A 276,693-nucleotide genomic window follows, 5' to 3' on the forward strand; every position below is an offset into this window, starting at 1 on the left:
AATAGCAAATGCAGATCATTTAACCACTTCTGGTGATGGGACCAGCTTAGAAATCTTTTCTCCAGGTTCCCACATGGCATTTTTAAGGGGGTATTTCTCATTTCTAACTGTGAGACACAGATTGCTGTTAAGCCATGCTCATCAGCCCTGACAGCTGATAATGGCATTGCAGCTTAATTTTTGTAGTTCTTTGCTTTTCTTTCAAAGTACTTTTCACAGAACTCTCATATCTGCAATGGTTATCTTTCTTTTGTAGGTTAGGAAATGTCAGCTTAGACACTAAATTACTGTCAGTTTCACGAATGATAAGTGTGTGTGATAATGCTAAGATCCAAGTCTTTTGACTCCAAATCTTTTGTTCTTCCTACTAAGATGTTGTAGAAGAGATGGATTGTTTAAAACATGTAATCTAACTTGCAACCCTCAATATTCAATAACTATCTGTAGCTCTTTGTTGAGCACCAGCCTCTTGCCTTCCTTGAAAGACTGCTGGGTAATGAAATAAAATGAACACGGAGTCTGAAGACCAGAGTCTAAGAACTACCTGCTGGTATTGGTCAAGAAACATAAATCGCCCTGATTCTCAGCTTCCTCATTGTTAAAGTAAGGGTGATATTGCCCACTTCACATAGAGTTATTAATAGTCTTAGAGGGATAAAGTATATATTTCCCAGGTTACCCAAAGAGATGGTAAAAATCACAAATCAACAGTTCTCTGGATTTACCATGACTTGCTCTATGAGATTCCTGGTGCTTTCAATTCTGGATGCCACTAGCAATGTCTCAGACTCTTTGTTGCTTAGTCTTTTTGAAAAATTATCAGAAGAATACAGGCATAAGTAATATCTAGGTCCTCCCTATAAGAATATTATTGTTCCATTTTCATAGGCTCTAGGTATGACATTAAACTAAAACAAAATTTTGAGGCAGTAATATCTAAAGGAGTAATAATCTATAATTTAGTGTGTGTGCTAAACTTATTTTTATGCTTTAAATAGAGGGTTACCCTAGGCTAATGCTTCTTAAATATGAACATGTGTACAGATTATCTTGGGATCTTGTGAAAATGCAGATTCTGATTCAATGGGTCTGGGATGGGAAGGCAATTCTGAATTTCTAACCAGCTCCCACGTTATACCAATGCTGTTGATCCAAGGAGCACACTAAAAAGTAAGATCCTATATGAATTTTAAAGAAAATAATTTGTCCTGGTAAGTGTTCTATTTTTTTCTGGTTAAGATGCTTCATTACAAATAATGCCAGCTTATTTCTGGTAATGTTAAATGAAAAGGGAATGTATTAGAAGGATACCACATAGCTCACAGCATTGATGGAGATGTTGGGGAACCATGTTCAAGAAAGTAGTAGGATAAAAGAGAGGTAAGGCATGGCCAAGATCATCTTAGGAAGTCTGTTTAAGACTCCACCACTAGGAACAGCTGTGCTAGACCCTCCCCACAGCAATGCTGGAGTCTTGGCTGCCATATATGTGACAAGTGATCTTTGAATGGCTTTGAACCTGTGCATCACTCTCTAAAGAGATTCAAAGTCCCAGGCTTGAGACACTGATTTACTATGCTGAAATCACAATCCTTCTCCCAGCTGCTAGAACTGCCTGCCTTTCCTTCAAGCAAGGTTCTGCTTCTTACCCATTTTGGTATTTCCAATAAATAGAAAGTATATTTGAACATTGGTATTGAAGCTCAAAATGGCAAATGTCACAACACTCAAATCTTAGAAAGGTAGGACCAACAAGAACTCACACAGTCCCAATGCATCCTTTTGAAGAATGTAATTTCTTGGGATGTTATGAAACTTGCTCAAGTTTTCATATGAAGTTAGTGAGAAGAAGTAAGACTAGAATTTTCAAATTATTTCCAATTTTCACCCTGCCCATTTCCTGAATCCTTTGAGGACTTTTCATTTGTTGTGTTAATTAATCATTTTACATATGTTTATGAGAAAAGTTGAGCAGATGGGAGATTTCAAAAGCCCATGCCATTTCATGGTCTGCTCTGTGGATTTTGGCGAAGGGAATTACTGTTATGAAAAAGACTGATAAACTGTGACAATACAGTAATAAAACTGGATTTATTTAACACAGAAACTTGCAATCTCTTTACTATATAAGTGCATTTAGTAGGAAGCTGGAAAAGATAAAAACAGGTAAAGAGAAATATATTTCTATGTTATGTTGAATAGGGTAAAATATTTTAAGTGAATGTACCTTTCATGGAGTGTAGATGAAATTTTGCTTTAAAAATTAAAAACTTTAAAAGTCAGAGGGAAAAATTTTTACAATGTTTCTTTAAGAATTATCAAATGAACTTTTTTTTTTCTTTTTCAAAAGGTACATAAACACACACTCACATACAACTATTTCCTTCATGGCTGAGTCTTAGAGATTCCAAGTTATTTTTGGTTGCCAGATTTTAACCCAGAGGAAGTTTTATGGCTGAGTTAAAACCCCCCCAAAAGCAACGGTTACAATGGAAATGCTGACAGAGTCCATGCCATGGCAACGTTTGTGAGTCTAGTTTTATTAAAACAATAAACAACTTTTGTTCAAAGTCAAGTGGATGTAAAAAACAAAAAAGCAAAAGAAAAAGGCCCCTTCCTGCATTCAATACCTAATCTCTCTGTTATTTTTTTTGCCTGTGTTTTGATCCTGAGCTTGCTGGGTCTCATATGCAATTTACTGGTTTGAAATCAACCTTGCACACCAGCTTCTTATAAAAAAGACAATGAAACATAAGGAGAGGGAGATCATGGCTGCATTGGCTAAAGTGGATACTAAGTGTCTACTCATTTAGGGCATTGGGTATACTTATAACTGATAAACGAATCTGTGTTTTACATTTCCTAATTGTCTTTGTATGCACTTTTGTGCCAGATTATTATCTAACAAATTATACTTGTTTCCTCTTTTGTTGCCAAGTAACACATCAAGGTCTAAATAATACCTCAGGTTTTACACACTGTACATGCTCCAGGGAGACCAGAAGGCTCACCTTGCACAAGGTGGTTAGCAGATGGGTGAAGCTGGTTAATGCTTCTCCCATTTAGTATCTACAAAAGGGAGCCTCAGTGACTCTGTGGGGTGTGGGGTCATGGGGAAAATAAGAGTACTTTATTCTTCTTGTCCCTTTTCTCACCAGAAGTGATTCTGTGCATAGTGTTTGCAAATAACATGAATCTAGTAGAAAAATAAGAACCATCCAAGAAACAGCTAGAATACAAAAAATAAATATCAATGAAGCCAAACTAAAATATGAAGGAAACCAAATTGAATATGCTGAAGTGCCCCCAAAAAGACATTTTTTAAAAAGCCTTTGCAATTACAGAAGGTTACTGAAAATAACAAAAGGAAATAAGATGTTTAAAAAGTAACGGTGAGCTGGAGGCAAAAGGGCAGTGAATTGGTGAGAAATTTTCCACTGCCCAGTGAAGTGCCTGAATCCAGCAGAACAAATGAGCCCAAATTTGCCGTGCTAATTAAATTATATGGGAGGCTTGGTGGTTACATCTTCCAGCTACCAAGTCCTGTCTGTTTGGACCAAGAATTCTCAAACCAGACTGAAAATCAGAATCACCTGTGTGCCTGGTCACACCCCAGAACAATTAAATGGAAGTTCCTGGGGTCTTGGGGATGAGATGAACATCAGTACTTTTTAAAGCTCCTAGGTGATTGCAGGGTGCAGCTGAAGCTATGAATCACTGACTTAGAGGGACCCAGCTGCCCTGGAAATATTGGCCTTTCAGCTGAAGAATAACTACAGATGTTTGTGGCAGACCATTTCCTCAAGGCAGTTTACTGAGCCCCATTGACTGTTCCCAGCAGTCACAATTGGGTTCTGTGGCTCATAGCCCATTGGTAGAATGTGTACAGCAGATGTTTGAATGACATTAACAAATGGAAGCCTCCAAATCTTTCCTTGTTTAACAAGTAACAGCAGGTCCTTGTTTAAATAGTGATCATTAGTGATCGACTTTAATCCTTCGATTATAAATCTCCCATTTCTTCTTCTCTTCTATAAACTAGCTGACCTTTGTGTGCACATTGTGGATGTGTGGATGGCAGCAAACTGGAATTTGGACTAATTGAGTTGTCAATCAGATTTCTGTGCACTCCATATCACGTAGTTAGTAAGACTGAAATTATGGAAGGTGGTTGATTATTCTAGACATCTGAAGGATTGTTCTGAGCTCAATCAATTTCTTCACCAGCTGTTCTCAGGGCCAAAATGCTGAAAACAGTGGATACCATTTGGGATATGGAAAGGCCAAAGTCAAATCCAACTTGGACTCGGCAAAATAGAAATAGTCCTTTTCCTCATGTACTTTTAAAGTTTAGTCACATTTTCACGATTATAAACTGTTACTTTGGGCAAAGGATTGTTTCCAAGAAGCCAATGAATTGCACATATACAAACAGGCTGTGTTTCGGATCCATTTGTAGGAAACATCTTCTCAGCCCTCTGCCTCTTATAACCCCTGTGGCTCCTTATTAATGCACCTGCAGGAGAGGCACACACTATGTCACTCAGCCCTGGCTGCACCCTCAGGCAGGTGGTGTGTGGGTGCTTTAGCAGCTCTTTGAAGAATGTGATGCAGAACCATGAGCTAATGAGGAGTGCTAGGCACTATCCACCTGCAACTGGAGCACAGTATACTGCTCAGCAAATGTCCACATCTAGCAAAGCGGCTGCCCTTTGTCCACACTCCAATTTAGACAGAAGGCAAATGAAAAAGGACACACACAAATTTTAGTTTTCATTCTCCTTGGAAACATTTCAAAAAACTAAATAAACAACTGCCTCCTCCTGTCCTCTACCTCCAGGCTCTTTGGGAGCAATCCCTTAAGCAATTGACGGTTCTTTGGGAGCAGAAATAAAGAGAAAGTGAAAATTCTGGCTTCCTTTTTGAACTACCTTAATCTGTGAGAGAAAAAAAAAAAACCCTAAGTGATATGATAGATGCAACAAGTCTATGTTTATCGTGATTTATTGTTCACAAAGGGCTTTATATAGATGATCTCATATATTCCTTACAACTTCCTTGTGAAGTTTTTGAAGAGTATTGCCACCCTTTCTAGTCCCTATTAGACTAGAAAGGGTGGCAATACCTCTTCCAAAAACTGAGACTTGTTGATATTAAGTGAGTTGCCTCAGCAGTCAATGGCACTTTAAAATGTGTTTTACCTATTTTGTAGGATTTTTCACATGTTGTTTTTAACAATGGGAAGGGGATAGCCACTAGAGATACCAATATACACTATTCTGAGCCAAAGAAGCCAAGTTAAAACATGCCTTCATGGCACTTGAATTCTTTATAAAGTAATTTTTGAAGTTGAATTGAGACTTCCTGTTTAGAAGCTTGATTATAAACTCTTGGCTAGTTCTCTGACTTGCACACTTGTGTTCTGCTATTCCCTGGTCCTGAGGCCAGCCTCAGTCCCCCAGGGTTTTCTATTTATAGACCTCTTTCCTCTTTACAATAAACCACTTATTACTTTGGGTCAACTTTCAACCAAACAAGTCTCATTCATATAGGGGTCCTAAGTGGCTTCATCCTCTTAAACAAAGGAAAACCAAGATGGAAACAAGACGGGGAGCATTACATTGACTTGTGAGCAGGTAGTGACCAATAACTAGTGGGTTTTCCCAAAAACACAAAACCAAGCAGATCAAGGTGAAAGGGGTGGGGAAGTGGTGCTGACAGTGGAGGAGAGGGTCTGAAATGATTTTCTTGCTTGTCTCCAAGCTCTCAAGATTTGCAGGTACAAGAGCTCATCCAGGGACCAAGTGCCATCTGTTCATTAGAGACCATGCACGCACCATGGGCCTTAGGAAGAAGAAAAGTCCACTGCAAAGGGATTCTAGAAAAACATAGGTATCGGGTCTTATATGCCATCTGGAAAATGCATAGTTTCCATGACTGTGGAAGTAAGAGGGTATCTCACAGGTCAAGACTGTCCAGGATGCTTCAGGGTTTGCTTGTAGTAAAAGTAATTTTTTTTTTTTTTGACGTGGACTCTTGCTCTGTCACCCAGGCTGGAGTGCAGTGGTGCAATCTTGGCTCACTGCAACCGCTGCCTCCCGGGTTTAAGCAATTCTCCTGCCTCAGACTCCCAAGTAGCTGGGACTACAGGTGTGCACCACCACGCCTGGCTAATATTTTGTATTTTTAATAGAGATGGGGTTCACCATGTTAGCCAGGATGGTCTCCATCTCCTGACCTCGTGATCTGCCCACCTTGGCCTCCCAAAGTGCTGGGATTACAGGCGTGAGCCATTGCACCTGGCCTAAAGTAATTTTTTTTAAAAGTTATTTGTTTTAAAACATTTTGTATTAATTACATTTATCGCCATGCTTCTGGAAAAAGGGTGAAAAAACACTTTGCACATTATCTGGGAAATTATATACAGTGTATTGCTGGAAGTAATGGGCTAAGGATCTATAATACAATATTTTTAGTAATTATGATAAAAGGAGAGAATATACACATTATAAGAAACAATACTTTTGGTATCATCTTTATGATAATGGTATTAGAATTTATTGTGAGTTCTGGGGATTCCTATATCTTTTATTTATTATAGTACTTTGAAGTTTTCTTCTAATTCTCTATACCAACTTCCAATTTAAATAAGAGAGAGACAACTAGACACTAGAACTAGGAGAGTTACAATCATTTAGTCAAAACTACAATTTTTATGAGAACTGAGGGTCAGGGAAGTTACATGATTTGCCCAACATCACACATCTTGTTAGAGGAAGACCTGGAACTAAAACTGAGGAAAAGATGCAGTGGATTCTTTTTCCTTTTTTGTGCATAAATTTCTTGAATCTTTTCAAATACGTTGCATGGAAACCACTCAGCAAGCAGGTAAGAAAGGGTGTTTGAAGTACAGGATTCTTTCAGAATGCTACAGCCACTCCAAGTCAGCAATGGCTGCCTCTGGCTGACCTTTAGGCAACTTTTACAATCCTGGCTGCCACCTCTTTGATTTTTTTGTGCAACTTAGTTGTCAGTTTAGCAGTTTATGAAGTACTAATATTAAATCACTCTTTTTTTTCCAGTAAAAGTAAAACAAAATATAAGGATTTAAGAATTCTATTTACCTATGTGTATCCCCATTATTCTGTAAACTTCATGAAGTCAGGAAGTGAACTATCTTGTTCACTGTCATATTCCTGGCACTTCTCACATATTAAGGGCTCAATAAATACTGATGTCTTTTGCAGATTTTTAACTACCTGACATGAAATTACCAGTAAATACTTGGGCATGCATTGAAAATATCTGACTATATGAAATGTTTCTCAGGTCTAGGGTAAATATACTTTTAAAAATCTCTCTAAAATGGCTAGCTAGTAAAAGCATTTTTATTTCTACATTTGTGTTTAAAATTTGAGAGTGACTTTTCTAGTAATGAGAAAAATGTTCACTTGTAGGCATGGTTTCATGTAGGACAGAGTTGTGTTTTTACAATTATTCAGTGACGACTCATTGATTTTGTTTTACAAGGTGGATTTTGCTTGCAACTTCATTTGATTTTAATAAAATTCCTATGAAATAGGTGAGATGGGTATTATCATCCCCTTTAGTTTATGTAATGGAAGGTTCAGTGACTAACTTAGACCATTTCCCACCAAAGAGGATTGAAAAAAATCCTGTCACTGGGGCTAAGGACACAGACCTTCTAACTCTAAATCCCATATACTTCCCCAAACTCCATGCTTTCTTTCCAGATAGAAACTATGGCCTTGGTAAATTACTCATTATACCTTGCTGCTTTTTAAGTGTATTAAAGATCACGGTCCTGCCCCTGTTCCACTGGAGGACTGTAGAGGTTACTCAATAGAGAAGGTCAAGTTGCTGGTAGCTTCATGGAACCTTCCCCCTTTGCTGTGAGGTCTCCTCCTTTAATACAAAATTTGGTGGCCTCTGTTATATGCCTCAGTATCAAATCTGCTTATGCAAAATTTCATATTCCTAAAAATCTCCAGATAGCAACAAGCTATATACATTGGTCTTGTAAAAAATTTATTGTAACCAAATGCTGGCAATAGAATTTGGACAGTTCTTCTGAATTTATGACAATACAATTTCAAATCAATTCAACAAATAATGTTGAGTACTGTCTATGATTAAGGTAGATCTTGTGTTTACAAACATAAGACACATTCCCTGTCTTTAGGAAATATGCAGTTTCATGGAAGAGACTAACCTGAACAATTAAACGTACAATGTAATACATGCTAAATAATCAGGATAACCAAGCTGCTATACTTGGTCAGATCAGGGGTTATTTTACAGGTGACACATTATCTGGGGTTTAAAGATGAATTGGATGGAGCGACCATCATTCCAGGTGAAGGAAATGGTGTAAGCAAAGGCATAGAGGCATAATGATGCAAGGCTTTTAGAGAAATGGTAGAAGCTATTGTAGTTAGGTTATACAATTTTTAGGAGGAAATGATGGGAAATGAACATGGGCAAGCATATTGGACTAAAGTTTGGAGTCCTTGCATATCAGATCCTATTTGTGCTTATGGTTCAAATATTCTGGGAAATCTGGTGGACAGATGTAGGTGGTAGGACTTAAGCACCTCAATGATTACAAGCTGAAGTTCAGGGCTGTGGACTATGTGTGATTCAGAGGCAGCCATGTCATATTAATAATGTAACTTTAGCAGGAGACCAATCTATGATACAAGGACCATAGAGACCCTTACCGGTTTATCTATAATAAATATGATTAGACAGGCCGGGCGCGGTGGCTCACGCCTGTAATCCCAGCACTTTGGGAGCCCGAGGCGGGCGGATCACGAGGACAGGAGATTGAGACCATCCTGGCTAACACGGTGAAACCCCGTCTTTACTAAAAAATACAAAAAATTAGCCGGGCATGGTGGCGGGCACCTGTAGTCCCAGCTACGTGGGAGGCTGAGGCAGAAGAATGGTGTGAACCCGGGAGGCGGAGCTTGCAGCGAGCCGAGATGGTGCCACTGCACTCCAGCCTGGGCGACAGAGCAAGACTCCGTCTCAAAAAAATAAAAATAAAAATAAAAATAAAAAAATAAATAAATAAATATGATTAGACAAATCACCTAATGCAGGGTTTATTGACTTGAATATGCATGGAAATCACCTATGGAGCTTGTTAAATGCAGATTCTGATTCAGTAAGTCTGGTCCCAAGTTAAGCTACTGGTCCATGGATTGTGCTTTGAGTAGCCGGGACCTTCTGCACTGAATAAAAACCCAGGTTTTTGTGAGTCCTGTGTTCTAGACCTAGTGCTCTTTTGCATTTTGTACATAGGGCAAATTATTTAACTTTGCTGGATATCTTGGCTGTCAGGCAATTATCATTTTAAGAAGACTGACATTAATACAAAAAGCTTACTTAACCTCAATGATCATGACAATTAACTCTACCAAGATCTTCCAGCAAATGATTATAAAGTACTAGAGTAAATGTAAGACAAGTGACATGATTTAAAATAAGATATTTTTCTTGGAAGTAAACTTTAAGGCACTGAAACAATGAAAGAACTTTATTTTTTAAGCTATGTCTTGTGTAGACCAAAAGCTGCATCTGATAAAAGAGTTAGAAAATGGACCCTTTCTGTCTAAGAGATTTAGATTTTGCCTGGAAAACTAGAGTGTTAATCGTGTCATTACTGGGAAAAGGTGTGGAATGTCTCAATCCCATCACATCACTTTAGTCTCCATAAACACCCCAGATTCTCTTGTATCCCTAGCCAGCTGGTGTCCTCACATTCCCTGGACACTTCCAATTTATGTTCTCTAAATTAGTTACAGGACAATGGCTGGCTGTACATATTTATACTACCATTATACTTTGTTCTCCCACTTTTTGCTCTTTTAAAAGGGAGCACACAATATTCCACTATGGTTTCAATTACTCAGAAAAAATGGGAATTTTGGAAATTCAAACACAAATTAGAGTTTTGAATTTGAAAAATATTCCTGGAAAAAAGATTCTCCACTGAAACTCACAAGCACAAAATAATTCTATCTTTAAAAAGTTTCTTGCCACAGGATATCTGCTGGAGAAGAGAGTTCACTGTTGATTCTAATAGAGTGAAGAATTCATGACCAGACTATTTTGTGCTACTGTTGAGATTAATGTCTACTTGTTTACCTATTATTTAAGCTACCTCCTGTTAATAGGTACTCTGAAAAGACAACGAAACCAAAGCAAACCACAAAAAAAACAAAAACCCAAAATGAAACAAAAAGTTTTCCAAGTCACTGAGAAGTAGGTTTTTAAAGGAATTTTGAAAAACAAAAGACTGATTATTTCCTGCAAAGAAAAGTCTGTGTGTGTGTGTGTGTGTGCATGTGTTTTTTATGTGGCAGAGAAAGATATTAAGGAGGAGATTGTATAATTAAAATAGCAGATATGGGACTACTTGGAGGACGGGCAATCATAAATACAAGTTTAGGGCCTGGATTACCTTTTCACAAAATAGAGAAAATAAATATTATTTTTCATTTTTTAATTTCGAGATGTATCCTGTATGTACTAGGCACTTTATTATGGATAAGGCTTGGTCAGGAAATAAAACAAGTCCAGGATTTTCAACAACAAAGACTGGAAAGAAATAATCTGTAAGCATAGAACACTTATTCCCAACTCCAGTATCTTGATATTTCAGGATGTTGGCAGATTTTGCAAGGGGTTTTAAGATATTTTAAAATAAATTCCTAAAATTGTTCATGGGTGAGTCACTAAATACTAGTTACATAGGATCAGAACCCCAAACATAAGTTTTTGTGAGAAAAAGTAATGTATGGTCAAGTAAGGCCCAGGTCGGAAGTCAGAAAATGAAGATTAGATTTCAGATTTGCCACTAACAAACTGACTAACTGACCACCTACCCACCTACCTACATACTTAGGTAACCTTGGTTAAGTTATTCAGTTTCTCTGAGCTTCAATGCCTCATCTTTAATATGGGAGTGACACTACTTGCCCTGCCTTCTTTCAAGGGGTGTTTTAGAGACCATAATAAAACAGAAATGTGAAAATGCTTTGTGGATGTCAAAGTGCTTTACAAAAATGAGGTAAGAGACAGAGTTTGTTATCACCGTGTAATCTAGGGAATATGCAGTAGTTTCTATTTGCAGAAGTTACTACATTTTTTTTTTTATTTTTTACTTTTAGGTTCAGGGGTACATATGCAGGTTTGTTATATAGGTAAATTGCATCTTATGGGGGATTCCATCTGATCTTCAACAAAATCAAAAAAACATTTTGAGAGTTATTGCAGGTTGGGCTCCACAAGAGGCAGATTCTGAGATGGAGAGTAACATGCAGGGGGTTTATTCAGGATGTTCTTGGGATCAACAGCCATGGAAGGGAAGGGTAGGATTGGGCTGAGGGAGGAGCTGAGCAGGGAGGCAGTCCCACTGGAGGCCTCAGTGAACACTTTGGGGAGCTCTGAAGCTAGGGTGACTCTTCAGAGTTGTCCAGGGTGGGTGAGAGGCTCTGTGTCAATCAGTCACTGGACATGGGCCTTCCTGGAAAGAGGGCATGCCCTTGAACAAGGTGGTTATCTTCATCTTCAGCCACATAATCCCTAATGGAGATTGACAATTGACCATCTGCCAGCAGCGTTCCTAATAAGGATATAAAGCTCATCACTCCCAAAGGGGATTCTGGGGGTAAAATGCCCTTTAGCTAAAATACTAGAATAGTCAAATGTTCTTTTATTTAAGCTATATCACATTAGTGTCTCAGAGTGTTTTGCTAGATTCCTACATAAACAATAAGAGTCATATTAACTTCTTCCTTGTAAATACTGTTAGAATGGTATTTCCTGAGAAACAATCTTTATAATTCCAGGAAACTATTTTTTGCCCTAAATTCTGTGCTAAAAACATTTATAGAAGCAATATTTTTACATTCCTAGCATTATCATAGTAAGGATATTTGCTCTGATGATTTAAAAATCTGCAGGACCCCACAGCTGTCTTTCTGAAGAACAGGTGAGCATGCACATTAATTACTCTGTGGTATGTGTCATGACAATGTTGTCACTGTCCACAAACGCAGAGCTTCTCACTTGACACTCAGAATATACCCTGACGTGTCAGCGTGTTATTGCTCAGGGCCCATTTTAGAGGTGATGAATAAGGCTGAGAGCTTAAATAATTGGCATAAGATCACAAAGATGGAAAAATCACAAACCACTGCAAAAACCTCAGTTTTCTGACTTTGATGTGGTTTGGCTGTGTCCCCACCCAAATCTCATTTTGAATTGTAGTTCGCATAATCCCCACAGGTTATGGAAGGGACCCAGTGACAGGTAATTGAAACATGGTGGCGGTTACCACAGTGCTGTTCTTGTGACAGTGAGTGAATTCTCACAAGATCTTATGGTTTTATAAGGGGCTTTTCCCACTTTGCTTGGCACTTCTCTCTCTCCTGCTGCCATGTGAAGAAGGACGTGTTTGCTTCCCCTTCTGCCATGATTGTAAGTTCCCTGAGGCCTCCCCAGCCATGTGGAAGTGTCAGTCAATTAAACCTCTTTCCTTTATAAATTTCCCAGTCTCAGGCAGTTCTTTACAGCAGCATGAGAACAGACTAATGCAGACTTGAAGTGCAGCAGTACAGTACTGCTCACTAGAATCCAGTCTCTCAGAGTACAAGATTGCTCTCCATGTGCATGGACCTCACATTTATGTTCTGAGCATTGCTTTATCCCAGTAAGTCAGTGAGGATAGGATAGTTCTCTTTCCCCAAATCATCTACCTTCTGAAATTAAAGTACAGTAATATTTATCCATATGTTCATTCACTTAATATTTTCTGAGTATTTATAAGGTAACTGACATTGTACTGAGCCCTGGGGGTATAAACATAGACATGCTATGGCCCCTGCTTTTAGGAAGCTTAGCATCTACTAATTCTTGCCTGGCATCTGCTTAGAGGAGCTTTGGAGATAGAGTGTTCTCCACTGAGTCAGAAAAAAGGGGCTGTGTCATATACTGTTTTCTTTGAAATTTCAGATGTATTTTCATTTAAAAATTGTGGCTATGCATAGGATATGAATTGTCAAGGTACTATAGGTCTTTTTCCCCTCTGAGTTCACAAACATGGCACCATCTTATCTGCCTCTCATACTTGAAAGAAGTAGAGGTTCTTTCAATTGGAAGATTGGAGGGAACGAAGATTTCAACGATGTTCTAATATTTTTCTGAAATCTAAACAGAATCCCCAAATAGCTAGGGGCATATCCATTGTAAACCAAAGGAGGAATGTCTTCCACATTATTGTCTTAAGAACATTTCGGCTCTTAAGTTTCAATTTACGATTTAAGAGATTTTTCTCACTTTTCTTGCCTAAATCATGACATGGAATAGTTTTACTTTGTAATGATTACATAACTGAAATATAGGAAGACTCTGGAGAGTGCTAAAAACCATTAATATTGGTGAATTGAAATACCATCTCTGAATCGTTTAAAAGTGAATTCATTCTCTGCGTCTTTGTTCTGGAATTGTTTTAGAAGCTGCCCCCTAAAAAAGTAGTACCAATTAGAGCCACCTGTGCCCACTGTCACAGCTAGAGCTGGAAAAGGCCATTGATTTACCTTGACTAACGTAATGATTGGTGAGGAAGTCAGTCTGTTTCAAAATTGATTGAAATTCTGTTTGCTTTATAGCAACAGAACCCCCACACTGAAATATATTCATTTTCCTACTTGTTGCTGGTTTATATGTCAGTAATCAGAAGTTGACTCTTCTGCTCAAGGGCTATTAAAATGGCTTTACATGAACTAGGCTAAGTGGCCCTACTCTGATCAAATGGTTTTATATTTGGCAGAACTGGCTTTAGACTGATAATAAAATGCCAACACATGGGGTAGTGGGTTTATTATTTACTTTATAGTCAAATATATTCAAATATATTATTCTTAAAGAGAAGTGAAAATGTAAGTCATCCTGTTTTCTTTACTACTCTACCTTTTATTTCTATTGAAAATACTTAGCTTACTTCTAGAAGTCTAAATGAAGTGCACAGTCAAAAGCATATAGCAGATGACATAAGTATTTTCCAAATATAATTTGTTTATCAGAATAAAAAAAGTAGATCTCATAGGGTTAGAGAGTAGAATAGTGGCTACCAGAGGCTGGGAAGGAAAGAAGGGAGAGAGGGATAAAGAGAAGTTGGTTAATGTGTACAAAAATACAGTTAGATACAAGAAATAAGTTCTAGTATTTGATAGTACAGTAGGGAAGTTATAGTTAACAATAATTTATTCTATAATTCAAAATAGCTAGAAGAATTGCAATATTCCTGACCTAAAGAAAACATAAATGTTTAAGGTCATGGATTTGCCAATTACCCTGATTTGGCAAATTATCTATCTATCTATCTATCTATCTATCTATCTATCTATCTATCTATCTTGCTTCTAAACTTTAAGGTGTCCTTGCTCATTCCTGGGCATAGGCCAAATTAACTCTGGGAAGGAATTCAGTTCATGGTTTGACTCTGAAACAAAATTGATAACAGCTCTTTCCTGAAGAGGCCCCCTTCTTGCCTGGGGACCGGTCTGCCTTGCAGGACTAACAAATTAGCTACAAGATTTGAAATTACAATATAGGGGTCATGCGGACTCTGGCTCCAAAAGTCCAAACCTCCCCAAATTGCTCCTGGGGATAACATCACTATTGGAAAACCTAAGATCAGTGCTTGAGATATTTTGCAGATCCTGTTCTCAGTGGATCAGCAGACACCACCCAGACTGGTAATCTGGCTCAACTAGTTCTACCATCCCACCCAGGAACAGAAGACAGCAAGGAAACCTCACTTTGTCCCCCTATGATTCCATCTCCAACCTGATCAGTCAGCACTCCCCACTTCCCAAGCCCCTACCCGCCGAATTATCTTTAAAAACTCTGATCCCCAAATGCGTGGGGAGACTGATTTGAGTAATAATAAAACTCCGGTCTCCTGCACAGCTGGCTTTGTGTGAATTACTCTTTCTCCATTGCAATTCCCCTGTCCTGGTAAATCGGTTCTGTCTAGGCAGCGGGCAAGGTAAACTCCTTGGGTGGTTACACCATCACATATTCTGAAGATATTACAAAATAATCTTATAATTAAACAGTTTCATGATGTCTTATTTCAGAAATAATCAGTATATCAGTACCTTTTATTGTCCAATATCTGAAAGCAGGAAGCACTGAGTGAGACATGGTTTGTCACTCACGTGCACAGTTTCCTTTATGGGGAGAACTGTTTTATTTGGAATAAAATTGATTTTTGTTGTTATTGGCTTGGGTAACTCAGTTCTTAGATTAGCAATTTATAGATGTGATTATTTGAGTACACAAATTTGCAGTGCTGGTGAGGGGAAAATATTAGATATATTTATCAAAAAATATTACCTCTTATTTAAAACTCTTTCCCAGCTTCTGGGATTAGACATTATAGACATATTCCACATTTGTAGTTCTAAGACAGTTTATATTTTAAATATCCAGAAAAGACAATAGTAAGAAACATAAAAAAAAGGCTGTCTTTTCTTACAAGCAAATCATTTAGAAGATATTAGTACTGAACTCTTTTACAGAGAAATTAGGTCATTTTTGGCCCATTTGCACATATTGAGAATAACGTGTTTTTTTAGTTTTTTTATTCAAGGACCTAATTTTTCCCCAAAGAGTATATAGCCTGTAAAAATGAAGCATAATTCTATCTGTAACACTATCTTTTAAATATACCAAAAGATGAGAGGCCAGAGTTCTTATACGATCTTTGACATTGCTGTTTAATCCTAACTTTGAAAAATGTTTTGTATTTTTTATCATAAATACTTTGTGAACACTGCCACTTTTTAATTAAAATAGTACAAATTACGGTTTAAAAAATAACTGGTTATTTGATTAGTAATGGACAATGAATAAATAACTTATTTTCAAAGGCAAGGGAAACATCTTGGGCCTAAGCTTAAGTAACTAAATTAAATAAACATCTTTATTTCCCCTGTGATATCAGGTTCAGGTCCCTGACAAGTATTTGTCAGTCTACAATTGTGAATTAGCTGTTAAACAGATCGATCAGACTGTTACCTCTTCACTGGTGCTAGTATCCACAATTATCTCATTCGCAAATACTTGACAAATTTAAGTGGACAAACAAGCTTCTGCTGCACATTTTGAACCAGTTATTTGGTTTACTTCCTACAGTTTAAATTCCCTGTATTCAACTTCATTTTGACTTGTGCCAACCCCAAAACAATTCTCTCTCTCTTTTTTTTCTACTTCCAAATCTGGCTTATTTAGATAAAAGATTATTAACTTGAGATGATTACTTACTTTTTAATCTTTAGTGTGGTGTCAAAGAATCCTAATGAAAGCAAACTTTAGACAATCTGAGCTGCTGGGTAGTTTATAAGTAATCTAACTCACTATAGTGAGTTCACACTGTATACATGAGACAGATGCAGAGGGGTCAATTTATGTACACAAGTTCATATGGTTACTCGGTAGAGCTTGGAATAGAATCTAGGTATAGGAACTCCTAAATTTCCCAAAGTATAGAAACCACACACACAGACTTGGTTTCCTGGAAATAAACTACAAACTAACACCTTGATTTCAGTTTGAATTGTGAAAATAATTTTACTCTTTCTGCAATTTCCAATTGTTGGATTTGGTCTGGCCACTTTCAGGATAAGCACTAAAGCAATTGGGTATTTGGTTGATACCGACACACAATATGCTCTCAAATTGCATTTTATTCTGGATCTTTCAAATAGAAAACTAAATGCTTGATCATCTTGGGGGTGGAAGTTGTCCTTTGTCTCACATGTTAAAATATGGTACTGTTTGTAATTCACAGCTAAACCAGACAGTAGTATATTAGAAATAATTGGCAAGCAGATTGAACACTGGAAATAGCGAAAAAAAAGTTGGCATTTGCCAGAGAAAGCATATGCAAAAATCTTGCATCTCAGTCCTGGTACTGGCTGCTGGATTCTGCTATGAGCAAATCAGTATCAGGGCCCTCTCTCTTTTTTCTGAAAAGCTACACCAGTCTGGAAAACATTATAGAAGCAAGATAATTCTAAAGGAAAGAGGAAAAAGCAGAATAATTTCAAGTCAGCACTGTGTCTGAGACCTGATCTTTATAAGCACATTATAAAACATCAAAGTTAAAACTGAATAAATGGAAAAATGTGATACTTATTGGTATAGAAAAAATAAATTCTACAATATAAACTCTTCACATACACATAATGGATTCTACATTTAATTCTTTTTTGTAGCAATTAATAAGTTATAAAAAATTAAGGATTTTTAGCAATAGGCAAAATTAAGAGATAGATTCTGAATTATTTATAGGAAAAAAATTGACACAAGGTTTTAATTAATGCCTGAAATCATGTTACTTGATGTCTTAATATGCTTGGTCTGAACAAAACAGAAGAAACCAATTTTTCCTGGAATATAAGTTTAATGAAGGCAGAGTGGTTTCAATCTCCTGATCAGGAGATTTGAGGCTAATTTTTGATGATTATTTAGTAATAAAAACTAGCAATTTATACAGAGTGCTTCATATACATTGTCTCACTTGATTTTCTCATAAGGATGAAGTAGGGCAGACATTATCATTACCATTTTTACATAAGGAAACTGAGTTTTGGTAAAATTATACAACTCACAATGGACAGAATCAAGATTCAAATCCAAGATCCCAGATTCTAAATTCTAGCTCTTTCACTCTATTGTATTGATTCAATGCATCTTTTTTCATGTGTAAAGTCATTACTGATCTTCCGCAAAATGCAGTTTCATCAAATCTTAAAGATGTCGTTATCAAAATCAACCTCCCCACTAATACACAGTTCTCTTCCACAGTGGCTATAGATGCTTGACAGGTTCAGGCAAGTGGAGTTTACTTGTTTATCTAACAGTCCATTCCATTAAACAGCTGTTCTTTTTAGAAAGCTATTTCTTAAGTAGAGTGAAATGTACCTCTTAGTAATAGCTACTAATTGCTTCTAGTTTTGGTTTCTGGACCACTTTGGACAAAACTACTTACTTTCCAAATTATTACCTTTTAAATACCTAACACAACATTCTATTCCTTATTCCTTTGAGTCTTTTCTGGGCTAAATCCTCTAAGTTCTCCAAGTCTTTTTTTTTTCTAAATGTGATGTAATTCTTCACATTGCTTATCTGTCTCAAGTTTGCCAGTTTCCATGTAAAATTGAATATCCAAAATTCATTAAACTACTCAGATGTTTCTTGACTAGTAAAGAATATAATGTTTTTTTTGGCCAAGATTCCAAAATTTAATTTTTATTTTGATTTATATTTTGGCTTTTATTGAACTTGGGGTTCAATAAAAATCTCAGGTTGATTTTTCATATAAAATAATACCAAACAAAGTTTCTAAACATTTATCTCTTGAGCTTCTTTTATTTTAGTTGCTTGAGATAATTTTGAATATTGTTTTTCCAGCCGTCTTCCACCCTGCCAAACTAAGGAACAGCTCCATATATGATAAGCTGTCTTCAGTGCCTTCATTCTAGCATTGATAACAAAGCTGAATAGGAGTGAAACAAGGTCAGGGTCTTCTGACATCATAAGATTGGAGAGTTCAGTAACACCGAGCCCTTTCCCATTCTCTGGTACTTTTGTTCTCCAGATTTCTTTCTCGAGATACCAAGAATGATGGAAATTGTTTAATGCTTATTTCTCTCAGCTCTCATTGCATTTAGCAATTACCCTTTGCAGTGATCCTAAATACCTGTTTAACTCAGCTTTTCTCCCAGACTTTAGACACTTAGCAGAGGATTGACCTAAAGTAGGAATCCAGTAAATATTTGCAGCTTTGTTTAATAAGATATGGCATATTGGTGAACAATTTGGTCTTCTCTTTCCCTCTGAAATTCACCTACATTCTCTTCATACATTAAAGAAAAATGTTCAAAATTGAACTTAATCATCTTCCTTTTGACTCCTCTCCTCCTCTTCGTCATACTGGTTCATGGCCCCACCTTATCTCTGACAGCAGATTCTTACCAACATTTTGGCCTTTCTATTTCTCACATCCAACCAGCAGCTGCATTGCTCAATTTTATTTCTACACATCTCCCATGCTGAACCCTTATTCTTTATTCTTGATGTCCCTATCTTGCTCAGTTCTTCATTTCCTTTTTCCTGGATTATGGCAAAACTATTATCTGCACCTGACATCACTTCTGCCTTACTCCCCACTGTCTCTTCCTGAGCACTGTTCTGATGGATTATGTCACATCATAATCACAGTCCACAGTGACTATCCACTGATGTATTCCTCAGTCTGACACACCCCCATGAGTAGAACCTGTCTCTTTATTCCCCTTCATCGTTTCTTCCACGTGCCCTTTGCTCCGGTCACCATCTGCCCTCTCAGGTACTTTCTCAGCTCTGTATTTATCTTTTGCTTTTCTTCTGCTCCTTGAATGATTTTTCTCATTCTTGAAGGATTTATGTAGAGTGTGACCCTTGGTTTTTGACATGGATTTGTACAGATGGAGACTCATCTATGCATTTATTCAATTTATATTTGTTGTGGTTTGGGAGTTAGACCTGAGTTCTAAGGCTGCCTCACCACCGTCTAGCACTGCAATATTGGGCAATTTGATTAAACCTTTTAACATGAAATTTTCTTCACCTGAAAGTGGAGATAGTAATACACCCTCACAGAGTTTGAGAGCTTTAGATGATGCACGTGTTTCAGCACTTGGGTTGTGTTTACAGGTCAACAAATAGTAGAAATTATTTATATCATTGAACTTTTTCTATGTGACAGGCATTCTGCAAGGAGCTAAGGAGATGAATAAGAAAAAGTATTTGTTTCTGAAAAATTCAAGGCAACATAACTATGTTAAATATAATGTAATTTTGGAGACTTTAAAAGTGAGGTAGCTTTTTTTAAGTATAGGCATGGAAAAAGATATTCAAGTCACATTTTTTTTAGTGAAAAAAGCCAGTTGCAAATAGTATGCATTGCACAAATCCACTGTGAACATTTTACATATTACTATTTGCATGTAATAAATATGGAAACATTCCTGTTCAACTTTGAGTAATGCTCATCTCAGAAGGGGATAGTGATGGCAGTGGTAAGATTATTTGGACTTTTAATGGGCTAAGTATGTCTACATTTATACACACATGTGTTTTTAAAGACTGAGCAGGTATGAAGTTTATAAACAGAAATAATGACAATTATGTAAACAAAATAAAATAAGGTACTCAAGTGCAAACACATACCAGGCATTCAATAGGGGTACAAGTTAGGAAAATAGATACCATAACTAGAAGAGAAGAAGGGTGTGCTCTAGTCACCAAATCGTTACTTTCTTTATAGGTTTTCATCCCTTGGTCTCTGCCCTGTTTCTTTTAATTAGATTTTATTTATTTATTTATTTTTCCTTTCAACTTTTATTTTAGGTTCAAGGGGTATATGTGTAGGTATGTTACATGGGTAAATTGTGTGTCCCGGGGCTTTGGTGTACAGATTATTTCATCACCCAGGTAATAAACATAGTACCTGATAGGTAGTTTTTTGATTCTCACTCTCCTCCCACCTTCAAGCAGGCCCTGATGTCTGTTGTTCCATTCTTAGTGTCCACGTGTACTCAATGTTTGGCTTCTACTTTAAGTGAGAGCATGTAGTATTTGGTTTTCTGTTCCTTTGTTAATTTGCTTAGGATAATGTCCTCTAGCTACATCCATGTTCCTGCAAAGGGACATGATTTTTTTTTTTTATATCCACATAGTATTCCATGGTGTATATGTACCACTTTTTTTTATGAAGTCCACTGTTGATGGACCTCTAGGTTGATTTCATGTCTTTGCTATGTGAATAGTTCTTCCATGTTTCTCTGTTCCCAGATTCCTTCTTTAAAAGTGTGCCTAAGACCCCAGTTCCTCTAAGACTAGAGATATGTGTTGCTCTCCAAAAAGTATTTGTATCCTGGCTCTGAACTCAAACCTAGTAACTGAGGTGCAACTATCTGCATCAAGATATTCCCAACTATAACCTCCACTGGGACCTCCGCCTGTTGGTTTTCTTAAATTCTATGTTCTGGCCTGGACCATTTGTTAAGACTTTGTTTTTCCACATGCTGAAAACTCAGACACCACCACCTGCTCTGTGGGCTGCCTCTGCCTTTCCTTGCTCTATGGATTTCCTGTTTCCAATCCCTGAGGATTGGTCCACTAACAGCCAGTGCCATCCTGGGGTATTAATTTATTTATTTCAGTCATATATTATAGTGAAAACGTGGACTTTGAAACAGATCCGAGTTTGAAAGGCGGGATACTTTATGAATTATGTGAACTTGGAATTTTTTCCCTCTATTTTGTCATCTGTCATTGATTATGTCTATATATATATACTATTATTATTTTTGAGACAGAGTCTCTCTCTGTCACCCAGGCTGGAGTACAGTGGTGAGATCTCGGCTCACTGCAACCTCTGCCTCCTGGGTTCAAGCGATTCTCCTTCCTCAGCCTCCCGAGTAGCTGGGATTACAGGTGCCCACCATCACGCCTGGCTAATTTTTGTATTTTTAGTAGAGACGGGGTTTCCTCACATTGGCCAGCATGGTCTCAAACTCCTGACCTCAAATGATCCACCCGCCTCGGCTTCCCAAAGTGCTGGGATTACAGGCGTGAGCCACCACTCCCGGCCGTCAATATATATTATTAAGTACATTGCTAGGTTCTGTAGGTTCACTGTTGAAATAGAAATAAACTTTCTCCTATTGAGCTCATGATCTGCTGCAGGATACAGAGGAGTGAACTTAAAAATATAAAGAGGGCTGTATAAAGAGGGCTGTGATAGTAGCAGTATGGGGTATCCTGACAGAAAGAAGTGAGCCACTGAACCCAGATTTGGGGTCATCAGGAGAGAGTGAAGCCCCAGCTGAGACCTAACGGTAGAGAGGAGATTAGCTATCAAGGGGGATGACAGGAGTAGGGTGGGGACAAGAGAGTCTAGGCAGATGGAGTAGCTTAGGAAAAGGTCTAGAGACAAAAGGAACATGGCATTTTTCTAGAACTGATGGCTTGTGGAGCCTGTGTATAAAGGGAGTGGGACTAATAAGCTGTATTACCCAGGGCTTGGTCAGTGGTTTGAGGGGTTTAGGATTTATCTTACAGAAAAACAAAGCAAAAAAAACTAGGAAGCATTTGAAGGAATTTAAGTAAGGAAGCCATATTAGTCTATTCTAGCACTGCTATAAAGAAATCCTGAGACTGGGTAATTTATAAAGAAAAGAGGTTTAATTGGCCCATGGTTCCACAGCTGTATAGGAAGCATGATGCAGGCATCTGCTCAGCTTCTGGGGACACCTCAGGAAACTTACAATCTTGGGAGAAGGCAAAACAGGAGCTGGTGCTTCACATGAATGGAGCATGAGGAAAGTGAGGGAGGTGCTACACTTTTTTTTTTTTTTTTTGAGATGGAGTTCTGCTCTTGTCACCCAGGCTAGTGTGCGATGGCACGATCTCCACTCACTGCAACCTCCGCCTCCCAGTTTCAAGCGATTCTCCAGCCTCAGCCCCCTGAGTAGCTGGGATTACAGGCACCTGGCTAATTTTTGTATTTTTAGTAGAGATAGCGTTTCACCATGTTGGCCAGGCTGCTCTTGAACTCCTGACCTCAGGTGATCCACCCGCCTTGGTCTCCCAAGGGAGACAGGCATGAGCCACTGTACGTGGCCAGTACTACACACTTTTAAACAACTGGATCTCACGAGAACTCACTATCATGACGACAGCCCCAAGGAGGGTTGTGTTAAACCGTGAGAAATGACCCCCACTAATATGGACAGGAGACAGGGAAACACTGAGTAGATGAAAGTCTCCAGGCCCCACCCTCGAGCCTGGAGACCCACAGCTTTAAGTGGGAACAGCCGTTTCTGTTTTTGTGCCCAAAAAATTGCATTTTGGCCTGCCATGCCCCCCATCCTTTACCGACATAAAGTCCGAGCCCAGGCTCCTGAAGCAGATGAGGAGACAAAGACGAACAGTGGAATGCCATGGCAGAGAAAAGGAGAAGAGAAGGAACGTCTGAACACCAAGAGGAGCTCAGCTGGGGGTGGATGTAGAGTTCGGCCACTGGATGACCAAAACTCCAGGGGAAGATCATCTTCCCACTCCATCCCCCTTCCAGCTCCCCATCCATGTCACTGAGAACCACCTCCACTACTCAATAAAACCCTGCATTCATCCTTCAAGCTCACGTGTGACCCAATTCTTCTGGGATGCTGGGCAAAAGCTCAGGATAAAGAAAGCTGTCACACTGGCCCTCCTCCCTTGTGAAAAGGCAGAGGGTCCATTGAGCTGGTTAACACTTAAGCTGTCTGTGGATGGCAAGGCTAAAGGAGCATTGTAACGCTGGGGTTGCAGGCACCCACCCCTAGACACTATCGCAGAGTCAGAGCCCAAAGCACTCGCCCCGACTCCTGCATCTGCCCATCTGCATGCTCCCTCTCCCATCAGGGGTTTGAGCATTGGTAACTAAACATGTGAGCCACACCCCTGTCACACATCCTGTGAGGGGGATCAGGGAACTCTCCCATTTCACCACGATCCAGCCATCTCCAACCAGTCCCGAGCTCCAACATTGGGGATTACAATTTGACATGAGATTTGAGTGGGGCCACAGATCCAAACCATATCGGGAGCAAAAGGGTAAGGTTTTCATCTTAGAAATGTTTCTTTGAGTGCCATATAGAGAATGGGTAGAGGACTAGAAGCTGTGAGAAAATTTGGAGGTAGCTGCAGTATGCTAGGATTCATGGAAGCAGAATCTGCAAGCACTCACAGAAAATAATATTTTCAATCGCAGAGATTTCACAGGTGTACGTGTACGTGGAAATATTGATCTTATGAGCCACACTTGTTGCCTCTTGATTATTTACAGGCACTTCTGGAGGCATATGTGCTTCAAGCCTAAGTATAACTAGTCAAAATAAACTGGATTTTTGAAAGACTTTTTATATAACTATGTTAGGTTGTTCAATTCAGGACTCAGCACAGATGTCAGAACTTTTATTGTAATTAGGTTGTTGTCAATAATTATGTGTATTGAGCATGAAATGAGAAATTGTGGCACATTAAAAAAACAAAGCTATATAAATGAATAATCTAACAAGGCTGGCAAAAAATGATCAGTGTAGAGCTGCTTTAATCAGAGATCATTTAGGATCAGCACATTGTAAGAAATTGGTTCTCACAATGTTTCTCCATTCTAATTAATTAACGTCTTTTTAACTCACTAATTTGCATAAGAATCTCCCTTTGTCGAGTAGTAAACAGAATGAAGTTGCAGCCTTTATGTGCCCAACAGGTGTAGGAATTACTTACAGTGACGGATGATGTTGTAAAAAAAGTTTCTTTTAGTTTATTTTGCCCACTGGAAGAATCTATTATCTTTTGAAGATAATAGATACTTTATGGTTTCAATTTTGAACAACACTCTTAAAGGAAGATAATTGCCAACTACCTTGCCTTTAAAGGGGAAAAAAGATGAGAGCTTTGCTCAAAACAATATTGTGAAATACTTAGCTTAGACAATGAACCACTTTATTTTGAGGCTTTGGGAGTAGTTTTAGGGTTGTTATCACATGACTGACATCACATGATCATGTCGATGAAGAAAGCAGATTAACTTTATATTCTGTAAGAAATAGGACTGGTAACAATTTATTGAGTTGAAGGGGGGGTGGTTTTTTATAGAGCATGTGACAATCATAGCAGCCTAAGGAGGATGTGACTTATGAGTTTCCTTTTTGTTTAAACCAGGAGTTTCCAAGGGAGATAATACAGTCAGAGTTCTCAGTTTCTGTTTCCAGTTGGGCCAGTAAAGACCCTTCCTCATCCCTCTTTTCCAGTTATCACTAGAGACAGAAACTAAAAACCTAAAACAAAACAAAACAAAACAGAAAACAACAACAACAAAATAAGGTGAGCTGGAGAAGTTTGGTTTAATCATTAAGTTATTCAACAGATATGATTGTTGTATTTTAATTGCGTAGGTTGTATTCTTTACAAGGGAGCTTGACCAAGAGGGGTTGCTCTATTGGCCAAGTCGGGTATCTTGGCTGAGAACCACAGTTGCCAGTTACTGTTTTGGGTGCTTAGAATATATCAATGAACAAAAGAGTGAAAAACCCTTGCTGTAGTATAAGAAGATGAACCCCAAACACAACTGGTAAATTATGTAGTTTGTTAGAAATTGATCAGTGCTATGAAATAAATTAAAGCATGAGTACAGTGTGGGACATTACCATTTTAAATAGGGTTGTGAGGGTTGGCCTCATTGAGAAAGTGACTTTTCATGAGAAATTTTAAGGCAGCATGTGAATGAGCCTTAAAGGAATGTGATTATGGGACCTGAGTCACTTGACAGACAGCTACACCCTCTGCAACTGTAACCTAGGAAGCAGTGACCCTTGTTCTTCTAATGATAGATTAGCCTTTTCTTTACCTACAGTATTCTTTAAAATGTTGTAAAAGAATACAGGGTGCAAGAGAAGAAGACTCTTCCCTCTTCACTGTTAATATATTTATTATAGATTAGCTTCACTCTTACTTCTCTTACACAAAGACCTTATCATTATCAAACTGTTACAGAAAAGCGTTCTGGATCCAGACCACAAGAGAGGGTTCTTGGATCTCACCCAAGAAATAATTCAGGGCAAGTCCATAGAGTAAAGTGAAAGCGAGTTTATTAGGAAAGTAAAGGAATAAAAGAATGGCCACTCCATAGGCAGAGCAGCCCCGAGGGCTGCAGGTTGCCCATTTTTGTGGTTATTTCTTGATGATATGTTAAACAATGGGCGCATCATTCATGCCTCTCCATTTTAGACCCTGTAGGATATCTTCCTGACATTGCATGGCATTTGTAAACTGTCATGATGCTGATGGGAATGTATCAGTGAGGACAACTGGAGGTCACTCTCATCGCCATCTTGGTTTTGGTGGGTTTTGGCCAGCTTCTTTACTGAAACCTGTTTTATCAGCAAGGTCTTTATGACCTATATCTTGTGTTGAACTCCTGTCTCATCCTGTGACTTAGAATGCATTAACCATCTGGGAGTGCAGCCCAGTAGGTCTCAGTCTCATTTTACCCAGCACCTATTTAAGATGGAGTGGTTCTGGTTCCAATGTCTCTGACAACATTGTCTAAGGTGGAATGTTAAATATACATTTAGATTGTGAAAGGAAAAGAAAAACAACTGTAACTAATCAAATTGTTGGTAACTCATAAACTAGCCTTGTAAAAAACATATTGTAATCCTGTTAAATTTATTTGTTTTCTGCCTGTATAAACAAGACCTAACTTTTCAGTTGTAGAGCACTGTCCCCATTCCTTTGGAGTCTGTGTTACCTTAATGGCCATTCTCAACTTAGAGCTTGAATAGAACTCTTTAAAACTGGATTCTGGTCTTTTTGATTATTTCAGCTTAACAGCAAACTCCCAGCTCACTTCAGGAAGAGTGGTCTAGGCAAAGAAATTAGCCAGTGCAAAGTCCCCAAAGCAGGAGAGAGCCTAGAATGTTCACAACAAAAAACATGAATGTCAGGGATGATAATCATTTTGTAGCACAAAGATCAGAGGCTTTAGATTTACATGACCTGAATTCAAAGCCTTACTGCACCTGTTACTAACTTTGAGTCTTGTTTAGCTAAGTGTATTAGTCTGTTCTCATGATGCTAATAAAGACATACCCAAGACTGGATAGTTTATAAAGGAAAAAAGTTTAATTGACTCTCAGTTCCACATGGCTGGGGAGGCCTCACAATCATGGCAGAAAGTGAATGAGGAGCAAAGTCACGTCTTACATTGCGGCAGGCAAGAGAGCTTGTGCAGGGGAACTCCCATTTATAAAACCATCAGATCTTGTGAGACTTGTTGACCAACACAAGACCAGTATGGGGGAAACCACCTCCATGATTCAATTATCTCCACCTGGCCCCACCCTTGACTCATGGGGATTATACAATTCAAGGTGATTTGGGTGGGGACACAGCTAAACCATATCACTGAGTTACTTCACCATTCTCACTAAGTTACTTCACCTTTCTGTGCTTTAGCTGCTGCTTCTGTAAAATTGAGAAGAGAGGATGTTTTGCAGCACTGGCCTAGCAAGAATGGATTCTTTCACATAATGGAATTATTATCATGTCGTAGAAGATTGATTTTGTATGACAGGTAGAAATAGAACTTGAAACCAATATGGGAGTTAAGGGGAGCTAGCGTTCCAGTGGGAGATAGTTTGACCCAACAATCATAGCAGTCTGGGGGCAATGGAGTGGTATAATGAGGAGTAATTGAGAAGCTAATAATATAGCATTTGTATTCTATATTATTTATTCAGTGCCTATTATGTGTGAGACTCTGACATTCATTTTATATAGTTACACAGTTTCTCATTAATTCAGACACTAAAAAAGTCAATTTAGTCTTTTCTGTCTGCCTCTTTCTCCCCATATTGAGAGAATTTTCCACAGCAATTTAGTTCTCATCCTTCCTTTTGTAGATGGAGCACACCATTGCTGCTTCTTTATCTGGAGAGTTGTCTTTGTAGTTGCTTAGTTGATCAAAGCAAAAAGATCATTCTTATATTTGTCCTTAATTTCATAAACTCCTCAGGGAAAACCGAACATTCATTTTTAATTTTAACTCTCCGTAGTTCTTGGTACAGTAAATATTTAAAAAGCTGTTTACTGATTAACTGAAACTGAGTGGAGATCAAAAGAAAAGGGAACAGAGAAGTCTGTTTCCTCTCTTGTGTGTACTATTTTAAATTAATGTGCTTGACTGAGGACGTGGGTACCAGAATAATTGGCAGTGGCCATAAATAGATATTTTCTGGTTTTGCGAAATGTCGGAGACATCATTTCACCACATGTAAGATTCAGCTATCATGAAAAGATACATTTGTGCTTTACTTTGGGTGCATAAGAAATGTGTTTGCATCATTTTTTATGGTGTGAGATAATGGTCTGGGGGTCTCCGTATTGTTTATAGCACTGGTCCGTTAACTTGATGTCTTCAGACATTTAAAAATTAAATCACACAAATGTATTTAATAGCTGCATCATATATATTTAAGCCTGTTCATAGACATTCTATTTACTGCTTTTTGATTTGATTTTTCACTGTGATATGATCATAGAGATAACCAACATATCACCAAAAAATTATTTTATCTTCAACATTTCCTGACATAGTGGGTGGAGTAAAAATGTCTAATGAGTGAACATTCTTTCTTAGGGTTCAGAGAACAAGTAGAATATGCATAGCCAAAGGCCAGAAAAGCAGAAACTCTGAGAAAGGGAGAGCATGTCTTACCTGGTTTCTCCCTTTTGTGCCACCACTTCATGTGACCTCTCTGTCTGCCCTCATTCCACATACTTCCTGTGGGCTGTGTTCTTGGGTTGATTTGAGAAAGGGATAGAGACGCTTTATTACCAATGGCCGCTAGAAGTTGCTAGCTTCAGGTTAGCTCTTCATTCATTTATTTATTTTCCAAGAAAACTGTAGTTCTGCTTTCAGGAGAGGAAAGGACACTGCCCTGAAAAGAGGACTTGTCCTCTGCTCTCTGGAGGTCTCACTGTTTTCATCTTTTTAAACTCCAAGTGAAGATTATTCTCTTTTAAACACAGCAAACATGAATCTTAAAAATTCCCATCCAACAGATTGCTTAGGGCCTTCTACTGTAATTGAAAAAAGTCCCTTGTATTGTTCTATTTAATTGATCCAAATTGGAGAACAATGAATATAAGTTTCCTATGACATTTCTGCCAGTAGGTCCTAGGCTGTCCTTGTGCTGATGAGCCAGAAAGTTACTGTGAAGTTCTTTCCAAGCTGTTTTCAGTTAATTTAAGGAGGAAAAAAAAGCCAACATCTAAAGCAATAAACTTATGCCCACTGGGCTTCATAGCATAAGACCTTAAGTTGCTGAGATATTTTCTCCTTAATGTATATATACTGGACATGTCAGCTTTGCAAAACCCCACAGAGAGCTCTAACATATTGATTAATCAAAGTAAACAAAACAGATGCTTTTAATCTTTAATAAACAGCAGAACAATTTGTTTACTCTCCTCTGTCCATTTGCTGTGTCATTATTCTTAATAATTCTCTGGATGCAACAATTAGACTATGTCATGATAGACAAATCAATTGTATAAGCAGACTCAAAGTAATTTTTCAAGTGTTATTTAAAATGTTTAGTCAACAAAATAATCTGTTAGGAAAGTTACAAAAGAGAGGTGTTTTGGCTTAGACTAACCAATGGACTGATAAACTTGAAAATAAATGTCACCGTCATTTCAAGGCATCTGATTCTGCACATCCACCACCATTAATGGTTCATATAAATGACTCCTTTGGAGAAGATCAGTACCTTCTTTAAAAAAAATCAGATTGGATGTGAAGAAGATCAATACCTAATTTTAAAAAAAATCAGATTGGATGCTTCCTTTGATACAATTCAGTTTTTCAAAGGATTTCAGGGTAGAGTAAAGCAGAAGCAGAAAACTGAAGCATTCTTTGCCACTGTTAGGAAATAATTGTATTGATCTTCACTTGAATTTTACATCTAGCTCTTCAGAAGCACTGTTTATCCATTCATCATCAGTCAGTGAATATGTGTGTATTAGCCTGCTCAGACTGCTATAACAAAATATCATAAACTGGGTAGCTTAAATAACAAACATTTATTTGTCATAGTTCTAGAGGCTGGGAATTCCAAGATCAAGATGCTAGCCAGTTGGGTTCTGGGTGAGGGACTGCTTCCTGCCTTGTAGACAGCTGCCTTTGTTGTATCCTCATATGGTGGGGGTGGGGGTAGTGGGGAAAATGTGATAGCCCTGGTTTCATCTTATAAGGACATTAATTCCGTCATGAAGACCCCACCCTCATGACCTCATCTAAACCTAATTACCTCCCAAAGTCCCCACCTCCTAATACCATCACACTAGGGGGTTAGGGCTTCAAAATAAGAATTTTGGAAGGATGTAAACATTCAGGCCATAACAATATACCTACTAAGCACTTGCTAGTGCCCTAGCAGGGTGCTGTGCTAGGACTGAGAGTGCTCAGGGATGATGAAGTTCCCAAATAGTTTAGTGAAAAAGACAAGAAATGTCCAAAGGCATAGGACAGGTGATGTGGGGAGTTATGAAAACATGCAGGAATGGGGTAATACCTAACCTACCTCATGAGGTGTCTGTCATTTCCATCCTATTTTAGTTGTAAAAGTAAAGAATGACAGTGTCTAAATATTTTCCTCCATCCATGTCTTTAGCCTTTTAAATTTATTTCCTAATCCCATCCTTCCTATTCAAAAACTGCCACATTATAGCCATACTTTGTGCTATAAATAATTATAAACTTTGGGTTTTAAGATCCCCGAGGCATAGCCATGTATGACTTCCTTTCTATATGGAAATATAATGCAGCATTTTCCCAAACAACATAACTGCCTTCTCTCTGTCTGCCTTTTCCTTTAGGGTTTCTAATAATCTTTGGATTATAATATGATAGTACTTTTTCTAGGATGGTTCCAGGATTTCACATGGGGTCAAATTTTGCATTCCATCTAAATGGAACATCCAGTCTCCCCTGCCTCTCTCACAAAATCTTGTCACTGATCTCACAAAGAATGAGAGTGACAGAGTGTAGATGCTTGGAGTCTTCTTCACCTATGCTTGCTGAAAGGCATCCTTTTGTTTATGAAGGGAAAAGCCAAGAGGTACTCTGAGAATAGGCCCTGAGGGAAAACAACATTCCTTGACTGTCTTGGGGAGGTTCTTGAGGGCTGATCCTGCCTAGGGTTGATTTTGTTGGCTCGAGTGAGAAGATACATAGCTCCCTACCCCCATCCCCAATCTAGTAATCTTACTCCTGATGAGTAATGTAGAAATATTTTTAACTTGAAGGATTGAAAATATTTGCTATGGGGATTATGATGTTTGGCTATTGCTGGAGTAAAGTGAAGGAGGTTATATATGTTTGTCATGTTAAGAAACCAGCAATTGTGAATGTAGGCTGCAATAAACATGGATAGAGCTTGCAAATTTTTGCAAAACTAAAACTGTAGTTATTGGTTCTTCCTCTTCATTTCAGGATCCATGGCATTCATTGATTGACTCTGGATGCAATCCAGATTCTTCAACATTATGTCTGTTTCTGAATACTGTGGGTTATCTTTGACCTAGAGGCAGAAAAACCTCTGCTGTCTGGTGTCCCAACTGTTAGCAAAAGGACTGATGTGAAAGTTGATATAATGAGCAGAGGTGTGGTTTCGGGGAGTGGGCTGGCTCTGGACCCAGCCTGCCTGTCATGCAGATCCTGATTCCACATTTGCTAGCTGTGTAAATTGGCCCTTTACTTAACTTCTCTGTGCCTCAGTTTGCTCATTCACAAAATGGAGCAATGATAGTACCTTCCCAGGATCAAAATTGTTTCTCACCTTAAGAGGTTTTTGGGAGGACTAAATAATGTACGTAAAACATATAGTACAGTGTATAGCACATAATGAACATTTAATAAACATTAGCTATTATGTGAGAAGTTCTAGAGTCTCTATGAACCTTTACCAGGGAATTCAGCTAAGTCTGCTTTATTGAGGAGCCCTTGTCACCTTCATTTATTAACTGTGGAACATTAAAGCCTTTTTCACAATACATTAAGCAATCTAGAATATTAATCTGAGGCTTCATCTAAATTAACAGGCTCTGTCCTAAGCCTGTATACTGTATTAACCCATTCTTGCACCACTATAAAAAAATACCTGAGACTGGGTAATTTATAAAGAAAAGAGGTTTATTTGGCTGACAGTTCTGCAGGCTGTAAAGGAAGCATAGTGGCTTCTGCTTCTGGGGAGGCATCAGGAAATTTACAATCACAGTGGAAGGTGAAGGAGAAGCAGGCACATCTTACAAAGCCAGAGCAGGAGTAAGAGAGGAGGGTGGGGGAAGTACCATACACATTTAAACGACTAGGTCTCACAAGAACTCACTCACTCCCTATCACAAGATCAGCACCAAGCAAGAAATCCGCCCCCATGACCCAGTCACCTCCCACTAGGCCTCACCTTCAACATTAGGGATTAAAATGAAACATGAGATTTGGGTGGAGATACAGATGCAAACCATATAATATACTAAGCAGAAAATATATCCAGAGTGTCTTTAAGATTTTTTTTTCCAGAAAAAGGCTTTGATTATGCAGTAACATTTGAGCAGCCTTTAATCTGTGGGAGGATTATGCACTGTCAGTTTGGAACTATATAAACCCTTGAGGTATATGTTTTGTGTTCCAGCACCTTAGTGTTTTCAGGCCCTATCTTTATAAACTTGGTACGTCAGACCGTGAGTGAATTTGGGAGCGATCACATTCAATCATTGAAAGCATAGAGAAGTTACTATTCTGCCACCAGCAACACTTAGAACAGTGAACCTAAGACTGGGCTGTAAGAAAGGAAAGATAAAAGAATGAAAGTTTATGATGAGAGATAATATTGTTTGAAACTGTAAGTTGCTATATAAATTGCAATAAAATATATTATTTATATCATTAAAATAGGGGAATTCACCTCCCTAAACAGGAGGCCTTTGAATTTTTAGGCGTTTGCTATCACTTGTAAGTCTAGTGATTGAGGGACTTGCACTGCCCTCTGCTTCCCCTAGAATTATCAGCACAGAGTGTATGTCAACAAGACACATAGTTGTTTTACTGCTGCAGCTGAACCGGGGTGTTCTCAGGAGGACAATATTTGTGAAAAATAAGCTAGCAGCAAGTTCATATCTAGCTCCCTGGGGTCATTCCTCAAAGCCTACTGATGAGGCAAGTTTACAGGATCCACTCTCCCGAAGCCAGCATTTGATACCAACACCTTTGGCAGTGAGAAGTGTTGCCATAACTCCTAAGTGTGGGCCAAAAGGGTGGGTCAAGAAAGGCTCGATGTGATTTATCTCATAAGGGAAAGAGAAGACAGTTAATGATCTCATCCTTAGCTTGGAGGCTTTGCAGTGCCTTGGCAGATAGACAGTGGCCTTGGGGCTTAGCTTGAAGAAAGCTCATGTCAACAGAGAGAAACACTGTGACCACCTGTGTACTTTGGCTGGAAGAGTGTGTACAAAACAAGTGCATACAGAGCCCTGGGAAAAACACAGGGAAACAGAAGTCAGGTAGGGGAGGCAGAACAGTCTGGCTCTTCTCATAGAACCCATGAACACAACTTAGCAACACAACTCATATGGCCTGGCCTACCTGCCCAGGTCCACTGTAAGGTCAATGGTGAATCTGGAAGGAAGGTGGCTGCCCATGAGCTAACACCACAGAGGGATCCTGAGGCCAGCATTGAGCTTGATGGGTGGTCTAGGGTAAAAATGGGAAAAGAATCTGAAGTACAATGAAGGATAGGTTCCCAGGAAGGTTGAAGGTCAAGTTGGAGATGACACTATAAATGGAAGATAAGCATTGAGCTTGCAATCAGGGAGGTCCCAGAGGCGCTGATGGTTTGAGATCAATGCTGTAAAGGTAGAAGGTGCTCCTGCTGCTGGTCCCTTCTAATGCTGGGGATGTTTGTGTGGCAAAGTGGGGATAGAGGACAGGAACAGAGGCTTAAAGAAGGTGTGCGGGCAATGTCTACTCAGAAACCAAACTTTCTTACCCATCACACTCGAAGGACTTCACTTAGGCAGCAACTTAAAAAAATAATGCATGGACTTTAAACATAATTATTCCATTACGATTTAATTTGGCTATTCTTTGAAGAAGTGGGAAAGGAACCTTTTTCACTGATACAAAAAAACAAACTTGCACAGCCGTGATCACTCTAATCTTGTCTTGTTCTTGGTTTTGTACCTCTTGGCTTTAGACAGGTGCACAGATTACATTACCTTTAGATAAACCGATAGTAATAACGCCATTCATTTGTAGAGTGCTTTACAAAGGATAAAGTGTTCTCACTTCCACGACCTCATTTCCTCCTAGTAAGTCTGTGAGCTATTATTATCACTCCAATTTAAAAGATGAAGCTTATTTTATGGATGAGGTCACAGGGCTAATAAGGAATAGATCCAGGACTAGAATCTATTATTACTTCATTTCTAGTACAACAAAGAAAATGTATTGTTTCTGAATTTTAGGTTGAAACAATCTCCATTACTAGATTTCAGCTGCTTCTATATATTTATTTTAGTTTAATTGTCCTTTTCCCCTTTTCTTACTGTACTTCAATGAAAAATGTTTATGTGAGTACATGTGAAAGGAACCCAAATGATATATAATTTATACTGAGGACACACTATCAACACCCTCAGCCTGCACTTACCCAGGCCTGTTTCCTATGGAATTGAAATCTTCTTAAGGTCAAGTGGCCATTTAGAGTTCACTCCTTTTGAAAGCATTTGGTTAATACTTAATTCACTGGGCAAGGTATTGTCATGTACCGAGTGATCATCTGAGGCTTTGAAAGAATGCTCACACTGGTTTACTTCCATAGTTTGCTGATCTTGGTTTCTGTGCATTTAATATTATTTTTTATTCATGATGGTTTCACTTGATTATGTTTCTTGGAGTGGCACTCAATTAAGGTGTGTAGCCAACTCTGGGCCCTGAGCTGTCAATGAGGCTCTGGTCTCAGCTAGGATGTGTATTCTGTATTCTTGGCAATACAGGTAAGCGTGTGAAGTGCAGTGGTTGTAGGCCAGCAGAAAAGACAATGACCTCACTGCACTTATCACAGTGGCATATCTGACTGCTGAGAGAATAATTTGAACCATATCTCAAGTAATTTCATTTTAAAAAATTAGACATTTCTCTGAGGCTTGATACCAGAGAGGAGAGAACAGAGATGTTCCTGGAACTACAAGTGGAAAAAGTTATTTTGAACTTTTATTATTTGGTGGCAATAGAGAATTGCCTTGGATTTAACTCATCTCATTAAGCATTCTTCATGCTGGAGGCAACAAGATTCAGAAGTTTGATTTTGATCCGTATTTGTAGTGAGAACATTTTGCAGATGGAGACATGGTTATAGGGAGCTGGGTTTGTCTGAAGCATAATCCCAAACTGTAAAGTGCTCAGGCTTGCTGGACTGCCCTGTAAGGCAAAGTGAGATGAAACCACTGAAGTTAGATTTGAGGAATAAACTCTGAAGATTCCTTGCCTCTGAAAAACAAATCTCTGCTTTCTTAAATCTTGGCATTATTTTTTTTCTTCAGGATTTTGATAGAAAGGTCTGGGTGTTTTATTTGCTTAAGGTGGAGCTTATCTGGAGAATGGTAGCCAGTTGACATTTTTGAAGAAATCAGTTTACCTGATTGTTTCACAGGCACCTAGTGGAAACTAAGGACCAAAAAGATTAAGATATGTCTTGGGAAACTTATTTTGTGCAAGTTTTGAAGTGGGTCACTGTTTGGGAGTAAGAGCAGAATGGGTTCTGAGAAAAAAGGAAAAATTATAACACCAGAAAATTATTGGGTTTGAGATGAGAGAGGCTGGCAAATGGAAGAAGGAATGTTGCAGCTGAGAGTGAAAGTTGAGATAGATGACAGGGGCTTTTGTCTTGGGTATCTTGGATGTGCTCTGATTTGAGGTGGGCCACCAAGTTGCTTTTTATTTTTTATTTTTATTTCTTCTTTTACTTAACTCCCAATGATCTACAAAAAGACATCAGATTGTGTTTGTTTCACTGGCAGCTAGAAACATGGGTCCTGAATTTTGGAGAGAGGGTTATGCTCATTGGGAGTCACAGGCACGTAGACAACAGCTCTCATCAGGAAAGAAGCCTAGGCCATTCAGGGAATTGATGTACCATGGAAAGGCCAAGGACAATCGTGAGTCACAGCAACACTTATGGGCTGAGCAAAGGAAGATGTGTCAAAGCTGAGCAAAGGAAGATGTGTCAAAGCACTTCCATGCGTAGGAAGGCCATCCGAAAGGTAAGAGGGTTTAAGAAGGAGGAAGCAGTACACAATGATAACTGCTGTGGAGAACTTAATGGTTAGGGTGTATTATATCTTTGAGTTTGAAAATTAGTGAGGGCCTGGTGTTTTTAGCAGAGAAGTTTCAGTAGAGTTTTGGGGGCAGAGTCACAATCTGATGGTGGAGGAGTAAGTGGTAACTGGAGAAGTGGAGTAGATTGGGATGGTTTAGAGTCTAGATTAAAAAACCAGGATGCCTAGGCTGGAATTCCTGCTTCGCCAGTTTAGTAGCTGTGACCTTGGGCACATTAGTAACCACTTTGTACTTCAGGCTTTACAACTGGAAAATGGCAGTAGTAATGACTGTGAGGATTAAATTGTATGTAAAACACTTAGAATTGTAGATGTCCTATGGTAAGTGCTGTCTACAAAAGTGTTATTATGCTTTAGAGAAGCTCCTCTGAGAAGAATAGTTAAGAGGCAAGTGTATGAGTTTTCTATTGGTACATAATACATTACCATCCACTTTGAGGCTTAAACCAACAGCCATTTATTATCTCACCGTTCTGGAGGGTAGGAGCCTGGGTAGAGCTCGTTTCTCACAAGTGTGAATCAAGATGTTAGATGGGCTGTCTTCCTTTCTGGAGATTCTGGGAAGAATCTGCTTCTGAACACACTCAGGTTGTTGTCAGAATTCGGTTCTTTGTGGCTGGAGGACTGAGGTCCCTCTTTGCTTGCTGGGGTCAGACAGGGGCCACTCTCAGCTCCTGGAGGTTGCCCACATTCCTTGCCATGTGCCCCCCTCCATCTTCAGAGCCAGCAATAGAGACTGTCCCATGCTCTCTCTCACTTCAAATCTTTTTTTTTTTTTTCTGTCAAGGGAAAGCCCCATCCCTTTTAATGGATCAGCTGTCTAGGTCAGGCCCACTGAGGACAATCTTCCTTTCTTATGGTCAACTGTGGCATATAACATAAACTAACCACAGTGGTGGTATTCATTATATTCACAGGTTCCTACCATACTCAGATGGGAGAAGATCATACAAAGCATAAGTCATCAGGATTATCTCAAAATTCTTCCTATCACAGTGCAGAAGGTTAGGTTTTGTGTGGGGTAGATTCATATATTTGCAGGTAGAGGGAAAAATAACAAGTAGAGAAGGGGAGATTAAAGATATTAGAGAATTTTTTTCCCTGGAGTAATACCTTGAAGTGGTTATACATAGGGCTAAAGACAGAACTGTAACATTGAGGAGGAGTAGGGGCATCTCTCAGACAGCAAGAAATGAGGTTAGAATATATAATATTGTAGTACTTGATGTTGAGCAAGCAATCTCAAAACCTGTGGCATATAAAAATGACCGATTATTTCTCTTGCATCTGCAGGGCTCAGCTGATTTGGGCTGGACTCCTGCATGCACCTGTGCTTCAGTCAGCCCTATCACATGTCTGCATGTTGGATCTGCTCCTTGGTTCTCCCATTCACCTCCTGGTATCATCAGGCAAAGCTCAGGCAAATTCTTCTCAGGGTGATGACAGAGGCACAGGATTTCTTGTGGCACAGGATTTCATCGCCACCTCTGCCTCATTCCATTGCCCCAAATTGGTCATATGTCTAGCTCAATATCAGAGTGCAAGGGCACCACAAAGATATGGTGAGCAGTGAAGGACTAAAGTTATTAATGCAACCTACCAGAATGACAGACAAGTTTGGAAACAGAGATGTTAGAAGGGATGAAATTCACACCTAGTGGCATCTTAAGTTTTTGCTAGAAGCCTATGGAATTTAAAATTTTAATTTGAACATGTGGAAAAAAAGGCAAAAAGAAAAAATCTCTGAATATTTAGAGAGAATTCTAGTTTGGCTTGATTAAAGAAAGTGTAAAGGGGATTTGCAGTAAAGTAGAAATGTCATTTGAGGATAGATCAGGGAGTGATTAAATGTTAAGATGATGTGCTGGATATCTTTCTTCCAGATTCACGTTCTACTCTTTTCTATGTTATGCCCCAGGATGCTGCCCTGTATGGACTGTTCTTCCTTGGTCACTGGGCTCCAGTTGAGTTCAGCCATCAAGGAGCACCAGAGGTGATGGCATGTAGCTGGGGAGTGAGGTCTGGGTTTGTTCTCTGACCTTCTTCTCTGCAGGTTGGCTGAGTCCCTCTACAATGGGCCACAGCTCCTGTCAAGCAGCCCTCTCCACCTGTTATCCCCTCTAGGTTCTGGCAAGTTCTGCTTTCTCTTGCTTCTTCAGGATTAGGAGTAGAGAGGTTCTCCATTATCATTAGCCTCCGGATCCTACTTTACACTTGATGTCCTTCCACTCTGCCTATACTTAGTATGCTTTCACTAAACTCTCCTCAGTCATCCAGCTTGAGTCATCTGTTTCCTGCTGAGACTGACTCATGCATTAAGGACTTGGGACTTCCAATGAGAAAAAAACGGGTTAGGAGAAGGCTAGAACTGGACTGTGCTGTGGGAAGATTAACACAGAAGCCACATATACAGAGTATTAGAGTAGACAGGAAACCATGTAGGAGTCTCACAGCTGTCCTGGAGGAAGAGTGTGAGGGCCTAAATTGTAGATGGGGTTGTGGAAATGGAAAGGAGGAATGGGTGCAATAGCTATTGTGGGTGCAGAATGGATTCATACCGTGACATTTGGTAAGCATTTAGATGGTTGGAATGAAAAAGCATGATATTTCCAGAATTTCCAGGCTTGGGAACTAGGAAATTAGTAATGCCATTACTAATCCCTAGAAGAACTAGTGATCACAAAAGAATAAGATGTTCTAGTTTTGACATTTGGAATTTTCCATGTAATGTTCAGTGTCTTGTATATGATATGAAATGTTGAGCTTGGAAGAGAGATCAGGGCTGGGAGTAATTTGGACATCGTTCACATAGGCTCAACAATTGAAGTCGCTGAACTAGGTAAGATTGCTTAGAACTAGAATGCAGAGGGAAGAGAGTAACAGAAACAAACAAACAAACAAACAAAAACCCAGAAAAATAATGACATGGAGGAATAAGAAGACCAAGAGAAGACAGAGATAAAAGAGTGATCAAAATTTAGATTCAGAGACAAGAGTTTAGTGTTTGAGAAATTTTTAATAACGAGGGTATTAATAATTTTTAAACATGGTGTCACTTTACAAGGGTTGTGGTGGAAGTCTGAGCATGGTGGCTTGAGGGGTGAGGAGAGGGAAGGAAGTAACAGCAAATGTAGACTCTTCTTTCAGGACATTTGATTCCATATGACCCCTAAGCCTTTTGTGTAAAAAATTTAGGCATTGCAGGCCATTAGGTCTCTGTTGTGATGATACAACTCTGTCATTGTTGTGTGAACCCAGAGACAATATGTAAACAGATGGCCCTGGCTGTGTTCTGCGAAAACTTTATTTACAAAAACAGATGGAGGTGGGATTTAGACTGCTGGCCATAGTTTGCTAAGTGGAAGTAGGAAGACAGTTCAGTACATGTAAAAGGAAGTGCTGAAGTTGTGAAGACAAGTCAGGGTTTAGGGAAGGGTTTTATTATTATTATTTTGTATATGAGAGACAGTAACCAAGTTGAAGTGCAGGGAAGAAGCTGATGGGAAGATGAGGTTGAGGAGATGGGGAATAATTAACCCAGCAAGTCACACAGAGGAGGAAGGACAGGAACTGAGGGCATGAAATGCATGGTCTAGGCTTGGTTTTACAATTTTTGAGACTGGAGAGAAGTGAGGAAAAGAACAGACACAGACTTATTTCTTCAGCTTAACGTTTATTTCAGCCCTCCTTTTGTAAACTTGTTTTAAAATAAACTAATTTTTTCAGGATTAGGAGGGTATTTGCTTGTTATTTTTTCTTTGTTTTTATTTTATTTTCAGGGCTAAGCATCCTAGCATGGGTTTTGGATTGTCTCATGAAGACCATGGATCTGGTGTGCTACTTAAGAAAATTCTGAAGTGCAATCTTTTTTTCTTATTTTGTTCTTAGGCTCCTTTATCATTCCATTTCTTTTCAACTGAAAGTTTTTTTGACCAAGTTTTTTTTTTGTGTGTGATGACACTTGGAGGCAAAAAAAACCTATAGAAACACAAGGAAGCACCAGCCGTCTGTGTCCCTGCAATTCATAATATCTCCTGGGTATTGTTGCTGTTTATCTTGCTTCTTTGCCCATTATTCTCCATTGATTTATATTATTCAATCAATGAATATAGTCCTATATAAAAAGAACCTAGGTCAATGGAACTTTGTGTTTAAATCTCCTAGGAGGAATAGTTGTTTGAAGATAAATTCTTTGGAGAACCCATTTGTGAAGTGAATTCAGCCCTTTACTTCACCTGTTTTGAAAGTTTTTCCATCTATAGACTTTCCTTAAATGGAAGCAAGCCTGTCTATACTTTTTGTTTGTTCTACCTCTCTCTCCCACTATCAGTTGTCTAGCTGGGGGTGGAGTATAAGCAGAGAGGAAGACTGAAAGGATAAAATAAGGAATGAGCCCGCACATAGTAAACCTTTTAGTTTTTGCTTAAGAATAGTTTTTCACCCTATATTTCAGAGAACTAAATACTTTTGATGATCTTGGGATATTAGTTTGGAAGTTTTATTCATCAAAGATCACTAAGATCATTACCAAGTGCACTAGTTGGATCATCAAATCCAAGATTTGTTTTTTAACTCCGGATCATTCTCATGGGACAAATATCCCAGCTTCCAAGGAAAGAAGAGTCCCAGAGAACCGTTGCTAATGGTTCCCTCGCTTCCATGCCCAGCACACTGCCCACTTAGGGGCTCTGACTGGGGCAGGCAATTAAATTGACATAAAACAGATTAGCAGGAAAAAAGTGTACAGATTTAAGCCTATAATCCCAGTGCTTTAGGAGGCCGAGGTAGAAGGATGACTTGAGGCCAGGGTCTCAAGACCAGCCTGGGCAACATAGTGAGACCCCGAGACCCCCATCTTTAAAAAAAATAAAAAAATTAACTGGGTGTGGTGGCCCACACCTATAGTCCTAGCTACTCGGGAGGCTGGGGTGAGAAAATTGCTTGAGCCCAGGAGTTCAAGGCTGCAGTGAGCTATGATTGTGGCAGTGCATTCCAGTCTGGGCAACAGGGCAAGACCCTGTCTCTAAAAAGGAAAAAGCATACAGATTTGTACATGAACATGAGAGTAATCTTCATAGGAAAATAAAGACCCAAAAAAGCAGTTAGAGTCTAATAGAGTGCTCATATATCAAGTTGGACGAAGTAATAAATTGTGAAAATGTGACAAGGCAAAGGAGCTTGGGCTAGGGTAGTCAGTCATGAAGAAGTGACTAAGAAGATAGGGGTTAGTTTAGCAAGACTTGTACAGATTTTCCTCAGCCTTAACTTCTTGTTTTTCCTGTCTTTGGTGACAAAAATGATACTTTCCTTCTGGTACAGGGAGAGCATCTTTCACATGGGAGTTTAGTGCTTTCAGGAAAAAAAGGAAAGTCAGAATGTCCTTTTTGCATCTGCTCTTTTCCAAGTGCTTTTAACTCAAAATAGTCAATATGCCAAGTGGCATCCTTTGGGGGTGGCATGCTCTGAATTCCTTCGGTCATTAACACACAAGTTTGTTTGAAACCCAGTTTTACTTCTCCCTCTATAATGAAACAGCTTTCTTTTATGGAGCTCTTTCTCTTCAGAGTATCACTTACTTAATAAGAGGTCTTTGGTCAAAGTTTAAGCTCTGATTTACAAACATGATTCCCTTTGTCGGTTTGTGTTGTGTCTGTCAGTAGACTTGGTCTCCACCTCTTGGGATCACCTTCCCCTTACATGGAACGTGGAATTCAACTTACGGTGGAAACAAGAAGCATTAAACCATCTGTTGAAAATCTTAAACAATCCGGAAGTAAAAACAAACTAGATAAGGCATTTTGGGCTGGAGTGCACATTCATTCCACATGTGAAATAATGTAATGTGTGCTATGTTGAGGTTAATTCACACTTATGCAACTAGTTGGATCTGGCAAAGCTGGCTTTAAATATGGAATTAAAAATATATATTTCCAGATTCGAATAGGTGTAGTCGATAATATGTGGCTGGCTGAGCCAAAACCATTCTCAAATTTTAAAAAATACAATTTCAAAAATGTATTTAGCTCTCTAATGAGAGGTGATTGAGAACAATGAGGAGCAGTTTATTGTGAAATCTGCTTCATATTAGCTCTGGGATCTTGGACAGGAGACACTTGAGCCTTCATTTAAGTGTCAATGGGATAAATAATCTCTTCCCTAAGTACCTGTGATGTAGAAAGGTCAAAATATGATGAAGCATTTGATAAGCTATAAAGTTTATATAGTCATTCACCCTTTAACATTGACAGAGAATCTATTAAACACTATGCTATATTAGTAGGCTGAATATAAATAAAGATAAATGATATACTATTTATCCTCTAAGAATTTATCATCTTATATAGTCAGTGTGTAGGGAAGGTAGACACGTAAACAAACAAATACAATCCATTACAAATGTGTGGGAAAAGAATACAGTAGAGATTTTAAGTGGTCAACTCAGTTGAAGGAGTCAGGAAAGCAAATTCGGGGCCTTTTTTAGCGGGGGTGAGGAGTTGTCTGGAAAGCTGATTGTTAAACCTTTACCAGCATGCCATTGGACCCATCTGATACAGACCCTTGAACACTAGATACTCAATGCAATTAAGTTCATGATATTGATTTTGATACATGTTTTACTCTTTTAAAGGAAACACTTTTAGAAAAGAAAGTGATAATTAATTAAGTATAAGCAAGGGGTAAAACACCAAAGTTGCCTGGAAACAGAAGCATTTTATTAGGTGAGATAAAAGCCATAAAAACGATCTCCTATTGAATTAAACAGTTCTAAGATGGAAAGGAGGATACGATTAGATTAACACAGTAGAAGAATCTAACTAAATTTCTATCGAAGGTGATCTGAGTAGGTGTTTCTAGACAGGGGGAAATAAGGTAGGGTAAATAGGGGTTCTTTTCAGGCAGAGGCCATTGATATCAAAGATGCATGTGCATGTAATAGCATGGCTCTTTAGGAGAACTGAGAAAATAAACATGTAGGTTTTCTGTTCTCAATCAATTTGTATCAGATGCATTAATAGATATAGTGATGATATTAAGGCAAATACCAATAAAACCAAGGGGCGATGAATTCTTTATGAGATCCCAGAGGATATATGTATTCTAAACGGAATACATATTCTGAATGTATTCTAAACGGAAGCCAATAGTGCAAAGAGTGAAATTTGAAATAGGTTTCATAGTGTGATGAGAAGTTATGAGTGGATGGGAAGAGTCTTTTAAGAATGCTTGGTGTATAAAAAACATTATTTACTATGTTTGTATGGGACAGAAAATGTGTTTAGCAAGAAGTTAAAGTGATTTTTTGGGCATGCATTTGTTACAAATAGATATGTGAGAAAAAATAAGAATTTTGAGTTTTTCTGAAAGAATACTCAAATCACCAAAAATAAATTTGAACTTCAGTGGTGAAGATTTTGTCCATCTTGTGCAGTTGCTCATGGTGACTTCCATGAAATACTCCAAATAGAATGTCTTTACTTGGTCTGTGAGAAATGGCCTAGGGAGTCTTGTTTGATTGCATCGCAAATTGAACAGGTGGCAGACACTTTTACTTAAAATCTCTTCCTGTGTTGACTATTGCATTTCCCATTCTAATATCTTTTTTTAAAGTCTCAAGGGATTCTATATATTAAACCACAGTTTACTTCTCAAAGATGTAGGACCATATTGCCTACCATCTGTGTTTCTGAACTTTTTTCCAGAAAAATATTCATTTAATTTGTCCCCTGAGTTTTAAAAATTCTCCAAGAAATCTCTATCCTCTCCTTATGACTGCATATCCACCATCGTATTCTTTCATTATATTACTGCTAGTCCTCTAAGCTCAGCTTTTCTTACTCTTTCCCATGGCTCTGTACTTGTTTGGGTCCCTTTGCCATGTGCCCAGTTTTTATCTAACTTGAAACTTGGTCACTTGCAACTGAGTCACTGAGTTATTTCCTTTCCTTAAATATCATACTGAAAAGAACCATCGCTCGAAAGATTAATTGAAAGAAGTGCGTTATTTTCTAAACTAGTAAGGTCAAGCTCTCCCTTAGGATTTAAAGTCCTTCAAATTCTCTTTTCATGTTTTGTTAACTTTTTGGGGACAAAAATGGGGAGAGGCACAGCCTCAAAAATAAGGACTGTGTTAAGTGGTAATGACATTTCCTCTAATATTTTTATCAAGTCCAATTTCTACTCTTTTATTAACATTTCAAAATTAACTTTTAAAATATATTCCATCCTGGCTAACACGGTGAAATGCCGTCTCTACTAAAAATACAAAAAATTAGCCAGGCGCCGTGGCGGACGCCTATAGTCCCAGCTACTTGGGAGGCTGAGACAGGAGAATGGCGTGAACCTGGGAAGGCGGAGCTTGCAGTGAGCCGAGATAGCGCACTGCACTCTGGCCTGGGCGAAAGAGCGAGACTCCGTCTCAAAAAATAAATAAGTAAATAAATAAATAAATAAATAAATAAATAAATAAAATATATTTTTGATAATATTCTTTATCCCAAAGTTTATATTTTTAAAATCATTTGTCTAGGCTGTATACTTCTCTAGTTAGTCAGATAGTGTAACACCACAGTTTTAGTTTTATAAATTAGCAAAATGCCTACTATAGTACTCAGAATTCATTTGGCTTAGATTATAGTTCTATTAAATCATGTAGTCATTTTCAAACTTTTAGCTTATATGTGAAGGTTAAAATCAAATTTCTTTTTTTAAATCAAGCAGCTAAAGTTTTGCATACGTTAATTAAAATTAACAAATTGGAAAATATCTGTGTTGCATCTATTATGAACAAGACACTTTTGTAAGTATTTTAAGACTTATGAAGATGCAGATCCTGCCCTCGAAGTGTACACAAGGTCTTAGGGAAAATAAGACTGCATAAATAAATTACTGCAAAGCAGATATTGAAATGTGACATAAAAATGTTAGGTGATATCAAAGCAGAGAGGATTTCAGTTCACTTGGAAGCATTAAAAAAATGCCCATGAAAGATATCTCCTATAAGCTCATGTTCAAAGGCTGTTTAGGAGTTTGATGTGTGGCGATGAGGCAAGTGCTTTCCAGAGAGTGAGTAAATGAACAAAGGGGTAGGAGTCCATGTTGAAAAATGAATCAGTAGTTCTTTACACACAAAATGCATTAAAGAAAACATGGAACAATAATAGAGTGAGAAGTTTGATTCAACCAATATAACGGTGTGCTAGAGTTAATTGATATTGCCTTGTGAGAGCTGTTAAATTTTCAGGAATCTTGTTAGATAGTTGATATCATTTTGATGGCTTGAAATTAGCTATGGTAATGGGAATATGTATACCATAAAATTGAGCAAATTCAGGGCCTTTTCGGGTGGGGTGGAGGAGCTGTCTAGAAAGCTGGTTGTTAAACATTTAGCCTCACACTGTTATGTCCATCTGATATAGAGCCTTAAATGCTAGATTTGAGTTTTGATTTATGGTCTACTGTTTTGTTTTTTGTTTTGTTTTGTTTTGCTTGTTTTTTTTTTTGTTTTTTTTTTTGAGATGGAGTCTCTCACTGTCACTGGAGTGCAGTGGTGCAATCTTGGCTTACTGCAACCTCCGCCTCCTGGGTTTAAGCAATTCTCCTGCCTCAGCCTCCCGAATAGCTGAGACTACAGGCACGTGCCACCATGCGCAGCTAATTTTTATATTTTTAGTAGAGACTGGGTTTCACCATGTTGCCCAAGCTGATCTTGAACTCCTGATCTCAGGTGATCCACCTGTTTCAGCCTCCCAAAGTGCTGGGATTACAGGCATGAGCCACCACACCTGGCCTGGTCTACAATTTTGAAGGAGATGCTTTTAGAAAAGAAAATGTTAATTAGTTAGATATAAACAAGGGGTAAAGATGCCAAAGTTGCCTGAAAGCAGAAGCATTTTATTAGGTAAGATAAAAGCCATAAAAGTATCTTCTATTGAATTAAACAGTTCCAAGATGGAAAAGAGGATAAGATTAGTTAACACAATAGAGGAATCTATTAAATAGCTAAACAACATCTATGCATACAATAAATTCCAACCATCAGCAAAGAGCCATAGTTACCGCAGTGAGTGAACAGCTGCCACAAAACCCTATAGGTTGCAAACATATGGTTCCCATCGCTTCTAGTCTGGGAAGAGATGAAACAAGCTACTCTTCGTTGTTTCTTTCTAGTAATGACTGGAGGAACTACCTGCATGGTGGTATTGTTCCCTGATGACTGGAGAAGGGTGTGGAGGGCAAACTTCTGGAAGATGAACTACTCTCTCTCCTCACTGATTAGTGCTTTACTTACAGCAGAGCTCCCATCACATCACGGAGCCTTGAAGGAATCCCTGGAAGAAAAGTGCTGAGTTCCATAGATCATTTCCTGTTCTTCCTATCTGATGAGAAGAAATGCTTTATTAATTCATCAGGAATGACCTTGTTTACCAGAGAGGGAGGAATTCTATGAATAGCTCAGTTTGAGTGACATTCTAATAATCATAAAATAAGCATGAAATAATTCTTTTTTAAAAATCTTAACAAATGGCTTCAGGCTTTCAGGCCTTTAGAAAACAAAAAGAACAGAACAAGAAATGCTACTAACCACTTTGGAATCCAGGGTAGAGATTCTTAACCTGCATCACAGCTGGGCTTCAGGGCATGTGTGGAAACAAAGACCAGGGAAACAAACACTAAGGTTTTTTTGTGCGTGCCCATGTATTTTTCTTAAAAGAGGAACCATAGGTTTTACTGGATTCTCAACGGGGTCTCTGTGAAGCCTCCTGGCCACCCAATCTGCCAATCTGCCATTCTTCCTTGTACCACCTGAAAGATAAGAATTACTGGCTTGAAGCCCATTAACAAGTGGGCAAAGGACATAACTGACACTTCTCAAAAGAAGACAAACATGCAGCCAAAAAACATGAAAAAAAAGCTCAACATCACTGATTATTAGAGAAATGCCAATCAAAAGCACAATGAGATACCATCTCACGCCAATCAGACTGGCTATTATTAAAAAGTCAAAAAATAACAGATGCTGGAGAGGCTGTGGAGAAATAGGAATGCTTTTACACTGTTGGTGGAAATGTAAATTAGTTCAGCCACTGTGGAAACTGTGTGGTGATTACTCAAAGACCTAGAGGCAGAAATACCATTTGACCCAGCAATACCATTACTAGGTATATATCCAAAGGAATATAAGTCATTCTATTATAAAGATACATGCATGCGTATGTTCATTGCAGCACTATTCACAATAGCAAAGACATGGAATCAACCTTAATACCCATCAATGATAGACTGGATGAAGAAAATGTAGTACATATACACCATGGAACACTATGCAGCCATGAAAAGGAATGAGATCATGTCCTTTGCAGGGACATGGATAGAGTTGGAAGCCATTATCCTCAGCAGACTAACGCAGAAACAGAAAACCAAACACCACATGTTCTCACTTATAAGTGGGAACCGAATGATGAGAACACATGGACGCATGGCAAAAAACAACACAAGCTAGGGCCTGTCAGGGGTGGAGGGGAGGGAGAGCATCAGGAAGAACAGCTAATGGATGCTGAGCTTAATACCTAGGTGATGAGTCAAACAGTGCAGCAAACCACCATGGAACACGTTTACCTATGTCACAAACATGCACATCCTGCATGTGTACCCCTGAACTTAAAATAAAAGTTGAAGGGAAATAAAAAGAATCATTGGTTTGGTCATACTTCAATGTTTCTAGGAAATAGGAGGAATATTTATATATTATATATATAAATATTACATATATTATATATTATATATATAAATATTACATATATTATATATTATATATATAAATATTACATATATTATATATTATATATATAAATATTACATATATTATATATTATATATATAAATATTACATATATTATATATTATATATATAAATATTACATATATTATATATTATATATATAAATATTACATATATTATATATTATATATATAAATATTACATATATTATATATTATATATATAAATATTACATATATTATATATTATATATATAAATATTACATATATTATATATTATATATATAAATATTACATATATTATATATTATATATATAAATATTACATATATTATATATTATATATATAAATATTACATATATTATATATTATATATATAAATATTACATATATTATATATAAATAATATTTATATTCCTTTACCAAAAAGAGGATTTATGTATTTCCAGAAGTCTTTAAGCTTTTAAAAAAATTTATAATTGTTATGGGCACACAATAGTTGCATATATTTATGGGGTACATGTGATATTTTGATACAAGCATACAATGTGTAATGATCAAATCAGGGTAATTGGAATATCCATCACTTTAAGCATTTATCATTTCTTTGTGCTAAGAACATTTGAATTCCATTCTTTTAGCTACTTTAAAATATACCACAAATTATTGTTAACTATAGTTACCCTATTGTGCTACCAAATACGAGTTCTTATTCATTGTATCCAACTGTATTTTTGTACCCAGTAACCATCTTCACTACCCCTTCCAGCCTCTGGTAACCATCATTCTATTACTTCTCCATGATTTAAAATTTTTTTTCAGCTCCCTCATATGAGTGAGAACATGTGATATTTGTCTTTCCGTGCCTGGCTTATTTCACTTAACATAGTGGTTTTTTTTTTTTTTTGGACTAGACACGAGAAAATCTTTTAAATGTTTTGAGGTATATATATTGTCATATATTTTCTCTTTTGGTGCTTAGACCAAACCTATGAGATAAATAAATAATGTATTATCATTCTTACTAGCCTGCATTGAGAACTACAGAAGTTAGCACTCAGTGGTTCTTAACCTGGACTACACATCACTTTGGAATTTTACAAAAGCTGTGATGGTCAGGCCCTATCTCCAAAGATTCTGATTCAATGCATTTGGAATGGAACCTAGTTATCCACATGTTGTATAAAGTTCCAAAAGTGATTCTCTGGAAACTGTAGTTGGGTTAAGTGCTCTGAGAATGGAACTTGTGTTTCACAGAGCTGGAATTTGAACCCCTGTCCCCAGGCATGAGATTGTTACATCTTTATATCACTCTGCCAGTTAGACAACTAAGTAATAACAAATTGTCCTATGAGGTTAGTAAGACAGGCCATATAATAAACAGAAGCAATTTTTTAAAAGCTTCATTTAACTTGAGAAGTAAAGCGATACTCCAAACAAGGATTTCTGAACAAAAGTACTAGAGCAATGAATAACATCATAGAGACAAGAAGGGATGACAATTGCTAGATGAGAACTGTCACCAATTCCAGAAAAAATTAAGACTTTAGACCAACTTTTTAGTCAGTATGAAACAAAATTTAATATGGATAGTAATTGTCAGAAGAGCAACTTTATTCAAAACTTTAAAAATATGTGGTTTTTCTGTGATTTGAAAATCTGTTACTTTGTTGCATTACCACATTGTGGTAAATGTCTTACTGTTAAACCTGTATGACATGAGGTACTGCCTTGTTAAAACAAAGAAGTAAAGAAACCTAGAAAACTGAAAATAATTGTTTTATGGTCTTTGTCTACTAATTCTAACATTTGTGTTGGTTCTGGATTGGTTTAGATCGATTTATTTTTCTCATTATGGGTCATATTTTCTTTTTCCTTTGCATGCCTGATAATCTTTGGCTTTACTCCAGACACTGGGAATGTTATACTTTTGAGTGTTGGATATTTGTTGTATTCTTACAAATATCTTGAGCTTTGTTCTGAGATGTAGTTAAGCTGCTTAAAAAAATTTTGAACCTTTTGACTCTTGCTTTTAAGATTTGTTAACAAGGGCCAGAGCAACATTTAGACTTGGGCTAATTGTTATCTACTAGGGAGACAAGAATCTTCTGAATACTCTAGGCAATGTTCCATGCTATATGAATTTTTTTTTCCCATCTGGCTAGAGGGAACAGGTACTATTCCCAGCCCTGTATCAACATCTCTAGGGGTCCCTCTAATGCTTTTAGATAATTCCCTAGCCTTGGAGACCTCCTTCATATGCACATGTTCTTCAGTGCTCTGCTAAATACTCAAGGAGGAAGGACTCTCAGATGTCCAGGGTTCTTTCTCTGTGCAACTCTTGCCTCTCCAGTGATCAATTCTGTGAACTCTATAGCCGGTTGGATTTCCGCAAAGACTCAGCTCTGTGTCTTCAACTCAGAGAGTCTGCTGACTTCGCCTGGCTTCCCCTATGCTACATCTTAGCCTGGAAACATTCTGAAGGGAGTAAGCCCGGCAGTTAGAGTGCTCCTTTTGTTTGTTTCCTGTCTCTCAGGAATCAGGGATCACTAGACTTCATTGCCTGGTATCTAGTGTCTTGAAAACCATTGTTTCATATATTTTGTTTGGTGTTTTTGATTGATTCAGATTGGAAGGTAAATCTGATTCCTGTTACTTCCTCTTGGATTGAAATGAGAGTCTAGAAAACTGAAAATAAAAATGATTAATCAACACATATTTAATCACTTAAGTTATAACATTTTAAGTTATGTATGATGTACTTTAAGGATATAAGATAGAAAGAATGAAGAATTAACAGAAAAAAATTAGGTAGGGGGTTAGAGAAGAAAAGTTTACCAAGTGACTATTGTATGATAAGCTCCTTATTTATATTGTTTTATTTCTTTTTTTTTTATACTTTAAGTTTTAGGGTACATGTGCACATTGTGCAGGTTAGTTACATATGTATACATGTGCCATGCTGGTGCACTGCACCCACTAACTCATCATCTAGCATTAGGTATATCTCCCAATGCTATCCCTCCCGCCTACCCCCACCCCACAACAGTCCCCAGAGTGTGATGTTCCCCTTCCTGTGTACATGTGTTCTCATTGTTCAATTCCCACCTATGAGTGAGAATATGCGGTGTTTGGTTTTTTGTTCTTGCGATAGTTTACTGAGAATGAAGATTTCCAATTTCATCCATGTCCCTACAAAGGACCTGAACTCATCATTTTTTATGGCTACATAGTATTCCATGGTGTATATATGCCACATTTTCTTAATCCAGTCTATCATTGTTGGACATTTGGGTTGGTTCCAAGTCTTTGCTATTGTGAATAATGCCGCAATAAACATACGTGTGCATGTGTCTTTATAGCAGCATGATTTATAGTCCTTTGGGTATATACCCAGTAATGGGATGGCTGGGTCAAATGGTATTACCAGTTCTAGATCCCTGAGGAATCGCCACACTGACTTCCACAATAGTTGAACTAGTTTACAGTCCCACTAACAGTGGAAAAGTGTTCCTATTTCTCCACATCCTCTCCAGCACCTGTTGTTTCCTGACTTTTTAATGATTGCCATTCTAACTGGTGTGAGATGGTATCTCACTGTGGTTTTGATTTGCATTTCTCTGATGGCCAGTTATGGTGAGCATTTTTTCATGTGTTTTTTGGCTGCATAAATGTCTTCTTTTGAGAAGTGTCTGTTCATGTCCTTTGCCCACTTTTTGATGGGGTTGTTTTTTTCTTGTAAATTTGTTTGAGTTCATTGTAGATTCTGGATATTAGCCCTTTGTCAGATAAGTAGGTTGTGAAAATTTTCTCCCATTTTGTATGTTGCCTGTTCACTCTGATGGTAGTTTCTTTTGCTGTGCAGAAGCTCTTTAGTTTAATGAGATCCCATTTGTCAATTTTGTCTTTTGTTGCCATTGCTTTTGGTGTTTTAGACATGAAGTCCTTGCCCATGCCTATGTCCTGAATGGTAATGCCTAGGTTTTCTTCTAGGGTTTTTATGGTTTTAGGTCTAACGTTTAAGTCTTTAATCCATCTTGAATTGATTTTTGTATAAGGTGTAAGGAAGGGATCCAGTTTCAGCTTTCTACATATGGCTAGCCAGTTTTCCCAGCACCATTTATTAAATAGGGAATCCTTTCCCCATTGCTTGTTTTTCTCAGGTTTGTCAAAGATCAGATAGTTGTAGATAAGCGGCGTTATTTCTGAGGGCTCTGTTCTGTTCCATTGATCTATATCTCTGTTTTGGTACCAGTACCATGCTGTTTTGGTTACTGTAGCCTTATAGTATAGTTTGAAGTCAGGTAGTGTGATGCCTCCAGCTTTGTTCTTTTGGCTTGGGATTGACTTGGCGATGCGGGCTCTTTTTTGGTTCCATATGAACTTTAAAGTAGTTTTTTCCAATTCTGTGAAGAAAGGCATTGGTAGCTTGATGGGGATGGCACTGAATCTATAAATTACCTTGGGCAATATGGCCATTTTCACGATATTGATTCTTCCTACCCGTGAGCATGGAATGTTCTTCCATTTGTTTGTATCCTCTTTTATTTCATTGAGCAGTGGTTTGTAGTTCTCCTTGAAGAGGTCCTTCGCATCCCTTGTAAGTTGGATTCCTAGGTATTTTATTCTCTTTGAAGCAATTGTGAATGGGAGTTCACTCATGATTTGGCTCTCTGTTTGTTGTTGGTGTATAATAATGCTTGTGATTTTTGTATATTGATTTTGTATCCTGAGACTTTGCTGAAGTTGCTTATCAGCTTAAGGAGATTTTGGGCTGAGACAATGGGGTTTTCTAGATATACAATCATGTCATCTGCAAACAGGGACAATTTGACTTCCTCTTTTCCTAATTGAATACCCTTTATTTCCTTCTCCTGCCTAATTGCCCTGGCCAGAACTTCCAACACTATGTTGAATAGGAGCGGTGAGAGAGGGCATCCCTGTCTTGTGCCAGTTTTCAAAGGGAATGCTTCCAGTTTTTGCCCATTCAGTATGATATTGGCTGTGGGTTTGTCATAGATAGCTCTTATTATTTTGAAATACGTCCCATCAATACCTAATTTATTGAGAGTTTTTAGCATGAAGTGTTGTTGAATTTTGTCAAAGGCTTTTTCTGCATCAATTGAGATAATCATGTGGTTTTTGTCTTTGGCTCTGTTTATATGCTGGATTACATTTATTGATTTGCATATATTGAACCAGCCTTGCATCCCAGGGATGAAGCCCACTTGATCATGGTGAATAAGCTTTTTGATGTGCTGCTGGACTCGTTTTGCCAGTATTTTATTGAGGATTTTTGCATCAATGTTCATCAAGGATATTGGTCTAAAATTCTCTTTTTTTGTTGTGACTCTGCCTGGCTTTGGTATCAGAATGATGCTGGCCTCATAAAATGAGTTAGGGAGGATTCCCTCTTTTTCTATTGATTGGAATAGTTTCAGAAGGAATAGTACCAGTTCCTCCTTGTACCTCTGGTAGAATTCGGCTGTGAATCCATCTGGTCCTGGACTCTTTTTTGTTGGTAAGCTATTGATTATTGCCACAATTTCAGATCCTGTTATTGGTCTATTCAGAGATTCAATTTCTTCCTGGTTTAGTCTTGGGAGAGTGTATGTGTTGAGGAATTTATCCATTTCTTCTAGATTTTCTAGTTTATTTCCATAGAGGTGTTTGTAGTATTCTCTGATGGTAGTTTGTATTTCTATGGGACCGGTGGTGATATCCCCCTTATCATTTTTTATTGCGTCTATTTGATTCTTCTCTCTTTTTTTCTTTATTAGTCTTGCTAGCGGTCTATCAATTTTGTTGATCCTTTCAAAAAACCAGCTCCTGGATTCATTAATTTTTTGAAGGGTTTTTTGTGTCTCTATTTCCTTCAGTTCTGCTCTGATTTTAGTTATTTCTTGCCTTCTGCTAGCTTTTGAATGTGTTTGCTCTTGCTTTTCTAGTTCTTTTAATTGTGATGTTAGAGTGTCAATTTTGGATCTTTCCTGCTTTCTCTTATGGGCATTTAGTGCTATAAATTTCCCTCTACACACTGCTTCGAATGTGTCCCAGAGATTCTGGTATGTTGTGTCTTTGTTCTCATTGGTTTCAAAGAACATCTTTATTTCTGCCTTCATTTCGTTATGTACCCAGTAGTCATTCAGGAGCAGGTTGTTCAGTTTCCATGTAGTTGAGCGGTTTTGAGTGAGATTCTTAATCCTGAGTTCTAGTTTGATTGCACTGTGGTCTGAGAGACAGTTTGTTATAATTTCTGTTCTTTTACATTTGCTGAGGAGAGCTTTACTTCCAACTATGTGGTCAATTTTGGAATAGGTGTGGTGTGGTGCTGAAAAAAATGTATATTCTGTTGATTTGGTGTGGAGAGTTCTGTAGATGTCTATTAGGTCTGCTTGGTGCAGAGCTGAGTTCAATTCCTGGGTATCCTTGTTGACTTTCTGTCTCGTTGATCTGTCTAATGTTGACAGTGGGGTGTTAAAGTCTCCCATTATTAATGTGTGGGAGTCTAAGTCTCTTTGTAGGTCACTCAGGACTTGCTTTATGAATCTTGGTGCTCCTGTATTGGGTGCATATATATTTAGGATAGTTAGCTCTTCTTGTTGAATTGATCCCTTTACCATTATGTAATGGCCTTCTTTGTCTCTTTTGATCTTTGTTGGTTTAAAGTCTGTTTCATCAGAGACTAGGATTGCAACCCCTGCCTTTTTTTGTTTTCCATTTGCTTGGTAGATCTTCCTCCATCCTTTTATTTTGAGTCTATGTGTGTCTCTGCACGTGAGATGGGTTTCCTGAATACAGCACACTGATGGGTCTTGACTCTTTATCCAATTTGCCAGTCTGTATCTTTTAATTGGAGCATTTAGTACATTTACATTTAAAGTTAATATTGTTATGTGTGAATTTGATCCTGTCATTATGATGTTAGCTGGTTATTTTGCTCGTTAGTTGATGCAGTTTCTTCCTAGTCTTGATGGTCTTTACATTTTGGCATGATTTTGCAGCGGCTGGTATCGGTTGTTCCTTTCCATGTTCAGTGCTTCCTTCAGGAGCTCTTTTAGGGCAGGCCTGGTGGTGACAAAATCTCTCAGCATTTGCTTGTCTGTAAAGGATTTTATTTTTCCTACACTTATGAAGCTTAGTTTGGCTGGATATGAAATTCTGGGTTGAAAATTCTTTTCTTTAAGAATGTTGAATATTGGCCCCCACTCTCTTCTGGCTTGTAGGGTTTCTGCCAAGATATCCGCTGTTAGTCTGATGGGCTTCCCTTTGAGGGTAACCCGACCTTTCTCTCTGGCTGCCCTTAACATTTTTTCCTTCATTTCAACTTTGGTGAATCTGACAATTATGTGTCTTGGAGTTGCTCTTCTCGAGGAGTATCTTTGTGGCGTTCTGTGTATTTCCTGAATCTGAACGTTGGCCTGCCTTGCTAGATTGGAGAAGTTCTCCTGGATAATATCCTGCAGAGTGTTTTCCAACTTGGTTCCATTCTCCCCATCACTTTCAGGTACACCAATCAGACGTAGATTTGGTCTTTTCACATAGTCCCATATTTCTTGGAGGCTTTGCTCATTTCTTTTTATTCTTTTTTCTCTAAACTTCCCTTCTCGCTTCATTTCATTCATTTCATCTTCCACTGCTGATACCCTTTCTTCCAGTTGATCGCATCGGCTCCTGAGGCTTCTGCATTCTTCACGTAGTTCTCGAGCCTTGGTTTTCAGCTCCATCAGCTCCTTTAAGCACTTCTCTGTATTGGTTATTCTAGTTATACATTCTTCTAAATTTTTTTCAAAGTTTTCAACTTCTTTGCCTTTGGTTTGAATGTCCTCCCATAGCTCAGAGTAATTTGATCGTCTGAAGCCTTCTCTCAGGTCGTCAAAGTCATTCTCCATCCAGCTTTGTTCCATTGCTGGTGAGGAACTGCGTTCCTTTGGAGGAGGAGAGGCGCTCTGCTTTTTAGTTTCCAGTTTTTCTGTTCTGTTTTTTCCCCATCTTTGTGGTTTTATCTACTTTTGGTCTTTGATGATGGTGATGTACAGATGGGTTTTTGGTGTGGATGTCCTTTCTGTTTGTTAGTTTTCCTTCTAACAGACAGGACCCTCAGCTGCAGGTCTGTTGGAATACCCTGCTGTGTGAGGTGTCAGTGTGCCCCTGCTGGGGGGTGCCTCCCAGTTAGGCTGCTCGGGGGTGAGGGGTGAGGGACTCACTTGAGGAGGCAGTCTGCCCGTTCTCAGATCTCCAGCTGCATGCTGGGAGAACCACTGCTCTCTTCAAAGCTGTCCAGACAGGGACATTTAAGTCTGCAGAGGTTACTGCTGTCTTTTTGTTTGTCTGTGCCCTGCCCCCAGAGGTGGAGCCTACAGAGGCAGGCAGGCCTCCTTGAGCTGTGGTGGGCTCCACCCAGTTGGAGCTTTCCGGCTGCTTTGTTTACCTAATCAAGCCTGGGCAATGGCGGGCGCCCCTCCCCCCGCCTCGCTGCCGCCTTGCAGTTTGATCTCAGACTGCTGTGCTAGCAATCAGCGAGATTCCGTGGGCGTAGGACCCTCCGAGCCAGGTGCGTGATATACTCTCGTGGTGCGCCGTTTTTTAAGCCCGTCGGAAAAGCGCAGTATTCGGGTGGGAGTGACCCGATTTTCCAGGTGCCGTCTGTCACCCCTTTCTTTGACTCGGAAAGGGAACTCCCTGACCCCTTGCGCTTCCCAAGTGAGGCAATGCCTCGCCGTGCTTCGGCTGGTGCACGGTGTGCACAGCCACTGACCTTCGCCCACTGTCTGGCACTCCCTAGTGAGATGAACCTGGTACCTCAGTTGGAAATGCAGAAATCACCCTTCTTCTGCGTCACTCACGCTGGGAGCTGTAGACTGGAGCTGTTCCTATTCGGCCATCTTGGCTCCTCCCTGAAAGCTCTGTTTTATTTCTTTTCTTTTTTTTTTTTGAGATGGAGTTTCAGGTGGGCATGGTGGCTCACACCTGTAATCCCAGCACTTTGAGAGGCCGAGGTGGGCGGATCACTTGAGGTCAGGAGTTCGAGACTAGCTGACCAACATGGAGAAACCCCGTTTCCACTAAAAATACAAAATTAGCCGGGCGTGGTTGCACATGCCTGTAATCCCAGCTACTCGGAGGCTGAGGCAGGAGAATGGCATGAACCGGGGAGGCGGAGGTTGTGGTGAGCTGCATTCCAGCCTGGGCAACAAGAGCAAAACTCCCTCTCAAAAAAAAAAAGAAAAAGGAAAAAAAAAAAAGAGACGGAGCTCTGTCAGCAGGCTGGAGTGCGGTGGCACAATCTTGGCTCACTGCAACCTCTGCCTCCCGGGTTCAAGTGATTATCCTGCCTCAGCCTCCCAAGTAGCTGGGATTACAAGTGCGTGCCACCATGCCCAGCTAATTTTTGTATTTTTAGTAGAGATGAGGTTTCACCATGTTGGCCAGGATGGTCTCGATCTCCTGACCTCATTTTCTGCCAGCCTGAGCCTCCCAAAGTGCTGGGATTACAGGCGTGAGCCACCGCGCCTGGCCTATTTAATTCTTAATAATGCTGTGACGTATAGGTGTATGGTAGAGTGAGAGACCTGGGACATAGGTCTTACTGGCCCTAAACCTGTGTTCTTTCCACAATATTCTTTGCTGCTTTACAAAAAGCCAGAAAGGCATTTAGAAATCTATTTTTAAGAACTTGTCATTTGATTATAGTACAGGATTTATAGGAATAAGGGGATTCATAAAGTCTTGAGAATTTTAATGCAGTCAGGTTGGCTAGGAACTCAGCCAATTTGTTTTCTTTCCTCAATTTCTTCTTAATTATTTGTATTTATATAAGCATCTTTACTGCAGAGGCCAAACCTCTTATTCTTAAATTCATAGTCCACTACCATTTGTCTGTAATCATTCAAGCTTTATCAAATTTATTATGTCTCAAAGCACTCCAACTGGAATTGCCATTCCTGGAACTTGTTCTTCTTGTTCTCATTTTGGTGTCTTTGTTCATGCTATTCTGTATAAGAGAGTGTGCCCATAACATAAGGGGTAGGCTGTGAGTGGCATACATTTTCCTGTCTCCTACAGAGACTGCTTGACTCCCTCATCTGTACGTGTTAAAATCACCCCACATTCCAAGGCCCAGTTCTTTAGGAAGTTTTCTTCAGTGTCTTCAATAGGAGTAAATCTCTCTCAGTTCCATTTGCCCAAGGATCTTCTGGTATAATATTGATCAAACTTTATATTGAATTATATTGATTAATGCTTTTTTGACAAATAGTTAATTCCTAATATGTGTACAAAACCTTTCTTGTTTTCTCCACTAAATCATAGCATATTTTAGGATAAGAGCTCAGTATTACTATTTTTTGTATCCCTTAGGCTACAGCAAAATATCAACACAGTAAACATTTAATTGATACTTGATTTGATGGTGAGCTGGCATTAGCTGACTGTACTTACTAATACCAGATTCTGACTGGCTTGTCTTACATTACTCAGGAGCATTATTAATCATATTTAAGTGAATAAATCTCATTATCTTCTCCCCTAGAATCATACTTCACTGTCCAAGTGAAAAGCAGATTATTCACAAGTCAATGCCTGTATTTTAGAACTTCTACTCTAGTAAATTTTAATTAGTTTTCACACTTGAAATTGTCAAAAGTGTTCAATCCAGAGAGACTCCATCCTGAATAGGGTCTGGGTAAAATGAGACTGACACCTACTGGGCTGCATTCCCAGGAGGTTAGACACTCTTAGTCACAGAATGAGGTAGGAGGTTAGCACAAGATACAGGTTACAAAGCTCCCGCTGATAAAACAGGATGTGGTAAAGAAGCTGGCCAAAACCTGCCAAAACCTTCCAAAACCAAGATGGTGATGAAAGTGACCTTTGATCATCCTCACTGCTTATTAGATGCTAATTATAATGCATTAGCATGCTAAAAGATACTCCTGCCAGCATCATGACAATTTGCAAATGCCGTGGCAAGGTATGGAAGTTACCCTATATGGTCTAAAAAGGGAAGGAACCATCAGTTCCAGAGATTGCCTGCCCCTTTCCCAGAAAACTCATGAATAATCCATCCCTTGTTTAGCATATGATCAAGAAATAACCATAAAAATAGACAACCAACAGCTACTCTGCCTATGGAGTGGCCATTCTTGTGTTTCTTTTCTTTCTTTCTTTTTTTTTTTGAGACAGTCTTGCTCCATTGCCCAGGCTGGAGTGCAGTGGCGCGATCTCGGCTCTCTGCAACCTCTGCCTCCTGGGTTCAAGCAATTCTCCTGCCTCAGCCTCCCAAGTAGCTAGGATTACAGGCACATGCCACCATGCCTGGCTAATTTTTGTATTTTTTTTTAAGCAGAGACGGAGTTTCACCATGTTGGCCAGGCTGGTCTCAAACTCCTGACTTTGTGATCCACCTGCCTCGGCCTCCCAAAGTGCTGGGATTATGGATGTGAGCTGCCATGCCCGGCCGTGTTTCTTTCTTTCTTTCTTTCTTTCTTTCTTTCTTTCTTTCTTTCTTTCTTTCTTTCTTTTTTCTATTCACAAAGAAAAAGCTCCAGTCCATTTTTAAATTTTTTTGAAAAATTCCTGACTTTACAGTACTAAACTGAAATGTATTAATATTCCATTCTTAACATTTCCATGACAGACAGAAAAATTCATGAGCCAAAACAAAACAAAACAAAACAAAACACCAAAAAAAAAAAAAAAAATCCCAGGTAGAAGCTTATAAAACTAAATATGGATCTCAGCACCAACAGCTGAACAGAGAAAGGAATTAAAACACTTTAAGTAAAAAATCACGAGTGGATGATAAAGTGTGTAGAAACTGAAAATTTACAAACTATTTAAAACCTGAAATCGCTGACTGTTCAGAAACTACACAGATGGATCATGGGTGGTGGTGAACAGCAGAAAGGGATTGTGGATAAATCTGCATTGTTCTAGCTGCTCCCCATGCCACCCGTCTCCGAGGAAAGCCTGACATTGATTAGATATTGAGCCAGGCTAATGCTGGCAGCAGATCCAGTGATGGTAACCTGCCTATCAGTAGATCCTTCCACTGGGTTCGCAATTTTGATCTGTGCCCCAGACATCTGACGGATCTCATTTATTTTGGCGCCTTGACGCCCGATTATGCAGCCAATCAAATCGTTTGGAATGGTAAGTTCATGAGAAGTAGTCTGAGCAGATGTATCCAAACCTGCACTGAATCCAGTGTTGCCATGCGTCATGGGAAAATGAGACTGTTGCATTGCCAACTGGTGCAGCATGGTCAAATCTGGCTGTGGAATGGCAAACTGTCCTTGAAGGGTATAGGCCTGACCGCCTGCAAAGATGACCGGAGAGCTGGAAGGCTTGAGCTGGTACGGGATGGTCACGCCCTTCGGGGGGGACTCCAACATGACCACACAGATCTGTTTGACACACTCAATGATGGATTGTGGGATGCCAGCAATAGTGATGGCCTGCTCAGTTGAGTTGGGTAGCATATCCCCTGCCATCTAGACCTGAGCCCCTGTACTCTCTCGTATTTCCTTGATCTTGCAACCACCTTTTCCAATGAGAGAGCCACACTGACTAGCAGGGACCACCAGCCTCAGGGTGACTGGGGGTCTAGTGGCAGCTGTGCTACTGGTCATAGAGCTGCTTATGTCCTCTTCCAGTTTGTCAATGATCATAGCAAAGCCTTTGAAGACGGCATTAGCAGGTCCAGCAAAAGTGATAATTCTCTCAGGACAATTCCCTTCTGAGATGTTGATAGGTGCACCACTCTCCTCGCGCATCTTCTTAACTGATTCTCCTTTCTTTCCGATGATACTGCCAACTTCCTTTCCATGCATAAGTAGTCGGATGGTGAGAGTGATATTTAATCCACCTTCAATCACACTGGTTTCCATGTCGAGCAGTGTTCTGGGGAGCTGGACTTTGAGTGGTCAAGTCTTTGGTCACTGATGGGGGGTGAAAGCCAAAAACTGCTGGCGCGAGGCGACTGAGGGGAAAAGGGGAATGGGCTGGAAGGGGAAGGGCGGGAGGCCGGGGGCGGAACAATAGGGGCAGGCGGGAAGGTGAGGGGGGGCCCCGCGGGCGGGCGGAGGAGGAAGGTGGGGTGGAGGAGGAGGAGGAGGAAGGGGGAAAGAGACCCCGGGGCGGGTGGGGGTGCCGTGGAGGGCGGGCGGGCGGGAGAGGGTGCAGACTGCGGCTGCTCAAGCTGCTCTGGGCCGGCCTTGTTTCTTTACTTTTTTTTTTTTTTTTTTTTTTTTTCTGAGACGGAGTCTTGCTCTTGTTGCCCAGGCTGGAGTGCAATGGCGCGATCTTGGCTCACTGCAACTTCCGTCTCCCAGATTCAAGCGACTCTCCTGCCTCAGCCTCCCTAGTAGCTGGGATTACAGGCATGTGCCACCATGCCTGGCTAATTTTTGTATTTTTAGTAGAGACGAGGTTTCACCACATTAGTCAGGCTAGTCTTGAACTCCTGACCTCAAGTGATCCTTCCATCTCAGCCTCCGAAAGTGCTGGGATTACAGGCGTGAGCCACCGCACCCGGCCGTTTCTTTACTTCTTTAATTAACTTGCTTTCACTTTACCCTGTGAGCTCATCCTGAATTTCTTGCATGAGATTCAATAACTGTCCCTTAGGGTCTGGATCAGAATGGCTTTCTGGTAACAAAATGACTGATTGTTTTTTGTCACTGTGTCTTAAGACCCATATTCTGCCCTTCATGATTATCAGTCACATGGGCCCTTGTTGCACCCTAACTTCATTTCTCTAGAAGACAGCTCTTCTTTTTGGGTTCCTTAGGACCCCGCCTTCCTCCCCTCATCAAAGATGCAGAGTCTGTGGTTTAGGTTGCCATTACTTGCATGCTATTTTTACATGAGGGGTAACTGACCGAATTTTAATACTAATTAGCTGTGATATAATACAGACACAGCAAATTCTGCCCAGGGAGGAACTTTGTAATCTGACTCAAAAGCTTCGTGGGCTAAGCAGGAGAGCATTTAACATTCACTGCTCACTGATTTGATTCCTTAGGGCATTTCACAATGAAGTATTGAAAATTTTCCCATTTATTGTGGTCTTGTGACATTTAGAAGGGAAATGGAAATAAGCTTGTGAGTATCCTATTTAAGAGTTCTTCTCTAATTTTGTAAGTTATGAGTTCCCTCACAAATTTTATAAGGAAATCTAGAGTAGTGTTAGTTGAGAAGAAAATACTTGGAAAGAAGACACTTGAAAGTAATGCCTGTGTTTTGGGGAACCACGATGAGGAAATTAGCTGCAATATGACCTTGAAAGGAAATTTTAGCACTTTGTAAATAATCAAGTTATTTGTACTGAAAGAGTTCCAACAAAGAAAAGAACATTTTTGATAGTCAAATAATTCAAATTTGAATGAATCACAAACTAGAAATAAAAAACTAAAGAACTGGAAATGATAACAAAGGCAAAATATAAACGACCTTCTAATTGTTTATTTCTCTTTAAAAGACAATCAACTGTTTAAATAAATTATAGTATCAATGTATTATTGTTGTACCTTAGCGAGTTAGAGAAAATGCCACACTTTGAGACAAATTAAGAGTCTGTTGATTTAGCCGGCGGCCAAGAGACGGCTAACACTCAAAGTTCTCTGGCCCCGAAGAAGGGGCTAGATTTTCTTTTACACTTTGGTTCAGAAAGGGGAGGTGGGGGGTCTAGTTAAAACAATTTTACAGAAGTAAAGTAGGCAAAAAAGTTAAAAGGATAAATGGTTACAGGAAAGTAAACAGTTCCAGGTGCAGGGGCTTTAAGACTATTACAAGGTGATAGACGCGGGGCTTTGGGTGTTATCAATCGGATGAATTCCTGGGAACTGTGGATATAGCTTGCCACAGTATCTTATCGGTTAATTGCATTCTTGGATGTGCTGGGAGTCAGCTTGCACAAGTTAAGTCCTTGAGGAAGGGGCTGCCAGTGAAAGAGCCAAGATGGAGTCTGTCTGGCTCTCTTAGCTAAGGGAGAGTCAATTCAGGTGGAAACAAGGCTAGGTGATTAAAGTAAAGGGAGAGTCTAAAAACAGGGTTAGTGAAAACAAGGTTGGGCATTACATTATGATATTTATAACATATGTAGAAATAAAATATGTGACAATACAATCACAGAGGCCAGCAGGGAAGAAGTAAAAGAATACTATTTTAAAGTTCTGATGTAATGTGAAAAATGGTATAATTTCACTTAAAGGTAGATTGCAGTAAGTTAAAAATTTATACAATAGTTCTCACTTATAAGTGGGAGCTAAATGATGAGAACACATAGACACGTACAGGGGAATGATAGACACTGGGGCCTACCCGAGTGTAGAGGGTGGAAGAAGGGAAAGGATCAGGAAAAATAACCAGTAGGTACTAGGTTTGATACCTGGGTGACAATCTGTGCAACAAATTCCTGTGACCTATATAATAAATCTGCTCATGCACCCCTGAACTTAAAATAAAAGTTTTAAAAAATTGTACTTTAAATCCTAAAGCAAACATTAAAAGAACACAACAAAAACATAGCTAGTATGTAACAAAGAAAAAAAGGCAGATAAAATGAAATAATAAAAAACCCTCAATCCTAAAGGCAAAAAAGGACAAATTGAACATTACCAATAGCCGTATTAAATGTAAATGGCCTAAAAATCCCAACTAAAAGGCAAAAAAATTGAAAGATTGGAGAAAAAAGCAAGATCCAACTATATATAGCCTATAAGAAACCCACCTTAAATATAATGACCCACACAGAGTAAAACTTAAAAAAAAAAAAAGATTTGCTTGCTAACATCAATCAAAAGAAAGCTGGAGTGGCTATATTAATATCAAAGAAAGTAGATTTCAGAACATAAAAATAATAGTAGCTATAAGATAATTAATTCACAATAATAAAGGGAGTGAGTTTTTTAGGGGAAAATGATATTAAACATTTAAGCACTTAATAATAGAGCTTAAAAAATACACATAACAGGCCAGGCATGGTGGCTCACGCCTGTAATCCCAGCACTTTGAGAGGCCGAGGTGGGTGGATCACCTGAGGTCAGGAGTTTGAGACTAGCCTGGCCAACATGGCAAATCCCCGTCTCTACTAAAAATACAAAAATTAGCCGGGCGTGGTGGTGGGTGCCTGTAATCCTAGCTACTTGGGAGGCTGAGGCAGGAGAATCACTTGAACCCAGGAGGCAGAGGTTGCAGTGAGCCAAGATCATGCCATTGCTCTCCAGCCTGGGTGACAAGAGTCAAACTCCATCTAAAAAAATAAAAATACACAAAACCAGAACTGATAGAACAAAAAGGAGAAATAGGCAAATCTACCATTTTATTCAGGAATTTAACCCTTTTTCAGTAATTAATAGTATAAGTGAAATACAGGTTTAGTCACTCACTGCTCATGGAGTTCAATTAATAAGAGCAAAGTCTGGTATAAAGAAAGTGACTCTTTATTACAAAACTAGCTTAGCGGAAGTACAGCCTTCCTGTCTTAAGGGTACCGCTTCACCTTTGGATCAGAAAGTGGTTGCTTTTAAAGGGGGCCTATTATGAATGGCACACAAGGGAGAAAGCAAGCAGGTGTGGGAGGTGTCTACATGTTAGCTTGGTGCCTTATCTATTGGGCAGTTGAATTGGCATCTTCATTGGCAGAAATATTAATAGATTGTAAAGGTGTCCAAAAACTCTCCAGGTGGGAGAGAATTTTGCATGGGACTTTGGGTTGTAAATTGGCGGCTGTCTCTTCAGACAGTTTCCTGGTAGGTTAAAATTTCATAGCAGGCATATTTTAGGTTGTAAGTCAACTGTTAACTCTTGGATCACCTTTTCGGTGGGTGAGAGTTCTGCTCTAGAGCTTCTAAGCACATAATTAGATGAACTTGCCCTATAGGGAGTGTCTGGGGAAGAAGATGTAAAAGGTTATAATTGCATTTCTAAAGGGCTAAATAGGAAATAGGGAATGGGGGAAATGGAGAAAGGAGAAAAGAAGAGAAAATAATTTTTTAAATTGTAACTCTTTTTTTCTTTAACAACTGGGTTACTCAGTTACGATAAGATGAAGAGAAAAAAACATCTATAAGAATATTGAAGTCTTAACACTATCAATCAGGTTGACCTTATTGACCTACAAAGAGCACTCCATCCTAAAAAATCAGAATACACATTCTTTTCAATGTATATTTTATGTGTATTTAATATATAGTTCACACTAAATATTTACCAAGATAGACCATATTCTGAATCATAAGTTAAGATTCAATCAATTAAATTCATACAAAGTATATTGTCAGACCACAGTTAGAAATCATGAATAGAAAAATCTCCAAATATTTGAAAATTATAAAGACATTTCTAAGTAAACTGTGTGTCAAGAAAGGAATGTAGAAAATATTACGAACTGAATGAAAATGAAAATACAGTATCAAATTTTGTGAGATGAAGTTAAAACAAAACTTAGTGGAAAATTTATGACACCAACTACCTGTATTAGAAAAGAAGAAAGGTCTCAAGTCAGTAATCTCAGCTTAAGTTTTAAGAAATAAGAAAAAACAAAATAAAATCCAAAGTAAATACTTTTTAATGTTACAGAACATAATAATAAAAACCAGAGCAGAAATTAATGAATGAGAAAACATAAAAGTAATAGAGAAAATTAATAAAAACAAAAGAATTTTTAAGATTAATAAAGTTAATAGGCTTTTTGGCAACCAGTGATAAAAATAAGAGTAAATATGCAAATTACCAGTGTCAGGAATAAGATATGTGACATCACTAAAGAGTTTATTGATATTAAGAGGATAATAACAAATATTGTCTCTTAAAATATGTGAATAAATTTGACTACTTACAAGAAAAGAACAAATACCGTGAAAGATAAAAATTAACAGAGTTTACTGAGGAAGAAATAGATAACCTGAATAGTCCCATATTTAGTAAAATAGTTGAATTGTAGTTAAAAATTTTTTACACAGGAAACTTTAGACCCAGATGCTTCGCTAGGGAATTCTATCAAACATTTAAACAAGAAATAAAGCCAATGCTATACAAGTTCTTCCAGAAAATTATAAAAGAGAAAATATTTTTCAACCAATTATACGATGCCAGCATTACTCAAACACCAAAACCAGACAAAGATATTGCAAAGGAAGAAAATTGCATGCCAATATTCCTCATAAATGTGATACAAACCTTTCTAACAAAATTTTAATTGATCAAAGTTAACAACATATAACAGTGATAATAAGTCAAAACCTTGTATGATTTATTCCAAGAATGCAAAATGAGTTTAACATATAAAGATCAATCAATTTAATATGCCAGATTATTAGACTAAAAAAAGATACTCTCATTTAATGTAATAAATGTATTTTATTTATAATAATAAATAAATAATAATAATAATAAATAATACTTATTCTTAACCTAAAACTCTCAGCTAGGACTAAAAAGAGAGTGCTTCAACCCACTATGAACATATGTGAAAAACCTACAGACAACATAATACTTAATGGTGAAAGAAAATTCTTTCTTCATAAGACCAGGAAAAATGTAAGAATATTTACTCTCATCCTTTGTATTTAACATTATATCGAAACTTCCAGCTAGTGCACTAAAACAAAAATAAATAAATAAATTAAAGATGTTGATATTGGAAAATAGTAGTCCTGTGGGAAATGTATGGCACCAACTACCTGTAATGGAAAAGAAAAAATGTCTGAAATCAATCATCTCAGCTTACATCTGTTCTTTATTTGCAGACAACATAATCATCCAAAAAAAAAATTCTATGGAATCTTCAAAAGATACTAGAATAATGTGTGAATTTAACAAGGTTGCAGGATGCAAGATTAATATACAAAATTTAATTGTGTTTGTATATTCTTGGAATCAATAATTTTAAATTGAGTTAAAATTCAATATCATATACAATAGTGTTCTTACTTATGAAATAGAGAATAATCTTCAAAAGGTATGCAAGACCTGTAAAATACAAACTATACAATATTGCTGAGAAAAAATTTTTAAAACTTATGAAAAGGAGAGTTATGTTCATAGTTTGGAAGATTCAACATTGTTAATATGTCAAGTATCTAAATTAATCTATAAATTTCTCAGCAGTCCTTTTCTTTTTAATAGAAATTGACATGCTCATTCTAAAATTTATGTAGAAATGCCAACCACTGAGAATAGCCAAAAAAACTCTGAAAAAAAAGAGGCAACTTGGAAGACTTACATTTCCTGCCTTCAAAAACCTTTATAAAGCTACAATAATCAAAGCAGTATGATATTGGCATGAGGATAAAATATGATGAGTTCAGAAATATACTCACACATGTACAGTTAATTGATTTTTGACAAGGAACCAAAGGCAATTCAGTGGAGAACAGATAGGTTTTTCAATAATGTTGCTGTAACAATTGAATATCAATAATTCAATTGAATAACAATTGAATAACAACACCCCACTGCCTACCTTACATCATATACAAAAATGAATTCAAAAGAAATTATAGACCAAAAAGTATCAAGCTAAAAATACACAATCTCTAGAAGAAAACATAGGAAATTGGATTAAGTAAAGACTGCTTAGATATAATACCAAAAACATAATTCACAAAATAAAACATTGATAAATTGAACATTATCAAAATGAAGAACAGCTCTTAGAAAGACACTATTAAGAGAGTGAAAGATAAGTGACAGTCTGCTAGAAAATATTTGCAAATCATATATCTGATAAAGGGTTTATACTTTGAACATAAAAATCTTTCAAAACTCAATAATAAAAATAATGTAATATTGGCAAAATATTTGAATAGACGCTACATCAGAAAATATATATAATGGCAAATAAGCACATTAAAACACTAAACATCAATTTTTCATTAGGGAAATGGAAAGTAAAACACCATGAGATACCATTGCACACCTATTACAAATATCTTATATTAAAAACACTGACAACATCAAATGTTGGAGAGGATGAAGAGAAACTGGAACTCTTATATACTGTTGGTGGAAATATAAAGCAGTAAAACTATTTTTTGAAAGAATTTGGCGATTTTTAAAAAAATTACATAAATTACATGCCATTTAATTTGATTAATAGTTGATTTTAAAATGACCCTTCCTAAATGGCCATGTGAATAGTATTTGTGAGCCTTTTGCAAGATGTCTGTTAACATCCCCTGCTGTAATGTAAAAAACACATTTCTTTAATAATCTTGCTTCAGAAAGTCTCTCATAAATAGTACATTTTATTTATTTAGACAAGGAGAATTATATAATACATAATACTTTTCTTTTTTACTTTGTAAGGACACTACGAACAAAATGTAATGTTTCATGATTATAAATCTCTTAAGCTGTGGTTTTCATTTATCTGTTCCCTCAGCTTTATGGCTCCTCATGTAAATTTGCAGAAATCCATCCATTCATCCATCCATACACCACCTATCATGATTGATAGGATGTTCAACTATTTGGAATGCCAGTAGAGGAAATTGTGAAGCAGGTTTACTCTGCACCAGTTGTTTGCCTGACTTGGGTGTGATAGAACACTCACACAAAGTTACATGAACCAAATTTGTTACTTACAGATAGACGGCAAGGGACAACCAAAGCCTGGGATTCAGGGCAAGCTCATCCCCCGAAGCTCAGGAAAGCTACTTAAGGTGAACAGAGTCTTATCTTCAAGTGCTCCACTTGCACCACAGGTGTAAAACGCCTGCCTTGGGCTTTGTACCCCAGTGGCCGCATGACACCTTGGGCAAAAGTGCTGAAGGACACCCTGTTTCTAGGGCCAACTGGAACAGAGCCTGGACTGTTCCAGCTACCTCTTCTTTATCTCACAATGTTCCATTCCCAGCACATTCTACAGGTATCCTTGAGAATTACAAGTGAGAAAGTGGAGAGAATTGGGTTGGTCCACTTCCATTCAGAGTTGGTCCACTTTCATTCAGAGAACTGTCCTGCAGACTTGTTTAGAGGTATCTATTTCAGCATTTCTCATATCTTCACTTATTAGTGTCTGTAGCTCCACCATTTCTATCTAAGCTCACTCTGAGGTAAAAGAGCCAGGATTTTAATAGAGAACTGACATACCTTAGCTTGGGTTGAGAGAATAACTGTAGTTGAGCAGCTAAATCTTCTCCCCTGCTTGCCTTCTGCTTGGACAGAGGTCATGCTCGTTACTAGGTAATTTATATACATGTAATCTGGAAAACCAAAATGCAGTCAAAGCATGAGTTATCATTTGGCTAGCCATAGAAGAAAAGAGGAGTATCCTTCTAATCATCTTTACCTTTAGAAAGTCTGGAAAATGACCATTTGTCTGAATAACTAAACTACTAGTTTTATTAAGTCTTAAAAGTCATTTTATGCTGTAAAAACATATTGCTTTTAATACATTTTAGTTATTTTTCTTTCTTCATGTGAGTGTAGTAAAAGAAGCAGGAAAAATAATCTAATACGTATCTATTAAACAAAAATGTTTTTCTGCAGTTCCCGAGAGATCCCATGATCCAGAGACAAAGGTGGCAGCTTTGGAGCAAGTGGAGAGCCAGAAAAGGATCCAGAACTGGAGTGGAAGGTGGGAAAGATCTTTGAGTGCAGCTGCACTGTGTGGGAAGACAAATATGATAATGGACAAACAGCTGTTTGAATCAGACAGTGAAACCTCACTAAAGGGAGAAAAGGGAGAGCGTTGCTGATGAGAGAGGCCACGGCTACAGTTTTGTGGGTAGAGGTTCAGTTATGAGGGCTAAAATGCTTAGACAGAAATCTCTGGGTTGAGGCTGAAAGAATTGGAGACCGGCAACTACAAATATAGCAAGTGTGTTTCTTCTTGCTCTCAAAATATACTTTTAGCACTTTGGAGTGACTGGTACTATATGAACATCACACAATATTGTAGACAATCTGAGCTTAGTATTCAAGAAGGGTAAGGCATACAATGATGATCAACTATAATATTCTTGATATTCATGATTTTGAAATCAGAACAGCTATACCATTTGCAAAGAGAGAGTCCATGTGTTTTAGGCCAGTGACAATGACTGTGTTTCTTTCATCTGCATGAGGCACTAAACTGAATGGGATGGAGATAAATAGCCTAAGAGGCTTGATGGCAGGGATTCATTTTTTTTTCACCCGAGACAGAGTCTCGCTGTGTCACCAAGGCTGGGGTACAGTGGCAGGATCTTGGCTCACTGCAACTTCCGCCTCCCGGGTTCAAGCAATTCTCCCTGCCTCAGCCTCCCAAGTAGCTGGGATTACAGGCACCCACCACCACGCCCGGCTAATTTTTGTATTTTTTAGTAGAGACGGGGTTTTGCCATGTTGGCCAAGCTGGTCTTGAACTCCAGACCTCACGTGATCCACCCGACTCCGCCTCCCAAAGTGCTGAGATTACCGGCATAAGCTGCCATGCCTGGCCTGCAGGGATTCAATTTTTAAGCCATTATCAGGATTTGTTGATCTGGTTTTGAGGTTTTTTTTAAATATGATGGTCAGATCTAGTCAGAAGCTACTGGCCATGAATTAGGTGTATTTTGGTTATGCATTGAATTTTAGATATTTACATGAATTTAATTGATGGAGACAGTAGTTTTATATATTTAGTTTTCTGAATCTTTATCAGGGACTTTTTCCTGTAATTTGAGAAATCCTAATAAACGATTTCACATCTTCCTCAAAGTAACATAGAGGATTCAAATAGTTGTTCAGATGATTTAAATGTTGTGATTTTACTCAGTTGCCTAACATTTTAAATTATTTCTCTTTCTTCTCCTTTGGCTTGGAAACAGTGGCAACAGTAACTTCTAAGAGTTGAATATTATTGAATCCTTTCTCTGATCCACCTACTAGGTTCAGTATTTTAAAAACACAAATTATATAGTCAGATAATCTTTGTTGGCCTTTTATGCCTATTAAAATATCTGTTAAAAATATTTCCTCTATTTATTTTGATCTTTTTGTCTTTTTTCTCTGCATTCAGAATCATTATCTTCTACCTGTTCTCTAAGACAGTGATTTGATTTTTGACAGTGGCTATCCTGGTCCTTGCTTTTATAATTGATCTATTTGATCTATATTGGTGCTTTTAAATTCTCAACTTATTGTCTCATTCTTTAAAAAATCATATATTTGGGTTCTAGTTTTTCTTGAATTCATATGCTTATTAAATTCTTTTATAACTTGAACTTCTCAAAGGCAAATTGTCTTCTAATCCTTGGGTAGTTTTTCTTTACATTGCTTTCCCCTTATAATATTTTCCTTTACTTGTATTTCTTTTCTTTATTTCTATTCTGATTCCTATTTCTTTTCTTTTTTTCTCTTTCCTTTCCTTTCTTCTCAATTTAAAAAATATATGCTACTTCTTTTAATCTAGCATATTTTAACAATAGGAATTTTTCAGACCAACTTTTTGCTCTGATATAGGGTGGATGAATATTTTTGACACTGTTACCACTAGGGATGACACAGAAAAGACAATTTCATCTTTTTTTTTTTTCACTAGATTGAATGCAGTTTTTCCCCATGAGACAAAATATCCCTGAATTTTCTTTTTAAGTTCCTCTTAAGAAGGTTTCAGAATTCCTCTATAGCTCAAAGCATCAAAGGAAGAACCAATTTTAATTTGACTTTGCTTTAGGTGAATTAACCATCTTCCTAGTCTTTTATTTTCTTTAACGATTTGCTGTCTCTCCCATGCTTCCTCCTTAGAACAGCTGCTCTCTAGCCTACTTCATTGACAGCACCAGCCAAGTGAATAGGTCAGAGAAGAGAGGTAAGGAAGCCAGCTGTGTGGGTTGTACCTCCCTATGGAGCCAGTTAATGACACACGGGGCTCAATCCACCATCTTCTGCTTTTCCCTACAAACTCAAATATTCTCTGAACTTCAGCTATCACCATCCTGGTAATTACACCTACTTTCACAACTCTAGCTCTAATGTCATCCTGAGAGTAGCTCATCTTCACATGTGAGATCCTTTCATAGAATCAAAGATTATTGCAGCCAGAAGCTGAGTCCACTGTGCCTCATCCCCATCTTGAAGATGAGGAAAACAGAGGACTGGCAGAAGGTGGGTACAGAATCCAGCCATGTTCCTTTTAGTCCAGTGTTCTTTCATCTCACTTTACTGTATCCACTCTTCAAACTCAATATTTCAAAATATAATTTACATTTTCCCTGATAACTAGCTCTGCATTTCAGTTTCTCAGTGTGACTGGCAACTCCATTGTCTTGTGTTCTCATCTTCTTTTTTTTTTTATTATACTTTAAGTTCTAGGGTACATGTGCACAACATGCAGGTTTGTTACATATGTATACATGTGCCATGTTGGTGTGCTGCACCCATTAACTCGTCATTTAACATTAGGTATATCCCCTAATACTATCCTTCCCCACTCCCCCCACCCCACAACAGGCCCTGGTGTGTGATGTTCCCCACCCTGTGTCCAAGTGTTATCATTGTTCGATTCTCACCTATGAGTGAGAACATGTGGTGTTTGGTTTTCTGTCCTTGCGATAGTTTGCTCAGAATCATGGTTTCCAGCTTCATCCATGTCCCTACAAAGGACATGAACTCATCATTTTTTTATGGCTGCATAGTATTCCATGGTGTATATGTGCCACATTTTCTTAATCCAGTCTATCATTGATGGACGTTTGGGTTGGTTCCAAGTCTTTGCTATTGTGAATAGTGCTGCAATAAACATATGTGGGCATGTGTCTTTATAGCAGCATGATTTATAATCCTTTGGGTATATACCCAGTAATGGGATGGCTGGGTCAAATGGTATTTCTAGTTGTAGATCCTTGAGGAATTGCCACACTGTCTTCCATAATGGTTGAACTAGTTTACAGTCCCACTAACAGTGTAAAAGTGTTCCTATTTCTCCACATCCTCTCCAGAACCTGTTGTTTCCTGACTTTTTAATGATCGCCATTCTAACTGGTGTGAGATGGTATCTCACTGTGGTTTTGATTTGCATTTCTCTGATGTCCAGTGATGATGAGCATTTTTTTCATGTAAATGCTCATCGTCACTGGCCATCAGAGAAATGCAAATGCTTTGATTCTTCTATATTTTATATATATAATTATTTATCATGTCTGTTAAATTTTATGCTTAATACCATGTCTCACCTTCCTTTCTTTTTAAGTATTACTGTCCCTATACTCTGAGGACGTTATGTTTATATAATTGCAGTATTCTATTTTGCATCCCTGTTTTTGATTTTCATTTCATTCATATAAAAATATAATCTGACAGCAATTGTATACCAGGCACTATGGATATGTGGTGAGATTTCATTGTAAATGAAGGAAGTAAACATACATTAAAGGCTGTAGATAGACTTGTTTTCTCTGCTTCTTTCCCTCGTACTCTGTCTTAAACCTACCTGACTCAGGCTTTTGACCCATCACAGCACCAAAACTGTTCTTGCTCTGTTTACTCTTGATCTGACTTCTGCATGGCTAAATCTAATGGTTAAGAATGAGTCCTCCTCCTATAGACTAGGTGTCATTTAGCAAATGTTTCTGAGGATATGCCACATGCCAGCTCTGTTTCAGGTATTGAGGCTATGAAGGTAAAAGAAAAAAAGATTAAAAAAAAAATCCTGGCCCTTACAAAGTTTACATTCCATGAACATCCTTTGAAAAAGTTGATCATACTCTACTCTCTTATTAAATACTTACTTTCCTCACTATTCCTTTAGATACAACTCTTTAAACATTTTTAATTTTTAATATATAGGAGTACAAGTATGGATTTCTTACATACATATATCATATAGTGGTGAAATCTGAGATTTTAGTGTACCCATCACTCAAATAGTGAGCATTGTACCCAAGAGGTAACTTTTTAATCCTCACTCCCTTCCACCCTTCCAACTTTTGGAGTCTCCAGTATTTATTATTCTGCTCCGTATGTCCATGTGTGCCCATCATTTAGCTCTCATTTATAAGTGAGAACATGCAGTATTTGTTTTTCTGTTCCTGAGTTATTTTACTTAGGATAATGGCCTCAAGTTCCATCCATGCTGCTACAAAAGACATTATTTCATTATTTTTTATGGCTAAGTAGTATTCCATTGGGTGTGTGTGTGTGTGTGTGTGTGTGTGTGTGTATACATACATACATATATGCACACATTTTATATAAAAATGTGGTGTATATACATATATATATGTATATGTGCACATACGTGTATATATCTGTCTCACATTTTAAAAATCCAGTTCTTTGTTGATGGACACTTAGGTTGATTTCATTACTTTGTTATTGTGAATAGTGCTGTGATAAGCATACAAGTGCAGGCATCTTTTTGATATAATTATTTCTTTTCCTTTGAATAGATACCCAGTAGTGAGATTGCTGGATCAAATGGTAGTTCTATTTTTAGTTCTTTGAAAATCTCCATAGTGTTCCACAGAGGTTGTACTAGTTTACATTCCCACCAACAGTGCATAAGCATTCCATTTTCTCCACATCCTTGCCAACATCTATTGTTTTGGACTTTTTAGTAATAGCCATTCTGACTGGTGTAAGATAGTATCTCATTGTGGTTTTGATTTGTATTTCTCTGATGATTAGTGATGGATACAATTCTTGATTCTTCTACCTTTCTGGCTGTTTCTTCTCAGTCTCATTGGCTGCACAAGACTCACCTTCTCAACTTCTAAATGGGGAAGTGCCGTACTATTCAGTCCTTGAACCTTTTCTCTGCTTCTCCAGATGCATCTATTCACCATGTGATGGCCCCCAATTCCATCGCTTTAAGCACTATTTAGAAACTTGCCTCAGGGCTCTCTTTTCTCAAATGCTTCTGATCAGCAGGCACTCTTTGACCACTTGATCAAGATTGAACCTGCTCACCATTTTCCGTCCTCTTGCCCAATTTTATTTTTTAATAGAATTTATCACTATCAGTTTTTACATATCAATTTGCCCATTTATTAATTTTCTCCTCCTATCAGAATAAAAGCTCCATGAGGAAAGGGACATTGTTTTGTTCACTGTTCTATTCCAAGTGCCCCAAGTAACTGGCACATAGTCAGCACTCTGTAAACATTCATTAAATGTATAAATAATGATAATGAGAGCCGGAAGGGAGGGGGCTTATAGTACATTAAGAGTATATTTGATGTGATCCATCACATTAACAGAATGAAGGACAAAAACCATATGATCATCTCAATAGATGCAGAATAAGCATTTGACAAAATTTCACATTATTTCATCATAAAAACTTGCAACAAATTAGGTATAGAAGAAATGTACCAAAACAAAATAAAAGTTGTATATGACAAGCCCACAGATAATATCAACTCAATGGTGAAAAGTTTAAAGATTTTCCTGTGAGATAAGGAACAAGACAAAGATGCGCACTCTCACCACTTCTATTCAACATAGTACTGGAGATTCTAACCAGAGCAATTAGACAAAAGAAAGAAATAACATGCACTCTAACTGGAAATGAAAAAGTTTAATTGTCTCTGTTTGTAGATGACATGCTCTTATATAAAAAAATCCCTAAAGACTTTATACAAAAACTGTTGGAGCTAACAAGGAAATTCAGTAAAGTTTCATTATACAAAGTCAACATACAAAAATCAATAACATTTTTATATGTTAACAATGAACTATTTGAGAAAACAATCCCATTTAGAACAGCTACAAAAAGTACTTAGGAATAAATTTTTTTAAAAAGCTGAAAGATCTGTACACTGCAAATTATAAAACATTTTTGCAAGAAATTGAAGAAGACACAAATAAAAATATATCCTATGTACCTGGATTGGAAGAATTAATATTGTTAAAATATCCATACTACCCAAAGCAATATACAAATAAAATTCAATCCCTATCAAAATTCTGATGACATTTTTTAAAGAAATAAAAAAAAATTCTAAAATTTGTATGGAACCACAAAAGACCTCAATAGCCAAAGCAATCTACAGCAAAAAGAACAGAGCTGGAGGCATCACACTGTCAGATTTTAAAATTTATTACAAAGCTATAGTAATCAAAACAGCATGGTACTGGCAAAAACAGACTCATAGACCAATTATATTTGTCTATTCACACACTGCTATGAAGAAATATCTGAGTAATTTATAAAGGAAAGAGGTTTTATAGACTCATAGTTCTGCATTGCTTGGGAGGCCTCAGGAAACTTACAATCATGGTGGAAGGCAAAGGAGAAGCAGGCACATTCTTCACAGGGTGGCAGGATGGAGTAAGTGCAAGCAGGGGAAATGCCAGACACTTATAAAACCATAAGATCTCGTGAGACTCACTCATTATCACAAGAACAGAATAAGGGAAACAGCCCCTATGATTCAATTACCTCCACCTGGTCCCACCTTGACATGTGGGAATTATGGGGATTACAATTCAAGATGAGATTTGGGTGGGGACACAAAACTTAACTATATCTTTTTGCTCTGGCCCCTCCCAAATCTCATGTCCTCACATTTCACAACATAATCATGCCTTCCAACAGTTGCCCAGAGTCTTAACTCATTCCAACATTAACCCAAAAGTCCAAATCCAAAGTCTCATCTGAGACAGGGCAAGTCCCTTCTGCCTATGAGCCTGTAAAATCAAAAGCAAGTTAGTTACTTCCTAGATACAATGGGGATACAGGTATTGGGTATAGCCATTCCAATGGGAGAAATTAACTAAAACAAAGGGGCTACAGGCCCTGTGCGAGTCTGAAATCCAATAGAGCAGTCATTAAACCTTAAGTTCCAAAATTATCTCCTTTCACTTCATGTCTCACATCTAGGTTATGCTGATGCAAGAGGTGGGTTCCCGTGGTCTTAGGCAGCTCTGCCCCTCTGGCTTCACAGGATACAACCCATCCTGGCTGCTTTCACTGCTGGCATTAAGTGTCTGTGGCTTTTCCAGGTGCATGGTGCAAGCTGTTGGTTGATCTACCATTCTGGGGTCTGGAGAACAGTGGCCTTTTTCTCATAGCTCCTCTAGGCAGTGCCCGCATGGGGACTCTGTGTGGGGTCACCAACCTCACGTTTCCCTTCTGCACTGCCCTCACAGAGGCTCTCCATGAGGGCTCTGCCCCTGCAGGAAACTTCTGTCTGGACATCCAGGCATTTCCCTAGATCCTCTGAAATCTAGGTGGAAGTTCCCAAACCTCAATTCTTGACTTCTGTGCACACACAGGCCCAACACCATGTGTAAGCTGCCAAAGCTTGGAGTTTGCACTCTCTGAAGCAATGGCCTGAGCTGTATGCTGACCCTTTTTAGCCAGGGCTGGAGCTGAAGCAGCTGGGACACAGGGCACCATGTCCTGAGGCTGCACAGAGCAGAGTGGCCTTGGGCTGGGCCCCTGAAACCATTTTTCCCACCTAGGCCTCCTGGCCTGTGATGGGAAGGGCTGCCATGAAGGTCTCTGACCTTTTCCCCATTGTCTTGGTGATTAACATTCCATTCCTCATTACTTATGCAAATTTCTGTGGCAGGCTGGAATTTCTCCCCAGAAAATGAGTTTTTATTTTCTATTGCATGGTCAGGTTGGATATTTTTCAAACTTTTATGCTCTGCTTTCTCTTGAACACTTTGCCACTTAGAAATTTCTTCCACCAAATACTCTAGATCATCTCTTTCAAGTTCAAAGTTCCACAGATCTCTAGGGCAGAAGCAAAATGCCACCATTCTCTTTGCATAGCAAGGGTGACCTTTACTGCAGTTGCCAAAAAGTTCCTCATCTCCATCTGTGATCACCTCAGCCTGGACTTCATTGTCCATATTGCTGTCAGCATTTTGGTCAAAGCCATTCAACAAGTCTCTAGGAAGCTCCAAATCTTCCCACATCTTCCTGTCATCTGAGCCCTCCAAGTCTCTAGGAAGTTCCAAACTTTCCCACATTTTCCTGTCTTCTTCTGAGTCCTCCAAACTGTTCCAATCTGTGCTTGTTACCCAGTTCTAAAGTTGCTTCCACATTTTCACATATCTTTATAGCAGCACTCCACTCTCTGTGGTATCAATTTACTATATTAGTCTGTTCTCACACTGCTATGAAAAAATACCTGAGACTGGGTAATTTTTAAAGGAAAGAGGTTTAATAGACTCACATTTCTGCATTGCTTGGGAGGCCTCAGGAAACTTTCAATAATGGCAGAAGGCAAAGGAGAAGCAGGCACCCTCTTCACAGGGCAGCAGGACAGAGTGAGTGCAAGCAGGGGAAATGCCAGATGCTTATGGGACCATCAGATCTTGTGAGACTCACTCATTAACAGCATGGGGGAAACAGCCACAATGATTCAATTGTGTCCACCTGGTCCCATGCTTGACATGTGGGGATTACAATTCAAGGTGAGATTTGTGTGGGGACACAGAGCCAAACCATGTCACCACCGGAACAGAATGGAGAGCTCAGATTTTTAACAAGGCTGCCAAGACCACGCTGTGGGGAAAGGACAATCTTTTCAGTAAATAGTTTTGGAAAAACTATATACCCACATGCAGAAGAATGAAACTAGACCCTTATCTTACACCATGTACAAAAACCAACTCAGAATGGATTAGAGACTCAAATGTAAGGCCTGTAACTATACAATTACTAAAAGAAATCATAGGTTAAAAGCTCTTTGACACTGGTCTGGGTAATGATTTTTTTTGGGTATGACCCCAAGAGTACAGGCAGCAAAAGCAGAAAGAGACAAACGGGATTATATCAATCCAAAAAGCACCTGCACCGCAAAGAAAGCAATCAACAGAGTGAAGAGATGACCTATGGAATGGGAAGAAATATTTGCAAGCTATGTATATAATAAGGGACTGATATCTAAAACATATGAAGAACTCAGATAACTTAAAGTCAAGAAAATAAATAATCCATTTAAAGAATGGGCAAAGATTCTGAACAGACATTTTCGAAAAGGTAAATGAAACAACAGGTATATAAATGGTCAACATGTATATGAAAAAAAATGTTGGCTGGGTGTGGTGGCTCATGCCTGTAATCCCAGCATTTTGAGAGGCTGAGGCAGGTGGATAGCTTGAGCTCAGGAGTTCCAGACCAGCCTGGCCAACATGGCAAAACCCTGTTTTTACTAAAAATACAAAAATTAGCTGAGTGTGGTGGCATGCTCCTGCAGTCCCTGCTACTTGGGAGGCTGAGGCATGAGAATTGCTTGTACCTGGGAGATGAAGGTTGCAGTGAGACAAGATCTCATCACTGCACTCCAGCCTAGGCCACAGAGTGAGACCCTGTCTCAAAAAATTAGAAAAAAAATTTTAAAAAGAAAAGACGAAAAAAGAAAAAAATGCTCAACATCACTAATCATCAGCCATAATGAGGTATCACCTTACCTATCAGAAATGGCTATTATTAAAAAGAGAAACAATAACAAATATTGGTGAGCATGCGGGGAAAAAACGAGGCACACTGTTGGTGGAAATGTAAGTTAGTACAGTACAGTCATTATGAAAACCACCGAGAGGTTCCTCAAAAACTTAAAAATAGAATTCTGTCATTTGCAACAATATGGATGAACCTGGAGAGCATTACCTTAAGTGAAATAAGCCAGGCACAGAAAGATAAATACCACATGATCTCACTTATAAGGGTCACAGTAGCAGAAAGTAGTGGTTACAAGGAGACTGAGGGCAGGGTATTGGGTAGATGTTGGTCAAAGAACACAAATTTCAGTAAGACAGGAAGAATAAGTTCAAGAGATCTGTTGTTCACCATGGTAAGTATATTTAACAGCAACCTAGTGTATATCTGAAAATTTGTAAAAGAGTAGATTTTAGTGTTCTCATCACAAAAAAGATAAGAATGGTAGGTGATTGTTAGGTTAATTAGCGTGATTTAGCCATTCCACAATATATACATACATTAAAACATTATGCTGTACCACATAAATATATATCATTTTTATTTGTCAGTTTAATAAAATTGAAAGCTCAGAGAAATTTCCTTAGGTGGGGGTGACAATTGGGGACATTTTACACGGAGGGAACATGTGCTAAGGCCCTGGGGCAAGAAGGAGAACATGCAGTCAATGTAACAGAAGATGTACTCATGTCACTGAAGTGTACACAGTGTCGGGGAGAAAAGTAGAAAAGGAGACTGAGCAGATAGGCAGGAACGTCAACTGTTCAGAACTTAAAGATCATGATAAAATGTGTTTTTTTAATTTTAAATTTTATTCTAAAATAAATACAATGTCATTATTAAAAAGGTCTTTTAGGACTTTTTAAATGGCACATCTTTCAGTGGAGTCAGGTACTAACATAAAACTTGTTTTTTCTCTCTATGACTGTGGTCAGCATACTCTGAACACGCTAAGTAACCAAAGACTTGAGAAGGCTAGGTGTGTATTCAGTATGACAAAGATGCGAAAAGAAACAAACTGGGTCTGTGATTCATTTCTTCTGGATCTCAGAATAGAATTCTTCATGTTAGGTCTTTATCTCAATTGCTACATGGCTTGATGATCTGTATATAAGGGATATTGAACATTGATTAGGCCAGTGAAAGAGAAGTCTTGTTAAAGGTTGCCAGGGTGAACAAAGTTAAAAAGCTAAAATTTTTAATCATGAAATTAGAAAGGTACTTTTTCTTACCCATCTTGGAAGCAGTGGAGCCAAGCAGTTATATTCCCTTTTACATTTGGCATTCTGGATGTAGTACCTTTCCAAAAGCTATTTATGGCATGACCAAAAAGAGCCAGCTTGTAATATTTTAGTTTTACCAAGAGAACTAATATATGTTTTAGTTTCAGCAAAGATAGAAATCATGGAGATTTTGGTCCAACTGATTTTCCATTTTTTTCCGGGAACAATTAGCCACAAACTGTTGTATAGCTTTTAGGGCACCACCCAAGGGCCAAGTGATTCTCTTCAAATTGAAAGCATATCATTCTTTTCCACATCACTGGTACCACAGCCAAGTTTCTGGGCTTATGTCACTTTGTCTAAAGTTCCAAGGGGGTTGATTTCACTTCAAACATATTCTTGATCTTTCTTCTGGGCAACCAGTGTGGTTTGATCAGATTGACTTTCTGTAAATACACTGGAGAATTTTTGTGGAACCTGTCTGTTATTGAAATGAAGCATTTGCTTATAATCATGTTCTCATATCTTTCAGTACACAACTGGCTCTTCCCTTAGTTGCTGTTGTTTTTAAATCCAGATTCCCAACTATCTCCTACCTGACATTCTGTGAGACAGTAATTTTCTGGAGTTTGCATACTTGCCATGTATTGAAAAGCAGTATTTATCCATTGACAAAAATGCTTGTAAATGCATTTGATCAACCTGCTGAAATTTCGATTTTTAGAGTCATTTTAATATGGCATTTTCCCTTAAAATTTTCAGGCCTCCTGGCACTTGTGCATTTATTTGTATTTGTTTATGTATTCCTAACACTTAAATACTTTGAGGTGTGTTCTTTCTGATCATACCTGCCTGTGGAATTCTGTATAGTTTTCTCACTCCGTCTGTAAAATAATTCAACCAGAAATGCAAAGGAAGGAGGAAATATGATTCTCTTTTTTGAGATTTAGCTGCGAAGGAGTTAAGGAAGAAGATCATGGAAAGTTGGACAGAGCACAGATGAGTACAGTAAAGGATGAAAACCCGTATTCACAAACCATATGGATCCAGGAGTAAAAATTGTGATTATTATTATTATTTTGGCTCTTGTAACCTGCTGTTATGGAACCTGAATACCTTTTTTTTTTGAGACAGGGTCTTGCTCTGTTGCTCAGGTTGGAGTTTAGCGGTGTGATCACAGCTCACTGCAGTCTCAGATTCCTGGGCTCAAGTGGTCCTCCTGACTCAGCCTCCTAAATAGCAAGGACTACAGGCATACATCACCATGCCATGTTAATTTTTTTAACTTTTATTTTGTAGAGACAGAGTCTCGCTATGTTGCCCAGGCTTGTCTTGAACTCCTGCCTTCAAGCAATCCTCCCACCTCAGCCTCTCAAAGTGCTGGCATTACAGGTATGAGCCACAGCACCCAGCCGTGAATACCTTTTATGAAGTGCACAAAAATGATAGTATTTGTAGAGCACACTGAGGCAAGCTATGGAAAAGATTTGAAGGCATTTATATAGTATTTGGTGACATATAATTATAAAAACTAAAATGTAAAATTTTAAATGTAGATTTTACCAAAATGTAGATTTTGATAAAACAGCACAAATTTTGAAGTACAAATTTTGAAGAGCTTGCTTCTGTTTCTATTTTAGAGAGTTACACAAAATTTCTATTTCAGTGATTATCTGTCCAAAATTCCAATAGATGCCATTATCAAGAAATTGTTTACCCAAATAGTTAATAAAGTTAAAGAATATTCTTACAATCATTTAAAGACTTTGACAATTGAAATTATATTTTGTATTTTGTTATAATTTTTCCCCTTTCATTGACAAATGTAATATTAAAGATTCTTGCAATAATATAAGTTGATTTTGGATTCCAATTTGCCTTTCTCACATCAAACATTTCAAGTTGATAAAATTTTTGAACAATAATCTGTAATTATTATGCATACATTATAAGAGCAGTCACCCTACAGCAATCTTGGATGCCTTTAAATGGTAAATTAGCCAAAATGCAAAGATGAATATTTGGGAACATCACTTATAACATTAATTACAGAAGCCCCAAAGAGGCTCCTTTCTTCCCCCACCCTCCACACTAGCACTCCCTGGACACCTGAAACAGGACCGTCTCCAGCAGCCCTCTCTACAATGCAGCACTGGACAACAGCTGTTGAAGTGGGTGCCCCGGGAGAACAGCACCTCCTTGGCTCACTCAGAGCAGAGCAGCAAGTGCTGGGTTCTCCTCCCTTTTTGCTGCCAGCAATTATCACTGGATACCTCTTTAGAGCCACTTCTCCTGGGGTGACCTCCTAGGATCTTCAAATCAGGCTGCTGGTCATAAAAAATATTTTGCCTCATTTCCTATACCCCTAGGTCCTGGCTTGGCCACTAAGGGCTGAGTTGATAACTTCCTTTCAGAAATTTGTAGTTTATTTCCATTAGTGTGCTAAAGTACAGGGATTGGGCCATTTCTTTCTTATAACTAGTAGTACCTTCTCTGTGGATGGAAGTAAGAGGGCTCCTAGGCAAGGTGCCTGCAAAGTTATGCCAGTTTCTTTGAGAATATAGAGAATATTCTCAGGATATAGAATGGAAAATTGAAGTCAGATCTAGGACAAAAATTCCAGGACGTAAGATTGAATTTCAGGGCTCTAAGCAACAAGATGCTTCATCTTCTATATGCCGTGAATACTACCATTCTCTACCAGTAATAGAAAAGACATTGTCAGCATCTGCACCCATCTCTTTCTGTATTTTTTGAGTTATCTGGCATTTCCATATTTTGCTGACAGGCCAAGGTGAAAGTCCCCATCGTTTCATACCTGGACATCCCTACATTGTAACTCTGCATGCTCCTCCATTCCCCAGTACGTTGTCTACACTGCAGCCAGACTGACCTTTTACAAATGCAGACCAGATTATAACACAGGCTGCTGAAAACCTTTCATATCTTACTATTTTTCTTAGGAAAAAGAACAGAAATCCTTAATATGGCTTTAAAGTTTTTATGTTTTATTTTCTGCTTAATTCTCCAGCCTTAAAATATTCTACTCTCCTCTGGCTGGGCAGCCATGGTGGCTTCTGTCATGTCCTTTAACATGGCCTGTACCCTTCTTGGCTCTCACCCTGCCCACAGTCTCCAACACATATTCACCTTTCAGAGCTCAGAACATAGGCCATCTAGAAAAATCCTCAGTTGAGTCAGGTTCTGCTGTTTTATATTTTCAAGACATTATATACCTTTCCTTCAGGACACATTACAGTTTATAATCATACATTCATAAGTACCATCATTTGTTTAATCTCTCCCACTCCCTACTGTAAGCTGCATGAGAGCAAGACATTTGCCTTTTTTTGTTATTTATTCTAGATTGAGAACTGACACTTAGTAAGCACATGACCAATGGCTGATGAGTGTTGCTGAATATCTGAAAATATGGGCTCATAAAAATTCTACCAAACCCAAATCATTATTTGAATAATTTGGATACTGTAGAAGCATTCTGAGAAGAAATAATGCCAGTAGCATGAAATATACTTAATGCCTATTTGAAAAATCTTCAGGCAACACTTTCCTATTTTTGGTTTAGATTTTTTAAGGGAAAATTAAAGCTATTACTTAAGTAATTCAGATCACGGATTTTTTTAAAAAGTGCCAAATTCCACTTTGATGTGAGATTGATAATGACAGGTAGGAGTAAAGTGAATTTGTTCTATATGACCCGAATAATTGTGTCAGTTATCCATTTAACATGTGGTTGTCCATGTAATGGTGTGTTGGTGTGTTGGTTGCTTTACACATGCCTGAATATTTAAGGAATCCTCCAGGGTGTCTGAATGTAATTAAAGTATGACATAAGCATTTTAAAAAAATGAAATGATTAAATCTCTACTTTCTCAATGACCTCTTCCATGTTAACAAGATTACAATTAGGGATGTGGAGGATCTAAAGGGCCTTTAAGTTGAAATCTATCAAGCTTAGTAGCCATGTAGCCTGGCTGACGGGCTGAGTTGATTGTTGGCTTAAGTTGAACATGGCATAAGGATTGTGCTCTCCTTTTCCATAGTGCTGGGGTTTTGGAGGACTTTGGTGCACTGATGCCTTCTGATTGCCTTGTTCTGCTTCCTGTCATTGTTAACATGGGCACGAGGAAGAGAGAGTAACTCATATTTGAATTAAAGACCAGTTCAAAATTAGAACAGATACCTATTACAAAAGATATGGCCTTGGGGATTGGTGAGAGATGCAGAGATGAGGGAAGCATAATACCAAAGGAAACGAAGCATCTGGAGAACCCAGGAACTCTTTGGACAAAAGTCTTTGTATGAAAGCAGAAACTAAACATTCGTTCAAGGGCTTGGATGGTCCAAAGAAATAAAACATAACTACCTCGAGAAATGAGAGGAAGAAAAAAATGTGATAATCTCTAAGTCCAGGTTAAAATATCAAACTATGTTCGTGTGGCTCAGATGAACGTTGGAGATGAAAAATATTTTGTCAGAAGCCGATAGATGTGGAAGGTTGTGGTGGTGGTGAGCTTCCTTTTTCAGCCTAGCTCCTTGTTCAGCTAATTCAGTAAAAACTGCTTGGGGCAAAGCCTAATTGGCAAACCGGAAAATTGGGCATTTTGAGGGCGACTTCTGATTAGTCTGGATCTCCACAATTCAGGCTCTAAAGTACTTAGAAGGTGTTTTTTAATTCTGAGTGATGATCAAAGGTTACCAACTGTATGAGAATTGAAGTTTACTTTCTAGGAGTTCAGTAGTAGGATAAAGAAGGTGCTTAATAGAGTTGCAGTTAGAGAAATATTAGAAGGTATAATTCAAGAGACAATGAAATTGTGTAAGTCTGACCTTTGGTGTTGATTCTTCTCTGAAAATGGTTGCAATCAAAAACAGCAAAGAAGACTGTGGTGGCCCAGGAAGCAGAAAATTGCTGGAAAAAGAAAAAAAAAATTGGTATCTTGTTTGATGGCATAGACAGGAGCTCCATGGTTTTCCAGTAGTCTGATGGGAGAGAGCATTTTACTTGAAAAAAATTGTGAAGGCTTTTTAAAGGAAAATCCCCCTCCAGTTCACTGTTTTATTGAACGAGGACTTTTTGAGTTCCTCTTATGTCAGCCAGTGTGTTGGTTGCTTTCACACAGATTTGCTCATGAAACTAATTTACTGCCTAGCATACTCTTTCATTAAAATATCACATAAACGTTTTTAACAAGTTTAAGTTTTTGGCAAGCAACTTATTTGATGACAGAGGCTCTATGCTGTTAGGCCACGGTAAACTGTTAAATATATTAAATGAGCACTTTCATAGCAGTTTACTCATTCCTTTATTCCCTGACTCAGCAAATATTTATTGAAGCCAAACGTTAAGAGCCAGGAAGTATTTTTGACATTAGAACTTTCAAAGTGATTGAAACAAGCAGAGAGGGGCACTTAGCCAGGTTGCAGATAATTACTTTCAGGATGGTTTTCTACAGTAGGTGATGCCTAGGGTGGGGGAGTGTTGGAAGTGGTCTAGGAGGATGGAAGAGTAAAAGGAAGGTATGAAAAGAGGAAACAGCAAGGGGCCAGCCTTTTGCATTCCAGTATAGTGTTAGTCATAGGCTTCAGGGCTCTCCTTGAGAGCATAGGTACTTAACTTTCAGAGAGCTTACTCCTGTCAGCTGAGGGCAATTCTTTGGAGAAGGGGAGCTACTGGAAGCCTTTTGCAGCCAACACTCACAGAAGCTGGGGGTGGTGCATTGGCCCAGTACAAGGTATCTGAGTGGTGCACCAAAACAGCGTTGGCCAACCACAAGAGTGACTGGGAGATGAATAATAAATATATCAATGGTCACTCCTCTTTGACAAAGCTTGAATAGGGATGTTTCCCCAGCAACATCCTTAGCCCTGTGCTCACAACTGTTATTTCTCTCTAAGCAAAGTCCACTCTCCTCTGCTGCAACTCAGCACCACCTTCTGATGTCCTCATGACTCCCTCACCCATGCATCCAGCCAGGCTTTCTCCAAATAAATGTTTGTTGAATGGATAAATATACTAGGAATTCTCTGACTGAAGAAGGAGAAAACATAATTACAGGCACAGAAAAGAGTTGTTCGAAGGCATGTTCAAAAGCTAGGACAATGAATTTATGTCATAGTGGAAGTTCAGGTCTGTTCAGAATGAAAAACAAGTGAAAATGTGCTGGTTGTATCTGATAATAATGCTAAACACATTTTTTTTCCTAAATCAAAACAGTTATTTTTGTTCAGCTCAAAATAGACTCCCAAGAATACTCCCCTCCTTACCCATTGTTTCCAAGAGAGAAAATCTGACATATTTAATCAATGGACTGAAAATGAAGTTTCCCTCTTCTCTCCCAGGCAGTGGGCTGCTGCTCTTTCTGGATATTGGGGCAAGAGACAAGTCAGGCTTGGAAGGGTGTCCTAATATTTGCAAATGTCCATTTTTCTGTCCAAGCACAGAGAAGGTAAAGAGCCAAGAGGAAATGGTTAAGAGGGCTATCTTGGCAAGCCTTTTACTCCAGAAAGAGGAAAGAATCTTCAGAAAAAGGACAAAAGTGCAAAAAGATTTCTCTGAAAAAAAAAAAAAAAAGAAAAAAGGGCAATCCAGCTTAAAAAACTTTGATGATAAGGAACTCTCTAGGGATAGATAGCTAGCAAAAAACATTCGACTGAGCTTCAGAAACAAGTTCTCTGGAAACTGAAGGACAAAACACTGGCTGGACATTCCTGGCAGTGAGCTACGGATGGCATAACATAGCAACTACATCTCCTTAGCCATTTGTTCTAGTTTGCTCTACATTAACAATTCACAACAAGAAGAGTGGAAAGTGTTAAGGAGCTACCATTTAGTGCCTCTGACACCTCAGCTACTATGCAAGTTGTTTCCTGTAGCCTACTTCATTTGATCCTCAGACTGACTTGCTATCTTCTTTGTAAAAATGAGGAAACGAGAGCTCAGAGATTCAATAATTTGCCCAGCTTCATATATTTATTGAGTGGCATGTGCTCTCATCTATGCTTAAATGTAATTATGTGTACTTAAAGGCAAATATCGTTCTCCATTTTCCACATATCCAAGATTTTAGGGATGATAGGGTTTCTCTGAGTTATGGTTGGTAATAAAAAAGAAACTTTTTCGTATTAGAGTAGTTTGAGGATAGAGCAATTATCATGTAAGGTATACTGCTCAGAGTCTATGCCCACCTCATTCAGGCCACTCTAACAATAAACACAGGCCTTTTGGCCTGGCGGGCTAGATAGTCCCTGTGACAGCCAGACTCCTCATTTGGTTATCTGTGGAGTAGGAGGGAAATTAAATATACATCTGCATCTTTTCCAACAACAAATCTTAAGAGATTATTGCTAGTTATAGCAGCAATGGTTTCTGGTATAGAAGAATAAATAGAAAACAATGTTTGGTGTATTTGAATAATTAGTTCTATCCTTTTTTCTGAAAGCTTTGAGAGTTACTTGATTTGTTTTTTATTCTTTTGACTTGAAATTGAGAGGCATATTTCTACTTTTTTGATTCTTAAACATTTAAGATTCTTCTACCTTTTATGACATAGAGGTTTAATATAATTACCTAATCATATATTTACCTGTTTAAGGTACTTCAACAGCTGTTGATGTGATGGTTTCTGTGAATTGGTAGAAAGATTTTGGACCAGTAGTAATAACTTCTCAAAAACCCTCTGTCTTAGTTTGGGCTGCTATAACAAAAATGCCTTAGACTGGGTAATTTATCAATGACAGAAATTTATTTCCTGTATTTTTGGAGGATGGGGAGTCCAAGGTCAAGGCACCAGCAGATTCAGTGTCTGGTGAGGACTTGCTGTGCTTCAGAGATGGTGCCTACTTGCTGCATCCTCACATGGCAGAAGGGGCAAATGCTGTGTCTTCACATGGTGAAAAGGACAAACATGCTCCCTTCACCTTCTTTTATATGGGCACAAATCTCATTCATGAGGCCCTCATGATTTAATAATTTCCCCAAAGATCCCACCTCTTAACACTATTGCATTAAGGGTTCAGTTTCAACATATAAATTTGGAGGGACACAAACATTTAGACCATAGCAGCCTCCTTATTTTACTTAGGAGTATATCAAGCATACTCAGCAAGAGAAGCTGAAGAGGATGAGAGCCCTCTAGCTTAGACATCACAACACCTCTATGAGGCCATTTTTCCACTCATTGCTCCTTTGCAGGCGATCCTTATGATCTGGGCATCCCTCCCCTTGAGCTGACTGTGGCTGTCGGAGGACGTATTGATAGTGGCTTCTCCTGGACCACAGCATGACTGCACAGGTTTCTCCAAGACTCTCGCCAGGGAGATCCAGAGGAGCAAGTTTGGTCTCAGGGTGCCACCAGCAGGATGTGTGGCCACCAGAGCCTGCGTTTGTGATTGGGGCTTATTATCCTATAGTGGCCCCGCAGTTTCTTTCAGGGGAGAGCCTGCTTGGCCCGTGTCTCTCCCTGAGTGCTATACTTACCTCTCATCAGCTCATTTATTTTCCAAATCTTCTCTGAGGTGCTGTTATCTTACCTAGGGATTGAAAAAAAAACTTACTTAGGGAGAAAAAAGTTATATTAATTCTGGAAATAAAAGCATTTTAAACTTCAGGCTTAAAAATTATAATTTGCTGCATATTTGAAAGTAAAACACATACAACATCTAAATGTAAATATATTTGGTATGACTTTAATGTTATCCTTCACCAATATTCTGTATGTAATTCTGAATATTTAGGTTGCCAGTGCTAGCCTTTCCCCATTTCCCTGGGTGAGATAATTATCATGGGAACTGGAAGAAATATTATACATGGCTCTTTTCTCTGAAGACAAACTTCTTATCTTGGCATAATCAGCTCGTGTTGATCGGACCCCTACCTCACTGTTTTTATAATAGTCTCTGTTTTATGATATAGCCAATGACTCCCAGGCTGTCTCTGTTTTCTGGCTCTCATCTCACCACTCCTCACTAGTCTGGTTCAACCTTCAGGACTCAACTTTGATAATTCCTCTCCCATGACTATATGATATATCCTACTCTTTTATTTGTTTGTTTGTTTGTTTGTTTTGAGACAGGGTCTTGCTTTGTTGCCCAGACTGTAGTACAGTGGCTTGATCATGGCTCACTGCAGCCTCAACCTCCCAAGCTCAAGCAGTCCTCCCACCTCAGTTTTCTGAGTAGCTGGGACCACAGGCATGTGCCACCACCCCTGGCTAATGGTTTTCTTTTTTGTTTTTTTGTAGAGACAGGGTCTCTTCATATTACCCAGGATGGTCTTGAACTCCTGGGTTCCAGCGATCTTCCTACCTCAGCCTCCCAAAGTGCTGGGATTATATGTGTGAACCCTTTCCAGCACACATCCCACTCTTAATTCCTCATTAGGTGCTTCTAGTGTACGTTACTCTCCATTGTGACACCCCTGGTGGTAGTTCTTAGGCATTATGACTTGTCAGGCACAAGTAAGAAAAAGTCAGCACTCTGGTACCAGGTACTCACAAGCTACTTTTGTTGTTGCTGTTGTTCTGGCTTATTCCCATTCCCTAATCACAAGGCTCCTCCTCAGAATGCCATCTTACCTTGCTAAATGACGGCAGAGATTGATTTCTAGCATTGTCATGTCACTTGCATGAGTTGTACTTGTTATGCGTTTCCTAGGCTCAATGTACTACTAGTTCTGTTACATCTGTTTAGGTATTTGTTTGCATGTGTACTGTTCATTGGGGCTGCACTCAGCATTGATGCTGAGTACGCTAAAGATAGTAACTTAGTTCTAGGCTTATATTGTTGATTGTCCTGATAGATGTATTGGTATGCAATTGGCTGGTTATAAAGACATTCAGAGATGTAACTATGAGCCTTTGACTACTACAAGGATGAAGAACATAATGGAGATATAATGCTCTGTAAACTTAAGAATGGTTTGTACATTTCTAAGTTGGTTAATGCAGTCTTTCATTGGCTTATTCAACAATCACTGGGCACATTAGATGTACCGAGCCTCTTTTAAGAGGGAGAATGAAAGTTAAATTAATAGTTTCTTTCCTCAAATATCTGGGAGCCTAATGGAGGAGGAGGAGGACATTAAGTTATTTCAGTAAGGTGGAGAGGCTTGATTCTCATTTTACTATCTATTCTAACACTTGTAGAAAGCATGCTTGCTCTTCAGATTTAGGCTTCCTGAAATGTAGGGAGGGCATGCTATTGGAGAATTCAGGAACTAGCAATACTTAGAACAGGCATTCAGGAAAGAGATTTCAGTTTAGGTTGGAGAAAGGGATTGAAAAGACTTGCCAGTTCCCAGAATTAGAAAGACCAGATTACCAGTGTATTAGTAAGCTATTAATTGAGGCAGAGACAACAAGGCAGAGGTTTACATAGACAACCTATGCCCAAATAGTCGGGCCAAAGGCAGGAGAAACTTGTTGCTGACATCATGTAGTATTTGACAGATTATAACCCGTCACCTGTATCTTTACTTATAAGCTGTCATAATTTAGAACTCTTGCAAAATAATTTCTTAATACATTCTTAATACATTTTCACCTTAAATTTTTTTTTGAGTTTTACTATCGTTTTCAAGTAGCAGCAGCAATTATTGTAATATTTACTCAGTGCTTAATCTTGGGATGAGTCCCCTTGGGGACTTATATGGCTTAATATAGTCAAAATTACACTTTTGTTACCATGAGTGAGTAAAGACATTATCTTTAAGGAAGCAACATCATGTAATCTGTTAATACACTGCTCTTATTCAATTTATAAGACCACTGTATACAATCAGGAGACATCTACCACTACTTCATAGGTATCGCAAGACAGAAACGGACAACGAAATCTGAGGGGTCCATAGCTTTATGCTAGTCATGCTAGATTCACTGAGATTTTGGCAGGGCAATTGATTGATTGATTAATTGATCCACTCTTTCCTCAATTATTTATTGAATGTCAGATATGGACATTATGTCAGGAATATGGCTTATTTTTATTCAAAAGAAGGAAAATGTATATTCATTAGTCTAATTTTTATCTAATAATTCCATGAAGAACAAGGTAAGTTACAGTGAAAATGACTTATTAGGATTTTAGAGAAATTTGGGGGGTTGGGGGTGAATGGAAATGTGAGAAAAAGGGAGAACAGCATACCAAAAGGGTATTATGGTCTCATTTGACTGAATACTTATAACAGTTCCACAATTGTAGAATTATGAAATATTTATGGGTACCTATTATGTGCAAATCACTATATTAGGTACAGAAAGCACAAAAACAGATTTTTTTTTTTTTTTACCGTCAGGAAGGTTTACCTCTAGTGAATTGCATTAAACATACATAAATAAATATAACATGAGATGAAGTTTGTCAGGTGTCTAGGAGATATTTGAAAGAGTACATTTTCAGCTCTTTGGGTATTTGGAGGCCCAATGGAGATGTCATTTGCACTGGTCCTTAATTACTGGATAAGTTTGGGATCCACAGATATAGAAAGAAAGAGAATTACAAGTGAAAGGAGCTGTAAGCAAAACCATAAAGACAATAAATTAAAGGACATGCACAGAACACAATTTGTTCCACTTGGCTAGAGTCGAGGGAAATAAAGTTCGAAATTCAAACTGGGGTCATCTTTAATGCCAGGCTGAAGAATTTGACCTTTATTTAATAGGCAATGAAAAATGTTGCTTATCAATGTCAACACGTAATTCGTGGCTGGATTACGCAGCAGGATTTTATCAATCTATGTCATCATGACCTCTGAAATCCAACCTTTGGTCAGGAGCATATATTGATGTCTAAGAACTTTAGGATTAACTTCCCCAGGGAAATTTATAGCACAGCTTTAGATTTGATTCTTTAGAGAATTTTTATTTGAGGCAATATAAAAGTCTGATGTGTGTTGACTACAAGTTTTAAAATAAATGGTGGAATGCTTTTGGTTTGCCAATTTCTGAAAAGTAAAATAATGACATATTAAGTAATGGAAATGTGGGAATTAAAACTTTCACAGAAAGAGCAAACAAACTCATCATTTCTTTCCTTATCTCTGTTTCTGTGTCAGGCCCCCTTCCTGGCTCATGTCTTGTCCTCCAAGATGTCCTCAGTTGCCTCTATTTCAGTTCTTTTTTCTTTCCATGAGGGGTGAGACACCATTTTAGAACTTAGTAAGCCACGCTTGGCCTCAGTGTCCGAAAATAATTGGAGTAATTTCATTTTGTTTCTTCTAGAGGGGGATCCAGAAGGTTCAGAAGTTGACCTGTTCTTTACTTACCTTTCTGTAGACTTTACCTTGTTCCAAGTCCTGCTGGGATGATAGCCTTTAATGTATTTATCACTGTGTGGTGCTCCAATAATCCACCAATTCTGCAAATTTTTGTCCTTGAATTTAGGATGCTTTTACATTTTTTCTCGGAAAACAGTTTTACCAGCTGGCAGTCTGAGTTAACTAAGTTCCATATATAAATTTATGCAGGAAGGAGAGGGAGAAGAAAATATGCAGGAATGAAAACAAATATTTGAATGCAGTGTAATAGCTCAAAGCGCGAATCCAAGATAGGTCAAGTTAGAGTGATTTTTAAAAAGATCTTCAAATTTCAGAATACTTTATGATATTCTCTGCCAAAAACTCTGGGTTTTCATCAGTGTCTTTCACCATTTTATGGCTCTTAGTGGTGTTTTGTGGTCCATAAATTTAATATATTGTCCATGCTACCTATCGTATACCCTGAGATAAATTCCCAGACCACATTGGCACACTGAGAGCAGCACATTAAATGCCTCTCCCTGATTTTTCATGCCCTTTCCATCCATCAAGCAAGCCTATACAAAATACCTTTTATGTGTTAACATGCTAGATACTCTATGGCACCACTTTTCAGAATTTATTGTGATAAAAATGAACTGGAGGTATATTATGATGCAGATTCTGAAGTCTGGGTTGGGACCTGAAGGTCTGCATTTCTAATATGCTCACAGCTATGTTGGTAGAGGGACCACACTTTGGGTGGCAGGGCTCTTTGGGATTATCTTTAATAAAGAACTCATAATATAATGGGGTCATTAGGCACATCAAAAGCAAATATAAGGCAATCTGAATACAGTGATACACATATTTCATTGAGAATAGAAAGGAAGAAAGGATTCATTTTGTGGAGAGTAGGAGAAATTCAGAAAGGTTTCATAGAAGAGGAAACTTATTAAACTGGGTCTAGGAAGATGTGAAGGATCTGAGCAGGCATGGAAGATTTTCCAGATGGAAGGACTACATGTCAGAATCCATGGGCTCCGTAGACCCAAGTGGCTGGGACTTAGGGTGTACATGGAAAAGAGGTTGGAGATAGGACTGAAAAGGGAGCCAGCTTAATTAGCTTATTTCTTCCAGGATACACATGCAAACACATTCAGGAATTTTGTGAGAGATGGGGGGTGAAAATTAAATAAAACAAACACTCAAACACACACATGTGCGTGCACACACACACACACACGATCCTGGTCAAAGTTGCCATATTGCTTGCTCACAAATCAGTTTTATCTTCAGAAAAACACAGCCAATTTTAACAGAGAATTTTTGTCCTTAAGCCATGTTTTAACTTTATAACGTGGAGTTTTTAAAGGAAATATAAATAGCACACTTTGGAGAACTTTCATGAGTATCACTCTGAAAAACATACATAAGCTTTCTAAGATTCTTCTAGCAAGCTTCTTCAAATCTCCCCTACTCTCCTCCCTCCTTAGAATGTAGTTGCTTTGTAAGTGGGACCTCATGTTTACAGATAAGGTCTACATTTTTGGGTATGGCATGAATAGTCCTTTATGATTTGGTTCCAACTTATCTTTCTAGCCTATCGCTTACTGTATTTCCCTTCAATGCTCTACTTTACCATCTAAGTGGAATATTTACCTTTTATTAATTGAAAAATAAATTCATGGAATGCCTTCTATGTGCCAGAATATGTGTTTGACTCTAGGGATATAGTTTTGAACCCAGCAGATGTGGAACCTGCTTTAAAGGAGCTCATATTCTCATGGCATTGATAGATATTTACAAGTAAATGCAATAAATTGTGATGAGTATTATAAAAGAACAAAAAATTATAGGGATATTACTTACAATGGGAATCAGTGTACACATTCCTGAAGAAGTGATGTTTGAGCTCCTGAAAAATAAAGGGAGTTATCAGAGGGATGGTTGATGGAAGTTGGGGAGAGATAGAGAGAGAACAGCACACACAAAATGAAGTATCCTAGGCTAATGAGAAAGTGTGGAGCCTTCAAATCTTCAAATAATTGTGACAAATTCAATATTATTTGATATAAAAGTATGAGAGAGAAATGAGAGCTAGAAGGGGCCAGTTGCAGAAGGCTTTGTACACTGTGTAATCAACATAAACATGCTGAGGGTAATGAAAACCAATGAAGGGTTTTAAGCAGGGAACTTACATAAACAACTTTACATTTTGACACTATCATACAGGCTGCAGGATGGAGGATGACTTGAAGGGGATGAAACTAGAGGTGAGAGATCAGCTCTTGCAATTGCTCAGGTGAAATATGCTGATGTTTTGTATGACAGTGGTGGCAGTAGAAATGGAGAGTAGATAATTTCACATAGGAGGATTTTGGGGAGTAGTGTGGATACAGGAGACAAAGAAGTCAGTGATGACACCAATATTTCAGGTTTGGGCAGGTATTATTTATTAAGCTGGGGAAGCAATGAGAAACACTGTCTCTGAGGGGAAGAAGATAACTTCACATTTGGACACGTGCTTGATGGTCTCTTGGAATACCTAAATAAAGATGTAGAGTGGGAGTGAGGGATATATGTTCAGAACTAAGTGGCGAACTAAGTGGGGAATTTATTAATCTGGGCATCATCAGGATACGGATGAAATCGAAAGCCATGGAAATATATGTGATTGTTTTGGGGGAGTATGTAGAGTGAGAAGGTTGAAAGGCTGAGGACTGAGTCCTGGAGAATATGAACATTAGGTCATGAGCAAAAACAAACAAACAAAGCCTATAAAGTGGCTTGGGAATGAGCTACCAATAGCAAGAGGAAAATTCGGAGAGACTGAGTCCTTAGAAAACAAAGGAAGAGAGTATTTCAAGAAGGAAAAGTATTTCTATGGGTAAATAGGTTTGAGTAGCCTTGAGATCCACATTTGAAAAGTGTCTGTTCTTTTGAGGGCTTGATTTGTCATGGGTGATCTTGGTCAATGTTAAAACTCTTTCTTTCTCCTGCCTTTCAGCCCATGTTTATATTATATTTTCAATTCCTCTGTAGAATTCCATCCACATTTTAAGATTTAGTTAAAGTTGAATCTGCTTTATAAAAATCTTTTTGATCCTCCATTCAGAGACACATTCTCACTTTTATGTTCATCTGTCATTTTATACACCTTATATGATCTTTGTAACAGGCTACCTTTCCTTTCATCATTTGGGCATACATATCCTAATAATCCAGAAAGTTTTTTAGGTACAGAAACTCTGCCTTGAATGGGAAGATAATAGCTCAAATTATGAGGATCGCACAACTGGTCACATAGAGTTATTATTTATCTTTGCAGAATTTTAAGACACCCAACCTAATAATGTAGTCCAGGGCTCTGGGAAGGCAGGAATTGTGTTTCATTTCTGTAAATTGTTTTATCCTCATTGCTTAGCCCATGATATATATGAAACTCCTGTTAAAAATGTTCTTGCATATTTTCTTTCACATTTTATTTTTTCTCTGTTGAAAAAGTGATTTCAATTATGTTCCTATTGGACATTTTAGTATTTTTGACAAATTCTAGGTTGTGTCATGGCATTATTATTTCATTATCTTCACAACTTTCATTAAACATACTTTTTTTTTTATCAAAGTCCCCAGTAAGCAATAATAGAGCTGATGTGGACATTTGTATCCATTGAACTAGTCTGCAAGTGGAATGACATCGTTACACACTGGTATTCCCTTTTTCCAGTAACACTTTGAATGAGAGCCACTTGAGCCATGGTGGTACTTACGTGGGTTTTGCTTGTCACAGTCCCATCATGGTTTCAGATGTCACCAACAGCTCCTTTAATGCCTTTATTAATGTTTGATCACTTAGGTTCTATCTTACTTTCACTTCTTTAATCCATAGTTTGAAAGCAAGAGCATTTAAATTAATTATTCCCTTCTCAACATGGAGCTTCTCTCAATGCGGAAATAAGGGTAGACACTGAGGCTGGACACAGTAGCTCACACTTGTAATCCTAGCACTTTGGGAGGCCAAGGCAGGTGGATCAGGTGGATCATGAGGTCAGGAGATTAAAACTATCCTGGCCAATATGGTGAAACCCCGTCTCTACTAAAAAAAAAATACAAAAATTAGCTGGGCGTGGTGGTGCTTGCCTGTAGTCCCAGCTACTCGGGAGGCTGAGGCAGAAGAATCACTTGAACCCAGGAAGCAGAGGTTGCAGTGAGTCGAAATTGCACCACTGCACTCCAGCCTGGACAGGGCAAGACTCCGTCTCAAAAAAAAAAAAAAAAAAAAAAGAGTGGGCGCTGATGCTCTCCCTGGCCTCCGTTTTAAGTTCTGAAAGCAATTCAAAGAGAAAGAGGCAGGTAGGTCATCAGCTTTCTGGAAGAGGTTATACTCTATCTCAAACATGCATCCACTTGCTCTTTATGTTCTTATAAGGACTCAGGTACAAATTAGGGAAAATAAATGCCAGCTGAGGTTTCCTTCCTTTGTACCCCATCCAGGGAAAGAGATCTAACAGTATCCCAGGAAAGCTTTCCATAAACATCGTCCTTTTTAATTCAGCCAGAGTTACATCCAGAAAAACAACCACTTGAAACCCTTTGCCCCTATTTTCAGATTGCTGCCAAAGCTTTTGCCTTAGCTTACTTCAACAAGAATAAACTGTACGAAAGCTCTGGAGTTCTCAGAGAATGTGACTGCCTGCCCTGCTTGTTTAAGGTCATTAAAATCCTGGCCTTTGCCAAAAGACTTAGAGCACAGCCATTGTGTTCTTGGAGTGAACTGTAATTTTGCTTAGGTCACAGACATTTTAGTGGCCAACAATATTAAGATGGGTACTTTTTAATGGTGTTAAGTATAAATGAAATGCAAAGGGTGAGTACGATAATTACAAAATTGTGTTTATCGTGAAGATAGTCTGTATAAGAAATTGCTAGGACATTTACATTCATTAATTATTGAAAATGAAACAGCCTTCCTATTATTCTGTCAGATAAAGAACTCTATATTCCAAATGCCAATTTCTTAGAGATTTTATTTTCTTTATTGGGTCCTAAAAGCTCTTCATATTTATCCTGGGTGCATTTGCGGCCATGTACATATAGCCAAAAATATGTGATGAGTTGTATAATTATCTGGTGAATCCAAGCCTAGCAGGACAACCTGTTAAAGAGATAAAAGCAAAACTACTTTCAAGTCATCATTGCTTGGTTATTTTGAACTGAAATGTCCAGTAGATCTTCCATTTGCTTTGGTTAAGAAAAAAAAGAAGCTCATTTTTTTCTTCTTATATGAGTTATTTTCTCTATAATGAACTACAAAAATTGCATTCATATATTTGCTTTTTGAATATTACCTGTATTATTAATGTGACTGATTAGAGAAAAATAGAATAGATTGTGGTCCATTTTTTTTTTAGTATTATGCTTAAGTACAAAAGTTGAGAAAACATTTCATGGGGTTTTTTTTGGTAAGCAAAAGACAAGCTGATGTAATACATTTGTGTTTGAATAATTCCGCATCAATATACATGAACCTGTTTATCCTCATCCCTTCCAAACAGATTGTAATAGAAAAATAAGATACTTGTAGGTTATATCCAACTATTTAAAGTATGCTTTTAAGTCAAATGTACATTAATAATATTTAGAGGGTGAACACAGGCATGTTTTGGGTATGCTCAATGGTGGGATATATTGTCTCAGCCCAGGGGAGGAAGATGGGGGCCTTGTGCAGATGCCTGGGCCCAGAAGGCATTGAGTGCTGCTGGTGAGGCAGTACAGGGGCAGAAAACGTAGCAGTGGTGGTGGTGTGGGTGACTGGTGGTGTACTATGTACTTAGAACCTTTCAGATGTTCTATTCATATTATATTATTTAATCCTCCCATTTATATGGGAGGTTTTATTACCTCCATTTTAAATATGAAGGCTCTGAAGGTCATTAAACTTGCTCAGGATTGCAAATTGGTAAGTTGCTGTTGGAATTTGCATGCTATTTTTTTTCTAATTCCACAGTTCAAATTTGTCATGCTAGTTTTAGATCACAGTGGTTAATGTGCGCGGTTTCCAAGGATTGGGATACTTCAAGAAGATGTCATTTTTAAGTTCTGAAGAACTTTAGGAAGATTATAGGAAGCTTGCTTTATATGTGTAATTAACCTATTGGGACATATACTAACTCTTGGGCATTTCATGGAACAAATTATTTGTTGAGTACTGAGTGCCAGGAATTGTTGTAGATGCTAAAGAAGAAACAGTGAACCAAACAGCTGCTTCCCAACAACTCTGATAAGGATAGTCTCAGCAGTACTGACTTAAGAAGTTGGTATATTTGAGATTACTGTTAATGATTTTAAGGTTGCAACAAAATTTAAAAACATATCAGTGACATTTTATATATTTGCTAACTGTTGGGAAATTGCAGTTGAATACAAGCAGCAGAGTCTTTAGAAGGCAGTACCACCAAGAATTAGTTATTGTGTCTTTCAAGCTTATTTGTGAATCCAGTTCATTTAACTAGATGACTATCGACTTATTAAAAATGCATACCCTTTGTGTGTTCCATAGTGTGTCTCTGAAATTGTACAGGTTAAACAACCTGATGCTCACATCAAATAGCATGGTTCCCATCATCTACTTGGGTTTCATTGCGTGTCCAGCATGGGTAGCATTTGTTCCTCAAATTCTAATTGTGCTTTTCATTTCCAGCTACCAGCACTGGATAGTTTTATCAGACAGGTAGAAATAGTTTTGAATACACCTAGCCAGATTCCCATGCATGGCAGGTCACATTCACCTTCCTTCTGCACTTCCATTCCCTCCAACAATTGGCAAAATTACATTCGTATGAGTTACCTTACACATTTTCAGATAGACACATATGTCTGCTGTCTCTCTGGGAGCATTCTAAATTTTGTCAGAGCAGTGCTTGGGCAAAAAGAATCCACAGGTAGGAATATCCAATAATCTGCTCACTCCCAACCTGGTTGCCTTCAAAAGGCGAATTATTCTTGTGCATTCAGTAATGGTTTTTACTACCAGCTCTGCCCTGAACAACTGATTCAGAATTCCGTAATTTCTTTCTTAAGCATGGTAGTAAATGTGGTTTCTTGGACTTCTTCACATGTACTTAGCAATTTGAACCTCAGTAGAATTAAAAAAAAAATTCTTTAAAGACCAGAAATTTGAAAGAATTAACAATTCCAGGAGGCAGAGTAAAAAAAGGATTGGTAAGGGAAAAGATGAATTTGTTTTTGCTGGTGTTTCCAGAAGTCCGGAGGTATATTTTCGTTCTCGTGGTTTTACCTTTCAGCCCTTTCTCTAAGTCTGTCAGCTAACAAAATGCCTGCAGTCCCAAAATGTTTTATTCTCTAGTAAAGAAAGAAGTATCAAATTATTCTAAGCATCACTGTTTATTTACTATAATCCCAGTAAATCTAAGTTGAGATAATGAGATAATGCCATCTAGAAGAAAAATTAAAAAATATTAGAAGCATTTTTTTTAAACTTTAGAGATAAGTAGCAAAGTTTCCCTTGTACGGACAGCTCTCTTAAATTCCTACCCTTCCCTAATGCTAATAAGCAATATATAATACAGTTGAGCAAACAGACATTCACCACTCTTTTTATCATTTAAATGGCCTCTTTTAGTTAACAACAAGAAAAAATAACAGAAAAGCCCTTTTAAATTCTTTCTATAAGGAAAACACTTTCATTAGAACAGACTTTTATCACAGAACTAGATCATTCTGGGGATTGCTTGGTGGTAAGCTTCTTTCTTACTTTTGTATCCTCAGTGCTTAACATCCCCTGAGATGTAATTCTCCTTTGTTGTTTTCCTGCATAAATATTTCTTATGATTACATATTGCCCAGTCAGTGAAGTCCGAACTCACTAGTATGAGATGTAAAAGGCCATGAGCTGGCACTTTATTCCTCCTCAGTGTCTTTTCTCTCTACTTTCCCCTCCATATGTCACATTGTGCATTTTTAGGAAGAACAAAATATAGTCATGAGCCACATAATGACGTTTCAGTCAATAATGTCAATAACATACGCGACAGTGGTCCTGTAAGATTATAATACCGTATTTTTGCTGTACTTTTTCAATATTTAGACATGTTTGGATACACAGATACTTACCACTGTGTTACAATTGCCTACAGTATTAGTATAGTAACATGCTGTACAGGTTTGTGGCCTGAGAGCAATAGGCTACACCATCTAGCCTCAGTGTGTAGCAGGTTACACCATCTAGGTTTGTGGAAGTACACTCTATGATGTTCGCACAATGACAAAATCACCTATCAATGCATTTCTCAGAAAATATCCGTTTCGTTAAGTGGTGCATGATTGTAGTGAGTTTTTTTTTCCTTTTGTGAAACATAGGTGCCCTGTAGAAAAACCACTTGTCACCGGGCACAGTGGCTCACGCCTACAATCCTAGCACTTTGGGGGGCTGAGGCAGGTGAATTACTTGAGCTCAGGAGTTCAAGACCAGCCTGGGAAACATGGCAAAACCCTGTCTCTACAATAAATAAATAAATTAGCCGGGCATGGTGGTGCATGCCTGTGGTCCCAGCTACTTGGGTGGCTGAGGTTGGAGTATCATTTGAGCCCAGGAGGTTGAGGCTGCAGTGAGCTATAATCATGCCACTCCACTCTAGCCTGGGCAAGAGAACAAGACCCTGGCTCAAAAATAAAATAAAATAAAATAAAAAATAAAAAACAAAAGCAAACTAACAAACCAAAAGAAACCAACCACTTGTCTTGGAGCCCTGTCCCTTCATTTTAGATGCTTTATTTATAGAAGTAACAAGTTGGAATTGATTCTCCTGAAGAGTTATTTATGAGAAGTTTTTTTTCCAGTAGCATCTAGACTTGCATTTTCAGCACATTTTTATATTGTTTAGCTAAGTAAGAAGAAATGTACTATGGGGTGGAAAATTTAGATGGATTACCACTCAAGATATCAAAGTATAGTCATAAACTTAGTTTCAAAGTTGGGGAAAAAGGTGACCTTGGTAAATAAAAAAGTGAATTCCAGTCAAGGAAGCACCATCGAGTTCATAGAAGATTAAATCTTTTCTTTCTTTTTTTTTTTTTTGAGACGGAGTTTTGCTCTTGTTGCCTAGGCTGGAGTGCAATGGCACGATCTTGGCTCACCACAACCTCCGCCTCCCAGGTTCAAGCAATTCTCCTGCCTCAGCCTCATGAGTAGCTGGGACTACAGGCATGTGCCACCACACCCAGCTAATTTTGTATTTTTAGTAGAGATGGGGTTTCTCTATGTTGGTCAGGCTGGTCACGAACTCCCAACCTCAGGTGATCTGCCTGCTTTGGCCTCCCAAAGTACTGGGATTACCGGCGCGAGCCACTGCGCCCGGCCTAGAAGATTAAATCTGAGATCTGATTACTAATGAGATCTGATCTCACCTGGAACATAGTGACTGCTAATGCTTATGAATTGACTTGAAACTTAAAGCCCAAACGGGTTTACTGGTAGCAGAATTATCTAGAAAGAGCAAAGCCATGGAGCTATTCCATTAATCAGACCCATGTCTACTGCTTGATGTCAGGGCAACATGTATCTCTCAAATTTATCTGTTACCAAACTGTGCCATCTAATGGTCAGCTTCCTCTATCTGATTTGCCTGAGAAAATCGTCCTTTTAATCTTGAATGATTTTTACAACCTAAGCCTATGTTTTTTGTGGAGTAGGTCCTGGTTTTTACTACCTCCTGATATTTTTTTCATCAATGACCCCTATTAGGAAACTATGTATTTATTTGTTTATAGTCAACAAATATTTAATGAGCACCTACTTATTTGCAAAGCTTTGTGCTAATCACTGGGGATACAAAAGCTATTAAGAGTGGCAGGGTCTTTGCCCCTCTGCAACTGAGTCTAGTGGGAATACAAACAGGTAAGTAGTGCCTAAAATACAGTGTGATTAATACCATGATAAGGGAAGTACAGAATGTCTCTTCTCCATTCACAGAAGAGGGCACCTCACCCAGGAATGGGGATCCAGGGAAGACTTCCTAGAGGAAGTAAGAGACTTTCATTCAAGTCTTTATAAGAGTTCTCTGGCTGCAGTGTGAAGAGTGGCTTGGTGAAGAAATGATGGCCACCTAAATATGAAAGTAGAGAAAACAGGAAAGTTTTAAGACACAGGAGTTATAATCCATACTGGTGTTTGATTTGATGTAAGCAGTGAAGGAGAAGGTATTCTTGGGAATGATGCTCAGCTTTATGGTTTGGGAAACTGACTGGATAGTAGTGACATTGACAGAGAGAGCAAATGCAGGGTGTGACAGTGAGGAGATGATGAGTTCAGTTTAGGACATGGTAATTCAAGTTAGCTGTGGGAGAAACAAAAAGATATGTTTTATAGACTGGTGGGCATTCACATATAACACTGGATATTTAAAAATTACTATGAGCCCCAGGCAAAGTGGCTAATGCCTGTAATCCCAATACTTAGGGGAGTCAAAGCAGATGGATAGATCACTTGAGCCTAGGAGTTCGATATCAGACCTGGCAACCCTGTAAGACCCTTTCTATATGAAAATTAAAAAAATTATCTGGGTGTGCTGGTACATTCCTGAATCCCCAGCTCCCCAGGAGGCTGAGGTGGGAGAATTGCTTGAGCCTGGGAGGTACAGGCTGTAGTGAGCTTTGGTCAAGCCACTGAACTTCAGTCTGGGTAACAGAGTGAAACCCTGTCTCAAATAAATAAATAAATAAATAAATATTATCAATAAATAGATCATAATCAAATCATATAAATCAATAGTGGTGGACCTCAGAATTCTACCAGCTATTTGGGCCAGTACCCAGGTGTCTTATCAGTCTGTGTGCAGGAGGCACAAAAGTTCACCTAACCTTATTCACAAATTTTCACCTTAAATGGAGTTTGAAGGAACCTGTTAGTCTTAGGCCTTTCTGCATATATGCATATATATGCAATATATGGCCTTTCTGTCTCTTACATATACACACATGGTATTTCAGCAAAGAGGTGATATGGCATTACAGAGAGGTTGCAGGACAAGAGGACAGAAACACCCAGGTTTTAGGCAAAAGCTATGTTGCTTTCCAATATTTGACTCTGGTTCAGTCTCCAGTTGCTTTAACTGTGAAATGGAGATGACGAAATGGCTCTTCTTACAAGGTGGTTTGAGGCTCAAATAAGTGATGTATTACAAACTATAATATGTTACACAAATGCAAAGCATTGCAATTAGCTCCTTCTTGGCAATAAACAAATAAAAAATGGAAAAACCAAGCTGTAAGTTTCTGGAAAACATTTCTCTCTTATAAGTTTTTTCATTCAGATTTATTGAAAAAATGTTTTAAGCATTTAGTCCTAAGAACACATTGTTTAGAACTGAAAAACTGAAATTGGAAATCATATAGCCTTTTAGAATTCTAAGTTAGCAACCTGAAGCATTTGGACTATTATTTGTTTCTTATTTGTTGCGGGAAGTCAGGGACCCAGAATGGAGGGACCGGCTGAAGCTGTGGCAGAAGAACATGAATTGTGAAGATTTCATGGACATTTATCAGTTCCCAAAATTAATACTTTTATAATTCCTTATGCCTGTCTTTACTGCAATCTCTGAACATAAATTGTGAATATTTCAGGGACATTTATCACTTCCCCAATCAATATTCTTATAATTTCTTATGCTTGTCTTTACTTTAATCTCTTAATCCTGTTATCTTTGCAAGCTGAGAATGTATGTCACCTCAAGACCACTATTGTACAAATTGATTGTAAAATATGTGTGTTTGAACAATATGAAATCAGTGCACCCTAAAAAAGAACAGAATAACAATGATTTTCAGGGAATAAGGAAAGATAACCATAATGTCTGACTGCCTTCAGGTTTGGGCAGAATAGAGCCATATTTTTCTTCTCCCAGAAAGCTATAGACAGATATGTGAGTAGGAGAAATATCACTGAATTCTTTTCCCAGCAAGGAATATTAATAATTGATACCCTGGGTAAGGAATGCATTCCTGGGGGGAGGTCTATGAATGGCTGCTCTGGGAGTGTCTGTCTTCTGTGGTTGAGATAAGGACTGAAATATGCCCTGGTCTCCTGCAGTACCCTCAGCTTACTAGGGTTGGGAAATTCCAGCCTGGTGAATTCTAGTCAGAATGGTTGTCTGCTCTCGAACTCTGTTTCCTGTTAAGATGTTTATCATGACAATGTGTGCACAGCAGGACATGGACCCTCATCAGTAATTCTAATTTTGCCTTTGTCTTGTGATCTTTTATTGCCCCTTGAAGCATGTGATCTTTGTGACTTACTCCCTGTTCGTACACCCACTCCCCAGCAAAAACTTGCTGGTTTTGCAGCTCAAGGTCGCCATCACGGTCCTACCAATATGTGATGACACCCCCGGAGGCCCAGCTGTAAAATTTCTCTCTTTGTACTCTTTCTCTTTATATCTCAGACTGGCCGACACTTAGGGAAAATAGAAAGAACCTACATTGAAATATTGGGGGCTGGTTCCCCCGATACGTATTATTTTCTTATATTTCATTGGGTAAGTGAACTAAGGAATACTGCAAGGAAGACAATACTTTTGAATCGTCTCTATGTGCCTGATAGATCATATCTAAGTGTTTAAAAAAGATAATATAAGGAAAACAATCACTGTGTCAACATGAAGATTTGATTATGCCTTTCTTTCTATGACCTGTTTTCATGAACATTCAATTTTCCTTGGCCTCTTAGGAAAGAAAGGACACACACTGGCACACTATAGTGGGGACATCTGGATCTCTGAAATTGTCTAGCAAAGAGAGGTCACTGAGCACCCATATGAATAGGAGACAGAAGTCAGAGACAGAGGCAAAAAAAAAAATTAGAATAGGAGACACAGGGTAGTAAACTGATGTTTGTGGCTTAGCTCGATTTTTGGTAATTTAAAAGATAATGTTGATAATATGATTGATACGGACTTTTAAGAAAGAGAAGAAATAAATAAATAAATCTCATGAGAGACACAGATGCAGGTGTCTTGAACCACTTTATAGAGTTGTGAGTATGTGGTCTGAAATATTTTATGAAAATGACGCCTTGGATACATTTTTTTCTTGTCAGTTCCTTCGGTTTTGCATTTTTGTGTGTGTGATTTAGTGCTATTAAAATAGTTTAAAAAATAATGCTCAGAGTTGATCATGCAATTTAAAAATTAAATAGAATAGAGAGGAAGACAGTTCTAAAAAGGAAATCTGAGGGGTATGAGATAAAAACGTGTTGATCATGGTCTTTCAAACATGAATGTGAATATGAATATATTTACATATATACCTACATATATATATATGCACATATAAAAGTTTATTGTTCTTAGGCACTCTGATTATATCACAAATACTTTAATTTTATGCATTTGGTTTTCAAAATATCTTTTACAATTCATTTTTAAATATTTTGTGTTTACAAAATGCCTATGTGTAAAAAATCTACACTTTTACCTATTTAGTGTCACTGTGAATTACTCACTATATGTTTCTCATGGGTAGTTTGAAGAGTTTAGAGAAGTGCATGTTTGAACATCATGGAAAAGTAATATTTAAGTTCAGGTGGTTGTTGGGTTCTGGCAATATTTATGTAATATTTTATATTTTTTTTCAAAGAACTCTACATCTATATAAATGTCCAGATAGTCACCAACATTTGGCTCTAACCTTCATTATGCTTGCTTTTATTATTCCTATAAAGTGTCCTTCTACTGAGTGTGTATATTTGAAATATGATTTGAAATTTTTAGTATGATTTAATGCTAAACCTTGCAATTAATTTCATTTATGATTTTAAAGCATTTCTTCAGTTAAATCTGTGGTTTTATATTTATTAGTGAAATTTCCTCCCAGATTTGTTAAGATATAACTTACACACAATAATATAAGCATACAGTCTGATGAACTTTTGCAATTGTATGCAACTGTATAACTACCACCACAATCAGGATATGTAAAGGCAGACAATTTCATCACCCCTTTCAGTCTGTCTCCTCCTCAATGTTGTTTGCCTTTTCTGGAATTTCGTATAAATAAAATTATACAGTATGTAGTCTTTTGTGTTTGACTTTTTTCACTTAACGTAAGGTTTTTTGAGGTTCACTCATGTTGTGTGTATCAATAGTTTGTTCATTTCATTTTTATAGGGAGATAGTATTCCAATAGTATAGATATACCACAATCATTTTATCCATTCATTAGTTGATGTAAATTTAATGTTTTTATTTTCAGTGTTTAGCTATCTTGAATAATGCTGCTATGGCCATTCTCATATGAATGTTTTTGTGGACATATTTTTTCATGTCTCTGGGGTGAAAACTTAGGAATGGAATTTCTGTGTGGTGCGATAGATGAGTATGGTGTGGTAGGCACACCACCAACCTGTCCTCCAAGTGGCTGGATGATTTTACACTCCACCAGAAATGCATGAAAGTTCCAGTAGTTCCATGCCCTCATCAATAGTACCTGTTGGTGAATTTTGGTCATTCCAGTGGGTTTTTAGTGAAGTTTTAAGTCACAGGTTAACATGTGACTGAAAATATTTCTCTACTAAAAGACAAAATGAAGGTGCATTTTATTTCAGGCTCTCAGTCTGGTCAGCCACCAGCATGGACTCGGAATGCATAAGCCCTGGTTTTATTGAACTGAAATATTTTTCTTTTCATAAAGTGAAATATTAAAGTGTGTTGGTTTCAGTTTGATAATTCAAATACTGCCATTTTAATGGCTTCCATCATAAATCTATTTTATTGCACTCTGTGTCATCTCTCATATCTTGGATAAAAATGCTTTTGTTTCCTTTCTGGTTAATAGACTTGGAAATCATCTGTGTATACGTTTGTTTCTTTCCTTTTTGTGATTGGAGTGAGTTAGTAATAAATTCTTTTTTTTTTCTCATTTTTTTTTCCTTAGCATGCTTTCAATTCTGTGTTACATAAGGCCACCATAGCCGTTGGGAACTGGTTGTTTTTAATGATGATTATTTTAATGATGTCTGTTATATTGTAAGTTGTCAAATTATTGACAATTTTTGAATATTGTCAAAAACCTCTATTCTCTTTAAGAATATTTATTTCTCTTTGGAGTTCCACTATATTGCAAGGTGAATGAATGTGTTTGACAGGTAATGGTTAGAAGTCTGTATGAAATTCTTCTGTGAGTAAAAGTAGCTATTATCACTGAGTATGAATATATGATTTTGGAGTGTTTTTGTTTGTAATAAAATAGTATAACATTTATAACATATTTTCTTGCTTTTTATTAAAGAATCTTAAAACTATGGAAAATGCAGTTCTACAAGGAGTCTACAATTTAGTGGAGAAGACAAAAAACAAAAAACAAAAATTTAGTAATTCAAGTTGGTGTATGGTATGGAGAAATTATTTCTCCCCAGTCCTGATTTTTTTCTTCCATGTGAAAGGAGCTTAGTATTCTTGGCCAGAGAACTTCCTTTTTATCCTCTGCAAGAACACAGAGTAAACTACTTTGCTGGTAGGCATTTGTTAGTGGCCCACATTTCTTAATTAGTTGAAGTGAAAATACACAGGGTCTGAGTCTGGTCACTCTGCTCTTTCTGAACCAGCGAGAAGCACAGACCTTGGTATGTGAAATCAAAGTGTGGACTCAAACTTTCTTTTAGGTGGCTATTTCAGGGTTTAATAAGAGGGAAGAAAGGTAGCAAGCCTATCTAGGCTTTTGTACTGAACTGTGTCTTCTCTCTGGCATTCACTGGCAATGATGGTGATATTTTGGTTTCAATTGCTGACTGTCTCGCCTTATTTCTCAGTCGACTTAGAACCCATTTGAGGAACAGGCTGGTATTTACTGGAACCCCTGAAAGGCTCCAGCAAGAGTTATATCAACATAGGCTATAGCCTCAGTGTCATCTCTGATTAGTTGCTAAAATATTTCACATTACAGACTGTCTCCTGCACTGGATTGTCAGTATTTAAGGCTGTCTTACTCAAAGTATTTGATAGTCCTGCCTGTGGGAGCACACTGCCTTTTGCACTGTTAGGTTTGAATGTGGCCATATGACTTACTCTGGCCAGTGAAATATAAGTGGACGTGACACATAATATTTCTGGTTGGAGCCAGTGATACTCTCTTTTTCTCACTTCTGCAGTGATGAAAACACATTTTTAAAAGGGAGCCTGTATCAGTCTAGGCTCTGGAGTGAAGACCATGTGGACCAAATCCCTTTGCAAATTGGCATTGAACATGTGGCACATATGAGAACTAATTTATTACCTCAAATTATTGAGATTTTGGGGTTGTTTTTAGCATAGTGTATATCTTATTCTGACTCAGACAGAGTTACTTATTCCTTGAAAAATGATTTAATGGTTAAATATATCATGACCTTTGATATAAATGTGATATCTCACAATTTTAAAAATAGGGTTCTCTGGGGTGGGTGGAGACGGGAAGGTATTCTGCATTAAATGTGCTTATCACATAACACATATCTATTTCTGAAAAGTCAAATAGGCTATTCATACTTGTGCATATCAGATTCCTATCAAATTACCCAGTAGAGATCAGAATTTTATGTGAACTGGCCACCAACAAGTATGCTTTGATGATGGAGTGAGCAGAAGAAACTAAAGCTGGGAGGAAGTGGGTAGCTGACTGCAGCAGAACTGTTAGCAGAATTTAAATTGGGCTCCTGAGTGATTGGCTGCTTCAAAACAATAAGGGAACTGCATACAATTTAGTTAGCATGCCATAACAAATTCCACTTGATTAGTAGAATTCACAATTCATAGTGATATTTATCCTTACCTTATTCTGTCTCTTTAGCTATACCTAAACTTTTTTTTCCCCCTTTTCCCTATTTTCTTCTGCTTCTTTTCACAAACACAAATGCTGGCCACATTAGAATTAGCAAGACATTTGTCCAAAGACAGAAAGTTTCACCAATATTTTATAAGTGGCAAAGTTTTCCAGTTTTCTTTTAATTCTATCCTCTTATCATCACCATGTCAAACCATAATGCAAAGTGGGCAGAAATTGAGCTTTCTGATGTTTATTTTGCCAAGAGATTTGCCTCATTATTTGGTGTTACAGGATTTATTACTTCACCAGCTAGTTTAATAGTTTCAAAATGAATCTGTAGATGTGCTCATTGAAGAGATGCTACTTTTTATCAGACATACATAATTTTTTTTAAGCTTTCTGTTTTCATTTTCATAATATTCTAATCCCTGGCCATGAGATTTCAGTGGGGGTGTTTGAGTTTATCCATTTATTAGTGTCATGCTAATCAAAGATTAAATGACATGCCCTGCAATGTAAATAAAAGTTCTAACTGTGCTTCTGTTGAAAGGTAAACTGATGTAAGAATTGAGTGTTTTATAGCACATAGTGGTACAGCCAGGTTGAACTCAGAGTAGCTGTGTTCAAACCAATGGGACCACACCTGAAGGACAGATCATTACATGAAATACATATGAAATTGGTCTCAGTCTGAAACAAATTGCAACATTTCAATAGAAGTAAATACAATGGCAAGTATAAAATAAAGTATTTTTTTGATTCCCCATTCAAGCAGTAATTAAATTACATGTACCCATAATGTACATTCCCATAATGTTACAGTATGAATATATACTTTGAATGCTTCAAATAAGCATGACAGATATAGAATTATGAAGAAATTGTTGATTTAAATAGATTTTTCAAGATGGTTTTCTCAGCAGGTTAGGAGTTATATTTGAGCTCTGCTTATCACTAACTACTAAAAAAAGCCAAATATTTAATAATATAGTCTTACATATGCAAATAGAGGCACCTCAGGACCAGTTTTTGTAAATTGTAGACACCCCTACCTCCACTAGGAAAGGCTATGGGTGGAGAGAGCATTTCTACTGAGAGAATCGTATTTGGGGTCTACAGAAGAGCAGTAGAGATATGCTTTTTTCTTCATTTTCAGTTAGAGGAGTTTCAAGGAAAAGGTTTGGAGAACTTGACATGTGCCCCTCAGTTTTGAGGTCTCAGTGGGCTGGCATTCTGTTCTTCTTCTCATGAGGAATCTACAAAGGAGACTATGACTGACTGGCTGCTTAGATTATGGAGGGAAGGAGGCAGGGTGTACTGTTTGCACTCAGACAAAAGATACATGGGTGTTTCCATTGATCAGATGGGGACTGATATGATTTGGCTGTATCCCCACCCAAATCTCACCTTGAATTATATCTCCCGGAACTCCCCCGTGTTGTGGGAGGGACCTAGGATGAGGTAATTGGATCATGGGGGTGCATCTTTCCCATGCTATTCTCATGGTAGTGAATAAGTCTTATGAGATTTGATGGGCTTATCAAGGGTTTCTGCTTTTGCTTCTTGCTCATTTTCTCTTGCCGCTGTTATGTAAGGAGTACATTTTGCGTCCTGCCATGATTCTGAGACCTCCCCAGCCATGTGGAAGTGTAAGTCCAATTAAACCATTTTTCTTCCCAGTCTTGAGTATGTCTTTATTAGCAGTGTGAAAATGGGCTAATATAGTAAATTGGTATCAGGAGTAGGGTGTTCCTGAGAAGATACCCGAAAATGTGGAAGCGACTTTGGAACTGGGTAACGGGCAGAGGTTGAACAGTTTGGAGGGCTCAGAAGAAGACAGGAAAATGTGGGAAAGTTTGGAACTTCCTAGAGACTTGTTGAATGGCTTTGACCAAAAGCCTGATAGTAATATGGAAAATAAGGCCCAGGCTGAGAAGGTCTCAGATGGAGATGAGGAACTTGTTGGCAACTGGAGCAAAGGTGGCTCTTGTTATGTTTTAGCAAAGAGACTGGTGGCATTTTGCCCCCACCCTAGAGATTTGTGGAACTTTGAGCTTGAGAGAGATGATTTAGGGTATCTGGTGAAAGAAATCTCTAAGCAGTAGAGCATTCAAGAGGTGACTTTGGTGCTGTTAAAAGCATTCCATTTTAAAAGAAAAACAGAGCATAGGAGTTTGGAAAATTTGCAGCCTGATGATGCAATAGAAAAGAAAAACCCATTTTTTGAGGAGAAAATCAAGCTGGCTGCAGCAATTTGCATAACTAACAAGGAGCCGAATGTTAATCCACAAGACAATGGGAAAAATGTCTCCAGGGCATGTCATAGGTCTTCATGGCAGTCCCTCCCATCATGGACCCAGAAGCCTAGGAGGTAAAAATGGTTTTGGGGACCTGGCCCAGGGTCCCCATGCTGTGTGCAGCCTAGGGACTTAGTGCCCTGTGTCCCACCTGCTCCAGCCATTGCTAAAAGGGGCCAAGGTACAGCTCGGCCATGGTTTCAGAGGATCCAAGCCCTAAACCTTGGCAGCTTCCACATGGTGTTGAGACTGTGCATGTGCTGAAGAATTGAGGTTTCATAATCTCCACCTAGATTTCAGAAGATGTATGGAAATGCTTGGATGCCCAGGCAAAAGTTTGCTGCAGGGGTGGGGCCCTTATGGAGACCCTCTGCTAGGGCAGTGCAGAAGGAAAATGTGGGGTTGGATCCCCCCCAAACACACATAGCATCCATACTAGGGCATCATCTAGTGAAGCTGTGAGAAGAGGGCCACCATCCTTCAGACCCCAGAATGGTAGATCCACTGACAGCTTGCACCGTGCACCTGGAAAAGCCACAGACACTCAACATCAGACTATGAAAGCAGCCAGGAGGGGGCCTATACCCTGCAAAGCAACAGGGGCAGAGCTGCCTAAGATTATAGGAACCTTCCTCTTGCATCAGCATGACCTGGATGTAAGACATGGGGTCAAAGGAGATCATTTTGGACCTTAAAATTTGACTACCCCACTGGATTTTGAACTTGCGTGGGCCCTGTAACCCCTTTGTTTTGGCCAATCTCTCCCATTTGGAATGGCTGTATTTACCTGATACCTGTATCTTCATTGTATCTAGGAAGTAACTAGCTTGCTTTTGATTTTACAGGCTCATAGGCAGAAGCGACCTGCCTTGTCTCAGATGAGACTTTGGACTGTGGACTTTTGGGTTAATGCTGAAATGAGTTAAGACTTTGGGGGACTGTTGGGAAGGCATGATTGGTTTTGAAATGTGAGGGCATGAGATTTGGAGGGGCCAGGGGTGTAATTACATAGTTTGGCTGTGTCCCCACCCAAATCTCTACTTGAATTGTAGCTCCCAGAATTCCCCTGTGTTGTGGGAGGGACACAGTATGAGGTAATTGAATCATGGGGGCCAGTCTTTCCTGTACTATTCTTGTGATAGTGAATAAGTCTCACGAGATCTGATGGGTTTATCATGGGTTTCCTCTAGCTTCTTGCTCATTTTCTTTTGCTGCTGCCATGTAAGAAGTACCTTTCACCTCCTGCCATGATTCTGAGGCCTCCCCAGACATGTGGAACTGTAAGTCCAATTAAACCATTTTTTCTTCCCAGTCTTGGGTATGTCTTTATCAGCAGTGTGAAAATGGACTAACACAGGGCCATGTGATAGAGTTGGACCAGGAGATTGTCTTTGAACCTGCTCAGGAGGGTATCCTGGAGAGGCAAGGTGACTGTACCAGAGAGGACTGCCCACTTCTGAGCTGAGGGAGAATATATAAGCAAATGGTGGAAAGATACATTTACCCAAGTCAAGGAAACTATTTGTAGCTTTTCAGGGACAAAAGAAGGAATGTTTAGGGACAGTCAAGAAGGGAGTCAGTACTAAACACCTGATAATCCTAGAGAAAAGTAGTGCCAGCTGAAGATAGAAACAATAAAGTAACATTTTCCTTCCTTCATACCTAGAGGCATAGAACAGAATAAGTAGAGGAGGAGGACATGAGTGCCTTGGTGCTCATCTATAGGGTACTGCAAAGATGCAAGTCTGCAAACTCGTACAAACACTGCAGCATACAGGGAGAGTACTCATTACCCAGGCAGTGGTTACCCTTTCTATGCTGCTGCCTTCTTCTCATCTTCTTTTCCCCTAGCCACAGCTGGAAGTGGTGGGCAGGAAGGAGCTATCAGAATAAAGATAACAGAATCCAAGCACCCTCTTTCCACAGTTGCCAGCTTCCCACTGCAGCAGCACCAGTCTGGGGAGTGAGGATGGGGAGGAGAAGAAAGTCATCTGTAAATGAAGTTTAGAGTTTTGTTTATTACAATAAACCACTTCATCATTCCCCTATAACTTTTCAGTGACTCCTCATTCCTCACACAGTAAAAGCCAGCATTCTTTTTTATGACCTGCAAGGCTGCTACTCAAAGAGTGGGCCATGGACTGGCAGCATCAGCACTGCCCAGGAGTCTATTAGAAATGCCAAATCTCCAGACCCATCCTAGACCCACTGTTTTAATCCGTTTTCACACTGCTGACAAAGACAAACCTGAGACTGGGCAATTTACAAACCAAAGAGGTTTGATGGACTTACAACTCCACATGGCTGGGGAGGCCTCACAATCATTGCGGAAGGTGAAAGGCATGTCTCACATGGCAGCAGACAAGAGAGGAGATCTTGCCCAGGGAAACTTCCCTTTATAAAACCATCAGATCTTGTGAGACTTTTCACTATCATGAGAACAGCAAGAGAAAGACTTGCCCCCATGATTCAATTACTTCCCACCGGGACTCTCCCACAACATGTAGGAATTGTGGGAGTTACAATTCAAAGTGAGATTTGGGTGGGGATACAGCCAAACCATATCACCCACTGAATCAGAATCTGCATTTTCACAAGATCCCTAGGTGATTCACATGTTCACTAAAATTTGAGAAACTCCATGACCTATGAACTTCTACCCCTGGTTCTCTTTTTGGCTCACATAGTAATTTTCTCAGTTTTCCTACTCCAATCATGTTATTTCCTGAACATACTAGGTGGATTCTTGCCTGAGGGCCTTAGCTCTGACTATTCCTTCTCTTTTGAACACCATTTTTCAAATACCTATATACTCACTCCCTTTCATCTTTGTCTTTAATCTTCTCAGTGAGACCAATACACAATTAAGCTTGCATTTAGAATTTCATCTCCATCTGCCAGCATTCCCTTCCTCTGCCCTGACTTTTTTCATTCACATATAGCACCTTTTAATGTACTGTAGAACTTGCTTTTTATTATGTTTATTGTCTGTCTTTCCTGAGAATGTATGCTCCACCAAAGCAGGGATTGTTGTCTTGTCTGCTTTGCCTGCTGATGTTTCTTTCTCTCGCTCTCTTTTTTTTTTTTTCTTTTTGAGATGCAGTCTCTGTCTGTCGCCCAGGCTGGAGTGCAATGGCGTGATCTTGGCTCACTGCAACCTCCACCTCCCAGCTTCAAGCAATTCTCCTGCCTCAGCCTCCAGAGTAGCTGGGATGTGCCCACCACCACACCCGGCTAATTTTTGTATTTTTAGTAGAAATGAGGTTTCACCATGTTGGCTAGGCTGGTCTCGAACTCCTGACCTCAAGTGATCTGCCCACGTCAGCTTCCCAAGTGTTGGGATTACAAGTGTGAACCACTGTGCCTGGCCCTGTTGATGTTCCTTGAGTTTGCAGAATAATGCCTGACACACAGTAGGTGCTCAATAACTATATCTTGATTTTTTTTCAAATTATCAATTTCTCTAAGCACTTAATGTGATTAAAGGCAAACAGAATCTCTGTAAAGCATCTTATTTTATTGGCATACATGTTTGCACCAAGAAGGCCACTGGACAAAGTAGGCAAGTTGTTTTAACTGGAGAATATGGGCTTTTACTCATCTTCACAATTTTGATGAAGGAAGCTTTATTTAAAACAATTTAATAAATTCTTTCATACTTACCCAAATGAGCTTCTCTCCTGAGAGACTGAGAAAACACAAAGAGATTTATCTAACAAAATTTTATCAGGACTAGTGTCTGAAAGTTATGCGCACTGTTTTCTTTTTCCCCAAAGAAACTAACCTGAACTTTTTTATGTTTCTATCCAAATTTGAATGTTTTGTTGTACAAGCTCACTTGTTCTTGGACAATGAACCTGTTTCTAAGAAAGGCTAAATATGCTCATAAAGAAGACTCAACGGGCTTCTTGGACAACAAATAATTTTTACAAAACAGCACTTTGATGAGTAAAGTGTAAGTAAATCAGAAACAGATGGAATACATAGTTACTGAGACTCACAAGTTTGAAAAACAAGTGAAAATTTCTCATGTTTTGTGTCCTCAAATATAAAAATAAAGTGTATAGTTGAAACAAAACTTTTCTAATTTCTACCATGTTTTGACTTTAAGATCGTGTTTCCTACATGCTTATTTTTTATTTTAGAGATGGAGTCTCATTTTTTTGCTGAAGCTGGAGGGCAATAATATAATCGCAGCTCACTGTAGCCTTGAACTCCTGGGCTCAAGTGATTCTCTCACCTCAGCCTGCCAAGCAGCTAGGAATACAGGCACATACCACTGCACCTGGCTAACTTTTAGAAAGAATGTCTCGTAGATATGGGATCTCACTATGTTGCCCAGGCTGGTCTCAAACTCCTGGCTTCAAGTGATGCTGCCATTTTGGCCTCCTAAAGTGGTGGGACTACAGGTGTGAGTGTCCATGCTGGCCAACCATGTGCTTTTCTGATAGGAAGTATTTTCTATTTATGAACTTCCTCTTTATAGCACTTACAGGTAATTGAATTGTTCTAATTTCTCAATTTTGAACCAAGCTAAATATATTATTAATGTACTTAGGACAGTCTAAAGTTATTCATATTTTCTTCTATTTTAATATGAGGAATGGCACAATTTTTGTTTTTTGTTTTGTTTCAGTTAGTGTTCTTTTGGTCATAAGAAACAGAGATATGCATAGATTAGTTTAAGAAATGATTATTCTGCAAATATACAAGGACATGAAGAAATCCATGCACCTGAGTATGGTTCTAACATGAGCATCTGCACAACAGAGCATCATGGCAAATGGAATTGGGAAGCCACTAGAAATGGCTAATGGCTGATCTTTTTCATGAAGTTTTGCTCATGGCTCTTCTCGGCTCACCTGAACCATTTTTCCTCACTTTGCTGATTACTGACCTTATAAATTCAGCTTCAAATGACCTACAGTGGACCTGGACTGAGCTTACTTTATTATTTATTAACTCAGCTGCCCTAGCAGTCTGACTTAGACTCTTCAGTTTCAAATTCCTGAAAGAAGACTCTGGCCCAGCTCATTTTTTGAACTAGGTCACTGACCACTCAAACCTATGACTAGACTATCTGGTGCAATCATCTGTGGTTGAGGCAGCCAGGTTTCTGCGCAAGAGAGAGGTGTGTAAACAGGTGGAAATTCGGGTGGTTCAGGCTTCAGTGTGCTAAACACATACTCCAGGATTCACCAGTTGAAAGAAAATTACCAGTAAAATATTTTTGCCAGGATATTCCTTGGAAAATAAAATATTACTTGTTTCTCTTTTCAAGAATTGAAATGCTTTAGATTTTAAATTTAGGATGCCAAGATTGGAAAGGGTGTAGAGGACTTTCAAAGTTCAAAATTTTGTCTAATCTGTCTGGATTTTGAGAAAACAACAACATCATCAATTACATGAGCGTTCAAGGGATGTGCCTTTGGAGATAGTTTATTGTATTATTTCAAATATAGTCACTCTCTTTATCTTCCTAAGAGCCCTGAAATATTCCATAAAAAAGTAATCTTGCTTTCATACACGCTGATCTTATAAAAGGCTTTATGTTTAAAAAAAATAACAGACTTGGGGAAATTGGAGGAGATCCGATGAAAACCTGATAACAGTTGGAATAAACTTTATTTTTCCTGGAGAAGGCAGAGGAGATAATAAATAATAATTTTAAATAATATATAATTCTGATGTAGGATTTAGACAAAAATCTGCTCTGTCAGCAACTGGAGTTTAGAAAACCCTCAAAAGGGAGATAATAACTACAACTGAAAGAACAGCAAGTGAAACAGGACCTGACTTCCAGCCTTGGCTTTGCCAGTTACCAGCTGGGCTACCTTGGTTACCTGGTGACATGAAAAAACTTGGACTGGATGCCAGCTTAGGTCCTTTTTTTTTTTTTTTTTTCGAGACAGAGTCTCACTCTGTTGCCCAGGCTGGTGTGCTTATGGTGCGGTCTTGACTCACTGCAACCTCCACCTCCCAGGTTCAAGCGATTCTCCTGCCTCAGCCTCCCGAGTAGCTGGGATTAGAGGCACATGCTACCAGACTCAGCTAATTTTTGTATTTTTAGTAGAGATGGGGTTTCAATATGTTGGCCAGGCTGGTCTTGAACTCCTGACCTCCTGATCCGCCCACCTCAGTCTCCCACAGTGCTGGGATTACAGGCGTGAGTCACTGTGCCTGGCCTGGTCCTTCTTAACATTAAAGATAAATCTAAAAAAGAGACTTCCAGGGCCACTGGGCATGGCTGTACAAGAGGTTCATTGCACATTTCTAAGGTGTGACATTCTGAGGATTCTTATTTTTATGTGGAATTTTATAAAGAGTAATGATTTCTTCCACATGTTGTATTATGTTTGGCTCAGAATTTAAAGCTCAATCACCCATGCAATGGCATTCATCTGAACCAAGAAAAAGCAAGGGGAAATCGGATGCAGGTGACAAGGTTTGAGCTTGTGACTGAGAAACAGAGCTAGGTATATTTTTATGTCCCCTTGAAAGAAAAATAGACTCAAAGCATCCCTATGTTGTATGGGAACTACTATCATTCAAAAAGAGATACAAATCACTATGTCTGATTCGTTGCTAATTATTGAAAAACGATATATCTAGACTTGAGACTAATTGTAAGAAAAAAATCGGCAAACATTACCAGTGACAAAAATATAGGTTTATCTATCATAGCACTAAATGGATATAACTCTAAAATACACAGGTTAAAAATTTTACCCTACCTTTAGGCATAGTTATTCCAATTCATTCAAAGAAAAACAGGCCACTTTCTCACAGCAAATCGAGCATTATGAGAGTATCACGGTTTTGAAACAAGAGTTCCCTGAAAGCAGGGCTCTTAGAATCTAGATTATAATATCAAAGGCTTTTTCAATGGTCAGAAGTTGACTTGAATAGACATTTTCTCTCCCACAATAATGTCAACCACAGGCATCGCTTCACTTTTGTAAATGTATTCATTGAATATTTGCCTATTTATATATTCCAAGGACATTGTAAAATTTCAGCCTCTAGAAGAAGAGTGGATCCAGCCTTCCGCATAAGAAGTAGGATTCTAATGAGAACACATGGACACAGGGAGGCGAACATCACATACTGGGGCCTGCTGAGGGGTGGGGGGCAAGGGGAGGGAGAGCATTAGGTCAAATACCTAGTGCATGCGGGGCTTAAAACCCAGATGACAGGTTGACATGGCACATGTATACATATGTAACAAACCTGCACATTCTGCATATGTATCCCAGAACTTAAAATAAAAGAAAAAAAAGAAGTTGCGTTCTGTAAGGTATAATTTGAGGGCCTAAGAAGCCAGACTATTTTCCATGTCCAAGGATAATTGCTATTTAAGTTAAGAATTTTTCTGTTTCCACTTATAGGGTGGAAAACACCTTAATATCTTGTAAGAATGAGCTTATTATAGCGGTTTTCTTTAATGATAGGAGGGGCTTATGTGGGCACTTTTGGTTCCTAAGCAGTTGGTGTAAAAATGAGAAGGCACTGAAAATACATTTTTCTCCTAGAAATGACTCATTTGTGTGTGTGTGTGTGTGTGTGTGTGTGTGTGTGTGGTATAATTTTATGATTTTATATATTATACAGTATTTTAAAAAACAGATACTTTTTAAAGATGCATGATAGTATCATACTTTTATTATGCTAATCCCCAATGTGATAACCAAGATGATATAATAACACAAAATTGCATCTTATTTTAATCTTGAATTAATAAATAAACTATAAAATAAGATAATCTATGTTTGTTGACCATAAAATCCCGAAGTCCATTAGCATTACTTATTCATAAAGAGTATTGGTAATATGAAGTACCAATATGATGAATACATTCTTTGAAAAAGTGAAAGTGAACAGAAGATGTAAATTACACTGACTTTTTTTGCCCAGGGGAAAAAAAGAGCATCATGCCACAGCTGGAGTAATGACAAAGTTTATTGGGTTACACTGGATAATAATTCTCTGACTTTGATTCTTTGATATACATGCCAGGGAGATTAAAAGGAGGCCTGTGACTTGTTTAAGAACACCGTGTTTTGAATTGTTTGCTGTAGTTTTTACCTATCCCAAATTTGTAAGTCTATGGATATTAAAACTAAAATAGAATTCATGGTTGCTCTTAGGGAATATTGGCTGAGCCAGGTTGCAAGTATGGATCAGCTTGAGATAGTTAGCTTTGCAAAGGAGAGAAAAGATAAGTCACTTGCAGTCTGTTTTCCCTGTCTTTCAAAACTATTTGTTCAAAACTAAATCCCAAACTGCTCCTTTGTAAACACAGCCAATGGGGCTTCCTAACTCTCATGAAGTAAATAGTTTCAGCTTTACAAAATTGCAGAATCTCAGGAGGCTAAGAATAATCTAGTGAACTTGATCTTATCTAATGTATTCAGTGTTCTTTGAAAATTTGGGGAAGCATATAGAAAATGTAAGTAGCATTTACCTCTGAGTGTTAATCTTGGAAACTGAGTGTTCACTAGTTTGGATGCACTCACTGCACTTACTTCTCTTAGAGCCAGGGCTCAAGTAATAGTGATTAAACCTCAGGGATCTCTTTAACACTCAAGAAAAAATTATTTCCTTTTCCATATTCCACCGTGAAAATTGGCTAACTTTATTGGTGATGAGAAAGAAACGATCCTCCAGTGGAGCTGGAGGCCATTATTCTAAGTGAAGTAATTCAGGAATGGAAAACCAAATACTGTATGTTCTCACTTGTAAGTGGGAGTTAAGCTATGAGTAGGCAAAGGCATGCAGAGTGGAATAATGGACTTTGGAGACTCAGAAGGGAGAGAGTGGGAAGGCGGTGTGTGATAAAAAAAAAAACTATGTATTGCGTACGATGCAAACTACTCAGATGACAAGTGCACTAAAATCTCAGAATTCACCACTATTGTCCATGTAACCAAAAACTGCATGTACCCCAAAAGGGATTGAAATTTAAAAAAAAGAAAAAAAAAGATTCTCCAGAACAAGGGCTTTAGTGACAGCCTAAGGCAAATCATTTGAGGATTTAGTAATAGATTTTCTCAGCATGGAAAGGCTCTGATTCCAAAAACTGACTCAAATATATAAAATAAAATGATATTCAGGAACCTTATTTATCTTACTTGAATCTTTCTTGTTCCTTCAGCTTGTCTTTTCCATCCTACACCTTATCAACTTTTCTTTTTCTTTTCCTTTTTTATTTTTATTTTTTGAGGCAGAATTTTGCTCTTGTTGCCCAGGCTGGAGTGCAACAGCACAATCTCGGCTCACTGCAACCTCCGCCCCCAGGGTTCAAGCGATTCTCCTGCCTCAGCCTCCTGAGTAGCTGGGATTACAGGTGCCCGCCACTATGCCCAGCTAATATTTTATATTTTTAGTAGAGATGGGATTTCACCATGTTGGCCAGCCGGTCTCGAACTCCTGACCTCAGGTGATTCGCCCACCTCAGCCTCTCAAAGTGCTGGGATTACAGGCGTGAGCCACTGCACCAGGCCTCAACTTTTCTTTTGTTCTTTGCTTCCACTCCAACAACTTCCTGGACTTTGCATCTGTAATTGATTTCAATCCACCACAAGTCTTTGCTGAAGATCTCTGGTAGATATCCTGTTACCAGCATCATAGTGAACCTTCTAAGTATCTCCTGGTTTTCTCAAGAAATCAAATTCACTTTTACCCTTTTTATTCTCAGTGTATTTCCTGGCCTTCTTTGAATTGCTTCTCTTCTGTTACAACTTTCTTTTTCTGACACTCAGGATTCTTCTCTGCTTTCCTCGTTTATTCTTCCTACTGTGCTTGCTTTCAATCTCTACACTTACCATCTTCTCCAGAACACCGCCATATTTTTAATCTCTGCCTTTTTTGATTTCGAATTTGCCAATATGCTACTCTCCCACATCTTTACACATGAAATGGCATTCTTGCAAAAGTAACAACAGCAAACAGCAACAATATGATATGATGTGATATGAACTCGCATCGATATGCTTGGCCCTCAAGTCAATGACACACAGTTTTCTTTGTGATCAACAGATAAACTTACGGGGAGAATAACCTTGCTGGCTCCATGTATTCACCTCCAGGTACTCTTTAGCCCTTTGCAAATCATAACTCTTTTCTCACATCTCTATTGAAGCTCTTTTTCCGAAGGTCACCAATGACCTCCCCAAAATGCTGCTTCTATCTCCTGCAATATACAGAACTTCTAGCCATTGCTTCCCTCCTTGCTATTTACTTGCTTGAAGGCTTTGCTGTCATTAATCACTCTCTCATCATCATTTCCTCCACATCTCTTTAGGATCATTTTATATTTACCTCTCCATTTTATTTTGACCACATTTATGATTTTTTTCTTCTCACTTCTATTATAATACTTCAGGCCATATTGCCTGTGTATACAGCTGATACGGTTTGGCTGTGTCCCCACTCAAATCTCATTTTGAATTGTAGCTCCCATAATTCTCATGTGTCCTTGGAGGTAATTGAATCATGGGAGAGGGTCTTTCCCTTGCTGTTCTTGTGATAGTGAATACGTCTCACAAAATCTGATGGTTTTAAAATGGGAGTTCCCCTGCACATGCTCTCTTGCCTGCTGCCATGTAAGACATGCCTTTGCTTCTCCTTTGCCTTCCACCATGAGTGTGAGGCCTCCCCAGCCATGTGGAACTGTGAGATCATTAAGCCTCTTTCCTTTATCAATTACCCAATCTTGGGTATGCTTTTGTCGGCAGTGTGAGAACAGACCAATACAACAGCTTAGTTACTTTCACAGTAACTTCTAAATTCATACAACTGTCCCTGCCTCCTCCACCATCATCCTAGTCCAAGCCACCAGCATTTCTCATGGGACTCCTGATTTAGCCTCCTGACCAGTATCCCTGGTTACCTCTTTTTTTTTCTCTTATAATCCGTTCCCCACAAAGCGTCCAGAGACATATTTTAAAAGAGATAAAATCACATAATTCTTTTACTTAAAACCTGCCAATGTCTTTTTACAGCACTTAAAAATAAAAGCCCTTTTCCTAACTTCAAAGCCCACCCATCTAAAGTAACCACCATCACTTGGTATCACATCTCTGTTTTCAGGAGAGCATTTATCCTAATTTGATTGATTGTTTTCTGATTTATATTTTTCACTATTGCCTTTGTTTATTTGTAGTCTGTGTCTTCTTGCTAGGACATATTGTCTCTGAGATCAGCCCCTCATCCCCTTCTTAAATTGCTGTGTCACAGGACCTGGAAAAGTGCCTAGCACATGATGACCTCAATGTATATTGGCTGAATGAATGTCTTGTAGACCTTTGGAGAATGCATCTTTAAGTAAATGCCCAGCATTCTGTCTGGCTCAAAGTTATATTTATTTAAAAATTCCAAAAGATGGTGTCGAATTACCATCCATGAAAACTGCTAAAGATTTACTCTCCCACCAACAGTGTAAGAAAGTGCCTCTTAATCCATATTCTTGGTCACAGTAGGTATAATGAAACTATAAAACCTTTGTATTGCCTCTCATGGTCCTGCGTGTCTGCTGGGCTCTGCAGACCAGTTCTGCTAGTCCTACTTGGGATTTCTCATGAGGCTGTAATCAGTTGGAGTTTGGCATCCTCTGGAGGACCTCCACCTGCATGCTGAGACAGCTGGGCATCTCTTTTTGGGCTCCAGTTCATCCTAGCGCCTTTCCTCTTCATGTGATCTCTCCAGCAGGGTAGCTGGACTGCTCACGTGACTGCTGAGGAGCCGCAAAAGCTCATGCAAGAGGGATAAATCACCAGGTGTTCTTAATATCTGCTCCTAGAATTCCTGAAGTGCTGCTAGGTTTGTTGTCTCCTGGTCAAAGGGGACAGGAGCTCAGTCCAGAGGCCAGAGAGGAGGGGTATGAATGTGGAGAAAAGGGTGGGCTTATCTGAGGCCATCTTTGGAGCCTGGCTGTCACTATAGGTACAAGTGAGGGAGCAGGGCTGTGGCAGTAAGGGCAAGAATTCCCAATTCTGTGGTAGAGCATCCTCATGAATTAGAAGGTCAGGAAAGGAACTCATATGACAAAAGATAATGAGACAAATTAGCATAAAAACACATCTCTTGAAATTTAGCTGGTCCTAAAATCTAGAAGTTCTCTTTATTATTTAAAGGGAATGTAAATGAATATGGCATTATTTTTACATTTATTTTAATAATCTAAATTCTATCACTTTTTTAGAGTTTTATTTTACCTATGCCTATTAAATTTCATTTTTAAAGTATCTTTTGCCTCACACATGCTACTGCAGAAACCCACAAGCATGGATGGAATCCTCCTTGTGGTCTGTTTCTGACATTGGTTTTTCTCAAGTACTCCTTTTAAAACTTGTGGAATAATACTGAAACCCCCAACAGACAATCTGCTCTCCTGTGTTTATTACTGAGTACCAAAGCCACAGCTTTAACCACCGCAGCACTCCATTAATTGTGGGCATGGGATGCTCAGGAGAACCACCCCTTGTGATTGTGGCCTGAAACCCTCCAGGAGGCCTATAATTGACTATCTGACCTCCAAAACGGGAGTGACTGTATTAAGGGTTCCACATAAAGCTGGGTTTGGTTTATTTTGTGATTGGTATGACACATTATCTGAGCAGGAAGTCCAGATGTTGTCAGGCATGTAGGCCCATAAATCTGGAGAATGATAAAAATGAGATTGTAGGCATGCAAAGAGAGATGACTGGAATGGAAAAAAAAAAAAACCCAGTGACCCTCCCTCTGCAGGAGTCGCTGCATGACCTGAGGTGGGGGCTATAGCTTCTTTCCTACTAGGTGGAAAGAAATGTAGAAGAAGTGGCTTTGCTGATGTAGAATTGAGTGTCAGAGGCTACTGACACATTGCTTTTGCCAGAGTGCATTTTTTTCCCTACAGTTTCTTTAGATGTGATACTTATTTCTATTACAAAAAAAAAACAATAAGCCTACTTTTGATATTTTAATTTTTTCAAATTACACATGCCAAGAAGAACAAGCAGATTATATATGTACACACACACACACATTTTATACTGTCTGCTCAGGGAAGCAAGCAGATGTTACAAAGACTTGTTTGTTTGCCATGAATTTAGAAAATTTGAAAACTTACCAGGAGCTGGTACTTTAATTTTGTCTTTAGTTACAGAAGGGAGGAACTAGAGCAGTTGTTTTGCTGTGTCACATAGTTGTAAGATATCATCTGTGACTTTTGTCCTCAGCTTTCTCTGCTTTTCTATCCCTACTTTCTAAAGATAATTTTGTTCCACTTCCATCTCTAAATATCACTCTCTTTGGGGCATGGTGGTGGAATGTTGTGATGTGCCACTCAGATCCTTCTTCAGGAACAAAGGAATTATCATGTCCATGGCTGGCAGAGCTGTCCCCAAAATAGCCATGAGTTATCAGCCACCTCTTGGAACTGCCCCACCAGAAGAGAGGCACCTCGCCAAGGTAAGAACCTTTTTGTGGCACCACTGGCAGTTAATGGCAAACTCAAGTGAGGGGCTTTGGAGGACATCCTATCCTTGAACTCAGAAGACTTGCGGAAGCTCATTTCATTTTCAGAGCTTCTCTGTTGGTCTTGAATTAAAGTTCAATCTCTCCTCCTGCTCAATCTTTCTTTCCCTTTCTTGTCACAGCTCTTGATCTGAGAGCACTCTGGGATAACCTTCTCACAATGAATTTCAGAATGTGACTCCTGATGAACCCAACTAGCTACAATCTTACATCCATGTCTCCAACTTTATTTCCTTGAACTTGAGTTTCAAAATTCAAACTTTTAAATCAACATTTCTGCTTGCATTTCTAAGTAATTTCAACTTTAATATGCTCAGAAATGAATCCTTGATTTTTACGCCAAAATCTACTTGTATCAGAACTACACTGCTCGATGAATATCACTGCCAGTCATCTAGATACTTAGACCCCAAACCTAAGCAACCTTGACTTTGATCTGTTCCTCAAAAATCCACATCCTATTGATCAACATTCTGTCAGCCCTGCCTCTTTAATGCATCCCAAACCCAATTGCCTCTCACCATTTCTACTGCTGTAATCCTATCCAAGCTTCAATCCGTTCTCACCTGGCATATGCCCATAAGTCTCCTAATTGTATCGCTGTCTCCTTTCTAGTATGCTTAGATATGTCTTCCACTGGCAGACAGAGAGATCTTATCTAAGACTTAAATGAGATCTTGTCATTTTCCTAACTCTTGCTAATGATTTTCCTTTCCAAGAATCAAATCCAAACTTTTCACCAGAACCCCATATGATGAACCTCTACTTACGTATCTCATGATCCATTGATAGGCTCACTACTTCTCAGGCATGTTGCCTTTCTCTCTGTCTTTTGTACACACCAGTTCTTTTTCATCCCAGGGCATCTGCAATTCCTGCTTCTTGGGAGGCTTCTCTCCCAAGTATTTGCTGGGTACTTTTTCTATCTTCTCCTCCCTTGGATCTCAAATGTCATCTCTTCAGAGAGGTCATCCTGACCACCTAGTTAGAGCAACTTCTAAGCATCTTCTTTACACCACTCGTTAGTCTTAAATTTGTTATTTCTGGCTAAATTATGTCCCCACAAAATTCATGTTGAAACTCTGACTCCAGTGTGTCTATATCTGGAGACAGGGCCTTTAGGAGGTAATTAAGGTCAAATGAGGTCTTAAATGTGAGGATCTAATCTAATAGGACTGTGACCTTGTAAGAGAGAGAGATGTCTTTCTCTACCACGTGAGCACACAGCAAGAAGGCTGCTGTCTGCAAGCCAGAAAGAGAGCCCTCACCAGACACTGACACTGTTGGCACCTTTATTTCAGACTTCCAGTCTTCAAAACTGTGAAAAAATAAATTTTGGTTATTTAAACCACCTAGTCTGTGCTACTTTTTATGGAAGATTGGGAAGATTGGGGTACCATCTGTCTTGCTCACTGCTATATCTCCAGTGCAAGGAACAGTGCACTTAACAAAAATATATTAACTGGCTTGGTGACTGTTGCCTCAAAAATTATTTAAGTTAGAGGTAAAAGACAGAGTATGAAAAATTTAAGTGCTATTCTTTCCGGTAATATGGCAGGCTATATATCTAAAGAAACTCCCCTGGGCTAGATTATTCAAGAATCAGGTTGAAGTATGAAATATCTCTTTAAATTTATAAAATAGTGAGAGAAATACTTGAGACCTAAAATAACGGAAGGACTATAAACGATGAAAGATAATCAAGCACTAAATTTTGGCAGTTGCTCCAAGAGATACGCTAATCACTAGAGTTCAGGAGAGAGATGTATTTGTGTATATTCTAGTGAAAAAGAAAAGTTAGATACTTAAACAAAACATGGAAGGACTTCTAGTATTCATATAAGCTAAAGAAAAATATTTCAGGAAGTTGGTATATGGTTATCAGACATTGATAAAACAAGCCAACTGGGAGAAATGTTGAAAAATTTCTAAGTCCAGAGTCAAGATTGGAAAGGTGAAGAAAGGAGAAATCCTTTCGTGGCTTTAGTGCAAGAGGAAGGGGTTTTAATATAATTTTTAAATAAACGATTTCTTTCTCTTTTTTTTTCTTCTTCTCCTTTTTCTTGCTCCAACTCCTAACCTCCTCTTCTGTTTCTCTCTCATTTTTTTCTCTCATTTATTTTGTCACTATTTCATTCATTTACTCAATTAGGAGATATTTCATGGACCCCAGATTTTATGAATCACTTTCTAGGAAAGATAAATGTAGACAAGTGATCTCTAACCTGTAAAGAGCTTGTCGTCAAGTCAGGTGTGTGTAATAGTTACATCAATGAGAGTGTACGTGTGTGTGTGTGTGTGTGTGTGTAGGTGGTGGGTAATGCAGGGAAAGGAAGTGGGAAAAGGAAGAAAAAAGAATATTTGTAAGTCTGGTATTAACTTTAAATTTTATCATTTCCTTTTGCCAACAGCTATCTTAGGATAGCTAGAAGAAACTCCTATGCATTTTGTGTATTATGATTTAGGTAGACTGAATTTTTGCTATCACTTAAAGGCATCCTGTCATTTTTGGTTGACCAGAGCTGATTCTGTTATTTGAGGTATTTTTATACATATTCTAAGGATAGCTTCGCTTGTTTTTTAGTTCTTGCAAGTCTAATTCTGGTCTTAATAGAGAGGTTTCTGTTTAATGAAATGGTAGAGTTGAGTTTATTAAAACAACTACTTAAGGTACTTTTACTCTCATTTTAAAAGCTGAGGATCCAAAAGTAGATTTTATGTTCTTTCTCATCTGGAGATATAAAAATGTTATTAACATTCAACTAGTCTCAAAACCCAAAGTTGGAACCCGGGGTTGTTTGAAGAGGAATTTACTGGTAACAATGTGTGGACTGAAAATGAGAGAGCTATTCAAGTAGTGTGCTTTGTGGTGGTTGAGGTTTAGTTAATCATGGTCCTTCACCATCAAAGATAACAAAGCTTTGGTACTGCTCTGCACAATATCAACCCTTTGTATTTTCAGATCTGCTCACTAAGGTTGAATTTTATCATTTTCTTGCTCAAAGATTCAATCTCCATTAACAGAAACCCACTAAGAGGAGTGCATTTTGTGGCTTCAGCGGCCTACCAAACCAAACATTTGCAGGTCAACTCAGGAGAAGAAAAATGATCTCTTTCAAGATGACTGTTACTGCACAAGCAGAAAAATATCACAAAGCAGGATACCTTTTTATAGATAAATTTTAAGTCATCAGCATTATCAGTTTTTCTCTATAATCCCTGCTAATTGTAAATATCAAATTGCATTGGCAGAATATGGCTACCCAGTAAAGATTAGTGCTTTATCCACATATTATTATAAAACAGTTATCAAATAATATATTATACTTCTATTTTTCTTATATTTCTTGGCCTTCTATGCATCACATTTTCACAAAATCTCACAGCTGTTACCTAACTTGAGAGTGTCCATATCTGGGTTTTGCAGGCCTAGCATCCGTTGAATCTAAATAATACACAGCACATTCACATTTGATTATATGAAGCACAGGAATTCAGTACATTGCTGTGTAGGTAGTTTGTTGCCCTGGTGAATCATAGCATAATATTAGGATGAAAGAGATGGGTAAAAGGATATCATAGTAATGGTGATCTGCAGGAATCTTGGGCTGTTCTGGAGATGAAGGGTAAATGTAGTGAAATGGACTACCAGTCATGATAGTTAAATTTGTCCAAGGGTCCTTTCCTGTGAACAGTTTCTGAGGTCTGTAACTGGCTTGTAGTCAGGGCAAATGGATATTCAGTGTATGTCCAGTGAAGGTTCAGGGAGAATGGGAAGAACACTGACAGGCAGCAATGTATACCTATTATTTAAATACTGTTCCCAAATTTGCAAGTTCATAAAAATGTCACTTTCCTATCACAGAAGGTCCTTTTAGACACAATGTTTTATTACTTTAATATCTGCTGAATTCTGTTGATATTATTTCTGCTGTTTTATTATTTTAATATCTGCTGAATTCTGCTGATATTATCTGCTGAATATCTGCTGATAAGTATTTCTTCAAAGTATAATTGTAGGCTAAGTGCATTAACAAAGGATTTCCTTTTCCAGAACTATTTAAATTGAATATTTCAGATTGCAGTGGAGTAAGTTCCATGCTCTGTTGACCTGCTTTTTTGAGCAACATACTTTTGGTCAACTACCATCATAAAGGACAGAGATCCATGTATGCAGCTGCAAGATGAATGAGACCTTCAATCTACTGGTGACACTGCTTAATAATAAAGCAGTTAGTAAAGAAAGAAGAGGCAAAAAGAAAAAAAACATAGCTTTTATTGACAGGAAGGAATTCCAGCTGTTTGGACAGTTACGTATTGTTTAATAGGGTAGATTCTTTTAAAACCTGAATGTGACAGATATTTACCCAGGCTTTCCAGCTGAAACTGAAAATAGGGTCACAATAATCATAAGGAACAGCAGAATCTATGGAACCCCAGTTCTCTTCTATATCCCTCCCTGCTAGTTTAATGAGTCCTTAGGGAGTCTCTCATGAGCACCTAGAGGGCCACAATTGTCCTTTTCTTTCTACATTTAGTGCCCATCTTCTCAGCTGATTCTGACACCCATCAGATAGATCACGATTTGCTCTACTGATATTCTCTCCCACTCCCAATGTTGGCTGCCTTGGTTGGCTATCAAAATTGTCTTACTAGCTTGCTGGTCATTTCCACAACATCTTATTATGCTACAGGGTAGATGAACTGAAATGGAGGTAAATATCCTTCTTTGCTTGTGTTACACTTTGTATCTAGGCTAAAAGCAGGACAAATTTTATATATATGTGGCCAGGACCACGTCCATCAATTCCTGGTCTTGGGCTAGAAAAGAAGTTAAGAAGATATATATTGTAGTTCATTCATATTTATTCTCCCTTTACAACTTTCATCTGTGTTCTTAGAACAAGTTTGAAAAACTTGATTCACTTTAGTCTCAGAGTGTCTAGTTCTTTATCTTCTACAGTGTCTGATAGGGAAAATGGATAACCATTAGCCTAACTTTTTGATGCCAATTTGGAGCTTGAAGTTAACTGTCACAATCAACACAGTATTTTTTTGTATATATATATATATATATATATACACACACAAAATATCTATCTATATATATTACTGCTCCTTGCAGAGCAGGGCTATCCTCTAAGCACTGTGCCCAGAGAAGCCTTTTTTTATGTTTTTTTTTAAACAAGCAATTAGTCTCCATGCAAATATAATTAATATCAGTATAATATGTTATCCTAATAGACATTGCTAACATAATGGAAGTTACAATGATACATGGTGTAGACCGGTTATACCAGAGGTTTTTGTGTGTGTGTGTGTGTGTGTGTGTGTGTGTATCATTTATCTAGACAGAGCAAGTAGGATTTGGTTTCTGTGCCTGGATCATCACATTGAGAAAGATTGCTCAGAATGAATGTGTGATTGATTAATTACACCTCTCATGGTGTCAGTGGTAGAACAACTATATAATTGCCACCCCCAAGCTAGAGTGATGGCTTCTTACACTAGTTTACCTCTCACTCCTCACACAGCCCCTCCCCAATCCTGGGATGTAATGAACTAGTTTGATGATTAACTATTTAAAGAGCTAGAGCACCATAATTATAATGCAAAAAAATAGGGAGAGGAATTTTACATAAAATTAAACATAATATTGAAAGACGTACATTTCTACTAACAAGTTGGATCCTAATCAGATGACTTCATTTTTCCTACCAAAAAATAAAGAATCATGAGAGAATTTGGCTAAGTTTGTCTTTACTCTTCCCTACTTTCTGTGGTCTTCTAGTTCATCAGTGGTATAACTTAGATCTCTCTCATATTCTGAATCTCTCTCCATCTTTTTCACCTTCTCGTTGCTAAAACGTATCTTAGACCATAACTAAGGGTTCATTTTAGAACCCATTAATCATATTGATAAACAAATGATTAACAGGTTCAATAAGAACCTGTTAATTACTATACATTACTATGATACTATACGTTACTATACTACTTACATACTATATGTTATATATACTATACGTTACTATACTACTTGGAAACTTGGAAACTTTTCTATTACAATTGGAACCTGTTAATCATTTGTTTACCAATAACAGGCTTTTATTGAACCTGTTAATCATATTGGTAAACAAATGATTAACAGGTTCTAATTGCAGTAGAAAATTTTCCACGTATTATATCTTTCAAGAGTATACACATTTAATATTTTTATTCAATAATTGAACAAATTTACTGAAAACCTCGTATGTACCAGATACTTATCTAAATTGTGGGGATGCAGTGGTGAATAAGAAAATCATTGCCCTCAAAGGACTTATGTTTTAGTTTGGAAAGACAGACTGTAAGCAAACAGAAGATAATGGATGGTGGTAAGTATTATTGGCCCTTCATACCCATGTTCCACATCAGCAGATTCAACCAATCACCAATCAGAAATGTAGTTAGGCTTGTGATGGTTGCATCTGTGCTGAACATGTACATACTTTCTGTTCCTTGTCATTATTTCCCAAACAAGGCAGTTATAACCATTATTTACATAGCATTTACATTATATTAGGTATTGTAAGTAATCTAGAGCTAATTTAAAGTATTCCAGAAGGTATGAATGGGTTATATGCCAATACTCTGCCATCTTATGTAAGATATTTGAGGATTTTAGTATCTATAGGGAGTGGGGGGTCCTGGAACCAATCCCTGAAGATACCACAGGCACTGTGCAGAGGATGATTACATTAGGATGATGTGAAGTTGAAAAATCAGTTAAACTAGGATGATTGATCAGTGTGTAATTACTCCAAGTGGGGTCATTAGAAAAGACCTTTCTGAAGAATGACAGTTAAGGTATCTGAATAAAAATAAGGATCCAGGCATATAAAATACCATAGAAAACACAATTTAAATCTAAGAGTAGAATTTTAGGCACAGTAAAATAGATAGGAAGACATTTAGAGAGGATGAAAACAATCTTCATGGCCCTGAAATCACACTATCTAATGCTCCTCCTACATGCGCAATCCGTCCTTATTAGTACATGCTTCCTAAATGTTATTAGTATCGGTCCGATAAATCTCTTAAATTTACAATGTATTAATTTGTTAATTAAAAGAGATCATCATATCCTTGACTAAAGAAGCTATGTTTAATAGCCAGAGAGAGGAAAAATTCACCTGCAAACACACTATTATTCTCAAGAGCAATAATAAAGTCAGAAGACTATGGAATAATGTCTTCAATATGCTAAGAGAAAAATCAATTACAAATTAGAATTGCAAACCTGGAAAAATGTGTTCCAACAATGTTTTTTCAAAAGAACTAAAGCAGAGGGTTAACTGCCAACAGATTTTACTAAAGGAACATCTAAAGCAAACATTTCAGAATGAAGGAAAATTATTTTAAACATATGTAGATGCATAAATAAATAGCAGATAAATTAATAATAAAATGTTGTATAATGTCTGATGTCTCAGATTGAGAATAAAAAGAACTGAAATACTGGACAGAATTAGCCTGTAGGTTGAGAGTAGTTTCATTGCAGTTAAAATGATTTATGGTTCTTATCTTGCTCAGGAGGAAAATTGCAATATTAATAAAACTTCTGTGCAGTAATATTGCAAAGATTACATTAAAAAATAGAAGTAGAGGATATAACTTCCAAACAGTAAAAGAAAAATTAAATGAAATGAGAAAACAAAACTAACCAATCCAAAAAATACAAGAGAGAAGAAAAAGAAGTATAGAAAAAAAATGTGGCAAGGTGTACAAAGTAAGAGGGTGAAAAAATTCAGATATGTCAGTAGTCACAATAAATAAAAACAGAGTTTATTAGATAGGTTTAAAAATAAAAAATATGAGAATAAAGATGAATAAGTACTAGAGATCTAATATATACCATGGTGACTACCGTTAATAATAATGCATTGTATGCTTGAAATTTGCTAAAAGAGTAGATTCCAAGTGTACTTACAACACACACATACGAAAGGCAACTATGAGAGGTGATGAATAATATGTTAATTAGCTGGATTGTGGTAATCATTTCACAATGTACAGGTATATCAAAATGTCATGTTGTATAGCCTAAATCTACATAATTTCTATGTACCATGCCTCAATAAAGCTGGAAAAATCCAGGAATAGTCTGATAAGAGAAACACTTAAAAGATAACTTGAGAAGGTAGAAAAGAAAGAAATGTAAAAAGAACTTGTGTAACTATTTTAATATCAACACAAAATATGCTTAAAGTTAAAAGCATCAGTAGAAATAGAAAAGATGATTAAATAATGTTGAAGAGCTCAGTTCACCAGGAAGATATTATAATTCTAAACCTACATGCACTAATAAAATCAGTTCAATATATATGCACAAAATTATAGAGGAATAAGTTCATAAACACATCACCATCATGAAGTGTGTTAATACACCTCTTTCCTTTCAAAGGTCAGACAAAAGACAGTAAATTATAAAAAACTTGAACATCATAATTAATATGCTTAAATAAATAGATATGCATGAAATCATCCATTATTATAAAACATATCTTGTTCTCAAACACATAAAGAATATCTAAAAAAATTAATTATGTATGTATTATTAATCCATAAAGCAACTCTCAAACTTCCAGAAACTGATGTCATGCAAACAACATCACACTGGTATCACATAGTCTACCTCAGGGAAATTAGATTAGAAGTAAATTGCAACAAAAATTAACATATCAAAAACTGAAATTAAAAATCATATGTCTAAATAATTCATAGGTCAAAAACCAGAAGTAATAAATATAAGGTACTATGAAGAACTGGATGATGATGAAGTTACCATATATCAAGACTTATAGTATAGTATGCAGTGAAAGCAGTATTTTAGGAGCAACATAGTGTGAATTTGCCAGTATTTGAAAAGAAGGCAAAAATGGAATGAGTCAGATATCTAAATTAGCAAATAAAGAAGAATAATAGAATAAACCCCAAAAGAATAATGGCTATAGTAAAAAAAATTTATAAACTAGCAAGGGCAAAAGTGGTTTCTCTAAAAGACAATTTGAACAAAACTCTGATGAGACTGATTGAGGAAAAAAGGAAAGAAGTTACAAATATTATTACAGCTTGAAAAAGCTCATAACTACAAAGAGCGGAAATTGAAAAGATAGATTTTTTTCCAGGCAAATTTATAGAAAATGTTTGAGAGTATTAACAAAATAGATGAATTCCTAGAAAATATACAATATCAAAACTGACAGAAGAGGAAATAAAAAGTTGGCTGAAGAGATAATAATTTGAATTGCCCTAAAATCAGTAATTAATTGAATACCTAGTAAAAAATATTTTCACAGAGAAAACAACTGCCTCAGATGACTTTACATACCAGTTATACTAAGTATTCAATTAAGATACAATAATTCTCACAAACTTTTCCAGAGAATAGAAAGAATGATAACAGGCTGGACGTGGTGGCTCAGGCCTGTAATTCTAGCACTTTGGGAGGCCAAGGCCGGCAGATCGCCTGAGGTCAGGAGTTCGAGACCAGCCTAGCCAACATGGTGAAACCCCGTCTCTACTAAAAATAAATACAAAAATTAGCCGGGTGTAGTGGCAGGCGCCTGTAATCCCAGCTACTTGGGAGGCGGAGACAGGAGAATCGCTTGAACTTGGGAGGTGGAGGTTGCGGTGAGCTGAGATTGTGCCATTGCACTCCAGCCTGGGCGATAAGATCTAGAGTTTGTCTCAAAAAAAAAAAAAAAAAAAAAAAAAGGAAAGAATGATAACAATTCCCAAGTCATTTAATAAGGTCTATATAACCTTGATTCTAAAGGTAAAGAAAAGGAGAGCATGAGAAAGGGAAAAAAGTGGTTATAGAATGGTTATAGAAGACAGAAATATAACACAAGGACAATAATATAACAAACATTAATATAATAGAAATGACAGTAATATAATAAAAAAGAACTGTATGGGAATGAAGAATACATTCCAATCTCATAGTTGAAAGTCTGATCATTTATGTATTAAAAACATATAATTCATAGTGAACAAGTTAGGTTTATCCCAGGAAAAACATGTGCTTTAAAACAATAATAATTATATAAATTTCATTCACCATGAAAGAGAAAAAATATGATTACCTCAATCAATGCATGAAGATATTTCATAAAGTTCAACATTCCATCCATGATAAAAATTTTTATCAGAATTGGAATAGAAGAGAATATCTTTATCAAAACCTACCAATGATGGATGTCAAATACAAATCTTTTTCAAAATTGTATTTTATTTCAATAGTTTTTGGGGAACAGGTGGTTTTTTGTTCATGGATAAGTTATTTAGTGATGGTTTCCGAGATTTTTGTGCACCTGTCCCCTGAGCAGTGTATACTGTACCCAGTGAGTAGTCTTTTATCTCTCACCTCTATCCTACCTTTCCCCTTGAGTCCCTGAAGTCCATTATATCACTCTTATGCCTTTGAGTCCTCATAGCTTAGCTCCCACTTATAAGTGACAACACATGATATTTGGTTTTCCATTCCTGAGTTATTTCTTTTACAGTAATGGTCTCCAACTCCATCCAGGTGGCTACGAGTGCCATTATTTCATTCCTTTTTATGGCTAAGTAGTAGTCCATGGTGTATATGTACCACATTTTCTTTATCCACTCACTCATTGGTTGATAGGCATTTGGCTTGTTTACTATTATTATTATTATTATTATTATTATTATTATTATTATTATTGCCCAGGCTTGAGTGCAGTGTCACGATCTCGGCTTACTGCAACCTCTACCTCCTGGGTTCAAGCAATTCTACCTCAGCCTCCCAAGTAGCTGGGATTACACTCATCTGCCACCACACCCGGCTAAATTTTTTGTTTTGTTTTGTTTTGTTTTGTTTTAGTAGAGATGGGGTTTCACCATGTTCGCCAGGCTGGTTTTGAACTCCTGACCTCAAGTGATCCACCCATCTTGGCCTCCCAAAGTGCTAGGATTACAGGCATGAGCCACCGTGCCCAGCTGCCTGGTTACAATTCTTAACAGCTAAATAGTAGAAGTGTTCCCTGTGGAATTAGGAACAAGACAAAAGTATTCACCATCACCTCTTCTATTTAGTGTTTTAATGTAGGTTCTACTAGCAAGACAAGAGGTAAACGTAAAATATATGGATACTGGAAGAAAGAAGGATAATTCATTATTCACGGATCATATTATTGTCAACTTGGAAAACCCAAATGAATCTGCAGACAACCTATAAGAATTAGTAACGGAGTTAAAAATGCTGTTTAGATATGGTAAAATCTATATAGAAAAGTAAATTACATTTTACCAGAGTCTATTTATAAAAACATGTTATTTATCATAAAGCTCATAAAACTAACAAATGCATCTAGGAATAAACCTAAAAATGAATGCCTAAGGCTTTTGTGGAGACAGTTATAAACTTTTAAGACAGATATTAAAGACATCTAAACCAAAGAAGAAATAAAATCATGTTCATTGATAGAAAGACACAATGTCACAATGAACTCAAACAAATTTACAAGAAAAAAACAAACAACCCCATCAAAAAGTGGGTGAAGGACATGAACAGACACTTCTCAAAAGAAGACATTTATGCAGCCAAAAAACACATGAAAAAATGCTCACCATCACTGGCCATCAGAGAAATGCAAATCAAAACCACAATGAGACACCATCTCACACCAGTTAGAATGGCAATCATTAAAAAGTCAGGAAACAACAGGTGCTGGAGAGGATGTGGAGAAACAGGAACACTTTTACACTGTTGGTGGGACTGTAAACTAGTTCAACCATTGTGGAAGTCAGTGTGGCAATTCCTCAGGGATCTAGAACTAGAAATACCATTTGATCCAGCCATCCCATTACTGGGTATATACTCAAAGGACTATAAATCATGCTGTTATACAGACACATGCACACGTATGTTTATTGCGGCATTATTCACAATAGCAAAGACTTGGAACCAACCCAAATGTCCAACAATGATAGACTGGATTAAGAAAATGTGGCACATATACACCATGGAATACTATGCAGCCAGAAAAAATGATGAGTTCATGTCCTTTGTAGGGACATGGATGAAATTGGAAATCATCATTCTCAGTAAACTATCGCAAGAACAAAAAACCAAACACCGCATATTCTCACTCACAGGTGGGAATTGAACAATGAGAACACATGGACACAGGAAGGGGAACATCACACTCTGGGGACTGTTGTGGGGTGGGGGGAGGGGGGAGGGATAGCATTGGGAGATATACCTAATACTAGATGACGAGTTAGTGGGCGCAGCGCACCAGCATGGCACATGTATACATATGTAACTAACCTGCACATTGTGCACATGTACCCTAAAACTTAAAGTATAATAATAATAAAAAAAAGACACAATGTCACCAAGGCATAAATTTTCTGCAAATTGATCTTTAAATACAATGCAATTCCAGCAAAAAATTAAGATTTTTAAGAAACTTGATGTATTTATTGGAAAATATATATATAGATGAAGAGGGTCTACAGGTGAGCCAAAACCTTTCTAATAAAGTATAACAAAAGGTAGATTTACTCTGTCAGAAAGTAAGGTATTTTTAAAGCAATAAATAATCAAGAGAGCCTGGTATTAAAGCAGGGATAGTAATACCAAGAAATGCAACTACCATGGTTTCAATTTCTCCTGCAAAACTCGTGTTGAAATTTAATTGCCAATGTAATGGTATTGGGAGGTGGGGTTTTTGAGAGGTGATTAAGGCTCTGCCCTAATTCATGAATTCATGCTATTACCTCTTGGGAATGGGTTAGTTATCCTGGGATTGGGCTCCTGATAAAAGGACAAGTTTGGCCCCCGTTTGCTCTCTGTCTTATGTTCTCACATAATATTCTGCCATGGGATAACTCATCATGTTCTTGGATTTCCTAGGCTCCAGAACCATGAGTCAAATAAACTTCTGTTCTATTTATAAGTTACTTAGCTTGTGGTATTCTGTTATAGCAGAAGAAAACAGGCTAATATAGGAACAGTATAGAGAGACCAGAAACAGACCCATAAGTACATGATAATTTGATATATGATAGAGATGTAATTACAGATCACTGGGGAAATGTATGACTATTCAATAAATGGTGCTGAGATATTTGGTTACCTATGTAGGGGGATTGACTATACTATACACATAGCATCATTTCCAAAGATATTAAAATGAGCAGGTGGGTGTTTGTGAAATGATGGATATGTTAATTTGCTTGACTGTGGTGATCATTTATTGTACATATCAAAACATCATGTTGTACACCTGAAATACATACAATATATAAAAAATGCAGTTGAAAAATTTAAATGGGAAAGGCAAATTTTAAAGTATTTAGAGGATAGTATAAGGGTGACTACCTTAATGAGTTCAGGATATAGAAAAGTTTTTAATGAGGCATAAAATCACTAAATACAAGAAGAAAGATTGATTTACTGCTTTGAAATTATTAACTCTTTTTATCAGATGACATCACAAAGACTAAAACGTTAAAACCTGAAAAGTATATTTCTGAGATATATAACTGAAAAAGAATTTGTATCAATAACATATAAAGAAATATTACAGATTACTAAAAATTAACAAAATACTAATAATAAAATGGTCAAAAGATATGAACAGACATTTCAACAAAGGGAAAACATAAACAGAAAAACATATACAACAGAAAAACTTACCTGTGAAAAGATGCTGGATCTTATTATAAATCAGGAAAATGCAAATAAAAGCTGCATGAGATACAGCTTAACACACACAAGTTGCCAAAAACGAAGAAACTGGAGAATGCCAAGTGTTTTGAGTGCTCCAATGTTGCTGTGGGAAACTATATGGTGCAACCACTAGGAACATGCTTTTCTGCATGAGCTACAACCCTGCAAATCCACTTCTTGATATATACACCCGAGAAACTCTTGTTCATGTTCACCAAGAGATGTATACAAGATTTTTTAGTAGAAGGATTGTTACAGAAAAAAACTGGAAACAAACCAATTATTTATACACAGAAGAATACATTTTGAAATTATGGTTCATTCACACAGTAAAATAACAATGAAAATGAATGAACCACAAACACAGAATATGATTGAATCTGAGAAATAAAAGGGAGTTTTAGAAGTCTGTATACAGTATGATATCACTTTTATAAAGTTCAAAGCCATGCAATATTGTGTTCAGATATACATATGCACATGCAATAAAAGTGTAAATAATAAGGCATGATAAATAACAAAACCAGAACAGTGGTTACATAGAAGGCTTGAGAGTGAGTTGCCAGGTGTTTTGCTATTATGCATCACAATATGTATGTATGTTATATACATATTTTATGTAGATATCTAATGTTGCAAAATAAAACTGAAAAATTGTATTTGTTTTTCAGGATAATAGTTCTTTAAGAAAGAATTGGGAATGAAGAATTTAGCAAAATAATGATTTTGAGGATGACTGATATTTTCATTAAGTCACTCTGTATCCCTGAATTTCAGAAATATTAGTTGGAAATGGAAGTCACTAACATAACCTGAACACAAGCTGTAAACTATATAATACAGATGTGAGGTTCTTGAAATAAAACACCATCTGCTTACTTGTAAGTAGCAACAGGAGAATTACACTGCATATTCAGATGACTAGGTTCTTAATCTACCTTTGCTGTTGGCATCCTGGGCATATTTGGACAACTTGCCTACTTTCCTTGATTCATTTTAACCATCCATGGAAGTAGAATATGAATCTGTAATGTTCCTTTTGATTTAAAGATAATACTGGTGCCATTCTTTGTATCTTAACGTTTATTTTTATGTTCTGTTTTTATTCCTTCTCTCCCCAGAGAAAACACCTAAGGGCTGTGTTACAATCACAGTGATAATCAATTTTATCTTTACCTAGATAATTATAGGACTCCGATTGTGGCTGGTATAAGCTATTTCTAGCATAACTTGTGGCTGGTTCTAGCTCTCCTCTTAGAGAGATCTTAGGTGGCCCTTGTTTTATTTTGATGACCCTGCTATGACCACGGAACTTCAGTATGTGACAATTCACTCCTACCTCAAGATGTCCTGGTGGTACCTTCTAAACTAGCACCTCCCATTCCTTTATGGAAATGTGCAGGCCTTCATTTCTCTTGCTTTGTCTGGCACCAGAAAATCAGTTATTCCCAAATCCCTTAAAATTTTTATTCCACAAGTCCTTATGGAAATGGGACTACTGGTAGCTTGTTCAGAGGTCCCGGTGTCCTTGAGCTATGTAAGCAGTTAGACCACACCATGAATACATTAGTTAAGCACTGCCTCAATAATGCTGTGTAAAAGCATTCAAACTCAGTGGCTTACAATGGCAAGCATTTGGTTTTGTCACTGATTTGTGTGTAGATCTGCTGGTCTGGGCTCTACAAGCCTCCATATTCTTCTGGGATCAGAGGCTACCTTGGGCATATCGTTTTTTTGGAATATCATAGGCATGCAAAAAGCCAAACCAAACTACGCAAACATATGTATGGCCTTTACTTTAGTCATATCTACTAACGTTCCGTTCGCTAAATCAAGTCATATAGCAAATGTCAACATTTAGAGGGGGAGGAGAAGAGGAGAGGGAAGGGGAAGAAAACAATATATATGTGTAAAGTATATTCTTTTCCCATTCTAACACATTGCAAGATCACATGAGTAAGTGAATAAATGAGAACAATAATCGAATCCACCAAAAAGTCCCCCTGAATATTATATGTTATAAAGTCAAAATAGAAAGTCAAAAAGAAGCACTTAGAGTAAATAGAAAAGACTTTCATTGTTTTTTGTTGACTTGCAACCTTCAACCTGGTTTCACATTATTAGTTTGGGTTAAGAACCATCACTAAGGTGGTAGAAATCAATAGATTTCCTTGATTTACATATACTTTAGAGTAAAGGTGTGTTCAAGTGAGATTAAGTCAGCAGATAATCTAGACAGTGACAAATAAAACAAAACATTTTCTCCAGCTATGCTGACAATGGATTGGAGGGAATAATCTAAAATGTGCATGATGAATTTGTGGTCTAATGAATGACAATGGAGGTGTGGTGGGAAGAGCTCAGACTTTACAGCGAGACAAATCTGATTCTGAACTCTAGCCCCAATGATTGTCAGCTTTCAGCAACTTGCTTAGATTATCTGAGACTCATAATCTTTGCCTGTAAAATGAGGATTATGTCATCTCTGAGATACTGTTGTGATGATCTTTAAACAGTTATGTGAAAGTTTTAATATAATATCTGATATTTGACATGCAAGAAGTTGCAACTATCATTCTGGAAGCATTTATAAGATACACTAAAGAGCAGTTTAGACATTTCTGGATGTCTTTTAAAATAATTTCTTTCTTCTAATATGGCTAAGATATAATTTCACTTGAAAAAAGATGATATCCTCCTAGAAACTCTTCAAAATCTTGATTCAATGATTCCAAAAAGAATATTATTTATTCATTTGAGAAAACCATTTGCCACACTGCTACATACTTTCAGATGTGAAAATAAAGGGATCGCAGCTGGTTGCTTTATTTTCAAACAACTACAAAGGAAACAGTAGAATTTTGGCTTCTTGTAATTTTCCTTTGAAAATGTTCACAACCATGTGTGGTTGGAATCTGGCATTTATCTTTTGCTTCCATTCTGGAAATTTATACACTTCTGTAGCGTTTGGTTTGGGTCACATAACTTTTCAATTCTTTGTCATAGTCTTCCACTTGTATAATTTCCGTCCAGTGTGAAAAACATATACCATAAGGTGTTTACACAGAAAGACTTTAGGCATAATAATTGCCTATGGATCAGAAGAGCTAGCACAGAAAAATTAGTCATGCATAATAAGGAAACAAAAAATGTATCACATTATTTTATGTGAATGACCAAGACTGAGTGTACAGGATGTAATCAAAGTCAAACAAACTTTGTAACCATTGACTTTAGAAGAATAATAAAAATACATTATCCAGCTCCCATACATAAAATATACTAGTTTCCAAGTGGACAGATGAGTCCTGCCAAATTTTAAATCGTTTAAAAATTTATTTTTTAGAGACTTTCAAAAGCAGCTTTTTAAGATCATCTAGGTGATGAGAGTTGATGTCAGACACCTATTTCCTTGCTCTCTCAGTTCTTTATTATATCCATGATAACTGCTCTGCTTATACTTTGAGGAGAAAAATGATTCTCGACAGAAGTTTATAAGGAAATTAAATCTCTGGAGATTTTTTTTTTTTCTTCAAAAAAAATTCAACTTCTACTGTCCTTACTGGAACTTTTTCCTGGTTCTGTTGCCCATATTTTGACTACAGCTTTCTCAAAGCTGAATTTTATATTTCCATCTCCTTGTAGATCCCTTTAACTTTTTATTTCATGGTCTCCCTAGTCTAATTCTGATCCTCACTACCTTATTCTTGACATCGACTCTTTCTCTGCCTAGGGAAACAGGACCTGCCTCTGACTGACTTACAATTTTTTTGAGTCAAAATAATATTATTATGAGTCAAAAGTCTTATTTTGTTCAACTTGATTGATAGAGAGCTTGATTTGTAGAACCTTCTAGCATCAGTATTGGTCATCCATCTATTCTGCATTTACTGAGTGCCAGCTATATGCCAGACATTCTACCATGCCCCAAAATACAGAAAAAGAGATTAGAAAACCAGCAATTGCAGCCTGTCAGCACTTGAATGAGATCTGCTGCTTACTAGTTGTGTCACCTTGGGTAAGTTTCTTGAATCTATTCTTCAGTTTGTTATCTGTAAAATGATATTAGTGCCCTATGTCATCAAGCCGTTTTGAAGGTTAAGTAAGGCATATATGTATATTGCTTCGAGAGTCCATAGATTATTCTGTAAACAAGGCAAGTCCTGTGGCCTCAGACCTGTCTAATCACCACTCCTGTCCTGGTCTTTTGCCTTCACTGGACTTACCATTTATGTCAATTAAACAGGAGAGGCAGTTGATATTGAAAAGTAGGTGCAAACATTGCAAAACCCATTAAAAGATAGGTTTTTGATAATCTGTTTGTTCTCATTTGCAGAATCCCTTTTAAAAGACTTTGAAGTTCAGAGACAGATACTATAGTTCTGACTTGTAAGGGGCCATACATATCCTGTATCACAGCTAAAAATGGTATAGGCTCATCTGGCTTTTAAAAAGAAGAACTTGAGCAGATATTAATCCAAAGAAGACATACAAATGGCCAGCAAGTGTATGAAAAGATGTTCAACATCATTAATTGTCAGGGCAATGCAATCAAAACTATGAGAATTTATCACCTCACACCTGTTAGAATGGCTAATATCAAAAATCCAAAATATAAGTGTTGGTGGGGACTTCGAAGAATTAGAACACTTGTACACCATTGGTGGGAATGTAAAATGGTCTAGCAGTTATGGAAAACAGTATGGAGGTTACTCAAAAAAATTTAAAAGGAACTACCATATGATCCAGCAATTCCAAATCTGGGCATATATCCAAAATAATTAAAATGAGGATCTCAGAGAGACATTTGCACACTGATGCTCATTGCAGCATTATTCACAGTAGCCAAGATATGTAAACAACCCAAGTGTCCAGTGACAGATGAATAGATAAAGAAAATGTGGTATATACATACAATGGAATTATTTAGCCATAAAAGAAGGGAATCCTGCCATCTGTGACAACTGGAGAACATTATACTAAGTAGAATAAGCCAGGCGCAGAGGGGTGAATATACTGCCTGATTCTGCTTACATGAGATATCTATAATAGTAAAACTTACAGAGGCAGAGAATACAATGCAGTTGCCAGGGGTTGGGGGTGAGGGAAATAGGGACTTGTTCAATGGATGTAAAGCTTTACTTGCGCTAGATAAAGAAGTTATAGAGATCTGCTGTATAACATAATACTTATAGTTAATAATAATGCATTGTACAGTTCAAAATTTATTAACTGGGTAGATTTTATGTTAAGTATTCTTATCACAAAAATGGGACACAAAGAAACTTTGGGAGTGTTGGGTATGTTTATTACCTTGATTGTGGTGGTGTTATCACTGGTGTTTGCATATGTCTAAACTCATCAAATTATACACATCAAATGTGTGCAGGTCTTTGTATATCAATTGTGCCTCATTAAAGCTGTTAAAAATTTTGGCTTCATTTGATAATGAGGGCTCTTCAAAAAGGCTGATCACTGCTTACAAGAGAGAACATACTTTGGGCTGCGTACTGTCTTTATGTGAGTAGTCCTCATATGTTTACACTTCTTTGCCTTATGTTTATGCAATCTTATAACAGAATGAGATAGCATTTTAACACTGGTAAATTAATATGTGGCCTGGGAGTGTTTAGATTTAGTAGAATTAAAATGGTTTAAATTGCTAAACAAGAACAGTATTCATGATCCAAATATATTACTTTTGTATATATTGTACAACAAACCATTATTTCATTACTTAACTTATTAAGCTGACAGTTATTACCACAGACTAGGCACTTAGGATACAGATATAGAAGACAGTTTCTGTCTTAAAGAACTAATCATTTAATGTAAAAGATATATCTGAAAATAAATGTTTATAAGCACAATGATAACACTAGTATACACGAGCTATACATGGATATTAAAGAACTGAAGAGGGACCAAGAGAATGTGTACTTATTGCAGTGATTTATGGTCATTGGTTTTTCTTCTTTAACTTATTAGATGCTGCACAAATATGGACAACATTCTGTAGCAAAGCTAAGTACACGTTTGGAACTTGCTTTTTTCTAACATGAAATTTTATTTTTATTTGTTTTTAATTTTTTGTTACCATAGGTTTTTGGGGAACAGGTGGTATTTGGTTACATGATAAGTTCTTTAGTGGTGACTGGTGAGATTTTGGTGCACCCATTACCTGGGCAGTATACACTGAACCCAATTTGTCGCCTTTTATCCCTCGCCCCCATCCCACCCTTTCCCCACAAGTCCCCAAAGTTCATTATATCATTTTTATGCCTTTGCATTTTCATAGCTTATCTCCCACTTATGAGTGAGAACATAAGATGTTTGGTCTTCCACTCTGAGGAACTTCCTTTTTAAAATGAAGGAGCTAATAAAATTGGCTTCTCACATTGTAAAAAAAAGTCATGAGAAAAACAATACATTATGAATTGATTGTTATCTCTATTTTGTAGTAAGTGAGAGTTTTGCTTTTCCTTGAATTACTGATTTTTTGGCTGGTTGTTTTGTTCTTTCTGTGCTGTGCAGATACAACCATACGTGGTTGTATTTTGTAGTCTGAAGAAGTTTGAGGTGATATGTGCTTGGGATGTCTCATTAGAAAAACGTTTGGGACAATAGAGAGAAAAAGACCACTAAAATGGGAAGACTCATCTCTTCTTTGCAGTTTTACCAGAAATTGGAGCTCTTAAGTAATAAACAACCATCAAGTAATTAAAGAATGAAAAATGTGATTTTCATTATAGCATGAATTGTGTGATTCTTCTCTATTTTTCTTTTCTTGCCAATTCCATTTGGTATGATTGTGAAACGCCATTAATAAGCATTGTAAGTCCTTTCATTTCAGAAGTTCATTTTGGTTACCAATAAATGTTTTGTGTAGGACTAAGTGGTATAGTTTAAAATTTTTTTTCTCTTCTCAAAACAATTAGTTTGCTGAAGTCAGAAAATATGTTACCTGAGTTTAATTCTTTCTGTTGAAGACTATTCTGTAACCATTTGGACATTTATTTACTTCATATGGTCAACCACCTCTCTTCATTTGATCACTTCTACATTAAAAGTCTATAACATGGTATTTGGGGCAGAAAATGTAAAGAAGGATAAGTCACAATCCCTGAATATCAGTAGCTTTCCACCTAGTAGAAGAAACTGAATGCAATGATATCTATAATACAGATAATATTTGACAAACGCTATGATTTATTCATTCATTGAACAAAAATGTTTTATGCATCTCTCATATTCTGAACACTATGGGAGATTCTGGGGATAGAGACATGAAGAAGGCAGAGACATTTTGTGACCTCACAGCTTGGTGGGAATGACAGACATTTACCAAGAATTAAAGAGCCTTCACTATGGGCCAGACATGTAAGAACCAGAGATAGAAAACCCTGAGTAAAGGTGCTGATAACTTAATGAAGAAGAGCACCAGAAAATAAGCAATGACTAAGTATTATGATAAACTCACAAAAAAGGTGTAGGTAGGACATTACAAAAGGACATAAAAAATGAAGCCATCATCCTATTTTCTAATCATGTATTTCCATACGTTGTTTTATTACATGCTATATAAATATGGGCAACATTTTACAAATGCTTGGTGAGTGACTTATTATATGTTATGTTGAATGTCACAGAGTGATATGAGAATGTAGAGGAAAAATTACTCTCTTTGGTATTTTCAGAGATAGTTTTCTGAAAGACCTGTCATCTGAGGTCAGTTCTTCATGAAGGACTGGTAGTATTCAGGAGAGGAGGATTCCAGATTGAGGAAACAGTGTGAGCTAATGTACAGAGGCAGGAATTTAGCACATATAGAATCGTCCTACGTGGATAGATTGATTGTAGGATTAAAGAGTGTTAAGCCAGAGGTGAAACCCCGTCTCTACTAAAAATACAAAAAATTAGTCGTGCGTGGTGGTGGCGGGCGCCTGTAGTCCCAGCTATTCTGGAGGCTGAGGCAGGAGAATGGCATGAACCCAGGAGGCGGAGTTTGCAGATCCGAGCCGAGATCGCACCACTGCACTCCAGCCTGGGCGACAGAGGGAGACTCCATCTCAAAAAATAAAATAAAAATAAAAATAAAAATTAAAAAATTAAAAAGTGTTAAGCCAGGAAAAGCATTTTCTAAGGCTTTTCCAGGTCTTGAGGAGCCTTCTATACCTTGTAAGAAGTTTAGGCGGTATCTTGAGAGTAAACTTCAACATCGAAGGCAATAAATGGAACCAGGAAGACATCCGGTACCCACAAGGAGGTGTAAGAGACAACCAGAAAGAGGCAAAAAGGACAAAGCACGGGGAATCTGGGGTAACATTTACTTCTAGCAGTTTTAAAAATTTTCTTAAAGTTATGTATGACGTTTATTCACTGAGTCCCATAATTTTTGTTGAGAGATGAAGTATCATATACTTTACTAAGTATTATTGGGTCGAGAACGTAAAAAATTCAAAATAGGGTATAACCACAAGGCAGGAAGATACATTACCAACTCACAGTAATGTAAGTGAGATAAATACATGCTAAAACAAAAGGAGCACAATGTGTACAAAAGAAGCAGTTAATTCTGAACAAAGTGATTGAGAAAGGATTTGTGGACAGGCAGTCTGACTCTAGAGCCTGATGGCCATGATGTGTGTTGGGTGTAATCACTGGCTCTTTGCATCTTGGATGGAGTTCCTTGGGACCAGATTCTGATAAGAAAAGTTGATGCAGAAGATTTATAGGATAAGACTTTTGAAAGAAAGAGAAATTGACCTGTGGCACAGGTGCTCTGAGGAGTTGGTCAATCCTCAGAAGCTCTTGAGCTAGGAAGACCTTTCAGAGGTGCACTGAATTGAGGTAATTTGGCCGTGTCTTTATATCTGTGCATCTGTTAGTCATTGGCAATGGGAAATTCCTTGGAAAGGTTATAACCTTGGGGAAGACAGTTTTCTGCAACTAGGGGCAATTCCCAGTGATAAATAGAGCTGGGAGCTGCGAACAATGTTTAAACTTAGATGAGCCCAATATGGTAGGTGGAAACCCAATTCCATGCTGTGCACTTTCCTTTTAATTTTTGCATTGAAGGCTATAGAAAGATGTAAAAAGATTTGAGAATATGAGGTGGCATATATGGATTTTAGTTTTAGAAAGTTATTTCTGGTAGTACTATAATGTATAATTTGGTGAGGTGATATATGCTGACAAGTGAAACCCATTTGTAGACTATTGTAATAGGTAAGTTCCAATTCAAACCTGTGTGAAGTTTTCCCATATCTCAGCCAGAATAGTCTTCTCTCTACCATTCTCCCATTAGTTATATTTTTATTTTAGCCCCAACCAAACCCAATTTATGCCATCAGTAGTTGTATCTGTGTATGTCTTGTTGTAGTCTGTGAATTTCTTTAAAGCAATAGCCATACAGACATATTCTTGTCTGTATCTCTCAAAGGACCACCATTGAGCCATGAATAAAATGGGCATTGGTAAAAATATTTTGAATTAAATGTTTCTTTCTTTTCTTTTCTTTTGATACAGAGTCTCACTCTGTCATAAAGGCTCCCAGGCTGGAGTACACTGGTGCAATCTCAGCTCAATGCAACCTCTGCTTTCTGGGTTCAAATGATTCTCATGCCTCAGCTCCCCAAGTAGCTGGAATTACAGGAGTGCATCACTGCACCTGACTAATTTTTATATTTTTAGTAGAGATGAGGGTTTCACTATGTTGCCTAGGCTGGTCTCAAATTCTTGGCTTCAAGTGATCTGCCTACCTCGGCCTCCCAAAGTGCCCAGCCTGAATTGAACATTTCAATTGCATTCAGGGAAGAAATAATAAGCTTCTAAAACTGGGTTAATAGTAGTAAGAACAAAGAGAATGTCACTGGTGAGGAACACTAAGGAGGTAGAAAGTGAAAAAGGACTTTTGGGCGTGATGACGTAACTTCTGTAATATATAAATTATTTGTATATCAAATACACTGAAACACACTACTAGAATTCATTTATGTTTATATATTTATTTGGTACATTTTCCCAGGCCATTTCTTAAAACACTTCCCCTCTTTACATAAGTTTCTCAAAGTTTGTTTTTCCAATTTATACTTCAAAGAGAAAACATAATTTGAAAGTTGTTTCTACCCTTTGATGTTGTTTTATAACGCTTGCCTAAGGCATTAAAGTTCAGGTTAACAGTTCTGTCTTAGTAAAACTGATTTTGTAAGATGCTTTTCTGCCCATATTTCAAATGAATGCTTTGAATTCCTTTGCCAACTCTGTCAAGGTTATATGACTCCAGAAGGCCATCAAAACTTCCAGAAAGTCAAGAATAAAAGTATTTTTCTTTCTCGGGGTATGATTTGGTCAAGAAAAGACATGACCTATGAAAATTAAAATATATCTTGGAAGCATGAAAATGGCTTTGATTCAAGTGTGTAAAGTTTTCCAAAGCTGAGAGGGAGCACATTTAATCTGTGAACAAAGACATTATAATCTGGTGGCAGACACATGGTATGTGGCGTCAGAAAACACAGACTGACAAGTTATATGATCATGGGCAACTCAATGTTTCTATGTTTTATTCTTCTCTTCTTAAGAATGAGATAACATTATTTCTTGTTGTAACCAACTTGTCAGAATGATGTGAGGATACAATTAGCCAAGTGAAATACATGGCTAGAAGAAGCAGTGGGAAGAGCCCTGTGGGCACTCTGGGTCCAAAGGGAAGCCATTTTTGACTTTGTCTCACAGGGGTCCTTGGAGAGAGCTGCCAGTGGTTTGGGGAAAGACCACAGGGAGAAGGAAACTTCCATCTGAACTTTGTAATAATTTCGATCTAATGTGAAGTTTCCTGGATAGAATCTAGGGGAGGGGGTGAAAGGGGAGTGCAGATATGAGCACAGAAGCCACAGCAGGTGGTGGGCAGGATTCCTGAAAGCCCTGCTTGCTTTCTCAGTGGGGAGGCTTAGAGCCTAGGGCAAGTTCTCAGCTTCTCAGCCCTGCTCATCTGCTGCCTGGAAATAAAATCAGTGCTATTGCGGGGGCGGGGGGGGAGGGGTGGGAATGGTGGGAATGAGACCAGCCTTTTGGCTGTGTGGGAGCTGGGTGAGGCCTATCACTGCCAGCTTTTCCCCACTTCCCTGGCAACCTGTATGACACAGCGAGGGTGTCATAATCCCCCTGAAAACATAACTCCATAGGTCTGAGAGCCATACCTCCATCCCCTACAGCAGCCACAGCAAGCCCCACCCAAGGAAAGTCTGAGCTCAGACACCTCTAAACCTGCCCCCACCTTAGGGTCTTTCCCTATCTACCTTGGTAGCCAAAGACAAAGGACGTAATCTCTTGGGGGCTCTATGGCCCTGCCCACCAACTGAGAAACCCAAATATTTATCCAGGCAACCCTAGGGCAATCTTGTGTCCTCCCTATACTATTGCAGCTGATGCTCTCCTGAAAGTGCCACCTCCTAGCTGGAGGCCAAACAACACAAAACCAACACACTAAACAAAACTATAACCAAGGACCCTCACAAAGTCCAATTCACTCCTCTGCTACCTCTACTGGAGCAGGTGCTAGTATCCATGGCTGAGAGACATGAAGACAGATCACATCACAGGACTCTTTGCAGACACTCCCCAGTACCAGCCGAGAGCCTGGTAGCTCTACTGGCTGGTGAAACTCAGCAGAGAAATAACAATCACTGCAGTTTGGCTCTCAGGAAGCCCCATTCCTAGGGGAAGGGGAGAGCACCACATGAAGGGAGCAACCCATGGAACAAAATAATCTGAACAGTAGCCTTTAAGCCCCAAATCTTCCCTCTCACATAGGTCTACCCAAGTGAGAAGGAACCAGAAAAACAATTCTGGTAATACGACGAAACTAGGTTCTTTAACATCCCTGAAAGACCACATAGCTCACCAGCAATGGATCCAAACCAAGAAGTAATCTCTGAATTGCCAGAAAAAGAATTCAGAAGGTTGATTATTAAACTGCTGAAAGGTGAATATCAACTTAAATTAAAAAATGTTACAGGATATGGATGGAAAAATCTCCAGAGAAATAGATAGCATAAATAAAAATCAAACACAACTTCTGGAAATGAAGGACACACTTAGAGAAATGCAATATACACTGGAAAGTCTCAACAATAGAATCAAAGAAGTAGAAGAAAGAATTTCAGAGCTTGAAGACAAGTCTTTTGAATTAACCCAATCTGACAAAGGCAAAGAAAAAAATGAACAAAGCCTCCAGGAAGTTTGGGATTATGTTAAATGACCAAACCTAAGAATGATTGGTGTTCCTGAGGAAGAAGAGAAATGTAAATGTTTGGAAAACATATTTGAGGGAATAATAAAAGTTCTCCAGCCTTGCTAGAGACCTGGACATCCAAATAGAAGAAGCTCAAAGAACACCTGGGAAGTTCATTGCAAAAAGTTAATAACCTATGCACGTAGTCATCAGGTTATCTAAAGTCAAGATGAAGGAAAAAATCTGCATCAGGTAACATATAAAGGAAAACCTATCAGATTAACAGCAGACTTCTCAGCAGAAACCTTACAAGCTGGAAAGGATTTGTGCCCTATCTTTAGCTTCCTTAAACAACAAAACGATAAACAGCCATGAATTTTGTATCCAGTGAAACTAAGCTTCATAAATGAAGGAAAGATACAATGTTTTTCAGACAAGCAAATGCTGAGAGAATTTGACACTACCACCCCAGCACTATAAGAACTGTTAAAAGGAGCTCTAAATCTTGAAATAAATCCTTGAAATACACCAAAATAGAATCTCCTTAAAGCATAAATCTCACAGGACCTATAAAACAAAAACACAATGAAAACCAAGGTATTTGGGCAAAAAATAGCACAATGAATAGAATAGTACGTCACATCTCAATACTAATGTTGAATATAAATGGCCTAAATGCTCCACTTAAAGGATGCAGAATGGCAGAATAGATACAAATTCACTAACCAAGTATCTTCTTTCTTCAAGAGACTCACCTAACACATAAGGACTTACATAAATTTAAGGTAAAGGGGCGGAAAATGTTATTCCATGCAAATGGACACCAAAAGTGAGCAGGAGTAGCTATTCTTACATCAGAAAAAAAAAACTTTAAAGCAATAACAGTTAAAAAAGACAAAGAAAGATATTATGTACTGATAAAAGTCATTATATAATCACTAGTCTAACAGGAAAATATCACAATCCTAAATATGTATGCACTTAACACTGGAGCTCCCAAATTTATGAAACAATTACTACTATACCTAACAAATGAGATAGACAGCAACACAATAATAGTGGGGGACTTCAGTACTCCACTGACAGCACTAGAGAGGTCATCAAGACAGAAAGTCAACAAAAAACAATGGACTTAAACTATACCCTAGAACAAATTAACTTAACAGATATTTACAGAATGTTCTACTTAACAACTGCAGAACATACAGTCTTTTCATCAGCATATGGAACATTCTCCAAGATAAACCATATAATAGGCCACAAAACAGGTCTCAACAAATTAAAGAAAATCAAAATTATATCAAATACTTTCTCAGACCACAGTGGAAAAAATTTGAAATCAACTCCAAAAGGAACCCTCAAAACCATGCAAATACATGAAAATTAAATAACCTGCTCCTGAATAATCGTTGGATCAATAATAAATTCAAGATCAAAATTAAAAAATTATTTGAACTGAACGATAATAGTGACACAACCTCTCAAAACCTCTGGGATACAGCAAAGGCAGTACTAAGAGAAAAGTTCATGGCATTAAATGGCTACATGAAAATGTCTGAAACAGCACAAATAAACAATCTAAGGTCACACCTCGAGGAGCTAGAGGAACAAGAACAAACTAAAACCCAAACCCAGCAGAAGAAAAGAAATAACCAAGATCAAAGCAGAAGTAAATGAAATTGAAACAAAAAAACACAAAAATTAAATTAAACAAAAGATGTTTTTTGAAAAGATAAATAAAATGGGTAGAACATTAGTGAAATTAATCAAGAATAGAAGAGACAAGATCCAAATAAGCTGCATTAGAAAAGAAATGGAAGATATTACAAACAATACCACAAAAATACAAAACATCATTCAAGCCTACTATGGACACCTCTAATTGCACAAACTAGGAAACCTAGGGGAGATACATAAATTCCTGGAAATATACAGCCCTCCTAGATTAAACCAGGAAGAAATAAAAACTCTGAACAGACCAGTAGCAAGCAGCAAGATTAAAATGGTAATTTAAAAAATGCCACAAAAAAAAAAGTCCAGGACCAGATGGTTTCACAGCTGAATTCTATCAGACATTCAAAGAAGAATTTGCACCAGTCCTTTTGACACTATTCCACGAGATAGAGAAAGAGGGAATCCTCCCTAAATCATTCTATAATAATGATAAATCATTATCACCGTAACACCAAAACCAGGAAAGGACATAACAGAAAAGAAAACTACAGACTAATATCCCTGATGAACATACATACAAGAATCCTCAACAAAATACTAGTTAACTGAATCCAATAACATACAAAAAAGATAATCCACCATGATCAAGTGGGTTTCATACCAGAGATGGACAGATGGTTTAACATATGCAAGTCAATAAATATGATACACCACATAAACAGAATTAAAAACAAAAATCACATGAACATCTTAATAGACTCAGAAAAAGCATTTGACAAAATCCAACATCCCTTTATGATTAAAACCCTCAGTAAAACTGGCCTAGAAGGGACATATCTTAAGGTAATAAAAGCCATCTATGACAAATCCACCGCCAACATTATATTGAACGGGGAAAGTTGAAAGCATTCCCCTGAGAACTGGAACAAGACAAGGATGCCCACTTTTACCACTTACATTCAACATAGTACTGGAAGTCCTACGCAAAGCAATCAGACAAGAGAAAGAAAGAAAGAGCATCCAAATCAGCAAAGAGGGAGTCAAACTGTTGCTGTTCACTGATGATATCATCCTATTCTTATAAAACCCTAAAGACGCATCTAAAAAGCTCCTGGAACTGATAAATGAATTCAGTAAAGTTTCAAAATACAAAATTAATGTACACAAATCAGTAGTCCTGCTATACACCAACAGCGACCAAGCTGAGAATCAAATCAAGAACACAACCTCTTTAACAACAGCTGCAGAAAATAAAAACAAAAACAGAAAACAAAACAAAACAAAAAACCTTAAGACTATACCTAATCAAGGAGGTGAAAGACCTCTACAAGGAAAGCTACAAAACACATTGATGAAAGAAATCATAGACAACACAAACAAATTAAAATGCATCCCATGCTCATGGATGGGTAGAATCAATATTGTGAAAATGATCATGCTGCCAAAAGCAATCTACAAATTCAATGCAATTCCAATCAAAATACCACGATCATTCTTCACAGAACTAGAAAAAATAATCCTAAAATTTATATGGAACCAAAAAAGAGCTCATGTAGCCAATGCAAAACTAAGCAAAAAGAACAAATCTGGAGGCATCACATTACCTGACTTCAAACCATACTGTAAGGCCATAGTCACCAAAGCAGCATTGTACTGGTACTAAAAATAGGCACACAAACCAATGGAACAGAATAGAGAACCAGAAATAAAGCCAGATACTTAACAGCCAACTTATCTTTAACAATACAAACAAAAACAAAGTCGGGGAAAGGACAGCTTATTTAACAAATGGTGCTGGGATAATTGGCTAGCCGCATGTAGGAGAATGAAACTGGATCCTCATCTTTCACCTTATACAACAATCAACTCAACATGGATCAAAGGCTGAAATCTGAAACCTAAAACCATAAAAATTCTAGAAGATAACATTGGAAAAACCCTTCTAGACATTGGCTTAGGCAAAGACTTCATGAACAAGAACCCAAAGGCAAATGCAACAAAAACAAAGATAAATAGATGGGACTTAATTAAACTAAAAAGCTTCTGCACAAGAAAAGAAATAATCAGCAAAGTAAACAGATAACCCACAGACTGGGAGATAATCTTCACAAACTATGGATCTGAGAAAGGACTAATATACAGAATATACAAGGAACTCAAACAAATCAGCAAGAACAAACCAAACAATCCCATGAAAAGGTGGTTTAACATATGTTTTCACTCATAAGTGAGAGCTGAACAATGAGAACACATGGACACAGGGAGGGGAACAACACACACCAGTGCCTCTTAGGGGGTGGGAGGCAAGGGGAGGAAACTTAGAGGATGGGTCAATAGGTGCGGCAAAGCACCACGGCACATGTACACCTGTGTAACAAACCTGCATGTTCTGCACAAGTATCCTGGAACTTAAAGTAAAATAAAATGAAACATAAAACAAGAAAAGAAAGAAAAGGGTTAAGAACATGAATAGACAATTATAAGAAGATACACAAATGGCCAACAAACATATGAAAGAATGGTCAACTTCACTAATGAGCAGGGAAATGCAAATCAAAACCACAATGTGATACCACCTTACTCCTGCAAGAATGGCCATAATCAAAAAAGCAAAAAATAATAGATGTTGGCATGGATGTAGTGAAAAGGGAATACTTTTACACTGTTGGTGGGAATGTAAACTAGTATAGCCGCTATGGAAAACAGCATGGAGATTCCCTGAAGAACTAAAAGTAGATCTACCATTTGATCCAGCAATCTCAATACTGGGTATCTACTCAGAGAAAAAGAAGTCATCATACGAAAAAGATACTTGCACACGCATGTTTATAGCAGCACAATTTGCAACTGCAAAAACATGGAACCATCCCAAATGCGATCAATGAGTGGATAAAGAAAATGTAGTATGTGTATGTGTGTGTGTGTGTGTATATATATATATATATATACACCATGGAATCATACTCAGTCATAAAAAGGAACAAAATAATGGCATTCGCAGCAACCTGGATGGAATTGGAGATCAATATTCTAAGTGAAGTAACTCAGGAATAAAAACAACATCGTATGTCCTCACTCACAAGTGGGAGCTAAGCTATGAGGATGCAAAGGTGTAAGAATGATACAAAGGACTTTGGGGACTTGGGGAAAGGCTGGGAGGTGGGGCGAGGGATAAAAGACGACATATTGGGTACAGTGCACACTGTTCGGGTCACGGGTGCATGATAATCTCACGATAATCTCAGAAATCACCATCGCTGTAACCTAACATCAACTTTTCCCCAAAAACCTGTTGAAATTTAAAAAATACAATTAAGTGGAAATGGTTTCTATATGGTAAAATGCCGTGTAAGTCTTTGTTTGTATAACATTTCTTTTCCAAGTGTTTTCGATTTTAAACAACCCATACTTAGAATAATACTTGATTTAACTAACTATAGTTGTGGAATATATTGTGTTTGGTCTTTGGTTAGCTATGGTAACTAAAATTCATTAAGTGCTAACCCGTTTATCAACCATTTTGCTAAGAATAATCTCATTTAATTCTTCTAACAATGCTATGATGAAGGTAAAATCATTTTACCAATGAGAGAACCGAAGTATACATAGGGATATGAGATGGTTTTTAAACTGCCAGTATACTACATTATTACATGTATATAGATAGACAATGGTGGAGCTTAATGTATGAGCACATGCTGTGCTGTGTATATGTATGTGTGTGCATACGTATTATACATACAGAAATACATAAATATCTACAACAGGGAAACCTGCTTATCAGCAAAGTATGCTGCTACAGACATATAAGGTATACATAACTAAATATAAATTTGGAGTAGTTAATTTTGGAAATCATCTACGATGTGTGAAACGCCATGTTCAATGCTCTAAACCAGTGTTGCCTTGTAGAAGTTTAACATGAGCCGTATATGTCATGTAAACTTTTCTGATAGCCACATTAAAAGAGTAATAAAACAGGTGAAGTTAATTTAATAACAATACTAGCTATATCAAATGATTTCAATCCCTATTTCCCTTACAAACACAAGAAAAAATAATTGATAGAAAAATTAAATCACTATTTTATATTACAAAATCAAGGCTAACTTTTCAGTTTTAAAAGTTTCTGCTTTTGATATTGATGGGCTGCTGTGGGCAGTCTACACTTATAGATCACTAGCCTTGTGATGGAGGGCTCTCATTTCTGAGACAGCTGATTGTATTTTTTGTGCAATCCTTGATGAAAAAATAATGGATGTTTTTTCAGTTTTTTTCTGAACTATATTTGTAACCAACCCATGACTGTATCCTCTCTAGGTATATGTTCTATCCCACTAAATTCCAAAGCAAAGTGATTATTAATTATTTAAATTCCACAAATATGTATTGATGTTTTCTTCTATGCTAAGTACAGATATAATTCTGAAATAGCTTTTTCACTGGTGGAGCTAATAGTCTATACTAAAGGAAAGATAAATAAATATATAATAAAATGCAGTAAGTGATTTGTTTCTAAGATATCACACAGAAATACAGTATAAGAGCACTTTTCTCCTGTACCTTTACTTCTTTCAAACCTACTACATGAGATAGTAAGACACAGTTGCTTAGAGAATAAAGAAAACTGTGGCCATTGCCTGAAAGGAGTGAAGTTTGATGCTTTGGTGAATGAGAATTTGATAAATATTTAGAATCTTCTGTACACTTCTTATCTGAGGATGTTCTTAGTTTAAAAAACATTTAAAACTCAAGGTAATGCATGCAGTGTGAAATTATCAAATTTTGTTTTATTATCAACTTTTAAACTTATTATTGAATAGATGGATATTAGAACATTTTTTAAAATGTAGTAAGCATTTGGTTAGTTTTGCTAGCCACCGTTCAAGCACTGTTTCTACTTGGAGAGAATGCTTCATTGTGCGGGGGTTGGAAGTCAATTGTATATTCCTTCTCCATACTCCGGGGCAGTCAGGGCTTGGACATATGACCTATGCTCAGCCAAGGTAGAGTCCAGTGGCTCCATAGAGGGTGTTTAGTTGGGGTGGCACCAATGGTGGCATCCTAACTAGACTGTTCCTAGGTTATGACATTGGCTCTTTTCTTGACTGCCATGTCTCTTTTGCTTCTTGTCATTTTCTGAGCCATTCTTTTCATTTTCTGAGCTATTTTCCAGCATTCCTGTTGATTCTGTGAACTACTAATAGTCTACTAAATAATTTGATTTTGAAATCAATTAGCCAAAGTCAGTTTTATGCATTTACAATCAAGGATTTAACTTCTATGGTGCTTGGCACCAGAAAGTCAATGGTCTCAAAACCCCAGGGAGAGAAGAACCTTATCTCTGGTTAACCTGGAATTGCAGGCAGTGAAAAATCCAGTTAATGTCCGGTGAGTTTCTGGTAGCTTATGGCATGCAATGACAAAACAACTAATTACCACTTGTGGTTACCAATAATGAGGTTTCAATGAAAGGTAAATCTTTGAGGCATTGCATTGATATAATACTAGAGAAAAATTAAGGTCATACAATTTCCAGGATGCCAGAACGGGTGTTTGCTTCTAATGGAAATAAGTAAAAATAGAGAGGGCACAGGTTAAAGTTCAAAATTTTTGACTCAAGGTATAAAACTTAGGAACTTTCCATCATTACACTAAAATAATTTATTTTCTGCTGCAGCTACAGTGTTGAAAATCAAATGCAAAAGATTGAAAATGCAGATTGTCAAATGCCTTTATAGGAGTTCACAGAAATGCCAGGTCTTCCATGTGAAAGCGATTTTGATTAAGAAGGGATAAAAGAATATGCATAGTTATATTGGATGATATCAAAAGATACAATGACCTTGATGTACTTTGTACCCTAACTCTCACTAGCTTCCTTTGCCAGCTGAAGCTATGCCATCTTTTATGTCTGATGAGGCAGTTTCATCTGATTTGAAGATGATGAAGAAAAGTTCTTTGCAAGGTAAGTCAGTTCTTCTGAAGACTTGCCTGTACCTCAATGTCTGCACACATCCTACTAGAATTGGGGAATGGAATATACATGTAAGCCAGATTCAAAGCTTTAAGCCTAAGAGGAGGAGATTTCACCACATTCAAAGTTAAAACCTAAAAAGGGAAGATTTCACCCCAAAGAAATAAAAAGAACTGGACAATTATTTTAACAAAACTTTGGGAGATATGTGTGAGAAGATATTCTGAAGTACCAAGAAAGGAAGAGCACTACATTAGACTGAATTTAATAATCAATTCAATCAAAGTGTTTTCTTGGCCAAATGGCTAAAATCTGGATTAAAACATGGCCCATGCTAAAGTTTAGATGCCCAAAATTCCTTGGCATGATGTATAAGGAAATAACCCAAAGGTAATGAGCAATAGAATTGATTGTGATCGACTCACCTATCCTAACCATGTTTGTTAAGAGGGTTCAGAAGATATCCTCTTCACCAAGGCCTTGATAAATATATTGGTGAGAGGGGTGTTACGTTCTCTGAAAAGTTCTGCAACGTTTTGGATGTTGAAGGGGGTCCTGCAATTGAAAATGAGTTCCCTAATGTCAATGGGGTGGAAAGATCCTAGAGTAGCAGAAGTCACATAAGAATATTCAACAATCAGAAAAAAAGTGGACGTGGCTACTATGATAGGTAATCAGAAGGGCCTTGCCCTTGGGGATTGTTGGTAGCGTAAGAGTACATAGGACTGATGGTGACCAAATCTTGTGATGCCTAAGACTCAGGTAGGTCCTGAGAATGGAATTCCAAAATCTAAATCAGTTCACAGGATCAGAGCTCTTATAATAAATATAGACTTAAGGAAGGATGCATCAGTACCATAATAAGTACATACTGTGAATCTTTATTTTAATCTTCCTCAAAGAAACCTATGGTCTTTTACCAAATGATTATGCACTAGGGAATGGGAAATACCTAAAGTTTTCAGAGCCTATTGCATGCTGGCTCCAAGCTAACAATAATTCCTAGGCACCCAAACGATGACTGTACTCCATGGATAACAGCAGGATTTAGGGCAATCAGGAGATAAATGGAATTGTGACCCATCCCCCTTCATGATGGGATTACTGTTATCTCAGCTATATTCTGCTATTGTTTTTCAGGTTGCTTATTGAATATTACTGGGAAAACAGGAAAATTAGGAGGAATGTTCTGGAGTGATTTATCTTTTTCATCAGGGGTGAGTAGAATTTCTGCTATGCTGTGGGATCTGGAAGTCATGTGGATGAAAGTCAAGTGATCTCTTTTGGTCCCCTTTCATACCACCATGAGTCTAGTCAAAGCTGATAGCGGGTTAATACAGCCTTATAAATTGTGGATAGCTGAGGATTAAGCATCCTTAGGAATACAAATGTGTATTTCCAATGATACCCATCAGGTAGCACTGATAAGCACCGGTGCTACCATATTACAATAAGTGGAGATCCTGTACTTGGAGGAATTTAGTAATTTATCAGACTATGGATTGCCTACTTTTGGAGAGGAGTAGTTATATTTTGGGTTGTAAAAGGGATATTTGAGTAGGGTGGTAACTCTTTTGAGGGAAAGGTAAGAATAGGAGGAAGGGAACATCTGGCTAATGGGAAACATATATCTATATGGGAATAGATCTGTGATTTTTTTTCTATTAATTTTCTAAAATTTATTTCTTTTCGTGGGTATCTGCAATGTGTGGAAGTTACTGGAAAGCAGAGGTCCTTTCCCCACTAAAGAAGGCCTTAAGAGACAAATATTTTCTTTCTATACTTCTTGGCAATGAGAGCATTGGCATGTGATCAATGCTTGGTTGTTCCTTCGGGACAGTGCATCTTGAGGAAGTGACCAAGGGACACATGCAATAGTTTTATGCTTCTTGCCTCACTAACATCCATGTGTGCCAAAGATAGATGGAGTCTTTCCAGGCACTAACTACAGAGAATAAAACTATGATCTCCTGGGAGGTGTCAGGAGGGTAGTAGTCATCTGGCCATAGGAGATCCAGCAATTTCTTTTTCATATAGACTTCCATTCCTCCTATCCTCAGCCCTCAGACTTTCCCCTTTTTCTTTTTACTAAATCTGATGCCTACAGGCCTCTCTGGGATTTCTTCAGGGTGAATCAACTTTATTCTCCTCAGGATCCCAAAGTGGGGATAACTGCACTTAGAATTACAGTGCTGTCACTCAGCTACCTCAGTAATCTCTCTCCTACACTTCTCATCTTCCAAAACTTGGTTGAAATGTTTCATCTACTGAGATCTCCCAAATGGTTTATCTTTTTTGACTTGATAAACATTTCATTTAAGGAAATTTTGGAAGAACTTCAGGAGGCAGAGGAGAAAAATACATATTGGCAACATATCAAGTTTAACATTGCAATCTTCACAAACTATCCTCTTTCAATGGTTAGGATAAGCATGGCAGGATAATTGTATTGTTAAAACATGTCCAGAAGTTAACTGTGAATAATATCACTGTGCTCTAAAGCATAGGGCCACATCATTATTGAAAGTTGCACTGGTCATGATGGTATAGCAGCTCAGCTGAACTTCCTTTACTTTTATTCTTTCTTTTTTTTTTTTCCAGTGGAAGATGTCAGGATGTCAGGATCTTCCACTAAATGGGGCAACTTTTGCATCAGAGTTTGATTGACTACTGTTAATGTCTGTCTCAATTTTGATTTCTAATTCAGACAATATTACAAGAAAACCCAGTTTAGGGACATGCCAAAAGTTTCATAGGAAAAAATTATTTAATTGAGTTTTTATGTTTGCCAAAACCCACTCAGTTAAAATACTTTGCAGACATTTTTTTTTCTAGTAAAATTAAAAGTATTTAACGTTCTTCCATATGTTTCAGGTTGAAAGTTGATGTACTAACCCTTTCTCTTCAGCCTCTCTAAAAAGTAAATAACCTCAAAAATTGAACTGGATGTAAAAGTCATATATTTTCATTCTAAGATTGATACTTAAGGTCGTTTCCAAATACCACTACTCTGGCTGAATTTATGGCCTTTTGATGCCCCAGACTGTTTCCTTTTGAGGACTCTGACCAAGAGTCTGATCTTTCTATAGTTGGCCTGTGAGATTTGAAAGGGAAAAGCCTTCAGTAAAACATAGAGATGGTGCTTGTAGTCAAGGGATACGACCTTAGGCAGAAAGAAGGGGGAAAAAAAGACCATGTCAGTTTCTACTTCCAAGAAAAGCTGGTTGCTGTTTTGATAACAGTAATGTCCCTTTAGTTCAAAGTTACCAGCTATCAAAACAAGTTGCAGTCCATAGCAGACTAACTCCTTTCCCTTACAGAGAAGCAGATTCTAGTGTAACTGACTCCAAATAAAAATATATTTACGATAAAACTAGGCCCATGGATAGCAAGCAGAAATCAGAAAAAAACTAAACTTCTGAAATGTTCGGGAAAAAAAATATCATATGCTGTTTATATCCCTACAACTAAGATATCATTAGAAAAATTGTGTTAGAAGGAAATAAAATTCTAAAAGACGACACATCAAGGAGACAGGGTAATAGAAATTAAGTATCTATTAAAGTAAAATACAGAATCACTCCATCACATGTGTTAACTGTTCAGCAAAGCAGTTCTGCTCTGCAGTTGGTATGAGGTTTGAGCAGGAAGTATTATTGTCTGGCGTCAGAGCCAGGGCAGGATCCAGCTTGAACCTCCAAGTCATTTCACAAGGAAATATGAAATTGCAGAACAGTGTGGGTGGGCAATGGACATGACCTGACTTTCATTTATTAAATAAACACAGACTTGAGTAGTTGTACTTCTGAGAACATTAGCAGTGGCATTGCCAAGGTATAGCACTTGGGGAAGAGGGAGTTTTGTCCCTTCATAAATCTCCATGAGCAACCCCCTCTAAGTCATCCCTCATAAATTTACAATCTAAGTAATCTAAGTAAAATCAAGTGTGCTTGCTCTGTAATGTAGCTTCCAGGCAAATTAATTAGCGTTCACTTCCAAAAACCTTCTCACTCCTAAGTCCTTTCTATAGCGAAATTCAGGAGCTGCCAGTGTTAGTCCAACTCCCAAGATTATGTGCAATGTTGGTTCTTGCACGAACCAGAGCACGAGGGGCCTCCTTGGTCTCCAGTTCTCTTGTATCATTGTTTCATTTGCTGGCAACGAGAGCAGGTAAAGAAAACCATAGTGTTTGTGTAGTATAAAAGATGACTTCTTAAAGATGTGCAGACAGCAAAATCCATGCTTAACCAATTGTAAAAATAAGAAAACCTGAAAACAATTACTAATCTATTTATACATGTAAAAACTGGAAAATGAATTCTTAGTATATGGACTGGACAGCTCTCAGAAAATTTTTTTTCACAAGCTTCTTGGCGGGGAAGGGCATATTCTGCTTCTAGGCAGAAATGAAGTCGTTGGGGAGGATTTGCAAGTGCGTGAAGTGGATGCACACGGGTGAGGCGTGCCCATTTTAGGTCAAATGCACTTTTCTAAAATGTATTGGTTAAGAAATAAAAAGAGTACCACAGAATTTCATCACATCCCACTATTGCATTTTCTAATTATGGTGTTTGTCAATGTGACTAGTGAAAATTCAATATTTATAAAATAACTACATTCTAAGCCTGTGATGCACAGTCAGTGTTTGAATCAGAGAATTTGTGAGTTAAAATTCCCTCCCATGTAGATATCTGTCGTCACCTGAAAGCTCTTACCATCTGATCTAAATATGTGAGGCACTGCTGGGTGCTATATTGTTACATTGAGTGTTTGAGGTTGGAAATAATTTTAAAACCGATTGAGTCTAATGGCCACATCTGCCCAGGAGAGGCTGAAAGTCTTCTTCAGAATACACCCATGCTGACAGAGTGATAGCCACTGTTATAAATACAAAGTCTGTGAAATAAAAATAAAATACATACAAGCAATTAGGATAGTATCGATATGGTAGAGTCTGAAAGGTATCAAGAAAGCTACAAAGTCAGACAGGTTAAGCAACCAGAATTCATTTTCTTGTTTAGTCACTCAAAATATTCTTTTTCTAGCCACAATGTTGCAACCAGTTTTATGGATTTGTGCCCTGATAGTATGCAACTCTTTGTAGTCTTTGGACTTTTTTTTTAACTGCAACTGGGGCTATTGGGCTATTTTCATAAACTGTCACTTAACTGGGCAAAATTCCAGTCCAGATGCTCCTGGAGTGTTTTTATGTATGAGACATTGTCTGCTTATTAAGGCTTGTCTGTAATTTCAGTTAAACTGTTGAGTGGACATTGTTGCTTACAGAAGTTAGAAGATACCAGAGAAAGAATGGACAATTTTTGTGAGAAACAAGCAATTCTCTGATGTTTGAGATAATATTAAATAAATCAACCGGAGATGATGATGGATTAACTAATTAAGGGATCCACGTAGTCTTTACAAAGGCACCCAGGAGGTGCTTATAATATCCTTGAGGATGGATGTCTTTATGATGCAAACAGTGAAAAGAACTCTCCTTGGAAGAAGACAAGATGAAAGAACTTTGTCTAAGTTCCAAATGGAAATGGAACTCCCCCATTAAAAGTTAAAAAAAGTAAAGAGGAAGACCTAGAGGAAGTTCTTCAATAGAGAGTCTTCGGCTTTCTCTATCTGTGAGCCATTTTGCTCCAGGGAATATGTTTCCTCATAAATTTTATGAAGAGACCCCGTGATCTGGCATCTTGAGTTGGCATATAATTGAACCCACTCACAGGATCTTAATATCCTCTGCCAAAGGAGTCATCATCTGAATGGGAAAACCTTTGCAAAATTTTCCCTTCATCTTACAAGAATGACTAATTTTAGTTGTATCACAAGGAAGCATTTTGTTCCAAACACAGTTCCTAGAAATAGCGGGGCATTCCAGTCCAACAGATGCAAACCTTCCTCATGAGAACCAAACCAGCATGCTTGGGCAACTTGTCAATGAAGCCAAATTCCCTGCTTTCAAGAAGATTGGAAGAAGATGGGGCTTCTAAAAGAAGAGATAGTTCCCACAACTCTGTGTGGGTTATCTGGATTGTAGAATATTGACAGCAAAATTTAAATCCCAGGAGGTCTCTTCCTCATCTCTCTTGGACCCCCTCCTTTGTTACTCTTCTCACTCGTTAAATGAAAGCATATTTCATCATGAAGCTAAACAAAACTTAGTTGAACATTTAAATTTATTATATAATTGTGACAAAGTAAAATATAATGTATAAATTACACAGTTATGTATATGCAATGTGTTAGTAAATTCTGAAAATGTAAAATAAAATTTTAAAATTAAACTTTAAAATAAAAATTTTAAATTAGAATTTAAATTTAAAAAAAATTTAAATATTTTAAAATTAAAATTAAAAATTTAAATAAAATTTTAAAATCTAAATTTAAATTTTAAAAGTGCATGGCATATTGGGAACTTCACTGAACTGTAAGATAGAAAATGAGTCCCGCTTATGGCTTTTCTAGTAACTAATTTAGATTAGTAGCTTCATCTTTGTATTTAGTCATCCGTATAATGATAGAATGGACCTAATTAATCTGTAACTTATTTGTAGACCTAAAATTCTTTGATTCTGAATATAACATGTTCCTCTGCCTTGTATCAGAAATAATCATCAATATCAGATGGTGTTTGCTAAGTGTTGAGTGAGCTAATTAGACAAGGGAAAAGAGGTCAGTTCCAGACAGCATGGCAAGATAGTTTCAGGGAACTACTGGGACTTGAGAAGTGAACAGGAATGTAGTAAGTGAATTGCAGAGCACTCAAGGCATTAGGATGTGGCATAAGTTAATGTATGGAGGAAGTAAACTCCAGATGTGTTGAGCATCAGGAAGTAGATTAACTGGCATCATGGAGAATTAAGACAGGCTAGCATGAAGTTAGAGACCAAATTATGGAGAGTATTCAGTGCCTGGATATTCAGAATTTATGCTAACAAATAGACAACATCAGACCTTTTTTTTTGATTGGGGGAGGAGTTGGGTAAATGGGGGAATTACATGGGCATAAGTTTTTGAAAAAGAGGAAAATGTTACTCCTTTTCATTATCTATCTGTTTCAGAATTTTTTTTCAAAAGCATGGACAGCTAAGAGTTGATTTCTTCATTGGGGCAATATCTTGGAATCTCTTAGATTTCTATATTAGCTCAAATTTTCTTATTTTATTGCTTAACCCAATTTATCTGATTAATTAGAAGTTCATTAGGGAATTTTTTGTGTGTGTCACACATTACTTAGCAGTTATTAATTTATTCCTCAAGTATTTCATGTGTGCTGTGCTTATGGGGTTGGGCTGAGTTCTGGCAATAAGACAGACACATTCTTCACTTTCTGAAGCTTCTAGTCTGTCCATTTACTTTTTTGAGTGAGTGATATTTCAGAACTTGTATTTTTGTATGGATTTTGCATATTTTATTGGCAGTGGTAAATAATGATAATTTTTAAAATTGGCAGTGGTAAATAATGATAATTTTTAAAATTTCTGCAATATGCATCTAGTTTAACAGTTATCAGAAATTCTTGTTTCCTCTGAGGAATAGTTTGCAGCCACCCCATTCCATATCATTTGTGTTACCAAATCCTCTATGTTCATAATGATAAATTCCAAGTATGCCCATCTAAGTAGCGATTTTTAAACTTAAACCATTTGATTTGCATTATTCTTCCTGGAATAAGCAGATTTGAACTTTAGAAAATCCTCTGGTTCCTTTGGGGGAAAGAAGGAGTAAGCAGGCATAACAGAGGAAATAAAATAATCAGTGGGTCAGGGATGTTCAGTGGAGAAAGTGAAAATGGATCCACCAATTTTGATTATATTTTCAAGACTCATAATTTACCCTCAGGAAAGTTAAAAATGCTTTATTAGTCCTTTTGTGATCTCATTTCTCTTGCAAATTTCATTTTCAACTAATTTCCCTTGTATAAAATGTGAGGCAACTTGGGGATTTTGCAATGTGATGTGATTGTGCTTAGGGATGGTCTGGGTACCACGTTTTTAAGTAGACCGTAAGAGAAGGGTGACACTTGTCTTAATTTAGAGATTTTTAACATTTTAAGGTACTTAAAAACCATTATAAAATTTAGTATGGCGTTTATAGCAGAGTAATGTGGTGGAAACTTTTTGCACTGAGAGTCCCTGAACTATATAAGTATTCACAATTCCAGGCCTAGAAGTCGTTATGAAATGAAGTTTTACATAGTGGAGACTATCCTGGGTTTTAAAGGATACTTTGGAATCTATCTACTTATGGGGTTCATACAAAGTCCTGGGAGATGATCCAGCATATCTGTAATCAGTGCTTTTAACCAGATTTCATTTACTTAGGAGATTTGTTTACTTTATCTGATTATGAGGGAACTGTATGAGTCACAATTCAAATTACCAATAATATCAGACAGTTAGATTGAGCATAGCTGGGTCAAGTTATTGTTAGTGCTGGGTGACTCTCTGATGTGAGCAAACTGTGCCCCACGTTTTGACTCAACCTGCTCCGTACCTCTATGCTGTCATGGACTGCCATCATGGACAACACTATGCCTTGACAGGGCTCAGTAGTGGTCCCTACTTTTGACATTTTTCTCCTTTCTCTTCTTCAATACAAGTCTATCACTTTTGTGAACTATGCATTGTTCATTATCCAAGTCCACTGGAAAACTGAAACATGAACACAAACTTTGCCTCCTCTGGAAGCTTTCCCTGGCCCACTAGCTAGGTCATATTCTAGCTGTCACACATTCTCCTGGCTCTCTGTGCATCTGCACTGCCCTTTTCCCAGGTATAATTAGATATTCATGTAAGTACTTCTTTAATGTACATTTTCCCACTGTACTGTATGCTCTAAGAATGAAGGGACACTATATTGTTTACTGTTCTATACCCATTCCCTAACTCAATGCCTTGTGTATGTAGGAGGATCTTAATCATTTTACTGAATGAATGAATAGAATTTCAGCTAGATTTTATATAATAGTAGGCACTCCATACATGTTGAGTTGAATACTGCCTCAATTCCATGTATAAGACCTTTTCTCAAATGGGATTTTGTGGAACAGTGGTTGGAATTTCAGTCACAGTGACAGTTCCATGGGAGATATAATGCCTGCTCGGCATTTGATTAGAGCTGTTCCTAGTTTCCAATAACAATACAATGCCTTCCTCCCAAATGTAGTATCCAGTCAATGAGAGCTCATGGGATTTGCTTTATTCCAAACCATGTTAATTTCCCTTTACATTTGTACATTTGCTAACCTGATGTAGTAATGGCTGGATGTTATATGAAATTAAAAGGATTAAATAAATCTCCTTGCTTCAAATTCAGAATGCTTTTGGTTAAATTAAAGGGAAAATTATAACCGCAGATGTAAGCCAGTTTGGGTGTGGAGCAACCATGTGATGGAAATAGACTGAACTCCTGTGGATGCTTCCTGGGATGGTGCTGAATGCACTGCAACATGGCTGCGGCTGGAAGAAGCAGATGGGAGGCTTCTGGAGAGTTCCTTCCATGCCTCACCGTTTGCCATATTGGTTAGTCCTCCACCCTGAGAAAAAGAAGATGGTGGCATTTAAGGTTATACTCTGCAACCAGATCACATGAATTCAGAGCTCACATCTATCTTTTGTTATTTGGGTTTTTCTGGGCAAGTTACTTAAACTCTCTGTGCCTCATTCTCTTTACCTTCAAAACCAGAATAGTGGTAATACCCACTGTGTAGAGTTATTGTGAAGATTAAATTAAATTTACATGTAAACACATGTAAAGTATGTAGAAGAGTTTGCTAGGGTAAATGCTTAGGAGGTATTATTTTTATTATGACTAGATAGAGCATGGAACTTGAGCAATGGTGAAGGCTGACACTAGGCAAATGAAATAAGCCTGGTTTTCAAATGCCCATCATTCTGGCTAAAGAAACTTAAAAATGGGAGGAAACTCAGCTTAATATATGTCTCTCAACTACTTACATGAAATCATAACATTTGGAATATCTTATATTTAGTTTTAATATCTCTCTTGAGTAGGCAGGGGAAGTATTGATATGTGTCCTCAGCAGACCAGGGAATTAAAGATAGGGAAGTTAAATGTTTTGTCCAAGATCAAATAGCCTATAAGCAGTGGATCAGGGATTAGAATTCAGTTCACTTGAAATTGTAGTCCAGGACTTTTGTATTACAACTTGGCTACTGCTCAAAGGTTGGCCTCAGATTCAAGACTCTTTAGCTTTTTCTGCCTTTTTTTTTTTTTTATAAATCTATTCACCTTGATCATTCAAATGTACTTAAGACTACCCATTGTGTGGATAGCACTATTGATTGAGATAATGTTCTATATGACATTGATTTTTTTCTGTCCATATTTAATAAATAGTTACTAAGTTTGGGGCAGTAGGGATGTAGAAATAAAAAAGACCTTGTTCTTGACCTCAAAGAACTTGTGTTACAGCGGGGAATGCAGATAGGAAATGAAATAAAATACAGCATGATGTGTGTTGATAATAAAGGAAAGCACATACGCCAAGAGGATAGAGTGTAGTATACAGGCAAGAACCCAGCTAGGAAGGCAGAGGAGGCCGTGGTTAAAGAAAGACATCTGAGCTGAGTCCATGTTGAGGTTAGATGTTAGTCAATGTTAATACTAAAGAGCTCACATGAATGGACACTTTTTTATATGGGAGGCACTGTTCTAAGTCCTGTGCATGTGTTAATAAGTAACAAAGAAATACAGCACTATTAAAATGGTGTTATAATTTGAAATGCAAAGCTTCAAAAATATATCTTGAATTTGTTCACTCTCTCAATCTTCAGTGTAATCATCACCTCTTTTGAACAATTTATGTGGCCCCTTCCACTCTTATCCAAGTCTAAGCCACTTCCTACAGAGCAGCCAGAATTCATTTCTTAAATGACAAAATGGATGTAACTCTCCTACTTGAAGCCTTCACTGACTCTTATTTTATTCAAAATCCGCACCTTTTTTTCATGACCTATAAGCACTTACATTATATAGCCTCTGACCTGTTTGCTTATCTTCAGTTTTTTTTCATTTCTTTCCTTTTCATTTGTGATTCCTTAATTTTTTACTTCTCCCATCTCTTCTCTCATCTCCTACTGATGCCATTTCACAAGTCACTGTAGACAGTGCATAGAACACTGATACCATAGGATGCTAATATATGATTTAAAAAAATGGATTCATGGTTAGATAGGTTTGGAAAATATACAGTCAAATGAGGACAGATTTTTTTGGTTTACTTTGCATAACGTTACCTATCTAAATTTGCATTATAAATTTTGCATTATTCTCTAACTTACTCATTAACAAAAAAACAAAATTTAAGATGATTCTTATATGAACACACTTTCAGAAGATACTTTGGGAAATGTCCCACCCTAAAGAAAAACCATATTAAAGAGATCAATCTTAAGTTGGATTCAGAAGGTCAGCAAATGTATTACCCCAAAAATCTTATATCTGGGAGAAAAGATGGGGGGAACAGAGTTAAGAAAAGTTCATGAAATCCTAAGAGAGTCTCCTAAGAGACTCTCTCTTAGGAGATTCCGCAAGTGGAATACCTTGTGTATTCAACAACTAGGGTTTCTATCATGTTCTCAAATTAGGTTCCAAGGATTGAAATTGAGTCATTCTTTTGAGTTAATTAATTCCAATCAGGGTTTATTAAGGATCTACTAGGATGAGTCTTTGACTGGAAAGCTTCCTTGGCAGAGAGCACCACGAGGATGAGAGAATTGTTCCTTTCCTGTTTTCCAATCAGATAGGGTGGCACTGTATTGATATGAGCTTGGGTGGTCCTTAACACATTTCCATGAATCAGAAATTATATTTGCCAAATGCTAATCTGTTGTAAAATTAATAGCAACATATGTGTGTGATGAGTATCATTTCATGGGTTTTATCTGTTTACAAAAGACGGGGAAAGGAAATTATAAAACCATATAGCATAAGTTCATAAAGTAAATGAAAGTTATATAGATTTAGTCAGTGTATCCAACTCTATATTAAATGATTTTAGAAGACTGAGAGAACACTTCCAGAGGGCTACAATGGTTTAATGCTAGTGTGGTTTTGTTCTGTTTTTGTGTTTTACTATTCTTTGTTAAACTTTTTGCAATTGTGTGTGCTAGAATTTCAGGGTGTGAGGAGTAGGTTGGTTATCCTAGAATAATTTCTCAGTAATGAAAGCCTTCTTTGGGAGACCTCCTTTTTCCTTCTTTTTTTTTTTTTTTTTTTGTTTTTTTGAGACAGAGTCTCACTCCACCCAGGCTGGAGTGCAGTGGTGCAATCTCGGCTCGCTGCAACCTCTCCCTCCTGGGTTCAAGCAATTCTCCTGCCTCAGCCTCCTGAGTAGCTGGGATTACAGGCGCTGCTGCCATGCCCAGCTAATTTTCATATTTTTTGGTAGAGATGGGGTCAAACTCCTGACCTCAAGTGATCCACCCGCCTTGGCCTCCCAAAGTGCTGGGATTACAGGCGTGAGCCACAGTGCCCGGTCCTACTTTTTCCTTTTCTATTGTTTTTTTATTGCTACCAAACACATCTTTGCCAGGCATAAAACAATAAATATGGATTTTAAAAAGGGATGAACATTTTTGAAAACATATATTCAAAGAGAATATATTCTTAGAATATTTCTATTACTATTAGTAAGGAAAGAATATGACCTTCACAATGAAACATGGATGAACTGTGTGTGTATGAAAAAAACTGATGACTAAAACTGATAACTAAAAGTTAAAGGCCTGCAGCTACTTAAAAGACAATCCTAGCACAAGTTACGAGTACTTTTGACTTGCAGGATTCATAAAATAACTAAAGGAAGACATTGATTAGATTGGCAACAGAATCCTAGGAAATTTGGTTGAGTTCATGCTGCCTGGATATACAGGCATAGAACAGGGACAAAAGTACCTTCTGCCTAATTGTCCATGGCGATTCACAATTCAGAATTAACTTTACACAAAAAAGATATAAACCTTTATGTTGCCATTGTGATCTTACCATGAACTCAAAGGTGTTTGACTAGAAAAATCCCATTCTGTTTGTGACTTGTGAACTGAATACGTTTTGGACATTTAAATGGACATCTTGGTCATTGGGTTTCTCTCCCATGCACAGACAAATAGATTAAAAAAAAATTCAGAGAAAGAAAGACCTGTACTTATTTGTGTTTGCTCAATCTCTTACTTTACAAATGGAGGGTGTAACTTGTCCCAGGCAAGGATATTGCTTGCCAGGAACAAATAGAGCCCCATAAAAGCAATTTGCAAAAAAGTAATGTGTTGGTCCAGGGAGGCAATCTTTATACTTGCCAAGAAAATTATGGGAAGGATTGTAAGTAACAATTAAAGCCTCTGGGCCTCATCTGTGAAATCATGTCATCTACTTCTTCCACTAAGTTTCTGTGGGGTTCAAATTAGAAAATGTATGCAAAATTAATTTTTCAACTCTAAATAATTTCTAAATGCTGCTGTCTTAGCCTACGTCCCTCCAGAAATAGACCCTGAATGAAAGAATCAAATGCAAATGGTCGTTTGCAAAGAAGATCCCAGAAAGCTCTGGTAGGAGGACGGGGAAGCAAGACCAACAGAGACTAGGTTATTAAGTTGATTACTGCTATGGACAACTGGGGGCCCACTCCCACTAGTGTACAACACACCTTGGATGAGTGCCACCTGAACAGTGAGGAAGCTGGTGTAGTCTCCTCTCGCACTTATCTCTGGGCCATGCAGCCCAGAGAAATCTCTAACGTAGGGAGAAATGGGTGCTTGTAGTAGGCAGTTCTGAGGGTTCCCAGAATGGTGAAGAGTATCCCTTGCATCTGCTACAATTGGTTAACATCATGAAACAGAAGTTGGCTTGAAAGCAAGCTTTAATATAGCTCTAGGGTATGTCTACAGCTGGGCCTTTTATAGAATATTATTCCAGTGTAAAGAATGAATCCAGGGCCGGTCACAGTGGCTCATGCCTGTAATTCCAGCACTTTGGGAGGCTGAGGTGGGTGAATCACAAGGTCAGGAGTTTGAGATCAGCCTGACCAACATGGTGAAATCCATCTCTACTGAAAATACAAAAATTAGCTGGGTGTGGTGGTGCGCACCTGTAATCCCAGCTACTCAGGAGGCTGAGGCAGGAGAATTGCTTGAACCTGGGAGGTGGAGGTTGCAGTGAGCCAAGATCATGCCACTGTACTCCAGCCCAGGCAACAGAACAAGACTCTGTCTCAAAAAAAAAGAGAATGAATCCATATTTGGGGTGAATTTAGATGATTATTTTATGATGGGTAAATCATTGTGTTGTGCCTCTGTACGTGGATATGTGCATGCATGCCTTATCTTGTAAGAACTTATTTTGGATTATTTTATTAGGTTGGTGCAAATGTAATTGCAGTTTTTGCCACTGCTTTTTTTATATATATACTGGCTATGAATATTATTTATTCTATTACTATTTATATACAGGTGAAAGAAAATAACTTTCTCAAGCATACACATTCTTTATTTTTTTAATTTAATTTAAGTTTTAAAATTGTACTTTAAGTTCCAGGATACATGTTCAGGTTTGTTACATTTGGTATACATGTGCCATGGTGTTCTGCTGCACCTATCAACCCGTCATCTAGGCTTTAATTCCCACATGCTTTAGGTATTTGTCCTAATGCTCTCCCTCCCCTCACCCCCGACCCCCTGAAAGACCCTTCCTTGTTGTTCCACTCCCTGTGTCCATGTGTTCTTATTGTTCACCTCCCACTTATGAGTGAGAACATGTGGTGTGTGGTTTTCTGTTCCTGTGTTAGCTCGCTGAGGATGATGGTTTCCAGCTTCATCCATGTCCCTGCAAAGGACATGAACTCATTCTTTTTTATGGCTGCATAGTATTCCATGGTATATATGTACCACATTTTCTTTATCCAGTCTCTCATTGATGGGCATTTGGGTTGGTTCCATGTCTTTGCTATTGTAAACAGTGCTTTTGCCATTACTTTAAATGGCAAAAATCACAATTAAGTTTGCATCAACCTAATATTTGAGAGATAATTAAAAGTAATGCTAGCCCGGTGTTGTGGCTCTTGCCCGTAATCCCAGCATTTTGGGAGGTTGAGGTGGGAGGATCCCATAATGCCAGGAATTCAAGACCAGCCTGGGCAAGATGGCAAAACCTCATGTCTACAAAAAAATTAAAAAAATATAGTAAGGCATCGTGGTGTCTGCTATTCAGGAGGCTGGGGCAGGAGGATTGCCTGAGCCCAGGAGTTCAAGGTGGGAATGAGCTACAATCACACCACTGCACTCTAGTCTGGGTGGCAGAGTGAGACCCTGTCTCAAAAAAAGAAAAAAAAAAAAGTAATGCTAAACTATTTTATTTTATTTAAGGTGATTATTCTTAAATTACAAAAATAAATAAAAATACACTGCATGCCAATGACATTCATGATTATTTTTACAGTTTGATAATATATAAAAGTGTCTTATAAATATATCATCTTAAAATGTTTTCTGCTTCTTAGTATGGTTTTATATTATAAACATGTTTAAGGTAAACATTTTTGTTAAGTGTAGCAATATATGTTATTGGTACAATGTTACGTTGATTACTGTATTTTAAACTATATTGCATATTACTACAACAGGTTTTGAATTTATTGGAATTGTTGGGGCAATGGAGACATTTAACTTTAAAACTATCTTTTAATATGAACATTTTTATAATGTGTCAGCATGAACTCAATTAAAAATCTATGATGACACGAATTTAAGGAAACATATTAGTAAGGACACAGATTTTGGTAAGAATGGCTCAAAAGAGCAGTTTAGACCAGATGACAGGGGCCTTTTCTTTTATATTCTCATCTCAATGTAAGCAGCCCAGGGCTCATATGGCAGCTGTGTGTGTCGGGGGTCAGGCTCTTATGTCTTGTTGCTCCTCCAATCTATAGGCAGTTTTCCTCACCTGTATGGTTTGAGATGGCTCACCACTTTGTTTTTGTCCAGCCAGTGAGTAGGAGGAAAGAAAAGGAGAGGGCATACTTCTTCCTTTTAAAGGAATAAACCAGAAGTTGCATGTATCAGCCGTACTCACAAACTGATGTGCAGAACTTAGTCCCTGAGGTCACACCTAGGAACAAAGGAAGCTGGGAAATTGTGTTAGTCAGTTTGGGCTGCTATAACAAAGTACCACAGACATAGTTCTGGAGGCTGCAAGTCCAAGATCAGGGTGTCAGCAAGGATGGGTAATGGTGAGGACTGTCTTCTGGGTTGCGACTGTCAACTTCTTGTTGTATCCTTACATGGTGGAAGAAGTGATGGAGCTCTCTGGGATCACTTTAATTAGGGAACTAATCCTATTCATGAGGGATCCACCCTTATGATCTAATTACTTCTCAAAGGCCCCATCTCCTAATACCATCACTCTGGGGGTCTGAATTTTAACGTATTAATTTTGGAGGGACACAACCAGCCCATTGCAGAAATGTAGTCTTTCTTGCTGTGTCAGGAGTTTGGCTAAAAATTAGGAGGTTTATTATGATGAGAAAATTGACAACTAGAATTTGTCAGGGTCTTCCTATGAGTCAGACAAATATCCGTGTACATCTTTTTTTTTTTTTTTCTGTGCACGTAGAAAATACTCACCTATTCCTCAAGAGAGGAGAAACCCATCCAATTGTTTCAGGTTCAAAATCCTGGAATTTTGAGTGCTGCTCCATCCTATCTGCTATGTTCAGGGTGACTCTAGCAATTTATGGGACAATGACCCACAAATTAAAATACAAGTCATCTGCATCCCCTCCAACACCCACCAAATACTCAATATTAAATGGTAATGATGAACTGAATAACTGCAGCAAAAGGGAATAATGGAGATTGCATAGCGAGCACTGGTCTGCAGTGATTATCCAATCTTGCTGGCAGGAGTGAAGCAGACTTCCTGCCCTAGCTGTGGCCTTCTCTCCCTGGTTTGCTGGTGACCCGGACAGGTTGGAGGTCTGGGTGTTGCTTTAGGCATTACAATTCCCATAAAAGCCAAACCGACTTCTAGACTTTTCCTTCTGACTGGTATCATGTATTAGCAAGCACAGCCAATTATGGCTTCTAGATATCAGTTTTAAGTCTGAAATCACTGATCTTTTATTTATTTGGCTCTAGGCGCCCTCCACTTAATAGTAACTACTTGGAGGTCATCATGGAAAAAAAAATAGACTTGTGTGTTAAAGTCATATTCTTCATCTCCTTTTGGTCTCTGGGCTGGTTCTCCTCATCTGTTAGACAGCCTTAGCAGGAGGTGCTTGAGAAAAACTTCACAATGCAGTCAGAATTTCTTTGAAGATTGCTTCTTCAGTGCTCCTTCTTTTTTTTTTTTCTTTTTTCTTTTTTTTTTTTTTTTTGAGAGGGAGTCTTGCTCTGTCGCCAGGCTGGAGTGCAGTGGCATGATCTCGGCTCACTGCAGCCTCCGCCTCACAGGTTCAAGCAGTTCTCCTTGCCTCAACCTCCCGAGTAGCTGGGACTACACGTGTGTGCTGCCATGCCCGGCTAATTTGTTTTGCATTTTTAATAGAGACGGGGTTTCACCATGTTGGCCAGGAAGGTCTTGATCTCCTGACCTCATGATCCCCCGCCTCGGCCTCCCAAAGTGTTGGGATTACAGGCGTGAGCCACCACGCCCAGGCTTCAGTGCCCCTTCTTACATTTTCTTACATTTGTGAGTGTAGAAATCATTTTTATCATTATTTCTTTTAACCCTATGATGTTTCAAATTACCGAACTCTCAGTCAACTTAGATTTCTGATTCAGGCCCCAACAAAGTGAGTCTCTCTCAGCAGATCTGTGTTCTCTGCAATATCTGCTTGTAGACTGGTTAGATCTAGCCTAGGTCTATCTCTCTTGTGACACTTTGTTGAAGTGGTAAATATGTAGTCAATGCATAGCAAGATTCTAAATTTTCTTAATTGTTTTTTTCAACTGTAAGTTTTGTTAATATAGTGGTAAATATACCATGGAATCACAAGTGACATATTTGTCAAATGATCTGCCATAAATACACAATTATCTCTAGCTTTTCAGCTTGCATTACTTGTGCCATGGTTGTTTTCTACCTGATTGCTAATCCAATGCTTGAGTGTTCACTTTTGTAGAAATATTCCACTTTTGGAACAAAATGTATATGTTATGCTAGAGCCTTGCCTTGAATAGTGGTATATTAATCCATTTTCATACTGCTATAAAGAGCTACCTGAGCCTGGGTAATTTGGGGGGCGGTGTGTGTGTATGTATATATATGTACACATATATATGTTTAATTGACTCACAGTTCCACAGGCCTTTTACCATCATGGCGGAAAGCAAGGCACATCTTACATGGTGGTAGGAGAGAGAGAGAGTGAAGAGGGAACTGCCAAACACTTTTAAACCATCAGATCTTATGAGAACTTACTCACCATCATGAGAACAGCATGGAGGAAACTGCTCCCATGATCCAGTCATCTCCCACAAGGTCTCTCCCTTGACATGTGGGATTACAATTCAATATGAGATTCAGGTGAGGACACAGAGCCAAACCATATCAAGTAGAGACCAAATATAAGGTGGCTTAATTAAGAGAGGACTCTGTTGAACAGTCTAGGGCTGTGCCTTTGTGCTCTGCTATCCCGAAGTTAGTAGCTCTTGCCTGGATGGAGTGAGATGACTGACCCTGACACCTGTGTTCCAGTGGATGGGCTGGGGGTTGCAGGAAGGGAAAGGTAGCCCCAGAAGATGAGCACTTCATTTCTTTGGCCACTCTTTGTCATATGACCACTCCTAGCTGCAAGGAAAGCTATATAAAGTAGTTTTTATTCTGTGTTTCACTTATCTATTGCTGCATGACAAATGACTCCAAGACTTAATGTGCTCAAATAAGAATGATTTATTTGCTCATGTTTTTATGAGTCAACTGGGCATTTTTTCAGTCCCATATGGTACTGACTTGGTCAATGGTGCAGCTGCTTTTACCTGCCAGTTGGGCTAGACTAGAAGGGACAAAAGGCCTCTTATCTGTTGGAGGTTTTGGTGCTTTTAGCTTGGTTCTCATCCACGAAGTTTCTCTCTCCACATGGCTTTCATCTGTCAGGGACTCTCTATGAGGCCTCTTTCTCCAGAAGAATAGCCTTCTTACAGCCTGAAAGCTGCATTCCAAGAGGGTGAAAGGAAAGCTGCCAGGCCTTTGAAGGGCGAGGCCTAGAACTGGCATAGTGTCATCTCTGCCATGTATTTTGATCAGAGCAAGTCACAAATCACAACTGCAGCCCAGATTTTAGGGGAGGGAATTAGACTTCACTTCTTAATGGGAATAGTGACACAGACAAACATGAAGGGGAGGAATTGTAGGAGACTATCTTTGGAGACTACCTACCATATTCCAGATGGTTATGCAGTGATAAAAACCAGGGCATTGGACAGGCATAGTGGCTCATGCCTCAAATCCCAGCACTTCAGGAGGATGAGGCAGGAGGACTGCTTGAGCCCAGGAGTTCAAGAAAACTCTGGGCAACATAGCAAGACCCGTTTCTACAAAGTTAAAAAATTAGCTGGACATGTGGTCATGCACCTGTAGTCCTAGCTACTTGGGAGGATCGCTTGATCCTGGGAGGTTGAGGCTGCAGTGAGCCATGATCATGCCACTGCACTCCAGCCTGGGCAACAGACAGAGTAAAGCCCTGTCCCTTCCACCCCCTCAAAAAAATCAAGGCTCTATGTTTATGAAAGAAAGAGGAAGAATAGATAGTAGGAGAAATGGAGCAGCCTCTGCAGAAGGCTCTTGCATTTTATTTAAGTAATTGTTCCTAAAATATTTCTACATTTTCAGAAATCACATATTATAATAGGTTCTATATTTTAAAAAATCTTTACAAATACAGATTTGAGAATTAATGAAAATTAGCATCCTATTGATTTCCAGCTTACCTGAAAGATATTTATGACTATGTATTTTTGTAGAAATCATTCTTGGCAGAATATATCACTGACTATTGTTTTTTAAACCTATTTCTACATTATACATAATAAAATGTCTCTTCTGATATAACCTTGCTTTCTCTTTTTCATAGAAATATTTTTGGGTTATTTTTATATCAACAGGATTTCTTTGGTATACAAGTCTCTACTTTTAATGTTTATAGACTTATGGACTCTTGAGATTGGGATGGAATTTACATTTATTTCAATATCTTAATTACGACCATAACAACAGTGGTAATTAGTATTTGTTAAGAATTCATGCTGGTCAATGGTTATCTCATTTAATTTTCACCAGAACTTTTGTGGATTAATTACCATTGTTACCTTCATATTATAGTGGAAGGAAGGGAGATTTCTGAGGGTTAAGCATCTTGCCCAAGATTACACGGCTAGTATGTAGCAAAGGTAGAAATTCAACTCTGGCCAACTGACCACGCTCTTAACTTCATGCTCTGGAGATCTTTCTCTAGTCTAACTCATCTGCTGAGAGGTTGTCCAGCTTGTGTGTTAACACCTGATGGGGAACTCTCTTCTTCATCAGGGTAATGAATTTCAGCTCTTGAATTTCATGATAGAAATAAATGACCCTGTCTCTCTGCAGTCATGCATTGGTTTTAGCCAAACTATTTGGGCTCATGAAGAAAATGTCTTGCCTGTGTTTTCCATGACAGACCTCCAAATATTTGACAATAATTATCACTCTGGAATCTCACATTCTTTCATCCCGCACTCAAGTCATCTCCTCTCTAATTCTATCAGCAGATTCTTATATGATAGTCATTTCACTCTTAACCATCATTCTTCTTCAAATACACAGCATTTATCAGTGATGCTTTTTTGGCAAGCCAAATTGATGGAATCCACCAGGAATGGGCCAGCTGGTAAAGATTACAACACATAAACACCTTCCTCCTTGTATAGGCTGCCTAATAGGTGATAGTGTGTGATGGAAAGAGCCAAGGCTTTGGAGTCAGACAGACCTGAATTTGGCTGGTGTTTCACTATTTCTACTCCTTCCTAGCTCTGTGCCTTAGGGAATAGGCTTCATCCTTATTTTTTTTTTTCCATGAGGAAGGTAGGGATGGGAAATATCCACCTTAGAAGGTGTATTAAAGATGTAAGGTGGGCATCTGGCTCTATGCTCGGACTCCAGGAAAATATGCTGTTTTATTATTGTAATTTTTAGTTGGCCATCTTGCACATTTCTCTAAGTAAAAGGCATATGCAGACAAGTCAAGAATGTGCTCAGCCATTTCAGGATACTGTTGCTAGGAGAGTTTGTTTGTTGTGAAGGTAAAGTACACTTACAGTTCTTCATGTAAGTCAAAACTGGGGTCAGATCAGCCTAATTTCTGCACAATGTTCAGGAAGACTATCGTCTTGAATTTGGCTCATGAGAAATCTTATTTCTAGACAAAAATTTGAAGCAAGATTTTTCTTTTTGTTGGAAGTTCAATAGACTAGCATTTTGCATTCAGCATCCTGTTGATTCTAAGACTCCCCAGCATTTAAACTTTCAGGGATATTTTATCATCCAGCAATTAAATTTTGATGAATTTGTGTTCTTTACAGTCTGTTCTCATTCATTGTTTTAATTATGCCTGTTTGTGTTTAAATCTGTTCATGTTTAATCAAAAGGATGGCCTCGTTTCATTTCAAAAGTTATTATCAACCTCAAAATTGTCTAATAAACTGTGAAGTAAAACAAATTTGTCATTTTTCATATTTATGGAAAAGACATGATTTAGCAATAGTATTAAAGGCAGAAACTTTAAAAAAAAAACCATGTGCAGAATATGACATTTGCTTAATGCTTTCCTTCTACTGGCAATGTTTTTCAGGAGATAACAGCACAGACCATCCAGAAGGAACTTAAAGTAATTTAAAGTGATACCTGTGACCCTCTAAGTGCCTCCTGCTATGGTATTTCTGCTTCTGCTTTGCCAGGGGGATTCATACACAGAAATCTGAATTAAATGAGAGAAATTAGGCACCCATTAAATTTGCTTTTCAGAGAGAATAACAGCACCATAAAAAGTGCTGTCACAGAAAAAAATGACATAGCCTATTCTGTATTGATATGATGATATAGATTAACTCCTTTGAGCATGTTGCATTTGTTATTTTGACAACTTTTCTAACTATGCTATAGAATTTAATTTGTAAAAAGATGTGAATTTCAGATACTCCCAACCCCCATGCTGACATTTTTGGTTCTAACAGGTGAATTTCTCAATTTCTGCCTTTGTGAGTTCTTGCCTTCAAAGTGACTTCATTATTCTTTATTTTGATTAGTCAAGCTGTCAAGATCCCAAATTAAAACAAAAATGGATTCAGAATTCTAGCATCATGCCCACCATCTCAACACTGTATTATGGACTTTTTTTTTTCTCCAACTTTACCTGGCATTTGTATTGTCCTGGCCTTCCCAATTCTGCTGGTAAGCACTAAAACCATAGCTCCAGATGAGAAAATGCATGCCTCACTGAGGTATGCCTGTCTCCCCGTGAGAATACTACCTAGATCATGATCTGAGTTCTTGTGCAGATAACTTTTATGGCAAGTCCGTATTAAATCCCCTGGTGCAAGAACAAAAGAAGAATAGAAGAATATAGAATGGAGAAGCTTGCTCAAACTCCAGAGAGTAGGGAAAAAAAGGTATTAAAAAGTAACACAATAAAACAAGCACATTGGCATATGAATTTGCAAACAGTAATTTTCCTACCTGTGGCTGCAGAGCTGCACTGTCCTATCACATTCATTACATGCCCATGGGACTTTTGTCCTGTGTTCACAGTTGGCTGATAGCAGTATAAAGAAGGATGGAGGACAGACTCACTCACTTAGCGTCTAGGAGTCAGGTGGGCTCGTTCCTGCTCTTCCTTTCTGTAACCTGCAACCTTGTATGATTCTCACAGAACTGGTATTGGGTTCACCACGTATAAAATGGGAGATTGGTCCCATACTCTTTCCTTGCCATGTTGACTTGGAATGAATAATGGCAACGGGGTGGCTACTTGACAGAGTTAGAACCTCTTCAACTCAGGTGCTTCTCATAGATGCCAGGCACTGGAATTCTGATGTTGTTATATATTCCTGACCTAATGGATGCTGGGCTATCTCCTGCTCTCCTTAACTCCTTATGCCTCTTAAATTTACTTGATCATCCCAGGGTTCCCACATTTGAATTTACTAATCTGGTAAACATTTTTTATGCTAAAGCCCGGAAGGTCATTGAAGGTTCTTCTGCTGCTGTCTCCGATAGCCCTACACTGAACAAAGTGCATTTTAATTGCTCTTCTCTAGATAATATACCTGCCTTTGTAGTCTAATTTATCAGGAATGCTAGTTTAACTCAGAGTCGGGGTAAGTATTACTCGCTGTTATCATGGGAGACTTTTGGGGCTGTTATGAGGAGTGGGAAAAAAAACAGTCAGCTACTGTCTAACTCCACATATAGAATTAATGATACACTTTGGGAGGCTGAGGCGGGCAGATCATGAGGTCAGGAGTTTGAGACCAGTCTGGCCAACATGGTGAAACCCCATCTCTACTAAAGATACAAAAAATTAGCCAGGTGTGGTCGTGGGCACCTGTAATCTCAGCTACTCGGGAGGCTGAGGCAGGAGAAATGCTTGAATCCGGGAGGCGGAGGTTGCAGTGAGCCAAAATCGCGCCATTGCACTCCAGCCTGGGCGACAGGGTGAGACTCCATCTCAAAAGAAAAAAAGAATTAATCTTGATAGTCATACTCAGTGTATAAAACCATGACCACAGTTTGTTTTGAAAAACAGACTCTAAAAGAGAGTACATGCTTTCCTTGTGTGCATCAAAAGCTTGCTCACTATTGTTAAAACCAAAAATAGACTTGGTGTGATTACCAGTTATTTTATTTTCATTATTTTGAGATCTAAAACATTGTTTCTAAATATCTACTTGTGTAAGTACCAAGCGATTGGTAAGAGTTCTCAAAAAGTTCCCTTTCCTCAGATTCTTGAAATCTCTCCTTTCCAAGAGAGGTCTAAAAAACATACAGGTTTAAGATTTCCATCTAATAGTTTTAATTTAAACATGTCTGGAGTGGGAAGGTGTCACACAAAGTAAATCAGATTAACTTGGAGTAACTTGTGTTGTTATACAGAACAGGGTTGATTCTCAAAAGCATCCTTGTACTAGGATGGTTTAGAATGAACTGTGGAGCATGTCTTGTCTTCAGTTATGGACCAGGGACAGGATATGTGGGCGTTATATGGCATGGCTTTGGTGGATTATATGGCATGTGTTGAGACCTTCTGGATTTCATGCAAAATACACTTCGTGTAGATACAGAGTCTTGTTGAGGAGCAGGCACAGAGATCTGCCCTATGTTTATAGCACTAAGTGACTGTTCATGGGCTGCCCAATATATTTTAGAGGTATTTGGCACAACTCATATTTTTATTAGTTTTTGGAAGAAACTGGCTTTCCCTTTGTTATCTTTCCAATGCCAAGTTTGAATTGAAAATGAACATTACATCAGCTTGTTTCTTGGTCATTGGGAAAAAATCCCGTCTGTACAGACAAATTCAACCTGAGTACCAAGGGAAGAAGAGACATATGATGTCTGTTGAAAATTGTCGTATCAAGTTTTACACATTTTGTTTAGAATACAGTATTGTCCCTATCCAAATCTTGGACACACACACACACTTAAATTTTAAGTTAAAATCTGCTCTACATACACAAGAATAAAGATTTTTGTAAGCATATCCTTGTACTGTTTGCAAAATTTAATTATTCTGTGATAATCAGCTAACTAGTCATGTTTATAGTGACTGAGGAAATCTCACAAGGAAAGCACTAAAGCAGGGTCTGGAAGGTGGATTTACATGGATCCCTTATTACACCTATTCCCATGATTGCACATTAACTAATTTTGTATTACATATTTGTTTCAGTAAAATATAAAGAAATTATTATTTAATTGGCTCAGAGATTTAAAAAGTACTGAATAAGGTTACATTCTTAGTAGTGTAAGATAACCAAGAAGACGATGTTCAGATCTTCTGTGACATAAATTACCATTGTTTTGCTTTCCCACAACGTGAACATTTTTTAAATGCTGGTTTGAGAACCACCATCACAACAAAGGATGTTAATGTGTTAGGTTTTTTCTTTTAATATAAAACAGACCTACTTGCATATTTTTTTCTAGTTTAGCAGTTATTATGCATCTACTGACTTGGTTAGCTACTGAAATCAAGAATCCTTTAAACCAAGAGAAAAGGAGAAAATACTAAAAACAAAACAATAAATTAAAGAGCTCTGGGGTGTGTTTGGATTATTTTCTTGTCATGATTCTTGGGTGTGGTGACACTTGTTGGCTTTTCTATGTGGTTTTATTAAGGACTTTGTGTACATTTCCATGTTGTTCAGCTTATGGCGTCTTGCCTTTGTTGTACCCGGAGTTCATTGTGCATGTAGGATGAACTTTCTCACAGTCATGCCTATGTAAAGTGCCAACCAAATGGCTTGGCTGCTTCTTCTATATCTGCTGTACCTACATACTCTCAATTACAGTACTAGGCAAGAGCATAGGCAATGGAAAGTTGTCTTTATAGGATTTTCCTTGGGATGAGTTTTGTAGCAGAATAAATAGCAGATAAAATAGTGCACATCATACTTGGGCAATGTAATTACTGTTTATTTGTGAAGATAATTAAAAAACCAAACATTTGCTCAAGGTTTGAAAAACATTTGAGAGTGAATTGAGGCAGTCAGTTACTTTCTGTCCCTGAGGTAAGATCACTGAGCTTAGGTTAAGATACCTCACAAGCTGATTTGGTCTTCTTTCCTCGGCTTCACTTATGTGGCTATAGCTTCAGGAATCTGAGATTGTCAGAATAATTAGTTGTGGGTTTGTTTGCTTCTTTGTTTTCTGAAAGTAATTTTAGACCAGATGGCTAGTCATAAATTTATTCACTCATTCAAGAACTAGTCATTTAGCATCTATGTGGGTCAGTTCTGTGCTGAACAATTGATATACAATGGTGCACGATCTTCCTTGTCTTCAAAAAGGATGTAGTCTAGTGGGGAACATAGACCACTATATACACAATTGTAATTCAGCGTGCTAAGGATTAAGTATAGGGGCCAGGTAGTGTTAAATTGGGTGCACCTGACCTATTTGGGTATATTGAGAGAGGTTGCCCAGAAGAAATCATAGTAAAACTGAGACAAATGCTAGTAATTAACAAGCAAAAGAGGTAAAATAAAAAGAAGAAAATACGGAGTATTCAAAGCAGAGGGCTCACTTTTGCAAAAAGTCAGAGTTAGTAGTTAAGATTCAAAGTCTGCCATGCTGTCCTGGTGAAGTTCTAATAACAAACATACACTTCCTTCCCAGTTTTCCTTATTGCATGGCTCAGAATGAACTCTTATTTCATACTCATTCTTACTATATAGCATTGCCTTTGGTTATCACAAATAGTCACCAGGCTTTTCCCTGAAAGTAAATGGGTTTCATTAGGAGCAGATGTAATTCTAATCTGTAGAGTCTGTAAAACATTCAAGGGATTATTTGGATTAAAGAACTCTAAGTTTTAAGGGGAAAAATATTATCATTATTTTAATAATACTTTCCCAAGTCGCAAACGAATAACTGGCTCCAACAATCACATCACTGTAATTGTTCACACATTTCAGGCAGGCATTTTACAGCCACACAAAGAAACTTCAACAGCTAAGCTCCTCTGATTTGATTGCTAGAGAGACTCAAAATTTCTGTTTTAGTGCCAAAAATCGAATCACTAGAGCAAAAGTTAGACAGGAAAGGCTGAACTTGAACAAAAGTTCAGTGGTTTTATAAAGTGTGCTATTATTGAATCTCATCAAATTTAAGATGTATTAGTTGTAATGTGCACTATTTTATGTAACATTAACAATAAATACATAACACACTGCCATTTAAACTATGACATGCTATCAGCTGTAAGACCTTCTCCTGTTTAATTTCAGAGAGATTAACATGTGAAATGATGTCTATCTTAGAATCTGTGAATCATGGCTAACAACAATAAATATTTCTATGAAGTCTAATGGGTATTTCTTCTATATGATAAAAAAATCAAAATGAAAAATAGAAAATCAAGTCAGACATTTGAAGGCTTTGTGTTTGAGATTGGAAGTGTTGGAAGGAACATGATAGAAAATAGAAAATTAGACCTTAAAATAGGCATTCCAGTCTCTTGAGCACATTAAAAATCCCTATTACTTAAGGGAGATTTGCTATGCACTGAATCTGAAAAACAGAAGGGGTAGGAAAACATAAAGATATTGTCAGCTTCCTCTTACCTCCATCAAACAGAATCATAGTGTCATTAAATTAAATTCTTTTGATCTTCAGCACTTTTTGAAAGATTTTTGTGCTCTATGGTTGTAAATGTATACACATAAAACTAATAGTTATGGTAGAGTGACTATAGGAAAAGAAATAATTAGTGAGAAACTTTGGGAAAATGGTGGAAGAATAACCAAAAGATAGAAAATGTGAATAACTTTTACTTATCTGTTACTGGCTATTGAGCAATAGATGAAGATGAGCTGAGTAATTGTTCAAGCCTAATATACAACCCCTGCCTTTTAAAGTTTTGCTAGATCTCCTTTCAGTATTACTGAAGGAATCAAGTGGCAACTGACTCTAAGAAGATAAGGTTGTAGTCCCAAACAAAATAAAGCAAGGCTACAATTTATTCCTAAACCACTTTTCCTTACCTTCCACTGTTACCTTTTACATTTCCTTAATAATTTGATACTACTTTTCCAGGATCCAGCCACATGCCCTTCTGCCACTGTGACAAAAAGCTAAATTTTCTCTTTGCTATAACAACTTAAGTGTTACAAACCAGGTTTTCTCATGAGACAAAAGGTAAATATTTCTAATATGGAAAGAGTTTCTACTGTTCATAAGAAAAAGAACATAGTACGTAAATGCACACAGACATTGAACATGGAGTTGACAGATGAAGCAATATGAATTTCGAATAGTCATATGAAAATATCCTAGTGATCATCAAAGTATATTGTATACCTATAAGCAGCAAGACTCCAGTTTTTGCCTGTAAGATAAGCAAAAAGTTAAGATGATTGATAATATTCAATGTTAGTGTGTGGGTAGGAGTAGATATTGGCATAACTGTTTTGGAAGGCAACTTAATGTTTAATTTTGGAATTTCAAACTTCATATTGATCAGTAAATTCACTTTTAGGATTCTGCCTGTAGATAAACTCACATGAGTTTACATGAATATATATATTGATTAACTGTTGAAGCAATTTTTATGAAAACTAAAAAGAGGGGTCTGTAATCTAAATATTTGTTTACTTAAATAATTTTTATTGAAATAAAGGTGAGAATATATACAGGATCTTGGGCGGTGGCCAGTGGCCAGACCTTCTGCTCAGGTGCCTGAAAAGGAAAAGAAGGTCTGGTGTACAAATATGTGAATGGGGAAATAGAAATGGCACACAATGTGGGAACTTATGACTACCCATTGGTTCCCACTGGAAAGTCCCCAAAGTGTCCCCAAAGAAGAGACACTGATGAACCAAGCAGACAAGATGACTCAGCCAGTTGACATTATCCAGCCTCTGTCATTGACTACTCCAGAACTGGAATGAGAGACACATGAATGGAGTTGTCATGATGGTAGCGATAAAGGCCACATGTGAACCAAACAATATGACTTCCACTTCCCAAGTCTGCTCTGGCTGCCTCTGAAAGTTAGCAACAGGGACCAACACTGAGCCCAAGATATGGCACTATTACTTAAGGCCAACCAGATACTCTGTGGAAGTCAAATACATTGGGCCTCTTCTGTCTTGCAAGGGCCAGCAGTTTGTCATTGCAAGGATAGAAACTTATTCTGGGTATGGATTTGCCTTTCCTACCTATGGAGCCTCAACTAGCATTATTACCTAGGAACTTGTGGAATGTCGGATACACAGACATGGAATTCCACGCAGGATAGCATTCAACAAGAAGCCCTTTTTAACAGTGAAGGGGGTGCAGAGTGGACCTATGACCATTGATCCACTCATCATATGAGGTACTGCATTACCTAGAGACAACCAGCCTTGAAGAATGCTTAAATAGTCTTCTAGACTATTTAAATGCCAGCATGCAGGAAACTCTGAATGGATGGTGTGTCTATCATTCTACAAGACATAGTGTATTTATTAAGTTGGAGACCCCTATATGATGCTGTACCCTCAAAAGAAAGGTCTGGAAATTCAAGGGCTGAGCAGGAGTGACTTCACTTATAATCACAACAATGACTTACTGGGGGTCCTGTCTTTTTTGTCACTGTAACTCTGGGCATACTCCACATTCTATTGCCTTTCAGAAGCATATGGGCCAATACAGAAGAAGAATAATTATAGAAGTAGAACCCCATAAATTAGTTTTCTTTTTGCAAACACTCATATTACTTGGAAACTTATGTTTTCAGTGTAACTGATTCTGAGTTCATTTTAGCTGGCAATAAGTAGTTACAATTTTTTTAAAGCTGAATTACATGGTTTAAAGAGGGAAAGGAATGCCAAGGAGACTAATACAGTAGGCCCATGAGTTCTGCATCTGTAGCTTCAACCAACCATGAATGGAAAACATTGAAAATTAAAACCTAATAAAGAAAAACACTACAGCAAAACATAGCAAAAATTAAAAAATACAGTATAACAGCTATTTGCGTGACATCTACATAGTATTATGTATTATAAGTAATCTAGAGATGATTCAAAGTATACAAGAGGATGTGTGTAGGTTATAAGCAAATACTACACCATTTTATAGAAAGAATTTGAACATCCATGGATTTTGCTCTTTATGGGGGGTCCTGGAACCAATCCCCATGGATACCAAGGTACAACTATATTTATCTAGGGTTGGTCATGGTAGATATTATGCTGAACATATGTTAAAAATGCCTTTTATATCCATTCATTTATTTAATAAGTGGGGTAAAAAACTAGGGTGCTGGGGATTACTTATTAACAAGACAGACACATTCCTATCCTTACAGAGCTTACCTTTTATTGTAGGGGTATATATTATTAACATATACACAATAAGTAATATAATGCTCAGTAAAAATAAAGCTGGGAAAAGATGATAGCCAGTGAAAGGTAGCTTGGAAGAATGCTGTTATTTTCAATATAGAACTCTCTCTGAGTAGATGAAGTTTATGTAGAGACCTGAATAAGGTAAAGGACTGTGCCATGTGACTATCAAGGGAGGAGGGAATAGGTAGAGGGGACATCAGTCACAAAGATCTAAAGAAGGGAATAAACAGCCCATTCAAGGATACCTAAGAAAACCACTGATGAATGGGCAGAAGAGGCAGAAATGGGGTTGAGGAGGTGGGTGAAGGCTGACTTGTAGGCTTGGGTAGGGAGTCTGGATTTTATTCTAAATATGTTGGGAAGCCCTTAGAGAGCTGTGCACATAAGATGGATGTTATCTGGTTTAGGTTTTACAAATTCTACTCTGGTTGCTGTTGTGGAGAATAGAACCTAATCAGAGACCAATTAGGAGACATTTATTTATTTATTTATTTATTTATTTATTTATTTATTTTATTATTATACTTTAAGATTTAGGGTACATGTGCACAATGTGCAGGTTAGTTACATATGTATACATGTGCCATGCTGGTGCGCTGCACCCACTGACTCGTCATCTAGCATTAGGTATCTCTCCTAAAGCTATCCCTCCCCGCTCTCCCCACCCCACAACAGGCCCCAGAGTGTGATGTTCCCCTTCCTGTGTCCATGTGTTCTCATTATTCAATTCCCACCTATGAGTGAGTATATGCAGTGTTTGGTTTTTTGTTCTTGTGACAGTTTACTGAGAATGATGATTTCCAATTTCATCCATGTCCCTACAAAGGACATAAATTCATCATTTTTTATGGCTGCATAGTATTCCATGGTGTATATGTGCCACATTTTCTTAATCCAGTCTATCATTGTTGGACATTTGGGTTGGTTCCAAGTCTTTGCTATTGTGAATAGTGCTGCAATAAACATACGTGTGCATGTGTCTTTATAGCAGCATGATTTATAGTCCTTTGGGTATATACCCAGTAATGGGATGGCTGGGTCAAATGGTATTTCTAGTTCTAGATCCCTGAGGAATCGCCACACTGACTTCCACAATGGTTGAACTAGTTTACAGTCCCACCAACAGTGTAAAAGTGTTCCTATTTCTCCACATCCTCTCCAGCACCTGTTGTTTCCTGACTTTTTAATGATTGCCATTCTAACTGGTGTGAGATGGTATCTCATTGTGGTTTTGATTTGCATTTCTCTGATGGCCAGTGATGGTGAGCATTTTTTCATGTGTTTTTTGGCTGCATAAATGTCTTCTTTTGAGAAGTGTCTGTTCATGTCCTTCGCCCACTTTTTGATGGCAAGGACTTCATGTCTAAAACACCAAAAGCAATGGCAACAAAAGCCAAAACTGACAAATGGGATCTAATTAAACTAAAGAGCTTCTGCGCAGCAAAAGAAACTACCATCAGAGTGAACAGACAACCTACAAAATGGGAGAAAATTTTTGCAACCTACTCATCTGACAAAGGGCTAATATCCAGAATCTACAATGAACTCAAACAAATTTACAAGGAGACATTTAGTTGCTTGAGTCCTGGCTGAGAGATAATGGTCAGTGGCTTGGGGTTAGATTTTATGTTAAGGAGAAAATTCTAGGCTTAAATGTGACCTTTGTAAACAGCAACAAAAGCAACTTCTAGGATTGTTTTGGCAATATCTTAGGTCTGTTAAGGTATCAGTCTGCTAAAACTGATCTAACATATGCACAGTTTTGACACTATACACATATGGGCATTTTGTAGTATTTCTATAATTCTCAAATGAGTTTGTAATCCCACCAAAAATGTATAAAACACACTGTGAGGAGGCTGTAATATCCACTAAATGGTAATGATTTCTGAGATATCCAAGATCAGATTTGGAATCTTCTGATATCCAAGATCAGATCTGGCTCAGGACAAATTGCAGGGAGCATTTCAAAACAAAGCCCTGTAGGTCATTATCTCCACCTCCTCCTCTTTCTTCCCAACTGTAGGTCAAAGCTTATGAAACACAGTATGATTTGGGAACATATAAAGTTGCAAAAGAGATAAAGGGAACCCGTGCTGGCACGGTGACACCCAGAGCTACAACAGCAGCTCTGAGGCCACTGCAGAGCAGCCCTCGTTGTTGTGTGCCAGAAACAGGAGCCCCTGCTGACCCATGCAAGACCTTCAAAGGATGCCAGATGACTGATTTACTGTGGTTTCAGAGGGGATCCAACAGAGAGCAAAAGTTTAGCATACAGCTGAAAATCACATCGATTTTCTCAGCTCACTGTAGTTTATTCTTTCCAGTGGATGTGTTTATGTGTTTATCCCTCAAATGAAATACCCTGGAGCTACATATGTACAATGCTGAACATATCTGTCAGTGGCCTGGACAGTAAAGAGGACCATAAAGCCATTTGTATCATTATTCAAATCACATTTTGCTTTTTACTCTGTAGTCTCAGGTCATTTATTGGCCTCCCTCTGCCCAGTTTACCCAACTTGAAGTAGGTATAAGATCACAATCAAAAGAGAACAAACACAGGTTGTTGTGAGGATGAAACACAATGTAATGTTTATAATAAATGTGTAGCCAGTTCTTGGCCACAGACTTAGAAGGTACTTGATAAATGTTTCTGTTCTTCCTTCTCTCCTGTCCTCCTTTCAGCTGGCCATTGTAAGAGGCTGTTCTCAGTTCTGAGTAAGTCTTGTTGACAAGATGGAGCCTGCCCCTTGAAGTTTGGTCGCTTACTTGCAGGTTTTATGGTCTAATAGGGTTTTAAAACTGAAGGGGATCTTAGAAAGTATACAGTCCTCATATCTCATTTCCAAATGAGGAGACAGCAGTGCAGTGAGTGCAGGCGATTTGGCCAAAGTTCTGCAGATACTAGAAGGACATGTGCTCCCCGGGCTCCATGTATCACACACTCTTTCTGTTGGCACCATATTCTCTCATACCCTGCTGCTCAGTTGTGCTTGTGCAACAACAATGTGAGGCTGCCTGAACCCAATGGTGAAGTTTGACAGAAAGAATATATTTCCTTTGCTTCATGAGATTCACAATAAAGTGAGCCTATTTGTTGTGCTGGCCTTACACATAACTTTGTTGACTTATTTTACTAAAAGTTCCGGGTGATCCTTTCAAATTCTGGGAACTTAAAATTATTTGGCCAGGACTCAAATGACTGATGTTGTCTCTAAATTGTGCTTGTGAAATCAAAAAAGGACATTGGTAGTTTAGCACATCGCTTGTGTTTAGAATGAGGTTTATAACATCTCTCTTAGTGCAACACAGAAATTTGACACAATAGGCAATAGTCTTGCTCTTTAGATACAAAGTTAACTTCCTGTTTAAAATAAGTAGTAAGCAAATGCTAGCATAAAAATTTAATGATATCTTTGCTATAATTTTAAGTAATTGAAAGTATCCTCTACTTCTGTGCCCTGAGACAGAAGTTATGAAAAATGTGTGTTAGAGGGAACTTAAAATGTATATCTAGGTTCATAAACCCACAAGCAGATTAAAGTTTCTTGATCTGTGAAACATTTCCAGTTTTAGAGACACAGTCCCTGAGTCCCTTGACTCCCAAAATACTCCTTTGGTCTCTTTCTTTTTCCATTGCACTCTCACATTTACTTAAAATAGACTTAGTAGTACACACTCCTCTACTAACTGAAGACATTTTCTTTCTTTCTGAAAATATCTATGAATCTTTATGTGGTGGGTACATAATTTTTGAAAATACTATTGTAATGTGATATTTTACCTGGTCATTTTGAAAGAGCCATACAAAATTTATCTACAACATTTCTAAAAATATTTTCTTGGCAGTAAATATGGGGTAGGGAAAAAATTTGTGCAAAGCCTTGTAGCAATTTGCTAAGCAAATTAGAAGTCTTTGTAGATCTATTACATGGGGAAACTTTAGCTCTGAGTAAAGGGAGTACATTTCTCAGGGAAGGCCGTGGGAATTGTGAAATGTGTACTTGAGTCTCAGAATGGGGCTGGGAAATATTTTTGTCAAGAGGACAATTGCCCAAGAGTCCCATAGCTGACATTTGTTCTAAGTGTGAGTGTGTCTGCATGACATCAGACTATCTGGATTCATAGCAAAGAATTCCATCAGATGTCTGGACGTTTGGGGTTGGAAACCACTTTGCTCTCTGTTTGCTAAATCTGTTCTCCCATCCAGGGGTTCCTCATTTCCTATAAGTGGAGGCTCAGGCCTGACCACTGTCAGAGGCTGCATAGGGCCCTCCGGGACCATTTCTGAGCTACTGTAGGAGTTTTGCTCATAAGGGCACTTACACTGAGGCAGGAGAATAGGGTCTGCAGAGAGGGAACCTAAGGCTGTTTCACGCTGACTTCCTAGAACTAAATTGAAAGGAAAACCCTGACTTTCCACGCCTAAGTAACAAAAGGACCAGAGGCTACTCCCTTTGCAAATCCCCCACCTTTTCTGCGCGCAGTTGAGAAATTGGCAGTCCGCAACAAATCGGACTAATTGCGGGTGGAATCTTCATTTGCATAGAAGTATAACTTTGTAACTTCACCCTAGCCTCTGATTGGTTGCTTTTTGCAACCAATCAGATGTTTGCACAGGAGTGCGACCTCTGTAACCTCACTTCAGCCTCTGGTTGGCTGCTTTCTACAACCAATCAGACTGATTGTGGGCTACAACTTCATTTACATAAAGTGAGCGTGAAGTGGCCAATGGGAAACTTATGGGAGGTATTTTGGCCCAGGAAGATTCTGTATCCTGCCCTTGAGCTGCTGCTTGGGCCTGTTCCCACACTGTGGAGTATACTTCCATTTTCAATAAATCCCTGCTTTCGATCTTTTGTTGCTTCATTCTTTACTTGCTTTGTTGGGCGTTTTGTCCAATTCTTAGTTCAAAACGCCAAGAACCTGGACAGCTTGCAGTCACGACCCTCTACCAGTGACAACACCTCCTGCTATTTACTATTCACCACTCATGCTTCATACCTCAATTCTGATATCTTGTCACACTTTTTGGCCTAATGTCCTGATCATTCAGGGCTCAAATTCTTGTAGAGAGTCTAATCCTTCGTTCCCTTGGCCTGGATTCATGAGCCCACAACCTGACTGCTCAGATTTTGTGCTCACATTCTTAAGTCTGAATCAATATTTGTTTGTTCACTGCCATAAACAATGAAATCTTCAGACTTTTGTTTTTGTTTGTTTTTTCTTACATACATAGTTTTTCTACTTGTTGTTTTGGCCCTTCCTGTTTAGTTTTCTCCTATTTTATTCAATTCTAGTGAGACAGCTTTACCTACACAAAGCCAACCTGCTAAACATTTGAAAATATTTTGTTGGGTATAGTGAATAAATGACCAAGTGAATCTTTTATCTATTATCTATGTATGTATGTATGTATGTATGTATGTGTTATCTATGTATGTATATATCTGTTATGTATGCATGTATGTATGTATCTATCATTTATGTATGTATGTATGATCTATGTATGTATGTATGTATCTGTTATGTATGTATGTATGTATGTATGTATGTATCTATCTATCTATCCATCTACCTATCTATCTCATCTATCTTTTATAGTTTTCTGGCACTTGACATTCAAGGCCCTCAATCAACCTTCTTCCTACATGTACCGTATTTCCATTTCTCTTCTTTCCACCAACTCCTCTCTGGCAAGAATACTGTTCATCAATCTCAGTGTGCATGATACCCTTGTTTCCCCAAATGCTGGCTCACAAGGCTTCCAATGCCTTTCACCCAACTTATCTCCATAAGTTTTATTTCTAATATTCTTTCAAGGCAAAATGTAATTCTTCCTTTTTATACAAGGATTCCTGAAATTGTAATTTCTTCATGATCTGTCTTCCAAATACCTGGTGGCTCTTATTCTCTAAATTACTTATTTTACTAAGTGCCACCCAGTATAGTTACAGCTCTATATCAGAAGCCATTTTGGTAGAAGGAACTGTCTTCCCTACTTTGGGCTTATATTATTTATCTACTATGTTCTCATAACAGAGTTGGTGCTCAATGGGCTTTGTTAAAAAATCACATTAACAGTTTTTTTCTTTGTATACAGAGATTAATGCCACAAAAATGGTGAATATTTCTCAAACCTACCAATTTTCAAGATAACTCCACTTTAGACTCATGAGAAAGAGGGATCATTGATTGAAAGTAGCTTCCTACAGTGGGCATATAATCATTAAATTTCTGGAAGAAAGCTAAAACCACACAGAAAATCATCTTGAGGCTTACACGCATTCAGTCTGCCTCTGATCTAAGAGGATGTTGGCCATTAGGAGATGAAAATGTTTTGAGCTAGGAAGAAACAATGTAAAAGGCCAAGTGGCCTAGTTTAAAGTTTCTTTGTTTTTCTTTATAATAATGAATGCAATAGAAAAGTGTTGAGGTTATAAAGTTTTTAAAGTTCATTAAAGGGAGGGGATCAATAAATTAAAATGGCAAACAGTTGCTCTTAAACATGTCTTTATGGAAATTAGAGTAGTGTGTATTTATTTTGCTGTTACTAATAAGCAATCGATGTTGTGCTTGACTTCTTGAGCAGATGTAAAGTCATCATGAGATGTTTCCTTGTTTCTGTGTGGTTCTTGTGTTTAATAAAATGGTGACTTCCTTTTGTTGGCATCAGTTCTGTAATTCAGATGATCTTTTTACTGCTTTGTATCCATCCAAGTTGTGAAATCAACTATAAGCTGCTCCTTTCAGCTTGCCAGTGATGTGGAATTCTTACCATATGAACGTTCCCCAGGGTTTTTGTAAGCCTCTTTAACCTCTGGATGCACTCTATTGACAGCTTCCGAGTTGTGATAAGTATCTACCTTTTATTTCAACTTGGAGATTTCTTGAACTTATAAAATTACATTTGCTTTGGAACAAATACTTTAGAGTGCACTGAGATGGCAGGTTCATGAATTCCCCAGAACTTTCATAGGAAATGGAGAATGCAAAGGTCATGTAAATATAGTTGTAGTAATGTCTTCACTGATTGAAAAAAAATTAATATCAAACACATTTTAGTTTGGAAAGATTGCCATCAGAGTGGACAGCATAGAAGGAATACATATGTGGGTTATCTTGTGGGATGTGGTTCAAAATAAAACTATATTTTCAGATAGTTGATACTTCCTAAATCAGTATTTGGATCACATCATAAATATTTTTTTAAAAATCCAAAAAAACTCTGTGTGTGCATGTTTTGTTTGTACTATTCTCCTAGCTCTGGTTATATTTACCATCTATTTATCTAAAAATGTTCAGGGAGGGGAATAGTATGAGATCAGCAGGTTGGCAGATGGCTATACACTATTTCTAATGTTTATACACTATTCTAACGTCTAGATTTTCCACCACAATTATGCATCCATGTATTATTTATATAACTAAAATAATTTAACAAATGCACATAGTAGTATCATTCTGAATTACATTTCTGGGAAATTACAAGGAAATTTAATGTGAGCTTTGACCATGACTTAAAAAATTATTATTATTTCCTGAGATTATGGATTATATTTTTATTCTTTTTCATTAATTTCATTCAACAAAAAATTGTTTGGGCTAGGCGCAGTGGGTCACACCTGTAATCCCAGTACTTTGAGAGGCCGAGGCAGGTGGATCATCTGAGGTCAGGAGTTCGAGACCAGCCTGGCCAACATGGCAAAACCCTGTCTCTACTAAAAATACAAAAATTAGCCAGGTGTGGTGGCATGCTCCTATAATCCCAGCTACTTGGGAGGCTGAGGCAGGAGAATTGCTTGAACCCAGGAGGTGGAGGTTGCAGTGAGCTGAGATGGCGCCACTTCACTCCAGCCTGGGCAACAGAGTGAGACTTCATCTAAAAAAAAATTGTTTAACATTTGCTATGTACAATATGATATGTTAGGCATCATGGGTACTAAAATAGGTAATATATGGATCCTGCCCTTGAGTAGCTTATAGTTCATTATGAAAAACAGACATAAAGAATATAAGTAAAATAAAATTCCACAGCCACTAGGATAGAAACCTAAATAAAATACAGTTATTAAATAATCTAAATAGCTTATTAAGTACATGATATTGTTGGAATGAGACACAGTGGAGTGCCAGATACCAGATGCCAAGTTGAATACATGACCAATTCCTCTTAGAAAAATCGTCTTATTGCTTTGAACAAGTAGATAGCGTGGTCTCCAGCTACCTGGTAGTTAAGTGTTGAGGTTTGATTGTAACACTCAAATACGTTATTTCCATTTATTATTACAAAAACTCTTCTCTCTACCCCTGGGTTATGATAGTTCCAGATTAAATATCTGCATTACAGAACGTTCTCAATATTCCCAGTAGTTGTATTCTATAAAATTGCTGTAAATGCTGAATTAGCAAATACTAAATCATTGCTCCTAGTGGAAATACTGAGTTAGGCTCCTGCAAACCTTTGGTTATATTTTATCAATCTATCAACACATAATCTTGTTTCATGTGTGTTTCTGTTTAAAGGCAACTTTGTTAGTATATACATCTTACAAATAATTAATTTCATGGTCTTTGAATGATTTAAAGCCAAGAGCTTTGGAGGCTATTTGTATTATACAGGTATGTTTGCCAACATACTTGTAAAGCAAGCCAACTCAGTTTCATCAGTGTTGAAAATGTGCTCTTCCACATAACTCCTTTCCTGTATAACACTTAGCAGGTACTTTAAAAATTTTCCTGTACAGAACTTGCCTTGCCTGCATGTTTAGCATTTTTCATGCCTTATCACCTATTGAAAATGCAGAGCAGTTAGCACTAGCTAAAAAAGGTTTGACCTTTTCTAACCCTGGGAAATGTGACTGTAAATTTCTTTGGCTTTCAGCTTCAAAATAACTCTGTCTACTTCACTTTGTTGTTGTTGTTTGTTGTCATCTCATGAATCCACAAATTTAGCCCCTTCACACTGATTTTATACCTTTATAAGTACTATAGATGCTAACTTAGCATTTTCCAAGGCAGCCTTACATAAAAATTGGCAAATTTCTGCTTCCTTTTTCTGGATCTACCGTATTGTTTGTTCATTAATACTGAACTCACGGCCAACAGCAGTAGGACTCAAGCCTAAATGAATTTTAGGTAACATACATAATCTCTGTGTAAGGCACGTCACAGCCTCTTGCACTTAGGAACACTAAGCACTGCAGCACTAAGCGTGGGCGCCATTTTAAACAGTAAAATCACCAAGATAAAGCACAAAAATGTAAACAATGTGGCATGAAATGCACCACAAAAAGGACATTTGTTCACAGTATGGGCTGAAACAATAAGGCAGAGCATTGCCTTGTTCAGCCTCAGCCAGGAATGTGCTTAACAGGCAACTCAAACTTTTTGCTACTCTGTGTATACCTGTGAATGACTATGAGAGTGCTGTGAGTATCCATTTTGGGATTACAAATAGATTTTTTAAGTAAGTGAATTCACAAATACAGAAGCTCCAAGGGGTGAGGATCACTGTACGTAATTTAGAAACCCTGCCTCTTTTAGCCACCTCCTGTCCCCCCAGTTGCAGTACTAATTCCCAGGGCTCTGAACTATGAACTAAATACAAGATCACAAAAGATTGGTTTAAGGGGGAGTTCTACAAGGTCATCTTACGTGGTAACTATTCCTTTGTCAAGAATGCACTTATACTTTTTCTACCAGAGGCTTTAATGTTCCACGTAGATTGATGATAAGAATACAGATGTGATGCTCTTCACAATAGCTTACCTATGAGTAGTCAAATAATGCCATTCTTATATAAACAAACATGTTATAATCTGGCTAAAATTAAACAGGTTATCTACTTTTTTGTTCATATTTAAAAATAGAATCTATGAAGAATTATATCTGGTTAGTTGTTGCTTCATCTTTGTTGATCTTTGGATAAATGATGCCTATAATTAGGTGACAAATGTATCTCTGAGTGAGGCACCAACCACATTAAAAAAAAGAGTAAGCATTTTTGCATCTCACTCATTAGTAGTCATTGCTGGGAACTCCTTTTCTGATGGGAAAGTTGTTCCATGTCCTTTAATCTACTGTGGAAATGTTGACATCATTGCATGCTTCCCTGGAATTGCCACCCATTCTCCTTCCTCCCCAAACTCTACCAAGTTATTAGTTCTCTAGGTGTCTTTGCTGTGGTTCTTTCAATTTTATAGACATCTTGTTGGGATATGGGGTTATTATTGACTGAAGATGGTTGAACTCATGACATTTAACCAAGGGAGAAGAGATCTGTAAAAGGATTTGACTCAGAGTTTGAGCTACAATGAAGCCTATGTCTTATTCTGGGAATCCCTTGGATGTCATGGTATAAAATTTGGTTGTGGAAAAAAAATGAGACATGGTACAAAAGGCTGGACAAGGCTCAGATGGAGAGGGAGGAAGTTTCCCACTAACTATAACTAGCAGTTAGTAGGAAAGCCTATAGAATGTCAAAAAAACAAACAAAAAAAACCAACAAAAAAACACCAAAAAACAAAAAACAAAAAAACAGCAAGGAGGCTTTTGGACACACGGTAGAATAAGCAAATGTGAACAGACTAAAAACCACCTTAAAATATTAGATTAAATATAATGATTGATTTTAAAGCATAGATAAAATTAAAAGACAGGAAAATCCCCAGGTGTTATAAGAAAATAAACATAAAGAAGTAGATAAGCTGTTTAATGTTAGTGAGGTTATAGCATGTTTGTTTATATGAGAATAAAATTATTAGACTACTGAATCCCCAAGTGTTATAAGAAGTAGTAAGAAGGGAATCAAAATGAGAGGTCATGGAAAACTAATACCAAGGCATTTCACATGGGTTTCAGAAAGGACATATGACCTAGTTACTGGAGAAATGGTTACAAACACCTATAAAGAAGGGAAGTGTAATCTGAGAGTCTTTCATAAAACACAAAATCTCTAAGGATTTCCAGACCTCATAGCTTGGAAGACAATCCCAAACAATTAAGCCAAGAAAATGTAAACAAACTTACGATTTATCTGGGACTGTGTTGGAATAACCAAACATTCTGAGAAATTAAAGCTGTAGATCTGAATCACTTGCTGATGTAGGCTCTACATTTATACCACCTGGGTGGGATAGGTAACATGATCTGAAAAATCAACCTTACAACCCAGTCCCACATCACTGAAATTCCCCAGCAAAACCAAGCCCCAAACCATTATTTCATAACTCAGACCATTTTGGACTCCAACAGGATTTTATAAACCAAGGTGATCATGAGCCCACACTAATAGATTGCAAACCTCACAAGAAAATCACCATGAGCAAGAGTCAGCAGACACAGTACCAGATGAATTAATGCCACGAAACTTAAAATACTAGAACAATCTGAAAACTATTATAAGATAATTATGTTTCAAATAAATTATAAAAGTAAAAGCTGTAATTAATACAAACATCTCAAGTGCATTGTTGTGTTAATCTACAATGACTGTTTGCATTGAGTGCTTGCAAATAAGAAATAAATCCAAAGCTGATTTTTATGCAGAAGCTAAGAGAGAAAGTTGAGGAAGTCAGATTTGTTTGGGTATGTGATGAATCTTCGGGTTTGATTTTATGTCACCAGTGTCTATCCAAAAACTATAATGAAAATCTTTTTTTAAATTTTTTTATTTTTATTTTTTTATTTTTTAAACATTTATTTTTTCAATTTTTAGAGATGGGGTCTCACTATTTTTATTTATTTATTTATTTATTATTATACTTTAAGTTTTAGGGTACATGTGCACAATGTGCAGGTTAGTTACATACGTATACATGTGCCATGCTGGTGTGCTGCACCCACTAACTCGTCATCTAGCATTAGGTATATCTCCCAATGCTATCCGTCCCCCCTCCCCCTACCCCACAACAGTCCCCAGAGTGTGATGTTCCCCTTCCTGTGTCCATGTGATCTCATTGTTCAATTCCCACCTATGAGTGAGAATATGCGGTGTTTGGTTTTTTGTCCTTGCGATAGTTTACTGAGAATGATGATTTCCAATTTCATCCATGTCCCTACAAAGGACATGAACTCATCATTTTTTCTGGCTGCATAGTATTCCATGGTGTATATGTGCCACATTTTCTTAATCCAGTCTATCATTGTTGGACATTTGGGTTGGTTCCAAGTCTTTGCTATTGTGAATAATGCCGCAGTAAAATCTTACTTCATCAGGAAAATAAAACAATGGGGCCAGGAAATGAAAGAAAATTCAAAAAAGTTCTAACAAGCAAAAGTGAAGTGAGAAGGAGAACTGTGGGTAACTACTATCTGTGTCTAATAGAAATGTTTTGAAAATACAAGATGTGGAAACTACTTTTCTTCAGGAAAAGTTCAATAGTTTACGACCTCATTACAAGGTCCGGGTGTGGTGGATCATTCCTGTAATCTCAGCACTGTGAGAGTCTGAGAATTGCTTAAGGCCAGGAGTTCAAGACCAGTCTGGGTAACATAGGAAGAGTCCTGTCTCTACAAAAAAAAATGTGAAAAAATGAAAAATAGCCAGGTGTGGTCAGGAGCCTGTAGTTTCAGCTATAGGCTGAGGTGGGAGGATCCCTTGAGCCCAGAAAGTCGAGGCTGCAGTGAGCTATGATTGTTCCACTGCACTCCAGTCTGGGTGGCAGAGCTAGACCTCATCTCAAAAACAAAGCAATGCAGAAAAGATCTGATTACAAGGAAACAGTAATAATGATAAAAATGAAATATTACCACTCTAGAACATATTTTCATAATAAATGGTAAATAAGCATTGATTTATTAAATATGGCTCCATTAAACTTCTACCATTTGTCATTGTTTCTCATATATTTAAATCATTATCACATAGCATTTGATTTGGAGAAACAGAATATCTTTGTGTATGAGGCCTGATGAATCGATAGTAGCAGAATCTCCATGGCAGGCATATTATTGGAGATGATAGTCTTTATGTAAACATCACTGTGGGTTTTTTTTTCACTGTAAATAGGCATGCAAAACTACATAAAACAAAGAAAATAAAACGCATGGTCCAGGGACATTGAGGGGATTAGGGAATATATACCTGACACTTTGTTGAATCTTATGAAGGAAAAGCACTATGTGGATGGCTACAGCTATTCTGGCATTTCCTCATATGGGAAACCGTCATCAATTTCTTGAAAAGAGCCTTGCAGCAAACATCCGTGGGTACAGAGTAAGTATAGATAAAAATAGAATTCACACTGAGTAATAATCTTAGTTCAGCCTTTTGCCAGGATGACCATGTGCCAAGCAGGCTTTTAAGCACCACACATATCAACTCAGTTAGTTCTCCCAGCAATTCTATGAAGTCAACACTAATATTATTCTCATCCTACAGATGAGAAAAGTGAGGCACTGGCTTTACTTGCTCAAGGTCACACAGGTAGTTAGAGGGGGAAGAGACTGGCTCCAAATCCATGTGAACACCATGTGATGATGTCTTGAGGATGTTGTAATTAAGAAAGTGGTTTGATTCTTGACTCTTCCACAGACTTGAGGTCAATGAGATAGATTCTCTCAATCACTCGCAATGTATTAGACACGACCTTTATGTCAAACATTGCTAGGCACTGTGCAAGATGCAAAAAAATGAAACAGTTGAAATTAGCTTCTGGTAGAAATTGTTCAAGCATCAGAGATGTGCATAGTCTCTAATTCTCTCATGTGCCTGGAATAATATATGTTTAGTTCAATTAAATTCATTTCAGTTCGACTTAATGCAACTACATTGATTAAACATCTCATATATGAAGTACTTGGCGGTAGGTATAGAATGATAAATAGTCCAGCCCTAGACGTCATTGAGCACACCCTCAGTGAAGGGGACAGACACAAATAAGTAAATAACTCCAAGCAAAAGCAATATGTTATAAGAAAGGGAGAATTAAAGTGCCATGGGAATGCAGGCTGAAAGTTGTAAAAGTAATTGTAAGAGGAGAAGAAGTGTGTGTGTGTGTGTGTGTGTGTGTGTGTGTCAAAGAGTCGAGGAGGGAGGAAGAGAGAATATTTACATTTGGCCTTGCATGAGGTAGAATTTGCTAAGCAGAAAAAGGGGTAGAGGATAGAGTGGAGAGAAGAGAGAGAAGATGGAGGAGCTTAATTTAGGATCAAGGCTGTGAAGACACCATCACCCAAGCTAAATAGTTAAATTGTATTATGTTTGAAATGGAGAGCACTGGCAGGATTGAAAAAGGTAACAGTATGATCAAGAAATATCTGAAGTAGCCAACTCTGATATTAGTTGAAAGCTAAACTGAAGAAAAAAAGAGACTAGCAAAAAGAGAATTATTAAGTAGAGTTACCATGCTCTTTAAAATTTCTGTTTTACCACCCAAGCCCCCTTATATGAATTTGCTGTAATCATAGGAAAAAAGCTACCAAAGAATAAATTGATTTGAGGACACTGATCCATGCTAACTCCATTAAGAGTCACTTAATCTAGTTTTGGATATTTCTATACATATACTCTAGATGTGAACATCTAGATAATTAAGATTCTGGTCCTATATTGGTGAAAACAAAATTTCTCAGTGTGTTTGTGTACAAATCCTGGTTCCATCACTAATGAGTATGTGACATTTGGGAAGTTACTTGAACTATGTCTTAGGCTTCTCATTTGTTGACCTGGGAAAGCAACGTAACTGTTTCATAAGCTGTTATGAAGATTAAGCTGCTTAGGACAATGTTGGCACATGGTACCCATTTTATAAGCATTTACTAAAATTATCCCTAAGCATAATTCTATAAGATCCTCTAAATTTCTTTCTTACCAACAACTTTGAGAAATTGGAACTATATGTGCTTAAATAAATCAAGACAAAACAATGAGAGACTCAGAACAGTAACTCTTACATATTAGAATACATTTGCTAAAAATATGTAATAACTCCTTACATACCAAAAAACCTAAAAAGCTGCAAGCACATTTGTGAATCGTGTTATTCTCTGAGTAACATATTTTGGCCTATCATTTCTCTTTACTTACCTGACCAATGATCAGGTAGTATCAGAAGAAAAGAACAGTCACAAGAGTGACATTCTTGGTTAAGAACCTGTGTAACATCTACCTAAAGTATGTTTCACCAAGAAGGTAGATTTTGATTACATTTTACTTCTAATTTGGAAGACAATGTATTAGGAGAAAGAAAAACTTATCTAAACTGAGACAAATGAATTCCATTTAGTTCTATGTCCTTTTCAATCTATAATGTATCATCACAGTGCCTTGGGAAGTAGTCAAGTCCTACAAATTCATTCCCCCTAGAAAATTTTCCTCATGAAATGTGTTCTTATATAGTTACCACTTGAGATGATCCAAAGTATATGCATACATTTCAAATTTTTCATTCTCATGGTCTTTTTTTGCTGTTTGATTCCTTAATTTTGTTCTCATTGTCAAAGCCCACTTCTGTGATTCTTAACCAAATAAGTAAATAGGAGGCAATGGTTTCTGTTATGAATTTTATGGCCTTTGTTTTTTTAAAGAAAGTTAGTGTTCAGAGGTACTTTCTCCCATGTCTCTAACGCTGAAGGATTGGAATACAAGCCAAAATTCAAAGGCAGAAACTCAGTCAGAAGCTGGCACTTTGCCTATGACTTGATGGACCTGTTAAATAATCTTTGAGGTAAAACAGATTCCAACTACATCAAACACAGTGAAGGAGTAAGTTCAGAAAATAGTGTTCTTGGTCTAGTAAAAGTCCAGGAGTACCAGCTCTGTCCTTAAATAGGTTGAATACAATGAAAGACAGGAACTTTCACTAGTCCTATAAGCATTTTCAATCTCTCTTGTTGAACACCACTAGTGGAGACAATGAAAGAAGAAAAATGCAATATACGTGTCCAAGGATCTCTCAGGTTGCCTTACAGACAAATATTATAATTCATGGTTTTGTATAAGATATTTTTCTGCTGTTATTTTTATGTTAAGTATGGCTTTTTGGATTCTAAGAACCATATAACAAGGTGCTGCATTCCAGTCCAGCTTGAATTTTGTCTCATGGAGCTTATGAACAAGTGACAACATACCTTCTTGCACAGAAAATCAGTAACCTGCAGACTGCCCAGAGAGGGTTTCCCAGGCTTTTTCCTGTCTCTATTGTTTGGCTACTCCCAATTTCAGGGATAAAGGAAAAAATTCTTGCTGTGAAGAACTGCTGTGGAGATTCTGCAATGAGATATGTGTGAACAGATGTTTGCTTTCTACCACTTCCATGACTTTCCAAAGGCCAGATATTGATGTTTCTCTGTGGGGAGTGTAATTATGCTCTCATCATATTGACATGGAGAGAGAGAATCAGGCTTGTTGAGTTTTACAAAGTTACAAAGCTGGTGGGTCTGCTTTTCTGTTAATTGTGAAACCTGGGAAGATAATTTTTAAAACTTTGCATGCCTCTTGGATGCCATTTCAATGTATTTGCTTTTTTTGATAGCTATAATGATTATAGAATTTTTATAATAATCAATGTATCTGCAAAAGAGAAAGGAAAGGTGAGATTTGTCAAATCTACATAATATATTGAAAGGTGGTAACAGAATAAACATTGAACAAAATGATTTAAAATTGCAACATACTGTCAGCATCCTATCAGCAAACATATCTTTCTAATTATAAAAAATCCCAAATGACAAAACCATGATTGTTGATGCTGTAATTCATTTAGATTCTCTTTTATGGCTGAAAGCTCTGTAAGCTACAATATGGACATAAGAAATCTATCACTACTCTGGAATATCTCAGAGGGGAATGGATGATGCCACTTCCTATCACCAAGTTAAAAAAAAAAACAAAACTTGTAGTGCCTTTTTAGTTGAAGCAAAATTGTGATGAAAGCCAGCTGTTAAGTAATTTTCAAAATAAATGACTGCTAAACTAGTGAAAACGTCTCAACATAATTTCAAGTTCGACATCATAAAGTGAATGTGACATTAAATAAGCTTCGTAAGCCAGGCACAGTGGCTCACGTCTGTAATCCCAGCACTTTGGGAGGCTGAGGTGGGTGGATCTTGAGGTCAGGAGCACGAGACCAGCCTGACCAACATGGTGAAACCCTGCCTCCACTAAAAATACAAAAATTAGCTGGGTATGGTGTCGGGTGCCTGTAATCCCAGCTACTCAGGAGGCGGAGGCAGGAGAATCACTTGAACCTGGGAGGTGGAGGTTGCAGTGAGCCGAGATCGTGCCACTGCACTCCAGCCTGGAAGACAGAGTGAGACTCCATCTCAAAAAAAAAAAAAAAAAAGTATTGTAGGCTACATTTGGAGTAGCACTTTGACATACATTTTGAGACATTTTTGAACTAAGAGTCCATTCAAAACTCTTTCCAGTGCATATCCTTGCTCTCTTGCGTAGACCTTCTAATTAAAATGGAAGCCAGTTACATTTCTTTTCTCTGAGAGTCTCAAAGTCCAGTGGAGGGTCAGCCTGACATTTTACTTTGCTGAAACAAGCTTGTCAATGGTGACTATATTGAAATGAAAAGTAATTGTTTCATTTTGGGTGAAATAATATCATTTCAAAGCAATATCACAAATTACTGTCTGATCATTTTGAAGCGATATCTAGCAGTAATATTTTATACTGAGTGGTTTAGTCACATATGCCTTTGTAAGATATTAAACATCTAAGTGAAAAATCAAGACCATGGTTAGAATATTTTACTAGCAAATTATATTCACTGAAGAAGAGAGTGGTTCAGTTATGTAGGTGCAATTGAAAGAGGAAAGTGAAAGTCAAAGTGAAAAATCTAATTTTTTTCTCGCTGAAAAATTCAACATCTGAGATGTGTAGTAATCATAGATTTTACAATCATAAACTAATCTTACCTGTGTATATGATACTCTGCTAAAATATCATAGGAACAAGGCTTGCAAATATAATATTAAAGACAAATGTGTCAGCTTATAATGTCAAATATTAAACAAATAAGAGGTCATTTTGACAAGGAGTTGTGTTGTGTTTTGAAGGCTCTGAACTAATTGATCCTAGTCTTTCTCTTGAAAGGACAACTAATGTCAAATTTACTGTAAGAAAAGTTACTTTCCACAGTTTCAATGAAAACAGGACCATCATAACTCTTGCCTTATAACTTCATATTTCTTTAGAAACATTTAATAAGTGTAGTTTTAGCAGGTTAAGTAGATAAGGGTAACTAGGAGAGTCGATAATACATTTGTTATTAATGAGGCTTCTACATGCCATCATGTGAATATAGATATACTGGTCTTAGTATCAAAGATTTCATGAAAGAGCAAAAATTTATCTAGCACTATATTTACTATCTCTATAGAGGGGATGAAGGACAGATAATTTTTCTGTTCCAAATTATACACTGTTCACAACGTTATTAAATTTTTATTAAGAATGCTAGATAACCTAAACAGCTTTTAAAAATACAGCACATTCTCATTATTCATGGATTCTGTATTTGCAAATTTGCCCACTCATTAAAATGTATTTGTAAACACAAAATCAATGCTGGTGGCACTTACGGTCGTTTGCGGTCATGTGCAGAGTGGCAAAAAAGTTTCATTTGCCTGATGCATATGTCCTAGCTGGGCTTGAACGTGGTAACAGTCTTCTTTCAGCTCATACTATAAACAAACGTCCTTTTCATGGTGAATTTAGTGCAACATTTTCTCATTTTTGTGCTATTTCTTGCTGATTTTACTGTTTTCAATGGCCTCCAAGTATAGCGTTGCTATGCTGCCTAGTGTTTCTTAACATGAGAAGGCTATGGAAAGCCTTAAAAGAAAATATGTGTGTTAGATAAGTTGTTTTCAGGCATGACTTACAGTGTTGTTTGACTTTCAAAGTTAGATTCAACAGCATGTTAAATAAAGTGTCTCTAAAAGAAACACACATAAGACAAGTTTACGTATTAATTGGTTGATGAAAATGTTGTGACCAGAGGCTTATAGGGATCTAACTCTGTCTTTCCTGCAGAAACAGTGGTTCAGTATTTGCTACTTTGGTGTTGGCAGCATCTTTATAGAACAAAACTACTGTGAATAACAAGAATTGATAGTACCACAGTTTTTACCCCATATTATTCACAAACACAAGCAAAAAGACATCTTATGTCATGGTAAAATGAACTGTAAGAACTTGCTTGTGTGTAAACATTCCTAATTATGATGACAAATTAAATTTAGTGAAATACACAGGCCCATAATTGAGAAATGTGTAATCACTACTAGGTTAACATAGAAATACTGTATAAACAGATGACTGTAGGGATATCAAGAAGATGGTTGGTATATGGAGAGGTTTAATGATTAAATGTTCTGTAATTAATACCTTTGTTTAATCTTTTTAAGGCTCATGCAATCCAAATACATTGTCAGCAGACTTTTCAAAAACTGCTATTAAAAACAGTCTAGGCATAGTCATACATCTGTAATCCCAGCACTTTGGGAGGCTGAGACAAGAGGATCACTTGAGGCCAGGAGTTTGAGACTAGCCTGGGCAACATAGTGAAACCCCCATTTCTGCAAAAAATTTAAAAATTAGCTGGGCATGGTGGCCTCTGCCTATAGACCCAGCTAGGTGAGGGGCTGAGATGGGAGGATTTCCTCAGCCTGGGAGGTCGAGGCTACAGTGAGCCATCATCCCTCCACTTTATTCCAGCCTGGGTGACAGAGTGAGATCCTGTCTCAAAAAAAAAAAAAAAAAAAAAGTATAGGATTTTAAGAGATTAATTTTCAATTACTAATTTCAAAGGCATAGGTCTCAATTAAAAGAATTTGATAATCCTTAGCATTTGATCACATTTGGGAGCATTTTTCATTTTGTGTCTGTGAATTTCATGCACTAGGCCCGCGTTCAGTCCAGCCACCAGATCAACACATTCTCCAAACTCATTAACTTTGGAGAGGCTACCCAGAGTTCCTGAAGAGTTCATCTGAAAGTAAGTAGGAAAGATATTTTCTCTCTGACTTTTCAGCTCTTTTCAATATTTATGTACTGTGGTTAAACTGCCTTAGCCATTCAAGAAGCATTTGATTGTATCTTTGTTGAATTTTTAAAGATGTGAGTCTTGATTGCAGATGCCTAGAAAAATGCTAGATTGCTAGTAAATAAGCCTGGTAGTAACAGTCTCTCCTTGGCATTTACTAAAAACAGTGTAAAAAATGAGTCAATGATTAATTTTTCCCTTGGCTATGGACCAGAACTGAAGTTTAATAGAACACAAATTTCATAATATGTAGCAGCTGAAAAAACTTTCAGTTAAAACTGGTTCAATTTTATCTGGCTTTAAAGACTGTCCCTGAGAGCATCTCAGATTCACCTGCATGATTCCTTAAAACGGCAACTTTATGCAAGTGACTATTTAGCTCTGCAGACTGAAAGAGTTGCCATGTTGCACTGCAAAGCAAGTTAAATGGGGGAAATGTGTTTCCAGCTATGAATCTAATCAGAAGGTAGGTATTTTTTAAAACACGTAAGTTGCTGAAAGACGTTCAGAAATACGAGTTTACTAGGTTAGCTCTACTAGCTAATCTAAACTCAAAACAACATAAAGTCAAAGTAATTCTAATGAGCATTTGGTGCATGGGTCCCAGATAAATGGATTTCTAAGTAAAAGTCAAAGCTACATTAAGTCTTCGTTACACCAATCCAAACAACTTTGCCTTTGAGTGTAGATGTGGGCTGCCACACAGGCAAATGTATACATTATATAGTCTTTGTTGCTAATATGTTAAATTAGATTTTTATTTTTACTATAGCATAGGATGCGTAACAGTGACCTTCATTTGATTTACATTTATTACAAAATAAATTGCATCAATATTTTAGAAGTGGAAAATCATAGTGATTCTCCAATTCCATACTAAGACTGAGAAATGTTTCTAGAAAGAGCTGTGAGATGACACTAAACTGACTGTGTTCTGTTACATTCCTTCGCATCGTGGCCAGACTTTTCTTCTGTCTTTGAGATACTTTTATTTGCCTCTCACTGAATTTACATCTCTCTATATTTCCCACTGTACCCAAGCTATTTTTTGCATTCTTCTTACCCCCAGGACTACCTGAAAGCCATTATTGCAGGTGCTGATTAGGAAATGTTCCATGGCCTCTCTCCAGGACCTTCATTCAATCATCTCCCATGCCCCTTCACTTTTTCTAATCCTTGCTCCAATAATTATTCATAATCTCCTTGCAATTTTCACCTCTTGTCTATTGACATATCATGCTGCCTAAAAACTATGCTCTTCTCTTAATGTGTTGCCTTCCATTCACCAATAAATTTATTAACATGAGAATTGTTAGTATCCTACCTATTGTGCTCTGACAATCTGACTCACTTATGTGCTGTTGAATTCTTCTTTTTCTGGAAAAATAATGTTACCAATAATGGGCTGATATCAAAGGGAGAAGCATCATAGATTAGTAGTTAGGACATGAGCTCTGAATCAGCCTTTGCTTTACCTGTCTCACTTTTTGCAGTATCTCGAGCAAGTTTCTATGCGCTGCATTTCCTCGTCTGTAAAATGAAGAACATAATAGTACCTACCTCATAGGGTGGTTCTGAGGCTTAAATAAAACAATACTTGTAAAACACTAACAGAGCACTCAGCACATAGGAAGCATGATAAGTATATGTTAAATAAAATAAATGTAATACTTATTTCCTCTATTATCCTCTCCATTGACCTCTTAGCAGCATTTAATAGTATTGATTACCACTTTAGAAAACTTTCATGCTCGGTGAAATTTTGCAGCCTGGCAAGTGGACTGGTGGAAAGCACAGAAGATCCAGAGTGTTAGGCACATTTGGTGGCCAGCTAGTGTTTAATTGAAATGTCTGATTTGGGGGCTCAGCCTAAGTAGAGTGACATGTAAAATGAGACTTGGAGCTATGAGTGTAGAACGTGGAATTTTGAGAATTTAGGGATCATTATGAGAATAGGTTCTATGGAAATGAGAAAAATGGTAGTTTAGGTGGAGAAGAAATGAATTGTGGTTGAAGAGATCTACGGCTGTGAAGCTCTTGCTTTAGAGTGGTTTTCAGCCCCAGACTACAGCTAGTGATGAAGGCGAGAAAGAGAACTGTGGGTCAGGTGCCCTTAGGGCACCCCTGAAAGTTAGACGCAAGGGGAAAGGAAGAGCAGCTACTGAGTTAGGTACACTTTCAGTCATTTCAGAGCCAATGCTTCCTGGATGATTTGAAGTTATTTATTTTGTCCCATTGTACCTGCCTTTTGGCCACTGAAATTTTTATTATTTACAACTCTCACTACAAACTAGGCAAAAGAAATAAATATTAGGGTGATCTGTCAATTTTAACAACCATTGCTATCTTAGGGTTGGCTGTTCTTTATTCTCATAATGTCCCAGTACGACATGTTGTGATTACTTATTCCACTTTTGGAGACAACTAGAGAAATGAAGAAGTCTGAATTAGGTCGTCCAGGGGACCCACAGCTGAATCAGCATGAGAACTAACAGTTCCTAACTCCCACCCGAAACTTTACATCTTCTAAATCATAATAGCTCCTAAGGGAAAATAACTGTGAACAGGTTCTAGAGATTGCGATTGTCTTCCAAAATGGAACTGATATTTGGGTTTTTTAAAAAAATTCAACACAATTTTATTTTGGTCTTTACAGTGACGTTTATATATTTACAGTTCATCTGCTGCTGAAACAGCAGTAGAATAGAGTCTTTGAAGTGATGGGTATGTGTGTATTGGCAGAGTTGAAGATAAACAATGCCAAAAGACCTCTAAAAAGATTAGACTGTTAACCACAAATACGCGGTTTCAGTTGAGAAGATTTATTTGTTGCTGACCATATTAGCCATTGTAGTTAACATTGGTTCTGGGAAAGTCATACTTTGGTAATGAGCCAGCAGGCTGTATTTGTAGAACTACAGTTGAATTTATAGGATGGATGCAGTGACATTGCAGATTTTCTCAACATCAAACAGTTAATGAAGTTACAAAATGTTCTGCTGGCTCTTTTCCTTTAAGCTTCTTTTTGGCGCTTCTAAGAGTTTCAACTGTCAGATGCACGGTCTTCCAGCGTTCTATCCATCTGTTTCCCTGTCTTGGTTCATGCGCTAAAATGTGGTGCTCATAAAACATGGTCCTTATGGACATGATTATGTTTGTCTGAGAACTCTTCAAGCGGCCACTTGAGATAAAAGATAATGGAACTAGGGATAGAAGTGGGTGTAATGGAATTGGAGTGGTGTCATGAGGTAATTGGCAGGTACAAATGGCCAATCACGTGGCTGGGTACTGATCTGAGCCCCTAGTCCATTTCAAGCCCTACTGGATGTATTGCAATTCAGTCCTGGAACTAACCATCTGGAGTTGGTGGTACAGGCTCTATAGGTTAAAGGTATGGTCTCCGACAAGGCTGCTCTTACTTCAGACACCAGCAGCACTGAGGTGGGGGGTCTCCAGACCACCTGCACTCCTGAAAGACTGACTATACGTTTTGGGGTTTTCATGAGCGCTTCAGTTCAATAATTTGCTAGAATGGCTTACAAAACTCAGGAAAGTACTATAATTAGAATTATAGTTTCATTACAAAGAATACAAGTCAGGAGTGCTAGCTAAATATGGGACACACAGAATGAGGTCTGAAATGGAATGCAAATTTTCTGTCTCCAGCCCCACTCCACTCCCCTGGAGTCAGGTGGCTGAAAGCCCCAAACTTCTAATTGTGTGGTTAGTCTTTCAAGGTGACTGTCCCCATTCTAAAGTTATCTAGAGGCCTACCACGAGTCCCCTCATTAGGATAATGTGGATGATCACTCATTAGGATAATCACCGTGAACATTCTGAGAATTTTTGGAACTCTGTCCCGTGAATCTGGAACAAAGACCATACAGATTCTTTATGATACCACAGCCCTCTCCTGCACTCTCTTATTTAAGGTTTACAGAAATTCTGTGAAATAGGTATTTTTCATCCCTACTTTTTAACATGAGAAAACTAAAGATCAGAAATGTAACATTTATATGCCCCAGGTCACACAGCAAGAACACAGCAGAACAAAGATTAGATCCCAGCTTGGTCTTCTTCAATGGTCATGCTTTTCCAGATACCTTAAAGAAAACCAAATGGACAGTGATTCTACACTGACAGATAAGCATGCTTATAATTGCTTGTTTGATATCTGTTTTTTCCCTGGTAGTTTGTAAGATGTGAAAGAAAAAATATGTGTTGCCTTTTCTGACAGCCACTCCCCCAACCCCAGCACCTAGTATATATTATTTTCTATTAGCTGTTAAATAAATACTTACCATATGAACAAGTGAACCTGAATAAAGCAGTACTCATTGGTCCTGGAGTGGATGAAATAGACTAGGGACTGGCCAGCTAGAAGGATCAGGGACTCCCAAATATGTAGCATTTTTAGTTGGTACTGAATGTGTGAATGAGATGGGTAGCTATGGCATCCAGGCTAGGTGAAGTCAGTTATAGGCATGGATGTGGAGGACTCTGTGGGAGGGAAAGAGTGAGTGGTTCAGGGCACTGGAGGTCATGCAGAGATTTGATGCTATGAAAAGCAAGTTGCACCTGTGAGAGTGTCATTAGGTTAATAACACCCTCCTCTTCTGTCTGCCTCCCTCACAATCATGAGGCTTGGAAAAGTGAGGGATGGAAGTTATTATCTAGGAGCTTGTTCACTGCTGCCAAAAATAGTTAGCTTTATTATGAGCTCTTGTACTGGCTTCAGACAGAGCCTTTGGGCATCATGGGAGTTACTGCTGCTTCCCTTGGGAACTACTGTCACTGCCATGGGCATCTGCATCTGAGAAGCATTCCTTCTCTGTGACAATTATCATAGTAACTTTTGCCCAGCAAGTTGGCTTTTCTGGATGTGTTAATGATGGTAATAATGATAATTGCTAAGATTATGAATGTCTTGCATGAATTATTTCATTTAATCCTCACAATAACCGAATGAGGCAGAAACAATTTTGTGTCTTTTTTACAAATGGGGAACTGAGATTTGGGGAAGTTAAATCATTTGCCAAAGTCATTTGTTCAATGATGAGTAGTCTCAAAATTTTAACCCAAATCTAATCAACATATTGTAAGATTGTTACAGTAAGAATGTTATTAGAACATCCTGAGAAAGAGCTGATATACATATTAAAGAGTCCTTCATTTTCGTGATGCCTACTCCTTGCTTGGGTGCAAGGTTATTTCTGCTTGTTGATTCTGTCCCTTTGAAAATCAGATTTTAACCTCTAGCCTGCTAGTTCCTTTGTGGGGAAAAATGATTATTGCTGTTTTCCAAAATACCAAAAAATGTCAGCCCAACCGCCTGAGTTTAATCAGATGTTTAATCTGATATAGCATCTGCATAATGACACCACAAAGAATAAACAAGAAGATCGGGACTGTGTCATAAATATTGATTCTTCTATAGTCAGGGCCTGCTGACTTTCATATAAAACTTTTTATTTAATTAAATCTATTGCAAACAATGCAGCAAAACCTTATTCTAGTTTTATCTTTCAGAATGTTGAAATAGTCACAGCCCATGGAATCAATGTTTTGGGTAAGATTTTTTTTAATGGAATTCTGTCTCTATTGCTTTAATTTCTTTAATCTTTCACTGCATGAAAAATACTCTAATATCTTAAAATTTCATGTATTTCCAGCCTAAAAATAACATCTATTATAGATTTTCCTCATTTTATTGTGTAAATGTAGATAAGCATAAAGAAGAAAATAAAAATTGTCCAGAAAGAACCACAATTAAAATTGTCCTGCATATTCTTCCATTCTTTTTCCTATTCCTAAGTATGTGTGTGTGTGTGTGTGTGTGTATAGCATAGGTATGTATAGGTTTATATGCATATATATGCATATGTAACATCTATTAATATATTATAAAACATTACTTTTTTTTTTGAAACATGGTCTCACTTTGTCACCCAGGCTGGAGTGCAGTGGCGCGATCTCAACTCAATGCAGCCTCGACCTCCCGGGGTCAAGCTATCCTCCTGCCTCAGCCCCTCCAAGTAGCGGGACTACACGTACATGCCACCACATCCTGCTAATTTTTGTATTTTCTGTACAGATGGGGTTTCACCATGTTGCCCAGGCTGGTCTCAAGCTGCTGAGCTCAAGTGATCTTCCCACCTCAGTCTCCCAAATTGCTGGGATTACAGGCATGAGCCACTGCACTCATCCATAAAACACTACTCTGAATCTGCCTTTTTCTCTTTCCGTATTTTAAAATATCATTTAAAACACATTAATTCTATAGTAATTCAGCCACAGCACCCTTTTTGTCCAGTTATTTTCCACTGCAGTTTCCTGGTGGAAGATTGTGATTCACCAATCCCATTGCCTAGGAGACGCCCACTGGGATGGCTGAGATGGGAGGAAACTTCCAGGTAGTATGGCTTCTGTAGCCCAGCAATCTATATGTTGATCTCAGTAGAAGATTCTGTGGCTGGTGTCCTGCGCCAACATTGCTCTTTCTTTTTCCCTCACCATCTAGGTCACTGGGTCTCACTTGGGAGTGGCTTTCCTCCACAGGGGACATTTGGAAATGTCTGGATACATTTCGATTCCCATAACTGAGGGGTCTGCTACTGGCATCTAGTGGGTAGAGGCCAGTATGCTGAACATCCTATGACATCCAGGTTGAGAAACCTGGGCTAGGTGAATGGCACTATCACACTCCCAGGCTAGAAACACATTTAATTAGGCAGTAGATCCTGACAGTGCCTATGATAAAATTTTTATGTGCATTCTTGTAGTTTATTGGGTGCTTTCTAGGTGTAGACATTTTCTTTCTCCACTTCTTTCTCCTCTCAGCTTTTTTTTTGGACAAAGAATCGTAGCCTGGAGCTAAAAGTACATTGGTCTTAGCTGTTTTGTGCCTTAAGCCAAGAAGGAGGAATCCTGAGTTCTGTATGGCAGGTTCCTTCATGGGTACTCAACCTGGGAAATTTCCTGCTGATCTGTGGTGTAGGTATTGTTATTCTCAATTTCTAGATAGGCAGGATGGCCTAGATAACTAGCAGGGCCAGCATACAACAAAATGTGGGGACCCTTGTTCAAAATTATTAAGAATTTTAAGGTGGCAATGGCAAAGCATTAAACCAAGGCAAGTGCCCTTCAAAGCTCAGCATCCTATGCGATCGTGAAGATGTCAGGATCATGAAGCTGGCCCCAGATATAGGTAAAGTGTTGTTTAAATAAGTTGAGTGACTTGCCTAAGGTCACACATTCAGTGAAGGGCAGAGTAAATCTTGGAATCTGTGCTTTTCTGACTCCAAAGCCAATATTCTTTCTACTGGACCTCTTTGCCCCCTTCTAGTAGGAAAAACAATTGACAAACTTTCTTCTTTTGTTATCCTACAGCCTAAAAGCTTTTCAGATAAGTATATTGCTTATATTAGTTGGAACTTATTTTCTCATCAAGATCTGGTTATAATTGTCCTAATCCTAAACTGTATAGGATTTGCCAGATCTTTCCTGGTTTGTACAGTTCCCAAACTTGCTTCCTCATATTTCCTTCTGCCTCCAGGTGTCAGTGTCTATACAGGAAACCCAATATACCAATCTCCCACAAATCATGAATTTGTGAACCCAAACATTAAGAGTAGTTAGAGGAATTAAATGATTTAGAACATGTAGTGGACTTGGTGTAGTACCTGCCTGGCACATGGTAAATGCTTAACAGGTATTAGCTATTATTATTGGTAATTAATATCTAGCGATCAAATCTCAGGCTACTAGACTTCCACCATGTCTGCTTCTGTGAGCCCTTTTCCGTGGTCCCCTTCATTCTTGGGCTCAACAGAGCATCTTTCCTTTGACTAGTGCAGGGCAGGCTTATCCCATTTCACTCTTGCATCCATTAAATTATTTCTCCCAAGTAAACCTAGTTTCCTTGCTAAGAAAATTTCAGCTGAATAAAACACTTTTCATTTTATTACTCATGACACATCTCCCCTGTGCCCAGAAAATAAGTGGGAAAAAGATCCCAACAATACACAGATAATTTTTCTCCCTTGAAATTTTTTTTCCAGAGTAATCCTTTTTAATTTTTCTTGAGCTAACCTGCATTTACATCAGCTAAATTACCAAATGTCAAAAATTTAATTTACTATTATGTACATTTATAAGATGATACTACTGTACTGGCCACCCTCAGTAAAGCCTGAGTTTCCTTTTTCACTGAGTATGATTAATTTATATCATTTATTAACATTACATTAATTTACATCATTTCTTTTACAATTTCTCATTTGCTTTTTCTTTTGAAGAAATTTTGAAATCCATTGATAGCCATAGCCAATGCAGCAATAGCACTCAAATTTAATACATGCTTACTGTTGGCAATTTGAAAATCCAGAAAGTAAAAATTAAAACTGCACTTAACCATTTTACTAAAAGAATTTCACTGTTCACATTATTGAGTATGGCCTTTCCAGTGTTTTTTTTTTAATGTATTATATTGTACTGTATGTTGTAGAAAAAGGATATTTTAAAATCATGGTGAATTAGCTCTAGGAAGAATCTACCTAATCAGATTCCCGGTGGAAGTAGGTGAGATTTTTGTTTCCTTGTATCCTCAATTTACTTGCTTTTTAATACATCTTTTTAGTAGTTGTTAAATATTTTATTCAGATTTTAAATAAGTGTGTGTATAGTTAAACATTTAGTTGATAAATCAACTATTATCACATATTTAGATAAACGTTTCTCAAAATATGATTGGTTTATCAGAAAAACATATTTCTGATTAGTAGTTTAACATGGTCATATTCAACAATAGCATAAAATTGCAGAAGATTCATTAAAATGTTTATGTACTTTTAATACCCTCTAACTTTCCCTGCTTTTCCTATGTCAGCAGAATGGCTTCCTTCATGGTCCTGGAAAAATGCTCAGAATGTGTGACTTAACAGTGACTCAGGCATTTTAGTTCAGCTCAGATAGTATTCATTCCTTGATGGATAAAAACAAAAGAAAAAGCTATTCTTTGGCTAAATAACACAATCCTCTCTATTATTCCAGTCTCTACAGATTGCTTGAAAAGTGCAGCATATTTGGAATTGCTTTCCTAAGAATTAAGCATGAACAAACAAGCCCACACCATTCTACAAAAAAGTTCTGATGGTGTGTAGCAGGTCAAGAAGCAAAAGCAGAGGAGGCCAAGGGAAAGGTTAGAGAGGGAGAGAGGAGAGGATTCCTGGGGTCTCCTATGGGCATGTCCTGACTTCAGAAGCCCTTTCAGGACACAGACATAACTGTCTTTTCTAACTGAGTATCTTAAATAGGCCCCTCCTTTCTCTTTCCTTTGTTTCCCTAGGTCTATGACTTTTCTATGCCATCAATAGCAACATCACTATCATTACAATAATATGTATAACTATATCCACTATTTATTTAGCTATTTACAATCTCTAAATGTCATATATTTAAATTACCTTATAACTAACATTAGTATTGTTTAAGAAACATTTCTTGAGTATTTATTATGTGCCAGAAACATATTATTTCAGATTTATTATCTCATACAGTCCTTAGAATTATTTAATTAGGTGGTTAATCTTATTTTCCTCATTTTACAGGTAAAGAGACTGAGACTTAAAGAGGCAAATTATATTTTCCAAGATCATATGCCAAGTAATTGGCAGAACAGAGAACCAAACCAGAATTGCTTATTTGATTCTATGTTCTTAAATGTTTATGAAACTGAAAAAAAGTGTAAATTGTGTGATAATGGATTGCACAAATAAGTATGAACAGATGCATTCTAGATGCATTAACATCTATATGCATTAACAAACATTTACTGAAGGTTTCCGTCTGCTACCAAGCACTAAGCTACAAGGAGGGAAACACAAAGATTAAGAAAATATGTACTTTGGAGCTCTCTCTGTCAAAAAGATGGGGAAACTCTCCTCAATGATATGTTAAACTTCCTTCAAATCAGCCAACTTTTATTGAATATCCACAAAATACAAGATACTGTGCTAGACATTGTGAGAAATACAAAAATACGTAAGAAACAGTCTTTCCTCTAGGAAGCTTGCAGTAAGATGAGAACTGAATTCTCAAGGCTGCCTAGTATAAGTACCTAGACGAAGTACATGGTCCTATGAATTAAACACAGAGGGAAAGAAAACTTTTTTCTTGAAGAGTTCAGCCAGTGTGTAGCTGTGCTTCTACAGTGAATCACCAAAAATGTACAGGAAATAAGGCTGACAGTAATTCTTTCAATTTACCAAAGCCATAAATTATGAGTGATTTTAGTATAGTGCAAGCAATATAAGTCACTCTCCTTAAAGGATGAACTAAAACTACCAGAGTGGTCCAGGATCTGAGAAACACAAATAATCAAAGGGATATAGTTGTTTTTGGTACAATGACGGTTACTATTAGTGGAACATAAGGCCTTAAAGGAGAATACCAAGAAACCCAGCAGTGCATCCTTTGAAAGGTCCAAGGGGTATGATAAGGTGAAGCTTATTGTTCAGTAAGGTATATTGTATGCTAATCCTATTTGGGACTTTTAAAATAGAAGACAATGCTTTAAACTTGAAGAAGATAAACAGGATAAATAGAATAATAATGACTTGTATAGTATATGGTAAACATATAGATCTTGTTGTCCCAGAAATCTGTAATGTCAAGAAACTATGTAGAACAGTGGTTAAGAACCTGAGTCAGATAAAGCCTGGAGCCTGGGATGGTTTGTGTAACTTACTATGTGATTTGGGACAAACAACTATGTCTTTCGGAGACTCAGTTGTTGTTGTCGTTTAATCTGAAAAGTTTAGAAAATAACACTCAGCCTATGGGCTCACGATGAGGCAATGGAGGAAAATGGTTAAGTGCAGAGCTTCCCCTTTCCTTCTCCTTTTCTTGCCCTTCTTTAAATCCCAGCTCAGTGGGTTTTGTTACTTTGGGTAAACAATGATACTTTTATGTTCTTTGGTATCATCCACTATTAAATAGTAGAGTTGACCTCATACAGTTTGGAAGGGTGATGAGGCCACATCATCTTGATACCAAAATCAGGCAGAGACACTATATTAAAAAAAAGAAAACTAAAGGGCAATATCCTTGATGACCATAGATGCATAAATCCTCAACAAAATACTAGCAAACTGAACCCAGCAGCACATCAAAAAGTTAATCCACCAAGATCAAGTAGGCTTTATCCCTGGGATGCAAGGTTGGTTCAACATACGCAAATCAATAAATGTGATTCATCACGTAAACAAAACTGAAGACCCAAACCACATGATTATCTCAATAGATACCAAAAAGGCTTTCAATAAAATTCAACATCCTTTCATGTTAAAAACCCTCAATAAACTAGACACTGAAGGAACATACTTCAAAATAATAAGAGCCATCTATGACAAACCCACAGCCAACATCGTACTGAGTGGGTAAAAGCTGCAAGCATTCCCCTTGAAAACAGGAACAAGGCAAGGATGCCCTCTCTCACCACTCCTATTTAACATAGTATTGGAATTTCTGGCCAGAGCAGTTGGGCAAGAGAAAGAAATAAAAGGCATCCAAATAAGAAGAAAGGAACTCAAACTATCCTTGTTTGCAGATGACATGATTCTACACCGAGAAAACCCCACAGTCTCTACCCCAAAACTCCTTCAGCAACTTCAGCAAAGATTCAGGCAGGGTACAAAATCAATGTGCAAAAACAGTGGCATTCCTATACCCTAACATCATCCAAGCCAAGAACCAAATCAGGAGCACAATCCTATTCACAACTGCCACAAAAATAATAAAATACCTAGGAATACAGCTAAGCAGGGAGGTGAAAGATCTCTACAATGAGAATTACAAAGCACTGCTCAAAGAAATCAGAGATGATACAAACAAATGGAAGAACATTTTATGTTCATGAATAGGAAGAATCAATATCATTAAACTGGCCATACTGTCTGGGTGCAGTGTCTCACACCTGTAATCCTAGCACTTTGGGAGGCCAAGGCAGGCGGATCACTTGAAGCCAGGAGTTTAAGACCAGCCTGGCCAACATGGTGAAACCCTGTCTTTACTAAATATACAAAAATTAGCCATGCATGGTAGTGTGCGCATGTAATCCCAGCTACTCGGGAGGCTGAGGCATGAGAATCACTTGAGCCCAGGAGGTGGAGGTTAGTGAGCTGAGACCATGCCACTCCACTCCAGCCTAGGTGACAGAGGGAAACTGTGTTTCAAAAAAAAAAAAAAAAAAGGCCATGCTGCCCAAAGTAATGTATAGATTCAATGTTATTTCTATCAAGCTGCCAGTGACATTATTTACAGAACTAGAAAAAACTGTTCTAAAACTCATATGGAATCAAAAAAGAGCCTGAGTAGGCCAGTCAATCCTAAGCAAAATAACAAAGACAGAGGAATCAGATTGCCTGACTTTGAAGTGTACTATAAGGCTACAGTAACCAAAATAGCATGGTACTAGTATGAAAAAAGACACATAGACCAGAAATAAAGCCACACATCTACAACCATCCGATTTTTGACAAAGCTAACAAAAACAAGCAATGGGGAAAAACTCTCTATTCAATAAATGGTGCTAGGGTAACTGGCTAGCCATATACAGAATATTGAAACTGGACTCCTTCCTTACATCATATACAAAAATCAACTCAAGATGGATTAAAGACCTAGGAAGTACCATTTTGGACACAGGAACTGGCAAAGACTTCATGACAAAAATGCTAAAAGCAATTGCAACAAAAGGAACAATCGACAAATGAGACCTAATTCAAGAGCTTCTGTACAGCAAAAGAAACCACCAACAAGTAAACAGGCAACCTACAGAAAGGAAGAAAATATTTGCAAACTATACATCTGACAAACATCTCATATCCAGAATGTACAAGGACCTTAAACAAACATACAAACAAAAAATAACCCCACTAAAAAGTGGGCAGAGGACATGAACAGACACTTTTCAAAAGAAGACATGCATGCAGCCAATAAGTATGTAAAAAATCTCAATATCACTGATAATCAGAGAAATGCAAATCAAAACAACAATGTGATACCGTCTCACACCAGTCAGAATGGCTATTATTAAAAAGTAAAAACATAACAGGTGCTGGAGAAAAGGGAACAGTTACACACTGCTGGTGAGAATGTAAATTAGTTCAAATATCATGGAAAGTAGTCTGACAATTCCTTAAAAAGCTAAAAACAGAACTACCATTCGATCCACAATCCCATTACTGGACATATACCCAAAGGAATGTAAATCATTCTACCATAAAGACACATGAACATGTATGTTCATTACAGCACTATTCACAGTAGCAAAGACATGGAATCAACCTAAATGCCCATCAGTGGAAGATTGGATAGAGAAAATGTGGTACATATACACCATAGAATTCTATGAGGCCATAAAAAAGAATGAGATCATGTCCTTTGCAGGAACAGGATGGAGCTGGAGACCATTATCCTTGTGAACTAATGCAAGAACAGAAAACGAAATACCTCATGCTCTCACTTATAAGTGGAAGCTAAATAATGAGAACACATGGGCAGAAAGAGGGAAACAACAGACATTATGGCCTACTTGAGGAAGGAGGATGGGAGGAGAGAGAGGTTCAGAACAAACTCCACAAAACCGTTGAGTACTATACTTAGTATCCGGGTGACAAAATAATCTGTACATCAAACCCCCGAGTCATGAGTTTACCTATATAATCAAACATGCACATGTATTCCTGAACCTAAAATAAAAGTTAAAATATTAAAAAAAAGAATATGGGGGGATTACTTAATGAGCTAATGTGTACAATGTGCTTTCAGCAAGTGCTGGATATCACTTAGCTATTATCATCACAGGATTGCTGTGAAGATTAAAAAAAATAATTTTCAACAAAGTGCTTAACACATCGCTTGGTATAGAGTAACTACTAAATACATAAAAGTTATTATTGCTATTTTAAAATTCCATAAATAGACTCAAGTAGTGCTTTTATTAAAGTTAGAATACATTCCTGAGCAACTAACACTGATTGGCTTCTCTGTCTCTTTGACATACCCCTATTAATATAGAGGTTATTTTAATCACTGTTTTTCTCTTACCTCTGACATTACAAATCCATGGTTCTTTTTACCAGAGAAGGTATTAGAAATCAAGATTTGGGTGTTGGGTGTTTTGCATTAAATTTTAGTAAATTTTTTGAAAGTATTTTTCATTACCAATGTCATGTCTAAAACATAATATATGGTTGGATGATCAAACTAAGCATAGCATTTCTAATATTTTGCCCCTGCACTTTACACAATCTAATCTGGAATTATATCTACATCATCTTTCACGTGAGCATGGCTTCCTTTTCCTTTTTTTTTTTCTTAGTATTCTTGTTTTTTTGAGACAGTGTCTTGCTCTGTCACTCAGGGTTCAGTGCAGTGGCACGATCAAGGGTCACTGAAGCCTCAGCCTCCCCTGCTCAAGCAATCCTCCCACCTCAGCCTCCCGAGTAGCTGGGGCTGCAGGTGCACGCCACCATGCCAGGCTAATTTTTGTATTTTTAGTAGAGATGGTGTCTCGTCATGTTGCCCAAGCTGGTCTTGAACTCCTGGGCTTAAGAGGTCTGTCTGCCTTGGCCTCCCAAAGTGCTGGGATTACAGGCATGAGCCATTGTGCCTGTGGCTTCCCTTACTCCTGGAATTCACCTTAACAGATGATCAATGAACCATGTGTATTAAGTACCTGTTGTCTACCGAACACTACACATTCTGCTTTCCTGGAGCTTGTAGCCTTGTGAGAAAGGGTATTAAATAATTTCCTTATCCTCCTCCAACAAAAACATGCTATAAAAAAGAAGTAGAAGAGGCTGGGGACCAACCCTGGGAGACCTAACCTCATCTGAAGAGTCTGTGAAAGCTTCTCTGCAAATGTAAAGTTAAATTTGAAACCTGACCCATGAGATGGTTGAAAGTCCTGCAGACAGAGGGGAGAGTGCTGATGCAGGGAAAGGACCTGGCGTAAACTTCATTTTTATCAAAGTACAGACATTCTCCAGACCTGTCTCACACTCCTGGGGGAAACATCTCTGGGATTCATATTTTGTTGCAGATGCTTCCTTTATTTTCCAAATCCTCCTAGAGACAACTCCCGAAACACCACTTTTACTTGTCCTCTTCTTTCTCCACTTGATTTGCATTGAATTTTTAAACAGACTTTATTTTTTAGGTTTACATTTAGATTAGTTTTAGATTTGTAGAAAAATTGAGAAGATATCATAGTTTCCATATGTCCATATGTCCTACACCCAGTTTCTCCTATTACTAACAGCTTACATTATTAGTAGTATGGTACCCTTGTTACAATTAATGCATTGATATTGATAGATGATCATTAATTAAAATTCATACTATATTCAGATTTCCTTAGTTTTTACTCAGTGTCCTTCTTCTGTTCCAGGATGCCATCCAGGATTCCATAGCACATTTTAGTTGTCTTAAGCTCCTCTTGACCGGGACAGTTTCTGCAACCTTTTTTGCTTTCAATGACCTTAACGGTTTTGAAGAGAATTGGTCAGGTGCTTTGTGGAATGCCTTTCTTTGGAATTTATCTGTGTTTTTTCCTCAAGATAGAACTGGAGTTAATGTGTTTTGGGGAGAAACACTATAGAAGTAGCATTAGTCAGTGTTCTCCAGAGGGACAGAACTAATAGGATACATATATACATGAAAGGAGCTTATTAAAGAGAATTGATTCACGTGATCACAAGGTGAAGTACACAATAGGCCGCCTGCAAGCTGGGGAAGAAAGAAGCCAGTGGTGGATCAGTCTGAGTCCAAAAGCCTCAAAAGTAGGGAAGACAACAGTGCAGCCTTCAGTCTGTGGCCAAAGGCCCCAGAGTCCCGGAAAGCCACTGGTGTAAGTTCAAGAATCCAAAGGCTGAAAAACCTGGAGTTTGATGTCCAAGGGCTGAAAGCATCCAGCACCTGAGAAAGATGAAAGCCGGAAGACTCAGCAAGCCAACTTATCCCACCTTCTTCCTCCTGCTTTGTTCTAGCCCTACAGGCAGCTGATTGGATGGTGTCTACCCACATTGAGGGTGGGTTTTCCTCTCCCAGTCCACTGACTCAAATGTTAACCTTCTCTGGCAACACCCTCATAGACACACCCAGAAACAATGCTTTGCCAGCTACCAGCTGTCTAGGTATCCTTCAATCCAATCAAGTTGACACCTAATATTAACCATCACGGAGGTAAAGTGCCATTTTCACCACATCATATCAGAGGGTATGCTGATAGCATCAACATAACATCACTGTTGATAATGACTTTGATCCTGGCTATGATAGTATTTGCCAGTTTTCTCCATTGTAAAGTTACTAGATTTTGCCCTTTCCATAGTGTATTCTTTGGAAGGAAGTCACTGTGTGCAGCACAAACCAAGGTAGTGGAGAGTTATGTGCCCCCTTCTTGAGGGCAGAGTATCTATGTAAATTATTTGGAATTCTTCTGCATTTATTAATAGAGAGTTTATTTATATCAGTATGAATTCATGGATATTTATTTTACACTTTGGGTCATAATCCAGTAAAAATCTCTTTATTTCTTTTTTCAAATTATACATCTTGGCCATTAGAAACTTTCAGTTGGCTTCTCTGTCTTTTCGACATACCCCTATTAGTATAGGTTTTGGTTTTTTTTAATCACTGTTTTTTTCTTACCTCTGGCATTACAAATTCCTGGTTCCTTTTTATCAGAGAAGGTATTAGAAATCAAGATTTGGGTGTCGGGTGTTCTGCATTGAATTTTCATAAGCTCCAGCTAGCATCCTCATGAAAATAGTTGCAGGTCCAAGTGCAGAAAGCATAAAAGAAAGCAGAGCTGTCTTAATAGAAATCAGGCAAGGAGCCTAAAATAAATGTCATAAGCCTATCTACTCTTTTCCATTGTTGTTTGGTTGGTGTTAGTGGTGGAGCTTTGTGGACAGAAGCTTGTGTCCTTTTTACCCCAAATCAAGAGTTCCATGCCAAAGACCAGAGGGTGTGAAATTTCCATGGATATTCACTAGAGTGTTCAGATAGGATGAGAAACACAATCTAGGTAAGATAAAGCAGTTAGATGCAAAAATCAAGGGACCAATCCAGAGAACATGGGTCACAGAACTATGAAATTGAGGTCGAAAATGAAATTTTAAGGTATAAAAAGAGAAATACCAGAGCTGAAAATGCTACGTGTTATACTGAAATAAAGAGTGATCTGAAGAGGAAGAATGAATGAGAAAACAAAAGGATGAGATGTTAGAGTAAGTACAGAATGAGTCAAATAAGGACATTTTGAAAACCATGTAGGGGGAGAGAGTGGTGAAATTAGAACCCTCTCAGCAATGCAGGATCTGTTGTCTAGTTAGGTTAACCTATTGATATGGGGAATGAGTAAGAAAAATCCAGCTGGTAGATGGGAGGGAAGGAGGAGCCTAGAAAACTCATAGCGTGGGCAAGACTACTACAGGTTCATGGACAAATTATGTTTTTTGGACTAGTGATATTTGCACACAATCTTCAAAGCTAAAGTTAACGTTTTAATAGACGTCTGTCTCCGTTGAATTTAGATAATAATGCTGCAATTTCTTTTCTAACACATACTGTATTTATGGCTTTGTAGCACTTACCCAGTAGAGACATGGGATGTATTTACTGAGGTTGCTGAAGCTTTTCAGTAATGAACGAGCTCCATTAAATAATTATTTCTCAAACTTGAGTTTATAGAAGTACAGTCTTTGAGAATTTGCTGTCATCCCTATATTCTTAACTGTAAATGTTTTGTGTGAAAAGACATTTTTAATTGGTAGGTACTACATCACACACTTTTTTAAAATTCGGATTTCTGTGAACTCTCAGGGTTTGTGTTTTCTGTGCAGCAGCACAGTCATTATAAATGACTCTTCTTGCACTTGATGCACTGACAAATATCAGTTTTCAGCCCCCAGAGAAATTTAGCAGATTTGTATTTCCTAATTTGGAAGAAACAGCTTACAAGTTACGATAGCATGTATCTGTCAAGAAAAATTCCAGGCTCAGGTTTTCACTTTTCTTTTGCAGTGAACATTAGAAGTCAAGACACTGGCTCACCAAAGCAGGCCAAGTGACCTACAGCTGCCAGTGGTATACCTCTACATCCAGAGAGTTTAAGCATTTGGGCTGTGCCATCACTGGAGTCTTGCCGAGGATTTTTGGTTTGGTTTGCAGTTTGGACTGTTTTCACACAGACTCTGGCATAGAATATTGCTTTGTTGATGGCAGGGCATATAGAGCTAACTCTGGCTCCTGTTAATTTTTGTCATGTAGGAGACGACGCTAGCATGTAATTTTGATATGAAGAATATTGACTGGCAAACTTCCTCACTTGGCACCATACTGTTTACACTTGTAAATAATTAGAAAAAAATGTTAAGGTAACAAAGTTAGTACTGTATTGGGAATTGATGGGTTCTTGGTCTTGCTGACTTCAAGAATGAAGCTGCGGACCCTCATGGTGAGTGTTACAGTTCTTAAAGATGGTGTGTCTGGAGTTTGTTCCTTCAGATGTTCAGATGTGTCCGGAGTTTCTTCCTTCTGGTGGGTTCATGGTCTTGCTGACTTCAGGAGTGAAGCTGCAGACCTTCATGGTGATTGTTACAGCTCTTAAACGTGGCATGTATGGAGTTGTTCATTGCTTCTGGTGGGTTCATGGTCTCACTGGCTTCAGGAGTGAAGCTGCAGACCTTCACAGTGAGTGTTACAGCTCACAAAGGCAGCATGTCTGGAGTTGTTCCTTCCTTCCAGTGGGTTTGTGGTCTTGCTGGCCTCAGGAGTGAAGCTGCAGACCTTTGAGGTGAGTGTTACAGCCCTTAAAGGCGGTGCAGACTCAGAGTAAGCAGCACCAAGATTTATTGTGAAGGGCAAAACAACAAAGCTACCTTACTGCAGAAGGAGACCCGCCAAAGCTGCAGCTGCTGGCTTGGGTAGCCTGCTTTTATTGCCTTATTTGGTCCCACCCACATCCTATTGATTGGTCCATTTTACAGAGAGCTGATTGGTCTGTTTTACAGAGAGCTGATTGGTCCGTTTTGGCAGAGTGCTGATTGGTGCGTTTACAAACGTTTAGCTAGACAGAAAAGTTCACCAAGTCCCCACCCCACCCAGAAGCCCAGACAGCTTCACCTCTCACTGTGTTCGCCACGACGCTTTGCGGCACTTAGCCCGGGCACTCTGGCAGCCCAGAGGGAGCTGGTCCCCGGATCAAGCCCAGCAGGCGCCGTCGGGCCGCACCGAGTGGGCGGCCCGCGGAGCCCGCATCCACCTGGAGCCCGCACTGGCCCGTGAGCGCCGCATACAGCCCGGGCTCCCGCCCGCGCCTCTCCCTTCACACCTCCCCGGGAGCAGAGGGAGCCGGCTCCGGCCTCGGCCAGCCCCAGAGAGGGCCGCCCCCCACCAGCGCAGCAGCGGGCTGAAGGGCTCCTCGAGCTTGGCGAGAGCGGATGCCGAGGCCGAGGATGCGCCAGAGGGGATGCCGACGCCGAGAAGGTGCCGCGAGCCAGCGAGGGCTGCTAGCACGTTGTCACCTCTCAGTACCACTAGAAAAAAGGGTGACAATTTGGATGTGATTTTTACTTGCAAAGAGTGAGAAGATAAAGATTTAAGTGCTTAAATTTAAATTGAACCCTTCTTTATTATGTTAGATATTAGAAACTTGTATTTAATAATTGTGAGAAAATAAGTTCTACTGCTAGATTTGCTATAATAAAAAATGTTAATTTTAGAGCTACGGAAAGATAATTCAGTCCATTTTCCTGATTATGAGTAAGACAGCATGACTCCATTTTTGTATTCTTTCTTTCATTATTAGGAGAACCTTTGATAATAATAACCATAAAATAGTTAATATAGCAACAGCTGACCTTTATTGAAAATTTACTGGGTACAATGCATTGTGCTAAGCTCTAAACATGGATCATTTTACTTAATACTCTCAACAACATCTTGGTGTATATAATATTATTGTGCGGAGTTTTGGCATCTTGTCCAAGGTCTCCTAGCCACAAGGCCCTAACACCCCTTATGATTATGAAAATCTTTTAAAGTCTGAATTTAATCTCCTTCAATTCAATATACATGTGATTTTTTTTATGATAATAATAGATCGTAGAAATAGTGACCAAGATATTTTATACATTATATTAACTCTTTACATAAAAACAAATAGAAGCTGTCTCCCTGGTCTGTTAAACATAATATTGAGTAGTTTCTCATCTTTCATGAGGCAGATGAGAAAGCAAGAGAAAAACAGGACACTGGTCAGGAAATGTCTTGCCTAAGATCCAGGATACAAAACTAGTTTGCTTACTTGCAGGACATAAAGTGTATCCTGACTAACCACTTCTCCCACCATGCCAACCACCCCACACAACTTACCTTGAAACAGTTGACTTGTTTACCTTAACGGCACCAGGGAGTTTACTTAAGGGTTGACCCTTTGCTTTTGTAATTATTTGTTCCCATCAAAAGCGGAAGATAAGTCACTGTTATTAGAACAAACCCAATTTATTAGTTTTCCCTGTCCAGCCAAAATTGCCTTAATTATTAACCCATGGGGTAATAAGTAGAAACAAATAACAGATGTAGCAGTGCAAATTGCAGTGTAAACCTCAGCAGCCATTTTCTTTCTGAAAATTAAACCATAGACATTTTAAATCTTGTACTCTTCTGCCAACTATTTTATAAGCACTTAAACTAATCTCTGATGACGCTACCATTCCCCAAAGTCTACTGAAGTAGGATCACCAAGTAATCTGATTTTTCAGAACATAAGTGGGCCCACCCATCCATCTGTCATCAAAAATAATTTTAAGTCTCTTGAGAAGCTCCATGGTGACAGGAACTTTGTTTTGCTCACTTACCTACCTTTAACACCCAAAGAAGAGCTTTAAAAAAAATAAGGGAAGAAAATAGGCTGTGATCAATGCATTTTATTCTGTTCTCTGAGTTGGTGCTCTTTCAATGTGTTCACTTATTTATCAATTTAACAAATATTTGCAAAGTTTCTACTTGTGGTTAGGCTTTATGCAAAGCACTGAACATGTAACTGTGAATCAGATGAGTAATATTCCTTACCTCCTGCAGTTTGCAGCCTGATCCTATTTCCCGCTAAAGAAGGGTAAATGTATTGTTTAGCCCCTACACTATGCTGAATTTTTAAAAGCATTTAAAGGTCTTATTAGATACCTCCTGCGGAAAGTCACTAACCGTGCAATTCCCCTGGTTGAATGCCCAGTTATTTGCAGCCCATTGCCATACATGGAGATAGATTTTTTTGCTTTGTCCATTGCGGTAGGCTCAATGCCTACTACATTAGCTTTTCTTTCCTGGAATATAGTAGGTGCTTATATGAATAAAGGAAAAATATGAGAAGAGAACAAAATGTGTTAAGGATCAACTATACTAAACTCTTTGTAGACATAATCTTACTATAGACATAACCCCAATCTATTTTTGGATTATAATTTTCATTTTACAAGTGGGGAAATTGAGAGATGTAAATTAACTTTGCTCAAAACAATGCAATGGGCAAATTGCAAAGCCTGAGCTCAAAATGGGCTGACTTGTACCACCTGATCCATAAGTTCACTTTAGCAAGTACTCAATACTACCATAAATTACCTTTTGGTTTCCTGCTTTAGCCTGCTTACCAAGGGCTCATGCCAAACTCAAGTCTTTTGTATTTTGGGCTATGACATATACCAACTATGTTAAAAATCTGGAGGATGTTGTAGTGACAGACAGCACCATAATTTTTGTGGTGTACCGAAACAAAAATTTATTTCTTGTTCAGGTAGGTCTTGTCCAGGACCAGACAACTCTCCAGGTCAATGGTCTTCTACACAGCACACTGGAGACCTAGGCTGAGAGATGCTCTGCCAGCTGGGCTGTGACATGTGAAACCCATAGTCTCTCCAGTCAGAGGAGCAGGGCAAGAGAACCGCACATCACCTCTTATATACTTCTACCCCGAGGTGACATTCATTACCTTTGTTCATATTTCATTAATTAGAATAAATCATACCACCATACTCAAATTCAAAAAGGTGGAGAAGTTGTAATCCTTCCACATGTCTGGAAAAAGAGACGAGCGTAGATGTTGGCAAGTAGTTGCTATGTCTGCCATACCAGCTACCTTCTCTGTCTATCTATGTCTAACTTGTGTTAATGTTCTATATTTAAAAGATAGTCTCTATAGTCCCGTTTTTAACAATATAGTGAGTACCTTCTATTTCACAAGTGGGCCTCCTTCTAATGGCAGCCCTATTTAAAGGATGAAATGTCTTTGATTTTGTTTTTTAAATAAGTTATCCAGTTAGTAGTGAGAAAGTAGAAATTGTAGATAATCAAAAACAAAGTAATAAAAAAAAAACCTACAAACCTATCACCCTATTGTTCTTCAGCAGCAGCTTTCCTTAGCAAACACTGAGGAAAAATGCTATTGCCTAGCTTGTATTTGATTCCCTTCTCCCATGCTTTTAGCAGCTGATCTGGAAATGCTGGCTTGTCCTCATGATAAGAGGCTACTTTAAGATTTTAAAACTGAGAGTGTCTCCCAAAATTTCAGCCCAGAAAGAATAAATGCCTTTATAGCATAGTCTATTTCTAACATAGACAAATGACTATATTTGCTTATTTATGATGTGCTCTACCTGAAGTTGCACACTATTACTCTAGATGCATCATTTTAAAATTTAGGATGGAACTCGTTTTTAACTGAGCCATTAAATTATGATTGTATTTTTTACTTATTATTCTCATTCAATTGAGAACAAGAACAGACATGCAATTAGTTTGCTGAAAAGTTAGAACTCAAGCCTTCTGGCTTCAAGACTTTCCCTATTTTCTTTATATCAAAACATCAAATAAAATTTTAATTAAGCCCTCTAGAATTCAGATATCAATATAAAACAATATTGACAGTTAATTTAATGAATATGCATTTTGCATTATCTTTGAGGCGGATAACATGTTAAAACTACAAGCTTAAAGATGAATTAAACAAAACCTTTCTTTGGGAAACTTTTGAGAATTGTATTATCTAATGGAGGATTCGTATACCAAATACAATAAAGTGAAATGAAGAAATGTTGGTTTATAATACGGCATTGAGAACCATCACTCTTCAATACACATAATAATATTTTTCATTCCTCTGCTATTCTGTACTCTCCTGCAATATTAAAATTTGTAAAGATCTTTCTTCCTTGATGGTTTATCAAATAGTCACTCATTTGCCCTAATAAAAAACATTTCAGATATTTCTTACAGTTTTAATCAGGTAATGAATTTGTTCCACCATTCCTTTTTATTTTGTGTCATCTTCTAAAATCTTAACCCAGTTTCTGATTGTGTTTGATGTAGTCGTTGTCAAGTGCATTTGATCTGCCAATGCAAATAGGACTGAGGTGAGCCTGTTGAGTATATAAAATATTTTTTTCCAATGTCTTTGACCAATTAAGTAGTTAAACGCAGTGGTGCTATTTTGTTTCCTTAGCAACTTGGGAATACATTGTAAGTTTTAAAAAATTATATCTAAAGTATCTTGAAATTTATTTCTACAATTATTGTGAGTATTCTGGCTTTTTTTAGGCCACTTCAAATTATGACTAAAGAAGAAAGTAATAACCCCAAATGTGTTTCTTTTCTAGGAGCTGATCAGATTTTGCCAACTATAGGGGAATCCCTGGGTTCAGATGAAAGTTAAAGTCTCAGGATCAGGTCTTATTAGAAATAAGATTCATATTCTTACAAACTATCATTTAATTTGTTCACCCCATTTTAAGAGAGAACAGATTATTTGAAGAAACATTTTGAAGTTTAAAAACCAAATATGTTTATAAAATTGTGCTGCCTCAGATTAGCAAAAAGAAGGTTAAAAAGCTTTCTTTAATGAAGCTATTTTTCTATTACATGTTACTGGATGAATTAGTATTTGGTTTTTTAATTTCTTTAAACCTTTTGTCTCTCCAGGAAAATTGCCGCATGTCTGAGAAATGAGAATGAATACTTTCCCATTTAACTTCCCTTCCTTCTTGGATCTATGCTCTTACAGTGGGATTTGGGTACTTTATCATTTACAATTTTGATTTCATTTCAACCATTTAACTGCATTTTAAATTTCTCCTTTGCTTACACTTTCTGCCTCAGACTTCATTTTTAGGACCTCTTACAGTGGAACATTCAAGGTACACATTCAAGATAGCTATTGAATCCAGTGAAACACTTTGTGTTGATAAACCCTGACTTGCCTAGATAGGAAGGAGCTAATGGAGCCCACGCAATTGTGTAGTCAACCAATGATTGTGAAAGGGATGCCTTCTTTTAAAAATCCTATTATAACATGGAAGATATTTTCAAAAATAAGTATACCACAGTAGTGTATTGAATGCTACATTATTTAAATGCTAAGAAACAATTTTTTTATTATACTTAATAATGGTTAGAACCTTTAAATTATTATATCCAAGTTTGTCAACATGTAAAATTAAATGAGAATAGGCTATAATAAAAAAAGAATAAAATGATGTAAAATCAGGGAAAGTAATAAATGAAAGAGTTGAGTTGCTGAGCCTGGAAAAGAGGAAGAGATATGGCAACTTAGTGACAGTGTGAGGAAGGGGTGGGGGGAGGAGCACTCTGATGTACCGATTGCTATTTACGATTTCATCTGTGTAGATTTTTAAGCAAAAAAAAAAAAAAAAGTTAAAATTTTACCCATGGAAAGTTTAGATTGATATAAGAAATATATTCTTTGTAATCCAAGTGCATTATTAAGGAACAACACTGTAGATTTCCCACTAATTATAAAATATGATGAAGATGTTGGATGGTTGGAGAGTTAACTTGGCCATGGGGCATGAATCTATCATAAATAATCTCCAGATGTCTTGTTCAGCTGTATTTTCTGATAACCAATTATACTGTAAAAAAAAAAAAGAGTGGTATAATTAAATACTGGATATATTGCCTATCAAAATAATATTAATGATATTGGTAATTCAAAATAAAACTGATTATTATATTCCAAATAGTATACAATGGTTTATATGCATAATTTCCATTCTATTATATTTTTATACAAACCCACACGGTGGTTTCTTGCAAACATTTCAGGTAGAACATGGATTCTTGGGAAAAGGCCCTATACATTTCCATGGTAGGATTAGAATCTCCCTGTTTATTTTGCCAAGAACATAGAAACTTACTGGGAGTGAGGTTACCGCGTAAGGAAGGAATGCCTACCTTGGCTTGACTTTGCCATCAGCTCCCTAATGAGCGTGGAGCTTCTGGTGCTACCATTCAGGAGGACCCTAACTTAATGGATCTGAGGCAGCCAAATTTCATCTGTACCTTTGTCCTTTTATCTGGGTTTGGTCCAAGGGCGATGTTTACAAAATTATATTCCTAAAATACTATTGCCATATTGTTGCCATCTGCACTTTATATGTAACTCAATTCAGGTTTTGTAAGGGTAAATACCTTGGCCACAGTTGTCATATGGTGAGTAGTGAACCAGCACTCAGCTGTCTCACACACAGTGCAGCAAAATTCTATATGAGCACCGATAACTCATCTTACAAGCATGAGCTCATTATTAAACCACACTCAATCATTGTTTCCTTCCACCCCCGTTCAGTGGGGAGAATTCTTTCTCATTGCTGTATGAAAACTTTGGCAGGCCTATGACTTTTTCTAATGACTCTTAAGTAACATGTAGCTCTACAGACACATGAAATCACAAACATAATCTTGATTCAGAAATTAAAATGTCAATTCCATGCATGTAATAAACCAAATTACAAACTTGAGTTAAACCTATCCTCCATAGCTAGGTCTTGCGCTGGGCTGGATCCTGGGTTCAGATAACATTTCATCATGGCCCTGACTTTGGGAAACATCACAAACTCTCAGCTGGTCCTATGAGAGCTACTCTCTAGTCTTGGGAGGAGAAAAGTAAACCCTCGCTTCCCCTTCACCCTTGAGATGTGATGAGTACTCATAGTACAGTGACTCTTCAAATACAGAGTCTCATTATTTGCATTGGTTTTGTTCTGCAAAGTCGCTGGGAACCCTGAATTAGCAAATACTGAGCCATTGCTCCTAGCAGAATTACAGGGTTAGGTTCTTGCATCTCTGGTCACAACATTTTTACCAACCCATCAATACTTAGTCTTGTTTTCTCTGCGTGTCTGTTTGAAGACACTTTATTTAATAAACACTGATAATTCATTGCCATTGAACTCACAGCTAACAGCGCTATAACTCAGGCTGAAGGAAGCTTATCTAACACATGTCTTTTTTGTAAAGCACAACACTCACTGCCTTCTTATACTTAGAACATCAGAGAAATCACAAAAAGTGAGAAAACCTAGCACAAAATGTACTCAGAAAATGAGCTCTGTTTATAGCACGAGAGCTGAAATGAGAAGGCAGAGTGTTATCTTGTTCAACCTCAGCTGACGACATGAACATAGGATGACTCAAAATTTTCACTGCTCTGCATATGTCCTATACACGAAAGTGTGGCAAGTATTCATTTGGGGGTTACAAATAAATCTTAGTAAATAGGCAACTTTGCAAATATGAATGAATAATGAGGATTGTCTGTAAATATTTTCACAATATCCTTATCAGACTTTCTCCTGGATTTTTTGTTTGTTTTGTTTTGTTTTTGAGACAGAGTCTTGCTTTGTTGCCCAGGCTAGAGTACAGTGCGTGATCTTAGCTCACTGCAACCTCCGCCTCCTGAGTTCAGATGATTCTTGGGCCTTAGCCTCCCAAGTACTATTACAGCTGGGATTACAGGTGTGCACCACCACATGCAGCTAATTTTTGTATTTTTAGTAGAGATGGGGTTTCACCATGTTGGCCAGGCTGGTCTCGTTCTCCTGGGCTCAAGGAGCCTTAGCTTCCCAAAGTGCTGGGATTGCAGGCGAAAGCCACCATGCCTGGCCTCTCCTCTTTTTATGTCTATATTTTTTATCTGGTTTAAAGTCCACAGATTCAGGAAGGAAGCGTTGGAATCATTCCCTTTGTAAAACTGAGCATGGTGATTAGGAGTCTCACTTTGGAATTTGACATGTTGTCTTTCAGCACCTCTTAGAAACATAGATTTCAACATTAGGTGAAATACACATTTGAGACTGTACCAGTCAGGATTTGTTATTTTAAGGAGCAGAAACCAAATCTAAATGATTTAAGTTAAAAATACATTTATTAAAACGATATTGGGGAAAACAGAATCTTGGGAAAAGCTGAAGGACCTGGATTGGAAAACAGGCAGGAATAACGGAGGTTGGGCTGCTGCCAGGACCACGGTCAAAAAGGGGTGATGAATGCAAACCAAAAATAAAATTCTAAGCTCCCCCAACCAACTGATGCATGGCCTCCCTGTCTGCCAAGGGGATTCCAAAGTAAACGTGAAAATCTAATTCAGGCCATGATGGGAAGAAGGGGGTCAGACATGCCTCATGATACCCTTCTCCCTTTGAAATTCAGGCACAACTGACCCACACTAACATTAAAAGAGATCTTAAGACTGATGAAACAGACTCTGTAGCAATAAGGCACAAATTCCAACCTGATTCTATAGCTTCACATGACAGATAGCAGCAGGCCCTGAAAGAAATTGAAGTGTTTTACCTTAAAATATATTTCTTTGACATATTTTGAAATGGCCCTGCAAAGCTGTCTTATGTGGGAAAAAATCTGAATTCCATAGAGAATCTCCTTCCCTTACCAGGTCTTTTTTTTTGATCCAGGAGAGAATTAACTGAGTCTGGCACTTTTTTAAGTCAGACAAGAAACACTTACAATCTGTTCTCTCTGAAATGGGCTACCTGGAGGCTTCCTCTGCATAATAAGAAATATAGTCTCCACACCCCTTATCTTAGCCATTCCCTTCAATTGATTCCAGGGCTTCAGATAAACTATTTCAACCAATTGCCCATCAGAAAATCTTTGAAGCCACCTATGACCTGAAAGTACCCTCATCCTCAGCTTTGAATTGTCCCAGTCTTTCCAGACCAAATCAATGTACACTTTACATGTATTGATTGATGTCTGCATCTTCCTGAAATATATAGCATGAAGCTGTAGCCTGAGACCACCTTGGGCACACGTTCTCAGGATATCCTAGGGCTGTGTCGTGAGCCATGGTAACTCATATTTGCCTCAAAGTAAATCTCTTCAAATATTTTACAGAGTTTGAATCTTTTCATTGGCACAAACAAGACCAGCATTGCTGATGCAGCCCATGGCTGAGCTGGGGCCACTGCCCATGGATATTGCTTCTGGATCTGATGGAGCCATCTGCTTCTTTCTGCTTTTGCCTTGTTAGCCCATGATACAAAGTTCCCAGCAGGTATCTCAGACTACTGAACTGAGATTATGGATTCTGTGTCCTCCATGCTAGGAAGGCTATAAAATGAGGGGGTGGCAATTTCAGTTTTTGTAGAAGAAGAAAGGCTCTGTCTCCCACCGAGACTTATAAAGTGAAAAACTTACCATGTGTAGAAAGAGAGTTCAGATATTTGACAGCCAGGAAAGCAAATGAAAATGGGGTTCATGCTTGTAGACTTTAATGACTTCCAGAATTGGAAGAAAATGCCAAACTCATCTATTTAGCTCTATCTCTCTTCCAATTGAGAGAGTCCCCTTCAGAGTGTCCTAGTAAACACTCTTAGCCTGTGCTTGAATTTATAAATGATGGAGAGCTTTTCACACTGTGAGATAGTATGTTTTAATCCTCAGCGACTCTTGTCTGAAAGATTTTTATTATGATTTCTAGTTCATAGACTCATTTCTCATGGTTTCCTTCACCATAGAGTTTGCCATTATCTAGATGTATTGTAGTTTCCAAATATCGTGCTTTTGATATGGTACTCAGACTGAGTACAATGTCATCCACATGGACTGGCAAATGCAAAGGCTATTTTTTTTTCATTAATTGAACCTGAGATTGTGTTGGCTCTTTTATGCAACCATAACATAATGACTCATATTAAGCTAAAACATTTAAATATTTTTACAAGAACAACTGCCAAAGCCAGTCCTACAACTGAACCTCTAAACTTAATTATTTAAAAGATGATATTGAGGTTTTTCCATTTATTCCTGCAGCTTTCACCTATTTAGTTTTAGCTCAGTGATCTGGTTTGTTGAAATAATTTTGGATTTTAAGATTTTGCTGTCTATCATAATATGTGATAGTAGGATTTCCTTTGAGGATTGTGCCATCTGCTAATTTGCTTGACACATCTTTTATATTTTCATCCAAGTCATTGATGAATTAGTAGACAGGAAATGACAACAACAGAACATTGTGCCATTGCACCAGTCTTTCTTCAAGGTTGACACTGGGTCTTGAGCAATCGGTTTTTAATCCCACTGCTCAAGCATCCTAAAATAAACCTAATCTTCTCATTACCTTGCCCAAAATTGTTGATAGCTTCCTCTTGGTCTTACTATAAAGATCGCAATTCTTAATATGGCTCACAGGCGTGACATTGTCTGGCCCATGCTTTCTTCAGCTCCGTATAGGGCAACTCCCCCTGTTCTCTGTGTTTTATCAACAGGGCTTTGCAAATATAATACACCTCCCCTACTCTTCACCAATTTGCCTCTGAGGACTCACCCATGGGAGCCTTCTCTAACACCACCGATTTTGTGTTTCCTTTGTTAATCTTCTCATAGAAACAAACAGCATTCCTTTAACGATCGCTGTTTGCAATTGAATATACATCCGTGTCATAATTTCATCTGACTCCACTAGACTTAAGCTCTATAAAGAACGAGCAAAGTCCATGCCTGCTAATCATTATATGATCAATGCCTGGAACATTGTAGGTTCACACAAAGATCTTGTAGAATGAATGATAGAAACTCAACAAATAATGTGCCCATTGATCCTACTGAGAATGTAAACTGCAAATGAGTGAAACTGCTTTAGTAAATAAGTCCTCTCCCACCAGTGACCTGTTTTGTGATTCCTCCGAGTTTTTCAGTCTCAGTATTATTGACATTTGGACTAGATATGTGAATAGTGTTGAGATTGAGAAGCTCAGAGAAATAATAAAACAGAGTGGGTGGTGGGAGATTTATTTTTATCCTGGGGGATGGGAGAGGCATGTCCTATGCATTGTAAGATAGTTAGCAACATCCCTGACCTCTACCCAGTAAATGCCAGAAACATCATTTTTCCCAGTTGTGAACAACCAAAAGTGTCTTCAGAAATTGCCAAATATCTTGATGTGAAGGTGGGGGCAATACTACACTCAGTTGAAAACCTCTGCTTTAACTATAAGAACTTTACCACATGAAGAGGGATATATGATTTGCTTCATTGTAATTACAGAAAAAGTGTATGCAAAAGACTTGGGCCGGGCATGGTGACTCATGCCTGTAATCCCAGCAGTTTGGGAGGCTGAGGAGGGCAGATTGCTTGAGTCCAGGAGTTCAAGACCAGCCTGGGCAACATGGCAAAACCCTGTCTCTACTAAAAATGCAAATAATTAGCTGGTGTGGTGTTGCATGCCTGTAGTCCCAGCTATCTGGGAGGCTGAGGTGAGAAGATCACCTGAGCCCAGGAGATAGAGGCTGCAGTGAGCCATGATCAAACCACTGCACTCCAGCCTGGGGCACAGAATTAGGCCCTGTCTCAAAAAAAAAAGATGCACAAGTTGTAAAAATTAAGTGATGCAAGTCATTATCAATAGAAGAGGATGTGGTCAGAAGTGTTCATTCATATCTTACTACAACCATGAAAATTTAATAACTACTCAAGTCCAAAATTATCTCTCATTTCAACCTCATTGGAAATCACTTAATTTGACAGTTAATAAAGAAGTGTTTTACTCAAATTTCCTGTATGTATCTCACCAAATAAGCAGTATTTCCTAGGATGTTATACGAATTCTAAAGCTCTGCTAGAAGGTTAGAAGACTGACAATTCGTTGAACACAGAGTTGTGATGGTAAGGTGTGGCAGGCAGTCTTCAAGATGTCTTCCAAGATCCCATGTTGACTTGGGAAACTAATCAGACTTCCATGAAGATGAGGAAACTCTTAATGTTCTTGGGACATCTCTCTCTCTCTCTTTTTTTTTTTTTTGTTGCTTGTAGGGAATGACATGGTAAATGAGTGACACAGGGCATAGAAATATCATCATCCTAAGCAGGATGCTACAGTTGTTAAAATATCCTCTCCCTTATCCTCACCACTAATGCAATCCTGATTATGACATGCATCTCTCTGGATATTTGTTATGATTGGGAGATATCAGATTTTAATAAAGAGATTGCCATCCCTTAATACTATCAGGGACAAAGTTTATTATATATTGAGCATTAAGAATGTATAGGTCTGAAAGTTTAGCCTATTTTGTGCCATCTATGATGACATATTAAATTGTTACAGAAAGGAAATGATTCATATACTACAGAAGAAGGACAAAAGAGTTACTGGTTGCCCAACTGACAGAACTAAAAACCAGGAGCATTTTAATTCTTTTTATTATTTTTGGCCATTCCTGGAAGTATTTCTCCTCAGGGGCAACATTTTCTCACTGAAATAACAAGAGTAACAATGCTGGCTTCTTGCTTAATTATGTCTAATACATTCAGCAAATTTATTCTTCCAAGAAAAAGTCAGGAAGGTAGAAACTTTAGTGCTACCATCAGAGCATGTCCAATTACACTGACAAGGAAAAAAAATGTTACATTTCAAGACTTAATCTTTGTGTTGATTGGCCACAGGCCACTAGAATAAACCAGAAAGGTATATGTAATTTCTAGGTACTAACTTTGCACTCATACGTTGAATTTAAAATGGAGAGATTACAAAAAGAACAAAAGCAATTGGCTCGAAAGTAATGAGACTTTTAGGTCTCCAAAGCATAGAAGGAATATGAAGTATTAGAAAAATGTATAAAGAGACCTGTAATACCAGTCAAGTACGGAGATATCAGTTGTCGTGGCAAATATTTTGCTTTGTTAATAGGCCAATTCTTATCAAACTGTTCCACAAGGCTAGAAAAACCTTGTACTAATGTCTTCCTCTCCAATTTGAAAAGTTGCATAAAACATTTAACCACTTATTATTACTAAAACATTTAACCACTTATTACTAAAATAAACTGGCAAGAGCTTTCACACTTCCTGAATGATGCAGTGTACTCTATAGCTGAAATAGATCAGACCAGGTTCCTGGCAGAAAGGATAATCCCTAAATGCCATTTGTATTGCTACTGGAAGGTGGGGATTAGTTCATAACCTTTACCTGAGACACACACTGGGGTGATGTTACCATAATAATTATGGAATTATGGCTTAAAATCAAATCACTATTGTGGACATTTAAGTCATGATTCTGTGTTACTAGGAAACCAAACTAGTGAAGAAAATAGTTCTTTTTACTTGCTAAAGAAAGAAAGAATACTGTTTTTGTTTTGACAGCCAATGGCAGAAAAATTCAATGTAATTGAGCCACACAGACTGTATTATTGTAACTTAATCGATTGGTCCAGTGGGAAAGAGAAAAAGCCAATTCTATAAAGCAACAGAATTGACAGTTTAAAAAATGGAATCGACTTGCTCATTAACTGGGTTGACTAAATGGACTTTTTTTTCCCATTGTGTGAGTAGTTTTTAAAATCAAAGACCATGATATAGGGAGCCATGAGAAACAATATTTTACAAAGGGATCATTTAAGCAGTGAAATAACGCTTATTCTCCTGGTATCCAGCTGACCAAACATCTTTTGCTTTGGAATCATACTGGTGGTGAGCTCACTTAAGTCATGGCAGGAGAAGGGAAAGAAACAAACAAAAATTAAATGGAAACCTACCAGGGAAGATTTTGTATGTTTTGGGCTGTTTAACTTCTCCAGTTATCTTCTAGGGTGAATCTTGGACATTTTACAAAGCAATAACAATAATAATTTTGAGCTCCTGCTATAAACCAAGTTATCTGCTAGGTGAAATATTTATGCATATTATTAAATGTTATTCTATCAACAACAGTTAGGTGAACATTATTATTCTGACTTTACAGATAAGGAACATGAGGCTCAGAAGGTTAGTTTGCCCAAGGTCAACAACCGGTAACAGAGCTGAGACTCAATACGAGATATATTTCATTGTACAAATGATACTGCCTTGACACAGCTGTTTTAATATATATCCATATGAATATATATGCACACATTTACATATATAGAGATATATGAATATATGTAAATATTTATATGTTTATGTATATATTTATTATCTACAGCTTTTTGGGCAGGTGAACATGTAGCTCTAATGCTAACTGTTCATATGATCTTTTTGTGTCTTTGGCTTTGATTTCTTCAGGTTTCAAAATTGGAACCACTTGTCACCAAATAATGTTTAAAACTATTTGAGATTATTGGCCTAGAGTAGCTGTCAAATCCTAGGACGTGGCAAGGTCAAGGGGAAATACACCCCAGGAGAGAGAACAAGTTCCAAAAGCTGAGAAAAGAGGTTGAGGAGGTTGTGCATACTTCTCCAGTCTCAGCAGAACCTTTTGAATAGTGAGAGAAAAGATAAGTAAGTACGTTCTTCTGCTTTGCTCTGCATTGCTTAGTAATAACAAAACAGAGTTTGATGACAAAAGATCTTTTTTGCTCCATCTTTCTTCCCTTTCTCTTCCAATTTTTTGAAGGCACCCGTATCTTGGAAACCAGTCAATGAAACTCAAGGGGCCCACTTGAAAATAAATGGCTACAGTCATGAATTGCATGCAAGGAGAGTCCGTGAATGTGTTTATTTACAATAATGCTTTCTAAAACATGAAGAATAAATTCTTTACACTGGAACCACAGAGGGACTCTGTTTTCTGAAAGCAAGCAGTCCTACTGCTTGTCTTTATTTCCCTATTCTCGGTTGAGATGAAATTCAGACACTTGGGGGCTTGGGAAAATCCAGCGTGTGGTTTGTTTCAATGCATTCTCTTATAGGATTCTGTTGCCAGCTTGTAGAACAGTCCCTTTTCTCCCCCTCCTGCACCCCCTTCCCATGCTTGCAACCTGTGGCCAGAGAGCCAAATACTATGAGTCAAGAGTATTTTCAATAGAAATACCAGGAAAATGCTGTTTCTAATGGCATAGAAAAAGCAAACAGAATGAAAGCCAACGTCATGGGAATCTTAAACCCAGACCTCTGAAGAAGGAAGGTATAAGCACAGTCGAGTACAGTAGGAAGAATGTTTCTGCTTTCCAACAGGGAAAATCAAAGGTAATGTTTCTTGTCACATTTTGTATTTTTCAAATGAATACCTCCAGAGGAACTTATCAGAAATTATATTGTAAGCACATTATGAGTAAGCACATGAATGTTTTAACTTCTTTGTTCAAAAAATAGTTACTAATTGCATGCTAATGTGTGAAGCACTTTTGAAGGTACACTCACTCCTTTCTGAGGAGAATTATATAGAATTATCACATCATATTGTCACTATCTGTGCATACATGCGACTCTTCCATCAGATAAGGCCTCTCTCCAGTCAAGGGAGGGCCCATTTCACTTTTCTGTAACTCCAGGCATGTTCAATGGTTTATAAGCCTCAGATTCCAGGGACTTACCATCATGTCGGAGAGTTGAACGTTTGTGCTCATAAGCATGCAACTAGTTATGAACTATTGAGCCTTGTCAATAGTGTGGCCAGTCTGTGTTATTACAGTTCAGAGATAGCTGCTGAGTTGGAAATGGGGTGTGGGGGAGGATCAGGAACTGTTCAGAAGGGAGTGATGCGCTGGGCACTCAAGAGACAAGTAAGATGTGAGTAGGTAGAGAAAATAATAATAAAAGCCTGAGATAAGATGGGGGTCTAGGAATGGAAAATTAATCTTGTACTGTGAGATGAACTTTCCTGAAGTTCAAATCTGAGCATGATTTAAAGTAGCATGTTATAGTGAAAACAATAAACAAATGATCATTTAGTTTTATTGTCAGATGGATACAGCTTCTATCTCTGCATTGACTCTTACCAGCAGGCTACTACCTTAGGTCTGCTGCTTAAAGTCAGTGAGACTGATGTCTCTGGATATAAAATGAGACTACTGTATGCTGTTGATTTATCTTATCCCTACTGCCTTGAATATTGCTTTTCATAGAGAAAGAGGTTAAAATACATATTTGGTGAATGAATGGCCATCAGAGAAGCAGAATTAAATGAAATAACACAGAAGTGCCAAGTACATAGTATACACTCAATGCATATTGGTTCTGTAGCGTCCTCTCTTTTTCTTCCTGTTTAGAAAACTTTATTGCCTTTGCACTGCATAATCTAGCTTCCATTTACATTTCCAAATACATTCCCCATTATTTTTCTCTAAACAACTTACACTCCTACCAAGTATGTTACTCACTGATACTTGTATATTATCCATAATCTATTTTAACTTAAACTATTGCCTTTTTTCCATATTATTCTTTACTTTCATTTTCATATATTTAAAAACCAGCCCATTCTGCAAGGTTCAGCTCAGATACTAGCTTTATAAAGAAATTCATGTATTCTCTTCTTTCCTTTCTCTAAAATTTCTTTGCTATATCTATACATTTTACTTTGTGGTATGTAATATTTACAATTTCATGTTATGTTTATTCATTCAACTATTTGTCTTTTCCTCCAGTAAACTTTATGATTTTTTTATTTTATAAATTTTATTGAGCATTTATCATATTCAAATCACTATGTTAAGTTGTGTATATGGAAAAGCAAATAAGACATGGTCATTATTCTAAGGGAATGCTCAGTGTATTACACTGGATATGCAAGTCAATAATTACATTCGAAAATATGAAGTCTACTTAATAATGTCAACTATTTCACTATACAGGATAAAGAGATGTCAAAAATGGCTTCAAGATGATATGTCATTTTAATTGAGATCCCAGGAAGGACTAGTAATTCGGTTTTTAAGTAATATTATAGATCTACCATCTGAGAAGAATGCATATCTTTGAATTAGACATGTCTTGTTGATACACAGCTACTTTCCATATCTTCAATAATGATTCTTCAACTGCTACAACATAGAATATTTCATAATCCTACAGCACAAGCAAAATGCTCTTTCCCTAATTATCTGCCTCAGATCTAATATTATGGCATAACATTTATGAATGGCCAGATACTTCCTTAAACAAACATTTTCCAATTATGCTATTTTCCTTTCCTTGATTCAATTACATTTTGTATAACACATCTAGTATTTCCATGTCTTTTTTTTTGAGACGGAGTCTCACTCTGTCGCCAGACTGGAGTGCAGTGGCGCAATCTCAGCTCACTGCAACCTCCACCTACCGGTTCCAAGTGATTCTGCTGCCTTAGCCTCCCAAGTAGCTGGGATTACAAGTGTATGCCACCATGTCCAGCTAATTTTTGTATTTTTAGTAGAGACTGGGTTTCATCATGTTGGCCAGGATGGCCTCGATCTCCTGACCTCATGATCCGCCCCCTTCGGCCTCCCAAAATGCTGGGATTACAGGCATGAGTCACTGTGCCTAGCCCCTGTCTTCTAATAGAAATCTGTTCCAACTGATTTAAAAATTCAGAAAACATGAGCAAGATAAGCTCTGACAACTTTTCTGACTCTCTTGTAGTTGTATAATGTTGTGGTATTGAGAGAGGTTTGAAGAGGTAAGAACTGACAGGCCATTGAAGTGTGTGAAATCTCAGTGAGAAATTGTCTCTTTGAGTCATGATGGACCCAGAGCCTTGTCTGGTCCCCATTGTGTTGTCTATAAAATCTCCTATGATGTGTTAAGATAGGTAGCCTGTCCTTCAGTCTCAGTGTATTTTGAAATATACTTAGAGGAAAAAAAATCCTACCATAGCTTTTTATTTTTCCTATACTGAAGAATAAACTTCCAATAGCTCTTTTCTTTCTTTAAAATCAATATTGCTTTTATTTATTTAAATTTTTGTTTATATTTTAATCAACAAATAATACTTGTGCATATTTATGGGGTACATAGTGATTTTTTTATTCATACAGTGCAAAGTTACCAGATTATGGTAGTTAGCATATCCATCATCTCAAACATATACTTTCTAAGAACAGTGTTCAGTTCATAATCATTTTACATGTCCCATTTGGTCAAAGCTAGTATTCTGCAGAGAGCAGAAACTGAGTATTATTTGAGGAAAAAGTTTCAAGTTCTGATGGAACTTTAGTTAAGTAGTTGGAAATTTTTTTGACACTTGAGATATACATTTGAGAATCTTTTTCAAATAGATAATAACTGTATTATAAGAGAGTGGCTGAATTGTCCAATGGGGAGTATTTTAAAAAACTAAAGAAAAATATGGCTGAATTGATATTTTGACGTAATAAACCAGCATGGTGCAGTCATTATTTCTTCTCTCCCATATTCCTACTGAGATATGCAATATGATATAGAATTAAAGGGAAATCTAAATCAGCGCCAGCACTAGAAAGTAGGGCAGCATGCTGCTACCTGTAAGAAATTGAAAATATTGCTGTTGTACTAGAATATTCCCATTATTCTTCAACCATTTTGTGTTCTTTAGGGGTCTCCAGATGAACAGAACCAATAGGATATTTATACATATATACACATATATGTATATATACATATATACACATATATGTATATATACATATATGTATGTACATCTGTACATGAGTACATGTATACACATGCATATGTGCATGTATATGTGTATGTGTATGTTTTTGTGTGTGTGTATATACACACATATACATATATGTGTATGTGTAGGTGTGTGTGTATACATGGTATATATATTATGTGTGTGTGTGTGTGTGTGTATATATATATATATATATATATATATATATATATATATATAGACAGAGAGAGAGAGAGAATGAGATTATGGGAATTGATTTGCATGATCAATTGCAGAGGCCAAAAAGTCCCACTATCTGCCATCTGCAAATGAGAGAAACAGAAATGCCAGTGCTGTAATATAGACTGAGTCTGAAGGCCTGAGAACCAAGTAAGGGGTGGGATGCTGTGGTACAGACTGAGTATCTCACCTTTATCCAAAATGCTTGGGACTGGAAATATTTTAGATTTCAATTTTTTTCAGAATTTGGGATATTTGCATTATACTTACCAATTCATCATCCCAAATCTGAAAATCCCAAAATGAAATGCTCCACTAAGCATTTCCTTTGAGGGTCACGTTAGCATTCAAAATATTTCACATTTTGGAGCAATTGGATTTGAAATTTCAGATGAGGGAAATTCAATCTGTATAAGTCAGAGTCTGAAGGGCCAAGAATCAGGAGTTTCGATGTCCAAAAGCAGAAGATGGATGTCTCAGCTCAGGAAGAGATAGAATTCACCCTTCCTCTGCCTTTTTGTTCTATTCTGCATATTGCCCACTCACATTTGGGAAGGGAAGATCTTCTTTACTCAATTTACTGATTTAAACGCTAATCTTTTCCAGAAACACAGTCACAGACACACTCAAAAATAATATTTTGCCAGCTATCTAGTAATTCCTTAGCCCATTCAAGTTGACACATAAAATTAACCATCAGAGAACGAGAGAGAAAAAAGATTGATTTATTTTAAAGAATTGGCTCATGCAATTGTACAGGCTGTCAAGTCCAAAATTTGTAGGGCATTCTGGCAGTTTGGAAATTCAGCTAAAAGTGGATGTTTCACTCTTGAGTCCAAAATATTCAGGGCATGCCAGCAGGCTCGAAACTCAGACACAATTTCTATGTTGCAGTTGTGAGGCAGAATGCCTTCATCTTTGGGGAACCTCAGTCTTTGCTCATTATGTCTGCAACTGATTCAATGAGATCCTCCTACTTTATGGAAGGTAATTTGCTTTACTTAAAGTCAACTGACTGTAGGTATTAATCATATCTAAAAAAGTACAACCACAGCAGCATCTAGACTGGTGTTTGTTCAAGCACCAGAGCCTTGCCATGTTGACCCATACAATTACCCATTACAAATAGTATTAGATTAATGGAAACCATCTGCCTGGAAGACTGATACATGACCCTGGCACATCTGCAAAAGAATGGGAGTTGAATTGAGCAATGCGCTGGGGATTCACTCTAGGTTAGAGGGCTAAATGTTAGAGATAAGAGTGTCCTGAGAGTCAGGCAGGAGACTCACTCCACATTCTCCATCTGCCCAGCATTGACTCGCAGACCTCGTGCCGCTCAGCAATGTACAAATGGCGTACAGTGGGCGATTGGCAATTGTGCCAACACTGAGCAGAGACTGATCACTACAAGAGGCCAGTTTGAAGCAATCCTAATGTATGAGAAGCATATATGGATGATTATGTTTTATTTAGTCATACTTGGAAAAGGAAGCTCATTTGTGAATCTTCAGCCTGTAAAGTTTCACAGGAAATATGCTGAGTCATGTTAAGGACTGCTGAAGATTCTAGCCAAAAATGTTCAAGAAGGTACTTCCAGGTTCAGTCCCAAAGAATAAATAATCCATGATGAGCTCCTCCTTGGCGATACAGCACTGGGGAAGGAGGGAGAGTACGGGTGAGAACTGTAGCACAGAGCTTTGACACTACGATGCTAATGGAGTGTCTGAAGGATTTGGCTTCTTATTTTAGAACATGGAAAGTGGATCACCTGTTAGAAATAGTCTTAGAAAACAAACAAAACAGTAACAAAATAATAGGACTTTCAACAAGAATATCAATAGAGTTAGATAAAAGGAAAGGTTAGGAGCCTGGACAAGAAATATGAAAAACACAGTTGCCAAAGGATATAAAACAACAATGAGTCAGGCTAGATGTCATGGAAAATAATACTGGTAAATTTCTTTTTCCGGAAAGAAGCACACAAATAAAATAGGATAATAGTGTTAAAGTGATAAGTATAGAGAATTCAAAGACCCAACACACGGATGAAAGAATAGAAATGATGAAACAAAAACAACGAGCTCAGGAATAGTAGAATATTTCTCTAATAATAAGGTGCACCAACTTAGATCCTAAATGCAAATTACACCATGTTTTCAGCTCTAAGGGAGAGAAAATGACACTGAAACCTGCCTTGAGGCTCTGTCACACCCATGGAAGGGGCAAGGTGACAATTGAGATGTCTTCTAAAATGTGTGCATATTCCCAGTGTCAACCTGGGGCAGGAGATGATGGGAGAGATGTGGATTTTAGATAGGATGAGAGGTATACCTCTTCGATTTCCCAAACCTAACCCCTAAGGCCTAGAGATGTTGGTATGTTTCTGGTGGTAGCAGATGAAAGACAAATCAAAGTAAGGAACTCAGGAATGAGATAATCATGATTAGACTCATTTGAGCATTGAAATAAGCACATAGAGGTAAGTAACGAAAAGACCCATTTTAAAAAAAGAAGTTAAATATTTTTAAAGAAGAAATTTGGTCATATTTACAACTTTAATTGAATTTGGGAAATCTGGTAAAGGAGAGGGGTAAAATGGAATATTGAAACTACACCTTTAATTTAAAATTATTTATATGTTATTGGCCTTGGCATTTAGTTAAACACAGATTTTTAAGAATGTCTTTCAGAAAATTATGCTGCTAGAATTGGATGTCTAATAGCACACACACATACGCTGAACTCAAAAAAATGACAAAAGAAAAAGAAAACATTGAAAAGAAGACCATAATACAAAATAACAGATGCAAGAATGAATATAAAAATATAATAGATGAAAGGATCAAAGTTTTAAAAGTAAAAGTGTTAATCCCAGCACTTTGGGAGGCTGAGGTGGGTGGGTCACGATGTCAGGAGATCAAGACCATCCTGGCTAACACTAACACAGTGAAACCCTGTCTCTACTAAAAATACAAAAAATTGGCCAGGCGTGGTGGTGGACACCTGTAGTCCCAGCTACTTGGGAGGCTGAGGCAGGAGAATGGCGTGAACCCAGGAGGCAGAGCTGGCAGTTAGCCAAGACCATACCACTGCACTCCAGCCAGGGTGACAGAGCGAGACTCTGTCTCAAAAAAAAAAAAAAAAAAAAAAGAGGAAAAGTGTTAGATTGTATTACGTTAATTTCAATGTTATGCTTGCTACTTGAACTAGTTAAATAAGCTTGAAATAAACAAAATTAAAACTTTAAGTTAAAAAAGAATAAATGAGCAAGGATATACAAAATAATAAGGAAAAACTAATGTTAGTGAAAATAGACATAAAATGCTTTTTATTTCTAAAGGGTAAAACTTCTAAGGAAGACTCAACAATCATGAGACTCAACATTCATGTACCTAGAAGAGCATAAACATGGACAAATCAAAAGTCATCTGAAATATGAGGAGAAACTAATTCTAATGAAGGATTTTAGAATGTATTTTTAATCTACTACTGATCAAGAAACCCAAAATAGATCCTTCTTCAGTATATTGCAGAAAAAGTAGATGCATGATAACATAGAAGATGAAACTTTTATTTGGTAAAGTTGATTAATTAATGGGTATAACACTTTTCTCAGCAAACTGCAAAATTAAAAAAAAATGCTTCTGTTGTCCATGGGACATTTACAAAAAGATTACAAAGAAAATCACAATAAACTCTACAAAGCAGTAATGGTACAGGCCACTTGCAGAGATTAGCAAGTGACAACACTGGGAACTTGAGAGAGTGACTTGGGTTTTCTCCCACAATGCTGATATGATTGTAAATCACGTGAAACTTTCTGGAAAGCAGTTTGCCAATATCTATCAAGAAGTTTAATTATGGTTTTATCTATTTAAGAGTAATTCCACTCTAAGAGTAATTCCACTTCTAAGAAACCATTATAAAGAAATGTTTTGAAGTATAGATACATACTTTTGCCAAAGTTTTTATCAACATTTTCAACAATAGAGAAATTATTAAGATATAATATCTCCATATGATGGCATATTATGCTGAAAGTAAAATAGTATTTACCAAGATGTATTAATGACATAGGAAAATAAAAATAATGTAACAAAGTGTGAAAAAACTAGAAATAAAATTATACTTAGTATTATCGGAGAGACAGAGAAAGAGAAAAGAGAGAAAGAGAGTAGCTGAAGAAAGTGCACCTAAAATATTCATCATTACACTTTTGATTGCTATAATCATAGTGACATCTAATTTCTTTTTTTGTAATTATCTGTATTTTCACTTTTTTCAAGATGTCTGTATTTAAAACTATGAAAAAGTAACATAATAATTATTTCTTTACAATGCATAAGCTGTCACTTGAAATTGAATACTTTCATCCCTGTCCTTCAATAGTCATAGGTCATTGGCTCCAGGAGCTTCCTGTGGATACCAAAATCTGCAGAAGCTCAAGTTCCTGATATAAAATGACATAGTATTTGCATATAACCTATACAATCCTCCCATATGCTTTAAATCATCTCGATTATTTATATCTAGTACAATGGAAATGCTATGTAAATAGTTGTCATTCTGTATTTTATTTGTATTATTTCCTATTGTGGTATTGCTATTTTTATTGGGGTTTAAAAAATGTTTTTGATGTGAAGTTGGTTGAATCCACGGATATGGAACCTACAGATATAAAAAGGGCTGTCTGCATTGTTGGGGCCTATAACCTAACATTGTTAGCCACACCATCTTTAAATGCTTCCTGTTTAACTCAGTTTTCCTATAAAGTGTGAAATCATATTGTCTTGTGGTCTTAGAATATTACCAGGTGGAAGCATAGCCATGGAGCAAGCATGTTGGTGGCAGTGGTAATTACCAAGAGACCCTCCGTGGAAAGGAGACAGTTTGGAGAGAGGGGTTGTGACCATGTTGTGAACTGATCATTCCTCCACAGACGCATTCGTGAAACGCAGATCAAATCATGCAGAAGTCTAAAACTCACTAATGGATTCCTTATTGCTCTTAGACCAGAAACAAAATTCCTATATTCATAAGTTGACCATACTTTCCAATTAGTCCTATATAGTGTCATTTTACATCACTGTCTTGGTGAAATTATTGATAGTGTTCCTTTTTACTCTGGAATAGGGTCCATTTGGATAACAAATTATACATCACTCCATTTCTATGAACTACAAAGATTAGGCTGTTTGGCTTCAGTATGCATCCCTAAGCTCAGTGCTAACTCCACGTTTCTCTTCAGCTGCAGCCACTCCGGCCTTCTTTGACACCTTTTCACTTATTAGACTCTGTTCATCAAGCTGTGATTTTTGGTGGGAGGTGGTTATATTGTGCATTGTTGGAGAGGGTGATGGGGAAACTGAGCACAATAAATGAGCAGGAGAGAATTATTTTTCTGCATTACCTTTGATGGGCTTTGGACACAAGATATGCTGTGCTGTTTGAGTTTGAGGCAAGAGGGGCAGAGCAGCAATGGAAAGCAGAGGGCTCTACATATTTCCTAAATATAGTTATGAAAATTGATAGAGTGTCACCAAGGGTCTAGGTGTGTAGATTATGTAGAGAGGAGTGAGCAGGAAGTAATGAAGAAGCCAGGCCCATGGGAAGTGGGAAAACCTACCTAAGAGGCTGGCCCTAATAAGAGCGGCAGAATAAGCAATTCCACAAAACACACTAAGTATGAAATATCAGACCTAGTTCAAGCTTCCATGAATATAGGAAACAATCAGCAGTGGTGGGAGATATATTTTTACAAGGCAGACTCATGGAGGCAGCATGCCATACTCAGGGTAATACCTGTGATTCACAGGAAAAGAAACAGGATACAGAATCCAGCCTGCTGGGGAAGGAGGCTGGCAGAACAAGAAACAGTCTGGGCTCAAGGCAAGTATTCACTCTGTTACCTTAAAGCGGTCTCAATCCAGACCCCAAGAGATGGTTCTTGGACCTCGCACAAGAAAGAATTTGGGGTGAGTCCATAGAGTAAAGTGAACGCAAATTTATTAAGAAAAAAGTAAAGGAATAAAAGAGTGGCTACCCCCTAGGCAGAACAGTGGCATGGGCTGCTCAACTGAGTATGCTTATAGTTATTTCTTGATTATATGCTAAACAAAGCATGAATTATTCAAGAGTTTTCTTGGAAAGGGCTGGGCAATTCCCAGAAATGAGGGCTCCTCCCCTTTTTAGACCATACAGAGTAACTTCTGGACATTTCCCTGGCATTTGTAAACTATCATGGTCCTGGTGGGTGTGTCTTTTAGCATACTAAATGCATAATAATTACTGTATAATGACCAGTGAGGGCGACCAGAGGTCACTTTTGTCACTGTCTTGGTTTTGGCCAGCTTCTTTACCACAATCTGTTTTATCATCAAGGTCTTTGTGACCTGCATCTTGTGCCAACCTCCTATCTCATCCTGTGACTAGGAGTGCCTAACCTCCTTGTAATGCAGCCCAGTAGGTCTCAGCCTTATTTTACCCAGCCCCTATTCAAGATGGAGTCGCTCTGGTTCAAACACCTGACAATCCCTTAAGGAGAATGAGCTTGTCAAGCAGGAGCGTGAGGTAGGAACTGTGCCCTAGGTCATAAGTGGATTGGAGAGAAATCATCCAGAATCCTGAGGCTGAAGAATAGAGTTGACATGGGCCACAAGATCTAACTTGAATACTCATTAGATACAGAATATGGGGCTTCTGATGTACTCAATGTCCTAGTCTGGAATGCATCTGGGCCCATAGGGAGAACTGAAAAGATCCTACTGAGGGAGCACGGCTGGGCAAAAGTAAAGGAAACAAGGTAGGGGCTGGCAGTAAGGAAAAGGAGAGAAAAGGGGAAAGAGTCCTAGGAAGCTTTTAGATAAGAGAAAGTGTTAACAGAGATTTCCCCTTACCTAAAACTAAAAGGTCATAACTTGTAGAAACTAAACAATGAAAAAACTGTTTTTGATCCTATATTCCTTTGCTTTATTATTTAAATTAAAGTTCAATTCTATGAATGCAAAACAGAAAGCCCAATCTTTTTCCCAGTATTGTCATAATCATTTTTAAGCACAATATTAGGAGATAGGATTAAGTAAACAGTGTTTTTTTGAACAGATTTTTTTTGCTACTCTGCCTGGGAACAGCTGATATATATGAGGGTCTAGTCTAAAACCCAGTTCAAAAATAATATTTTAGTTGGACCAGATACTCTTATGATTTACACCTAACATCGGCCTTAACTCTGACTAAAAGCCAAATTTTAGTAACAAAAAGAAACCTAGTGTAATTTCCTGGTTCTGAACAGCATTGAAAAGCTCACACAGAGACCAATCCAAAACCCAAGAGAGCTTTCCCATATGTCATCAGATATCTGTGGGTTGATAAATTCTAGTTCTAACTCTTGAGATCTGTATTTTCCCATGTATATTGCGAATCCACTGGTGATAAGTAAATGAGTTAAAAGAATGAATCATATATGTCTCTTCATTAATCTTTTGTGCATTTTCAGTAATGCTCAAAAGAAGTTGAGAAAGCTAGGTTTCAAAAATATTAAGCAATTCATAGCTTTTCTCATGAGTTCCCTATTTTTCTTGCTTCTTGAGATTTCATGTGGTCTCCTGAAATTCTGAATTCTTGTTACCTATACTTTCCATGTTATAGCTTCTCTTTGGTTTTCTCAGAATGTTTTTCCTAACGTCAGGACTTGCTCTTTGAGAGCTTCTGCAACCACCATTCCAATAATTTTTCACATTCAACTTATATACAAGAAGTTACTTGCTGGATGGACTTTCTGTGTGTGTGTGTCTGTGTGTGTGTGTGGGGGAAAATCTGAATTCTTTATTTGGACTGATCCAACTCAGGAGGAAAACATTAATTTTAATTACTTGCATAAACAAGAAATAAGAAAATAAGCCTTTTACATTAAAAAATACAAAAACAAATGTCAAGCTGAATGTAAATTATTTTTGTTTTTGTCATGATTTGGATTAGTTATACTACATCTTCTATTATGCAAATATTTCAGAATTAAATATACTGTATTATATCTCTGTTTTATCATTAAATTAATGAAATGTAAGTTTCTTCCTATTGGAAAAAATGATATTCATCTTAAATTCTGAGGAAATATTGAGGAAAATATTTCTTAGATGGATACAAATTCCTCATGTTGTTTAACTGACTTTGGAATAGGAAGAATTACGCTCTTCTTCCAAGCACTTTCAGAATGCAGTGTCGGGAGTCAGTTTAAAAAAAAATCACCTCAATTGAAGAAAAAAAGAGAGGGAAAAGAAATGGAGGGAAGGGTTTAAAGAGCCACTTACAGTGCAAACTTTAATGCTTAAACAATGTAATGGTGATATGATGTACGGGTCTACATTAGTAGAACATCAGTTTAAAAGTAGTGTTAGTCTTCTTTCCATATTTCAGTAGCTTTATTCTCCCCCTCAACCCTTATTATTTCCAATTATTTAGTCATTCAGGTGTGAAAGTGTTTTTGTTGTTGTTGTTGTTGTTGTTGTTGTTGTTGTTGTTTGAGATGGAGTTTCACTCCTGTTGCCCAAGCTGGAGTGCAATGGCGCCATCTCAGTTCACCGCAACCTCTGCCTCCTGGGTTCAAGCGATTCTCCTGCCTCAGCCTCCCGCGTAGCTGGGATTAGAGGCATATGCCCCCATGCCTGGCTAATTTTGTATTTTTAGTAAAGATAGGGTTTTACCACGTTGGTCAGGCTTGTCTCGAACTCCCGAACTCAGGTGATCCACCTGCCTTGGTCTCCCAAAGTTCTGGGATTACAGGCATGAGCCATCGTGCCTGGCTGAAAGAATGAAAACATTTATTGGTCAATCATTTATTTTCCTAAGTCATTTATTCCTATAGGCACTGATTGCATTTGTTTAAAAGTCAGTGTTATTTTCTTAATAGAATCTACATAAAAACAACTCACGAATTAATTTGACATATCTAAGTGGCTGCAGTAAGCTTGATTATGTTAATCTCTTGCTAGTGAACTTTTTTGAGGTACATTTGGTGTCCTGGCCATTGTGTTTGTCTTGTAGATACTCATCTTACTACTCTTTTCGCTTCTGTCAAACAGAATGACCAAATCTTGGAAAGACCTGAGGAGAAAATTTATAAGTTTTATATAGACTGTATTATAAAGTTAGTGCATTTTTCCCTGCAAATTCTAAGTGTTTTCCCTTAATATTTTGTTTGTTATCCCTAAGCCAAATAATCCTGTGAGAAATTTTAGGTCTAGAATAATTGTAAATGTTCCCAGTACTTTATTTATATTTTTTGAAAGCGAGCAACAATTACTTATCAAATGAATAATTGTCCTTCAACCTTTAGTTTTTCCAGGGGCAGCCAATATACTATTGCTTGGCTATTGCCTATGTCTGTGACCACAAGCAAAAAACCCAATTGGAAAATATAGCTTCCCAATAGTGGAGATTTAGGATTAGCAATGTGCAGAGCTCGATAGATGGTTTGGAATTATTTAGCAGGCAAGGTTCTCATAGTTATCCAAAACATATCAAACAATCTCTCATTTTGGTCTCAAAGAAGACCTAGCCATCTAAAAAGTTTTCAGTTGTACCCAATTCAGCAAAATATAATCTGAAAAACGACTGGACTTGGAGTCAAAAGAACGTGGCTGGAATCCCAGCTTCAAATTTATTAGCTTATTTAATATTTGACAAGTTAATTTACCTTTTGAAACCTTAGTACACTAGAGTGTAAATTTAGAATAACAAATTACTGAAAGGGTGATTTTCAGGATGGTCTAAGCACATATTAGATGTTCAGTATATGATAGTTCAATCTTAGTCTAATGCCAAGTTGACATAATGAAAATATCAAATGCAATTGAAAATAATCAATCTTATTTTTTGTGTATTATTATTACTAACTTTGGGTCATCTGAAATATTAAATTTCATTGACATAAACGTATTTGTTTCCAAAGTTAAAATTATTTATATTTGGTTTAAAGAATTAAGAATAGTGAACATTTGTTTTATCTATATCTAAATCCATGGGTTTTAGATAGATAATTATTACTATTGTTTTCAACCTTTCCATTACCATTTCCAGAATTTTAGAAGCTTTCAAGTAATTTTTGTTTCTTGCATCTATGTTGTCAGTAGAAAAAATGGACCAGTATCATTAAGATAATGATGTGATATTACAAAATAAGAATCATGATTTGTCATATTGCTAACACCGGATAGCATTAGGGCAATTCTGTTTACTATGATGGGAAGAAACTTCTCTCATTTTAAAAGAAGATCTTAGAGCCGAGCCTGGATATTAAGTAAATTAGAGAATGTTACTGACTTAATGTCTATATAAATATTGGAATTTTTCTTCTCACATTTTCTCTCCTCTTCATTCTTTTTCTCAAAAATTTCACTATCTCCCCTCCATAATAAAGAAAAAATAAGTGCAGAGAAACTAACAATCAACCCCCAAACATCACGCAACTCCATTCTTCTCTGGCCTAGTCTTTTTACTAATTTCCTATTTTCTTCAATTTTTCAGTAGTAAATACATAGAACTTTCTATAATGTAATGACTTTCACAGCATCCACTTTTTTTCATATTCTCTTTATTTCCATTTATATCTATGCCTTAGGACTTATTCAACTTCAGGTCTACATTTTTTTGACTCATTTTCCATAACTGAATGTTCATTTTCTATTGCTGCTAGGCAATGTCACAGACAAGATTAAGAATTCATTATTTATGTTATCTATGTGTTTGCAGTCTGATAGAAAAAATAAAGTACATCACCCAAGGAACCATGTGTATAAATCGGGATTCTACAGAGAAACAGAATCAATACAAGATAGATATAGATAGAGAGATAGATAGATAGATTGATTGATTGATTTGTTTTCAGTAATTGGCTCATGCAATTATAGAAGCTGAAAAGTCCCAAGATCTGTAACTGGCAAGCTGGAGACCCAGGAGAGCTTGTTGTGTAGTTCCAGTTTGCAAGCTGGTAGGCTCAAGACCAAGGAAGGGTAGATGTTTCAGTTTGAGTCCGAAGGCAGAATAAAGACCAAAGTCCCAGCTCAAGCAGTCAGGCAGGAGGAAGACCCTCTTAGTCATTTTATTCTATTTAGGTCTTCAGCTGGATGGATGAGGCCCATCTATAGTAGGGAGGACAATCTACTTTAATCAGTCTACTGATCTAAATATTAATCTAATTAAGAAACACTATCACAGATACACCCAGAATGTGTAACTGAATGTCTAGGCATCCTGTGGCCCAGTTGAGCTGATACATAAGTTAACCATGAGCCACCAGTGAGCTACGGAGTATAATCCATTTAATAGCTCTGAATAAATGATGCTCAAATCAACTTCAGCAGCCCTGACTTCTCATCTCTATTCCAGTCTTATATTCTTTACTTCCCACAAAACACCTCTATGTGGATATTCTTTGTTCACTCAAAATTCCTTATGTTTAAATAAAGATAATGTTGCAATTACTTTCTTATCTCTGTCAATATCTTGATTAGTGGCAATATTAATCTTTTTCTTTTCCTGGCTTTATAAACTCCTCTGGCAGTTTTTGCATTCATGTTCCCATGATCATAACTACTACCAGATTGTATTAAGTTTTACTTTTAAGTATCTCAGATTTACTCACTTATTCCCACTCCCATCATGTGAGGTCACAGTTTTATAATTCCACATCTAGATTATTACAACAGCATCCAGATCCAACCTTGTGTCATTAATTTCTTTTATTGGTAATCTGTTTAAATATCAGACCAGATTTCCTACAGCACAATTTCTTTCTTGTGATCCTTTAGCCCTAGGAAATGCTCAGGGCTTACTATGGCCAAACCTGTCATGCCTGCTCTTTTCATGAAATTTTTTAGTTTCTCAAAAATCTGACCTTAGTTATTGATATGGTTTTGCTCTGTCCCCACCCAAATCTCATCTTGAATTGTAGCTCCCATAATTCCCATGTGTCATGAAAGGGACCCAGTGGGAGGTAATTGAATCATGGGGGCAGGTCTTTCCTGTGTCGTTCTTGTGATAGTGAATAAGTCTCATGAAATCTGATGATTTCATAAAGGGGAGCTCCCCTGTACTCTCGCCTGTCACCACGTAAGATGTGACTTTGCTCCTCATTTGTCTTCCGCCATGATTGTCAGGCCTCCTAAGCCATGTGGAATTATGAGTCAATTAAGCCTCTTTCCTTTATAAATTACCCAGTCTTGAGTATGTCTTTATTAGCAGTGTGAGAACAGACTAATAGTTATTGATCTATTCTTCTCTCCAGCCTTACTAACTTAAGCCTTTGACATGGTCTTCACAATTGTTCTTAATTCCTCTTTCTACCCCTCCAATATAGACTTTCCTTCCTTATCATTGCTCATGATGCTCTTTGGCAATGCCCTTCCTCTTTAATCATGGATCAAATTGAATTCACTTTTTAAGGCCAAACATTAATTAAGCCAACCTCTCCGCCTCAATGAAAACTTTGACTATTTAGATTCTCGGTCATCTCTGAATTTTTATAGCATTTATAACCTGTCTCCCTTGGCACTTCATCATATATTTCTATGTATTACTACATTAATATTTCATGTTTGTTTGCTTTGCTCCTCCTGAATACAATGTCTATGTATTATACTTAATAGTAGATGTAAATATTTAATAAAAGTGTTGATTAACTGGTAAACGTGCTTTTACTTTCTCAAAGCAAAATATCACATAACTTTTCCAAAGATAATTTCATATATTTGGACTGTGGTACTTGTGTTATTTTAAACCTCTTAGTATTCTGCTCCCAAAATATAACACATGAGTGGGAAATGACCTACAGTATCTGTGTATATAGCTCATGAGTCAGGAAGATATGAGGTAATTTCCCAATGGAGGGAGAACAAGACTAAATACCAACATCTGGGATTTAGTTAGTAAATGAAAGAGAGAATGAAGGTGGGAAAAATACCTTTATATACCGTGTTTTTTCTCCAGATTCTCTGGATGAAATTGAATGGTATGTGATCTACATATTACTAACCAGCGGGACACATCTAAAGTATTTATAGTATGCTTTATATGCTAAAAATTTTCTAAATGAACAGTTAATGAGATGAATTAAAAATGTAAGCAACCTAGAAAAAAAAAGATCATGAAACACCACTACTGATTAGACTTGTGGGCTGAGGCAGAGGAATTCCCACTTAAATTGAAGGAGATCATTAACAAGTGGGCTATGAGTTGCTCAGATAATTATCACAACATGAAAACCACCTTTCCGGATAGGCTTGCTGAAAACCAAACTGAGCCTTTACACCCAAGCAATAACCTACTACATCATTTAGCAAAATTCAAACATAACCTTCATTTCTGTGTTAAATGTGTATGTGCCATGGTTTTATGTTTTTTGTTTTTTTTAGGATGTTCGTGTTTTAATTATAATTAAAGTTTTAGTTACCTCTACTATTATTATCTAGTTAAATAATTAAACAGAAGAAATATTGTTATTAGACACCCTTTAAAATATGTAAGAATAAGCTTCTATGATTCAGGAAATAGATAATTGGGTGAGAAGATTTTTCTTTTCCTATACGCTAATGAGGCGGCAATCTTGATTAGTTTAATTGCATTAGTAGATGGCACATTTCCACAAATATATATTATATAATCCATCTTTGTATTTATGCTGTGTGTGTGAGTTAGAACAGATTGGCACTCCCTAACAGTCAACAACAGGAGGAGCTAGATTTAGGCTTTAGTGGAATTAACAGTCTGCCAGGAATAAGTGGCTAGTCTATCCTCTGTATCAAGAACTCTCCAAGTTGCTTCCTCAAAGGCCATTATAACATTCCTGACATTTTTTGCACTTATTTCAAAGTAGGGATAGTTTCTGTTGTCCTTGCACCAGGTCTGGGCTTTTCCCATAGACTCTTGACAGTCACTCAAGTTAATCTTGCTACCCAAAATCACAAAAGAAAATGTCTCAGGTTTTTGAGATCTGCATAATGTATGAATTCTTTCCTGTGGTTGCTGGAATTCTGGAAGCTTTGGGTATCATCCACAGTAAAATTAAGAAGGCTGCAGTCAGATCCTCTGTAACACAGGTTCTTGGGCTTCTGAATTAATTTGCTCAGCTTTGTCCCAGTGTGTCTGGGAAAAAGATGCTCGTCTGCTTTTCAGTTTTTATTTTAAAAATTTGTACTTACTGGGTGAAACACCTGCATGTATCAGTTGTATTAATTACATATTTATTCATAAAAGAACTCTTCACAACTCCACTAACTCTGAGAAAAATTACTTTAAAATTTTTTTAAAAAAAACAATTGCTTGTCACAAAGTGACAAGAACCAAATTAAACATTTCCAGTACTTTTTATCCCTTCCTGTGAATTTGAGGTTCCATCAGGTATCATTTCCTTTTATCTTGAAGAACTTCCTTAATTATTACTTACAGAGCAGGTCTGCCAGGAGTAGATTTTTCTCAAGTTTTTTTTTTCTGAAAGTGTCCTTATTTCCACCTTATTTTTGAAGAGTGATTTTAATAGATACAGAATTTTGGATTGATAAGGTTTCTTTAAAGCACTTTAAGGATATCCTTTCATTGGCAACACCCAAAATGTGACACTGCAAATAGGAAGTTGTAGAATGCGAAATAAAAGTGAAAGCTGCTAAGATCAAGGAATAAATATACCAAATTATTAGGATGAGTTTTCTATGAAGATGAAAGACTCTCCTATTATGGTGCCAGAAATCTGAATGGAAAGAAAGACAATAAATCAAGTACTACTTTCTCAGTGACTAAGGGTGAGTTGTGAAAAGGTCAGAACATGACAGTAATGAAGAAGGGAGAAGCAAAATGTTCCTTGGTTTTTAAATCTAATACTCTTTCATTAATAGTTTTAAATATTTTTTTTTTTAATCCAAAGTATTTACTGGGAATCCTTTGAGAGCGGTCTGCTTTTCTGCTTTGGGCTCTTTCTCTAGACCATTTCCTTTTTAACTGTGATGATTTCCCTTGACATCTTCTAACTTAGCAGAGTTGCCCCATCAATTGGGTTTTATATTGAATACTATGGTTCTGCTGAAAATTTAGGGGTAACTTTCAAATCTAATTTTAACCCAATAATCTGCTTTGTAACTTTCTGTTTATTGACACTATATAGCAATAATCTTTTCTCATCTGATCTTATCCCATTCCACACTCTAAACTAGAACAAAGATTAGTAACTTATTGCTCACTATTTATCATTTGTTTTCCACCCATCTGGGTTATAAACATGTTATCTTTTCTATGCAGAGTGTCCCTTTAACCTATCACTAAATCTTCCCTAATTCATTAATCCCAACTCTATGTAAGTTAACACCCTTTGTGAAACATTTCTAGATTAAACTTCAATGCCATATGATATCAAACAAATTCTGGTTGCCCAAATTAGTCTCTCAGCACCTTGATTTGCCATTTTCTTTGTATCACATTGTTTTCTTTGAGGTTGTTGTTTCTTTGGAGTGCATGGCGTGAGATTGTATCTTAGATTTTCTCCTAGTCTCTTATCATATTGCATGTATCTGACTGCCTTATCATTCATAGCCTATCTACAGATAAAAATGGAAGAAACCTTCAGAAGCTTCTATGTTGTTTACTTTTTCCATTTACTTACATTATTAAGCGTGCATTATATGTAGTTTTTATAATATGAAGAGAAATTTAAATTGAATTGTGTAGAGATGTTTGCTTGCCTTCATTTTCTCAAGTAAAATGAGATGAAGTAATTCCTAAGATAATTTCCACCTGCCACATATAATTGTTTCAGATGAATGCAAAAGAGGTCTCCTGTCTTTCTCTAAAAGTACAATAATTTTCCATCTTTAATAGCATGCAAACAAACTCAATAGCTTTAGCTAATCAGTTATTGTTCTGCTATCACTGTCCGCCTAAACTCAGTGTCCAGACTAATTTTGTGTGTTACCTTCTTTTTGTGTAACTCCATAACTTCTTCTAATACTTTTTGGTCTTAACAGTCATACTCAAAATGCTCTTTAATATAAAAAATATATATTTGACAGGCAGGTCTAATAATGTATTACCAACCCAGTTAGCTGTACATATCTCAAAAGAAGCCTACATCTACCACCTTTTTGATCTCTTCATTCCTTGAGTGAACTCACTGAAATCTAGTTTTTGGCCCAATAATTTATTGTTGCTATTTCCAAAATATTATAAAAGAATTTGCTATTTCTAAGTACGACTGTCACTTTTCAAACTTGACCCAACATGACTAAAACTAAATTTTGACCCTCCTTCCCCAATCAGCTTTTCCTCCTGCATTTCATCTAAGAAGTCTTTTCACTCAGCTGTTGCTTGAAATATTCCCTTGCCTTTATTTCCTTTATTCAGATTTTTTTTATTAAATCAATTACCTTAAGCCAAGATTTTTAGAATTTCTCCTTCTGAACAGCATACTCTTACTGTCTTAGTTCAGTCATTCATGGTCTGTCACCTGTACTATTATAATAATTCTTTAAAATGCTTTCTTGCTTGTTTCCTTCTCTCTAGGCCCATCATTTATGTTGTCACAAGGCATCTTTCTTGAACACAATTATTTTCATGCCATTTACTTGATCAAAACCTTCAATGGCTCCTCACATAGAAGAAAATAAAATTCAAATTTCTTAGCATAATATTAAGGGGTTTCTGTAATTTGGACCTAATATTATTTTCCAGCCTCAATTCCCCATCCTCTCCTCCTCCATACAGTTCAGCTTCTAATCTCATTATTCTACTTTCTGTGCCATGAACACTTCAGCTCCTGTAAAGCCTCTTGCCTTTATTTCTGCTGTTGATCTTGTCAGAGGCATGTGGACCAGAGCAATTCCATCTTGAATAGGAGGAGCTAGGTAAAACGAGGCTGAGACCTACTGGGCTGCATTCCCAGATGGTTAAGGCATTCTAAGTCACAGGATGAGATAGGAAGTTGGCACAAGATACAGGTCATAAAGACCTTGCTGAGAAAACAGGCTGCAGTAAAGAAGCCAGCTAAAACCCACCAACATCAAGATGGCGACGAGAGTGACCTCTGGTAGTACTCATTGCTACATTCCCACCAGTGCCGTGACAGTTTACAAATGCCATGGCAATGTCAGGAAGTTACCCTACATGGTCTAAAAAGGGAGTCATGAATAATCCACCCATTGTTTAGCAAGTAATTCAGAAATAACCATAAAAGTGGGCAACCAGCAGCCCTCGGAGCTACTCTGTCTGTGGAGTAGACATTCTTTTGTTCCTTTACTTTCCTAATAAACTTGCTTTCACTTTACAGACTAGCCCTGAATTCTTTCTGGCGTAAGATCCAAGAATCCTCTCTGGGCATCTGGATCTGGACCCCTTTCCTGTAACAATCTGAAAAAACTGGCTTTGCAAAAATTATATCAGTGAGAAAATAATGACAGTGAAAGAGATCTGAGCTAACCCACCCAACAGGAGTCTTGCCTTTCCCCTAATCATTCCTGGGCTATTGGGCCAAGCTAACTTTGGAAGACATTTAGGCTATAGTTTCAATGATAATAGGCCTTGCCCAAAACTCAACTGCTTTTGTAAAGCTAATGGGAGGCCATCAGGCTGGGGAGAGGAGAGGAGCCTGAGTGTTGCTGGGGTGCAGACATAAATGATCGTCAGCCATTATTGCAGAGGTTATAAGATATGCAACTTCCCCAGTTACTCCTGCAAAAAACACCCACTATTGTAGATTGGCCTTTTGAGATACCTTCTCAGGTTTTTTGCATGCCTGACACCCATGGCTCTACCTGGACCCACCAACCTCATTCCTGTGGCCCCATTCAGAAACGATTCAGCCCACAGGAGGACAGCTTCCACTCCCCATGATTTCATCTCTGTCAGAACCAATCAGCAGCAAGTACCTGGCCACCCTAACCCCTTCTCCTAAACTGCCTTTGGGAAAATCCCTAACCTAACAGCTTTGGAGGAGATGATTTGAGTACAAACTCCATTTCCCATATGGCATGGTCAGCCTCACGTCCATTATATTCTTTCTCTATTTGCAATACCATGGTATGTCTTTATGTAACAGGCAAGGAGAACCCCTTGGGCGGTTAAAAATTACTCTCTCTCTACCACAATGCTGTGGTTTTTCTTTGTGCAGTGGGCAAGAATAACCCACATATCCATACCCCTCTCTGTTGAAATTCTATTTTTCTCTCATTATTCTGATGAAATGCTTTTTTTCTATGAAGTTTTCCCTATTGTGGTAGTTAGAAATGATCACTCACATACTTGATAATGCTATGTTTTTACTTTTAAAATTTTACTGATTAACCTTTCCTTGAGCTATGACTACTGTGTATATCTTTTGCCTTACTCAAGCATGAGTTGCTTGAAGGAAGGGACTGGGTCTATCCATGTGTGAATCTTCAGTGGCCAGCATTTATTTATAATTTATTTATATTTCATTCATATTTATAATTCAATAAACGTTTGCCAAAGGTTTTATACTGCTATTTAAATTATACTTTTCAAAGGTATCATATTCTGAAGTACATATAAAATATATTTGGCTAGAAATATATTAAAGGATAGCTATCTATTGAAAAACAGCTGCACTAATGATCTTGATTTTACCTAAATGATGTGTGAAGAACATGTTAGAGTAGGTAGCTAGCGGGCATGAGGAGGGCAGGAGAGGGCTGTCCCCCACCCCACTAGGAATGTGAGGCAACCATCAGGTGATGGTCAGGCAGTTTTCACAGTGGCTCTCTAAAATAATAACTGGTTGCAGCCTGCTGCAGGGAAAGGCAGTTTCGTAATAGATAGAAACACCTGTAACTGGTGATCAGCAACTTCCCAATAAGATCTCAGGAGCTGGGCGAGTAGGCTGAAGCTTGTTCACTAAGAGGCAAAATGGTGAGGTTTAACTGGTATGTGACCTTCTGGGGACATTCCACTGGTAAATGGAGGAACACCTCAAGTGAGCATGCATACAACTCCAATAAACACACTGTACATGCTCCCTTCCCAAGCGCTAGAAGGCCATTGCACATGCAGACAACCCCCGCCAAGGGAAGAATCAGGGAGAAGAGATGCAAGACTCCAGAAGTATGCCACCATATACAACCCAAGTCAAAATGTCAAATCCCGAACTTGTCCTCCAAGATGCCCGCTTGGCCCTCTTCGAAGTATACTTTACTTTCTTTTCATTCCTGCTCTAAAGCTTTTTAATAAACTTTTACTCTTGCTCTAAAACTTGCCTTGGTCTCTTCTCCTACCTTATGCCCCTCAGTTGTATTCTTTTTTCTGAAGAGGCAAGAATTGAGGTTGCTGCAGACCCATACAGGTTAACAGCTGGTAACTCAGATACCTGCCACCACTAACAAACCAACCAACATATAGTGCCCTCTTTACTGTAGATAAGACAAGGGCAGGCCCGTGATGTGGGTTTTGAGCCAGTTCTATGGGTTCATATTTAGTCTTTGCGCAAATATTAGTGGTGTTCAGGAGTGGTTAGAGACCACTGTTTTCTATATTGAAAGAGGGCATGATTATCATACACTATCATAATATCAAGAGAAAAATATGCCACTTCAGCTCCTTTCCCCCTTTATAATTTTGCTATTTTCTTACCTCAAAAATGGATCCTACTAATTTCTTCCCTTTGGTAGCATCACAGATAGAACAGAATATACAAGCCAAGAAAAAAAAAAAGGCAGCTGCCCTTTACAGTTTTCAGTGCTGACAAATTTATTTTGGTTGCATTTCCAAATGTGCAAAGCCATTAACACAACTCCATTTGGCTAAAATCTCATTAGAGATCACTTCTGACATGAGGTCCAACTTCAGCCAGAGAACTGATTTGGGACACTTCCAGGGATTATCTTGTCATTTGAATATCGAGGAAGGAGAGGCTGGGTGACCCAAGACTCTGGACCTCCTTTCTCTCCTAGAGCTCAGGATCTCAGAGCTTTTGGCTCAGAACCTCTGCCAGAGTGAAGTTGTGGTTCTCCGAGAGATGGGGTCATTGTTATTATTATTCCAGTCTCCAAGGCAAAATACATTGTGTGACCAGGGATGTAGGTAGTGCCAAAAACCACCTGGAAAAGACCCATAGCTGTCACAGGGCCACATTGAAATGTGAATCATTGAAACTGCTGAGCACTACAAAAACATGACAATTTTGTTTTTTACCCTCAGCCGGATGATAGTTAAATAAAAGGACCAAAGGTATTTAGAAGAATTCAACTTGCTAAAAGTGACATTTATTTTCTTCTGACTTACTATGGCCCACATGATGTTATTCTAACTGACCTATTTAGAAACATTTAAGAGTAATATAACAAGCAGTTGGTGGAGGATTGGCAATTTTCTTAAGCTGGTTCATGCGTCACTCTGCTTTTGTTTGTCCAGCTGCCAGTATAAATTATGATCTGTTGAAGTGGATCTTGCTTGGCCTTCTCTGAAGTTGGCCTGAACATTTGGACAATCACATGGACCTCTTTCTGAACAAGTGCATCATTTGATGGACTAATGTAGCTCAGATGATGCACAGATATTCTGTGAGCACAGAGGCAATCACTATTGGTGGGAAAATAAAGCAAGGAGAAAGACCAAAGGACACTTGTGTTTGTCCAGTTCTAAATGTTACTCAATGTGCTGGGACAGTGTGACACTGAGACCTCACTGATGTGTCTAGACATCTGGGATTTCACAGATGTTCCCACCGAATCTCTTGACTGCCTATTTACCCTACGCATGCCTTCTTCCCTTCTCCTTGTCAGTTTCTTCCTCCACTTTTCCAAGTATCCACCTTCTTCAGGAATTGGCATAGGCTCCTCTGGCAGCTGGTCTGACCACCTCACACTGAGGCTGACAATGGCATATGAACAGTGTGAGAGACTGTGACCCTTAGGTATAGAGTTGTTTCCTTTCAACCCATTTTTATTCTCTCTTTCACTACACTAAGTTCACTTTTGTCAAAAATGTAATTCTATTACTCCCTTTATGATGACCTTCCCAACCATGCACAATTTTTAAAGTTAGAAAATTGTCAGAACATGTTTCTTCTCCTCTTCCTTCAAAAATCTGGACATTCTCCTTCCTTTCATCCCTTGCCCTCCCACCTCCTCACTCTCACAATTTCCCCCCTCCCCTCAGGGTTCTTGGACACCAGCAGAAATGCCCTATATGTGCTATATCATATGTACATGTGTGTATAATTGTGTGCCAAGTGCTTTTTGTATGTTACTTCTTTTTAATTCTCACAACAACCCAGGGAGGTAGATTATTATCCCTTTTTTAAAGAGGAAAAAAAAATCAGGTTTAAGAAGGTTAGGTGACTTGCTGACAAGCCTGCAGCTGGGAAACAGTGGGGCTGGACATATGCTGGAGGTGGCTGTGTGTTTCCAGAGGATGTGCTCTCAACTGCCCTGCTAGGCTGCCTTTCACTTCCCTCCCCTAATATAGGAAAAGATTGTGGTAAATGTGAGGCTGACACTTGAATAAGCTGGAGATATCCTAGAGCTAGTAAAACAGAAGAAAGAATTCTTATGGCTTAATTGCCACCATCTCCTGGAAAAGAAAAATATATTTTTCTATGTTATAGGTTTTTTCAGCTTTTGGGTACCACTTGTTACTCTTCAGATCCTTGAAAAGTTGGCTTGAGGATGTGGTCTTTGGCCAAGTATACAAATATGGGGGAGTTAAGGGATTACACTGCTGACGTTACATTGTAGTGGGAGTATGTACACTTAAAAAACCCTCTGTTTAATAAATGACTGAAAATTACAAGAAAAGTGGGTAATATGGGATGATTTTTCCACCACAATGTTGGGAAATTGTACTCTTTGCTTTAGTTACTGTTAATCAGAGATAGATATTGCACATTGTGGTTTGTGAAGGACAATTTGACTTGAGATGTTAAAGGGGCACACATAAAAGGTACCTGTCATTTGAGTTTTCAAGAGTTTAGTTTAATCAGAATGCAAAGATTTTTGTATCATTTTCTTTCACTCATACTAAGGTCATTATTGTCTTTAACTTTCAGATGTGTAAATAACTGAACAACCAAAAACTATTTATTGAGTCTATATTATGTACAGATTACTTTTCTAGATACTATGGGGGCAGAGACGATTATAGTCTTTGTCCACCAAGAAAAAAATAATTGTGGTTGTGTGGTAGTTAGCAGATTGATCCACATAAAACAGAGAAGGAATAATAAAGTATTTAGTCAAATACAAAATAGAGTGGTGTCATCTATAGGATAATTCAGAGAAGTGAGATAAACATTGGTTTGCACTACTTCATGTTGTCCCCAAAAAGGTTTTGAAACAAAAGACATGAGACAACTTGTGGAAGTGTTTAGATAGCTTGTAGGAAAGATCTGCAGAGGTGAAGAGAAAATGAGTTTACACCACTGGGGAGACATACTGTGAAGGCTGGATGACAGCACATCAGTGTAAAACATGGCTGACTGAATATTTTAAGCCCACGATTGGGACCTACTGCTCAGAGAAAAAGATTTCCTTCAAAATATTACTGCTTATTGACAATGCACCTAGTTACCCAAGAACTCTGATGGAGATGCACAAGGGGATTCATGTTGCTTTCATGCCTGCTAACACAACATCCATTCTGCAGCCCACAGGTCAAGAAGTAATTTTTACTTTCACATCTTATTATTCAAGAAATACATTTTGTAAGGCTATAGCTGCTGTAGATAGTGAATCCTCTGATGGATCTGGGCAAACTAAATTAAAAACCGTCTGGAAAGGATTTATCATTCCAGATGCCATTAAGAACACTTATGATTCATGGGATGAGGTCAAAACAGTCACATTAACAGGAATTGGAATGAGTTGATTCTAACCCTTATGGGTGACTTTGAGGGAATCAAGATTTAAGTAGAGGAAGTAGCCGCAGATGTGGTAGAAAAAGCAAGAGAACTAGAATTGGAAGTGAAGCCAGAAGATGTAACTGAATTTCTTCCATCTCATGATCAAATTTGAACAGATGAGCTGCTTCTTATGAATAAGCAAAGAAACTGATTTCTTAAGATGAAATCTACTCATGGTAAAGATGTTGTGAATATTGTTGAAATGAAAACAAATAATTTATAATATTTCATAAACTTAGTTTATAAAGCAGCATCAGGATTTGAGATAATTGACATCAATTATAAAAGAATTTCTACCATGAGTAAAATGCTATCAAACAGTATTGCACACCACAGAGAAATATTTTGTGAAAGGAAGAGTCAACTGAGGGGACAAGCTTTATTGTTGTCTTATTTTAAGAAATTTCCACAGCAACTCCAAACTTCAGCAACCACCACCCTGATCAATCAGCAACTGTCAACATTGAGATGAGACCCTCCATCAGCAAAAAGATTACCATGTTGCTAAAGGCTCACATGATAGGGAGCATTTTTTAGCAATAAAGTATTTTTAAATTAAGGTATGCACATTTTTAGGCATAATGCTATTTGAGCATTTAATATAATATAGTATAGTGTAAACATAACTTTTTATATTCACTGGGAAAACAAAAAATTCATGTGACTCATTGATATCCACTTTATTGTGGTGATCTGAAACTGAATCTACAATATCTCAGAGGTATACCTGTAGTCTATTCTGGTATTATTGAGTTTGAAGTTATCTCTTAGAAGGTAGTGTGGAGTATGAGGTTGGAATTTGAGTGAAAAGTTTAGTCTGAAGATAAAGACCTATAGACAATTTTCTTAGAGAAGTACTATTAAGAGATAAGGGACTCAAGGCCTGAGATTTAAGGCAGTGGTCCCCAACCTTTTTGGCACCAGAGACTGGTTTCATGGAAGACAATTTTTCCACAGACGAGGGAGGGGGTTGATTCAAGTACATATTGTACACTTTATTTCTATTATTATTGCATTGTAGTATATAATGAAATAATTATACGATTTACTGTAATGTAGGATCAGTGGGAGCCCTGAGCTTGTTTTCTCACAGCTAGATGGTCCCATCTGGGGTTGATGGGAAACAGTGACAGATCATCAGGCATTGGATTCTCTTAAGGAGTGCACAACCTAGATCCCTTGCATGCACAGTTAACAATAGGGTTCATGCTCCTATGAGGATCTAATGCTGCTTTTGATCTGACAGGAGGCAGGGCTCAGGCAGTAATATAAGAGATGGGGAGCCCCTGTAAATACACACGAAGCTTTGCCGGCTCGCCTGCCGCTCATCTCCTGCTGTACTGCCCAGTTCCCAATGGGCCATGGACTGGAACCAGTGGGAGAACCCTGATTTAAGGGATACCAAAAGTTACAAGGTAAAAGTGAGGAGGGGCAAATTAAACTTATTCAAAAACTGTCCTGAAATAAGTAGAACTTGTGAAAAATTTGAGTCATGGAAAAGTAAAAATTGTAGAGAAAGTCTACTGAAAAGGCTGGGAAGGGAAGGAATACTTGTAGATGTGATATGCTTCATTGTGAGTGAGATGCCTCCCTTCCACATTTATTTCTTTCAGAAATGCAAGAAAACAAGGTTGCAAGTTTGAAGATTTAATTTTAAGAGAAAAAAAGATGTATTTCTCTAAGAATGGGGGTGAGGGATACTAAATTAGACATAGGCACACACACACACAAACAATGTTGTGAGATAGAAATGAGAGTAAATTTGTTCGTTTATTCATTAATTCAGCCCATGCTTACTATTGTGCTAGGTATGTGTCAGCCTAGGGGGAGTCCAGGGATAAATGAGACAGTCTTCTCCTTATCATATTACCTGGTGAAGGAGGTGAGTGTGAAATTAACTGGCGACTATAACTGTATATATTCTTCTAAGCCAGTTGTTCTTGTGGTCCCCAGACCAGCAGTGTCATCAACAACTGAGAATAAGTTAGAAGAATAAATTTTTGAGCCCACTCCAGTCCTACTAAATCAGAAACTCTAAACCAGTTAATGGTGTGTTAACAAGCCCTCCAGGTAATGCTGATAAATGCTCAAGTTTGAGAGCCTCTGCTCTAAGAGAATTGAAAAGGTAAGGCCAATTACAAGGTGCGGGTGGAGTGGGGATTGAGAGGTCCTCTGGGGACAAATCATCTATGACTTTCAAGGTATATGTTGGAAGAATTAACTTATGGTATCTGTGTATGGATGGGAAAAGAAGGTGGAAAGTATCATAAATGCATTTTAATATTGCCTTTTGTACACATTTGCTTTGCATTTCTTGACTGTGTCATGAGGGACTCTAAATTTGGGCATTTTCACTGGTGAAAGGGCAGGGAGGGAGGGGGTGAATAGTGGGGAGATTAGGTAGTAAGTAGAATCTTGAAATTTCTTCAAAACACATTACAAATAATCACTATATATCCATGGATCACCAGCCTAACACAATGACATCTTCACAATATTCAAGGCCATTATTTCTAGGATATTATATTATATAGCTTATTATACTATATTTATTTATTTTTATATATCTTTAAATGCAGATAAGGTAGAGTGAAACATGAGTATGATCATGGTTACAAAAATGCCAACATAGTTCCTTCTTCTTCTCTGTCATTCTTTCATTTATTTCCCTTGATTTTCTTTCTTTTACTTCCTAACTCCTTTCATTTTCCAAGGACTGTTCTCTGACCTATACATTTCTCTTTCTACCATCACTTCTTAAATGGCTAATACCTGTTCAAGAATTTTATGAGCCTTTAAATACTAGCTATTTTTATGTATAGTATTTTAAGAGTATTTTTGAGAGTCTATTGCTCTTTATAATAATCATAGCTTCTGAAATCTCATGGGATGCAGTCTTTGTTTGCTTCCAAATGTACACACTTTTATCTAATGACTCCTCTATAGTTAGCAACATATGACTAGGGCCTCAGAAGAGAGATTGTATATTCTGATTTTGCTTTTTTTCCCTTAAATTGATTTCCACTTCTTTCTCCCATCCATACAGACTTCTTACATTTTAAATCAGTTTCCATGCCTGAGCTAAGAAGATGCACTTACTTATTCACATATTCATTAATGCTCTGGTGTTGAGTGGTTTCTGGACAGAACCTGACCTTCAGTGTATTCTATGTGTTGGTCTCTTCTGTCCCAGTGTAATAAATCCTGACCATTACTCAATTCCCAGTACAATGTCTCCAGCTCTACAATTTGGTATTTCCAACCGGATATCATTTTAAACTGAACACATGCAAATTAAGCTTCTCATTTTATTCTTCAAATTTATTACCCAAATTCTTGGTCAAATTTTGTTTCCAAGCATCTAAGCTTAGAACTTTTGAAGCATTTAAACCTTATTATCAATCTACTTAATATATCCTGTTTCTTGGCTATGCCCAATCACTCTGCCCCTACAAAACACTGTCTTTTATTTTTGTCTCTGTGCTTAATTTCTAACTATTTCCTTTATGTAGAAGTCTCTGTCTTCACCTCCATCAATTTTGTTCTTAGCACCCTTCAGATTCAGCTTAATTTTCATTTCCTGAAAAGAAATGCCCAGTTGACTTAATATTTGCAGATTTCCTTTCATTTTAAAATTTCCAGATGACTTTCTTGTACTACTTAATACATGAACATATTTAGGTATAAATTCTCTTCTATAGTTTTTAACAGTTCATCATATATGTCTTATTTCCACAACTAATATATAAGACACTTAAGAACACAGGCAGATGGGTTATCATTATTATTATTACTACTATTGTTATATTTAGTGGTAAACAAATGACTGAAAATAATTAGGAATCTAATCATTGTTTAACAATTGATGATTTATTTAATCATCACTTAAAAGGATTTTTAAGTGATTCTGCTTTGCTCCAAATTAATGGTATATATAGCAATGAGGAAATCGGGTTTTTCTCTTAGATAGAGGTTTGCATCCCAGCTGAAGCATTTCCTATCTTTGTGAATTTGAGTTAATTGCATAATCTCACTAAACCACAGTATTTTTAGTAGTAAAATAGAAATCTATGGAAACTTTCTCAAAGGTTATGAGTTGTCATGAGGATGAAATTTTATCTTAGAAGAGTTTCTGTCATAGGAAGCCTCAATAGGCCATGGCAGCTATTATTTTTATCATTATTTGCTGTCATTAAAGAATATTGAGTAACATATAAAAATAAATCAGAACAATATTAAAAGGAAAAGCAATAATTTAAAATCAGGACTAGCAAGAACACAAATATATCAGGGACATGAAATCTGAAGGATACGTAGATATGCAATCCAAGAGTGGCAGCTAATGGGACTTTCCCATTAAGTTCATCCAGGCCTTCTTCATAGTGAAATGACTGGAGAGAATTGATGATTCTGGCGAGAGCGCACATGGCTTTTGGACAGCTTAAGTTTATCCTGGCTGTGTGCCCAGGTTTTGGATTAGAAAAAGGCCATGCTGATATAGCTTTTGTTTATTTATAAAATTTAACAAACATCTTTTGAATGCCTACTATAGGCAAAATCTGAAATGATGCCATGAATAAGTGTGTTAACATCTCTCAGTCTACTTGACCACTGAATATACATCCTATTGGGCTTTATTTTGACATATTCTTGGCCTGTGGAAAACAAATAACCAACCCCTGTGCCACTATTGTTTTTCTTTTCTAGCATCGACTTAAAACACTGGCCAGAGTAGAACTTTATGGCTTATCATTTCTGTAGGGCAACCACATAATTTCTGCATGATCCTAACATCCTACTCTTTTCCCCTCCACCGTATGACCAACACTCATACCCCAACTCCAACCATCTGCCCTTAACGTGCCTTTGGTTTATCATGGGTTTCACCAGATATAACCAATATTTCCTATCAGAATTGTCCACGGATACCATAACTCATCTGCTCACTATGAATGTGATTTTGCATATTTTCTAAGCCAGATGATTATAAATTCAATTATACAGTCTTTCAAATCTATTAAAGCCCAATGGTTCTACAATTCTTTTAGTGGAGAACAGCATAGCTCTCCAACTGGCTATTTTGCTGACAGCAACACAAATGCACTAGCTACTTGAAGAGTTCCTTCATGCTTATTCTTCTTCAGGGCTGGCAAAGTCCAGATTCACCAAATTTAGTTCAGCTTTGAGATTCTGCTTGACTCACCAGACACTTTGCTCTTTTTAGGAGCCTTCGGTTTATTGCCCAGGCTTTCTGAAGGATACCTAGCAAACAGAGAGAAAAAGATGTGTGCATTTTAAGTATTGATTAGAAAACTGAAGTGTGAAGGTTACCCCCTCTTTATCTGGGGCCATGCTACTGTACTGAGGAACAGCCATATACATGCTAATTCAGGGCCTCATTTCCTTCATTGAACTGGAAGATAAAAGGATAGTCTCAAACTCAGTAGAACAAGAAAGTTAGACAAGGATCATTTAAAACATTGAAGGGTTATTTTCAGAGTAAGGCGACTGAATTAAGATTAAAGCTCCAGCCAGTTAGAAACTTCTGTAACATAACCAAACCCAATGAGAGAGATACCAGGCAAACTCAAATGTGGTTTCAGTTTTATCTACATCTCAAGTTTTGTTATGTGTTTAGTAGTTCATTGAACATACTTTAATCTGCACTGTTTACCAAATTAATTTATATTAATTAGTAATTACCTTTTATGTTAAAGTTGCAAATGCATATAATTTTCGAAGTCAAATAGTTCTATAAAGTTAAAATAAAAAATACAATAATCCCATGTTGCTCACTCCCATCTATATTTCTGCTTTCAGGAAGCAACCACTTTTACCTTTTTAAAAAATTTCTTATTGGTGGTTAACTCCATATTTCCAAGTAATATAGATATTTCTTTATTTTTTAGATAGCTATTTTCATTAAAAATACTTTCAAATTTTATTTAGATTTGGGGGTACATGTGAGGGTTTTTTACACGGGTCTATTAAGTGATGTTGAGGTTTGGGGTATGGATGATCCCATCACCCAGGTAGTGAGCATGTACCCAATAGGTAATTTTTCAATCCATGGCTCTCTTTCTTCCTCCGTAGACTCCAGTGTCTATTATTCCTGTCTTCATGTTCATGTGAACTCAGTGCTTAGTTCCCACTATAAGTGAGAACATGTGGTATTTGGTCTTCTGTTCCTGTGTTAATTGGCTTAGGATAATGACCTGCAGCTGCACCCATGTTGCTGTAAAGGACATGATTTCATTCTTCTTATGCCTGGGTAGTATTTCATGGAGTATATAGACCACATTTTCTTTATCCAATCCACCATTGTTGGGCATCTAGGTTGATTCCATATCTTTGCTATTGTAGTAGTGCTGCAATGAACATATGAGTGCATGTGTCTTTTCTGTAGAATGTTATTTTTCCTTTGGGTGTATATCCAGTAATGGGATTGCTGGGTCTAATTGTAGTTCTGTTTCAGCTATTTTCCAAAATTTCCCTGTTGTAGCCAGCCTTCAAGATGACCCTCAATAATTCTCAATTACTGGTTCATGGCTTTGTGTAGTCCTCTCTCACATTGAATAGGTTCGAGTGACCCATGTTAACAATAAGATGTTGTGAAAATGCTGGTGTGTTACTTCTACAGGTAGGCCATACAACACATTGTATCTTCTATCTTGCTCCTGCTTGGATCATTCACCCTGGAGGAAGCCAGCTTCAATGCAGTGAGGACGATCAGACAGCTCAATGGAGAGGTCTGTGTGGTGGGGT

General features: G+C 37.6%; 2 long non-coding RNA genes, 3 other non-coding genes and 1 pseudogene across 6 annotated transcripts, besides 3 other annotated features; 3 read left to right on the forward strand and 3 right to left on the reverse strand.

Annotated features, from left to right (window-relative positions):
- Positions 1-5,064: 5,064 nt before the first annotated feature.
- On the forward strand, positions 5,065-5,139 carry MIR5681A (microRNA 5681a). Its single transcript, NR_049860.1, has one exon. It is a non-coding gene; the product is annotated as a microRNA 5681a (primary transcript).
- MIR5681B (microRNA 5681b) lies at positions 5,072-5,131 on the reverse strand. The gene has a single exon (NR_049871.1). It is a non-coding gene; the product is annotated as a microRNA 5681b (primary transcript).
- A 51,139-nt stretch (positions 5,140-56,278) lies between the features above and the next one.
- On the forward strand, positions 56,279-214,874 carry MIR2052HG (MIR2052 host gene). 2 transcript variants are annotated; one of them, NR_197229.1, is made up of 6 exons: positions 56,279-56,430; positions 69,375-69,462; positions 158,901-158,978; positions 160,128-160,204; positions 208,963-209,055; positions 214,633-214,872. It is a non-coding gene; the product is annotated as an MIR2052 host gene (long non-coding RNA). The 2 variants fall into 2 exon arrangements; NR_033830.1 differs by having other exon boundaries at positions 56,388-56,430; positions 213,129-214,874.
- Positions 58,006-59,205: an enhancer, noted in NCBI's record as "CDK7 strongly-dependent group 2 enhancer chr8:75513719-75514918 (GRCh37/hg19 assembly coordinates)". NCBI's record gives its function as "activates an origin of replication core promoter dependent on BRD2, BRD4, P300/CBP, MED14 and CDK7 cofactors, with strong dependence on CDK7, by STARR-seq in HCT116 cells {active_cell/tissue: HCT116}" and the evidence as "EXISTENCE:reporter gene assay evidence [ECO:0000049][PMID:35650434]".
- PCBP2P2 (PCBP2 pseudogene 2) lies at positions 59,399-61,082 on the reverse strand (annotated as a pseudogene).
- LINC03071 (long intergenic non-protein coding RNA 3071) lies at positions 66,315-89,854 on the reverse strand. Its single transcript, NR_183468.1, has 7 exons — positions 89,757-89,854; positions 88,972-89,024; positions 85,323-85,404; positions 81,588-81,703; positions 73,282-73,462; positions 68,976-69,088; positions 66,315-66,562 (listed from the first exon to the last, which is right to left on the reverse strand). It is a non-coding gene; the product is annotated as a long intergenic non-protein coding RNA 3071 (long non-coding RNA).
- Positions 104,613-105,200: an enhancer, noted in NCBI's record as "OCT4-NANOG hESC enhancer chr8:75560326-75560913 (GRCh37/hg19 assembly coordinates)". NCBI's record gives its function as "activates a minimal SCP1, AML or CMV promoter by ChIP-STARR-seq in primed H9 embryonic stem cells {active_cell/tissue: H9 hESC(primed)}" and the evidence as "EXISTENCE:reporter gene assay evidence [ECO:0000049][PMID:30033119]".
- On the forward strand, positions 162,215-162,269 carry MIR2052 (microRNA 2052). Its single transcript, NR_031744.1, has one exon. It is a non-coding gene; the product is annotated as a microRNA 2052 (primary transcript).
- Positions 264,336-264,873: an enhancer, noted in NCBI's record as "OCT4-NANOG hESC enhancer chr8:75720049-75720586 (GRCh37/hg19 assembly coordinates)". NCBI's record gives its function as "activates a minimal SCP1, AML or CMV promoter by ChIP-STARR-seq in naive and primed H9 embryonic stem cells {active_cell/tissue: H9 hESC(naive and primed)}" and the evidence as "EXISTENCE:reporter gene assay evidence [ECO:0000049][PMID:30033119]".

The sequence above is a fragment of the Homo sapiens genome, chromosome 8 (assembly GCF_000001405.40).
Source record: "Homo sapiens chromosome 8, GRCh38.p14 Primary Assembly".
NCBI lineage: Eukaryota > Metazoa > Chordata > Mammalia > Primates > Hominidae > Homo > Homo sapiens.